The following is a 225478-nucleotide window of genomic DNA, read 5'->3' as shown; positions in this document are numbered from 1 at the left end:
ATAGCAGTGGTGGTGTCATTAACCTAGCATACAACCAATCACACAAATAAGAGAATGGTGCCTGAAAGCTCTGATTTAATTCTCCAAAATAAATCCCTATGGAAATGTACACTGTCTTTAATCATTGTAATGTTTTAACCTTGCAGCACATTTCAAAGGATGGAAACTGAAAGATAAAGTGAAACCATTTGAAATTCATAGTTCTGAAGTATGTTGTTATTGTCACCCTTTTCATATACATGTATATAGTGGGACAGAACACACACAATACACCGAAAAGGAACGCAGGACAACAGGAACATAAGATTACAGTGCAAAATGATAATGATGAGTTGTATACACCTTCCTCAAACTCTTTCATTTCCTCAAAGGTTTTAATTTTCTCCCACAATGTTGAAACATGCCGGTAGTTGGACTGGCAACTTAAAATTGCCCCTAGGTGTAAATGACAGTGCAAATGTGTGTGTGTGTGTTTGTGTGTGTGTGCATGTGTGCATGCATATTCCCTAAAAGGATAGGCATTCCATTTAGGTTGTATTCCTGCTTTGCACCCACTGTTCCCAAGATCTGATATCAGCATGACCCTGATCAAGATAAAGTGGTTACTGAAGATGCTGCAACTTTATAATTAATAGGTTATAAATATAGAAGCATTAATATATGAGTAAACATAATATCTCGACATACACAGTGCAGAAGATGATACTCTGCCATGAAGTAGAAGAAGGCTGTTTCCAGTGGGTGTTGAGGATATCAGAGAGTTGAGAAGTCTGGTGGGCAAAAAAAAAGAGGGCACAAAGTGTGCTGGAGTCTGGCCCACCATGACTAGAACTGTAGGTCCCTGATTTAGAGGCACCTGTGAGGTTCTCATCTGTTTTCACTATTCAATAGAGAGTCTTGAGTTCTGTAGTGATGCAAAGGAAAGGGATACAGCTGCTCAGGACACTTTGATTAGGCATGATTTCAGGAACTAAGAAATCAGGCTAGTGTTAGTTCTTCTTTGTAGTTCCAGGAATCAGGAACAGGAACTATGGGGTTGGTGCTGGAATATTCAAATACAAGTTTCATAGAATTACCTTAAAAATGATTATGAAAGCTTGATTTAGATCCATAGTGAGATAGCTAATTAGAATATTTTAGACACACTTGGTGAAACATTTTGATAAGGTGTGCTTTGGACAGTGGCTAGTCTATTGGCTCTCTTATAATGATTTTGACCTATCATGTACTGCACTGTCTGTAATAAATTGCTTGTTAGCTAGATATGTTTCTTAAAATGCCAGGTAACATCTAGAACTGCAACCCAGTTACTAAAAGCTGCCTTTTCATCTGTTATTAGTGCAATTAATGTTACTGAAAGGTTCTTACACAAAAGAGAAGAAAGCTGTCGTGTAAAAAAAAGAAAAATCATAGTGGATCCTCTGTCAACAACCATCTCTTGTTTTGTTTACATTAAGAGACAGATAATGGTTTCTTCTCTATTTCATAAGAAATATTTCTGCCTCCTCTCTGTGTGCTGACTTCAAATAAGCGCACTTTATGATGTGGTTAGAAAAATGCTTCCTTTCCACTTTTTCCATGTACAGATTTTGTTACTTGTCCTTTAGTTCTTCATTCTTATTGCATTTCTTACCACAAGGCTGATGATGGCTGGGTGTTTTTAGGTTAGTGGACCTAGTCAGAGTCACCTTTCATAGAACACCTTTGGAATGAATTAGATCAGAGACTGTGAGCCAGACCTTCTCGTCCAGCATCAGTGCCTGATGTCACAAATGCGCTTCTGGAGGAATGATCAAAAATTCCCATAAACACCCTCCTAAACCTTGTGGAAAGCCTTCCCAGAAGAGTTGAAGCTGTTATAACTGTAAAGGGCGGGCCAACTCCATATTACATTCATGTGCATGTAAAGGCAGATGTCCAAGTTTTGGCCTGGCTCGCAGTCTCCGCTCTAACTCATCCCAAAGGTGTTCTATCTGGTTGAGGTCAGGACTCTGTGCAGGCCAGTCAAGTTCCTCCACACCATGGCATTATGGACTTTACTTTGTGCACTGGTGTGCAGTCATGTTGGAACAGGAAGGGGTCATCCCCAAACTGTTCCCATTAAGACGAGAGCATGAAATTGTCCAAAATGTCTTGCTATGCTGAAGCATTAAGAGTTTGTTTCACTGGAACAAAGGGGCCAAACTCAACCCCTGAAAAACAACACCTGAATTCAATGATTTGGAGGGGTGTCCAAAAACTTTTGGCAATATAGTGTACCAGCACCACATGTACTACCATGTCATTTGCACTACAAATAATATCTGTTCAGTGATGGTCCTGGTAGTCCCTTTCAACATGTTAGATTGATGCAGTCAGTTTGTTTATACATACAAGGTGTACATTATGGTAGGTGTAACTGATAAGCTTGGTTAGATTATGAGTGAGGACGCAGCTTTCAGGCCTCTTCTCTATTCGCATTGTTTCCCACGGCACCGCTGACGTCACCGTCGCCATTGGCTGAACAACAAGCTCAAAGCAAGGAAGCTAACGCTAACGACCTCAGAGCTTCTCCGGCCGCCGTGTAAAATGGCTGTTGCTGAAGATGGAGAGTAGGGTAGTAAAAATAAAGAGTAAATAAAGGGACACTAAGAAACGGACAACATCCACGAAGGCCGTGTTATAACATTTCTCGCTTTAAAGGTAGGATAAAAATACATATATATGTGTATATTAAACTGTCTAATGAAACAGACGTTTCCTCGGCATATCTAATGCTGTAAGGCGATTTGACGACGCTGACATCGCATCGGTTCAGAAGTGACAGCTAAAATAATCAGGTTTCCCCGATTATAAATCATTTTTTTTCTATCTTTTATCATATTGCTTCGCTATTAACGCCGTCGTGTTGGGGGGATTTCTAATGCTTTGATTCGAAACAGAGTCATTTCATGCTAGCCAGCTAGCATCTTCCTCGTAAATCATGTTGACAAGCGAGAAATACTCTTTATATTCTGTTTACTTTTAGGAGCAGATTATGGATTGTAATATCGCTTACGTGGTGCGTTATAACAGACTGGATGTATCAGTACATACAAAATAGTTTCTTTAAACCGGTATTTCTCGATTTCACAATCTATAACGTGATGGCAAACAAGCATCCTGGTGACTTTATTTATTTTAAGTAAGCAAATGTCTTTCCTTGTTCCTCTAAAACATTTCATGTAACTGGAGTTAGTTATAGCTTGGTGATAAATGTTTTATTACATTGTATTTATCATATTATAATCTGAGATGAAGCAAAAGAACCATGCCCCCCTTTACTTACTCCTGGTCTGTTTCTATACTGTGTGAAGATATGGCTCTGCATGCTACACTATCTTGTGTTACATGTTATGGCATGTTGTAATTCATTCTAATGATCATATGGAGGAGACACACAGTATCCTGGCGCTATCCTGTCTAAGACTGGAGAACAGATCAAACATTGTAATCACTAAAACCAGGACTTGGAACAATGGCTTCACAATATTCGTTCTGACAGCATCTCTTGTCAACTGAGCATGTGCCAGAGAGAGCAGGCGCTCGCCAAGCCTAGTGGTCATGAATAACACATGATGCCATTCCTTAAGAGCAGCACACACACACACACACACACACACACCTCAGACCGCATAGGTGTTGAGAGAAAAGCGACAGTGTCCTAAATATATGTGAAGGACAAGAAGCTTGCACTGTGGGTAAGGTGTCAGATTTTGTTTCATGAGATTAAAAGAGGTCTCAGTGATATCATGGTTATATGGTTACATGGTTAAATGTTATCAGTGTCAGTAGTGTTGGTGCCTCCCTGTCATCATCAGCCATATTTGTGTCTTTGTTGTTTCATCCTCTTCTGTTATTTGTGGGATTTGTGTATCGTGTACTGTGCTTGGCGAATCTAGAGGTTGATGGATCATTTAAATAAACATGATTCGAGTGCTTTATTTTTAATTCATGGATAAGGTTTGGTTTTGCACTTTTGTTCCCTTTTTGAATGATAAAGGGGGTAACCTGTTTTTCTCAAAATTCTCGATATATTTTTCATGTGCTATTTAAATGGTGTTACCTCGAATAGTCCTGAATGTCTGACTTATTCTTTAACTAGCAGGGTTATTAGCCAAACCCTGGCTCTGGTCCAGCAAAGTGTATAATGGTGTGCTCTTTGGTATACTGTTTGCAGTTCGTTGCTCTAAAAAGACATGTATTTGAAATGCACACATCTTTTCCACTTTGGATGCATGATGAATCAAGCTACTGTCTGGCCCTTGCCTGGAAATCAAGGCTGTTATTAAGGCTTGTTTGTCTTGTTTCCCTTGCATTTAATATCAGCTTCCTCAGTCCTACGTAAGGCACTGAGCAGGAGATGTGGGATATAACTTGTTAGAGCAGGAGACTGATGAGATAGATGGGGGAAGCAGACATGCCGTTATCCAGGCACCAAGAGAATAGACCTGCTTGTTATAACAGTGTTATATTAGCCTGCAATTAGACCGGCCTATATACCCCTGACATTTTTTAAAAGTAGCTCATGTGTCATGCTGGGAATGCAATTGTCAGATGCTGGCTGTAACTCTTAATCAAACCGCTCTCATGTGTGGATTGTTTAAGGAGTTAATTCTCTATACGCTTTCGGTTATCGCCACATGTTTATCATCTTTAGATTTTGACCGTAATTAAGACAAAAGCCTGACATTTCTTTCCTCCAGGGTGCCACGGTGCTAAGCAGCAATCATGGACACCACTACATCTATAAAGATGACCACTATTGCCATCCAGAACCTCTTCAGCTATGTGGAGGAGGAAAACCTGGCTGCCCTTAAAGCCCACCTGGAAAAATTCAAAGAGGTGGATGGCCGTAGTGACGTAAGTAAATAAATGTCTAAATCTATTAAATGTCGCATACAAATGCTGGTGTATTTAATTCTAATAATTTCATAGAATTTTGCAACTCTATTTCACTGCATGCAGAAATCACCTCTTATGTTTGTAAAATAATGACACGATAAAAACTGTTTCACTTGGTTGGCCTGAATTAATAGGATCAGTGTAAGCTACTAGAGGCTTTTCCTTTAATCCTCATAATGGTTAAATAATGATATTTATTTTGTGTTCTAAACCCTATAATTCCATGTTTAAATTTAGAAAAATGTAAATGTCTTCACTTTGTTTAAAAGATATAATTAGCACAGCTCACTCGATAACAAAATATAAAATAGCATGGAGTAATCCAATCCTAAAGCTTGTAGTCTGACTGTCTGAATATCTCTCTCAGAATGGGCAGACTCCTCTCATGTTGGCGGCAGAGCAGGGCAGTTTGGAGATTGTCCAAGAGCTCATCAGAAGAGGTGCCAATGTCAACCTGGATGATGTGGTAAATAAACGTTCACATAGCGCTGTGTTAGAAACACTTTGCCATCTTTATTAAATCTTTCTATAAAAGGATGCAGCACGTGAACATACACATACACCTTTAGAGCATTTCCTGCACTGTCTGCTTTCCCCGCTGTTGCCATGGCAACAGTGGCCAACTTTGCAGTTTCCATAGTGACCGGCTGCTCTGCATTTATCCCATAGGACTGCTGGTCTGCCTTGATCTCTGCAGCCAAAGAAGGACATGTGGAGGTGGTGAAAGAGCTTCTTGAAAACAGCGCTTATATTGAGCACAGAGACATGGTGAGACACGCCCATGAACATGAAAACAAATATGGAGTTCTCCAAGAATCTCAATCTGTATTCAGTTTCACACTTTCACATATTTCATATTAGGTCTAGACAAAATAATCCGTTAAGCGTCAGTTGATTAAGCTATTATGAAGCCAGTGAACGTTCAGTGTCATGAGCAGGTGAATGGAGAGGACGAGCTGCTGCTATTTTGTTCAGCAACAATGATCTGTGAAAAAACAAACATTTAACTCCCATTTCAACACAGTTGAAACTAAAGTAACATCTGATGCATTTAAAAAAGCAAAAGGAAATGTACTAAATTTGCCCAAGGTGGCACTGAATGGGGCACAGAAGCAGCATGTAGCAAATACTGCATATGTCTGCAAGCAGATGGTAGCAGGACTATACAGTTAGTCATTGTGAGTTTGTATTTCAATAACTAACTTGTGCTTCAATCAGTTTGTTTATTTAGCTAAGAATAATTGTATTGATATTAGTATGTTGAAATTACAAAATATTTATATTTTTCACTTTACCCATTAACATGCAGCTCTAGGCAATATGGTAGTTTTGACTGTACCTCCATTCTTTTGAAATTCAGGTCACAGTGTTTTATAAATTTGAGGGATAATGGTAATGTTGAATTTCTTTAAGAACTTTACCTTCTTTATGAAGCCAAGGGACCTATATTAAATTCAAATTACCCAGATTAAACACTGATAAATGCACATTAGAAATGCTTATTTGATGCCCAGTATTAAAGAGTTAATTAATGAAAGGCAATTAGTCATGCCTCTATTAGTTTTGATATGAAACACATTAATATGGATGCATGATACAGAATGTGTTTGTACCGTTCAGGGAGGCTGGACTGCTCTTATGTGGGCTGCTTATAAAGGTCGTGTGGAGGTTGCAAATGTTCTCCTGGAGAATGGGGCCAATCCCAACACCACAGGACAGGTAATGTAGTGAAACCTCTATGCTTTTCAAATATAAGAGGATAAGAATTCTTTAAAATCCCACTTTATTTATATAAGTAATGATCCCATGCTAAAAAAAATATCATATTAATTCAATTAAGTTTCATCTGTATAGTAATTTTAACAAAGGACATTGACACAAAACTGCTTTATAGGAATATAAAAACTTAATGTAAAATTAAAATTTATGTTTATTAATTTAATATATTAAGAAATGTATATTATATTTATATTAGTGTTATCTTTATTGAATACCCACCATTTTGTGCTCTTCTTTAGCAGTATAGTGTGTATCCCATCATCTGGGCTGCTGGCAGAGGTCATGCTGAAATCGTCAAGCTCCTGTTAAAGGAAGGAGCAAAAGTCAACTGTTCTGACAAGGTAAGGTGACCTGGCTTAAACTGGAAGACCTGGACCTCTTTGGATGTTTTATACTGTTAACCTGATTTGGGTGTATATTTCAGTATGGCACCACTCCATTGATCTGGGCTTCCAGGAAGGGCCACTATGACTGTGTGATGCACCTGCTAGAGAACGGTGCTGATGTTGACCAGGAGGGGGCAGTAAGTGAACAACTTTGCTTCAGGCTTCATGGTCTTGGTTTTCAGTATTTTTTGTTTATATTGAGGTGTCTCTAGCATCACTTTTAGATACATTTGTTGTGTTCAGAATTCAATGACTGCACTGATCGTGGCTGTGAAAGGCGGCTACACTGAGGTCGTGAAGGAGCTGTTGAAGAGGAACCCAAATGTGAACATGACTGATAAAGATGGCAACACAGCCCTGATGATCGCAGCGAAGGAGGGCTACACTGAGATTGTGCAGGATCTGCTGGACGCAGGGACCTATGTCAACATCCCTGACAGGGTGAGTCTAACTTGAACCGTGGGTGTGTGTGTGTGTGTTTAGGACTTGGACATGTGGTCCAAAGTTTGCTTCTGTTGTTAATATTGTTAAAGTAAAGTAAAGTAAAGCTTACATAATAATTACCAGTTAATATCATGCAGTGTACATAAGTAAATCATCACATGCTTGCCATGCTTGACTGCCTCTAGTTAAATAATGTAAATAAAACTTGTTTTGTTTGTTTGTTAGATTTCCTGGTCATTTCTAATGTCCAATTTTTAATAATGTCTGATGGTTTTTTATTATTTTGTATATCTAATGCAGAATTACAGTAGTATATATCTAATATATAAAATATATATCTAGTTTTAATGCTAATCCATTATTTATTATTCTTTATTCGTTATTTATTTAAACTTTATGTAAATATAATTTTAGGCTGAACCATTCCTTTAAAGGAAAAGGACTAATTGTAGTGTGACCTTGTCTATATTTTGCTTTGTTTCTGTATTAAACATTTAGAGTGGTGACACGGTGCTAATTGGAGCTGTCAGGGGTGGCCATGTAGAAATTGTAAGAGCCCTGCTGCATAAGTATGCTGATATTGACATCAGAGGACAGGTAACAATCTTATTATACTAGCCAGTAGAACACTTGTGGTATAAATCATGTAAAACTTATAGTAGATTCTGTATTATAACTTTGTCTTTGTCTGCCTTAGGACAACAAGACAGCCTTGTACTGGGCTGTGGAGAAGGGCAATGCCACCATGGTTAGAGACATTCTGCAGTGTAACCCTGACACAGAGACCACTACCAAGGTACAGTGGGATAAAGAGCAGCCGTATCTTTAATATATGCATTGTTATTAAACTATATATACTATCTATACTAATGGGCCAATGTATATCAGGATTCTGAAACTCCCTTGATCAAAGCTACCAAGATGAGAAACATTGATATTGTGGAGCTACTCTTGGACAAGGGGGCAAAAGTGTCTGCTGTGGATAAGGTAAGAGCGAGCAGTACATTGTCATGCACAGTATATAATAAATAAGAATGTGTTTTAGGCATGGCAGTCGTTCAGTGTTTTCCTCTCTTCTAGAAAGGGGACACGCCTCTTCACATTGCCATTCGTGGAAGAAGCCGCAGACTGGCTGAGCTGCTCCTGCGTAACCCTAAAGATGGCCGTCTGCTCTACAAGCCCAATAAGGCAGGAGAGACACCATACAACATCGACTGCAGTCACCAGAAAAGCATTCTTACTCAAATCTTTGGAGCACGTGAGTCCTACTTTATTGTACATACTACAGTCTTTCTTCCAGTTATATCTGTTTTAATCTAAACACATTTTTTCTGAATAACCTGCTAAAAAAAATTAAATCCATGTGGCTTTATTATGTTTTCGAGTACTGATGCTGGCTTTAACGTGATTCTATGATCTTATGTTATACAGTTGATTGTGATGTTTTTTGTTTTGTGATTATATGATTATATTGTGTAATTTCCCCTCAGGACACCTGTCCCCCACTGAGACAGACGGTGACATGCTGGGTTATGATCTGTACAGCAGTGCTCTTGCTGATATCCTGAGTGAGCCCACCATGCAGCCCCCTATCTGTGTGGGCCTGTATGCTCAGTGGGGCAGTGGCAAGTCCTTCCTTCTCAAGAAATTAGAGGGTGAGTGCTAAGCTGGACAACAGGTAGACAATTACAATTCAAGATTATACACTGAACTGTACCTCATCACAACCGATTTGAAGGTTGACACATCATTGTTATAGGTAATGATTTCTCTCTCTAACAGATGAGATGAAGACGTTTGCAGGGCAGCAGATTGAGCCACTTTTCCAGTTCTCTTGGCTAGTGGTGTTTCTGTCACTCTTGCTTTGTGGCTGTGTGGCTCTAATACTTGGCTTCACTGTGGACCCTAAACTGGCCATTGCTGTCTCCCTCAGCCTGCTGGCTCTGCTCTACTTGTTCTTTGGTAAGAAAAATATTATATATAAGTTTAAAATTGTACGCTTTTCTTATTACAGTTGAGAAGGATTTGCATACTTGTTACACAAGAGGGCAGAGTGGACAGTGTCTACTTATGTTTAGGATTAAGTCTCTTTTTGTTTTCTTTCTGTTAGCTGTTTACATGGTGATCTAGCTTAAATGCATTTCTATTTCTCTTCCTCCTCTTCAGTGGTTGTGTACTTTGGGAGTAGGCGAGAGGGCGAAAGTTGGAACTGGGCTTGGGTTCTCAGCACTCGGCTCGCTCGTCACATTGGCTACCTGGAGCTACTGCTCAAACTCATGTTTGTTAACCCTCCACAGCTGCCTGAGCAGACCACACGGGCACTGCCTGTCAGGTAATTAAACCTCTATGCCTCTTAACTGTATTTTAATATCTTAGTTTTGAGAGATGAAGACTTCTTCTTCTTATTATTATTATTATTATTGTTACATTAAACTCTCTATGAACAGGTGATTGAAGTTTACAAATATTATTTATTTAAAAGTGTTTACATATTACAATTTTACAAGTAATTTAACAGTTTTCATTTATAAAGAATTGCTAAATGGAAAATAAATTTGATTAGTATTTTAAGTTTAAGCTTAAATTTGCATTTTCAAGTACCTCTTCACAAATCAACGCAACAAAATGGCTAAAATTGTGTATGAATCATCCTGTTTACAAGCATAAAGCATGATTTCTTTTTGCCATTTTGAAAATGCCTAAATGTTTGTTTTCAGGTTCCTGTTTACAGATTATAACAGGCTGTCCAGTGTTGGTGGAGAGACCTCCATGGCAGAAATGATTGCCACTCTCTCTGATGCTTGTGAGAGAGAGTTTGGTTTCATGGCCTCCAGACTCTTCCGTGTCTTTAAGACAGAGGACACCCAAGGTAAAGGCCATCTTGTTGGCCATCACTAATATGAAAGTGTCTTCTTTTTAAATGCAATTTTAAATATCACCAGACATTCATATGGACTTCTGTGGGGGAAAAAAAACAGGCAAAAAGAAATGGAAGAAGACGTGCTGCATCCCATCCTTTGTGATCTTCCTTTTCATCCTGGGTTGCCTGATCACGGGCATGGCCTTGCTGGCTGTCTTCAAGGTAGACAGCCGGAACCAGACCGTGAATGCAGTGCTGGTTGCCATGGCGAGTGTGGTGGGCCTGGTTCTTCTGTTGAACTGCAAGACGTGGTGGCAGGTGACCGATTCGGTACTGAACTCACAGAGGAAGAGACTGCACAGTGCCGCTAATAAGATGCAAAAACTTAAGAGTGAAGGCTTCATGAAGGTGGGTCCACACAATTACACATACATATTGTGTAGGCATGAGTAGTTCAGTAGAACTGTGTCTTCTCATTTTATCTCGTAAATCACTTGCTCTTTACAACAGAAGGTACTCCTGAATAGTAATTGGGAAGAGATGTTGTACTGCTTCTCAAATCAACATAAAAGAACAGTAAATGTTCCTGCATACCTGATGTGTAGTGTTGTTAATTTTAATGTATACGCTCAGCTGGTTGCTTATAAATCTGACTGCACTTGTACATGCATTGAATTGTGTGTTGAATGTGTAGATTTTAGTGTGAATTTGTGGTTTCTTTATATGACAAGACATGCTTGTTACATGCATACCTATTTCTCACTTCTTTGACTTTTCAGGTATTAAAAAGTGAGGTGGAGCTCATGGCTAAAATGGCGAAGACCATCGACAGCTTCACACAGAATCAAACACGTCTAGTTGTCATCATCGATGGTCTGGATTCCTGCGAGCAAGATAAGGTCTTGCAAATGTTAGATACGGTGAGAAACTCTAGCCTAGAACATTTATCAGCCAGTAGAGGTCACTGCTGTATCACTTTTTTTTTACCCAAAAAGACAAACCTATTTGCGACAATACATGAGCGTCAAGTGCATTTGTGAAAGAGTAGCTATATTGTCAGAATATTTACAAACCATAGATTTCTTATCCTTTTGTACATTCCATTATTATAGAAAAATGCTGAAATGCATGATAAGCTATACAGACATGATAGCTGTATATACATAATATATAAACATATCACAGATCATCCCAAAGACGCAGTTATATTTATTTCAACACATTGGCATGTTTCATTCAAACATTATAATTGGTCAACTTGTTTATCATGTCATCTTCTTGTAATTCTTTTAATCTCCAGGTGAGGGTGCTTTTCTCCAAAGGTCCATTCATCTCTATCTTTGCCAGTGACCCTCACATAATCATTAAAGCCATCAACCAGAACCTGAACAGTGTATTGCGTGACTCTAACATCAACGGCCACGATTACATGCGCAACATCGTACACCTGCCCGTCTTTCTGAACAGCCGAGGCCTTAGCAGTGCTAAGAAGATGTGTGCACCAGCCCCAGCCAATGGAGAAATGGGCAATTCAGAGGGTGAGTTCGATTACCTGATATAGAGACTACAGCCACAGTAGGGCCAAATGCAAGGAACTCATTCTGGTGGAATTTTCATAATAGCATGGTTTAACACTTTTTAAACTGTGCACAGCTTGGTACAAATCCGACAAAGCAGGGTTATAGTGGGATGGTGTCACATAGATATTTCCTGTTCAGTACATTGTAAAGATGGAGGCACACCAGTTAAGAGTTAGCACTGCTGCCAGAGATCAGGAATAAAAATGATCTGCACTGAACTCGAACACAGAACACTTGTAGTTTATTTTCACAGTATTACTGCACAAAGTTTATAGCACACTTAAAACATTACTAACTGTTTATGCCCTATTTTACCTTATAAAACGTGAACTGTGCAATGCAATGGCATTTTAGGTGTCCTGTTTTTGAATTTTTTTGTCTTTATGTGCTTCCTGTTTGCAGGTTGGCATGAGGAGCTAGACAGGAAACTGTCTCAAAACAGTCTTGGTGAAATGGCTAAGCTGGGCAGTAAGACCACTTTAAACCGCAGGGTGAGCCCAACAGAATTTCCCTTCTGCACCATGTGAACACCTTTATTCTATTCTGAGTACCTTGACTGAAGCAAGTTTGACTAAATAACATTCCACTGTAAATAACTAAACACTGGTATTGTTGGAGTGTTTGTGACAGAGACATACGTAGGAGATTAATTTTAATATCTTTATTACTGTCTGTATCTGTATTTGAGTAGGACATGTATATCCTTTGGCAAAATATAATATGGTTTTAGAATGAAGACACCCCAGGATGCACTCTCTTATATTGTCTCTGGTGGAAATGAAAACACAAAGCTAGTGTCAGAGTTTAAAATGCTGAACAATAAAATATAGAAGATGTTTAAAAGGAGCTGTGAGAGAAACTTTATGAGTTAGGGAATTCCTAATACATGTACTGTATGTGGACATGCAATATATTAATGATCAAATGCAGCTTGAACAGCCACAAGCCCTACAACAAGCACTTAGTTCAAAGCAGTTTCCATCATAGATGATATGTATGTTTTGGTATGAACATGGAACTTTGCATGTAAAGGCTATGCCTGTAACATGATGACACTCATATACTCATAATTGGTTGTAATTTCCATAGTGTTTACTTAGGAATATATAAAAATCTTAACATATTATAAGTAGAGAATAATACTTTACACTGTATAATTTTTGAAAGGTTTAAGCTGTTGTGACATCAGGTGTTTTTGTCTCTTTAGGATACATACCGGCGTCGTCAGATGCAGAGGTCAGTCACGCGTCAGATGTCCTTTGACCTGTCCAAGTTGCTGGTCACTGAAGATTGGTTTAGTGATATCAGTCCTCAGACCATGAGGAGACTGCTCAACATTGTGTCTGTCACAGGTAAGATCTACTACCAGAATATATATATATACATACATACATACATACATACTCAAGCTGGTACACCAAACTGTGTTTCTTTTACACAGGTCGATTGCTGAGGGCCAATCAGATTACTTTTAACTGGGACCGACTGGCATCCTGGATCAACCTGACTGAACAGTGGCCCTACCGCACATCATGGCTTATCCTGTACCTGGAAGAGACTGATGGAATTCCTGATCAGGCCTCGCTCAAAACCATCTATGAAAGGTTCATCTCTGATTATTGTAGCACTAATCCATTTCTATTTTAAATATATTACTGTAAAATCCATAAAGATCTAGCTGACTGCTTGCATACAATGCTGTAATGCATATTTGATGAAAAATATATGCTACATTTTAAGAAATATGTTGGGTTCAGAAACCATTTATTCACTGTTGTATAAAGCACCTTTGGCAGCAATTACAATGTCAAGCCATCTCGTTTAAATCTCTACAAGCATTGCTCACTAGTCTCTTCTGCTCTAACTAGCAGATCCTCTCAAGCTTAAACAGGTTGGTTGGGGAGCTTCTGTGATCTGCTATCTTTAGATCTCTCTACAGATGTTTTGTGGGGTCTGGGCTTTGGCTGGGTCATTTAGGGACAGTATGAGACATTACAGCATTTTGTCATGGCTGTATGCTTTGGTTTGTTGTGCTGAAGGTCCTTTTGTCCCATTGGTAGGATGTGAGCACCCTGGAGTAGGTTTTCTTTAAGAACCTCTTTGTATTTTGCTGCATTCATTCTTCCCTCAGATCTGACCAGTCTCCCTGACCTTGCTACTGAGAAGCACCCCATAACACTTCATTGTAGGTGTTTTTTTGCTTGGTGTTCAGCCCAACGGGTTTAGATTTTGTTTTGTTAGACCAGAAAATCTTTGCTGTCCGAATTCTTTGACTGTTATAAGCATTTTACTCTGGAGTGGCTATCATCTTCACCATAAAGGCCAGACTGACAGAGTATTTCTAAGATGGTTGTCTATAGAACAGGTTGTTCTCTGCAGAGGACGCCAGAAGCTTTGTTAGAGGTCAATGGGTTCTTGGGTTCCCCTCTCTAAGTTAATTGAATGTTTACATCAAACATCGGAACCATGCTTTACAACCATGGTGTGCCCTCACTTGGTTGAAACAGAAACTAGAAGCTACATAGAAGCCTTTGATCACCCCTGTATTTAGGGACATCTGTTGTCAGGTTTTATTTTTCGTGCTCCTCAGGACCTCATAAATGAAAACATCTGAGCTTTATGTCCATAATAAGAGGTTTAGCTTCTTGAAGAGAAATAATATCAGCAAATTATTGTGTTGACATTGGCTGTCTATATGCTAGTTTGTGTTTGGTTTTCATGACCGATAACATGCACAGAGAAACAATTTGATTATTTTATTAAAGCTGTAACAGTTACATATGCATCATTTTGAATTGAATAAATACGATAAGTAATCCAACTCAAGTAAGATTTGGCAAAGTACCTCGCATTGTGTGCAAAAGCTAGCTCCTTGGTTGCACAAATGCCTGCAAAGTTTTTCAAGCAGCTCTCCATTTCAGCAGTTCCATGCGAGTTTAGAATATACTTGAATATTATATTTCATGACATTGTTTAGTTGATCCTTATAGGTGTATGCATTTGTCTTTTTATGTGACAGAATTTCCAAGAATATTCCCACCACTAAAGATGTAGAACCCTTGCTGGAGATAGATGGAGACGTGCGGAGTTTCGAGGTGTTCCTCTCCTCTCGCACTCCAGTGCTGGCTGCTCGAGACATTCGCACCTTCCTTCCCTGCACAGTCAACCTGGACCCTAAGCTCCGAGAGATTATAGCAGGTGAGGAAACTGCAGCTGGTGAGGATTTGTGGATTAGTGGCTGAGGATTCTGGTTTGTGAAGACTGAATATAACCTTAATGTTCTGAAAACTTTATATTTATACACACACACACTAATTTATGGCATTTGGCACATGTACACACACACCTGCTTTCAAAAAGATTCCTGAGTATGCAAAAGGATTTTTGTGCATCTAAGTACATGAATGTTATTTATATTGTCACAGTAATCCCCTGTTTATAGCGGGGGTTACATTCCAAACCCACCTGCGATAAACGAAAATCCGCGATACATGGACGCCACCCCCAAATGCTTTTTATTTATTGTTTAAGCCATGAATTACCCTCCCACACTCTTTAAACATACACAGAAAACATGTACAAGATGAATTTTGGGTAAATTCGTACAAATATTACATTTATAGTGAGTACTGTATGTATGTATGTTCCTTGCCAGAAGCCTAGAAGGTGCAGAGTGTTTGGGCGACATAATAGGGCTTGCAGAAAAAAACGTAAAAATACAGTGTACACAGAACAAAACGAAACACTCGGGACAGTGACGCCAAAAACTGGGATGCTGGAAAATTCTGCTTTCCTTTCCCAAATTGCACACATAACCAGCAGCCAATCACAACCATGATTAAATGAATGAGGCATTCCGATTGGCCAGACTCGTTCCTCCAGCCGTACTGTATTTTGATTTTCAGCATCCCCGCACCACGCTTTCCTAAATAACGCTACATGTTCTTTGTCTCTTGAGTAAATACGCTGAATAGTATTTTATATTATTAACATTTTACTTAGGTTTAATTAATGTTTACATTTTGTAATATTTTTATTAATAAATTACCTTATTACAACATAAAAACAATTCACTATAAGACTTGCGGATACCATGATATACCGGGAAAATCAGCAAAAAGAATTAGTTATCCACGATATACCGGGACCTCGATATACACTATATTGCCAAAAGTATTCGCTCACCCATCCAAATAATCAGAATCAGGTGTTCCAATCACTTCCATGGCCACAGGTGTATAAAATCAAGCACCTAGGCATGCAGACTGTTTTTACAAACATTTGTGAAAGAATGGGTCGCTCTCAGGAGCTCAGTGAATTCCAGCGTGGAACTGTGATAGGATGCCACCTGTGCAACAAATCCAGTCGTGAAATATCCTCGCTCCTAAATATTCCACAGTCAACTGTCAGCTGTATTATAAGAACGTGGAAGTGTTTGGGAACGACAGCAACTCAGCCACGAAGTGGTAGGCCACGTAAACTGACGGAGCGGGGTCAGCGGATGCTGAGGCGCATAGTGCGAAGAGGTCACCAACTTTCTGCAGAGTCAATCGCTACAGACCTCCAAACTTCATGTGGCCTTCAGATTAGCTCAAGAACAGTGTGCAGAGAGCTTCATGGAATGGGTTTCCATGGCTGAGCAGCTGCATCCAAGCCATACATCACCAAGTGCAATGCAAAGCGTCGGATGCAGTGGTGTAAAGCACGCTGCCACTGGACTCTAGAGCAGTGGAGACGCGTTCTCTGGAGTGACCAATCGCGCTTCTCCATCTGGCAATCTGATGGACGAGTCTGGGTTTGGCGGTTGCCAGGAGAACGGTACTTGTCTGACTGCACTGTGCCAAGTGTAAAGTTTGGTGGAGGGGGGATTATGGTGTGGGGTTGTTTTTCAGGAGCTGGGCTTGGCCCCTTAGTTCCAGTGAAAGGAACTCTGAATGCTTCAGCATACCAAGACATTTTGGACAATTCCATGCTCCCAACTTTGTGGGAACAGTTTGGAGCTGGCCCCTTCCTCTTCCAACATGACTGTGCACCAGTGCACAAAGCAAGGTCCATAAAGACATGGATGACAGAGTCTGGTGTGGATGAACTTGACTGGCCTGCACAGAGTCCTGACCTCAACCCGATAGAACACCTTTGGGATGAATTAGAGCGGAGACTGAGAGCCAGGCCTTCTCGTCCAACATCAGTGTGTGACCTCACAAATGCGCTTCTGGAAGAATGGTCAAAAATTCCCATAAACACACTCCTAAACCTTGTGGACAGCCTTCCCAGAAGAGTTGAAGCTGTTATAGCTGCAAAGGGTGGACCGACGTCATATTGAACCCTATGGATTAGGAATGGGATGTCACTTAAGTTCATATGCGAGTCAAGGCAGGTGAGCGAATACTTTTGGCAATATAGTGTATGAACCGGGGATTACTGTAATAACAGAGATGAAAATTGAGATGATGGTTTTTAAATAAAGTACACAATGGTCTGAGTCAGTGATATCTTGCTGAGTAAGTGAACAAAATGTGAAGGTTAACAGACTGAAGTAGGTGTTAGATTTTGTTTTTCTTTATCACTGGAGGCCTTGTAGTAGACTGCAGCTGCTCTGTTTCCTGCCTCCTCAGATGTCCGTGCTGCTCGGGAGCAGATGAACATGGGTGGGGTTACATATCCCACACTGCCCCTGCAGGACCCTGCTATCCGTCCCACATCCATCTACAGCCAGCATTCCTCAGCCTGCTCACCTACCGCCTCATACAACGGGCCATACAATGCACCTGGTGTATCCCCTCAGCCCCACAGTGCCTTCTACAGTGGCATAGCTGGTCCTCAGCACCCCTATTACAACAGGGTAAGTGTCTTTAAAAAGGCTTCCTTCAGCGTTCACACTGAGTTAGAACAACAGTCGGGCGAGATAGATAGATAGAGACATAGATAGATAGATACTTTATTCATCCCAAAGGGACATATATGATACCTTATGTTTTAGCTTTGTTAATTAACAAGTTTATCTGATCTAATGCTTTCCCTTTGAGTTGTTAAGTTATGTGTTAAGGCTGCTGTAGTTCTTTTGGATGGGTCAGATAGAAATTTTAAAGATCTTCCATACATGAAGGTATTTTATTTAGTTTAAAATGTTTTAATTGGATTTTTTGATTAATGAATAAAAGCACCTTATGAAGTATAAGGACTAGAAAACTGGAATGATACTCAGGGGTAGGGCTAGCAACATATTTTTGGCTGATTTAGATAACACGTACATGCTTGATTAAATATATATTAAAGAATAAAACACTAAATACGTTTGTTTAATGGTGCTGTTTGCATTTGTAACCTACAGCTTTTATTTCTTGATCCACATCAACGTTTAATATGTTAAAATCCATACTATAGTGATTTTATATTGCAGATGTAGTGCAATGCTTTCAACAATGGGTTTAAATTAAAATCTTAAAATGTTTTGTCACAGTGTTGAATAATCTTGTTGACTATAAGAGTACTTGCAACCAGCATATGATGGTGAACCAACTGAGCAGAAATTGAATTCATTCATGTTGTCTTCTTCACTCTGACCATTGCTATTGACTCTCAAGTTAGTGGGAAAATAGTTAGTTCCTGTTGTTGGACCAGTTATGTTTTTGGATGTGCAGTAACTTTTCTAGTCACAGTCTGTTCATTTAATGGATGAGGTCCACTGCTTAGAGTCCAGTTCAACTTTGGGTATATTTTTTCCTCCGGTCTGGATCATGGATCATTTCCCTGGCAGTAGATCATTGTTGAATTTAATTTGATCATTTCCATTGGTTTAAGTTTTTTAAGTTTTATGTCCTGTATTATTATTAAATTTCATGCATGTGTTTGTGTGTGTGTGTGTGTGTGTGTATGTGTGTGTCAGCAGAAACCCCATTGTTAGAATATTTTGAGTTTGTGTTTATTTTTCATTTGCTAAATTTGTTTCCTTCTCCAAAACTCCCTCTCCCAGCCTTATTTCCCCCACCATGTTTATGTGCTGCCCAGGCAGTACACTGGCAGCACCCATCCCACTTACATCCCTGCACCTCCACGCCCATTCATTAAAGCGAGCCATCCCAGGGAGCCTAGCTCTGCAATCGTAAGTACTGGACCCTAGAAGTAGTGCCTTATAGACTGGCTCTGATTTTACTGTGTACTATGTTTCATTTGTAGCTCTTTTACTCATAGCTATATTTTTATTTAGATCTAACAACTGTTCTGCATCCAACAGGACACATTATTTCTCATTAGTGTATTTGGTGTAGTGTGAGAGATTTTCTTTTTTAAAACTTTATTATGTACAAACTAGCAATAGTGCACAATTATATTTTTGTCCTTTTTGGTCTTTTTAATGCCAAACTCTTAACAATTGTAACATTTAAGCAGAGTACTTTGCTCTGCATGTGCGTGTGTGTGTGTGTGTGTGTGTGTGTGTGAGGACAGTTAAGTTCCTGCCGTCTGTTCACACACACGCACAGAGTGTCAGTGACGTCAACCACCAGCTGTCTAATGCTCACTGGAGCCCATAGTGGAATAGAAACTCCACCTGCTTTGCGAAAAACATACCTGCTCCCTTGATACACTTTTTTCCTGTTTCATTGCAAATGGCCTATATGTGGTTCCCTCACATTCTCCACCTCCTCTGTCTCTTCCCTCCTCTCCTTCTCTCCTTTTGAGCAGTGTAAGGTAGCGTCTTTGAAAAAGAAGCAGGTACTGAATTCCTCTAGACTTGGCTTAAACACTGCTGCTGTGCTGCCCTGTTCATGCTGCCCATCCTTAAAAATGCCTTTTCACCCTCTCTCCTTCTTTTACACACACTTCTTCTGCACCAAGCACTCCCAGCATGCCTTTTGGGAACTGAACTAGTCTCAGCAGGGAAGGAGAAGCTAAGGTGTTAAATATAAAGCTAAACTTGAGTAATAATAAAGACGCCTGTTTTACTCAGGCATGTCTTATTTCTTTTTTTTAAATGCCTTACAGTTTTACGCTGGCAGCATAACTTCTTCCCCCACAGTATTGTTTTATATAGCTCATGAAAAAGATATCTATATCCAAGAGATCATTTCACCTCAATCCCTGACCAGGTATCTTATAAACTGTGTCATTAATGCTGTGTCACAGAATTTTTTTTACATGAATCTTAGTGCTAGTTTTCAGTAATCTGGTATAAAAATGTGTAAATAGCACTGTACTCTAGTTCTATACTATAGATTAGAGTCGTGATTTTCCTTGATTTTGTGTAGATTCCCAGTACTAACAGACTTTGAAAACTGCTTGTATCTTTTCAGTAGCTATAAATTCCATTAAAGTGCAGTGATTCACTTAACCATTTTTAGCTTACTAGGCACTGCTCCTTGCCATTTCTACAATTATTTATTTCAGTATAACGCTCCTCTTTGCTAGAGTTTACATTCAAGCTCTTCTCCTATTCTTAGGATAGCTTGGATTGCATACTAACAGCAAGCATGATATTTGAATTTTTTGCCCAATGTGCTTTGTCTAGCTTCTTTTTGAAGGTCTGAGAAGGCTTGTCATAAGTGTGCAGGTCTTACTAATGTGAAGAACCTAATTATTTTCTCTGTCCGTGTATGTTGTGTGCATCAGGGCACTGCCTCTGTGGTGTCAGGCACCCCACCTGTGCTGCTCAGCGCCATGAATACAGACATGGTGTGTGAGTGTCTCAGAGGAATAGAAGGGATTGACCAAGCCATGCTGGCCCAATACACAGCCACCATTAAGAAGGTATGTTCTTTATGTATATATGTGTGTGTGTGCATGTGTGAGAGAGGAAGAGAGAGAGAGAGATGTCTTATCTTTTCCAAATTGAAAGTTGTAATGCTTCTAATCACTATTTCACACAGGCCAATGTCAATGGACGGGTTTTATCCCAGTGTAACCTGGATGAGCTAAAGAAAGAGATGAACATGAACTTTGGAGACTGGCAGCTCTTTAGAGGAAATGTGAGTACATTTAAAGTTCTCTTTGAACTAGCTATTTATTTGATTCATTGTTTCTAAAAAGAAAACGCTGAATATTTGAAAGCAGTATCAAAACAGCATGTTTGGAACAAGTAAACCGATCCGAATTCTGCCAAATGATGTTTTTGTTTTGTCCCAGAAGGTGAGGCAGTGATGCCAAAGCCTTTTGCCAGCTGCAGGTGTAATGGAGGCAAAGCTTTAATCAGTTCCTTCCTATATGCAAACTATGCAAGTTGTGTAGAGCCCCCATTGCCCTGAGCCCTTCCCAGCACACCAGTGGCACATCATGAATTGTATAGTTCTTTATTCTTTAGATTAGAGGCCTATTGCTTTTTAAGTAGCATGACAGACTAACTAAAAAACAGGCATGCTTTTTCCTTAAGGCTACAGGAATGCACCCTAATGACACCCTGATATGTGCAGGTGATGGATTTGCGTAATTTGGAAAGCCAAGTCCTACATGAAGAGGCCCCTAGTGAGCAGGGCAGTAGCATGGTGGCACATGGAGAGACTAGTAGAAATCGTGGTACTTCAGGCCAAGGAGCCAACAATGATACCTCACCTATGTACAACTTCAACCTTAGCTTTGAGGAGCTCTCTAATGTGGGCCTGGATGAGCTTCAGAGAAATCCCAATCCTTCATGGATGGTGAGTCATGGATGGTGAATTTTCTAGATCCTATTCTTGTTATCTTTTAGTGGTTGATCAAATTGATTCTCGCAATACTCTTTGCAGAACACTACACACCGCACCCCCAGCATGTCCAGTCTGAATTCCCAGGAGTCCTCCAATGAGATCTGCAAACTAACTGACAAGCAACAGGCTGAGTACCGCAATGCCTACCAAGAGTACATTGCCTCAATGGTGGGGCTTGAGGCAACAGGCAGTGGGGTGGAGAAGCCAGTGCAGCCCCATCCAGGCCAGTTTATGCACTCCAGTTCTGATGATAAGAATAAAGATGGCGGTGATCAAGATGGACGGAAGTCCTACTCCAAAAGAGCTGGTGGAAAGCCAGCGGTGGATACAACTGACTATGCTTCCAATGAAGCTGCCACTTTAGACCCCATCAGTGAGGAAGACGAGAAGGTTGACCACGGTTCGTCTAAGTCCCTGCTTGGACGCAAGTCTTCCGCAGAGAAGCTGGGCCTCTTCCAGAGTGCTGACCTGAAGCTGAAGGCCGCAGGAGGATTGCGCTACCAGAAACTGACTAGTGATGATGAAGAGTCAGAAGAGTCTGATAACACCCCCTTAATCAAGGATGGCAAGAAAATAGAACCCAAGCGCGAGAATGAGGATTCTTCTTTAGCCAAAGGAAAAGAGTACCTTTCTGATGGCATGTTGGACAAGAAGGATTCATCTGATTCAGGTGTCCGTTCTAACGAAAGCTCACCCAATCATTCTCTACAAGACGAGGAGGCTGACCTGTCTCAATCAGAGAGAACCAACCTTATAGAGCTAGACGAGGAGAGCCTAGCCCGCAAGAGAGGCTTGCCCAACAGTTTGAGTGGCCTCCAGGATCCGGCAGTCGCACGCATGTCAATCTGCTCAGAAGACCAGTGCAGCCTCCTGGCCAGTAGCCCTGAGGAAAGCTGGCCTTCATCTAGAAGCTATAACCTCAACCGCACTCCCAGCAACAACACCCTCAACAACAACGCCAACACCCAGCAGGGGAACCGTCCACGCCAGCCAAATGAAAGTTCCAACACCACTGCCAGTGAGGTCATCGTAACCCCCGGGTCCAGCAGCACCACCACCACCTCAACACCCACATCCACCACCCACAATGAAAATGTACGTGTAGTGCACTTGAAGAGAGGTCTAAACCCCGGAGATCCACCTGAGATCTGCACTGTGACCTCTGACACAGTAGTCTTCAGCGAGGAGCGTGAGAGCATCTTGTGAGAACCTGGTCCTGGCAAAGTTCTCTGTTGTGTGGTGCTGCTCTCACAGTTTAGATGTTTGGTGTTGTGATGCATGCTCAGTGGAATGTGTAACCCTGTTTGTTCAGTGATGTTCAGTGACTGTATTTCAGTATTGAATAGTGGTAGTCTGTCCACTGTAGTTTACTTGCTTAAATGCTGCCTACATCCTTGTTTATCATTTAATTTTAGAATAAATTTTATTTAATAGTCCTTTTTGTGAAATATAACAGTATTATTGCTTTGAACTCTATTTGAATATTACATTGGCCAAGGTTGAACATGAGCACTTAGGCCATGTAGTAAAATAACACTAATAATTTTGGCTATTATTAAATGCATCAGCTAATGCTTAGTTACTCCATCAGAAACAGGTTCCCATAAACTGACCATCATGCTCATTGCTTACTCAGCGATGAAACACTGTTGTGTTGTGTTGTGTTGAGTGTCAGTTGCATGCTTCCTGTCTAAATATTAAAGGTTTTGCTTAAACTTCAAACTCGGGACTAAAACAAAAAAGCCATCTCTTATGGTTAAAAGCGTATTCATTGTTTGGGCAAGCTACTGATCCTGACCTAAAGTTTAAGAAAACCTTCTAAAACATTAGAAGCGGTGTCATGCATGTGGCTCACTGCATTAAATGTCAAACGTGGAACAGCGTAAGAAGTTGCATGTACTGAGCTTGTGTTTTGTCTGTTTACTTGTATTAGCTGCCTAAGGCAAAGGAGTGGATGTGAGAACTGTACTGTCTGTCATGTGGAGAAAAATAAACTCAATATAATGAGATTTTCTGCTTTATGGGGCTTTTATGTGTGTTTAGAGCAATCTAGTTATTTAAATTAAAAACAGAACTGGTTTTTAAATGGCTGTGTGCAGTGTGTATCACTAGGATATTTTATATATTATAATTATATATTTTTGCAGTGGGTGTAGCACTGCCTCACAGCAGGTCCCTGGTTCGATCCTGAACTCGGGTTACTGGCCATGAGGTTTCACATGTTCTCTCTGTGTCTCGCAATCATGCCACTAGGTGGATTGGCTAAGATAAATTACCCCTAGGTGTGTGAGAGTGTATGAATCTGTGTGAATGGTGACCTGTGATGGACTGGCATGCCTTTCAGGGAATATTCCTGTCTTGTCCACAGTGTTTCACAGAGCCACTGCAACCCTGACTAAGATAAAGCTGTCCACACTGGGCTTTAATCCATCCATCCTTTTTAAACAAATCTTTAACTAACTTTATCAAGAACACACTAATCAAATGCAGTCAGAAACTGAATCTAATCAATGGCATCGGTTAGTTATAGTGTCCACAAGTTCATGAATAAAAATGGAGTGTATTGTTATACTATCATCCAAGGCATTTGCACAGAGACATATAATGGTCAATCTTTTGGATTTAAACAGCAAGTACACTGATCGGCCATGACTTTATGAGCAGTGACAGGTGAAGTGAATAATACCGATTATCTCATCATGGCACCTGTTAGTGGGTGGGATATATCAGGCAGCGAGTGAACATTTTGTCCTCAAAGTTGATGTGAGCATGACAAATGGGCAAGAAAAATGGGGAAGCGTGAGGATTTGAGCAAGTTTGACAAGGGCCAGATTGTGATGGCTAGACGACTGGATCTGCTGCTAACATCTTGGTGCCAGATACCACAGCACACCTTCAGGGATCTAGTGGAGTCCATGCCTCATCAGGTCAGGTCTGTTTTGGCAGCAAAAGGGGGACCAACACAATATTAGGCTGGTGGTCATAATATTCTGCCTGATCGGTATATACACTTTATGGGCATAAGTTTGTGGATACCTGGCTGTAACACTCATGTGTTTATGCCATAGTTAAGAATAGTAATAACCACAATTTCTACCATTTAATGTAACTGATCAGGTGTTTTACCAGATTTTGTTGCAGGGCTGTGGAGATTGGTGCTCATTCATCTACGAGAGCATTAGTGAGGTCAGCTGCTTATGTTAGGTGAGGAGGTCTGGTGTGCAGTCGGTGATCCAGATCATCCCAAAGGTTATCAGTGGGGTTGAGGTCAGGGCTCTGTGCAGGACACTCAAGTTCTTCCACTCCAACATTGACAAACCATGTCTTCATGGGCCACGCTTTTGCACACAGGAGCTTTGTCATGCTGGAACAGGTTTGGGACTTCCCACTAATGGGAAACTGTAATGCTACAGCAAACAAAAACATTCTACACAACTGTGTGCTTCCAAGTTTGTGGCAACAGTTTGGTAAAGAACCACATATGAGTGTGTCCACAAACCTTTGGAATATTTCTTGTGTGTACTTCCACATACTTATTTATAAAACTTGGCCCCAGTGCGTTCTTCTTTAAACTAATGTTTTCTCCCTAGCTATTTGAACTGAACAGAACAGTTCTTAACTTGTATGCCTAGAGTCAATATAAAAAGTCAATATAAAGACAAGTGGCCCATTTAGTAGTCTACATCATAATTTATTTTATATAAAAGTGCAATTTACATTATTTATAGAAAATCATTTGGCATTACTAACATCACATTCCAGCAGAATTAAAGAAAAACATTGATGCGCTTTATAGGAATGGCACGCTGTGAACCTTTACTGTTCACCCTGCTTTAACATTCATTCACACACATACACACACACACACACACACTGTTCATCTCATGCCCATGTAGTGATTTAGAATCAGTGCTGGGGAAATTTCTAATATTTATTCCTGTACCAGGTAACACGTTCTTATTACGTGTGATCATTTCAACTATCCCTCACCTGGAAGGGGGCAAACGGCTAAATGTACAATAACGGTAATGGTATTGAAAGATTATATTAATAGAATATTATTTTAATGTCATGATAAAATAAAAAATGTATCAGCTTGATTCTAAAATCAATATGGTGGTTTATTTTAGTTTAGAAATAAAGCAGGCCCACGTGGCCAAGTGTCTGAATGGAGTAGAGCAGAAGGTCAGCTGCAGCACCCTCTACTGGCTCAGGGATGGCTTTAGGCAAGGTCTAGATAGTGAATAGTGCTGCATAAATTCTGTTAAAAGAACTGCATAAAAACTGAAATAAAGGTAACACTTTGTGTGTCATAGTAACATGATCTGTTAGTCTCTCAGCACTGCAGTGATCATCTCTGATGTCTGATCACACCAAGCCTGCTGTTTGACATCTTCTCAAAATGTGTTCCCCCTTTCTGTTTATTTTCCTTTCTTTTTATTTTTTTTTTTTGAAACAATTGGTCCTCTCAGTCCTGTAAGGAGGTCTTCCTTTGGAAGTAAGGTCGTGTATGGCCTGCAGATAAATATAAATCAGACATACAGAATGGTTTATCTCCGTTCCAGGGAAATCCGTGTCAGTCAAGATGAAGTCCAGGCGAAAGTACACGGAAGGATAACAACAAAAAAAAAAAGAGGGTCCTGTTTTTGCTCCAAAGAAACACCTGCAAAATATTCAGCGAGAGAGAAAGGCGTGTTTAGAGAAGGAGGAGGCAGAGATCCGGACCCACTGGCGCCGCAGAGGAAGCCGCGGTGTTCATTTTCTCCCCCTTACCCTCACCCCCCACACCACCACCACCACCACCACCACCCGGCCTCAAGTTTAAAGCTCTGAGCAATCCCATAGTACATACACCATGGTCTTCGGACATCCTGACATGTACAAATTGTAAATCTGTCCACATGTAAACTATCACACATAAACACAACGGGTTCTTCCAAGTTCCTTCCCATGCAAGTGCACTCACTTGCAGTATCACGTTTAAAGTGATGCCATAAGACTTTATAGGGCATTTCATATTTAATTAGAAACTATTAGGAAACTGCAGACATACATATAACACTGTAACCACTGTGTCAGAACACGTGTCTTACCGCTTCAGATCGTTATCTGGTCATCTGTGTTGGTTTCTCTTGCAAAGTGGCTTATCTGGGGAGGAGAAATAACACAACACACTGAAATAAATTACACATGCATGTGCCTTCTTCTTTAGCGACAAACTGCATACACTCTATGCACTTGTACGCAATTCTATTCCGTTTTATGACATGTTTATAGGCTTCTTCTGTAAATGAATTAATTAACAAACTAATTCATCTTTCCCCGCATTGTTTTCTGATTTTGTGTGAGGTGGAATAGGTTTCTGTGTAAAACGGGCACCTGTAGATATGATATTCAATGATGTTGATATTGCGGATGCTTCAGGTTATAGTCACATCCTGTTGTCCCAAAAGTGTGAAGTCCTTCTGGTTTGTTTAGGCTACTTTTTATATTTCATTAATATGTTATACAGAGGGAAACCACTATGTAAATGACTATATTTAAACACTTAAACATTTATTAATATAGTAAATCCTTATAAGAAACTAGGGAATTACATTGATATTATATTAGTCAGACTTTAATAACAGTAGATAGGTTCAGTAAAAGTCTGGACAATGTGCTGGACAGACTGACAGTCCAGCTGTGTCTGTATATACGCACATATACTCTTTATGCATTTGTTGTACAATTATTTACTTTTGTACAAACCAGCTTTCTTAGTCGTATATGTTTTGTATCTTATACCCATGCTATTTTAAGTGCTTCGTAGTTGTGTGCACTTTGTGGACCGTGCCCTGCATAAAGAAGTCCAAGGAAGCAACAAATGGTCAGTGGGGAAGCTTGTAATATTGTGCATGACCACGACACACAGCAATACACTGGTGTAAAATGAACTGAATGAACACATGCAGACATTATTTACGTCCTGCTGAACTTTGTTAAATGCGCACGTGATACTATGCGTGTCTTTACCTGGAAGGAGCTGATATCAGAGTCAGTACTGGAGGAAACTCCTGCTTGACCAGGACGTCGCTGCGTTTGAGGACTCGCATTATCCGAGCTGGAGTCCAGCGCGATCTGAAGGTCCAGAATATAATCGATGACATGCTGCAGGATCTCCATCTTACTGACGCTCCGGTCCTGCGGCAGGCTGGGCACCAGCTCTTTCAGGCGGCTGTAGCAGTCGTTCATGTCACAAAGCACACCAAGCGGCTCGTCCCACGCGCTCTTACTTCTCCATATCCCGAGATCCTGCGCGTGCGAGTTGACGTGAGTCCTTCGCATCGGCAGCACTGGACTGATCGCCTTCATACTGAACCTGTTTCCTGCTCGGTAACAAACCGTGAAATTCTGTCTCGCAGATGTATTCCAGAGCTTGCTGTGTTTTGGTTTATATATTGCACGGGCTTATGATGCTGGCTAAAGAATGACACGGATTGGTCCATGCGGACACGTCAATCAGGGGGTGAGTGTAATCCTATTGGCTACACTTGAGCGCTTGAAAACCAGCCCACAATTCTTTCTGCGTGCTTTCCTCGTGTAGATGACCTGGCTTCACGCGCACTCAGCAGTGGAAAGGCAAAAAGTATAACAAATCCAGCCATAGGGCAACCTGGAGCCAGAGTCGGGAGGTACACACACACACACAGTCTGGACAATTTAGACACCAGTATGAAACTGGAGTATCCAGAGAAATCTTGAAGCATGCACAAAAGGGTGAAGGTGGGAACCTCAGAGGTGCGAGGCACATGCACTAACCACTAAACCACCATGTAACAAATTTCCTAGCATAAATCAACCAGTGAGTTGTTTCACACACATCCCCAAGGGCTGTGAAACAAACAAATTAAGCTCCACGCCCATCTAACGCTTCTGCATTGACATGGGCATTAATGTCTACACATCACTCCACTGAGAATAAAGCAGAAATCCAGTTTAATCCAAATTTATTTATAATTGAAGTCTACGGCCATTTGTTGCATTGAATGCATTTGTAAATTAAGCTCTAGAAGAATTTGTCAATGTGGCTTAAAGACAAAATGGAAGAGCTACACAAAATTGGATACTTTTTTTTTTTAAACAGTTTAGTTCAGATTCAGAACCTTTAAACCTCTTATTAATGTGTAATGGCTGTAGTTGGTCTTGGCATTATATTGCCCAGTTTAAACAGATCGGTGAAACTGAACAGCTGCCCGCAGACGTCCAGTATAAATGAGTTTTGAGTAAACAGATTTTGAGTTCTTTTCTCAGAACAGGTAAACATGCTGAGATTCTTGTCTGCAGCCAAATAATCACTCATATTCTACAGATGCTGTGTATAGGGATCAGCCTAGGAACATGATGGAGTGTTTGTTCCTAAGACAACCGTTTAAGAAGGAATGAAACATGTGTTAAAAAATTCCATCACTGTCATTAATGTTATGTGGCAATAATTTACTGAATTCTTCTGACATTGGTGTGTGATCCAAATGCACACACACACACACACACAGAGAAGGGGGGGGCACAATTCTTTTGAGAACCTCCAACTGAGATCATTTGTTAATTAGCTAATTAATGCTACTATTACACCTAATGCTAACCCTTACATTAACATCAATTAGAAAATTTACCTCTTTCTTTCTTTCTTTCTTTCTTTCTTTCTTTCTTTCTTTCTTTCTTTCTTTCTTTCTTTCATGAATGAATGAATGAATGAATGAAAAATGTTTTTATGGGAACCAGCCAAATATAGTCTGATATTATATAATCTTTGTGGGGTCATGTAGTCTCCACCAAGATATAAAAACATGCACAGGGTCACATTCTCTCTCTCTCTCTCTCTCTCTCTCTCCTTCTCTCTCTCTCTCTCTCTCTCTCTCTCTCTCTCTGTCTCTCTTGTACAATGGCCCATCTAGTGTCTCATGCAACCTTGGGCTGCATCCCACACAACACCATAGCATATTTCATAGTATACTTATGCAGTGCACATAGAGAGCAACTTTATGACAAAGCCTACAGTTTAATACTTGCTCCATAAACCACTTCTCAGTTACCATTTCCTAGGCTGGAAATCGTGATGCTCTATGAGACCATGCTTCATACCAACATGAAGCATTGGTAGATTACGCTACACAAATGAAGGTTTCCCTTGTTACACAGTGTGTTATTGAGTGCTTTCTGACCTTTTCTTCCTGAAATGTTGAAAAACAAAAGGACATTGTGTAACCTAACACGATTCAATAGCATCTCTTGAACCATCATATGAAACTCGAGTCTTTCAGGTGTTCCCTCTGTGTTCTATACTGAATGGAACATGGGCCAAATGGTGTAGGGTTTCAGAATAATAGTTTTTTTTTTCTCAGCTGTTTCTGAAAGGTGTGAGAAGGAGAACACCTTAGCTTGTTCACGAAGCGCACGCTCTGACACTCAGCACAGGTTACCAGGGCTTCTGTCCAACTCAACACAAGTGAAGCTCCTAAAATGTGCCTAGAAGACATGAGAGCACTAGAACACTTTTTTTCATATTGCCGTGTACACATAGATTATTATCATTTTATGATTTATATTTTCTAATTTGTGGATCGTCCATTGAGGCAGAGGTCCACTACTTGTATCAGCCATTCTTCATTTTCATAAAGTGATCACTCTTCCTCAATGCTTGGCGGATGAGAAGTGGACAGACAGTTAATGATAGGGTTGCCAGCTTGGTATGTTAAAGATACTCAGTGGTTTCCAAGTTCTTGTTTTATGGCAAATAATCACAATTCATTTTTCAATTTTGACCCATTACTTCTCACAAAACTGCTCAATGATGCTGAAGGACTTTCTTGTAATAAGTGCTTTTTATAGGTCCTTCAACATTTTTATTGGGGCTTGACTTTGACTTTCCAAAATGTTACATTTTTATTTTGCTTAAACCATTTCTTTTTAGACTTATGTGTCTGCTTTGGGGGTTTGTCTTGCTGTATGACCTACTTAAAGTTAAGCTTCAGTTCATTTACAGATACCCTGACATTTTCCTGGTGGAATTTGCTGGTACGATCCATAATTCATATATCCATTAATAATAACAGGCCATCCTGGATCTGAGGCAGAAAAGCCCCCCAAACTATTATACTACCACCACCATGCTTCATAATTGGGATGATGTTGGAGCTCGGACTTTGTTTTTTACCATTTATGCTTTTTATACAGAATCCATCTGTCCATGGAACATTTTTTTCAGTTGGCTTCAGACCTTAACCACATGGTCTTGAGCAAACACTCAAACAAGTTTCAGTAGCTTCCTCCTTGGTATCCTGTCAAACACATAATTTTTATTAGGTGTTCGCTTAATAGTGGACTTCGAGATTTTTCAATGCAAGAGTGGCCTTTTGGACCTTAGATGTTACCCTTTCTTTGGTGACTTTATTTGCCATGGCCTTGGAGTGACTTTTGCTGGATGCCTCCTTGGCAGAGTAACTGTTGTGCTGAATTTCCTCCATTTGTATATCTGTTGCATTACAGTGGACTGATGGAGGCTTAGAAATGGTTTGCAACCTTTTGTGTCCAGCCTGGTGAGCTTTTCTAACTCTCTACAGGAATATCCTTTGATCTGGATATGGCACACTTCCATAAACCTGGTGGTGAAGACCAGATTTTGATAGTGAAGAACATATGGTTATGTTCTTGAAATATAGGAGAGACGGCTAATCTTATTCCATCTCCTTGATTGGAACCTGACTTCAATTACCTCTTTAAATTGTCTTATAGTCCTAGAGGTTCACATAATGTTTCTGACAAAGATATTTGGATATTTATATATTGGAAATAATAAATGTAAAAACGATAATACTTCAGTTTCAGAAGATAATGCTTCAGAAGATCTGATCACGTCAGGTCAAAGTTATGCAGAAATCCAGAAAATTATAAAGGATTCACACTTTCTAGCACCACACTAGATGAGAGAAATATTGATTGAATTTATTAGAAATTCTTAAACAAAATACTCTTGCCTGTTCTGATGTAAAACTGTGTGCTGATGTACGTTAGGTAACATTACTAGGCAACTGGTTTTGCATTCACACTGTAAGAACTTACAAATATAACCATATAGTGGTGTAGTGGTAAATTTTATCTGTATGCTTGTGCATGCTTTTAGAAAGTCATATCAACTCAAGCAGGGCAGCTGGCAGGCATGTCGGGGAGTTACACATCTGTAACACCAACATATTGAATCCCACCGACATGCTGGCCCGCGGCTCACATACTCTCTGGCTTGCAGTGTGAGAGATGCCTGAGGCATGACTTCACAGGACAGGTGCTGTTAGCTGCACGGCCTCATAGCAGTGCTGAAACATCAAAGCCTGGAAGCAGTGAGAATTGGACAGTGCGTCTGATCTGGCTTCAGTCCTGCTTCTGGCTCCTAGGTGTTTAAAACACACTGAGGGTGTGTGAGGAGGACAGAAACTCAGTTTGTTCAGAGAACTTTATGTGGAAATAGACGAGGTCACACCAGTCTGTTAGTAAAGAACGGAGGCCCCGTAGATATGGGTTGCAGGGTATTTCTGTAGAATGAGTGCATACTAACACACACACACACACACCACACACACACACAGGTGCGTTCTGGAACATAATGCTAGTTTCACCTGGAGCTCTTTGGGCTTTCCCGCCCATGTCAGCACCAACCACAAAACAAATTGTGACCGCTGTGCATTTCTAACTTCCCTTGCCCACTTGCGCAGAGACTCCAATTTACCCTCGCACACAGCTCTTTTGATCTCAGGTCAATTCCTTTTAGAATTGAAGGGTAGTGCCTTCTGTCCTTCATGCTCTCCTGTCATAGACAGTGGCTGTTATGCGGAGCTGTGCTTAGCTAAGGGCTGCAGTATGAGTGGCCAGGTGGGGAGAGTGTATGTGTGTGTCAGGGGGAGTGTGCATGGCTGGGGGTGTTGGATGGGGGAGTGTGGTGCCCACAGGGAGAACACCTGCTCACCCTTGCCCAACTCCCTTTCCACCTGCCTCGGCTGCAGGCTGCCAGGCATCTGCCCACCTCTGGGTAATGGAGCTGTCACGGCTTCAGGCCGCTCACTGCACAGCTCTGACCTCATTTATGCGGCCTGTCTCTAACACCGCGGTCTGTCCATTATCAGCTGGGATTTTCATGTGCTGTACACTGTTCTCATGTGGTTTTAAAAATTTACTGCTTGGGTTTGCTATGGCATTTTTGCAAATTGGTCTATGAGATTGTAGCTGTAAATTATATTAAGATGTAAAGTGTGCTTTGTCCACATAAACAAGGCCACATAGCACATTGATTTTGAACTAGTGCTTAAAAGGAAATGCAGGTGCACAACAACAACAACAACAACATTGCTCATTACATACAATTTAAGGAATACTCCAGCAGGTTTCAACATGGTCTTAATCGAACACACAGTGGACAAACATTTTGACACTTGTGACATGATATGTTCCGAAAAGAAATATCTTTATTCCAAACTCACTTATGATGAAAGCATTTTAAAAGAATTTGTATTTAAGGTTAACACAGAGGAGCCTCTGTTTTCATCTAATACCACCGAATTATAAGGAAAGATGAACTGAATAGACATTCATTATGCATTCTTTCAAAAGTGTGTTGAAATCCTATAAATGAATTGAACTATAAAGTAATAACATTTGTAATTTGCATTGTTTTTTTTTCTTTACACTTGCATGATTGCACTGTGTACAAAGATGGTCATGCAATCCTGGTAGCAATTAGAAGAGGATAAATTGTGGTCATGAAGGGATGCACACAGTCAGCAACAATACTCAAATGGGCTGTGGCATTTACATGATGATTGGTATTAATGGGCCTAAACATTCTGTATACCATTACACCACCTCCACCAGTCTGGACTGTTAACACAAGGCAGGTTGTGTACATGGATTCATGCTGTTGGCACCGGATTCCGACCCCATCATCTGTACGCCTCAGCAGAAACTAAAATTCATCAGAGCAGGCTACATTTTTCCAGTCCTCAGCTGTCTGGTGTTGGTGAGCCTGTGGCCACTACAGCCTCAGCTCTCTGTTCTTGGCTGACTGTGGAATTCTCAGTTCTCAGTGTCATGAAGAACATGTGGAGTAGGTATACAGGTGTTCCTTATAAAGTGCTCAGTGAGTCTATGTATTATATATGTAGTGTGTTATGTTTTAAAATACATTTTGGTTTGTAGGCCTATATATTCTTGCCCATCCCTGTCTATGGTTAGCTATGAGTTCACCCTGGAGCACCCTGTAGTACTAGTCACTTATTTTACATAATTTTACATGTAAAAATGTAGCCATATTTGTAGCACTGGAGTATTCACTCACCTGCAGGAAATATAGCAATGAAGCTTTGATGTTTTGCTTGCCAGCAGGAAATATGTGTGTGTGTTCGCGTGTGTGTGTGTGTGTGTGTGTGTTTGTGTGTGAGAGAGAGGGAGAGAGAGAGAGTGAGGGAGGGAGAAGGAGCATCATCTGATCCCTCCAAATGGTTGATACAATAGTGGCTTTGATGGAAGCAGCGTTTGCTGCAGTGTAGTGCTGGCAGATAGGGGTCACCTCAGTCTGGCCACTAGCCACACGCTGGGGAATAATGCAGTCTCACAGGGTCAGCGGAAGGCTAAAGATGTGTAATTAAAGACCAGCCTGTTGAGGCAATACAATGTGAACCCATCTAATGTTTGTTTACATAGTGCATTTTTCTTGTTTCCTTTCCTCAAAGAGTGTAATTCACTTTCAAAGAGTCATCAGGAATAGCAGCATCTGCACACACACACACACACACACACACACACAATGGCTTTGTTCACCTTCAGCACTTGCAGCAGAGGTCACTGAACAGATGGGCATTCACCTTGAATTGTTGAACCTGCGCATTTGAAGTGAAAGCTTTGCATGGAGTCAGTCTCTTAAGCATTCACCAATGCCCTGCCACACACACCTCAGTTCACCGCTGCCATTTACACCCTGGTGCCACTCATCACCTCTCCGAAAGGCTTCAAATGAACCCACAGCAAAAGATGTTCACTAAAAAGGGCTGAAATTTGCAGCTGGGAAGGAACAAAGCAGCAGAGTGTACTTTGAGCAGCTGCACTACATCCCTTTGAGCTAAACAGGATTTCAGGAACGATTTGTGGAAAACTCAGATTTACACAAATATCCTACTTACCTCAAATGTAGTCAATCATTTGCTACTTGTCTGCTGTCCAAATCTTGCTTTTCTATCTTTGTCTGGTAGCCATGAGACAAAAGTAGCTAACAAGCAATGAAAGTTAAAATTCTGTGGGTCAAATTAACACACATGCAGAGTTGATGCTGGCTTGAAATGATAAACTTGACATTTCCCCAAACCGTTCCTTTAATAAACAGGTAGGAGGGACGGACTGGCAGAAAAGCGGTTTCTTGCAGTCTACAGCTCCAGGTTCATAAACAGAAATGATTGCCGAGACGCCATTAACATCAAACTCTGGGGGATATGTGGCATCTCTCTGACATTCACTCATCATTCCAGCAGCTGGAAACTATAAAACTGATATTACAAAGGGCTCAGCCTCAGACTTGGCCCCTTGTGTGTGTTTTGGTGAAGGCAATAACCCATTAAACCATCCCCAGCTTGTAAGTCACTGTTCTGCTGGTGAAAAACAAAACAAGGCTTTAAGGAGTATGACAGCGGTGTAATTTTGTAGGAAATCCATTGAGTGGATATGTTATGGCACACCAGGAAGCCCCTTTGCATTGGATTGGTTCTTGAGTTCTAAAACACCTGCAGCTAGTCATGATATATACACAGTAGTCTTCTCATTACTGTCACCATGACATTTCCTCTGCCACTACTAGCTGCAATGCTCTATCTCTTCCATTCCACAGCACAGATTCAGGCAATCATTTTTACAACGTAGCTGATTTTCCTGAATGTACTAATAAAGTTTAGTTAACAATAACATACAGGTATAATTCTAATTGTAAACAACTGTTTTTCACAACCAGTTAGCTCTGTTCAGTATGGAAGCAGTGCATACTGCAAATGACCCACACCCTCTCTAAACATCTAATGAAATAATTTGTTTCCATGGAACCATAAAGCAGCGCTTTAGCAGCAAGCACTTTCAAGCATTTTCAAGTTCTTAATCAAATCTTACTTTGCTTACAGCCATTGACTTTTTTTTATTTAAAAGAAAATCTTAGCGCTTTACACTGGTGAGGGGCTGTAACGCTTTATCCAGTCCAATCATCTGTTAATGCTTGTGGAGATGATGATGATGGAGCGGCGGCCTCTCGCGCTGAGCTAAAAGAGCCATCACGAGCCATCTGTCCTCTCATAGCCGAGCAGCAGACCTCCTTTTCCAGCTCTCACAAATCAGGGCCATGCTTTAGTACCTCTCTCGCATGCATCATCCACTTCCTAAAAGCAAATGCAATAGCCAGCGAGGCCATGCAATACCTTTTTAAAAACATGAAAATGTGCGCAAAACATGAATAATGCTGTGTGGCACAAAATTCAGTGACTTTATGCTTGGACAATTAGTGGCTACAAATAAAGTGCTATCATTTCTAAATAAATAACCATCTTAAACAACCATGTCTGAGATACTATCCTAGCCTGCGCGTAGGACCTGGTTATCCTTTATTAGATTCATCACAGTGCACTTTGATATCTCTCAGTGATCTTTATTGTTGACTTTAACAAAGGGCCATAAGCTGTATAAATACAGTATAAAGTCAGTATCCCTGTTTTTCTTTTATTCGTGACTCGTGTTATTAATCACCAAAGCCCTTTATCTTACCGAGTGTTTGGCATCTCATGCTAAAGAAACAGGTCTTATTATGCAGTGTTGTTATGCAGACGATAGTGTCGTTCAGTTCACACCATGCTGTTATCAGTTTAGAGTATAAAATCAACACCATGGTGACTTTTTTTTTTTTTTTTGCAAGGACAAAAGATGAAATGCCAAATAAACATAAAATCAGAATAAATGTCAGAAACAGAGGTGGCATTGTGACTGATTAGATGAAACAGGAGACAGCATTTAGATTTGAACTTTATGCTAGGGTGGGGGTGAATCTTGTGCTTGAGAGCAGACAATAGCTGCGATGTAGCTGTGGACCTTTACTGACACAGCTGGAGAATGCAGTAATCAGCAAGCTTTGAGGTGGAGGTGGTCATTTCTCTGCGCTCTGGGGCTCTCAAGAGCCACTTAAACCTTGATGAAAATCACCAGTATTCACTGATTACGCGGTCCAAAGATAGACGGAGCGTAATTTGAAATGCAGCATTGTACTGCCCACAGCTACTTGTCATAAAAAGGTGTGGTGATGTCATTCAGATAATGCTGATCATGCTCACTCGGCTTCTGATTTCATACATGAAAAAAGCTTTTTTTTTAAATCAGTCCCGAGATTTTGCAATTCTAATGACTTTAAGACAGCTTCAGCACACACTGAAGATGGCCAGAACACTCACATTTATTTTTATTTCCAAGAGAATTGGACCTCCACCCTGGAATGGTGCGTTCATTTCCCTGGGCAAGGACATCCGCATGTGTGTGCAGCAAACCCAGATACTGATAATCTAATCTATGAAGGAGGGGAGGTCTACATCCCAGGGTGATTCTTTACAGTCTGATATCTCTTTCATGTCTGCCAGTACTCCTCTGTTTATGTTGGGCACAGCAGACTGTTTTTCTCTGTCATTTTGTGGTATAGACACTACAATTACAACTAAAGTGGAAATAGAAAGTGAAAACAGATAAACGCGTTCTTTCTGTAAACACAGACTCTGCAAAGCAAACTGTCTCCTTCCTCTCCCAGGCTGTCTAATCTCGGCTTTTCCGTTGGTCAGCACCAGCACGTTCCCACTTTCACGCCTCTGTGCGTTGGTGGGATTTACAGGGACTGCATATCTCCGCAGCTTCCCAACAGACAGCCGCATGAATCTCTTAGTCTGAGGGGAAGTAGACGACAAGAGGAGGTGACCAGACATGATACAGTAATCTGTCGGCTAAGCCTGTCTGTTTTAAGCAATCACGGTAGGAACTGCTTTTCATTCCTATTGTGAGATGGGTCTTGACCTTTTTATCCTCTCTTATCAAGTTTCTTCTAAAGAGACAAAAAGGATACAGTTCAAAAAATTCATCTGGACATGGTTTCTACAAGGTGCTTTCCACCTGTATTGAAGCAATGAAAACTCACTAAAAAGCATTTAATGATGCTAATTGTCGTGTGACTTTATCATAGTGGGTGTAGATAAACTGTAGCCGAGAAGGAGTGAACTTGATTAACAGTGATGTTCAGATGCAATTCAGTGATATACACTGAGTCACACAAGCCCTAACATGTGCCAGGAAACATTCCTCAAATCATACAGATGCCACCACAGGCTTTTACTTTTGAGCTCATTCCATCAGCATGATGCAAAACGAAGTCATTTAATCAGACAAGATGAAAGGTGATGATCGACAGATTCTGGTTATATGCCATTTGTTTGCTTGTGTGATTTTTGTGAAAAATGCCTGTGCATATTCCTTGAGTCTACAGGTTGTCCCATCATTAGGAGTTTTTAAGGCTCATTTATTGTAAAATATTTTAAAAAAATCTCAAGATGTCAGCCAAACATATGATAAACATTAACAAAATCATTGTTTGCTCCATTATAGCCCTCAATATTAGCTAATGCTTGTAATGCTTTTCTGTCTTATTCATACTCAATACCACAATCATAATGACAGGCAACTTGTAGATGGTATACCTGAGGGTTTGGAGGTGGGTGATTGTTGTGTCGTAGTGTACCTAATAAATTGGCAGCTTTTCCAAATGATTTTTCACAATTAGAATCAATTCATTTTCCAGGTCAGGGTGCATTTACCCTTCTCTCTTTCACACTGCATATCAGGGGCGTATCATGCGGCACAGATCCAGATACAGTTTGCGAGAAAGGTTATTCAGCACATGTTTGGGAAGGTTAGCCCCCACAGGGAGGAAGACCACTTTCATTTCAGTTCCCCAGCTAACATGAAATGAGGTGATATTTGCACTGCATAGCTTTGGGAAAAGGTCAGGGAGGGGGATACTCATGGGAAATAACTCCTGATATGATGGGGATATGAAATGTATTTGGATAGATCCAGCATGTTTCATGTTCACCTCAAAGCTGAACTGTTTTTTTTTAATGAAGGGATTGAATTGATTTAGTATAATTAATGGTCATAAAAATATTCTTTAAGCTGCAATATCTTTTTCTGGTGAAAACAGGCTGTATAAAGCTTTGAATTGTATGAATGGACAGATTTACATAATGAATCGAATAGTACAGAGTAACGGCATTCATAACCATTCTTATAAAAATCTAACACAAATTTTGTGTGTAAAATATATTGCCAAAAGTTTCGGAATATCTGCCTATACATGCACATGAATGTAATATGGAGTTATCTCTCCGCCCTTTGCAGCTATAACAGCTTCAACTCTTCTGGGAAGGCTTTCCACAAGGTTTAGGAGTGTGTTTATGGGAGTTTCCTAAAAAGCGCACTTGTTTGGTCAGGCACTGATGTTGGATGAAAAGACCTGGCTCACAGTCTCTGCTCTAATTCATCCCAAAGGTGTTCTATCAGGTTGAGGTCAGGACTCTGTGCAGGACAGTCAAGTTCCTCCACACCAAACTCACTCATCCATGTCTTTATGGACCTTGCTTTGTGTACCAGTGTACAGTCATGTTGGAACAGGAAGGGGTCATCCCCAAACTGTTCCCACAAAGCTGGGAGCATGAAATTGTCCAAAATGTCTTGGTATGCTGAAGCATTAAGCTTTCACTGGAAATGAGGGGCCAAACCTAACCCCTGAAAAACAACACCTGAATACAATGTTTTGGAGGAGTATCACAAAACCTTTGGAAATATAATGTGTATTGTATTCTAACTGGGCTTTCAATCTGTTGATTGTCCATATGCACAAGAAAGTGTTGTCCTGGTATTCCCTGCTAATGCTGACTCTAGCTGAACAAATTCTTGGGGTGGAGCTTTGTGTTCATTTGTGAGAATGACAGAATGTTCAAGGACTAATAAAAAAAAAATAAAAAATTACAATCCAAAATCTTAACCCCACCTGTTTAACCATCAGAGACCTAACTGCACCTCTAACGTCAGAGCAGTTTTTTTCTGTTTGGACTCAAACAACAGTGGATATCTCATCATGCTACAATCCAAAGAACAAAATAAGAACTGCTATTAAATATGTTGTGGTAATGTCAGTGTTATAGATCAACGCTTAGGCATAGAAGACCACCAACCATCGCTGGAGAACCCTAAAGAGCTGACAATCAAAAATGGTAAGTACCCATGCTAAAACCACAGTTGTTTCAGAAGTTGTTTCAGCTAGCTTTTTACTTTTAGCCAAGCTAGTTCCTGCATGCTGCCTATGTTTTTGTTTTTGTTGCTCTTGAAGATCTGGTATAGATGTGCTGTAAATCTGCAACATACGTATTTTAATCACCAAAAAACGTCTTATTATAGTTGATATAAGACACAAAAAAACAGACACAATGTCTTCATGATAATGATAGATGTGCAGACTAGTAAAGTCAGCAGTACACAATCACAAAGTACAAATCCAATCAGAAAAGCTATCAAACCTTGCAAACACTAGGAAAATATTACGGGCATTAAAGTTTAAATTCCTCATTTGTTGCTTTGGATAAAAGCATCTGCTAAATGAGTAAATGCAATGTAAATTAAATTAAAATGGAAGCTATTAACCACTAAACTCACATCACCATCCTGCCTTAGTTCCTGCATAAAGTCCCTCATTACATGACACACACACATTGTCTGAGCTTTTCCTGTGTAAAGTGATTTCTTCTCTTGCTTTCTCTCTTGCTTTGAGGTCTCAGTGATTTGTGTGTGAAGGCAATTTTGGCAAGAAACACATATTGTGAACAATGTAAATTCAGTTCAAGTCAGTGGATAAGCAGACTGAGCCACATGAAATGGCAGTATACAACATAATTGATGTAACAAAATGTTGTTCTGGAAATAGCTTTCGGTAATGTAGGTCTACTTCAGATGTCTGATTAGAAGCAGGTTGATTTTTCTTGCTGGTAATCAGATACTGTGAAGGATATGTTACAGAAATGTCCACTTTTAAACTTTGTGATATATAGTAAGTGGTGTTAATGAATATATTCAGCCCATATTTTCCCGCAGTAATTATTGCTCTTTATTTTTATTTTCTATCCTTTTCAATGTTAAAAAAGGATATAAGATTTTATTCTTCTTAGGATAATTTACTCAGAATACAAAGTCTGTCTTACAAGATATATATACAAAGCATCAAACCTTTGTTAGGGAAACTTTTAGGTTTATGTGGTTTGGACTGTTTGTATTCCAGTACTTGTGACCACAGCTGGCATCTGAGCTTTCCATCATGTAAAAGCAGTCGCTACAACCTAAATAGGATCACCTGAATGTTTTCACGTGTTATAAAAGCCCTCTTTAATGAACGAATGCTAAAATCACCACTCCACTAAACTTGTTTGTGCTTTTATCCTTGCTTTGGCAAAAGTGATCCAGCTCCAGCAAATGGGAGATAATGTTTCAAGCTCACTTATGCAATTATGTTTAATTACAGAATGCACTCCCACAGCAAGCATGCCAGAAACAATTAATGGCAAAAAAAACACAAAAGCAATTGGGCTCGGTGCCTTGCTAAATGGCAACACATTGTCTTTGGGGAGGTTTGTGCGGGGAAAGTGTTCCACTGTCCTCCAGAGACATTAGATATCATCTGTTTCTGGTTAATTATAGCTGCTGTAGTGGGCCGCTGGAACCATCCTCTCCTTGCCATCAGCAGTAAACAGAGACAAGATAAGCCAGGACTGAAGAAAGATCAATGTTTGTTTGCCCGTAAAGGTCCCAACGCACTGCACCATTTGCAGCCGGTTGGTGTTGATTTTCAGACAAACATTGCTGGTGTTTTAAGCCCAAAACAGGGAACAATTTTCCAACAATAGACGTCAGTTTGTGTTTCAGATCTGGATATATAGTCTTAGCCCATTGCAAACATTTGATTATGGTTTTGTGAAGATAAACAGATATGGGTGTACCTTTCATAAACATTGTAGTATGCATTATGTGCAAAACCTCCCATTTTAATTGCAGAGCCTTGTCATTTTTATGTGTGTTTGGAGGAATTCCTACGATTCTTCTCACATCCTGTGGCTTTTTGACGCTGGCTTGAGGACAGAAAAAAGAAAGCCTTTCATATTAAATATGCCAAAAAAACTGCAGAAAGCAACAAATACGTTATATTGTCATGGTGCACTATATTCTTTGGTGTACTGAGCTCTTATTTTTACTTGGCAGTGCTCAATTCCATATGCCAAAACTACTACCAAAGCTTGTTTTGTTCAGAAGGTGTAATGAATGTTGGCTCTCAGGAGTAATTGCAATTCCTCCAGAGTAAACAATCTGTTTTTTTGTGGAATATTCCTATAAGTAATCAGAAACAGATCTGCAGATGGACAAAATATCTGATTCTACTGGTGGCATTCAAATAAGAAATTCACAATAACATTTAAAAGAGAGTCGATACAATATTTGCTGTCACACAATTACATCAAGCTCATAGTTATATATTATTATTTTTTTAATAATACATTTTTAATGTCGCACTTTAATGATAGATCCCTAAAAACATCTTGAGTGGATCTGGCAAATTTCTGACTTCTAAAGGCTCATAAACAAATTAACAGTCTGTAATATTCTTTTGGTCTTGTAAGGAAACAGACCAATAAACAAATAAGATCAGAATTAAGTTAAAAGGTAGACACTTAACTGGCAAAGTCAGACGTCTGTGACCTTTACATTAAAATGCAATATGTATAGCCTTGTATTCACTTTTCAGCCACATAGAAACCAGTACACACTTCTCTAGCCATAAGAGGACCACTGGCAGCCCTGTTTATTCATGCAATTTTTCAGTCAGCCAATCACGTGTCAGCAGCGCAATGCATTTTGCAGGTACAGTTTAAGAGTTTCAGTCAATGTTCACATCAAATATCAGAATAGGGAAAGAAATATGAGCCCAGTAACTATAATCAAGGCATGGATGTGCCAGATGAGCTGGAAACTGCTGATCATCTGATTTTCATCAACTGCAGCCTCTAGAGTTTACAATTGTGTGTGTGTGTGTTTGTGTGTGTGGAGGGCTCCAGTGAGTGACAGTTATGTGGGTAGAAAAGCCTTTTTGATATGAGAGATCAGAGGAAAATGGCCAGAATGATTCAAGCTGACAATAAGGCTGTGGTAACACAAATAGTCACTCTTTACATCCATGGTGAACCGAAAAGAAAAATAATCACTCTTTACATCCACGGTGAACCGAAAAGCATCTCAGAATGCACACCATGAAAAAGCAGATGGGCTTCAACAGCAAATGATCACCTTGGGTTCCACTTCTGCCTGCCAAGAACAGGATTCTGAGGTGACAGTGGACACAACCTCAAAGTAACTGAACCGTTGAAGATTGAAAAAACATCACCCGGTCAATTTCCTGTTTTTTTTGTTTTTTTTTGGTGCCTACAACACATTGGTATTGATAGCTGGAGTTTCATAATTTGCATAACCAAAAACAATACCGGAGTCTGTTGCTACACTCGACTTCTCTTGTTAAATATTCACAGCAAAAACTTTTGTAAGGCTCCTAACTGTAGTACATTGTACTGCGTACCATACAGGTTATCTACGCATTTGAATATTTCCCTGCTGATGTGTGTGTTTTCGGGAACACCCTGAGCAGGAGCTGCAGCTGAGCTCTGCCGACAGTAAGCAATGTTTTGCATGTGTGCGTGCCTGTAGGCCACAGAGCAGGTTCAGTGTGTAGCTGGAAGGGCAAATACATAGGATAACATGCAAACCAGGCTCCTCATGAGCAAAGTCTCGTTGTCTGACAGGTGCAACTCCCTCATTAGGTAAATGTTTGAGCTCCTTTGCCTAAGTCTGCAAAAGCAGGTGTTCACAGCTTTTCATTCACATGTCCAATAAATGGGGAACGAGCAGCTGAGAACTTGGATTAGCTCCAAGTGTGCAGGTCATTAACACCCTCATGTTGCTGTAGAATTGAAAATGTAGGAAATGTTGACGAAAAAATGTTGGGGTCATGAAGGTTAGCTAAGTTTTTGTGAATCAGAAAAAAACACTCTGAGTAGCAAATGAAAACGAAACATCAAGGAAAGTTTTTCAGAACAGTTTTGGTAGAGTAAATGTTTACTCTGAACATATTAAATATGGAGGTATTGAAATATTTTTGCACTTATATATGTTTAGCACTACTTGTGCTAATTTGCTGCTGCTGTATTTAAATTATTTCTGAAAGAGGTTAGTAATCTTGGGTTTAAGAGCATCTTAGCCAAGACCAAATCATGACCAAGACTTTAGGCAGTGGTGAACAAGTCAATAATAAGTATATGAAAATGGGACAAGACCACAAAGATTCAAGACCAAGACCAGGCTCCCAATTGTGTTAATTTGCTGGTTATACCTTATAACTTCCTAACCTGACATGAATGTTTATTGTATTGAATCAGTATTTATTGATGTACTACAGTGTTTTGTAGATATACAATACTGTGCAAAAGTTTTAGGCAGGTGTGAAAATGCTGTAAATAAAGAATGCTTTCAAAAATAGAAGTATTAACAATTGTTTATCATTTAACAAAATGGAAATAAGTCCAAATCAAATTAATATTTAGTGTGACCCTGCCTTTGCCTGCAAAACAGCATCAGTTCTTCTATTTAGACTTGCACACAGTTAACTCGGCTTGTTGGTCATTCCAAACATCTTGGAGAACTAACCACAGATCTTCTGTGGATGTAGACTGCCTCAAATCCTTCCATCTCTTCATGTAATCCCAGACTTGTTGATGTTGGGATCAGGGCTCTGTGGGGGGCAAACCATCACTTCCAGGACTCCTTGTTCTTCTCTAGTCTGAAGACTCTTAATGACATTGGCTGTATGTTTGGGGTCATTGTCCTGCTGCAGAATAAATTTCTGAAAATTTCAAGAACCTCCACCATGCTTCACTGTTGCCTGCAGGCAATCATTATTATACCACTCTCCAGTCCTTCAGCAAACAACCTGCTTCCTGCTGCGGCCAAATATTTCAGATTTTGACTCATCAGTTCAGAGAACCTGCTGCCATTTTTCTGCCACCCAGTTCCTATGTTTTTGTACATAGTTGAGTTGCTTAGCCTTTCCAAATCGAAGGTATGGCTTTTTGGCTGCAGTTCTTCCATGAAAACCACATCTGGCTAGACTTCTCTGGACAGTAGATGGGTGTACCTGGGTCCCACTGGTTTCCACCAGTTATTTGCTGGACCTCTTTCGATGTCGAGGGAAAGTAAGCATGATGTGTCCTTCATCTGCTGCATTATGTTTTCTTGGCCTACCACTGTGTCTACGGTCCTCAACATTGCCTGTTTCTTTGTACTTCTTCAAAATAGCTTAAACAGCAGATCTTGACACCCCAGTCTGCTTTGAAATCTTTGAAGACTTTGCTGATGCAGTACAAGTAACTCGTGTCTTATTGCTATACTCAGTCTTGCCATGGTGTATGAACTGTGTCATGAAATTGTATTCCACAACATACTAGCAGAGTTTGGCTTTTCCTCACCCAGTTTTAAGTCCCTACACAGCTGTTTCTGTTTCACATAGTGACTTTGTTTCAACCAACATATAAAATTGATGATCATTAGCACCTGCTTGGTATAACTGGTTATTCATACACCTGACACTGATCCTACATAATCCCTGACGTTTTGTAACGTCTAAGGATTGATGCTGGTTTGAAGCCAAAGTGTAGTCACACCAAATATCGATTTGATTAATATTCTTAGAATTCTTACTTTACAGCATTTCTTCACATGTGCCTAAACTTTTGCACAGTACTGTACATACACAGGACATACATAGGACATGATAAGCATAGCCCATTGAACTAGCAAGCACTGCAGTGTAATCCTGTTTCATATCACTGCTGCATGAAGCACATGTGGCTTGGGGGTGGTTAAGAAGCATGAGTGAAGTAAATGAAATGACAAAGTTTGCTAGTTATACAAAAGATTCACTTTTTTATTTTAAATATACACTAGAAGAAACAGTACAGCATATGTAAAGATTTGCAAATCAAAGCAGGTAAAACACAGCAGGTAAAAAATTGTGTTTTAGCCAAATACAACAAGTACTATATTATTTTACACATCAGAAAATGAAATATTTTGAAACAGTCACATGAAATTAATTAGCATTACATACATTCATGATATGCTGTGGGAAACGCCGGGCTTAAATGAATGAATGAATGAAATCAATGAAGTGAAATGCTGTAAAGAAGAGTGGGTCAAAATTTATCCAAAGTGAGATAAGAGACTGGTAAATCTTACAGAAAACATTTATTTAAAATTTATGTTTAGCATTTGTTGATAAAAGTGGTTCTGTATGTTACTGAATAATAGGATGTACTTATTTATTCCCACCAGGTTTCTGAATGTTGGCTTACTTAAAAAAAAATACATATTGAAATTGTATTTTTTTTTGTCAAAATTAGGTTATTCATCTGTTTATAGAAGTTGGTGAGGAGACACAATTATTTTTTGTACTGTAAAAGTAATATTACAAGGTACATGTTCATGGAAATGATGTTATGGTCCCGGGTAATGTCTTTATTAACCAAGTGCAACAATAAACCGAGTAAAATTTCACCAGACTTTATGACAAGACCGAGTCCATTAATTTGTGGTCTCAAAAAACCCCAGCTCTTGAAGTTAGCAGTTGTGTGTCACAAGGGGAAAGTGCCTGCAAATCTACAACAGTGGATAATATGACAAAAAAATTATCTCAAGCAAAATGGATAACTCTCCGGTTTCAATGTTACCTCTAAAAAAGCAAAAGCTACTTTTCTCACCTTTTTCCAGCTGTGTTCAGCATTTCATATTAACAAAAAAAATAGAAGCATAGAAGATGACACAGCCATTGTTTGTCTGTGATGTTAGGAAGTTTGGGTCAGCTATGATATGGCAACCCTGGATAGTTAAACATCTTGGTCAGTGCTCTAATAGTGTCGGCTTGGTAGTGTTGGGAGGTGAACCCCTGACATTCTGCTTAATAACTCAGTGTGTTAACCACAGGGCCATCACTGTAGTGGAGAAAATGGGCACAAGAATCCAGTATGCAATGGAGCATTACATGTAGATTCTGCTAAGTTACAACAGGGATTGGGCTTGACCACATGATAGGCATGATGGTGTTGATGCATGAAAGTTGAAGGTTTGGAATAAGAGAGTGTACAGATGATGAAGTGAGAGAACTGGATGGTCTGAAGGACTAATGTGTTGCTAGTGCCTTTAGTTAAAGATAAAACAAGGATAACGGCATTGTGGGTAACGTAGCAAACCACCATTTTGATACTTTTTTTAAAACTAAAACTGAGAATTTCATTATAAAATAAAGCTAAAGCTAAAGACCACATTTGGAAATAAATCTTAAAAAATCAGTATGATATTCATTGAGGGTGGATTTTTTTTTTCTTTTAAGGACATTTTTCATAGCTTTTACTTGGCTCAGTTTTTCTCAGTTTTTCACAGCACATGAAATATTGACCAAATCAATAAAATTTTATGGTTTATTCCACCTATCATGTTAAAAGTTAATACTAATCAAAACTTTTACTAGAGTCTTGAAGGAAAAAGGGAACACGGTCCTAATCTGGTAAGTGTCCTCCTCCTCAATCTGCTTCCATTAGTGGAAGTAGAGCATAAATATGTCCCTGTGGCTCATAAAAGGGCCTGGCTGAGTGCCTGCTCTTCACAGGCCGCAGATTCGGCTGACATCGCCGCACTATTCTATTCTGCTACTTCTTGCCAAGTTCGCTTTATTCTTTGACGTGTGACACGTGGAAATCTGTTCTTCACCAAGCTGCAACATCAATTTTACAGCCCTGTAAATGCCTTATAGTGACAGTTAGGACAGAATTCCATTCAGAAGATGAATAAACTGCAGGGTTAATGAGGATGCAATCATAGCTCAGAGGAGAACAGAGACACATAAATGCCTCCATTAAGAACGGGCTATTGGCTCGCTCCACAAAGTCACAGAGAGAAGGCACTGATCTTGGCTGATGTAATCAAAGTGCTTGCATGGGTTGTAAATAGCTTTGCCTATGAGAGACATGTAGAGTAAAATGCCTGCAGCAACCTGAATTTTCAGCGAGTAGGCCAGTTGCTGAATGTTCTTCACTTGTAATGGCTTTGTACTGGCAACTTCTCTGAATAACACCATGCAGAACTCATGTTGCTTTGATATGCAAGTGACCACTGGGACAGTGGAGATGGCGAATAGTCAGGAAGTGTTGTTTGGATCCAGCGCCACATGTACATGCAGTGAGAAAGTGTCATCTTCACAAATTTTTATTTTTGGTAAGAAGGTTACTTTCTATTTTGCAAATGTCCTCCACAACCAGGACAGGGTGATTAAGCAAGGACACTCACAGAAACTTTCAGCAGTGACTTTAGTAGTGTTTCTATAAACGAGAAATCACAAGTTCTGCTTCACTATTGAAATATGCCCTCTGATAACACTGGAAAACCCCTCAGAGATAGAAATATCAGCATTGTCAAGGTTCTGGCTATAACAGTTCTCCAACCTCATATCACTCAACAGTTGTGTGCACAGCTATTCTTTTTGTTTTATTTGCTTGAAATATTTTCTAACACATTTATTAAACTTTAATTGCCAAAATTTAAACAAAATAATAGTCAACCACCATGACCCTGACCAGCAGGAGCATTCATTCATTCATACAGAACCAGGGTGAAGCTCAAATATATACCCCAGGCACTATCATGAACTAAAGACTGCCACACGTTCATGATAGTGTCTGTGGTCTATATTTGAGCTACATCCTGTGGTGCAGTAAGCCTCACATCTCCAAAGTCCTGGGTTTGATCTTGATATCAGGACTAACACTGTCTATGCAGAGTTTCACATGTTCTTCACATGTTTGCATGGGTTTTCTCCCACTGTCCAAAAATAGAGGCGGGCCCATAAGCAGGGATTTGGTTATTGGTTAGGGTAAATTGCCTATAGGGGTGAATAAGTATGTGAATGTGTGTGTGTTTATGGGCCCCTGTGATCTGGACCAAGACTGGCTTTGGACCCACTGTGACCAGGTTAAAATTGTTAGTGAAGATGAATGAATGATGATGCTCCTGTTGCTGTCATGGAAACAAAACACTGCTGAAATTATGCCAAACCGCTGACTTTTGGTTCTGGACTAGTATGATTTTGGTTTTGGAATTGAACCCATTTTGCCAGCTAAGAACTGTCTCATTTACAGTAGAAGGTGTGAAATGGTTTGAGATTAGGCAGCAGCACTAGCATCTTGTTGGTGGAAAATGGCTGTTTGTCTCTGGTTCTTAGGCTGCAGATATCTGAGCCATAATGCCTGGGGAGCAGAGGGGGGGATGAAAGGCAGGAACACAGATGTTGCTCCTGCTGGGGTGTGTTGGCCCAGCCAGAAAATGTCATGTTCGGCAGCTGGTGTGAAGCCTCTGCTTTTTTTGTCCCCTTACTCCTCTTTCCACTTGCACACACACACACACACACACACACATACACACACACACACACACACACAACATATTACAGAAATGTACACACGTGTATCCGCAGACACATGCTGACACAGTGTCACACTAAGTGTGTAAAAACGTGTGGACAGTTGAGCGTGTCTCCATACACAGGTCAGCTGTGGATGCACTGGCTTTGTGTGTGTGCTGTACAGCTGTCTGAATAAAGTTTTGAGATGGTAGTGGAGGTCACAGAAGAGAGCTAGCAAGTGCACACTCCTGTGCTGCCTGATGGTGAGGGTGGCAGCTGCACCGACGACACTGCACCATCTCACCCACAGGGAGAGAGACGGCGAGAACGAGAGAGAAACAGCATCTGTCTGACTTTCCCCATGGACACATGCCTCCTACTGCACCAGCCTGACCAGCCTCGAGTGGTACAGTAACAAGGTCACCTCTCTTCTTCTGATAGCTGCCCTGCTCCTGATCGCACCATGTGTACACACACACACACACATTCATTCACACCTAGAGCAGCCAATAAAACCAAATACACCTACCAGTATTTGAATTATGAGAGAAAAACTAATTTTCTACCTTTTAGTATTATTCACTAAAATTTGATTTTATTTGTGTAGAGTTTTTAACAGTGCACAGCATCCCAAAGCAGCTTTACAGTAATCCAGATGTAGATTTAATCCCTATTGAGCAATTCCTAAAGGAGGGAACAGTGAAACAAGACGACATGAGGAGGAAACAGTGAGAGAAACCAGAATACATCGCACTAACACAAAAATAACACAACAATTATGTGCAAGGTAACACATATTATTAATTTGTTAAATGTATGTTTTTTAGCACTAGCAATGTCACTCCATCATAGTTAGCTGGCAGTTAAATGGCTCCTTTCTCCACAATCCAGTGATTTACATGGTTGCAGTATCTAACAATTTTTTAACAATAATCTTCAAAACACATGTTTAAAAGGCACATTAAGCTTTACAGTATAAATTTAGCAGCATTTTGTAATGGGATGAAATGTTTCTCAATGACTCAAAGTGCTTTATTACAGTAATATTATTTTCTCGAGAGAGAGGTTTTATAGCATGGCATGTGAAGCAACAACATAAAGAAGTCTCACTGCCACGGTCTCATAGCTTTTATGTCATAGCATAAGATTATAAGTATCAACATTTATGGACAAAATTCAACAGCTGTAACTGCAACCAACAAGTGCACAGACACTGTATTCTCTTGATTTCTCAGTGCAGGGAAATGTGCAGAAAATTCTTTGTCAGTGGTAATAATACATAAGCACACAACACATGTGGTGGCTAGAGATTAGGTTGAGCAATATTAGAGTTGAAATAATGTTGAATAGTGGTTATAGTGCTGTTAGGAGAGTGTTTCTGTGTAGATGTGGAAAAAACATTGGCTGATATGCGAGGCTCTTTTTTCCTTCGGTCTCCCTGGAGTTCCCATCTGTCACTGCAACACCGTGTCTGATTCAGAAGATGCCTGGGCTCAGGAACAAACCCAGTTTGAACACACACACACCATCAAACAGGCATGTGCACAGACAAACACACACACTCACTTATGTACTCATCTTAGAAAACAAAAACTTTGGAAACCTGTGGAGGAGTACTGCTCACGTCTGCAGGGAGACCAGACAGAAGCTGTACATCAGAGGGATTCCTTGAAATAAGACTCTGTACATCTCATTTTTTTGAAAAGATGAGATGCCATAAAAGCAAAATGGCACTTAATAAACAGATATATGTTCCACAGGACAATATATATATATAAATAACATTTCTAGTCTGACAATATTTCTTATGTCTAGATGAACCACTAAAAAAATACACCAGTTTTTCTACTACATGCTTTCTATCCTGTAAGTAGCAGTATTAAAAAATAAAAGCCAAGTTTATTATAAAAGTATAGTTTAGCATAAAAGTAGCTGATTTACAAAATGTAGTTAATGTCACTATCAGCCAACGTATTGGCATGACAACATTCTAATGATTTATTCAAACTTTCTTATTTTTTCTATCAAAAATGTACATTTTGTCTATAATTCTGGTTAGCAGGATTGTACGGTTAGGGACTTTATCTGTCAAAATCACATGACAGAAAATAAGGAAAATTTTCATTTTTTTACTCTTTTACATTTATGGCGTTTGGCAGACAGCTTTATCCAGAGAGACGTACACAAATGCTTTAAAGTCTAAATCAGTGAATACTTCGATACTGGTTCACTAGATCACAGACTAAGACATTTCTTCTTGCCATGACTGTTAGGAAATTGAGGTGATGCAACAGCTTGTTGAACATGTGAATATTCTAAATGTTTCCTAGTGGTGAAAGTGGATCTGTAACAGGCGTTAGAGTGAATATTTGAGGACACTCAAAGGGGTCAAAAACATGTTTACTTTAAATACACATTTATAAATGTATCTGTGAAATTAACCTGTTTACTTCAATTTGCGTCTAATAGAAATTCATTTAAAAGCACAGTCATTTATTCTTTTCCAGCTCTAAATATGTATCATTCAGATTCACTCTGTCAGAGATACAGAGGAAAGAATTTGTAGCTATGCCTTGGAATGGAATGTGAATTACTTTTTAATGTGTTGCTCCAGTGCTGGGTCCTATAAAACTACATCAGCTTAAGAAAGATATTTTCTTATATCTGGTTAATCCTAGGACTGTTATTGCTGGGAAGTATCCATCCATCCATTTTCTACACCCGCTTTATTCCTAGTTAGGCTAACAGGGTTCTGCTGGAGCCTATCCCAGCACACATTGGGCGAAAGGCAGGGGTACACCCTGGACAGGTCTATTGCTGAGAAGTAAAGGTTGTACATGTGTTGCCTGTTAAGATTCTTTTTTAGGGGTAATCACATAAATGTTAATACACCACAGATGCAGTGGACAGAAATTAGGTTGAAATTTGATAGAGTATTGCTTTTTATTTTTTTTCTGAGCTTAGTGGTGTTTTAAATGTCCACCGATCTGTGAGCTGATACACGTATCTATGGGCCGAGTGAGGGGATGTGTGAAAGACGTGAGAGAACAGATTTTTTTTCTTGATTTGACAAATGCACACTTTGACAGAGCACCATGTAGGAGTGGTGAGAAAATTATTCCAACACGTTTACATAATAGAGATTTAACTGACACAAGCTGACACGTACTGGTGTCGTTTACTTATAAAGCTGGTTAATGCTTTTGTTACTAGCTGGTAAGATGTGAGGTGCTCACCCCAGAATGGGGTGTGCTTAAGCTGTTTGTGGGGTGGAATGTGGAGGTGGCTGAAGGCCGTGGAGGATGCAGCGACTGGTGCGCCTGCTTGTCTCCATCTGCAGCTGGAGTTGGTAATTATAGTTGGGAGAGATGCCCGCAGCGTGATGCCAGCTGCCAGTGGGACTGCCCGGGCAGGCAGAGGCAGACTGCAGCGAGAGCCGAGAGCCAGCACAGCTCCCTTGGCCTTGGCCAACAGCGCCATCAACACCTGCCAGTGAGCCGCTGGGCCACAGCCGGCCCACACTGCCTGAAAGAGAGAGAGAGAGAGAGAGAGCGCAAGCATGCAAGCTCCCTCATACTGTTACAGTATGAACAGGTGACCTGATGCAGTTTGGATACACATACTTTAGGTTTCACAAGCATGAACTTCCCTTCTTGAGTCTGTCATCACATGCTCATCAAATCTCCCGAAACCGTCCTTTCACTGTCTGTGTGATCTGGAGAGCATGATCATAGAACCATGCAGCAGTTGTCCCCTCTAGTGTCTATATAATGGTACTACAAGTAAACCTCACTTACATTCCTACTGTATATACCTCAATACAGTGCTGAATTTACAGCTTAGGATTTGACACTAAGCACTGGAACCTTAAGTAGAAACTGTCATGATCCTCTTGTCATCCGTACGTTCACAGCATTTTCCAGAGTGCTTTACGCAGCTGCTTTGTAGTAGATGTCTGTGGTGGATAAAAGTAAGCCAACAAATTTACATACACTAAAGATGAAGACATGTAACCTCAAATTTTCCCAACAATGTTATTTAGAGAATCTTCATTAAGGTAATAAAAATATTTCAGAGACATGTATTTCAGTTTTTATTTACTATTTCAGCTCTCATTTATCTGCTTTTTATTAGATTAAAAGTTTACTTACAGTTCATTAGCATTTGATAGCAATGCCTTTTCATTGCTTAGCATGAATCAAATCCTTGAGTTAGCGCTCTACAAAGTTCTCAAAATACTTTGCTGTAATTTTGCTCAGTTTTCCTGACAGAACTGGTGTAATTCAGTCAGGTTTGTGGGCTTCCTTGTTAAGACATACTTTTTCAGCTCGGTTTTAGTTCAGGGATTTATGATGGCAATTTTGAATACTTATATACTAACTATATTCTATATAATTAGGATAATAGTCCTGCTGTAGGACCCAGTTGCAACCAATTTTTTGTCATGCTTTCTTTCTGATGTCTTGAGGTGTTGCTTCAGAATTTGTCATTAATTCTCCTTCCTCATAATGCACCAAATCCCTTTTCCAGCAAGACACCCCGAAAACCCTACACTGCCATACCCATGCTTTACAGTTAGGTTGACGTTCTTTGGATGAAAAGTCTCACTGCTTTTTTCGCCTGATACATTTTTGTTTCATCTAACCAGAGAACACTACTCCCCCCTACTAAATTGCTTCTTCCTTGCACAAGAGTCTTTCCATGTTTAGGCCCAATTCATCATATCCATTCCAGCTGTCAGCTTGTTTCAGACACCTTGCTCTTCTTTAATATTTAGTGCAAGTTGTGTGTCTGCAGTCATTGTCAGAGTGAACATGGTAAAGGGTTTGATACGCAGTGGAGCCTGGTCAGTGTTTTAAATCAGCAGGAAGCCAAAACAAACCAGCAATGACCTTTATTGGTCACATGTACATCAATGAATAGTCAAATTCTTTTCTTTGCATATCTCAGTTTGTTAGAAGGTCAGACTAAAGGGTCTACTGTTATACAGTGCACTTAGAGCAGATGGGGTTTAGGGCCTTGCCTGACTGATCTTATACATCTGACTAGTAACCCACAGCTTTAACCACTAAGGCAACTGGGTAGTCTGGGAGAAACTGGGGATATCATGCCACAGCATTCTGGATCAGCTGCAGAAGTTTGATAGTACATAGAAAGATTTGCTGAAGAAAGTTACAGTAGTCTAATCGCAAGGGCCTAAATGGATTGAACAAGAACCTAAGTGGAGTGAAGAGGGACTAATACTACTGGCATTGTAAAGAGCAGTGGGTTTTCTTGCTGCCCAGTCATTAAAATAGCTATTAAAATAATGTAATAATCTAATAATCTAATTGACTGTGGAGTCAAAAAAAATTAAAAACTCATGTATATCAGTGCTCTGTACATCAACCAAATAAAACATGTAGACGCAAAATAAAGCATGTCATGCACAAGGACAAACAATCTTCTTTCTACAGATTTATGTAGGAGTTTGATGACGTAAAGATCTCTTGAATTAGCCTGATTTTTGTAGTTTTGGATGAAACAAACTAGATCTCTCACACAAAATATTTAGTACACTTTGGATAGTAAAGGTTTCTAAACTTAAGGGTTCTGCTTAGACTTTGTTCTGGGACTGTAGGGACCCAGATTTGACCTTTAATTTCTGAAGATCAGTGTCAGTGATGCTTGAAAACAAAGCTAAAAAGAAAACTGGTGTAAATTATGATTAAAAACATGCTGAGAATTGCAAACATCATGACCTCCACATGCCAATGAAACCTGCAGGATGAGTTAATTCACTTAAGAAGCTGTAACTCATGACTTTGGATTTGCACTGCATGCTTATTCATGGGAGATGGAGTTGAGTTCCAATTATTTATTGACTAGAAGGTGAAATTTCTTGAACTGCCTCAGTGTGCTAACCTGTAAGTGTATTTCTAATGATGACTGGGTTAATTAAAAAAGTATGGCCATCAGTAGGTGAATATGATAACCATGTTATGATCTCTTTAACGTTTCTTGGAGCTTGGCAAGGACTAGGCAGTCGCTGTTATTACAGACTGATTCATCTGTTCTTGAAGTTGACATTCATCTGTTCTTTTTTACATACCTTCAGGGGCAGTAACCTTTCTTCTATCACTGTGGTTAACCCCATCTCCCACACTTCCTCCCCCTGACCTAGTTGGTTAACACTGAAAGATGTAGAGCCAGAGACTCATTTGTGGTCTGAAGTGAATAAGCTCAGAGTGACAGTGCTGCCTGACCTGAGAGGCCCCAGCCTCTCCTGTGAGTGACCATTGGGGTTCACTGAGCTTCTGGTGAGTGCAGACGCAGATGGTGCGGGTGGAGCAGTGCATGAATATCTGATGCAGGAGGGTGAAGCGGTGCGGGTCGAGGCAGATGCCCACTGGCCCCGAGAGAGGCCGTTTGCGTGGGCAGCCACAGGCCCTCACGGTACAGCCAGCTGCTGCTGTAGCAAATCTCAGCCACATGCTTCCCATGACGCAGCTCCCAAACCTCTAGCTCAGGTCTGAAGAGCTGCCAGAGCTAGGAAAAAGATCACTTTTTGTTCAGCTTTCAGGATTTTATCTACACACTCCTGTCTCACTAAATCGATTAGACATTTTAGGGTTCTAAGCAAATCAAGTTATTATTTGGATTAATTTCAAAACACATTTCTAAAAATTTGTCATAATTGTTTGGTAAATTCACTCATCCATTAAGCTTAGCCAGCTTAAACACTTTATTCTAACAAAGTAAAAATTTTAAAACTGTATGTTTTACCTAAAAACACACGTTAGTGTTCTGTCATCAGCTGAAACATTTACTTTTTAATTACTTGAGTAAATGTGAAGGTATTTACTTTCACTTGAATAATTTTTTTGCCTGGATGTGTCCAGTTTATTTGAGTAAGATTTTGACAGATTTTCTATTTTTTCACTTAATTATAAGTTCTCAGCATTTTCTCTATGCCTTAAAGCTACTGGCATCAGAGTGACAAAATACTGGATATGAATCAGAAGCCAATAATTCTTAGCTTCATGTTGGAGACTATAACGCATGAAAAACTGTACAAGTACAGGAAAATGAAGTGTATGCTACTCATATGAGATGAAAACATAAGAAGCAAACGAAAACACGTTTTCAGATGAAGGAAGGATTCAGGCCACTTTGGATTGCTAGATTATGTGCTTTTCTTAAAGCTTTTAATGAAAGATTACATATTGTAACCTGCAAGATGTACATCACCATAAGCTCTAGCTCTCCTAGAAGACTGGGAAAACTGGGAAAAGAGATTCACACTCTGATTCCCATCCTGCCTGCTGATAGCAGAAGTCTCCTGACTCTCTTTAAGAGCAGGTACGGTACACGTGTTCCTGATGAGAGAGTGTGCAGGGATAGCACAAGTGGAAGACAAATCCTTCTGAGCATTACTGAAGCTCTATAGCCATGCTGATAGTAGAACTAGGAAGGTAAGGGGTCATCATCTTCATGACCACATCTGCATTTGTAGCAAAGGACAAAAGGTGTAGCCAGGAGCAGAAATGGGGAGGCCACCAGGAGGAGCAGGCCAAAACCAGCAAAGATCCCCACTACCTACACCAAAAGATCAAAAACACATATTTATATGCACTATGTTTATTAAACCAGCTCTAGTGGTGATTCAATCCACTTGATTCTTTGCAATCTGATACCTAAGTACAAATAACATTAATAAATTTAATAACATGAATAATGGACATGTTTAGAAGATGCACACAAACTCCACACAGCCAGCAACCTAAACGTCTGTAGTTTCTTCTTGGCATATTCACTGACAATTCAGTAATAAAGTAAATATTCAAATAGCAAGATTGTGACATAAAATACCCAACTTTATTAATTATTTGCATTTAAATAATAGTAAAGCAGGAAAGTTTATGCTTTATTAAAGATGATTTCTAAATAAAGAAAATGCCTGTCCTAGTATGTCTACGTTGACATTTAAAATGCCATATTATTGTATTAAATTGTGCTACAAAACAGTATTACTGTTCCAGATATACCTTATGACTGTGCATGACTACATAATCTTTGGCATTAATATTATTACACCATTGAAACAGTATTTACAAAATCAAACAGCTACTTTTTTATTTTACTTTTGCCAGCATTTTTTTGGGAACAGTATCTATTGATGGAAACAGAGAGGAAAAGGACCTATGACTACTGGACCAAAACATTACATACCACAAGAGGGCTCTAATCAGTAATCATGGCTCTGTGGCAAACACCCTCTTGCCTCTTGCCAACCTCTGGCTTGATTTTTCTTGGCAGTGATTTCACAAGGTGTGTCCACTAACTCAAATGGAATGGATCTAAATACTGTTCTAAAAACGATTAGTGAACTATTAGATACTGAGTATGAGGCTCTGTGGGTTGGCAGATTTTTAGGAGCACACACACACACACACACTCCCTCCAGAAGCTTATTTTAGACAGCTAGGTGATGAGAATGGGATTAAATGGCTTAACCAGTGTGAAAAACCCTGTCTTCTCCTTCCACTACTCGTTTTTTGCAGCTGAGCCTCAGCATTACGCAAGCTAAAAAAAGTGAGTTATGTTTTTCTCTACTGTCTATAATTAAAGCATCGGTCAGTAAAGGAGCCATGCAGATCCATTCACATAGCTGTGTTTTTATGTACCCCACATACCTGTGTGCGATGCCAGATGACAGCTGCTCTGGAGTGACCCAGTTTATTCTGACATGCTCCTTTGTCATAGTGGATCAATAAGAAGTCATCCTGGAAAATATGGAGAAAATTAACACTTATGCAGCAGTATACTGTAAAAGTGCAGGTCGTCAGTGTAGATATTAGTGTTAGTAACTCCACAGCCTTTGCACTTTACTTGGAGGATACTATCTAGTGAATTCTCATCCTGTAGTAGGCATATGAGAGTCATCTGTATGTTGAGTAAAAGTCTTCAATACAGGTGACTTTCCCACAAGGCACTCACAGAACAGCTTAATCAGCCCAAACTACTTCTCAAAACACCACAGAATAACCTGAAAATAACCTTAAAATTTTGTTACTGGAAAAGGAAGACACTTCTTTTTTTCCGGCTTTTGCATGGACACTTACATTTCTGAGGACTTGACCTCATTCACTTTCCCTTTTCCCAAATTGTGGCAGAATTTCTTAGAAATGATTTTGTACATCATAGCCACACTGTCTTAGAATATTTGCTATAAACCAAGATCTTGGCAGACAAAAAGGAGTTTTAAACTAGTCTAATTTGGTGTTTTTTTACCGACCCTTTCAACCCTGTTATTAACTGTCTTGTCCGCTGCTTATAGTTGCGTATAAGCATTGGTTTTTAGCATTTATAAGATATTAATTAACAGCTGTCTTGGGTTTGCCTTACCATGAATTTTGTGGACAAAAATAATTTATAACCGTGTAAAACCACATCCATGTACATCATGTCCCATTTTAATTTTGCTGTGGAAAATTCCACCTTAAAACACACCACATTCTGGCTTTACTGGCAAAAACCAAGAAACCTTTGCAGAGTGTGGGGTCAGAATATGGTACAAGTAAAGTCCTATTTGATGTGAACACTGTGCTTACAGTGGTGGCAGTATTCTGGCTTGGAGAATGTTTTCCTAGTATACACTGGAGACCTACTGAATGACAGTGTTTGAGTAATGAGTGTTGATATTGCTGCTGATCAGTTCTTCATGGCTACATATGATTTATTTTTAGATGGACACTTCCAGCTGGATAACCTACCAAACAAATCACTGTAACTATTGTTACAAGGCACCTAAAAGTTCTAGGGATTTTTGTTATTTCTTTATTCGCCCTAACCCTCCGGAGCATGTTTAGGATGAGTTGGAATGGGCTGTTTGCAGCAGGACTGTGCAGCCATCCAGCTTGCAGCAAGTGTATAATGTATTCAGGATCTTAAAGATTACCAGTTCAAGTAAATTCATGCCACTCTGAAGGCCAAAAGTATTCCTAATAATTAAGTATACCTAATAAAATGGCAACTTAAAAGCATTAGTGTATATGATGCAGAATGTGATTGCTGTACAGTGTGACTCACATCCAGAGACTCCAGGCAGTACCAGCAGAAGGCATGCTTGCAGTTCTTACACAACATCTGGGCACAACCCTCGTCTCTCTCAATAAATATACCGCACCTCGGACAGCACTTGATAGAAGTCTCATCCTCCTTAGACCTGCTATTGACACTAGAGAGCGAGAGAGACAGAAGGCATGATCCAGTTTCAAAATCCTTCTTATGATAATAATAATAATATTATTTTATATATTACTACTATACTATTATTTTATATATTAATACTATATATTGTCTATATAGGAACAAAGAAATCTTCCACGCCCAGGTATTTATATATTCTTTAAGCGTTTTCTATTCAGAGTTGTGTTGGAATACTGGGTATAAGATTAGAATTGGAAGGGACACGCACACTCCTTCACAGATTGCAGCAAATTTATTCATCAAACCCGACACCAAACTAGCATATTTTTAATAGGTTGTAGAAAGCCCTGAAAACCCAGAGTAAACCCACTTGAAACTCTAATACATACACAATAACCCAAGCTCCAGATCAAACTGGGTACCCAGGAGATGTGAGGTGGCAATGCTACCCACTGTGCCTTGGCACCACCCAGATAATTACATAATTGTAACATGTCACATAAGACACTTTAGGCAGCAATTACGATCCCAGCATATCAAGAGTTGTATAAGGAGATGTCACTATTATGTTTGTATCTTCTCAGTAGACTTAATGTGACATTTGATACACAAGAGCATCATATTATAGTACAGTTAACACCCAAAGCAAAACACAATATATTGGTACCCAGCATGTTTCAGTTTCTTATCTTAGTTTACTATCTGTATCCAAACAAGTGTGGACTTTTCATGCTGAAGAGTTTACCTATTCTTTACAGGATGGGGGGTGACAATAGGGAGGGACCCCTGGCATGTTTGCCCTGTGTGCCAGTCAGCGTGGCAGGCTGAGCAGAAACGCAGGCTGCAGAGAGGGCACTGTACCAGCTGGGGCATGGGTAACTCTGCCTCCTGCAGCTGGCACACTGCCTGGCAGGAAGAGGACGGGCACCAGGTCCGGCAGGGGTCCAGCAGCACCTCTGCATGACAAGCAGTGAGGAACATTGGCAAATTCTGTGGCATGACAGACCCTGTGTTTGAACTTTGTATAAATGAATTCAAAAGCAACAGCTGTTAAAGAAGCTTACAGCAATACAAATGCAGGCAGTGTGTGAAATGAGCTTCATCGTTTACCAGCCATTGTGTTTAAATTGTTTCTCACATCACATCTGTATTTTTCCTACCCAAACTATTACCACCTAAATACTGCCTATACTATATATACAAATGCAAGTAATATTCAAATCAATAATTTATTCATTTTATTTATAGCATTTATTTATTTAAGCTCAGGAATATACAAACAAAACATAAATACTGTTATTACACAGTGGCATTACTCAGTGTGCAGTTTCCTCTATTGGCTATATAATTGGCTTTAAAATAATCACGCATATGCTAGAGTCTGCTGCAGATGATATTTAGACAAGGGTTTGACAAAACAAAACATCATAATCAACTAGAAATGCTGTGGCTATAAGGTGAATTATATATGAGTCAAGCTGGAAAAAGTGAAGAGAATATGAATGCACAAATAGATGCTCCAGGGGTGGCCTGGGAAAACCCTTCATATGATGAAATTCAGACATTCTATATTTAGCCTCAGGTACACATCTATTGTTAATTTAGCTGTCTAAAATTAAATAAGTAGGGGCCCTAACATGGGGGTCACAGCGGTTAAGTGCATATTTGCCTTGCACCTCTGGGGCTGGGGGTTTGATTCCTGTGTCCCATCTGTGCCCTGAGAGCTTGCATTTCCTCCCTGTGCCTCAAGGGTTTTTCTCTGGGGTGTTCTGGTTTCCTTCCTCTGTCCAAGCACATGTGTTATAGGCTTCTCTATCTGGCATCTCTAAATTGTCCATAGTGGGTGATTGTGCCATGTGATGGCTCTCCTGCCTTCTACCCCAAGTCCCCTAGGAAAGGCTCCAGGTTCCTCTCAACCCTGTATAAGGATAAGCAGTGCAGAAAATGTATGGGCTCTAACATAGTCATAAATTAAACTGTCATTCTGAATACTTGGTTGTTAATCCTAAGCAGTCAACAACATGCCTGAAGTCTGGAACCCAGAGACATCAACAGATGCTGGGTTTCTTCCCAAGTTATTCTCTGCAAATCCTTTACTGCAGTCTTTATTTCCTGCTAGTTTTGGGTCTTTTGCCTTCAGTAAGTGAAATGCATGCTCAACAGGAATCAGACTTGGCCATTGCAGAACATTCCACTTCTTTGCTTTTAAAAGTCTTGAGTTGTTTTTGATATATGCTGCAGGTGGTCCATCTGGACTGTGAAATGCTATCCAGTGGGTTTTGAAGAATTTTTGCCTGAATCTGGGATGATAATGTAGACCTTTACACTTCATCCTGCTGATTTTGACAGCAGTCATATTATACATTGTGCACAACAAATACAAGAGAACTGAGTCCACTGGCAGCTATACACACTCTTATCATAAGGTCAGGGTGGTATGCTTCAGATCATGAGCATATCTTTGGATGTGAAATAATGAGGAAAGGATACACACTTTGCCATGAAACAACTTATTCATTATTTAATTTAATCTCCAATACACTCTGGTTAGACTGAGTGTATACATGGCCATTTTTGGACATTTGACCATCACACCCATATATGGTTATTCCCCAAACTGTTACTAGAAAGTTGGAAGCAAACAAAATCTATCAGGGATGCCTATGTATGCTGTAGCCCAGGGGTGTCCAGTCTTATCCGCAAAGGGCCGGTGTGGTTGTGGGTTTTCATTCTAACCAAGCAGAAGCCTGATTCCACCTGATTAAACAGATGGAATCAGGTGTGGCTCCTACTTGCTTGGAATGAAAACCTGAACCCACACTGGCCCTTTATGGATAAGATTGGACACCTCTGCTGTAGCCTTACAGTTTGGCTTCATTGGAACTAAGTGGCACAATCATGTTCCAGCATGACAATGCCCCTGTGTGCAAAGCAAGGTCCATGAAGTCATGACTTCCAGGTTGTATACTATAATAGTCTATACAATAATATTATTCATAATTGTGCAGGGGCATACACTAGTGATATGAGTAACTGCTAAAAATGCACAATTTCTTTTGTGCATTTTATGTTATTCTGATCCTTTCTTGAAGATTTCCTATAGAAAACACATAGTCATTTACAGAAAATGGCTAAAATAATCAACATTTTAAGGGGTGTTACACATAGTCCAAGCCTGCTGGGTTTACCATTCTTCTCCCATGAATATTTGTAAATACTGTAAATACAAAAAAATAAAATCTCTCATCCCCACTCATTAAAATTAAATAATTCAGACAAACCACTGAAATCTACCCTTTTCCACCTCCTGCCAGCAGTTATACCTCCAGTCAGCTGTTTTACTATAAATGATTGTATACAGAAGAGTTTACCTCGCTCAAACTGCAGCCTTTTGTACCTCTTCATCACATCTACAGCCACCAAAGATTCGATCTTGAAAGAAAGAGAAACATTCATTTTAACCTGCTTAATAGTCAACCTGCAGGAATAAATTTATTAATCATATACACTACTTATTATGTAAGAGTATGTGTAATTATTAAAATACACATCAATCTTTCTTTACCTCATTCTCAAGTAATTGCCCCTGTTTGGGACAAGCTGAATCTGGACAGCTGATTCCTGTTTGCAAGCCTTCTTTGATCAGGAGCTCAATGTACTGTTTCAGACACTGCAACATATTTCCATCCATGAGTGACTACTACTGAGACACTTCCTGACAAAGGATTATTATTTACTCAAGACAATCATTTTAATTAGAAGAGGGTGTAGTGAAAACCTGGTGATTTATGTGATTTATGCTTTGCTACAGCTCCATTTTAGGCTAACTTGAAGCATGCATAATGGAGCTTCTCACCAGGTTGCAGAAGACGCACTGGCATTGTGAGATGGTGGTCATGTGTTTCAGGGGAACATATTCGAGGCACAGCTTACAGGCCGGCGGGGTCGCCGTATCCCTATCCTTACTGGCACTGGAGTGAGGGCTGCTCATGGTTCCTGCATCTGGGGATCTGAGGCACACAGACAATCACTCATTCTATTCTTATATACTTCATTTCAACAGGATCCAGGAAAAACCCAAATGATATAAAAAGAGAATTTCTCTATTCGCTATATTTGCTACATGTGACAGAAAGTTATACATTGTAGAGAATATTAAGAAAGAACTACGTATTTGCAATATGTTTACATGTTATGGGTAGTAGCATGATATGCCATAATGTTAAATGTAGTAATGGTACAAAATGTGGAAATATTACAGAACAGAAAGTGCTATATTAACAGTTAAGTGCAGTGTGTGACATGAGTTTTTATGGTATCCTAAGAAATTTATGAGATGGAAATATCAGTGTTGAATGAATCTAATGGCCTGAGTGAAGAAGCTCTTCCTTAGACTCTCGGTTCTAATCATCAGACTGCCGAAGCGCCTGCCAGATTGCAATAAGCTAAACAGGAGAGGGTTGAATCCTTGATGATGTTCCTAGCTCTGGAACTGATTCGTCTGGTGTAGATGTGATGCAGACCAGGAGATGCACTCAGTTAGGCACACCACTCTCTGCAGGTCCTGGATAGTGCAGTTTCCGTACCACACTGAGATTTTTTTTTTTCTTATAATACTAGTATAAAAGGTTCTCAGGAGCATTGGGGAGATCCTGAATTTCCTCAGTAGTCTCAGATGGTACAGTCACTGTCTTGAATTTTTCACCTAAGTTTGGATGTTATGAGGTCAGGTCCTCAGATATATGTACCTGAAGTTGCTCACTTTTTCCACAGGGAACTGGAGTACTGTTCCACTGCTGGCTTTTCCTGAAACCCACAATCATAGGGTGGGGGATACCCTGGATGCCAATCTGACAATATTTCATCAGTCAAAACTACATAAACCTACATAAAACAGAGGCAGGCCTGAGGATCTTTACCTTAGCTGGAGGCAGAACTACTTTCCAACCCAGAAAAATGAAGTCAGCCCAAAACAAGGAAACTAGCAGGCTCTATTTAGCATCTTCGAAATTTGATCATGATATCAATCTTGAAGCCACTGTCAATTGGTCAAGTGGTTATAGCCAACACAAGAATAAAAGAAGGCTGTAAAATGTGCAGTGTTATATCTCTGAGCTGACTCACTAGAAGTACATATCTGAGCTATCAATGTCTCATTGCTGTGCCTCCACAAATTCCACTGTAGATTACAATCTGCCCTGATTCATTTAGTCCCCTGGATTTCAAGGATAGTTCTGAATATTGCTTTTAAAATGTTATATATCAGCACTTTCTACGTTTCTTCATTCCTCAGAGCTTTAAGTGCAATACTTTTTGCTTTCCCTCTCTGCCAGAAGTGTTAATATGTACAAATTCAATTCAATAATCCCTTTCTGGGCTCTTACAAAGCTGCAAGAAACCAGTGAACCACAAATATACATTTTAGAGGAGAACAAAATCAAAACACCAGCAAAAAAAATGGTCATCTGAAATATTAAAGCTTTACATACTCACAAATTACATGATGCCTCCAGTTCTAATGTCCCTCAGTGTTCGTACATCAAGCTAAAATGGTGCTGTGTTGGTCCGTTTGATCCACAGGGTCAAGTGGAGGTGGACACAGATGGTGTGCAGAGAACAGACTGCGCAGACTGCACACTCACATTATGCAAGCAGTGAGAGTGTGCTCTCAATTCACCTACAAAAGACCACCACTGTCTGTCTAAATCAGAGATTGCTATAGAGATAGCATCTGGAGAGTATGATGCAAACCAAAGCACTACAATATTTAAAAGTCCTAAAGAATCAAATTTTATAGCACCACCCAGGTTAAATAAAGCTTTATAGTGTGAGTCACTTTACCATGAAGTGACGCTGAAAGCCTTCTACAGTTAAAGTGATCTGATATCAAAAAGAGAGATATATCACATATCTTTATGCTTACGAATGCTTACTTTTTTCCAAGTACAAAGTAAAAAGACTTTATGTGTGTAAATGTGAAGAGGACATAGTCTGCACTGGAAATGCTGTAAATAGCAAAAATGAAAGTGTCTGAATGCTTATCTCCTCACTCTATTATTGACTGACTGTATACAAACTCATTTCTTGTAAACTGATTGAAAACACTGGGCTGAAGTAATGCCAGTGGGTGTGTTAACTGGTGATGAAGCTTTTAAAAATGAAATTAAAAAACGATGCATGCTGCATGATGAGTCCTGCATTCAAGGCTTACAATATAGTACATTCATAATGATTCATTCCTTCAACTTCAGTAATCATATTATTATTATGATTAAGGATAAAGGGGATCTGGAGCACTGAAAACGGGGATGAGAATACAACCAGGGCCAGACACCAGTAAGATCTATTTATATGCTATCTAGATTTTTTCCAAATTAGTCAAACCTCTGTATCCAATGTGTTAGATCTTCATCTCAATTTACAGCCCATCTCATTACAGGTGATTTCAGAAGCTAAATAAATGCCCAGATGTTTAAAGTTGCACAAAGTTTGGGCCTTAAAATGAAATAATTTGTAAATCATTTCCACATCAAAAATGTGGTATTTATAAAATGTTCATACACTCCTAATCAAACACAATAATGAAAAAGAATATCATAAAGCATTTAAACCACAAATCTCAGGATTATATGAGTTATCTAATCCTTTATCACCTTACATAACTGAGAAACCAGATACTGCTAGTAGTATTTATACATGAAACCCTCAATTATTTGTGTTTCACTATTCACAATTTTTAATCAGCTATGGAATAAGCTATGCCCACGTCAAGCTATTTTATCCCCAGTTGTTGTACTGATTTGTAATTGTCCTAATCCTGAAAATACTCACTATGATTTTTATACAATATGGCATTAACCCAAGCTTTCTTGTTTCACATAAGTGTTTTTCTGGCAGTGCATCATGCATCCATTACATCACCTGCCCTTCACTAGGTGCCAGCAAGTCCATCTGTCCTATAAGCCTGGATCAGGATAAACAACATAAAACTTTGTGCCAGAGAGAGAGAGAGAGAGAGAGAGAGGGAGGACTAAAATATTGGCAGTAAATAGATGATATTTATTTGTCAAAAACACACTTATAAGACATATATGTATATGATTTTTACCATATTTGATATGTATGTCTATGTTACATGTACATATATATGACATATATATGACTATGAAGCTAAATATGGAAGAATGTTTCAACACATGGGTTGTGCTTTGTCATGTGCTATGGATTAATCTCATGGCTGCCTGTGCCATGTTAAAACACAGTGAGAGAGAGAGAATTCAATGATGTGCACAAAAACTAAAAGTAAAAGATTTACTGATTATATATTTTTAACCCAGAAATATACAGCTTGGGTTACAGTAAATATTTGGATTCATGATCTTTAAGGGGATTTTATTGTGAACATTAATGTTGGGGTGACAAATTGGTGCAGTGGGAAGCCATGCCATCAAACAGATTCAGGGTCCCTGGATCAATCCTGCATTAAGGCCTGGATGGGTTTCCCATGAATTCCCTGTGGTCATGTGGGTTTCCTTTGGGTCTCATCCACTGTCTTAAAACATGCCAATGAGCAAACTGGCAGCACTAATTAACCATAGGTGTGAATTGTGCTCTGTGAAGGACTGCCGTTCCATCCGGTGTGAACTTTCCCACCTTGCACCCAGTTACTGGGAATGGCTCCAGATCCACCCTGTCCCTGGATAAGGCTAGGTTACTGAAGATGAATGAAAATCAATCAGACTGTCACAGGTACTGAGTATTAGGTAAAAAAACTTTATACAAGAACTCAGTCTGGTGCTGCAGTGATATTCATTTTAACAATACAACTTCTACAGTGAGGATAAATCATATGGCCATTATTTACTAACTTCCTACCAAATTACAAAAGAAATAAATGGAAAACCAGTGCAACAAGGGAAAAAAAGGTAAAATTCCATCACACCTGAGTCTATTTTCTCTTAAGTGATGCACTGAATTTCCTCAGTGTCCCGCTCTCTCCATCTCTCTTAACCCTGATTGCCTTTTGTCTGTCACTGTGTTGACTTCTTTCATGTCTAAAGTTGGAACATGATGAAGTTTGGAGTATGACTGTGAAATATTATTGCTAGATTGTCACAGCACCTCAGGAACATCAATACTGAATATTTCATTTTTTCATTTTTCAGCTTTAATAATACTCTGCCCACGACAGAAAAATGCCTGAAGATGAATTCATTATTAAAAGGTTTACACACTTTCAGTCCAATAGCATGTCCGCTTCCACGGGAAGTAAGTTCTGCCTAAGGAAACACGTTGATGAGACCCAGCATTTCTGCAGCATTGTTTCGGAGTAGCACACTGACAGCTATGTTGACTCCACAGTGGAGGCACAAGGGAGGCCATTACAACTAATACATTTTGCATGCTAATCAACGCACGTAATGTTAAATAATGCATCAAACAAATTGTTAGCTGGCGCATGTTGCCAAATATCAAAAGGGAATGTGTGTGATTATGAACTCAAACTACCTGAAAAGAGAAACCATTATTATTTATTATGCAGGGCTGGGATTACAGGATTTGTAGCTGGTATCAGATTTTGCAAGACACTTGAAAGAAAAGAGGCAAATTAAATAAAAATAAGAAAAATGGCCACAAAACGTAAGGCAAGAGGGAAATGAATGTGGCTTGTTTTACTCTGAATATGTGATCCTTTTTGACCAGCTTGTATTTGTTGTAATTAACAAGCATATGCAAAACGGATTTCAATTCACCTTTGTACAATTTTCAATGGTTAAAATAAACTTGACAGTGGACACAATTCCTTTCAGTAACCGACACTGGAATCTATCCTGAATAAAACCTTAATAACTCTGCATCATTTATTCATACTGAAAAGTTAATGAAAATTTAATGTTTGAGAAAACACCCTGCAGAACTGCAGCTTGGAAAGCACAGTGTGTTCCAGACGCAAGGAGTCCCAGAAAGGGACACTGAGGGCAAGCCAGCTCTAATATTAACAGCATTCTTGAACTCTAACGCTCCTCTGGGGAATTGTGGCTTAGGGCATTACTGACCCACAGACTGGACACTATCAAAAAAGTAAAGCCTGACAGGCTAATGCAAATATATAACATAACCACATGCAGAATGACACACATAACACAAAAATGTTACTGACAATACAAAGAATGGCTCTTCTCAAATCCAGATCCAGTCCTCAAGCACTGGTCCACGCTCTATTCCAGTTCATTGCTAACATGCTGCATCTCAAATCCTCCTCTGGTTTTATACACCAAACATCACTGATAAGTGAAGGTCTGAATAGGCCATAACAATGGACTAGATTTGCCATTCAGAAAGCTTTTTTGTTTTTTTTTTAGCAACATTCTATTCTATCAACATTCAGCCTTTATGCAGAATTGTGTTTCTACACAGGTGAAATGTAGAAATCTGACATTTTAAATAATATTATATCATGTTAACTACACAGATAAGAAGAGAAGCATCTATCATATCATAAAAAAACGTGTTGGCTTTGTTGTTATCTGTTGCTATATTGCAATTATATAGTTATACAGCAAAATACAGTGTATATTTGTAGCCAGTTTGCATTAACTACTGTAGCCATAAGGAAAGAATAACAACAGAATAGGACACACTCTCTAAAAGTGACTTCACAGCCGAATAAACATTTTAATGCTAATATCAACAAAAGACTAAAAGTTAAGCCTCATTTGGACAATGAAATGAAAAACACAAATTTTAAAATATTTACCATAATCACCTGTCGTGTTTTGGCTTCAATCATTAAAGTACAAGAGAAAGATTACAGACAAAGAAAGAAATACTACTTTTTAATAGTTTAATAGTTTTAGTATGCATTTTAATATATTGATTTATTAAATTAAAAATAAATACATTACTAAGCATGCAACAGCTTTCAACAACTCTTATTATTATTCACTACTTTGTCCTTTCGCTTGTTAAAATACAGTAAACTAAATTTCGCAGGAAAGTTGAGAAAGTGAGCAACCTCTTCATCACTACTTACCTTCAGATGAAGATGCAGTGTATTAGGAATCACAGCACATTGTCTCTCCAGGTTTATCCACTATATCCTGTCACATTACACTTCTCACTATGAGAAAACCCAGCAAGAGAAACAGTCTTTATAACTTGAAAACACTGAACTCCTTGTGTAGTGCAAATTAAATCTGACCGGTCCAGTCGATGTGACTCTTAAAGATTGAAACCATTAGACTACACCTCAGGTCACACCAGAGAGAAGATGTTTTCTAGCGACGTCTGCTGGACAAAAATATCAATTTTACTTAGAGATTTTGTGAGTTTTAGCGACCTCTGGTGGACAAATGCAAAATATCAAGCAAATATACTGTGGCCTTGTCAGGCTGTTAAATGGTGCTGAGTTGTGCGTAAAAAACTAAACTTTCATTATCAGCGATAAACAATACAATTGTAAATAATTTAATTCTCTTTTACTTCTATAGTGCTTTTAACAACAGATATTGTCACAAAGCAGCTTTAAAGATTTTTTACCTACATCACTCTCGGTTGTGATGAGTGCCACAGCGACAAGGAAATAATTCAGGATTTACATTACATTTACATATATGCCATTTTGCAAATGAACTTATCCAGAGTGACTTACAGCAGTGCTGTGAAGTATTTATTAATGAATACATCCTGATACTGGTTCACTAGGTAAGAATAGCATCAGCCTAAAACCTAAACTCTGTTGGGAGGTGATATATTTAGGAAAAGAGCACTATTAAAGCACACAATGAAAGTGCTAGTTTTAGTACTTCAGGAAGAGGTAGAACCTTAGACGTCGTTTGAGGACAGCCAGCGACTCAGCGGTTTGGACATCTAGGGGGAAGTTCATTCCATTACCTAGGTGCCAAAATAGAGAAGAGTCCTGATGCATGTCTTTCTTGAACCTAATAGATGGTGGGATCAGTTGAGCAGTGCTGGAGGATTATAGGATTATAGGGAGCATGGTACAGTACAGGGTGTGATATGAATGAAGACATTATATGGAGTGTATATATATATATGACTACAGTTCTGTATGCTCTGGTTATTGGCTTGTTTAACCTAAATTATGAATATAGTCTAAGCGGACTATGAACTGGTTCAGGGAATGGGGAAAAACAAAACATGCACAAATATTACACTAAGTACAAAAAACACAGCCAAAGCGGTGGCTTAGCTATCTAAATTCTACATCTAAATCTGAATTAAATAAAATCAATGTATGGATGGTTATTTAGCCTGAGAACATATCTATGCATTTTTAACAGGGAATTTGTTAACATTTTTGTCAACCTTTAACATGGTGGGATCAGTCGAGCCATGCTAAATTAAAGGATTCCAGGGAGCATGGTGAAGTACATGGTGTGACATGAAGAAGACACTTTAAGAGGAACCAGACTCAGAAGGAAACCCATTCAGAAAATGTGCATGTGTATATTGTATATACTGTATTTCTTATAAACAATATTCTTTAGTATTCATTTCATTCACTGAATTGACCATTTAATGTGTATGGCATTTTAAGAAATTCACAATTCAAGGAAAAGTGTAAAGCAAACAGTGTATAATAATACAGAATAAAGGCCTTTAGATCACATCTCAAACAATTTGTAGCCAGGGACCCCTTTACTGTAAAGTAAATTTCATGTTCCGCCACAGATTTGTTTCATTAATTATCATACAAATGGTACGACTTTCCACTGGAATTCCAGAGACTACTTGCTCTCGCAATTCAGGTGCCAGGCCAAACAGGCTACAGTATACAAACCTAATAATAACTATAATCACTTTTTGTAATAAATGGTTGTGATTTCCCCCACAAATAAATAATAATAATAAATAATTGAAATTAAAATCATGAACCTCCTGAATGTGTTTCACAGAACCCAGGGGTTCCAAGACCCCACTTTGAAAAGCACTGACCAAGCTCATATCCAGATCAAATGAGGCCACAGTGACCAATCTGTAACCAGTAACTGCTAAATTGTATGCGATTTTGCTATGCCCCTCTGAATGATGGCTTCAGTGGCTGTGATGCCCACCAGATGTCAGCATAATCCACATAATGTGCATTCTATGCTCAGAGTGGCCAAGCTTCATGAAGTGCTCTATTCATGCTCCTCTGAAAGCCCTGCTTTATTTATTCAGGAGCAGACATGCTACTGAACATGTTGAGGCATGTTATGACATGTTCATATCCAGTATTTTTGTCAATCTGTCTAACATCATACACCAGAAAATGTGTAGTATGAGCAGTGCAATATAAAATAACAGTTTGGTCTGATGGTAGATTAATATATTCACTCACAATTACTGCACTGACATTTCTGTTTGTCTTATATACATTTTTGCCTTGGCTGATACTTACAGTTGCCTGGAACTATATTATATGGAGTATGCATATATTGCTATAGTTCCCTGTGCTCTGGCTATTGGCTTGTTTAACATAAATAATGAATATAGTTCAAAAGGACTGTGAACTGGTTCAGGGAAAGGGGAAAAACAAAACATACACAAATATCACACTTCTTCTTCTTCTTCTTTTGGCTTTTCCCTTCAGGGGTCACCACAGTGAATCCTCTTTGCCTCCTGCCTGGCAGCTCCATGTCCAACACTCTCCTAACAATATACTCACTCTCCCGCCTCTGAACATGTCCAAACCATCTTAATCTGTCCTCCCTAACTTTGTCCCCCAAACATCCAACATGAGCCGTCCCTCTGATGTACTCGTTCCTAATCCTGTCCAACCGTGTCACTCCCAAAGAGAACCTGAACATCTTCAGCTCTGCTACCTCCAGCTCTGACTCCTGTCTCTTCCTCAGTGACACTGTCTCTAAACCATACAGCATGGCCGGTCTCACCACTGTCTTGTACAATACACAAATATTACACTAAGTACAAAAAAAACATAAATGTTAATTGAAATGTTTTTGGGTTCTATAAGTAGAGATGGTCAGTTAGCCTCCTAGCATATCTATGCATTTTTAACAAGGAATTTACCAACATTTTTGACAACCTTTAACACTGATCTTGGATAAATATACTGAAGCACAAACTATATAATTCCTTCATGTGTATACAGGTCCTTATCTGTACAAACACAGCTGCTGGGCCTAATACAGTTCCAAACCTACTGTTTGACTATATCAGTATGTATAGTAGATCTACACATTATATATTTATTTATTACATGTTATATTGTTATTTAGAGTTAATATATATTATTAGAAATAATGCAAAAAGGTAAACGTAAACCTATTTGGAAATCTACACACATCTGCCAGAGTAATCTAACATTTCACCTCTTCACTTCATCCTCTTTTGCTCTTTTCCTCCTCCCTCATAAATCCCTGCATGTCCAATATCACATTACCCCCTGTCTATTGCCCAACCCCCAAGCACAAACAGGCTTTCTGGGAGGCCCCATGAGTGCTGCTGCTCAGGAACAATCCCACTTGGGCGAGGTTTATGGAAGCTGGACAGACTGCAGATTTTGTCTAGGTTATAAATTCAGAGTGTAGAAAGTAAGATATTGCTTTATAGTTTGGAGTTTTCATTTATGTCACAAGTGTGAGTGGCCCTAGGGAAAAGCTTTATGGCCAATCTTAATTAGCAACATGGAAGTTATCAAGGTGCAACATCACGTATGCAAGAGCAATTCTATACAATTTCTATACAAGAATTCTGCTTTAGACTAACCAATAAACAATATCCCATTGATCTGAACATCTGTATATCAGCCATGGCGCATTTGAGTCAAAGTACTGAAAGCATCTATGTGTTAAATGACATAACAGAAAATGTATATGCCAAGATCTAATAAGTAAGATCCAATCACCTCACATCCATCATTTTTAAGTGGATCAGTTTAAGCCATACAGTATTTCCTACGTGACTGGGAATTGTACTTGGTCTCATGTTCTGCCAGCATTATGTGCACTAGAGAAAATAAATGCCACCTCCAGTTCTAACACAATCCCTACAGTAGCACAGACTCCATCTGCTAAATCTAATGTCTCATTAAAGGGGAGGTAATGTAATTAAAGCCCCCCAGAATGTAGGATATTAGTGTGGGATATTATTCCCATATATTATAATGAAAGGCATATGTCCAATGTTCTCAGAACTGGGAATGTTTGTTAAAACACTCCCCTGCTCTGGGGAATAAGGTGGCAGGGAGTATTTTTATGAGAGAGAGAGAGAGAGAGAGAGAGAGCATTTTAAAGTCTTTCCATTGCTAAAGTAACATTGCTGATCAAAATCAAGAAATATTCTGCCCATTGTTTTGTTTTTGTAAATAGTAGTTTTATAGCTCAACTTTATATTCATAGTGGCAATACAGCCAAGCCGCTTGAAATTCAGTTAATGAGAAAAAAAATCAGCTTTTAAGAATTTTAACTTCTTCCAACTACCAAAGTCTTTAATTGATGGCAGACCAAAGTCTGTTCAGTGTTATTTAATCTGTCAACACATCTATATATCACTGCATTCAAAAGAAAATTCAACTAGGCCTCTTCATCCAGCATGGTATACAGTACCATGTGATCTGTTTATGTCTACTGGAACGAAAAAGGTCTGTCAAATTCGTCTGCTCAGAGGCTCCTCCAGAAATGCAGGAGGTGCTGTAATGCAGGGTCCCAGCAGGCTGCCCACATGTCCTACCTGCTGAGACTTTGCACTGTCTGCACCCACATCATTCCCATTCCAATTTCATTACTTTCAATCAATACATCTTTTTAAATCCAGATTGAATTTTCATGGTTGAGTTGACAGGAGATGCCTATCTGCCCAGCTGTCCTCTGTGCCTCTTCTTTAACCTCTGGACCTGGGTGGTAAAGGCCTGAAAAATACTCAAGCTGGTTTGACACTATGTCCACTAAACCCCTTAACTGAATTATATGAAATACAGAAGGGCCTTATGACCTCACTGTGGCAGTGATTGAAAAAAACAAAATCTCCAGCAGCTAACTACAGTCTCTCACAATGCTTGACTTGTCCATGGTGGCTAACTATGGACTAATTTTTCAGTGATTTTAAGCCTGAGGGTGTACTGAGCTTTGACACTAGACCAATAAGGCCTGAACGTCCTCTCATCTGAGGAAGTCTGATTACAGACCCTCAGCAATAGGGCACCAGACAGCATTGCTCTGCTATCCATTACAGAGAAGCTGACAGTGGACCACCATGAGTCCCCACCCCCTACATGTTTTTCTTAGTGCAGACAAATGAACCCTTGGGGTCAAAAGTTAGACTGAGGCCACTGCTGACAGCCAGACAATGTACAGAGGACCCATCCATTGGCTTTTCTACCACCACCCATCACCTGAAACCCACCCATCACCTCGCTCTACTCATCCATGCATAGTGTTGTGTTTGTGTTTGAGTTCACAGCTCCTGCACACCTTGATTAGGTCGGGATGCCATTGCCTCATCATGAGTGCCATTGGATATTGACCAGCTCCTTACCATGACCTCATTTTGCTTGAAGGGTCTTTCAGCGGCACACAGTCTCCACTCTGAGCATCCGACTTTGGCCTGGAGTAATTAATGACTTCAGCAACAGCAGTGGCAGCAGCAGAGGCACCCTGTGTTTTCCACTGTAGTTATTTGCCTGATAAAGTGAACTGTTTCACAGCCAGTGACAAACTCCTGGGGAGGGAATGAGAGGCTGTGTGTGTGAGAGGATTTGTTTTTTGCTGAAAGTCCCTCACTTTTCTCAATCCAGCTGTCAGACCCCCTACTCAGGACAGAGGTCAGACTGTGTCCATCACCAGAGCTGGAAATGACTTTATTAGCAGCTGGAAGAGTGGAAGCTGTGGAGCTGTTTTCAGGGACATATGTGGGCGCCTAAAGGCTCAGTTCCTTATTAAGACCAGCTACACTGTGGCTCAGTTTACAATGGAGAGGCAGGACCTGACTGTGTAAGGCAAGCACAATGACAGGACTGGGTCATAAGAGCAGAGCAACACTGTAATTTAAGAAGTGGGACAGCAGGAGACATGTTTATTGGTTATTAGACAATAGCTTGACAAAGGTTGAGCCCCATAACCTTTTCTATGAGATGTTGTAATATCTCTATGTGTTTCTGGGCAGTGATGGCTTTTCACTGATTGGAAAGTTGAGAGTTCAGATCCCACGAATGTCCTTGAGGTCTGCTCTGACCCCAACTTCCTTCAAAGCTAGGATAGATTTAAAAAAAAAAATGTAAAAATTGTTTCTTGGTACTCTACACTGCACTTACATACATAAATAAATTTAGAAATAGCATTTGATTTTTCCTTACATCGTTGTAGTAGTAGATTCACTTAATTCCTAAATGACTGCCCATTCACTATATATGCTTGCTATATATTGTAGAATATAACCTAAAGATGATGTTGACCACTTGTAGTGCACTATATGCTTAACAGAACCTAATTGAGATTTTGCCACATTAAAAGGACCAGATGAGTAAACTCTGCTTAATTTTATAACATGTTATCAGTGAAATGTACTCTTATTCACATTCCACATGTTACACTGTGTCCTGTAATGGACTGGACAAATCCAGGGTGTGTCTCAGAGGTAGAGAACAGAAATTAGTGTTCGTATGTTTTGTTGGTTTGTACACATCTCTCTCTCTCTCTTTCTTTCTTTCTCTGTATATGTGTATTGTGTGTGTGCGTGCACACTTAATGGCTGAGAGACAGAAAGCTGAAAGAGACTGGCAGGGTTCCCTGTTAACAAGGCTTTGACAGAGAGGCAGCAGCATGACACTGAGCAGCACAGACGACTCTTTTTCACTGCAGAGATTTGTGAAACTGAAACTGCAGGCAAGCTGCTGTCATGCACTATAGACTCCTAATGCAAATGTGGACTGATAGCAGCATGACTTTGGCTTCACATCGCTGCCTGGCTGCCCACTTTAGAGATTGAAGAAGAAGGATTGCATGGGTCATCTTAGGTCTCTCTCTGTCTCCTCTTTTGATAGAAATTGTAACTTAATCCAATCCAACTGTAAAGCCATATAGCATTATTGACTTCAATTATGTCTAATTAAATGTACTATTCTATTACTCTTTCCAACCACTTTAACATCAAGTTCATTAATGGCTCTTTTGTCTCCTTTACAATAGCAGTGGCATAAGAATACAGAGACTTGAAAAGAGGTTGTCAGTCATTGCATACATTCATCACTTTGCATGTAGTTCAACATCAAATCAGAAATCAATCAAATCAAGCACAAGACCTCAGGGCTAGACCCAGTCATGTTGAGCTAAGAGCTATCACATTTAATTCAAACACTGTATTGCAGCCACTTCTCACAGTGTCTGATGTCTCTCATGTCACAATGTCAAAAAAGATTATGACCATTCAGTCAGTTTATTGAGTGGATTTGCACTGCTTATCACAGCAGCATTGACGTCTGAGGTTGAATATGAAAACAAAAAATATGAGGAAATAAAAAATGGAAGCATTTTCCCCTGATAAAATACCCTATTGGAGGCCATGGAAAACATTTTCATTACTCAGAGCCTTGAGCTTCTACCAGTGTCATGCTTTTTCAAGGTCAGTAGACACATAATAGGCTATTACTCCATGTGTGTGTCTGTGTGTGTCGGAGGGGCAGTCTCTGGTTTGGCTCATGGTCAAAAGCCAAACAAAATGGATGAGTCAGGTAATGACAATGAGAGTGTGGAATTCTGAAACTCAAACTCCTGATCGATGGCAGCAGCACCAGACAATACAGTACCCATTGGTCTGCTGCAGGCATGAGGTATGGCCAGAACTCAACCCTCCTAATATCTGTATGAACTGAACCCCAGGCTAACGCGATGTCTTTGTTACCTCAACTTGAAGCAGCTATGCATCTCCATTTTCACCACTCATAAACTGTAACTGAGAAGTCCCGGCATGTTTCTAAGAAGCGGAAGTGTGGCATTGTCGAATCCCTTCTATTCAATTATTAATGCAGTGCCCCTGGCCAGAACGAGCAGGGGTGTCTCTTCAAAGCCTGGGCAGGGTTGTGATGGATACTGTTTCCCAGATTGCAGGGCCAGTGTTCAAAGGAAAGAGAGACAACCCGTTCATCTCTACCTCACACTCCCTCTCTTCCTCTCTCTGTCTCTTTTTCCATGCAACGTCTAGTCACTCTGGGAGTCAGTCCATTAAAGACAGCAATATGATCCAACAGTGTGGCAGAAAGCAAGAAGAAGAAGAAACAGAAAGATTGGCATGTACTTTAGTGAATACAGTTAGTTGTGTAAACAGACTGTGAGGAACTCTATACATTACCTATGGTTAGATAAGAAACAATGTGTTATTTAACTATGCTCTATTTTAACTGACACTGAGTCACATATAAATACAGTATGCATTAAGGTGAAGGAGGAACATACACAACTAGCCAGCATATCAGCAGGTTTGTCTAGTCACATTATGCACTGGCATTAGATGAAGATGAATGAATAAACAAATAAAATAAAATGAATGAAGGTCTTCAGTGAACATCTTCAGTAACTGCTTTATCCTGGTCAGGGTTGCGGTGGACCTGGAGCTTATCCCAGGAACACAAGATGCAAGGCGGGCTGGATGGGATGCCAGTATATTGCAGGGTACCGTGCGCGCACACACTTAAACACCCACACAGGCAATTTAGTACAGTCAGTCCACGAGGAGAAAATGCAAAGCTCAGGACACTGGAACTATGCATCTGTGCCACCCATAATAATAATAATAATAATAATAATAATAATAATAATATTTCATCGTCTGTACTGCTTATCCGATCTATATAGGTCACAGGGTCTCAGGCGTCATCGGGCATCAAGGCAGGATACATCCTGGACAGAGTGCCAACCCATCGCAGGGCACACACACACACATTCACACACTACGGGCAATTTTAGAGACTCCAATCAGCCTAGATGCATGTCTTTGGACGGTGGGAGGAAACTGGAGCACCCGGAGGAAACCCACCAAGCACGGGGAGAACATGCAAACTCCACACACACAGTGAGCGAGACTCAAACCCAGGACGCTGGAGGTGTGAGGTGAATGTGCTAACCACTAAGTCACTGTGCCGCCTGTTAATAATAATAATAATTATAATAATAATAATAATAATAATGTTCTTAAAGGCTTAATTAGGTATTGTTCATTTAGCGTTGGACTTTTTGTAGCAGGGCATATGGAAAGTGGTGTGTGACTGCGTACAGTTTTTTTTAGTTGCATACCAATTCCAGCTTGCAGTCTAATAAAAGCTGCTCATGTGCAGTCTGCAGCCCAACTACACTGAGCTGGCAGTCATACAGCATCAGCAACACTCCAGTATAATCAGCAATCACCCAAATTGTGACACTCCCCTCAGCACCCAAACACCAGTGGGGGGAGACAGAAACTTGAAGTATGAATACTGCCTTGCAATTTTGGGCGGCTTTTCCTCCATACTTTGCCTGCATCATATTTGATCAGGGAGATGGATGCATAGTCACGGTGGTTGAAAGATTCATTCTTTGCCTTTCTGCTTGTATTTTCCCAGATTCCTGCAGGGGGTGGGGGGTAAGAGGGCTGGGTGGGGGGTGCTGGGCTTTGAGAACTACTGCACTCCACGCCTCAACCCCCTGCTGGGACTGCAGACACACCATTTCTACCTCAGTAATTCTGTTCGACATGGTGAAGTCATTGGCCTGAAAGACTGCTGTCATAAAGAGATGTGTGTGGAGCCTGCCTTACCTGAGGGTGTTTGGCAGAAATGACATACTTAATACTATGTGGTGTTTCTTTTGCCATAGGCTGGAACTTGACAGGGTCACACATCCAGCCTGGGCCACCTTTTTTCACTTTCATGTGGTAAAACTGTAGACTGGAATGAGCCTTTTTTCAAAAGTGTGATTAGTGCAGTGGAGACACTATGCTAATAGGGATTGAATAAATTGACAGCACACAACACAATTCAAGTGCTTTGTCCACAAGTTCCAGTAGCGTGATTTCATAATCGTTTCCATATTTGAAGCTTGATTGTGCTCAATATGAAGAATTGGAAGAAATGAATTTTCCCTGGGCCTTAATGAGCCAGACATAAATGGAAACTCAGACGGGACAATATCATCTCTCCAGAAATAGAAGTGCTGCTGTCTGTAGCTGCTTCAGTTTGGATGCTAGTTGGGAAGTTAAGGCCTCGCTTCGGGGAACTGGCTGCTTACCTATTGATCAGGGAAATAAGAGAACACTGACAACGTCATAGCAGACAGCAAAGCTGACCAAAACATGAAAAGTTTCTGCACCTTGGAGTACTGTTACAGGCTAAAAGGCACTTTGAGCACATGAGGTGGCATCAGGTGGGGGGTGGGGTGGGGGGTCAGTGGAGTGTCGCTAGAGAGTCATGTGACTTCACTTCTGGCATTCCTTAAGGTCAAACTAAAGGGCCACATAGGGCTCTGCTGTTCCTTTAAGATCAGTTTGGAAAAGATTACACTCCAAGAACTTTGTAATACCTGTAAATGATATGAATTTGATTGTCATGACAGTTGCATGATAACCGCACATTATTGTCCATTCTGAACCTGATGAACCTTTTCACAAAAGTAAAGAATGAAGTTGGAGGACTTCATTTACACACAGAGTTGAGTCAGCCTGTCTGCTTAGTCAGACTACCAAACCACAGAGCAGGCAATAAAAAGAAACTCTGCAAGCTAAATTGTATCTATTAATGAAAGGAAGGACTGGCACTTTTCCTTGAGGGCCAGAGGGTTTAGATTATGAGGGTATATTTACAGAAGGAATAAATCTAGTTTAGCATGTGCATTTGGGACAATTTGCCAAATATGTTACATCCATCCCTATCATTAGCAATGCCCTTAAGCTGCTTTCTACTGAAGGTTGCACTGTGACTATTTTAAATACCACAAGTTTATACACAATTTATTAATGTAGTGGTGGAAAAATGTTCATTAGGTAGCCTACCTGGACAAGTATGGTCTTTAATGTGCTGCCCAGTCCCTTGTTTTGGTTGTGAAAACATAAATGACTTGGCTAACAAGTGATAGCTAATGTCACATACTGTAATTATAGACAGTTAGCTATTTAAGTAATTGCGCAAGACTTTGGCTAGGAGTGGCTTAGCCAGCTATTTGCACTGATCTTTATTTTTATCAGTGTTATCAGTAGTTACACTCAAAAGCCTGTCATCTGTTGTTGTCAGTTAATCCGCCTGGTAATAAACATTCTACAGGAACCCAGATGATGCCGTGGCTGATGTGTGTAGAGCAACAGGCAGTGAGATTAAGACTGAATAGCTTTTGCTATAGTAACAGCACCGATGTGAAGTGGTCTAAAAAAAAAAAAAAAAATCACTTTTTGCTTTATTTTACCAAATAATCAAAGATCTATTATAGAATACCTGATAATGTTATAAATACTGCTAATGGTTCATAGTGTAATGTTAGGAATACATTATCCCCTATGCATAATGCAGAATATATACTGTGCAAAGATATTTGAGCAATAAATTGTCTGTTGACTCCTGGCATATTACAATAGGTCCCCCTCTTGAACTGTACAGATTTGATGCATGTTGTGGTCTGCCTTCTTTTCTGCAGGTCTCGAATGTGGGAGATAAATAGCTCCAGCCTCACTTTAATAATCTCACAGTGGGAGGGCTGCAGCTGATGGGCATCTTAGTGCTATTCTACGGCCTTTTCACCCTCCAGGAAGCAAGCGTCCAATTTTTCCAGGGCTGGCATGCTTAATGGCATGGAGACAATTTGAAAAAATTTGCCTCAGAAATCTGAGGTACGCTGAGAGCTGGGGAGTCTGGTGCTTAAAGGCGGTAATGAGAGTAGTCACATTAATCTTAGTGCTGCTTATTTCTCCAGCACAACCTTAATGAGGAGACGCCAAATAACATGCTGACATACATGTAACATACAACTGGGAATATTCCTTTTCAGTTAAGAGCCACACACACACACTCAAATAAATAGTTTACAGACACACATGTCATCATTGTTGCAGCAGCAGAAGCTTACACTGAGTACATTCAGTCCATGTAATGATGAAATATACTTGGAATATTTTTATATACAAAAATATATAATTTATATACAGATATTCAGATCTTTTCAGTGATATTTTAAAAGTTAAAATCCTCTTCTGGTTAAACAGAGTAGTATTTGGGTCACATTTCTACATTTAAAAAAGGGACTTTCCTATCACTTCCCTAAAAAGCATAATTGGGTAGTATTTTTTTATGAGCTCAGTGAAATAGATTCAGTGGATCTACAGTGATTAATATATAAATTATTAAGGTATAATAAATCGGACACTTTCAGCCACAGAACCTGTATCCTACGCTAGCCTGCTAATCAACCTTGAACATTTCAGTAATAAGCATCATCCTGGATGTTACATAGCTGTACTTTTAACTAGCTAAATAAATTGTTAGACTGTGAAAATAAAAGGGCAGGGACTGAAATCCCAGCTCTGTCCAGCAATTGAAACCATTGCGAACAATTATTTTAGCAGGTTAATAAGGTTGTTTGTTAGCTAGATGTTAACTAGCTGCCTAGTGCCACTGTTAGTGACAAACATGTTTGTTTTCAATGTTGAATAATTCACTGAGAAGTTGAAATATTTCTGATTTCAAATATAAATTCATATAGACTCTCACACTTGTGTCTACCTGAGACAAATGTGAGCTTGTTTGATATTTGCTTAACTAGCCACCTAGCTATTTGGAGGACATCGACATGTTCCAAATTTTATATGAGGGTAAAGTTGGAGAGATGCATTAAATATTCAGCATATTTTATTTATTTATTTAACATTTTGCATATTCAGAAATATATTAATCAAATTTCAATAAGACAATTATTTTCAGTGCCAGTGATTGTTAGCTGAATAGACAGCGGGATGAGTCACAGTCACTGGCCCTTGGCACAGACACTAAGTCTCCATAAGCGATCACAGTGGATGATCTTTCACCAGTAGAGTAGCTGCTGAGATTTCTCAAATCTCCAACCAGGAAGTGTTGCAACAGTTCAAGCGTAATTGACACCTAGCTTTCATGCTATTTTTTATATATTATACTACTACTGTGCATATATACAGTACATATTGTACTACTAAACAGTATGTGTTGCATATTATACTATTAGGTGTGCTACATTTTGTGCTATGTGTAATGTTATTGCGTAAAGTTTGAATGTTTGGCGTTTTTAGTCTTACAAGGTAATTTGCAGAAAGAAGTATTTAAATGCTGATGATTTTGACAGGTGATTGTTAATCCAGCAGAGAGAGAGAGAGAGAGAGAGAGAGAGACCCTACTGAAAGGACTAGCATTCTTATATTATAAGCCATTTTCACTGCTGTGTTAGTAGAACTAATAATAATATCAGGATGGCCTGATTTTATCCAATGCATTTACTCACAATAAATGAATCACTACTACACAGGGTGCATCTACAAATAATACTTCCTCATTAACCCTGTCAGGAATTCATTTTTCTATTCATTTTGACCTGACCCTTCCATTGTATAAGATAAAAAATTAAAGTGAGCCAGATTAAATGATTTTTACATACAGCGACTGTGAGTGGAGTGTAATAAAATTGCGCCTTAATGTTATGGGACATCTGTCTAGTCAAATGTGAAAGGGTAAGAGTTCATGCTCTCTCCCTTTCTGGCTGCATTAGTGTCTCTTTTAGTGGTTCTCTCTCTCTCTCTCTCTCTCTCTCTCTCTCTCTGTATGTGTGTGCGTGTGTGTCTTTCTTAAGGAGCACTGGACTAATGATAGCACGATTATGGGCTCATATCCATTATGCAAGAGCATTTTATAGGTGTCTGCAGCTGGGACCAAACCATTAGCATGCTGCTATTTGAACTCTCATAATGCTGATGCATGGTTCATGTGTGTGCAAGCTGCAGAGATGAGGATCAAGTGCTTTTTAATCATCTCAGAATGGTAAATGGAAAAGAAAATCCTGGCATTTTTTTTTCATCTGGAATAACATCTGTTTTATGAGGTCTGACTGATGGTGAGAATGAATAAAAATACAACCCATTTAGGCAGGGAGAGACATGCAGTCAGTGCTTCTGGCATAGCGGTGATGCGGGAGAAGCCCAGGAAGCGCTTCTGCACAGCTTGGATGAGGTCATTTCCTTATCAACTTGCCTGACCCTATTTCTGTTCACAGGCTTCATTAACCCTTTCAGCACTGGATGAAATTTGCGAACAGTTCTAGGACAGAGAGCAGTGCTTTTATTTTTCTAATCAGGTTCTAGTGTTAAGGGACTTGAGATATTGTCAGATGTTACCAATCAGATCAACTGGATGCTTATATGAGACTGGATGCTGTGTAATAATATTAGTGTATAGGGGTGTATTAAGAGGGCATAGACATCAGTGATGAAGAGATAAGGCCAGTGAGGTTGCCAGTATGCTGGGGAACTGGACGGAGAGGGTGTGGCGCCCTCCAGGGTCCTCTGGTGCCAGGCAACCCACGGGCCCCAGATAACAGGAGGTGCTGTTTGGATTAGGGGTGTGACGAGTGAGGGAAGCTCCAGAGGCTCAGACAAAACGAGTGCAGCATGATGGGGCTCTGCAAGAAGGAGATAATCACTTTTCCTACTCTCATGCTATTCTCATACACCCTAAGGGTTGTACAGAGATAGAAAGCGGTGCCTCACACATGCAGGAGGAAGCCTGAGAGTGTACTTAATACAGTATGTGTGGTTCAAATTTGCTTTTCTTTTCCACATCCGAATGTGGGATGCCAACTCGGAGCTTGATTTCATAATGGAATAAGGGTAGGAGGTATAAAACTGTGGTGTGTAGGCATGGCCATAAGATTTATTTCGAGTACAAAATAAGCATGGCTGTATGATGTTGGAGTGACACAGGCACCTGTTGGATGTGTTTATGCTCCCATCCTGGGGTTATGGTTTCTGGAACACTGTGATAAAGCAAGCTGCACCAGGGGCAGGAATATCCTTTAGTTACAGGTCCTGCTGCTTTCCATCTGAAGCTTCTGCTGTGCATATTAAATTAAAAGAACACATACAGCTTTCATGGATCTTTATATTTAAAAGAAACCTTATTTTCTTATCTGCACGTTTTATTGTTATTCCCAGGAATCATGTCAATGTACAGTAAACTTCCACAGCCAGCAGGGGGCAGTAAAGAAATCCAGTTCTCCAGCACATATGCTGCTGTTCTGGATACAGTGAGCAAAGTGGTTCATGTTTCAGCATTTAGAACATGAACCAGCATCATAGTTGTGTCAGGAAGCAACTAGACCTCTTTCAGTTCTCACATCTCTCAAGCTTCAGCACCACACACTCAGACACATCACTTTCTCAGGCACCGGTAAATATCGCCAGTGAGATACTAACTAGACAATCATAATAACTATCGGTGACTGTAACAAGCGCTATTTTTATAATCAAAGCATTACCATAACCACAGAAAGGTGGGCATCACATGATTTCACAATTCCCACATATTCCCACGCCTAATAACCAGTCTTCAGAAACACAAACGCTAAAGGTGGATCACTCACCGAAGCTTTTTATAGCTGCTGGCCTCCCACACCAGCGCCTGGCTCCAACATTGTTTATGTAACGTTATGCAGTTATCATGTTGCCACGGGGACGTGACGGATGGTGTGAAAGTGCTATGTGCTCGCAGGGCACTTTGCATGAACACTGATATAATCGGCTCATTCGCGAGCAGACGGCCAATGATTCATGCCCTATCAGTCTGTCAGCTCTAAAAAATAATAACAATCTTATACACTGTTCACAGTGTCTGTGCTCAAGAACAGGTGAATCATGATTCTCAAATACATCATAGCATTATCAGATATCACACAGTCATAAAATATCTTCCTGCAACAGCCATAACAGTGATAAACCTACCAGGGAAATATTATCAGATAGATGTTTATTACATCAGTCCACAAAGTGGAGTCTGGAGAAAATCAGGGGTAGAAACTTAATGGTGGAAATCACAGACATTGCCAAAGTTGTATTTATCGTTAAATTCTTATAGTTATTGGCCTGTTTAAATAAATGGACCCTTTTTAAAACTGGCTTAATACACACCTTAATAACTGAGGAAAACTATGTAGCTCTATAAAAAACGATGTCAGAGTGGACCTTCAGTTCATAAACAAATCTGTGCTGAGAAAGGCTGTTTTTTTCTGTTGTTGTTCAGATCCTCTGATCACTGTTTGTGAAGAGTTTGAGAATACCTGATTTTTTTGTTCTAGTCCACTTCTATAGCAGTTGCTTTTAGTTATATTCGCTCTTGAGTCCCAAAGCTTAGTAAGTGATACTCTCATTGCAGGATAGTGATGCAATGACATAGAGAGTAATATTTGCACTGAGAAAGATTTGAGCAGTTGGCTCATATAGTGATTGGTGATTGACCCTCCATATTCTATCTCACCCACATGCTGGCTGATGGCTGTCTTGAGGAGGGAACATGATGTACCCTCTCAGACCAGACGAGGACATCATGAACAAACAGTCCAGTTGAGCGTCGCCTGTTGGATGCATTCAGTTAAGCACCATTGATTAGGACTGGATCAATGCTGCTGATCAGCTCATTCTGGATCATGACCCCCCAGTTTTCTCTTTAATCTGCTAATCTTATTGAAACTGCTCTACCATCAAAAGTCTAAGCTGGGATTTTTGATCAAGTGGTAGATGCAGACGTACATGCATACATAACCTGCCCCTCCTCCCCCATTTTCCCAGGCATCCTTCTGTCTAAAGCTCTGTGGAAAATCTAGGCACTAGACAAGATCACTCAGATTTAAATCTGTGTATTAAAATTATGTATTAACTGTACTGTTTATGCACTCATGGGGCCATCATATCCTATGGTAGATATACAGTGATAAAACCCATGATAAAAAAAGACGTCATTTAAAATATTATCTACTGCTGTGGTTGCTGAGTTGGCCAAATTATAAGGAACACCTCCCTTGTCCCTTGTAGTTATATGGTCCATTGTGGTTAAGGGTGGTCCTGTGGCAGTGTATTTGAGGGAAAGTGCATCTACTCATTATGGTAGGTGTACCTGATAAATTTAGAAGGTAAACTTAATAAACCAACAACTGATTTAAGAGTATCTGCGAAAGTAAAAATGCCACTTCACTCGTGTGGAGCGTCATGTGGAGCAAATGACCGTTATGTTCTTTGCATAGCTAAAAATATGCCCACAATCAGTGAAGCCTGAGGAATTTTCTGATGTTATCACATCATTTTTCCACATAATATGGTTCTTATAGCTCTCTGTTGGAAAATGATCTGATTAGATCACTGATCAAAGAACACGAAAGCCATGTAATTATTTCCATACTCGCGTTCATTTTTATGTTAATCATAGTTAGTTCCGTTTAGCTAGTACTGTTTAGCTGAAGATCCAGTGCCCTTAGGCAGGTAATCTATAATGCACACTGTTTTGTTTATTTAATAGTCAATGCCAAACATTTTTTATAACATGTAATGTACTTTCATTTCTAAATGAAAATAAAAAGGGTATGCTATTTTCAATATTCTATTCTTTCTTTTTATTGAGAAATTCAATAAAAAGGTTGAAAAATATATATTATGTAACGCTACCAGCTGTAAGACTTTGCGAGTGATTAGACCTGTAATGTGAATATTCATCAACATAATATTTGCTATGCATGCATGCATGAATAAACAATCTTACACCTTTTGATACACAGTTGCACAGAACTTGTACATGGTGGTGCTTTTATATCCCGAGTAGGCCAAGATAAGGAAAGCTCTTTGCTGGGCTGTTTCAGGTACACTGCAAATATGCAAACTGCCTGTGATCACAGATAGGAGCAGAGAGATACTTCCACCACACTGTAATTAACATTCTGTCATTAATCACGCAGCGTGCTGGAAATCTTTCATTTTTCCAGACATGGGTCAGAGTAAATGACCCGGTCACACTCTCTTGAGGTGAGCTAGGATCAGTCCAGTTCTTTGATGAGTATGTATATGCTGCACTCCAGTCTGAAGATCTGAGAGTTGAGGTTAGCTGGGTTGGCACTGCTTGCTGTGATCAAACGCTAAAGCATGTCCGTGAAAGGGAAGGTTTATCTGTGCAGGCATATGAAAAGAAACAAGAAAAAAGTGAGAAAAATAAATGCCGAAATACACACTTCAGTGACTCTGGGGAATCAAGAAAAATGTATTGCTATGGTCCTCTTTTGACCCTTGCACAGACCAAGATGGGTTTTGGGGGGGTCAGTGAGTGGGAATAATAAATATGGGCATCCTGTTTAGGAAAAGTGGAAGGAAAAGGGCAGGAACTGCTTCAGACAGAGGCAAGCAGACTCCCCTTCTTTCAGCCTGTCACTATGTGTTTTTCTGAATCTGTCTGTCTACTTCTCACACCCTCTCTCTCTTTCTCTCTCTCTCTCTCTCTCTCTGACCCACTTATAACTATGGATGAATCCTCAGCAAGTCTCCTAGGTGTTCCATTACAGGCTGTGTGTGAGGCCTAAATGGCTCTTATCAAATTACCCAGATGGACACAACCCTGTCAAACAAGGACAGAGGGCCTATAGTCAATTTTAAAATAGATTATTTAATATACAGTGTGAACGAGGTGGCAGTAGAAATACAGCTGACCCGATCTAACCTCGAAATCATCCTACTGTAACTCAACTAAAGGTCATAACCACAACCATCAATGTACTATTTCAGTAACAACCAGTTACGTCAGGAGGGTCATAATAATATATGCATTAGAAACACTTTTATTCCCACAACAGGAACAGCACTGAGTTCCATTTGCATTTGCTCCACTTCCCCAGAGGATGCTAATCCAATTCCCAACCTGTGGCCATGCCTTATGCAATAAACTCAAGAGCCATGATGTCCCACATTGCCTTTCTGTGCCCTAAGCGATTGGGGGTCTGCTCTCTGTGTATGCTCGCTAACATGTGCATTACTTAGCCTGGTCTAGGGAAGGAGCAGGTTAATGGTCACATCTGGCACCCTAGAGGATGCTCACTTCTGATTTCACAGCTGGATAGGCAGGGTGGGCCCCGGTCGCTATCACGTCACCACCTGAGTTTTAGTCACCAACAGGCAAAATTAACTATTTTTGGGTTCATTTTTCTCACCTGCTTAGCTAAGATGCTATAAATACATGCACATCTGCCAATAGATGATGATTATTTAATCTCATCAGTTTAGTGGCGGTTTAGTGATATACTGAAGGTCAGGGAACAGATGGTGCAGGACAAGTTGCTCAAAGACTCTTTACACCGATATCTAAAATTTTAAAACATGAACTAGGCTGCATTTAGAATAATAGTTTTTTAAAGATGTGTCAATATTCTGTAAGTGCACTTTCTGTTATATTTCTCAAAATTCCCTTTAGATTCTAACAGATGACAATAAAACATCAGCACACTGTAGAAACTCTCAATTATGGGGCACTTTAGACTCTGTAAATGGGGTAAGAAACACATCAAGTGGGCCATGAAAATCCAACCAAACAGAACAATTAAGTATCACTATGTGCTTGTGAATCCTGTTGGCAGTCATGTTATGGTTTTAAAAGGAACACTAAAGGGTGGTGTTTTATTGTAATTGAACTGATTTTTAAAACACTCAGCTTTAGCCAACGCTCACTAACAGCACTTAGTATACTTGTTAAAATGTAATGCAATGAATTTGCAGTTCATATTTTCGTATAGTACCGACAGTGTATCTAGTCTGAGCTACAAGATTAATTCACTGTATGAGTAGGAATTCAATAACTCAACACCTTGTGCAGTGATATGATAGCAGATAGGAACTTCTCAGACAGCAGGTACGACCCAGACAATAATTTCTACATGTATATTATGGTATTCATAAAAACCAAATGACTGCAGGAAAAATGTGAAATCAATCCTCTAGTCATTTTTCATTTATTCTGTGTGATGTAACACGGTTCAGCAGAAAACGCAGCTGACAGCAGTAACCAGGCCAGAAGCATTTTTAGAGAAGATGTAAAAAACACATTTAATGTTGCTTTTTATTCCACCCTTTTACGAAATTCCCCTTTAACACAGATAACATCTCAGCACATAAAAAAATGAGGCATAACAAAGAGAATCGCATAATCTACAAAAGAATGACTAAAGAAAGAGCTTCAGAAACCAAAAGTCACAGCACAAGAGAACAGTTCTTGCCCTGTGGGTCCTGATAGATGCTCTGAACTGCGCTGATGAAGCTTAAATATTTAATCATTCTCCGATCTCATGCTCACTGGCTCAAACCACATTTGTTCACAATTATGTAATTCTGGGGTTTTCAAGTCGGTCTCGGTTTGATCACTTTTCAGTAGTGGTTTGAGGGCATGCACGTACACACAAACAGGGGAGAAATAGAGAAATCCTCATTAGTAGCACTTGAAGATATCATATATAGATGCCTGAAGGGTCATGGTTTTACAAGCTACATAACTCCCAAGCCGCATGATGATGTTCATACACAGCACCAATTAACAAAAGCTTTAGTCAGCCTTTTTATTTTCCTTTTTTTCATGAATTAATTTTTATAGTAAACCCTCTGAACTTCTAGAAAACAGAGAGTTGAACAAATTTAACACAACGTTCATCACCTGTAGAATCACTACGCTAATAGATCTTTGTATATATGACCTTTATAATGTTTTGCAATATTGATACGACTGTATGATGCATGTATTTATTTAAATGTGTTTTAGGTAACCAGCATCATGCTCACAGTCTGAACATCCTTCACTATCGCTGCGCACCATAATGCCGATAATTGTTTGAGGTCCATGTAAAATCAGCGTAGGCCTTAAACTGGATTCATACTTTCTGTAAAAATGTCACAATTCCTGAAAAATAGTATGCACAATTTCAGGCTTTTATGTGCATTAGGCTTTAATAAGTGGATGTGGCCTTTTTAAAACGAATGCTACAAAATGTCAGCGGATGTCTGTTGCTGCTACTGCTCTATAAAAGTAGACGAAAAACACCGCTAGTTCCTCCGCCTTTATCATTCCTGCGTACACCTGATTTACGTGTAACATGGCTACATCTTCGGCATCGTTCATTAGAGCTGTGCAACTGGATTATGTACATAACTTTTTTTTTTTTTAAAAGGTAATCTAATTCATAATCAGTTGGAAATGTCATGAATGTGTGCAGCCTACAAACCAATAATCATTATGATTATTCCATCCAGGGGTTAGAGAACAGGCAGGCAAGAACAAATAAGGATAATCCACGATCAATAAAGAAGAAAACAAGTGAGAAATGAGAAACCAGAACAAGAAAACCAGGCTCAGACTGAAATGTACAAAAACACAATAAGACTTCACAATGAGACAAAAACACAGGAGGGTATAAGTAGACCAACTAATCAAGTTCTGAGACAGAGAACAAATGAACAAAATTGGTAAAGAAACCAATAACATAGGAGTGAAGATAGGACCAAAACAAAGTCATGTCACAATAATACAACACACACACACACACACACACACAACTGAATATTGAATATTAAGAACATAATACAATATTGTTATTGTGTATAATATACACTGATCAGGCATAACATTATGACCATCTGCCTAATATTATGTTGGTCCCCCTTTTGCTGCCAAAACAGCCCTGACCCTTCCTGCACTGTGTATTCTGACACCTTTCTATCAGAACCAGCATTAACTTCTTCAGTAATTTGAGCAACAGTAGCTCGTTTGTTGGATCAGATCACATGGTCCAGCCTTCACTCCCTAAGTGCATCAGTGAGCCTTGGCCGCCCATGACCCTGTCCCCGGTTCACCACTGTTCCTTCCTTGGAAAACTTTTGATAGATACTGACCACTGCAGACCGGGAACACCCCACAAGAGCTGCAGTTTTGGAGATGCTCTGATCCAGTGGTCTAGCCATCACATTTTGGTCCTTGTCAGACTCGCTCAAATCCTTACACTTGCCCATTTTTCCTGTTTCTAACACAACAACTTTGAGGACAAAATGCTCACTTGCTGCCTAATATATCCCACCCACTAACAGGTGCCATGATGAGGAGATCATCAGTGTTATTCACTTCATCTGTCAGTGGTCATAATGTTATGCCTGATTGGTGTAGCTAATATACTGTGTATAATACTGAACATAATATTATTATTGTAACGACACTGTGTTGTTGATCAGGTGAGAGATATCTAGATAGTTGGCCACCAACTTGGAGATTTTGCCCTGGTTATGTTTTTACATATAGTTAGTGTTTTCTCTTGGATCTGATCATGTTCCGTATGTTGGTTGTCTTCTGTGTTTTTCTACACTATATTTTGCTACTCAAGATATAAACAAGTATATAGATAGATAGATAGATTTAAGCTGTCTGTTTAAATGTACTGTATCCTATGTTAACTGAAGTGGGACTCTCGTTTGGTGAACAGAGCTTGTGGATTGCATTTGCCCTGAAAGATATATTTGGTGTCTTTAAATTTTACCAAAATCTCACAGGAGACTGCTTTAATCTCTGCAGTGCCTGAATGCTGCCCAGAATTGCACATGTACAGCAACAGAATGTTAGAGTATGGCTCATAAAAATATTGTGGGACGTCATCTAGATGTACATGCTCATTAAAGCTGATTATCGGTACATACCTAGTGACTAATAACCAATGGGCAGAGCACTGGAAGAGAGCTTTAGCTGTCACAATCATCATCATCAGCCACTAATGCCTGTGGTGAAGCTGCCTGCTAAAGTCATTTGGCATATGGCGCACTGCAGCATATGGTGGAGAAAATGATTTGATTTATGGGCACATACCTGACCACTGTACATGCAAATTGAATCAATTTCACTAAATCTATCCCAGATTCCTGGTGACATGACTGAATTCTGGTTGGATTTATTTTTGTATTTTTGCTGTTAACTGAAGATCTCTGTTCTCTGTCTCTACTGTTTCCTGTTTCAACCCGTCAGCTGATTAAAAAGCACTTCATGAAGCAAAAGCAGGAGCCTTTCTGCAGCCCTGCCTTAAAGTGAACCAGGAAAAAGTCATAGGGTTGAGGGCAACATTCTGTGCAGCTTTTTTTTTCTTCAGTGGAATATAAATCAAGGCCCTGCAGGATGACTGTGGCCTGGCTTATGACTAGTGCTCCACTTACAGACCTTATGTCAGCACTTGCACTTTGGTGACTGTGGAAGTGAGCAGTATGAACTGGTATGATGTGTTCAGCTGACCCTGACTGCTATCACACTGTCTCACAGAGTGAAAGATTAGAGCAGTGCAGACTGATCGGACTTCATTTTATGATAATTCTTCTCTTCAGAACTCGCTGTGCAGCATGGCCGAGGACAGATCACCCTCACTCCCTCCCAGCTCCGCTCCTACTGTTCCTAATGAGCTAAGCCGATGCCCTCACACGCAGACCTGCGTATCTCTCACACAGTCAAATCAGTGTGTCAACACCAAATAACTGGTAATGATCGTTGTTTGTGTATCAGTCAGATATATCAGCTGTACATCACCTTGAGCAAATGATTACCATGATGTCAAGTTATTGTCAAAACTGGGCTGTGTTTACTTTAGTATACGTAACTGGAATAGTAAAAGTGCTGCTGTGCAATGAAAAGAAAAAGGAAAAAAAATAAAAAGACATGAAATGTTCCTTTTCGTATCCATCAAACGCAGCCATCTGCATCTAGGTCAAATGATGATGTCATGAATTCAGTGAAGCATCCATGTTGAAACAATGTGTAATGGTCTTTTATACTGAAGTGTATGAGTCCACAGAGATTCACACCCAATTTGTGCAACCGATTCAAAAATATTTCTTCTGGAGGCAAGAAATTTGCATCAATTCAATACATGCTTCAAATATTTTCAAGATTTAAAAAAAATAAAATAATCAAGGCGATTCATTCTGCAGGAAATTATTATTATTATTATTATTATTAAGCTTATCTATTTTTTATTATCACTTTATTTATTATTATTATTTATTATCAGTCAATATTAACCAATAATAAACTTTTAATAAAACTGCAATTGTACCATAGCACTGTTGAATTCTCATACTGGTCAGAGAAAAAAAATTTCTAGAACCAGAGCTCAGACTGTACTTCAGCTGCAAAACAGATCACAAATTTATATTATGTTCTAATTGTTATAAAAATGGCTATTTCCTATAGACTTGTGATCTCAGTGACTTTGATCATGACATGTGGTTGGTATTATATGGGATGATTTGAGAATTTCAGAAACAGCATAAATCCTTGAACCCAAACCTGCCTTGTATCAACAGTTCAGGCTGATGAAGGTGGTGTAATTCTTCTGTTTCTTTTGAGGAATTATCGCCACTTAATACAAATTGCACATTGTTTATATAGTGTATATGATTACTGCAACTCTATGCATCCCTTTATTGATACACATGATTCACAAATTGGTTCCATGAACATGAGAATATGTTCTGTGTATTTCAGTGACCTTCGCAGTCAACAGATCTGAATCCAGCAGAGCGTCTTTGAGGATGTAGTAAAACAGACGATACACAGCATGAATGTGCTTCTGACAAATCTACAGCATTTATGCATTAATCAATCATGTCATCATCGACCAGTATCTCAGGAAAGCTTTCCAAATCTTTGTTGAATGCATGCCATGCAGAAAAAAGCTTCACAGTATTAATATGGTGTTTTCTAATAATGTGGTCAGTTATTGTAAGTTACTACAAATAACAGTATGTTACTAAATTTGATCATCAGCTGACTTCAGGCTGCGTAAAGCTGCTGTTTAGATTTACTTGTGAAATTTGCCACTTTTTAGTTTTGTTTATGCTGTCTGTCATGGATTTCTTTCTTGGGTTAATGCAGGTATTCATTACATTAGTTTATTATTTTAAAAAATGTTAAACAATATTGATATTTTATAATATACAAATATTTGATTTGTTAACAATATATATATATTGTATCTAAATAGCTGTTCATTATAATAGTTAATTATGAGAGTTAAAAAAATGACCAGTGTAATATTTTTAAGGCCATTTAATTTTTTTTTTCTAGTTTTGAAATTCTCTTTCAACTTTGACCCATGAACAATAAAATAGATGTATAGAACATACTCTTCATGTGTTCATGTGCACATATAATGCTAACAGAAACGTTATTTCTTTCGCTCTCTCTCTTTAACTCTCAGCATATGTGATATAGCCCTGCTGGGCAGGAGAGCTGTTGCAGGGTCAGGCTGTACTCGGGGTGATGTAATCCTCAGAGGACGCTTGGCAGGCCTGATTCACTGAGACTGATTACAGATCAGTGGGAGTCCGACTGTCTCAGCCTGCTCACTGAACCAGTACAGCAGCAGTGTTGCTCAACATAATGCTGGTGTGTAATGGTGTATAATGACATGACTGAACATCGGGAAAAAAACATTATGATCCTTATAAGGGCTAATTGTGTTGAAATATTGTTACTTTTTTAGATAAATATTATGACTCCTTATCATGATTAGCACTATGCAGTTATGTGCTAGTGGAAATGAATTTACTATTAAAAAAAACCAGAAATCAATAACAACAATAATAACAATCAAACCACAACAGCCTCGATAGTTAACGTGCAGTATTTCATTTCAGCACAGTCACGCTTAGCGCCATTAACTTTTAAAAGGAATAATGGGCTTGTGTTGAGTGCTTGCTCTCAGGTGTAAGTTCTAATCGAGACAGTCTCTCACATGACTTATATTTGGAAACGACCCCAAGAAAACACCAGCGAACCAGAACATATCTGAGTCACAACTTGATGAAATCAAATTCTAGCACCTTCTCTGTGTTCGCTGAATAATACCCTGCATTGTTGCGAGAGGAAAGAAATATTTCACCATGACTAGAAACAACATATTGCAATCCAAATCGTAATTATTTTTTATATGACTTGTGAGTTGTGCCATATCTAAATAGTTAATAATAATGTATAAGGAATGATGGGGCCTGCGGTTAAAGGGGGGAAAAAATTCACTGACAGGGTGTCAAGCAGTTATTTTAGGAAAGTTATTTTCTTAAGACACCAGGTCCTGATGTGCTTTGTTTCACTTATACTACAGCAATTTAGTTTGCAAGTTAATCAAAAAACAACGGATCAGATTTTTTAAAATCTGTTTTTAGTTTTCTTCCATATCTTGGATTGGCCATGAAACCTTTAATGCCAAGACAAATTGCTCCAAACTTCTGGACCATTACAAAGCAGACTCTTTCTTATAAATGTGAAATAAACCTTTTGTTACAGAAAGCTTCACCATATAAACAATTCATTATTAATTGTTAAATAACAACACATGGTTGTTCAGCATGTTTTCCTCACACTTCAAGGGTTTGGGGTTTGATTGCTGCCTCCACCATGTGTTTGTGGAAGTTACATGTTCTCCCAGTGTTCCTCTGGGTACTCTAGTTTCCTCTCCTGTTCAATAATGTGTTATTGGCCAATTGGCATCTCTGAATTGTATGTGGTGTGTGATTGTGATCTGTGATTGGCTGGCACCCTGTCCAGAGTGTCCCTCTGCCCCTGTCCCTGAGTCACCTGGCATCTAGGATTGACTCCAGGCTCCCTGTGTAGGATAAGTGTTCCAGAAAATGGATAGATTGCCCATTTTTAATCCTGTTTATTATTACTCTTAGATTATGTGGAGTGTCTGCTTTATGTCCTTCTGAATAAGCTGTTACTATAGAAACGATAGTGTATTACGACAAGTACATTAAAACCTGTTTGAACTGCTATTATAGATACTTACTCTAAAGCTTCTAAACAAATCAGTTTTGAGAATTCATCATTGAGGTGATGATTCAGTTTAACTGAGTAACAGCTGTTAAGAAAATTTCTGAACAAATATATGCAGTGTGTTCTAATCTTCCTTAGGAACTTGAGCAACACCTGGCTGAAAAACCATTCAATCTGTCAGCTTTTCTGAGAATTCAGCTTTGCTGCAAGGAATGTTAGCAATACCATGTCTAAAAAAGTTTTTATTTAACTGGGAAAGTTGCATATTAATGCTACAGCAAATGTTTAGGACTGTCCTGATACAACGGCAGCTGCCTATTCTGGCCAAATGTAAACATAGTGTTAGACGTAACCTTCTTGATGTAGACAAGGCTCTAGAAATGTTTCAACAAAATCAGCAGTTGTCCGTGAATGCTGTTTATTAGAGAGCTTTGTATTACATATGCACAAATATGTCATTTGTATTTACAAGTCCTTTAGTGTTGAAAATGAGTTAGCTAGCGAAACTCATAGTTAACTTAACAATAACCTGGTTGTGTTTGCACCAAAAGTGAAATAAGGTGACTATGAAAGGGTTATGATAGCACTGCCTGCCATGACAGTTACTGCATTGTTTCAGGATACGGATGCTAATGCTAGTCACCTATATACACTTTATTACTCAGCTTTTTTTAAAATGGCAAGGTTCTTTGGATATTCAGTCACATATGAGTTCTTCACCTAACATTTATACATTTTTGCAATGTTTCCATAAAACACTAATGTTTCCGTCATTTCAAAAAGCATTTCAAGTAGCTAATTTGTATTACAGCAACATATTTCTGTGAAGTGACAGCCCAAGCTTTTTAGCACTATCCAAAATACTTTACTGAATTTTCTGAATGTTCTCTATTTACTGGGTCGTAGTCATATACAGCCATTTTTTTTCCTGTTGTCTGTATGCATTTATGCAATACCTAGAGTGCACTTTTCTATGCTGCTGTCTAACGTTAGCCTTTAATCTGATCTCAGTGCAATAAAACTCGTAAACTCTAGAAGCATCCCTTTCTATAAAAGCATGGTGTGTAATGTTAAAACAGCGAGTAGTCATATAAAGCACTCTGATGTAAATGGCAGTGCATTGTAATTAAAGACGCCTTCTGCCTGGCTCGCCGTCTGACTCCGAGTCCAGTGACGTGCCTGGGGCGACTTTGAAGTAGCTGGGAGGTGGGAGGTGATTCACAAGAGAATGGTCTACGAACTGTTCGCATGGGGAGCTGCAGGGGACCAATAACACTCTCCCACTAATCCCACACACTCATTCTCTAAACACCATCATGCATCAGGCTGGCAGAGGAAAAGAGCGCAGGCATACTGATCAAAAGAGCCGCAGCAGAAGCCTTGATCAGCACTGACTCCATTTTCGGGACATGAGAAATTTCATTTTAGACTGTTTGTTTTATTTTAGTCATTTACTTGTTTTGTCAGTTACCTGTTTTAAGATACTTTGTTTGAGTCTGAATGCTAGTATAGAGAGTCCTTTCATCTCGCAGGGGAAGACGTGAACTGTTATTATAGTTTCTTTACATCATGCTGATTTCTTCTGACAATCACATCAGAAATACAAAGAAGAGGATGTTTCATCCAGTGACATGTTTATAAGGTTATATGTAGGGTCTTAAGGTTAAGTTTCGGCAATGACATGTTTATAAGGTTATATGCACTGGTCGTGAATGTGTTCAGTGAATGATGGAGTTCGTTTGAGAGGACCCGTGTCAGCATGTGGCTTCAGCAGTGTGTGAGAGCTAGTAGGTGTTCACACTTGCCTAATTAATTTCCACACCCAGATTCCCATCTGTGTGTATGTGTGCATTAGATGACAGAACCAACTCGCTTCTCCGTGCCCATCAGTGGCTGTACTGTTTTGGCATGGTACTGCTGGGAGTGTGTGTGATGTATGTGAGGGAGGAGGTGTTGTTGACAGCCACCACGGCGCGTTACCTGGCCCATTTCCACACCATAAATTTAAATGAATGAATCATGCTGGTGACATATGCTCAAGCGACTCTTCCTTTGCCAGAAGCCTGGAGGTCCGGTACTCCTGTAGCCGAATAGTAATTCCACAATCTGTTCCTCTGCAGTCTCAGGAGGGAACCCCACTCTATGAACTCTAAAAGAGAGCTTGACGGGAGGAACACTTGCAATCCAAGTACAACCGGTCTCTCTTATCAGTTCTGTATTAGCCCAAATGACTGTATCAGAATTACAGCAATGTGGAGTGATAGTAATCATCTGAAACCCGTATCCAGAACTGTTTGTTTCTCTGCACTGATTGTATTATACTGCAAAAAGCTCAGTGTCCATTTCCTAAAACCACAATTGTGTTTTATTTTCAGCAAAAATAAACAAGTCAATAAGCACAAATCAGAAATTTCCTTTCACCCCAGGCAAGCTTCTTCCTCCTCCAGGTTGGCGGAATACCAAGGTACTGCTGGGTGAAAAAACAGTACACTCTCCAACAGTCACATTTCAACCACAAGCACGAAGCTAATGCCAAGCTCGGCGTTGAACTGCCTGTCCTCTCTGCGATAGCTCTGTGCCCACAGCTGATGTAATGCTGCCACACTCACAGATGGCTCTGTAACCTGATGCCATGTTCACCCTCTGCTCAGGCTTTAGCAGTATGTTAAGGAAACACACTCTGAGTCTCAGAGACTCTGACTCTTTACTGTCGTCAGTCAGGTGCAGTCTGTTATCCGTGCTTTATTCCACTGGGATGGCATGATGTGATATGTTAAACCCACCCATGAGAGCCAAAGGCCGTTAGGAGACAGTTAAGCAGCCAGTACCAACAACAGGTGTCCAACTGTAGACAGACAACTATATCCTGCAGTATTGTGTAGATAGATGGAAAAAGCAGGACGCCACCATATAATTTTGACAGCGCCTGCTGGGAAGGATGTAAATGTTACCTGATAGCATAGCTCCACTGTATTCTTATGGTTCCTATGAGTGTAGTATGGGGTGTAGAGGGAGATGATAGGTCTGTGCGAAATCAAAACCTTTAAAAAACCCATAAAGGAGGGGTCTCTGGTGCACTTTATAATGTCTGAAGGCTATTTCATATTAAGGATGGAGGAAAACAGAGAGAGAGAGAGAGAGAGAGAGAGAGAGAGAGAGAGATTTTATGCTGGTTATGGCCAACTCTATTTCCCTACCACACATTTACAAATGTACCTTCCCTTGGCATTTGCCACTTGAGATCAAAGGCTCTTTTTCTCAGCTAGCTATCACTCCTTCAGGGTAGTAGGATGGAGGGTGTGTGTGTGTGTGTGTGCATATGTTTTCATGTACATGCATGCGATCTCTACCTAGGATCCTTAAGGCAGGCAGATATGGGTGAATACAAGTGTTTAGGAAAAGCCTATCTCCCTCAGATGAAAGGAAACACTGACAGAAGAATATTAAAGTAGTGGATTAACTGCTAAGGGCTAAAGGGCTAAGATCACCCTGTGTCAGGCATTTAAAAACCTCATCTGAGCTTCTATCCGGTACAGCTTGATGGTATTTTCATTTATTTCCTGCAGAAGTAGCTCATTTTCATTTGCCTTCAAGCATTATGTTGAGTGTGACATACAAAATATTACAGTAAAATTTTCTTTACATATTCATCCATGTTAGAAAACAGGACTCAGAGCACAGCCACGATGCCACAGATCAGAAGCAGTGACAGCTAAAACCTTGCTTGAAGACCCTACATTGCAATCATGGTAGTGTCAGTGCTTAAACACACAACTGAGAGCTTTAACCGGAGCTTTAACCACTGACTCATCGGTAAAGCTGATAAAACAGTGTTATGTATTATGTGTTTCGAGCCACTGATGCTGTACAAGATCAGACAGGATATTTGGCAGGATATTTGGTGGGCTTGAAAAAGCTCTCTAAAATCTTTGGGACTGAATTCTGAACAAAATGTTGTTCCTGGCCTGTATCTTATTTTGACACGTCAACATGGAGATACAAAAATATCTTTCACCATCCATCCATTTTCATCCTACACAGTCGTGGGGGACGTGGAATCTATCTCAGGGGACTTATGGTACAAAGCAGGGGACACCCTCATCCTGTTTAGGGTGATTCTTTTGTTTTCTTTTTGTTTGCCTAGCCTATCTTGCTGCAAAGCTAAGGTGCTGCTTTAACAAATAAGGTACATAAAGATATCTAAAACCTTGCTTCCTGAATGTGATTTCCTCACACAGTAAATGTCATGTTTTGATTAAGTTGATGTACAGCTGTGTCCTCAAGTGAAACAGACATAAACCTTAAATATTCAGTTTGCAATCAGATACTGACAATCAAAATGATGCACTGGAGTCAGAATGCACTTTTTAAACCTTTCAGGAGTACACAGCCTTTCAAACACTTTGCATGTGGTTGAGATATCTCACTACAGCAAAGTCTCCAGCCTTTAAAACTATATGTCATAAAATGTGAAGGGTTTTCCAAGGCCACAACACAGTTGCCTTTTCTGTAAAAAGCTCTGTATGGCTGTGGAACCCCAAGCTGTATTTTGATGCAGTAAAAATGAAATAACTCACCCTGCCAGAAGGTGGCAGTATTCTGTATAGTGGTATACAAATAGTATGTCACCTACTGTTATCGTCACAGTATCTATAGTGATGTAGCATTTTGCCATCCTATTTATTTTAGTAGGATGTGGTTTGGGACACAGCCAAACAGCCGCTCCTGGCTACTGTTTTCTCGTCTCGTGAATTGGTTTTACAGGATTTGCTCTGCAGGGTAAAAATCTAAAGATGTACTACTGATATGTGAGGATGAGAAAGGATTCTACTCGTAAATCTCTCTGGTTTGTAAATATTCTGTTAGAACTCTGTAAATGTTTCCTCAGAGAGGAAGTGTTTCAGATTGAATTTCTCTCTCTCTCTCTCTCTCTCTCTCTCTCTCTCTCTCCTTTTAAAAGTTAACATGCTCTGCTCACTTGTGTTTCTCTTCTCCTGCAGTGATTTGCTCTGATCACTGAATCAACATGCTCAATCACCTCTGATGGCTGCTCACAAGGGCCAACTAGCACCAACGGTGCAGAACATATGCCTGGCAATCCACTTGGTGTGTCAAAGCCTTGAGGTGTGTCATTATTAACCTTTCGCCCGTCCAGGTACACATTAAAGACATGCAATAAAGCCACTCCAAAGAGTTAGGGTCTAAAATGATCTAAGAACGATCTAAGCTACACGTTTTCCCTGCAAATAAATGGAAAAACTGAGTACTATTCTTCCAAAGGTAATGGTGTCTAAGTTAAGAGAAGGTCATTACTTCTCAATCTTTTGAAATCTCAGAAACGTCTGGTCATCATTACTGCCTCTGACCCACTGTGACATGTAACTATTTTCTCTCGACATTTCTAACCCCTGAAACAGACAGTTCAGAGAAGACACTGCAATCTAACAGAGAAATTAAGAAAATAAAAAAAAAAATTAAAAAGTAGAGGAGAGTACAAACTGAAGATTCCAGCCAACACACACACACACACACCTAGGAAGGTACAGATAACTCTTCCCCGTTCTATAATTAATTAATCCGACTTCTAGCTAATGCTAACAAGCAATGTATCACTGCTGTAAGCCTGAATAATAAATGACTGGGGAAAGTGAGGTCCTTTGGCTGAGACAAATCTGGTGCACCTGGGCAGAAAATCACATCTGTTACTCTGAGACTGCAGGCCATGAATCAGCTCCACCTTCACTGAGGTCTTGTCCAGCTCAGTGTCTATTACTCTTACACTCTCTTATCAGAGTGGCACTGTTCACAGGCTCGCTAATACACAGAAATTCAACGCTGTGTTTATAGAGTCAGTGAACACTGTTTTCACCATCCCCTAAGCGCAGCTTCTACATGACATAATTATAGGCTTTTAAAGCTAAATGAGCTAAAGCTCATGTGGTTTTGTTTTAGTTAAACTGCTATATGTTTGTTCTGTAAGTTCCTTACTTGGTAAGAAAGTTTGGATGAAATTAATGTTAGTAGGTGAACTTATGCTAACTAACTAATAACTAAATATGCTTACCACAGGTAAATATAAAGGATCAGTGATGTCCTTCTGTGGAAATTGTGGAGGAAATGACTACATTATTTAAACTGGATACAAAAACAGATACAACTACGTGCTGCTTTTTTTCTGTTTGAGACGAGAGATTCACATCAGAATTGGGATCCCATAGAAAACAAAAAACCATACAAAATACGAGTTTCTTTTCTTTCATCTGGATGTGAGACATAAAGATCAAATAATGCTTCAGCATACCAAGACATTTTGGACAATTTCATGCTCACAAATTTGTAGAAACAGTTTGGGGATGACCCCTTCCTGTTCCAACATGACTGTACACTGGTGCACAAAGCAAGGTCCATAAAGACATGGATGAGTGAGTTTGGTGTGGAGGAACTTGACTGGCCTGCACAGAGTCCTGACCTCAACCCGATAGAACACCTTTGGGATGAATTAGAGCAGAGACTGAGAGCCAGGCCTTCTCGTCCAACATCAGTGCCTGACCTCACAAATGTGTTTCTAGAGGAATGGTCAAAGATTCCCATAAACACACTCCTAAACCTCGTGGAAAGCCTTCCCAGAAGAGTTGGAGCTGTTATAGCTGCAAAAGGCAGGCCAACTCCATATTAAATTCATGTGCATGTAAAGGTAGGCGTCCCAAAACTTTTGGCAATATAGTGTATATTAAATGACCAAGCATCAGTTCTAAGTAACTGGCAGGTTAGGGTCATGGTCATTTAAATTAGACAACTTATATACCATTTGAAAGGGAAACAGATAGGAAAAAGGATAATAACTTGAATAGAGCAGAGGATGTGATAAGGATATGAGAATGAGCAACTGACACAGCATGCTAACAGTGCTGGTTTTTCTACCTGTGAGGTTTTCCCTGTCATTTCTATGGCACAATGGTAGTGTTTATATTTAATTAAAATCCAACCAAAAATGTCCCCTTTAGGTTTAAATCCAAATACTGATGCAAATATCTTTAAGCATTAGGAGATACAGATCCAGGCGTTGTGTTACACCTCTAGTTTAAGCTATAAGCCTTGTCAATTGGCTTAGTGAGAAAGGGGGTAGCAGCTCTGCAGCTCTGCTTTCCCTAGGGACAAAACAAATTTCCAGACAGGAAAAAATATCAACAGAAGCCTCGAACAGCAAGGAGAACAGGATCCATTGCATGGAAATTCTTTAGGCTTTCAAAGGTATTTGTGAAATTGTATGTTTATTATATGCGCAGAAAAAAATCTTTATGTATAGTGTACAGTCTGGGTTCCCAAGTGGCACAGTTGAAAAGATTTTACCCAGTTGTTAGGAGCTTGAGTTGGAATGGGTAAGACGGATGACGCACTGTCTTTCCTGTGTCTATCACTGAGATGTTATCAATCATGGGCCTCTGTGAGCTCTGTATATATGCAGAAAAAGGGTCGATAGAGCTTTCCTCCAAATGTTTTATGCTGCTCTGTGATGCAGAATGAACAGCTGCTGGCTGGCTTCATGAGGAAACATGTGTTAGCCTTCAACCTTCCTGGTTTCTTAGCTGTCGTATGATAGGGGACAGTTGGTTGGTGGGTGGGAATTGACAGATCAAACTGGAGAGAAAATACACAAACATACCGTATAACATTAAGGAATATGTAGCGTTTCTGGAAACTCATGCAGCACTTGATGGTTCCTCGTCGTCACTGAATAGCTGTTCTAAATCGAGTCTATGAACAGACAGGAAAAGAAAACATTGTGTGCAATGTGACGATATGACATGTTCCTTCAATGCCCTTGAGTCAGCGTCTTAACTGAGATGTGGGTTGAGAAGACAGCAGCAGATTCAAAATGTGCCATCTGTCCTGAAGAACATCAAGTCTCCTTCTGTTTGTCTGAATTTGTCTTTTGCAAGTACGTCCTTTTTTTTTTTTGTAAAGACTGTATTCATTCGCTTGATTTGTTTAGTGAATGATTTGTAAAGTGGCCTGGGCAGAAGAACCATGTACAATGCAAAGAAAAAGAACTGATGAAGAGATGGGAATGTGTCATTATGATGTCACTGTAATAAAAAGCCCAAACTGGGTGCAATTAATGCATGGACAAATGTGTCATCATGACACATAAACACACATCAGGGCTCAGATCACCCCTCTTAGGTGGGACACAGTGACCATCCACAGTGCTGATGCTATCTCAACCCAGTATGTACTAATCTGATTCTATAGCTAAACAAACTGCTTAGTTTGGTTTCTAAAATAAGAAGTGATAAATGATTATTCATACCTATGAGTGATACATATGATGATACATCACTAATCTTCCTTCAGTGTCTATTGATAAAACACTTATTTTTCCTTTTTCCCGAGCCTGGGGCAAGCATTTAGTAGATTAAATGAGTTAATTTGCTGTGACTCTTTTGTCATAAGATCATATATAGTGTGCCGTTTAGTGACTATTAAACTGTATTAAACTACTGTAAAAAAAAAATAAACTTTTTAAGCATAAAATATTTCTCTAATTTTTTCACTACATTTTTTTAAAGAGACAATCAGTTAAGAGATATCTGGCACAGCTGAGAGATTTTAATCACTAGCTCAGAGCCTTACAGGAAAAGCTCCAGCCTGAAACCCATTAAATATGTTTATATTGAAACATTTGTGATCTGTTTAAGCATTCTGGTGCTGGGCAAATGTGTTCATTGGAACTGTGTTGTCATTACTCCAGTGAGAAGCTAGTGGTAATGTGTTGCATTGAATTGCTAGCACAGTTACAATGGTGTGTAATGGGATTAACATTTTCTATTATCGCAAACATAAGTGATAATGTTCAGGTTTCACCTTAAACACCTAGACATTTGAGAGCTGAAGAGCTTTTCTCACTCAATATTTTCAACATGGTCAATGTTATTGTAATGAGAAGTGTAGACAGCAAAGTGTTGGAGGCAATCTTCCTGAATGTAACACAATTATTTGAAGTTGTTGTGCTGAGCTACAGCAGAAATGCTCTATGGCTGGTTAGTGGTCCACATGAGGACAAAGTCGATTGCTCTCGTGACTATATTAGCTTGAGTTAAAACTTTTGAACCTGATCTGTTTCAGATGCTACACTTATATTGCCAAAAGTTTTGGGACACCCCTCCAAATCATTGAAATCAGGTGCCCCTTAGGTCCAGCAAAAGGAACTCTTAATGCTTCAGCATACCAAGACATTATGGACAATTTCATGCTCCCATCTTTGTGGGAACAGTTTGGGGATGACCCCTTCCTTGACTGTACACCAGTGCACAATGCAAGGTCTATAAAGACATGGATGAGTGAGTTTGGTGTGGAGGAACTTGACTGGCCTGCACAGAGTCCTGACCTCAACCTGATAGAACACCTTTGGAATGAATGAGAGCGAAGACTGCGAGCCAGACCTTCTCGTCCAACATCAGTGTCTGATCTCAAAAATGCACTGCTAGAGGAATGGTCAAAAAGTCCCATAAACACACTCCTAAATCTTGTGGAAAGCCTTCCCAGAAGAGTTGAAGCTGTTATACCTGGAAAGGGCAGGCCAAACCATTATTACATTCATGTGTATGTAAAGGCAGACGTCCCAAAACTTTTGGCAATATAGTGTATACAGATGAGTTTTTAGGTAGAGTTAAAGCATTATAAGAGATGTAATAGAGCAAACCATTAACCTAAGCGAATATAGTCCCAGCATGTGCATAAAATGAGTTTAAACTAAAATTTCATTATAAAATAAATCTTAGACATTTGACTGTTAAAGATCACATGTTAATTATAAAGATTGGCTTTTTCCTTTAACCAAGGAACTACTGCTGCATCTCAAGAACCCTCTCTTTACTCTCCCCAAATCCTACAGAGACGCTGAATCAATTAGAAACATTAGCAGGAATAGAGAAGTGTAGCCGATTGTTGCCACAACTTGGCAAGGCAAGAGACCTTAAAGGAAGAGAGACATGAGGAGTGAAATATCACATCACACCGCTGAAAGCAAGAAAACTTCATTTTTCTACCACAAACCAGTAGGAGAGACAGCGATCAAGCCAAGCTCTGGAACAGCCCAGCCATGCTGTGCTATTATAAGAAGCAATAAAAAGAGAAGGATTATGTACAGATGTGAGTTCCACAATGGATTTTACAGTACTTCCTCTGCCTGTGTTTGAATAGTCTGTGATAAGTTTAAGAAGGTCTAAAGCTCATACGAATTAACATGCATACTTTCATCCAAGGGATTCAAATTTCCACCAGAAATGTGATTATCATATATTTACCAAGCATAATACCTAGCATAATTTTCTATAATTACATTTTTTTTCATCTGGAAGATGCATTTATATGACTTTCAATTGAGCAGATGAAGGTTTGGTGACCAGCAGTGGCAGCAAAGTGGTGCCAAGATTTAAACCTTTAACCTTACAATCAGCAGCCCAGAGCCTTAAAGGAACATTCCACTCTGAAACACGTTAAATATGTTTACATTGTAATATCTGTGATTTGTTTAGGGATTCTGCAGCCAATTTGTTGCTTAATGCAGTATTTTTGTTATTCCCATGAGAACTTAGACATTGCTTGGAGAGTTACCATGGTGTTTAGTAGGAGAAAAATGGCAGTAATATCAAAGAACTTCCACATGTCCATGACAAAAGCTGAGTTCTACAATACTGAAGCTTAATGAAGACTGTACAGTTAGTGCTGGTGGTGGTATAGTTAGTGCTTTATGGTGGTATTTTTATAAACATTGATGCTTTGGAAGCTGATCTGTTTGAGAAGCTAGTATAGATGAGGAGGTGAGAGAGATGGTCAAAATATAGGAGTAAAGCACTGCTGCATCACTCTCTTTAGGTAAGCAAGGGCTAAATCCTACTGGTGCAACCGTTAGCAGGTAGTCAAACAGCATTGTGGGTAATGTAGGTCTGCAGGAAGACCTCAACATCTGGTGAACATCCAATAACATCTAATATCGCCCAGATGAGGATGGGAGTCTCTGAAGATTTCTTTCTAATGTGTTCTCAGGGAGTTTTCCCTTGCCATCATTTCCTTTGGCTTGCTCATTAGGTATACATTAAAAACATATTATTTGCATGTTGAGATTCAAGGTGGATTTTTTCTTTTGAATAATGAGCTACTGACGTCGAATAAATAGCATTAGAAAACAGAATGTTTACCTCATCAGCAATTTCACAACATGTAAATATGGATTATATAAAAGTGCATGTTAGAACACGACTGGCTTTTCACTGTAACACTATCACTGGTTTAATCCTGTCTCAGATTTTCCATTTCCATTTTGAGGCCCGTTTCTTAAAGAAATGTACCAAAATGCACATAATAAGTAACATCCTCTGAAATGATTACGCACTTCCATAAACTTTAGGATGACTTCAAGAGAGCATCAAATGAAATATTTTTGAAACAGTTAAATGCAATAAACATAAACAATCCCGATAATTGCGATTAGATGATTATGTAATAATTGTAACATTCCCAGTCTAAATCTAAGAAACATGTGATATGCATTACCCTGCTTCCTGCTCTTTCCTTCTCTCCATTCCTACCTCTGCATGCGCAACGTTTCACAATTTGCTGGGTGACCAGCGAAATGGCATTTGCTGCTCTGATTGAAAGCTGTTCCGTTCCAGCAGCTTAGATGAGTGAGCTCAAACTTCAAGCCGTATGCTCTCGAGTGAAGGTTGCAATCAGGTCGGTTGGATGAGAGGCTGTGGGCTAATCAAGAACCTGCTCAGCTTCATTTGGGATCACGGGGGATAAGTGGAGTCTTACTCGCACAGTTGCAGCTAACGCTCTAGATCTGCCTGTTGATGTTGGCAGAGGCCCTTTCGAGCCAGATTCCTGAGGCCCGCAGTATGCTCAGAGCAGACTCTATATCTGTTCTTAATCACAGCTGCAGAGGAAAGCCCCTGCTTGGTAAAACTCATGTCAGTGCAAAATCCTTCTCTGATCTGAGCATCTCAAATGACCTCAGAGAAACAAATGAGAAACATGTCAGTACAGCTGCGCTGCAAGGAATTTCTTTTCCTCTCTACTTTCTCCTATGTCCTCACATAGCTTACGGAAATGGAAAGCACTAAGTACACCATGAGATGAAACTCTCTCTCTTTCATCCTCCAGCTACTCTGCAGATCCCATAGTACCAGAATCACACAAACTGAATTGGCCTATCATCTTGCTATCTTGCTATTTGTGCATCATTAGCTCAACAACTCGTAGCATGCTATTTAGTCTGTAGGAAGTAAGAAGTGCAGGTGTGTAGTTAGCTCTGAGGATTGCGCTCACAGGAGGGGCTCCGGCACTAATGAGTGATAATAAGCATGCAGGTGTTCTACCTACTGAGTAAGTGGAAACAACAGCGCTCAGAGAGGTTATTCAGGATCAGGGATAAATAATCTTGTTTTTGTCTAACAGCAGAACAAGCCCTTCATAAAGTCTTATTGCTATTATCCTCTGTAATAAATGGCTGAAAAAGTAACAGAGAAAGTGTTCAGTGGTTCTTAGACCCCATTCTCCGTATTCTAATTAAGGCTCCGAGGAGAAAGGCAAGGGTTAGAGTCAGGCGTCTGAATAGCGCTATCCCCTGGTCTTACCCTCCTCAATTACCTGTAAAGCAAGGCCTGATCTTCTCTGGCAGGAAATGAAGCATTAACATTTTAAATGACCTGCATGGGGTTCAGAGGTCTTTGTAGTGATTGGGAGATGGGCAGCAGGATGCATTTACATGCAAAGCAAGCCCAGTGCACATGACAATGTCAAATTTAGCATCGACACACAGGAAATGACATGCCAAGAAAAGGAGAGAGTCAGAGCTGCAGCTCAGAGAGGCTTAGGGGAGGAAAATAATCCTTTTAGCAAACATTCGGCAGCAATATGGAGATAATTACGGTGGAAATGTCATGGTTTTATCACAGCCCTGAGCAGAAAAGCAATTTCATTCAGAATGAGTATGTGACTGTTTTTAAATGGGTTCACTTACACTCACGTCACGCTAAATGTGTTTTATTTAAGAACTCTTCTTCACCAAGACACTTTACAATCTTCCGAATCATCACAGTAAAAACAGTTACCTGTAAAGAAATTCTTTAAAAGTGACAGTTCTTCAGAAAAATAACAACAAAGAGCAGTAAATAATATCACACTAATTCAGATTTGCCTTTAAACCTCATGCAGTTTTATGAGGAAACTGGACTGTGTCTCTACCTTGCTTCTGTCTCTGTTAGTCCCAGACAGCCTCCCTTTATATATATATATATATTTTTATCTGAAATGCTGTCTATTACTTAAAATATTACCCTCTTTTTGAAAAAAGGAGTGCTACTTGGAATCCTGTCTGATAAGAAAACACATTCTTGCAACACCATGCAGCATTTTTTACTCCTTAAACATTTAATTTTATTGCAAAATACTCTCTTGTACTCTTGACAGACTAATGCTAAAGGCAAAGCAAATATCTTAGACAAAACATATAAGGACAAATAGGGGTGCCTAAACTTTAACATAGCACTGTATATCAAGCTGCTGTTGGCGCTGTGCATTCAACATTTGCATTACATGTATATCGATTATGTTAATTATACGCTAGTCCTGAACTCGAACACAGATACAGTTTGCCCATGTAAGGGCATAGAAGGATGTATAGACATTAAAAGCATATGGGAAAGTATTACTGTATAAAGTATTGCACATGTGTAATGTGAAACAGCATTTGGCTGTATATCTGAGTCATTTAAAGATCAGAGAGGAGACAGGACTGTAAATTGAAAACTCATACTCTACGTATTACTCATGTGCTCAACACTGAACATATTCTAGGGCACACTGAGAGTGTGTAAGCCACAGCGCCTGACAGCATTCAACTCCCTGATTAAAGCTGTGCTGAGAAAGTAAGCATCATGTAAAGACATACATGTTGAATTAAGATGCCTACGCTGTGTCTGTAAGCATCTTTACCAGTTTTGAACTGAATACATCCTTAGTTTCTGTTAAAAAAAACATCAAGAAAGAAACCAATGATTGATATTTATGATGATGTCAAGCATATGGAGTAAGACATATAGTGTGTGTGTGTGTGTTTTTGAGTGGCAGAACTGTAAATGGTCAGAATGTAATAAAAGCAATAGCTTTAAGTATCGACTAGCAAGCAGCAACGGGACTATAGCAAAACACGGATTTAAAAGTGAATCTGAATTGGCTGTACAGTTGTTTTCCAGCTAACAGAGAACTAATTCATTCAACAGGCCCTAAGAAGGACTTGTTGTAATGTTACAACAAGTCAGACAAAAAAATACTATATGGTCAAAGGTATTTTGGATGATTCTTCTTCAGGCGTTTCAGTCAAATGTATTGCTCAAAGGTGCAGGAAATCAAGCATGTAGCCATACAGCCTGTCATAAGATGTCACCAAGTCTGTTCATGAAGTTTCCTGGTTTGCCCTGGTCGTACTGTTATTACGCAACAGAAGCATTTAAGAGCAACAGCAGCTCAGGAGATCAAGCAATTCCACCAAATGGAGCTGCTGAGTGCTGAAGCGCATGAGATATTAAAAATAGCCTGTCCTCTGTTGCATCACTGACTACAGAGTTATAATCTGCCTCTGGTGAAGGAAAATTTTTTAAAGCTATAGCAAAGAAGTACATTTTAGACAGTTGTATATATAAAGGGGAAGACCCACATATGAGTGTGATGGTCAGGTGTCCACATACTTTTGGCCATATACTGAACTTTTGGCTATATAGTATACGTATGTGACGATTATGGATCTCGGAAAGTACTCACAAAATAGCCCAATTATAGAAAAAAAAAATCACCACTAAGGAAACAATTACCATTGTTGCAGAAAAGCTTTTGGACAATTTAGAAATGTCAAACATTTTCAGAATACCCAGAAAACCCAAGACTGAGTGTTCACAGGGACCAAAGTTCCTTGAACTGTAACATTTAGAGAAAAAAAACAATATTATTAGCAGGGTTGTTATCACCCTCTACTGCTCCCTCCTACTTCACAAGCATAATAATGAGGATAATTACCACTGGTGAGCTCTCAGGCCAGCGAAGCCGCCCCTAACAATTCTCAGCAATGTCTCAATCATCTCTTCCTCTGCTTTTCCTCCTGCATACAAACTTACCTAAGATCATTAGGAATGTTTTAAATTCAAATAAACAAATGTGATGTACATATGCTGATCCTGCACCTAACCCTAAAGGAATAGTTGAATTACATTTTATATATATATATATATATATCTATATCTATATAGACCTATATGGATCAAATTTATAGGTTGCGTCAGTATTCCTGTGAGATGTTAGAGGTTGTCTCCTGCTCTGATGTCACAGTGGCACAATTTCAGTGGAAATGATGCAAGGGAAATCTGTTTAGCTTTGACTGTGTGCACATATTGTTGTAATATCAGGTGGGTCAGAGATCTTGCAAAAGGTGGATGTGGCATTTTCTGTGGGTTTTTGTGAGCTTTTCTAAGTTTATCACTTATCTACAATATGGATAAGTGTTAACCAAAGTGAAACTGGCTCACCATGTTATTGAGTCATTTAAAACACAAAAGTCTAGTGTGAATTAAATTACAGAATATGGTGGCATAGCAGGGATGTAGTAGGTTAGTGGTTAAGGTGTTGGGATCGGTGGTGGTGAGTGAGTTCGAATCCCAGGTCCACCAAACGCTGCCACTGCTGGGCCCCTGAACAAGGCCCTTAACCCTTAATTGTATAAAAAAAAGTGGGATGAATTGTAACTTAAGGACGTCTACCAAATGTAAATGCATATTGGTTTTCCTCGTACCTCTCAGTTTGGGGTTTTGATTTCTGCCTCTACCCTGTATGTGGGGAATATTCATGATCTTCCTGTGTTTTAGGGTTCTCTCCAGTTTCCTCCCCTGTCCATAGACATGTTGTGGTGTGAGAGTGTGTGTGTGTGTAATTGTGCCCTGTGATGGGACGGCACCACGTCCAGGATGTCCCTCGCCTTGTGCTTACACAAGTACACTGGGAAAGGTTTCAGGCTCTCTATGATAGGATGTGTAGGATAAGTGGTACAGAAAATGAACCGTAGACAACACTGAAGTTAATTACAGCAGAAGTTAATTAAAAAGATTAATGTGCAAGTCATTCAGGACTGATTTCGTTCTTCAACCTTCATAACTTTCAATGCAAATGAAGTCATACAAAAAAAATACATACAAGTTTGTCTTGTCAGTGTATTCCAGCAGGTATCCCTAAGCAGTCAGCAGGTACAAGGAAGACCTTAAGATGCTGTCCTTCAACTTGCTACATTTTGATTGAAAAAGGGGATTGAAACACTCTAAAGAGGAAAGTTTTCACTTGTGAAAGTGAAATTGAATGCCTGGTGGGAGAGCTAGCTACCTTGATTGGGGATGGGTAGGGGATTGGATGAGGGATAAATGTTCTATTTCCTTGATTACCTTGACATGGTACATATCAGAGATAAGGAGGGGTATGGCTGCTATCTCTATCTTTGAGAGAGGTGATGGCATACAGTCACATGCTGTGCCATCATTGTGGCTCCTTCACATCTCTCATCCTGACAGTGGTGCTCAGTGGAAAACAGGAGGACTGTAATCAGCTGTGTCAGCTTTCATTTAAGGCTGTAAGGCAGCAATTGGACATGTTCCTTCTACAAGAAATGAAGGCCCAAATTGAGTTTGGATTGACAAGGTAATAAAAATGACGCTGCAGGGAAACTGATAAGGAGTCAAGAGATGGGATGGATTTGTATTCCTCTAACACCATATGTACATTTGACATAAAGAGCAAATACATTAATGTTCAGATGCTAACATATTAATGCATTAAAATGTCTATGCTGACTACAGTGCAGATAGAAGAGCTCCCTGGGCTGAACCTTTACACTCTATAAATGTTGCATGTCTTGGTAAATCTAATATATTCCCTAAATGATGTGAGGAGCATATCAGTAAGACCAACAAACCTGCATGACCCTTGTTTCTATCTCAGGGTTCAACTCCAATACAGATGGAGAAAGCTGATTGAGCCACAAGAATTGGCAATAACACCATGATCTTGACGATTGCGTGCATATCAGAGAAAATAAAGCAGTGAGCAAAGGATGATCCAAAGGCCGTTTGAGTCAACATCGCCTGGTCTGGGCGAAATGAAGGAGAACACATTGTTCTAGAGAAGCACATGGTTTTGGGTCGGGAAAGAAACCTGAATGCAAGTGATGCTAATGATGATAATCATTGTGATCTTGCAGTTAAAACACAGCTGAGCAAACAAAGAACAACTCGAGAAAGCTGTTTGCTGGAACAGCAACAGGATATCTTCTTCACGGTCCCGATTTGTGTTGTGCTAGAGGTGATACAAGACACATGGAGCAAATCAGTACAATCTGCTCACCTTTTAACCACTATTCCATCATGTTTTGCTGATGTATCATGAGAAAGGCTGTCAGTTTAATTTGATTAAACCAGGCTCAGAAATATGCTTTAATTTCAAAGTGAATGAATTAGTATGCTAAACCTCTGTGTCTGTTCCGTTAATTTCATTTACGTTTTGGCTTTTTAGGCACTGGTGGAAAGTAATCCCATACCACGATACAATTCATCTTGATTTTTACTTGGCATCCTGGTGAGGCTTAAGCCAACAAACAGTCACTCACACATGCCTCCATTTCAGTTCAGTATGTCAGCTAAATGTTAAGCACTTGGGAGGAATTTAGTCTTGACCTTGCTCTACTTCGACCTTTCACGTCTGGAGCATAATTATAGGTGCCGACCTCTGCCCTAACTGACAGACAGACAGAAGGGGACTGGGATGGGATGACCATCTAATTGCACACAGGACGCCTGCCTCATCAGCCAAATGGACATCAGACCAACGAAAATGGACGTTTCTCTAGAACTGCCACATGTGACCTTATTGTAAAACTAACTGGAGTTTGCATCTTAAACTTTAGATTATGCATTAGATTATGTGCTGACTTGAGGATGTGTTGGTAAGATTTTATAGAATACACATTAAAAGCTCTGATTGCAATCAGGAACTGGTCCTGGAGAGATCATTTTTTCTCTCTCAGTCACGACTTACTCGTCTTGTACAGAAATCAGAAAAGGCTAATTAGCAAACACATACTGTGTCCTAAAGAGACATGTACTTCCTTCTCGTTCTAAATAATGACGAACAACGTCAAACAATACCAAAAGAAAAATCCTGCGTATCTCAGTCATTAATTTAGCTTAAATAAATGCATTATCCTGGTATAAGGAACTCTAAAAACAATGCAGGAATACACCATGAACAAGGTGCTAATCCATTAAAGGGAGTCTCTCTCTCTCTCTCTCACACACACACACACACACACTTTCATTCACACCCGGGAACAATTTGGAGTTTTTGGTAGGTGGGAGGAAACAGAAGTCCTTGCAGAAACTTACACAGAGACAGGCAAAACTCACAGACAGCATCCAGACCTCAGGATCAAACCCTGTAGTTGTGAGACACAGTATCTGCTTTCCTGTACATACATGTATCAAATGATAAAATTTTCCTGACATAGGTCATTTAAGTTGGATCTTTTTTTTTAGCATCTGATTTTCATGAAATGTAGAACAGCTTAATCCTCAAGTGATGTTTGGCGTTTTTGATGAATTGTTTGTGTTGTTATCCTGTAGTTTTTTTCACAGTTTAATGTTCATCTATCTTGGACTAGAGTCTGGTCTCAAGATGTTTTCTGTATTGACTTGGATTGTGCTGTCTTGGAATTATTGGCATTTGTACTGGGACTTGTCTTGGATTTGGGCATTGTTCTCATTAATATGGTCTTTGGTCTTGACTGAGAGTTTTTAAAAATAATGCACAAATAATGCACTACACCAGAAGTTATTTCCTTATCATTTCCTTTAGCATAATCATTGCCACAACAGAAGATCGAAGCCAACTTCGAAGATTGAAGCAAGGTCTTGGGCTTATAAAGTATTTGATCATTTTGATCAGTATTTTGAAAGTCTTGACTGACTTTCATTTGGAGTCAATCTTGACTTGGCCTTGACTGCCCGAATACTTAGTCTTGACTTGATTTCGGCTAAACTTCTTTTGGACTTGACAATGGAGGTCTTGACTACAGCTCTACTATCCTTCTGTGTCATTCCCATTGGTGAGAGAATCCAAAGGATCAACCACAGAACTTCTGATCAAATGGAGAACCAATGAAAATGTGGTTTTTAATTAAATATCAATGTGAAGCCTAAAGTTTCTTCAGTTCTTCAGTTTGCCGATTTGCAGGATGCCTTAAATTTACTTAGTTTTCTTGCAGGCCAGACAAGGCTCCAAGACCAGTTTACTATAGTAAAATTATACAAAGATCACCTGAGAAGACATTTTGTGTGATGAGCTATAAAGAGTTAAATCAGGGATTGTCTTTTCCAATAAAGTCTTTAGAAGCTAAAACATCTTTTAATATCTCTCTTCTATATTCTAGAACTGTCGAGTTTTATAGATTATTTAAATGAAAACTGAAGCAGAAAGGTCACTGGCATTCTCATGAGGTTTCAATCGTTAATGTATTTCTGTTTATTGCAGTCGTCTAATAACAATAATTTTAGAATGTGAATTTCTCCATGTTTTTAAATTACAACCATATTCCGGTTGAGAGCTTTGAGGCTGACTAGGAGCTTTATTTCTTAGCTAGCTAGACAAATACAAATCCTGGTGAAAGACAAATACAAATCCAGGATCAAATCCTGCAGTAGTTGTCATGAATTAATTTAAGACTGAGAGCTGGAGTGGGTCACAGGGCTGTATGGTCCATCTTCCTACATGATCCTCTCTCAGCAACAACTGCTTGCCTGAGTTATGGAGCAGCTTCAGGAGGGTTCAATTAATCAATGGCGAGCTCATTCAAACAAAGCCATGTCCTGCTGAAAATTTATGGGCCTTTGCTCAATTTCTGAGGCCTTGGTTCCTTGCCATTTTTTTCAGCTCATGGCTCGCTGGAATGAGGACAACCTTGTTTGCGAATGGCTCATCCTTTACAGTGAGGCAGACAGATCAAACATGAGCACAGTCGCGGCGTTTGACGACGCGCTAGCGCAAATAAATTACAGCTGACATGCTGATTCATAGGGTCAACAAATTTTAATAGCTGTCACAAGGTTATTGACAAGGCGACAGGCGAAAATAGGAGTTGTTTGGAGAAAAATGATGCTCATTTTGCAAGGTTTCACTCCTTCTGTGTCCTGTGTTCTTTTAATGGCAGCAGTGACTTATGAGGCCACATGAGGTGGCAAAGCAGCTCAAAGCCCCTTTCCAATATATCAGGAAAGACTCACTTTGCTCTAACCTAATAAAGGCCATCTGAGCCAATTAAACAAAATGTAATTTTTTTCATTCACCACTCTAGTCTGATTGGATGGAAAATTGAAAAGTAAAGAATATTATTGCCAGACGTTTTTTTTTTTTTTTTTTTAACACACACAACCAGGCAGAAAATAATGAGATACTTGGTTATTGTATTCTTCAAAGGCATGAGAACTGGAGTGGGCAGGCAGGGTGAGGAAGAGCCTAAAGGGTTACATACATAGCTCATGAATGCATTTATTCTCCATCGCTCTGTGTATCGCTCGGTGTATTTCAGACCTAAGATAGGTAGCTCAGGGTCAGCCCACATCTGGGATCAGGGGAGCAGAGGAGGGCGAGCAGGGCCTCCGTTGGATCCAGAAGGGAGAAGAAAAGCCAACGAAAAGGTGCAGGAAGTTGCAGAAGGTCCTGAATGCTTGAACATTCATCTCTAGTCTAACCTCTCACCCTCTGCTTCTCTATGCATAATTTCACTATGTGAGCACCCTGAAGTCGAGCAGCTCTGGGCGATGCCAGCGATTCCGCTGTGCATGTGATATGGAAATGACTTTTATGTTTTGCTGTCCTGTCAGTAATTGGCTGTGCACACAATTTCCAGTGATATTTATTTTCTGTGGTAGGGTCATTGAAACACGATGACTGCAATGAGTCACTTAAAAAGAATGCCTACTTAGATGCACTTAGATTGTGCCGATCAATCTAAACTGCTGCTTTCGGACAGTGTAATTGCTTATGTTTATTTAAACTGCTTCTTTCTGTTTGGCAGAGTTCAATAATTGTTATCTACAAGGGTGTGAAACTGCAATGAAAATGCAATAATTTCAAATGGGGGAACAAAATGCAGAGGTGAGTGAACATGTGCGAAACAAAATGCTGTAAAAGCAAATTTATTGGAAGCAATAACCTCTTTCAAATTGAGCCGTAAACTGAACATGTGGAAGATGTTGGCATGACTTTGTTCAAGCAAACAGTTTGTTGGTTAAAATATGTAGCACTTCAGATTTCAGCAAGTGCACACCTCTCCACTTTAGGTAAAAACTATGCTGTCTATGCTATCTGCTGTATAATTTTATGTAGGTCTAAATACACAACACAAAATTATTTTTTTAAAAACTTTTCTCAGTGAAAGGAACAAACCCTATATTGTTTTTCTAAATTCTCTGTTCTTTGACAGATATATTGTGAGAACATCCACAGTCCTTGTATCTTTAACTACACAATAAACCTCCAGCGCCTCGGAATCCCACAGCCCTGAGGCCATGGCACAAGCCGTGAAGCAGCCTTTCTTCCCTCAACATGGCCCCTATTGATCCAAAAAAACTCAATATTACATTCATCTCCTGTGTGAGGCTACGTCTCCTCAAAGTCTTAACCTTTAGACTTCTGAGCAGCACCTGCCCTGCAGGGCCCCTGGCCCTGGGGTCATTCTCAAGCATGAGGCTCTCCTCCTTCCTTCATCCTTAACGCCTCCATGTTCCCAAAAAAAAGCCTGAATCCCTGAGACTCAGCAGGGCTCCTCCTGCTGCTGCCTCCCATCTGCTGCACTGAGCCGGGGCCTCTGAGCTGCCCTGCCTGCTGCCCTCATTAGCAAGTCAATGATCTTAAACCACTTGGCCCGAGGTGGCATGCATACAGACCTGTAATTCTACATATCTCACCAAATAATATATGATATAAAAATATAATATTAAGTCACTGATTTATTTATAGTGCTGGAAGGAATAAAGGGTGGGAGGTGTTTAGACTAGGCTCCTCCTTTCTTTTCCTAACTAGAACTTACAAATAAAACTGAAATGGCAAACAGATTGAATATATGCTCTGATGGAATAAATAATGAGACAGCAAGTGAAATGTAGAAAAAAAACATTTCAACATCATTACACAGAATAACTCCATGGATAATATGGAGCTATGATACAGTCTTGAGACAAAGAAAGGGATCTGATGAGACCCTTCAAGACCCTTATGAATATTTCCATTCATGAGAGCTACTCTAAATCCTGAATAAAATATACAGGGTTGCGAGGGTGTTTCGCGTAAAATTTTAATTTGGCGAGGGCTCAGCTTGCATCTTTCATCACTTCGGTGTGATTTCCTTATCCTTGTGGAAAGAGGAGCTGTGAGGCAAATTGCGGCAAGCGGAAGTGGTGTTGGCATGAGATGTACTTGGGCGTGATGCCAACTCACAGAGAATTGCTGTGAAGAGTTCAGACTGGTGGTGAAGCCTGAATGAAAAAAAATCTGTTTAGACTAGCGGGAGAGTCGGTTGAGACTCAGTGAAAAAGAACTGGAAGGGATCAGAAGAGTCACCAGAGCTAAATCTCACGTTCACAATGACATGCACAGGAGCGAATTTATGAACCCGTGTCTGATAACTTTGAAGCGTGATCCATTCCTAAGAGGCCTCTAGTTAATAAGTGGTTCATTGTGCAGTACTTTGTCTTTCAGTTTTATTAGTGACATCCTACATCCTGTGCAGTCATGTCTCTGGAAGACAGCTAATGTTCCCATTATAACCTCAGTCAGACAGGAAATAGGAGCAGCCATGCATGAAACAAGATGCTTTAAAATATAGTGACCATTTTAAAAGTACACAGAACATAAAGTCTGCTATGAGACAATCTTAATTGCTTGAAAGTTCTGCCCTATAATATAGCAGGGGTTAACATTTACAGATTGGCCATTACAACCCTCTCAAAATCAGTGGGGGGGCTTTAAGGGGAAACCTTCAAAAGACACACTCCCACAAGAGCTTCTTTCCCCTCATTTTCCTCTATATACTAAATCTGACTGTAATGGCCAGAACCGCGTGTCTTCATTTCAGAATGTGACCCAGAAATAGCTAAAGGGTGAAAATAGTCTGTTCAAGGTGAATATTAAATTTAGATGATTGGCTGGAAGATTGGAACCATCTGATCTCCACTGCTGCACCTCACACAATCCTGAACCCTTAAATGAAATGGTGGTGTAATAGTGGGATTTATGCCTCTTCCATTTCCTGTGAGGCTGCCTTAGTGGAAACATCTACACGCTTACATTGTTCTTATTAAAATGTGGCTATTTCAGTGTTTCCTCTAGACATGTTCACGTATTGTAAGTTATCTCAACAGCCTATTATTGGGCTAATGCATCACTGCAGTAAATGTTATAAAAATATAAATAAATAAAAAAAAAAGATGATTGAGTTACAGAAGGAAAAAAATATTCTGAGCTGTTGTGAGTCACCCTGTAAAGCTCGTAACAGTAACTCTCAGTCAGAGCTGTCAGAATTGAGTTGATTTTTCTGTGTATTTGTCATACTCCATATCACATACATCACATTCCAAACTACCCGCTTTAAACAGTTAAAACGCTGAAGAAAGCCTGGAGAACACAACCTGGATTAAACTGTACAGATTAGATAACAAAAGACAAGAAGACCAGCTCGGAAATATTCACACACTAACATGGTTTGTTTTAGCTAGCTAGTTAAGGTTAGCTGGCTAACTTTTTAGATTTAGAGCTTCATGGGGCATTGCAGAGAGTGAGAAATTTCCATCTTTAAGCAGCACAACCCTATTCACTACAACAGGTAATAATAGCTGTCTGGCTCCATCCGAATGCAGTCTGATCCAACGGAATAAGTGTGATCGGACAGATGCATGACAGTATGCATGAACAGAGCAAGTCAGCAAGAGAATGGTAAATCAGATAACCAGATATTGAGCAACAAAATGTAATTTAGCATCTACCAGAAGTAGAAGTAATATGTGGTTTGGATATTTCTGAATTTCTGACAATTAGTGCTGATTAATAAAAATATTAAATCAATTGAAAATATGGCTGGTATTGATGGTAATAATATAAACTCATTTTTTTTTATATCTGTTAGACACAACACAACAATAAATATCAAAAAGGAAAACTAGGCCTGCCGTGGTATCTTTCTGATTCTTTCCACCACTAGTCCACCTTTCTATTTCAGGAGTACATGGGCTTGTTTATACAGCTAGTGGAGTATGACTCAGAAGGATTCTCACAGCTATCGAAGGTTCTGGGATCTCGGGTTTTAGTATTTGCAGTAGTGTGTGAAAGGCGGTGGGAGGATGTATGTTTTTGGGGGATTGGGGTAGGTCACTGGTGTAGGCAACCTGCAGATTTGAGCCTTAGGCCAGCTCCTGTTGCCCCAGCGGTTTAATTATCAGGAGTAGTCTAGTGTAAAGATGTCATATGGAAAAAGTGGGGGGCTTAAGGTTTTGGTAAATCACCAGGAAGGAGATACACATACCTGGAGGCATTTAGAAACAATACCTTTAATCTCAGGGCATCAGGTCCATGATAAGTCTGTGCACCGCATTATTTTTTTTTGTAAAAAGTACAATAAATAAAGCCCTTGGAGGAACTAATATATTCTCCGTGGGATGACAGGCTAGCTAAAACATCCTGTGTGCAGAAGTAGGGTACTGAAGTAGCTTTGAATTAGGAAACAAATATAAACCGCTCACTTGTGAAATAAAGTCCTTTGGCAATCCATTTCTGTGTGCGCGACTGGTGCAAATTCAGTGGTGCAGGTCAGCCTGAAAGGGAAAATCTTTTGGAACGATGAGATGTGGAGTTTCCCCTGGATGTCCATGCACTTTACAGCCTGTGGTAGTGAGCCACAGAGAGAGAGCAAGAGAGAGACGGAGTGAGAGAAAGGAGCTGTCAGAAGCATATCTCCTGAGTGCAGCTTTACTGTGTTGGTGATTGAAGTGCTCCAGGGCATGAGAAGGGGAATTAGCGAGTGCACCGACATGAGACACCTTACCAGCTACAGCTAGCCCTGGATAGAAATGGGAAAAAAATAAAAATAAAAGCTGAATGTGTAAAAATGCGTAAAAGCCCCGTGGCCAAATGTTGAGAAAAATATAAATTAATGCCACGACAAGTCACAAATGTAACCTTTTTCCTGACCTCACAGAAAAAAGGCCGAAGCAAAGACAACCAGCAATGTTACTGTTTCTGATTAATATTTAATGGAGCCCAGAAAATATAAAACTGTAAAAAAAAATCACAAGGCTACCTTTCGCAGCGGGTTATCTTTCCGCCGGCTGTTGTATGAGGCACTGAGCGGCAGAGGCTGGTGATCCCAAAGGGTCTCTTTCATTATCACACAGAATGGAGCTGAAACATGGTCTGATTCAGCCAAGCAAATACATTATTCATGTCCACAGCAAGTCCACCAACAAATTGCACTATCTATCTGCTCAGCTGTAGTAAGGAATAAAATGCATTAAGGAAAAAAAATTGCCTAGATCTGTGCTAAGACTGTCTCACACTGAGGATGTAATCAGAGATAAACTACACAAACAGTCTTTGTACAGGACACAAGGGACAAAGATTTAGATTTAGATTTACTTAAATATCGCTTAACTGGACAAAACTCTAAGCAGTTTTTTTTTTAAATCAATGAGTTGTGTGATTCTAGCGGAGTAATTGGAGTAATTACCTGAATTTGCCTGCAGTGGTTCTGGTAAATAAGTATGCAAAGTAGAATTAATTTGCATGGCTATGTAAGACTTCAGCACATACTGTATGGTTTAAGTCATAAGGAGTGTAGCAACCACTCAGTCGGTTTATAAAGACAAATCTATCTATATCTATCTATCTATCTATCTATCTATCTATCTATCTATCTATCTATCTATCTGTCTGTCTGTCTGTCTGTCTGTCTGTCTGTCTGTCTGTCTGTCTGTCTACAACTCTGGAAAAAAATAAGAGACCACTGCCCAATCTCCAGATTTGAACCCTATTGAAAACCTCTGGAATGCCATCAAGAAGAAGATGGATGATCACAAACCATCAAGCAAAGCTGAGCTGTTTGCTTTTTTGCAAAAAGAGTGGTATAAACTTCCCCAACAGCAATGTGAAAAACTGGTGGAGATCATGGAGCCAAAACACATGCAAATCAGGGTTATTCCACCAAATACTGATTTCTTAATGTTATTTAGCCAAAGCATTAACACAATTTGTTTACAAATGATTTGCAGTTTGTTTTATTTGAGTTGTTAAAGCTCTGCAAATACTGCATGATCTTGGGTTATTTTGACGTGTTGTCATTTCCTTTAAATATACACTCTAAATAACAATAGTTATATTTTGAATTTAGGAGAAATATTGTCAGCAGTTCACAAAAAATGAAACAAAACTGTTCATCTCACCAATACATGACCTGTAAGAAAAAAACATAAGAAACTGATTATTTTGCAGTGGTCTCTTATTTTTTTCCAGAGCTGTATCTATCTACCTATCTGAAGTTTTAGGTCAGAAAGGAGTAATGAAGTACTGGATGCTCTCTTCTCATGCTGCTCTGGACTCGGGTGAAGATGGAGGCTTTAATCCATGTGGTTTGGCATTCCTGATGCATGACATGACGCCATGATGGAATTTTGGAATGCATAAAGAAGTGACTAATGCTGATTTTATGACAACTGTTACATGGGTATTTCCCCAGTGTGAAGTTCTTATTTCCCAGTGCCTGAGCATTCATGGCCTTTACTGTTTAACCCTTTTACCAGTATAGTGGTGTTCCATTGCACCAGCGGTATGGAATTTTATTGAACATCAGTATAAACAAATTAATTATTTTGTGTGAGATGTTTTTACCTCTGTTGGGATACACTTACACAGAATTCTAGTGGTTAACACCATCAAGTTATACACCGATCAGGCATAACATGCATAATATAGGCGTTGGTCCCCCTTTTACTGCCAAAACAGCCCTGACTCCCCACATGCATCAGTGAACGTTGGCCGCCCATTACCTTTTGGCCAGTTCACCACTGTTCCTCACCACTTTTGTTAGATACTGACCACTGCAGGCCGTAAACACCACACAAGAGCTGCAGCTTTGGAGATGCTCTGATCCAGTCGTCATCACAATTTGGCCCTTGTCAAACTCACTCAAATCCTTACGCGTGCCATTTTTCCTGCTTCTAACACAACTTTGAGGACAAAATGTTCACTTGCTGCCTAATATATCCCACCCACTAACAGGTGCCATGATGAGGAGATCATCAGTGGTCATAATGTTATGCCTGTTCGGTATAGATGATTACGAAGAAACATTGAGGCATCTCAGAGAGCAGAAATTGGTTTGATATCATAATTAAATTTGAAGATATAAATATTAGTGTGACAAAAATGCACCATTTTTGTATTTTTTTGGGGAAAGTTTTCTATGAATATATTGTTCCAGTAGGCTAGGGGAAAACAGAAATACTTATGAAAGACGAGAAATTCAATACTGAACATGGGCACCCCCATACAGACACTAATTCAGTTTTTTGGCCTCTTAAGGTTTGAAAGCCTGCATCCTCACAAAGCAAGCTAATATATATGAATATAAGCCCTCTGAAATGGCTTTTTAAAAAACACCCGAGGGACTTGTTTGATTAGGAACCTAAACATTATCCAATTATCCTCCTTTACTCTGGCATATCATAGAAAGATATCAATGTCTGCTTAAAATGCTCAAAACATAATACTATTTCAGGATTTTACTTCGCTCTCTGGCTGCTGCCATGGCATTTCAACTAAGAGAAGACGGTCTGAGAATTGATTTTTATCCCTACTCAGAATGACCTCAACTTGAATGAAAGGCTTTGTACTGGTGACCCCTTTTAGGCATGAGGAATCATTTATTTAAAGTACAATAAATTTTCTGTGACAGAAAATATCACACTGCACGTGCTTCACTGCTGGTCTAAAAAAGAGTAAACAACAAGAACTAAATGAAACAATATATGTTCTAGTGCAAAGAGATTAGTCAAGGAGCCGTTAAATGTATGAACAGGCTAATCTGTTGTTTGCTAACCTTTAAGATGTTAGCATGTATAAAAACAATACCTGTTTGGTTTGGATAACTGTGAAGGCAAGATTGTATTTCCTTTTTAAACTGGAAGGTCCTACAGTTCTTTGGGTCATGGGTTTTATGGGTTTAGGAAACCCATAAATGTATATTTCACATGGTATATGCAGTGTTTGTATGTGTCTGTCTGTATGATTCATATCAGGTTAGTACAGTCATGTACATCACATACACTATATTGCCAAAAGTATTCGCTCACCCATCCTAATAATCAGAATCAGGTGTTCCAATCACTTCCATGGCCACAGGTGTATAAAATCAAGCACCTAGGCATGCAGACTGTTTTTACAAACATTTGTGAAAGAATGGGTCGCTCTCAGGAGCTCAGTGAATTCCAGCGTGGAACTGTGATGGGATGCCACCTGTGCAACAAATCCAGTCGTGAAATTTCCTCGCTCCTAAATATTCCACAGTCAACTGTCAGCTGTATTATAAGAACGTGGAAGTGTTTGGGAACGACAGCAACTCAGCCACGAAGTGGTAGGCCACGTAAACTGACAGAGCGGGGTCAGCGGATGCTGAGGCGCATAGTGCGAAGAGGTCGCCAACTTTCTGCAGAGTCAATCGCTACAGACCTCCAAACTTCATGTGGCCTTCAGATTAGCTCAAGAACAGTGCACAGAGAGCTTCATGGAATGGGTTTCCATGGCCGAGCAGCTGCATCCAAGCCATACATCACCAAGTGCAATGCAAAGCGTCGGATGCAGTGGTGTAAAGCACGCCGCCACTGGACTCTAGAGCAGTGGAGACACGTTCTCTGGAGAGACGAATCGCGCTTCTCCATCTGCCAATCTGCTGGACGAGTCTGGGTTTGGCGGTTGCCAGGAGAACGGTACTTGTCTGACTGCATTGTGCCAAGTGTAAAGTTTGGTGGAGGGGGGATTATGGTGTGGGGTTGTTTTTCAGGAGCTGGGCTTGGCCCCTTAGTTCCAGTGAAAGGAACTCTGAATGCTTCAGCATACCAAGACATTTTGGACAATTCCATGCTCCCAACTTTGTGGGAACAGTTTGGAGCTGGCCCCTTCCTCTTCCAACATGACTGTGCACCAGTGCACAAAGCAAGGTCCATCAAGACATGGATGACAGAGTCTGGTGTGGATGAACTTGACTGGCCTGCACAGAGTCCTGACCTCAACCCGATAGAACACCTTTGGGATGAATTAGAGCGGAGACTGAGAGCCAGGCCTTCTCGTCCAACATCAGTGTGTGACCTCACAAATGCGCTTCTGGAAGAATGGTCAAAAATTCCCATAAACACACTCCTAAACCTTGTGAACAGCCTTCCCAGAAGAGTTGAAGCTGTTATAGCTGCAAAGGGTGGACCGACGTCATATTGAACCCTATGGATTAGGAATGGGATGTCACTTAGGTTCATATGCGAGTCAAGGCAGGTGAGCGAATACTTTTGGCAATATAGTGTATATATGGAAGGTGTTGTTCAACCTGGGAAATCATGTATTATGGACCTTCGGGAGTAGAAGTAGCAGAACTCAGGATATAGTCATATTGTCATTTACATTTTCATCTTCATTTTGCAACTCTTGGGAAAAAGAGACATCATCCACCACAGTGGGCCATGCTAGTCATTCGCTTTCTATTAGGAAAAGCAGAAAGTGTACAGAAAGCCAAGAAAAATAAAGCCACTGTATAATGTAATCAGCTCTACAGTTGAAAATGCACAAGTTATTCCAAGTCTCCTAGATGACTGTGTAAATAATTGCTTGGTTTCACATGGTGTCTCTCACATGAATGCAGCGCAATTACTGCAAGCATCTATTACAGCCTAAAAAACATGACAGTTTACTAAAGTGTTTTTTAATCATCTGTTTTATTGACAAAAAGACAAACTGAAAGGCAAACTGAGCAGAATAAATAAGCATAACTTAAAGCAACATCAGTGTTGATTCTTAATGGACTGGAATGCTATGTGTGGCATCACTTATAAAATATGTTTTTATGTATTTCCCCCTTAACTCTAATTTTTTATTTTTTTTTTTTACTTCAAAGCATGCTGAGCTGCACGTATGCTATAATGCGAACTACAGTCCTCACTGGTAATGATGTGAATCTAATCACAGTGAACTCGCATTGCAAAAACCTTGCAACAATCATCAGTGGCCGTGTTGACGTCAGGTCGTTTTCTGAAAGCGGCAGAACTTCGAGGCAATAGAAGGCTCTCCTTAACCATTGACAATTACAAGACATTCTGTAGCTCAGGAAATGAGCGACAGAATCTCAGAGACAGTAAACATGAGCATTTGTCAGCTGGTAGCCTCCAGCCTGCGTGGGCAGAGTAGGGCTGACAGAGCTCTTTCATACCCTTTCATTAGCCGCTCTTGGATGAAGTAAGAATGGGGTGGAGCACGAACCGTAGCATTCTCTGAGTTCAGTCTCTGCCAGGCAGAGTTATGTGTACCGTTTACTTGGAGGGCCTCGACACTGCCCTGCTCACACAGCAGAATAGTGACTTCTGTAGCAGGGGTTAAATACATTAGTCAACAGTGGTAGCTATGGCTGGAGGCGCAAATGACTGCTCTGCTAGTCATATATGGGTGGTTTTTAACTCTCTTGGTGGGCAGGTCCACCCACCAAAAGCATGGGCACAAAGACCACTGATTAACAGATGCGGTCTAGTTAACAGACAAATGGAAAGTGACTAAGAAAAAAAAAAAACAGCACTTATATCTACAGCTATCTGACTTATATCCTCATAATCATTCAAAATATTTACTTGTATTTTCTAGGCTGAGTTCTTACACTATGAAAAATTACATTTCTTTTACTTGAACATTAAAATACATTTTCTTTACATGTAATCTGATGAGGACCAAAAAGTAAAGTTACAAAGCTCCAGTTTAAGAGGTTTCATTTAATGCACATAGCTAAATCTTTTCAAATAGCACAACTAAACAGAATGTTCATGATTCATGCTATCAGTTCTGCTAATAATACACACTTAATACACACAGTCTTATTAGCAGATAGTAACCTGTAGATTTTTCGGATTATTAGGCACTTCTTGAATCTAGTCCTGCCGTTAATACATGAAATGATTATAGATAATAATAAATAAATAAATAAATAATCCCATTCTTATACATATCATATCTATAGCAACAGCTCATTCATATAATCTATGACAAATGATAAACAAATGAAAAAAATGATGTTGTTACTTAACAATGATGTAGGTTCAATGACACGGTGAAGCTTTCTGTATAGAGAAATGTTTATTGAACATTCAGAGAAGGAGTCTCCAGTGTCAGCACTTTGTCACAGTCAGTAAATTTGTCCACTTCCACTTGGGAACACCTTCAGGATTTTGCCTTTCCCAGTCTCTCTGTAACATGACAAAGATTTTTGGCTTACTAACTTGGGGGATGAGATGCTAGTGAGGGAACCACTGTTTACAGCTGCTATAAATTGCAGACTTTATACAACATTAAATATAACTATAAATGGTTAAAATGTATAATGTGGTATTTATTAATAAACTGGAATTGTGATCATTGTCAAATGCTGGTATCAGAGGAACAAAACACTTGTCACATTTTGATTTTGGTGTTGCAAATGCATCCTCACATTATTTTCCATTAACAGCACACAGTATTGTGTTTTATCATTTTTTCCACTTAACTAGTTGATTTATAAAGTAGTGACACCAACATTTAAATATAGTTGTACTACACCAGTATGGTCATACAGGGAACTCGTAAGCAGTTGATCCTGTGTTATTTCGATTCCACTGCAAAAGGACTATAGAACCAGGAAGTTAAACTTGCTGGCTGTGTTGCTAATATTAATGTGATTGTAGTATATTTGAAAGGTTTTAGCAACTGATATATAAATGTCTGAGAATATCATGACAAGATACAGGAAATATGCTCATTTCTTCCTGTGAGCGAGGTCACATCAGATCTAACTTGCTCAGCACTTATATGCCTGTACTTGTATTAATGGTGAAGGATAATATATAGAGTTTGGAGTAAGCTACACTACCAGTCAAAAGTTTGGACACACCTTTTAATTCAATGTTTTTTGTTTAGGGATTTATTTTCTACATTCTAGAACAATACTGGAGATTTCAAAAGTATGAAATAACACACAGGGACTTAATAATCCATATGTAATGACAACAAAAAACAGTCAGTTGTTATTTTAAGACACGAAGGTCAGGTGTTCTGGAATAGTTCTTGCAAGAACAGTATTGTCAAGTGCATTTGCAAAACCCATCAAGCACCGTGATGAAACTGGCTCACATGAAGACCATCCCAGTAAAGCAAGACCAAAACTTACCTCTGCTGCAGAGGAGAAGTTCATTTAGAGTTACCAGCCTCAGAAATCACCAATTAACAGCACCTCAGATTAGAGCCATTATGAAGGCTTTACAGAGCATCAGTAGCAGACATATCTCAATATCAACTGTTCAAAGGACATTATTGTGTATTTCGGCCGCCTTCAGCATTGTTTTACAATGTAGAAAGAAATAAAGATCAGGAAAGACCATGGAATTAGAAGGTGTGTCCAAACTTTTGACTGGTAGTGTATATCCAACCACATAAATGGTGGAAAAGCTGTAGAGCTGTTTCTATGCCGTTTTAGTAGATTTATTCTTCATTGTAGATTTATTGTCTGCTTAACTCTACACTACACTGCTAGGACACTCATGTCTCACTAACACTTCACTGCCTTGCTCCACCCTGTATGCAGAATAATATAAATATAAACGTACATAATTATAAATTCATAGCTTACCCTAGTTTATCTATATCTATATGCACATACTATCTGTATGTACACTGTATCTTATCTCTGTTGCTGTTGTACATACAATGCACACATATTGCACAGATATATAATTATATTTTTTCTTTACACATATTGAGCTGTATATACAACTTGCACAAACTTTCTTATGCACATACTACCTGCCATAGCCTTATTTATTTGTTGTACATATATTTACATACTTATCTGCACTTGTTCATTTGCATAATTTCTACAATTCCTACCATTTGCACTTCTGGTAGATACTAAACAGCATTTCGTTGCTATGTCCCTGTATTTTGCAATGACAGTAAAGTTGTATCTAGCGATTAACTTGGTTTGAATTGACAAAAGATGGGAAATTTTAAACAAACCAACAAACAAACAAACAAATAAATAAATTAAGTGAATATATGGCAAAAAAAGATTTACCAAGCTGTCATGTTCATGTTTAGAATATTTCATTAACAACACTCCAAAGTCAGTTATGTAAAAATGTTGCAGGATTTAACCTGAGCCCAGAACAAGAATGTTGCCAGGAGCCTTAAAATATAAAACACTGAGCTAAATTTGACAGCAAAACCCAGGGAGTGCTACATTAGAAAGCAAAACTCAAAGCCTACGATAAATAATCAAGTTAACAGCCATGCATAGTGATAAATCAGGGACTATAAAACTCTCATAAAAACATCCAAACAGTCTGCAGGACATTCAGTGCTACAGGACTGATATATTCAGAGGACAAGGTTTGCATGGTGCATTGAGAATATTACGAGCAAATGTACTGCGTGAGCTGAGTCGTTTCTCATACAGTGCCGTCAGAAAGTGTGAATTTGTTCATCAGCACCAATCCTGCCTGGCAGTCTTGCGCTTAGCTGGATCACAACAAACCTCAGCCCACCACATTAATCACATTAATTGGCGAATGAGGTCCACATGGAATGGCTGGAAATAATTTTGTGCAGTTGTGTCACACAGAGCTGTTTGTGCTATTGCAGGCTGTGTTTAGAGAATCAGTTCCCATGGGTCATGGTGCTCACACTGGACCGTTTGTGAAGGCTCGTCTGCGATGGCCAGGATAACCCTGTCGACCCCAGCGTCTCTCTTGGGAGGTCAGGCTTCAGCAAGCTGATCCTATAGACCGAAAACGTTGGGGGACGCAGGAAGCAGGCGATTGGCCCTGTCTGACCTCAGCTCATTTTCCCCTCTCTATGTGTTTTTCTCTTCTGAAGATTTCTCTCACTCTGCACTCCAGGCCTGATGAAGTGCTAGATGACCTGTGTTCTCTCTCTGTGACGAGCGTGAGAGGAAGTCCACGGAACGGCCGTCTCTAATGTTACTAGTAAAATACTCAGTGCTGCTGCTTAAGACTCGCTCCTGGGCTGTGCTGAAATAAATCAGAAAGCAACTGGCTGAGTTGCAAAATAAAAATGTGTTCTGTGGAGAATATTTCCATCTAGACTGAATACTCTGTGTGATGATCCTGTGATGAATGCTATTTATTCTTACATATTGCTAAACCCTGATTCACGTGGCAATCTGCAGGACCCGAGCCACAAGCGGAGCCGTTCTGGGCCAAGCAGTGTGCAAACTGCAGCACTGCTGAAAGTGTATGGCAGACTCATCTGCAAGCATCATTAACATGTCTGCTAGAGCAACCACACCAAAGTACGGACCTGTGGTAGACACGGCTGATCTGAGAGCAGTTCTTAAATCAAAATCTCATTATTCGCTTGCCTGCCAGCTTGTGGCACCACATGCTCCTAGGACGGATCAGACCCCAGTCTTTTTTCCTCCAACTTGATGTTTCTCAATTGCCTCCTCTTTGCAGAGCCAAGTGTGCCCTCTATCTCCCTCCCTGCCCCCCCCCACTCCTTCCCTCCCACCCTACTTCTAGCTCTCTCTCTCTCCTTCTCTATCCCTCCCCCGCTTTCTCTTTCTATACTTCTACTTCTCTCTCTCTCTCTCTCTCTCTCTCTCTCTCTGTAAACACCACAGGCACTTGTTTCCAATAAAATCCAATGTAAATTAGCAGCAAAGTGTACCAATGTTACCAAATGGTCATTAGCCAAGTTAACTAAATAGCTAAGAAAGCAGGCTTATGTCTCTGAAAACATCAGCTAGCTGTTTTAGCTTGCCAGATGAGAATGCTTATTTGCTGAGGATAAACTGAAGTAAAAGAAATGCATTTCAGAAGAAATTATAAAGTAAATTAAGAAAATGAAAAGTTCTCCACTCTCTACTTTTCAGTGAAGAGCCACATCTGCCTTTACTGTTCATGAACACTTTACCTGGACCCTGCAAGTTCTCCTCTACCACTTCATTCTTTCTGCATATATATATATATATATATATTTCTGCAGCTGCAGCACACTGTGGCGTTAGTCTTGGATAGCATAAACATTAACAGAATGAGAGGATATGAGACACTCAAACTCTGAACTGCAGTGGAAAAGCAATGTGCTCTGTGGTGTAGCTTTCATTTTCACACCATGGCATAACACACACTGCTAGCACATGGAATAAGCCAGACTCAGACCTGTCTCAGATCTATCCCCACTGCAAAGACAGACCTAATCAAGCTCTTGAATTTATATACAGGAGAAATCTTTAAGTAAATGTCTAACTTTGACTTAAGGTAATAAGTCACAATAACACTGTTTTCAGCGAGTTATTAGCAAAGCAATAGACTCAAATAGAATTTTTAGAGTGCTGAATTTGTGACGGTATCTACCATGTATTGAGGGTGTGTTGCATCACCTGAGCTTTAAAAGAAAAACATCTCTCTACGGTAGCACTTATTTTTATCTCAGTACAAAACAGTTGTTCCATAATTTCTAGCTCTTGATTTCGATATCATATGGTTCATGGATTTCAGCAGCATGTAATATGTCATGGAGTCCTACAGCCCCAATTACACCAACTGGATTGAAATTCAGGGTGTATATTCAGTCCCAAACCTTATTGAGTAATTACTCTAAAACTAGCACATTGTAGATAATGTATAAGGTCTGTCTCTCAGACTCAAATTATTTTTCTTCGTGTATGTGTACTTTCTGTGCTTGTTCTGCTTGGGCTCTCATGCAGCAGCAGCATTTTAATAACAAACCATAGCAACGAAAGTTAACAAAGCAGTTGCATACTCATTCTGCATTGAATAAAGTATAACTTTACATTAATGGTAAATAAATATGAGCTACATTGCCTATAATCTCAAATAGACCTGAGTGATACGCTGCCTGATGTTATAAAAAATAAAAAATATTTTCTGCTTCCTCTAATCCCTTACACTGATATATGACGTTACAAACAGTGTATTTCAGTGAGATTGTGATGTTCCATGATCATAGACCACAAAATACTTCCCATAGAGGGTAGGAGAAGTTCTGACTTGAGGTAGTGCTATAACTATAACTTCATGCAATATTTTTTAGGCTGTAATCTTAAACAAAGTGGCTGTTTATGTTCAAACTCAGCTACAACAGAGATTCTACTGGTGCAACTCGCTGTTGAACAAATCAACCTGAAATCTTATGTGACCAACCTCTGAACCTTTGGACAAAGTTTTGCTACCACTGTTACCCCAGCAATAAGCTTCACAATAAACCTACTGTCACTATATAACCTCCTGGAGTGTAGAGAAGGTCATATGATAACAGAGAGAGAGAGAGAGAGAGTTTGCTGTATATTGGAGATGTCACTCACAAACATTATCTGAGAATGAGTCTGTGGTGATGTTTTTCAGGCTGTGAGGGCAGCGAATCACACTGTTTACCTTAAACCTGCTCACAGACACATTAAGCCTCAAGCGGCCCCAAATCTGCCCAGATAACACAGCCAGGTTCCTCTATGGGTCAGCAGTAACAGCCCATGCAGCAAGAAAGAAAGATTAGCTCACCAGTAAACACCACAGGCACTTGTCTCCAATGCAGTCCAGTGGAAGATAACAGCTCGCTCTTCAGGAGCTACCAAAAGGCAGATGAAGGGTAACTTGTGCATGTATTGTTTCGACAGTTAATCATTAGCAAAGTTAGGTAAATAACTGAGCTAGCTAGTTTTCTCTGAAAATATTAGCCAGCTATGTTAACTTGCTAGATTATACTATAAATGTTTTTAATAGTCAATCTTTTATTTATTATTTATTTATTTCGATTCTCTTTTGAAAGCTAAAGTGCTAAAGATCCCATTCCGTAAAAGTTTTACTCAGTTTGTAAAAGTTTGAATCAAAAACGCTTCTTTTATCAGAGAAGTAGTAGCAACGTTTAAAGTAGAGCTCTTAGAGCCCTTTTAGGAGAACCTGTAAAGGTGATTCACAGTTGGTGGACCATATCTGTCTCACTTTTACACATATTACAGTTACAAATATGTTTATCAACTGAAGGTAAAAGATATTTTGAATATAAAAAGTGTACTCTCAACAATAACCCATGTGCATATTTCAAATTAATTATATAAAAAATTATTAAGACCTACAAATTTGTCTTCCTAACTCACTATAACTGTTTTATACTGAAATATAATAATCATTACACACTTAATGTGTTTTTGCATTCAGGTGTAAATTCATTTCACATATATCGCACTTAAAACAGCCTTCTATCTATTGTGGGTTAGGAAAAATAACAAAAAGCACAAATGAATCCCTTTCACAGGGAAAGTGGTGAAAGTTTTCAACAGAAAGTTGCATCATTTGATATTCCTGAAGATTAAGGGAAGATGAAAATGAAATTTTCCTCATTATTTCCTCTTTGCTTTTAATAATAATATGATGTTGACTGATGTCACCTTGAAAGTACAGTGCTTTTATCTAAATGACACATTGAAAGGAAATTATAAAATATATACTATATAGCCAAAAGTATGACATCTGACTGCCTGGCCATCACACCCATTTATGGGGCTTCCCCAAAGTGTGGTCACAAAGTTGCCTTTACGTGCTGCAGCATTACAGTTTCTGTTGCTGGAAGTAAGGGGTGGAGTCTAAACCTGTTCCAGTTTGACAAATCCCCTATGCACAAAGGTGGAGAGGAAGAACTTGAGTGTCCCACACAGAACCCTGACCTCAACCCCACTGAACACCTCTGGGATGAGCTGAAATGCTGACATCAGTGTCTGACCTCACTAATGCTTTTGTGGTTGGATGAACAGATTCTCACAGACATGCCCTATAATCTAGTGAAAGCCAGCAAATGAGGGTTTACTAAGGGCTATAACTGGAATGGGACATATGACTGACCTGATAGTCAGGTGTTCACAAACCTTATATAGTGGACTTAAAGTCCTCATGCCATTAGCATAACACATTCTGCTTCATGAAGTTTTGAGAAGAAGATGAGAAGATGCCAACTCCATGTGGCTTTTGAGGACAACAACCTCCTAATCAATACACAAAATAACATTCTACATGTGCTGTATCTCCATTATGGAGGCTTCAACATGGAGGAATTGATAATGAACTCAGATGTTGAGCTAATGTGTAATGAGTTGCTCAGGAACTCCAACTGACTGTAGAAAATACATTTTTTATAACCACACTCTCTGTGTCACTCAAATGAGGATGGGTTCCCTTCTGAGTCTGGTTCCTCTCAAGGTTTCTTCCTCTTACCAAGGGAGTTTTTGCTTGCTACAGTCACTTCAGACTTGCTCATTAGGGATTAGGGATTAATACAAATAAGTTTAAATATAAATGTATTATTAATCTTGAATTTTTGTACTGTATTTCTGTAGAGCTGCTTTGAGACAATGTCCATTGTTAAAAGCACTATACCAATAAAATCGAATTGAATTAAATTGAATATTTTAAACACATATTTAACAGCAAAATACAGCCATTATCAAAGAGCTGTTTTAGACGTTTTCTTAAAGTAAGTGGGTTTTTTTTTTTCACCCTTAGCTATCCAAATAACTTCTGAGGAACGCTTTTTCTTCTCCATTTGTAGTCTGGGATACTCGTTTTCATGCCTGGAGATCCATAAATTAAAGAACTCACTAGTATGTCATGTGTCCACTCGTGTACACTGCACACACTTTGCAGTGAATGCTGTTTTTTTTAAGCAGAGCTGTGCACACAATCCTTTCAGCCCACTGAAACTGGGAGTAAGCAGGTAATGTTTCTCTAAAACGCTACGTGTTTGAACACGCCAGTTAGTTATGGTTGTGAGAGTTAGTGTGCATCGGTGTCAGTGTGACTAAGCATGTGCTAATATCACAACTATGTGACTGTTCCATTAGACACACATATGAGACACATTTCACATAACCTGAGGTTTATGGGAATGAGTTAGGGTGTTGTTTAGGCTATAGATATTCAAGATATTGAGACCTTTAAGTAGTGAGTTATGGCATTTTCAAGGCTCCAGAGAAGATTACATAGCTATAATAAATAGACCGAATCTGAACCCTTGGATGAACAGCAAGCGATGCACACGCAATAAACCTGGCATCATGACTCAATCCTTCTTGTCATCTCAAACAATCGACTTTCTCATAGTGTGTGTGCTACATGATCAAGGGAGCTGAGTGTACTATGCTAGAGGATGCTTCTTTTGTCCTCGGAGTTTGTTTCAGTCTGCATTTGGAAACGCCTGGGCTCTGCTCATATCACTTGTGGTTTAAAGGCACTAGTGACAGTACAGACATTAGAAACAAATCAGGGAATAGTGCCTCTTTTATCTCTCACTGATGTCTCCGACTTACATATCAGACAATATTATCTTGATCCCTTTAGACTGACGCTAATGCCTTTGCACACTGTTGACCTTTAAGGATGTTCTTTACCGTCACAGTAAATGTGGTGATCAACATTACGCATGACGTTCTGCGCTTCAGTGCCGACTGCCAGAACAGCACAGCGAGCTGTAAGTGCAGTTTATGCAGAACAGACAGCCTTACCGGCCCTTTATTTGTTTGTTATTTATTCCATATCTAGATCTGAAAAGAAGTCAGAATACCGAGAAACATTGTTTGTCTCAGTTTGTATGACACGCTATGTGAAAAACACAGACAGTTAATTTTTTTCTTGGTGTGACTAGTGACATCGGCCAAGAATAATCAGAAATGCACAGGCAGAAAACAATAATCTAGAGCCAAGAAACACGGCATGGTCAGTTAAAGCAGGTTTATTCTTATAAGATGAGGCCATAATACAAGGCGCAACACAGAATACTGTGCAAAATCTTAGAAATCTTAAATATCATGGTTAATGTCAAACTGATCTAGTATTTCTCATTACAATATTATTATAATAAAAACAAATATTCAATTGTCTATCTATCTATCTATCTATCTATCTATCTATCTATCTATCTATCTATCTATCTATCTATCTATCTATCTATCTATCTAATAACACACAATCAAGATATTAGCTAATATATTGTCTTTTTTTTCTGGCTAGGGCGGGTGATGATAATATAATATGGCATTTGACTATTTTAAATATTTTTGATCACAATACACTTTTCTAGGATACCGTTTGCTGAAATTATGTTTTTTAATTTGAACTTTTTTTAATAATATAACTGGTTGTAGCTTATTTTATACTGAATCATTATCATTGTACAATTGTATTTTTGCCTTAACGTGATTATCTAATATATTTTTTAACTAACACATTTTTAAAAAAAAATTATATCACATATATTCGATGCACTACTATACCGTTTTTAGACTATAAGAAGTTGCAGCAAAGCAGAACATTGAAATTAATACCAAGTGAGTAAAAAAATGATTTCTATTTTTACACACCATTCAAAATCACAGGCCATGTGAAAGATTCCTTTGAATAACTCACTGTGATTGCTCTGTGACGTATCACCATTTTAAAGCGTTTCCACTGTATGCTATGGCACGGCTCAGCAAATTACCCACAATCCTCCATGATAACACTATCTACTGCCAAGCCAGCTGTGTTGTACTTATATACCTATGTTCAATTTGGCAATCCTTCTTACCTAGGTAACATGTGATCCAAGCCAGGACAATCTGGTGGCGCTAAGAATAGTGCAGGCAGGTCACTGATTTATCAGACCCAGTTGTACAGACATCCTGATTAAAATGTTTCCGGCTGGAAATGTTTCCCTACCGGGAGAAGTATTTTTTTTCTGGTGAATTTAAGAGCTAGCAATTTAAATAATTTAAGGAGATTAAAATAGCAATTAAATTATTCATATTCTATTTTATTTATCCACCCCAAATAGTATTTTCCTTTCACAGTTTGCTTTACATTTCTTCCTTGTGATTTAACTAAAATCTCTAAGTTAGGGTGCTTTCGAAGGCGGTTTCCTGTTCACTATTTTGCAGCCTTGAGTGGAAGTAACATAAAAAACCTGACGCTGTCACAAATAGCGTAGACAGACATTGAACATCAGTGCATCCTGAAAATGGACGACTGCATGTCATATTGTAGGCTTTGTAGTCAAACGCATTTATATTTGCATTACAGCTTAAAGTATTGGCACACGTGGCTCTATTTGGGCCACTGACAAATGTTTGCTCCTTTTTCTCACTTGGTTGAATTTTAAGTAATACAGTATACATATATATAAATCTTAAAAACCCCCAGAGAGATGACTTCTATTTTCACAGATAAAGTTTGGTGATGGGAAAAGTTGCCAAACAGGATATGGAAAATCCTTAGTCCACAATTGTTGCTGAAGCAGGAGATGAGTGGAGAAGAGCTATAAGTAGAATCTACTCCACTGTATACAGCTGGTGGTGCCTTATTACTACATAATAGACCTCATTTATCAAACTGGACATATATGAATTTATTCATATATTGTACACAGGAGCATTTAGACAAGAAATGTCTTCGGTATTCAAAAACTAGTTCGTTTGGGGAAATGTTTATATCCTATGTAGTCTCGTGTGTTTGTGTAAATTTATGTTATAGTACACTCACTAATGCAAGCCTCCATTTATCAGCTTCATATCTTGTAATCAGTGAGTTACTACAATTTTATATATGAATTTATATATGCTGTCTGGTGTCAATTGTTTATTTATTTCACATAAATATTTGTGATATTTGGTCGTATCATGTTAATAACATGAAAGAATCATAAATGAAGATAAATAAGACCAGCTATTCAGTTATACATTAGTGGACGCACATACTGCACTGTTTAGCCATCATTTGACATTTTTAGCCCTTTGTGAGCTTTGTCTTTTTGCAGGTTTGTGTGTAAATGTAAATCAGCTATATCATCAACACTCTTGGTTATTTAGAGGAATTGGTATTTATCAACATACAGGATGCATGAGAATGAAGAAAATCACTATTACTAAACCTTTAGGTCTGGGAATTTTTGGTCTTTGGTTTCTCTTACAAAAACATTTACATTCAACTTTACTTAAGATTGATAAATGAGGCTCTAAAGCTATACATAAACCTCTGGGTAATTGTCCTTGGGGTTTTTTTTCCTGTTCTCATAATCAAGGAACAGCTCATTACTTCCAGGACAACAGTCAGAACACACACAGGTCAGTCCGACCGCAAGCAGCTTGATTTAGCTTGTGGTGTCCCTCCGTTACATAATAAATTGAAAGAGCAACACATTACAGACGTCTGATGTCAAAGGTGTCTGCTTGTATTGAAGTGGGAAACATTTACCTCTTTTCTTTGAAAAGACTATTAGCAAGCTAATGAATATGAACAAATCTTGAGGGCATGCTTAATGAATTATAATAAGTAGGAGAGAGCATCATCAACGAAAAGCACCTATGAGGTTAAGAACATGAGACAGGACCGTTAAGTGAACTTTCACTGTTTCTTAAACAGGGAAAAAGTGTAAATAACATTTGCCAATAAATACCACTTCTAACACTGTAAAGAATCAGAAGTTAAGCCATCTTACCATAGCAGTGGAAGAGTAATTGGTTATTTGATTGTATGTTTGGACTCCAGGCTCCAGACACAAAAACTCAACAGTTGAACAAACACACACTTGCGTCTCAGACTCTCTGACCTCCCACCTCGAACACACACTCGGCTGTGCCCCAGCACTGCTTGTTCAATAACATCACGCTACATGCTGCCAAACAAGCAGAGGCTGAGACCGCGGTCTCGTCTATAGCAAACAACCGGAGATAAGAATGAACAGAGGCAGATACCTGAACTTCTATAGAAGATGAATCCTCCAGACTGATTCACAGATACTTGTATGCAAATAAAACAGATTTGGTAACATTTATATGTTTATTATGTTTTTTGTGTTCAGTTATATAATAGGGAATAAAAGAAGCATTCCTACTTCCAGTTAAAGTAGACAACATCAGTTAGATCGCTCATCATGACAAGAAGAAGGGGTGGTTAGAGGGGATTTATGGTATTTCACACATTTTCCATTTCTTTTTTTTTTTGGATAAAGATTCATAAAAGATGCAAGTTTTTCTGTAAAAACAAGTCATTGTTTGGGGAGTCATTTCACAGGATAACAATAATATGGTTGAACCGGGTCATAGACTTAGCCATGATCCACCCTAAATGTGTTTAAACCTCATGCTATAATTGTAACATGCTTTTAAACAATGGTTTCTTTACTGGTGGTCTGTAATCATCGGGTCTCCGTACAGTCTAATATGTCACTGAGGTGGACTACAGGGCTTGCAACCACAGACAAGAGTCTTTCTTTCTCTCTCTGTTTCTCCATGTCCCCTCTTTCCATTCACTCCTACACACACATTCACATGCTTCTAGTAACAGTTAGTGGTATGGCTCAGAGTGCAGTGCTCAGATGAAGACTAGGCCTCTTTTTCATGTCCAGTGTGTACAGTGCGGCCGTTCTAAAATGCCTTGTGTTTATGTTAGCGCTGCTGGCTCAGTGGCCCACACACAGCTGGAGGGCTCATAGGCGCATAGGCGAGACATGCACAGAGAGGGGCCAAGCAAAAAGCTTGGCAAATTAGGCCCGCTGCCAGTCAGCTGTCTCTGCCACCTACCCCTAGGTCTCGATTCAACGGTCTGCGCCTCCCAGCACGGAGGTGCCAGCCTGAGTTTGGGTTTTTTGGCTGTCAGCATTTTATAAAAAAAAGCTTATGTAAGGGCTGTGGGGGACACATTAACTCTTCCATCACCACCATCAACAGGCTGCCTGCTTAGGGAGGAAATAGAGCATTAATTGTGTCCTTCCTTCCTTCCTTCCTTCCTTCCTTCCTTCCTTCCTTCTTCCCTTCCTTCCTTCCTTCCTTCCTTCCTTCCTTTTCCCCTCCATCTGTTTTGCTGTCTGAGACCATTTCAAACCAGAGCCTCAGTAGCATGTAGCAGCTTCTGCAGAACTGATCCAAAGCCTCTGACGTCTAGAGAGACAAAACCGCAAGCTCACAGATGCAGTGATAAGTACCGCCCTGGCATGACAGGCTGTTTCTTTCCCCCATACACAAACACTCCGACCACATGAATCAGCAGCTCAAAGGCACAGATTCAGGAGGCATTACTCACACGCACCCATGGCTGTGCTGTACACATATACTATATCAGTCTGTACACTTGAATGTGTATTCTATATGAAGAACCTATTCAGACGAACACAACAGAATTGTTTAGCAGTTGCCTCTGGCGTGTGTGTGTGTGTGTTTTGCTTTGGTGTAAAGAAGACTATAGGTGCTGAGAAGATCAAAGGGCTGCAGAAATGTGAAAATCCGAAATCAGATGTGTGCTTTGATTGTGAATTACGCTGTAGTTCATATACAACTGACCAGGTGTTTCAGAGCATTGACACTTGAATATGCTCAAGAAAGAGAAGAAAGACGTGTTTCATTATTTCACTGTTTGTTTGCCCAGGTGCTTGTAGGCAAGAACTGCATACTGACTTAACAGCAGGTCAGGATTAGTGTACCCAAAGTTGTGTTCAATAGATAAATCAATACAAATACATCATATAGAAACAAAAGTATTCACTATCTGTAACAAGCATTGTGAAGAATGGGCCCCTCGCAGATTCTCAGGTGTTCATGTCCCTCAGCAGTACTGAGGCGCTCAGGAACATGAGAAGCTTTTTTAAAAAAGAGCTACTCTGTTTAAGGCAAGCTCAGCAGAGACCTTGGACAAAAGGGGTGCGTGCCCATCTCCCCTCTCCCTGTCTTTGCCTCTGTTTGCCTTTCTTATACTTTTCTATTGTGGGCTGGGCTCAGGCACCGAGTTCCAGCCTGCAGCTAATTTTTTTTCCCCTTTGGATCAAATTTCCCAGCACAGATGCTGCAACAGAAAAGACTTGTGAAGACCAATGCATGCTTACATCAAATTCTTGCTTGGCCTTAAAGACCTAAACAGCTTCGAAAAACATTTTGGCTAAGAAACACCAAGGCTCAGATGCAGACATGAAAAGGAATGCTTGAAAGCCAAGAGACATGAGACACCATGTTTGTTTAGGAACACGGCGCTGCTAGTTCACCAAGGTCATCTCAGCTAGCTGATCAAACGTGGAATGCATTCTCTACCCAACTTAATGCTGGTAAAATATCTTATTTTGCCATCTAGCTTCCTGGTCCCAACATGCCTGAATGTGGATAGTGTCATAATTAGGCGGGGACTGAAGTAAAAGATAAGAAGATCTATTCCAGCTTAACTGTACTGGAATAAAAAAACATTTGGAATGGACAAAAACATCCATCCATCCATCTTTTATACCCCTTATCTTCCACAGGCTTTTCCAGAAGACATGTGTACAAGGTAGGGGACACCCTGGACAACCCACATACTATTCACAATTTAGAGATGATATGCAGCCTCCAATGCATGTCTTTGGATTGGGGAGGAAACTGGAGCACCTGGAGGAAACCCTAGCAAACTCCGCCCATACAGAGCAGAGGTGGGGATTAAACCCCATACCCCTGATGCACGAGGTAAAGGTGCTAACCACTAACCCCTGGACCAAAACATCAAACCATGGAATTACTTTTCTTTAATGGTATTCACACTCGTGTCTATTATACTAACAAACACAATAATTGTGAAAGACACAGGTATGTTCAACACATTATCCGGACGGAGATGACGTCAATCTGGCGATCGACCATTCGCCAGCACGACACATGTACATGTTGAGTGTTGTGCAGATATAAGCTGACAGCCTCTGGAGGATTCAGGCACGCCATCAATCACTCATTCAGCCTCCCGTTCATGCAGGTGGCCAACATGAGGAATAACAGATGAGCCTTGTCATTTAATAATACACAAACGTTCTGCTGCCATTGGCGTAAACACAGTGCGGCACTGGAAAATGACACTGATTTCCTCAGCATTAATCAGGTGTCTTGAATATATGAGAGAATTAAAATCATTTTTTGATGCCTATAGGCTGACAGCCAGAACTGGCACCAGAATCACAAAGTGATGAAGTGGGTATTTGCAGATGATAAACTTTCTTCTATGCAAATTGCAAAGTATATGTAATTTATGCTGGATTTTAAGAATATCTTCACCTAATACTTTTGACTTTTGCTCACTTCACATCTACTTTCTACTCGTTACTCGTTATTTCTCTAGGAACTTACTCAGGTGGTCCTAGGTTGACACAGTCTCCATACATAGGGGACTATGTATGCTAGCACCATGCTGGTTGTGTCTTCATCAGTGGATGTTTTTATAAAGGTCCAGGTTAAAGAGCTTGTTTGTGATGAGATTCCTAACAAATCTAACATTTTACAGGTTAAATTCTTCTGACAGGAAGAATGAGCCCTAATCCCCATCACTGCAGTCTCTCACTAGGTTACTGCTATGTACACTTTCTACTTATCAAGTTTTTACTGTGACACAATTTGTATCATTAGAGCAAGCATTCAGCTAGTTTTGTGTTGTAACTGTTATTATCATGCTAGCTAACACTTCAGACATTACGATTAAAGCTGCATATAGTTAGCCTTGGCCAATATTTCCCCCTTCTAGGTTTCTTGGTGAAAGAAGCATTAGTTCATCATAAGTTCATAAAAACAGTTGGAAATTTGAGGCAGATGTGTGAAACTTTTTACTGTCACATATTATGTAATTTAAAGGCTTTGCACTTGTCTGTTTAAGAGGAGTGAAGAATTTGAAGCTGTACTTCAATATTTACCCAAGTATTTATTTAGATGAGTATTTGCACTTTTACTTGTTGTGTTTTTGCCAGCTCCGTTTCTAGGATTAGCTCGAAAGAATGGTCTCAATCAAATGTCGAGCTTTGCCAACACAGCGCATGAGGCAGACAACTCACTTAGCAGGAGACTTTCAGCCATTAACGTGTGCATGTGTTAAGATCTGTAGCGGGGGAAGGGAAGGGTATGGAAAGGAGAGAAAGAGAAGGGAAAAGGCGCAGACCAGACAGCTACTTTCACAAGATAGGACATTTAACTAGCCAATTAATTGTTTCACACACAGTGCATTGCACAGGTTGCACATTAATTTGAGAAAAATGGAAGTAGAGATGGCGAGTTGGGGTTATTCTGCATTAATTATACCAGAGCTGGATAACCCTTCTGTCCATAAACACATGGGACTTTACACTCCACCATCTTTTACTAAGATAATATTCCGGCTTATTACATATTTTTGGCTTAGAATGGTTTTCCTTTAGGCAGAGACCGTAAGAAAGCATTTTGACAGCTGGTAATTTCTCCATTCTCAATTTGACTGAACATCGGGAGACAGATTCCTTTTTTTTCCCCCCACACATTTCAGTGACTTAGACTCAAACATTGTATACATGCACGACTGTAGACCCAGTGTGTGTGTGTGCGTTCCTCCACACATAATTAGTGCTAAATCTCTGGCATGCTGTCATAGTTTGCCAAAATAAGAAAAGCTCTCCACGCTATACCTCCACATTAATGAGGGTGCAGTGCATGAAAAAAATCCATGTGAATTTTTCTATGCATGCTATCTCTTAATTCCAAAAACATTTACACCCATGCAGGAAGGAACACATACACACACACACACACAATAAAGTAAACTCCACAAATGTATGCCCTTGTCCTTTGGCAGACGTTAAGAAAGAAATTATCTTGCAGAGGAAAAGAGGGAAGTTTGCACAGAGGGAGAAAGTAACGTTCACAGAATCAATTAAATCAATGAATAGCTAAAAGGGTTGTCCTGCACTGGAAGGTTAAAGAAGCCTGGATTGCACAATTATGTTGCCAGATAACAAATACCTGCTTGAAAATGTTATCTGGATTGCAAATATATACAGTAATTAGGTATGTTATGGGGATTATTGTCTATAAAACATATGCTGATATGTCACTAGTTGTATCAAAAGGAGGTTCACGCATGTGAGTATTCATATTTATAGAGAATAAGGAAGACTTTTGAAACAAAAACACTAAAACTAAAATAACATATGTTATTCGACGCCATTGCATGACTGATTCCGATGTCTCTCAGTAAAGGATTTATTCTACACTCTTCTGAGCCATATTCTCAGGGGTCTATCGTGGCTTAATGTCAGTCCTTTTCAGGTGTGTAATTCTAATCATTCACTGGCACTTCAAAGCCGAAATTATGCGAGCCATGCTGGAATAAGTCCAGAAACAATAAATGCCTAGCTGTGAAATTACAACAGCTGTGCTGTCTGCTCTATCGTTATAAGTAAAAGCCACACACCAGGGCAAAGAAGATATGGCAGGGGAGTGCTGCTAGGTTATGAGTGATTGGCATTGATGTCTTTGGTCAATAAAAGCAATAACAGTGTTTACTCTGTGGGTTAGAACTCCAGCGGCAACAGCATCTGTGAGCTCTTATCAGTGCATGGGCTCGGCAGGAAGCAACAGAAAGCCGGGCTTATCTGTGTTTTGGTCTGGACCTCTGAGGATGGGAGGTTTCAGTTTTGGGTCAGGTTTGTTTTGAGAGAGAAGGGGAAGCAGAGAAACATGACCTGAGGAGCACTGATGCAGTCAGGCTGGAGAATGCAGTGGAGGGTGGAGAGTGGATATTCTGAGGTCAGGAGGGACATTTGCTAATACAGCAGCCCTAACAAGGTTCACAAGAGAGCTTCAAAAAACCATTATATGTAATCTGGAGTAACAAGGTAACAAGGTTATGAGCAATAAGCTTCTTACAAATCATATACATACATTCAATTATTTAAATGGAAATGGTGGAAATACAAATGATTATTAATTAATTAATTAATTTATTTATTTTTTAAATCTAACAAACCATCAGTGTTGATACAACATTTCGACCCCGCAAAATTCCTGTACAGGAAATAGTATATTTGAAAATGTTACTTGGAGAGATTAACTGTGATTGGTTACAGAATTTGAGAATGATTGTAAAATACAAACAAACAAACAAACAAACAAAGATGTCCCCTAACTACTAACACAGTCCCCTAATTGCCGTAAACCCAATGATGCAAGAAATCTCCGTGGATTTCTACACCCTTGAAAAGTGTGAACACAACAAAACACACTGTAGGGTGATATGGTGAAAAGAAAGGCAAGGTTCTCTTCTCTAAATCTTAAAGTTTTACACAGGATTAGGATCTTCAAATTAAAATCATTAATAAGAAAATATTATCATTCCTCTCCTCTTAGGTATGCTATAGGGGCTATATTATGCTACAGGGGCAATATGCTATACTGTATGAGTGAGATATAATTAGATTAAATTTATGGTGCTACATTTTATATGAAAAAATACCAGATGTCTTGTAACACAAACAGTAAAGTGACTGAGTCAATATACACAAAAAATTCAAAAACAAGTTATACAATAAACCATGAACTATACAAGAAACAATACAGTATATAACAGTATATATTGAACACTACACAGTAATCAGAGGTGTCAGTAGCAATGTTAAAAGTGTGTACTGAGCTGAAGTAAGTGTAACAGGCCATTTACATGACAGTTTAGTAAATGTTGTCTCTCTTTATGTCTCTCTTATGAAGTGTGTACTGAGCATAGTGGAGTGGAAGAGGTTCAACAGCTTACTAAACTGAACTGAAATGGAAAATGAATCAAATTCAGTTTGATTATATGTTTCTTACATTATTCCATTTAATGCTAATAAATTAGCCAGCAGTCTGCTCATGTATCTGCAAGAATCTGTTCATTCTATCTATCTAAAATAAATATAATTCTACACAGCCATGTAAAAAAATGCAACCAGTATAAATTGTGTCAGAGCTTTTACCGTACAATGTGAGATTACAGCATATAAATATGAATTTAATTGTTTGCACTGGTTCACTTTTTTATACAATATAGTACTGCACTTTTACACAGTTCATATTTTTTTTCTAGATTTTCTACACAGTTAAAATGCTTAAAGACTTTTCTTTATATTTTTATGTTTTTATTTTTATTGTTGTGCACCAATACACCAAGGCAAATTCCTTGTATGTGTGGCGGCTGCAGCATCATGAGTTAAGACTGCTTTTCTTCAGCCAGTACTGGGGCTTTACCAAGGTGAAGGGAATCATGAATTGCTAAAAATAACAGCTGATTTTATTGGAAAATCCTTCAGGTGTCTGCTAGAATTTCACCTTTCTGCACGACAATGACCCAAAGCATACATTCAAATCAACAAAGAAATGGCTTAACCAAAAAATCAATGTTTTTTGAATGAGCTAGCCAGAGCCCAGACCTGATCCAACTAACAATCTGTGACCTGAAGTGGACTGTGCATTGGAGATGCCCTTACACTTTCATGGATCTACAATGTTTTGCAAGAACCAGTAGGGAAATATTTGAGAGCCAAGTAGACTGTTACCCAAAAAGACTGAGTGGTATAATAATAAAAAACAAGGTGCTTCAACAAAGTATTAGTTAAGGGGTGTACATACTTACACAACCAGGCACACACAAAAAATAAATGGCAACAAACAATCCTCAAGAAACCCAATATCACATAGTAAGTGGAAAACATAATTTATTGATATATGTTATAAATGGGGTAAATGTTCATGGAGTAGAATATGGTCGTATAAATGGCACATTCTAAAGAAGACGACGCAAAGAGCAAATCAGGGAGAAATCACATTTTTGACGTTTCAATTTCCTCATGACATTCTGCCATTCCAGAAGGAGATATTTTTACCACGTCTATAGAACAGGACTTAATAGAGGTGCGGGAGGTTACATGTATCAAGAATCATTTCCCGGTTTATTTACTGCTAATATCTGGTGCTATATTAAACCTATGAGATCAGCTTGAGAAGGTTTTCTGTTTTGGGGCTGCAGTTACCATGTATATGATGTTTAGCACTTCAGAGGCTGTAAAATGACTACTATTTATCCAGGAGCTAGTTTCATATGTGCCAATCAACAAAGTTACATTTTGTTATTGATTTAGTAAACATAAAACTTTCTCAGTATTTTGAAATGCTTATAGTCAGACAACAGTAGCAGGCTTTGATGGTGACTTGATCCTGTAGGGAAACATGTGTTGTGCTTTCTGTAGAGAGAGATTGCAGGAGATCAGGATAAGTGTAGTATTTTGAATAACAGCCCCAACTGTTACACTATATTGTCAGTCATCTTTTGGTTACGGGCTTGGTGGGGGAGTATGGGTCAACTTTCAGGATTAGGGGTTTGATTCCCACCTCTGCTCCGCTCCGCTTCAGGGGTTTCCTCTGGGTACTCTGGTTTCCTCCCCCAGTCCAAAACAAGCCTTGTAGGCTGACTGGGTGCATGAGATTGTCTCCTGTGATGTGTTGACAGCCAATCTAGGGCTGTCTACCCCAAATCCTCATGCTCCAGGTTCCCTGTGATTCTTTGTAGGATAAGTGGTACAGAAAATTGATGGATCCTTTGCTTACCTCATTAGAGCAAAAATTAAGCTGAGACTTTTAGTTAAGGAAAAGCACAGACCAGAAGTCATCATCTGTAACTTTGAATAATGTAGGATTATGCAGCACTCCTAAAGAAACCACATTGTGTGGTTGGAATACACTATAGATTGGATGCTAGAGAGCTTCATCACAGAGCTCCATGCACACACCTTTGTTTTATACAATTCACACACCAATCCACCTACCAGCATGTTTTTTTGGAAGGTAGGAAGAAATCCAGAGGAAATCTGGGGAAAACATGCTCTGAAACACCACAGCACCCTAAGATTCGAACCAGTACTGAAGCAGGACCCGGAAGCTGTGAGGCGTCATGAATGTAGATTCTGCACCACTGTACCACCAAGACGAGAGAAACAATCTCTTAAATATTAATGGTACCTACAAATAGTATATTCAAGGCCTTGAACTCAGTGACTCCATGACTTGCATTCTCATAAATAACCACTCCACTTTTATAAGGCTTTCTGGATTTGTCATATGGAAGCATTATTCCTGGAAATTCCTGAAACAGTAGTCTCCTGCTCGCCCTGGGCTATCACTTAAAACTGACCTTCCATTACTGACAGTATAGAAATGGTGTGAGGCTGTCAACAGGACCAGACAACACTGCTGTGTGAAACTAATTCACAAATATAAGACACAATACAGGAAACATGCACAAATTCTGAGCAGACGACATGCTGTGAATAATCACTACTTAAAATCTCAGTGTTCAGTCGCTCCTTTTTGGATCGTCTCCCTCGAATGCTTTTAGAAATTAATCCCAACTCACAGTGCAACTGTTTTGTATTCATTTTTTCCCTCTTCTACGATTACTGCTTTTGAAGAAACAAATGCACTGCTAAAATCATTCCAACTTTAAACATTTTTCATTTTTTTCCAAATCAAAACCAATTTGTGTAATGTTTACTAATGGCATTAACAGGCCAGATGCTTGCCGAGCCTATCTAAGTGAGTGTGCCAGTTTCTGGTTCTGGAGGCAACAGCATACGGTTTTGCTTGCAAATTTTATAAACAGATCTGTTTGGGTTTAGGCAGTGCTACAGAGAGACGCACAGGCAGCTTCACACCAGCCCACCATCTGGGTCTGCACAGGGAGTAGTTAGGATGACGATACAGACGCGCTTTCTGCAGCACGAGTGTCAATAATTTGCTTTGCTTGTTATTTTCTGTCATCTTGATAGTCTTTTGAGGCAACAGAGCAGCTAATAAAGGCGCAACAGAAAGGCTGTAAATGCGAGTGGGAGGGGGAGGAAGGCATCCAGCTGAGTGCTGAACTTGTGTAGACACCGCCAAATCAGCTTAATTCAGATCTTTTACAAGCTGCACATGTGCGCATATCAAAAGCTTCTTTCGCATTCATGCATGAATGCGGTCGGGTAATCAGGTTAGATATGGTATGCAACACTATACTGTCAATATCTATCTCTATTATAGCACACATTTCATGTTTTGTAACTTTTACTCAAACCCATCCAAATGATGAATGTATTTATATTTAGATTGTTTATCTAATTCCAGATAAACGCACCTGTGAATGCACCTTCACGGTGATATTCTTGAATAAGTGCATAAATATTAATAGTGAAATTGGGAGAATATATGTATTAATGATGTTATCAAAGATGTTCAATAGCTCATGGAGATTTTCAGGCCTATGTCATCACTTGAGAGTGTTTAAATCTGTACTTTGTAGACCATATAGTAAAAGATCAGGATCCTTGATCATAATGAACTCTTGAAGCACTCTTAGCTACCTGTGCTAATCAAGCAATAGAACAGCTACGGGGGTGACTTTTAAAATAACCCACCTAAGCAGCAGTGCCTGAACAACCTGCACATCAGTGGAGAGAAAGGACACATAATGGGTCTGGTCACGGTTGATATGCTGTGTCAACATATGGCCAAATACAGAATCAGCTCCCCAACAAATGTGAACAGAATGTTAATCAACTTTGCAAAGATCCTTGAAACATTTCTAACTATAGTTTCAAACAGTGTACTTGAAAGCGAACAGTGCTTTTTGCCTTGGAGATTCCTTGGCTTTATCTTAGCCGGTGGATCTTTCAAAGAACATGTTATCCTGGAAATGATAGGCCCTGTGGATGAGCAGGAAGGAGAGGAAAAAGCAACACTCTCACAGAGGCCCTTTCAGTAGTAATCTGAGCAGTAATACACACTCCCAAAAAGAACAGGGGAAGAGATAATCAAAGCCATACAAGCATGGCAGCCATCCAGAAAGAGACTTTCCACCTATAGATTAACATATGTGGCAAACCAAGGCAGGAATGTGGTTGTATACTGTTAGATATCAGTCCTCATGTCTGCAGAGTAAAAGTCACCAAGTACAGTTGTGTTTTGATTGCATTTTAGAGTGATGGGATAGGTACACTTTAGATATAAATAACGTGCACATTAAATGTATATTTATAACAAAGAGCCTTCTGTTTCTGTATTTCTGATTTCTATATTTCTGATTTTGACCATTACATCTAAGCTTTTCATGGGAGACATTCATCTAAAAGAATGGGGGGAAAGGTTCCCCTGATAACTTGTAAATTTGATTCCTTTTGCCATTGTAAGTAGAGAGGCTGTCACATGGAAACAGCTGCATCGATATGCTGGAGTCCAGTGGCTGCTGAATGAAGAGAGGCTTACATCAAGCTTCCCAATGGGGGGAGAAGTTTGACCAATCAAGAGTGACCGCTTAAGAGTGTGAGATTTGATTAAAAAAAAATAGCCTTTGCTGCTTTCAAGAAGTCAGAGTCAGGGGGGACGGGGGAAATAGTAAAGGACACATTCAACAAGATGGCCTTGATTGCACTCGATCACTTATCACACACACAATAAAGCAGACATACATGCTATCAGTTCCAGCTGATTTATTTGTCAAGATACAGACTTCAGCATGACGACATGTAACGCATTTTCCTTTGCTACAAAACGCAGATGGTCCATTTCAAGAGTATATTGCACAAAATAATGAAAAATAAAAATGCCATTAAGATGGTAAAAATGCAAAACAATTTTTTTTTTTTTTTAGTTTCACACCTGCTATTTGGGACCCATTCACACTGATATACATAAACTCCTAGCTTTTACTATATTACAGAACATATACAATCTTGAATCTAGTACCAACAATGAGGCCTAGAGTTCCCCAATTCCATTGTACATCTCTAGAGAAATGCATGGTCAGATCTACACCTGTACACAGCCTAGAATGTGAAATCATACCAAGGCATTTAAGTTGCAAAGATGATGTCATTTAACCCTTGCATGCTTGAATCAATGAAACCGGGTAGAAGTGCCTGAAGAAACCTCACTGAGAGCACAGTAAGAACATTCCCTTTAACTGTACAAAAATATGCCAGAAAATATTTCACTTTTCGCATTTTTTTTTTTAAAAGATGAGGTATGTTGGTTATGTATCAAAAACTCTTCCTGCCATACCTGTGTCCTAGAACAGTTTAATCTCCGCATCTCCATTGGCTGGAGGGTTACAAAAAACTAATTTGTGGTATACAGAAAAAAAAAGATCACATAAAACCCTCTGGAAAAGTGAACATCCTGAAGTGGTGTAGACTCGCCTCCTTCCGAGGAACAGCCGCAGTTTCAGCTCCATGTAGACACACGAGGTGGGATGTGAATGCATAGTTCATCTTTAACATTTTGCTCTCCACCTGCGGCCTCACACCGAATTAAACACCCATAAAACCCTGTGGCGGTGACAAACGTTACTTTTTTTTTCTTGCCATGTCACCTTTGTCGTGGCGCGTCCGCTTCCATTTCCTCCTTGCGCCACCCGGAAGGGGCACAAACCCAAGAGGCGAGTCTGAAAGAACCTGAAGATGCGCCGGTCACCTCGCTGACCGAGGACAGTTGGGCCTGTTAGTAGGTGAACACCAAGTCGGAGAAGTTGGCCTCAAGCCAGTCCCCTGCGATCATCTCGCTCAGCTCTGGAGTGCAGTAGTCCGGGAACTCGAAGTGGGAGCTGAGGCTGCCCTCGCTGAACGAGTCCAAGTCCTTATCCACCAGAGAGAGGCACAAGTTCCCTGAAGCGTGGCTGGTCGGCTCGCCGCCCGCCGCTAAGTTTAAGCTGAAGTCGACCAGCAGGTCGTCCGCGTCCTCGCCGCACGATGACGATGAGAGGGACGCAGAGCGGAAAGACGGAGCCGGCGAGAGCGCAGAGGGTCGGCTTGCGTGGTGCGGCTGTTGCTGCTTCGTAATGTTCTTGAAGCTGTAAAAAAGTCTGGAGCCGGCTGTTGCATTTGCGCGACCGGACGACTCCTCGTACATGCTCGCGCCCTCCGACTCCGCGGCTGAACTCAGCGTGGGACTCGCCGGCACTTTGGCCACACCGTACGGCCTCAGGCTCTCTTCGTCGTCCTCAGCTTTAAAGCGCGTTGGAGACTCGTCATCGTAGTCGTCCTCATCGTCATCATCGTCGTCGTCTTCATCGTCGTCTTCGTCGTCCGTAAGTTCCCTCTTGACTGACTTGCTGACTTTTAAGTTTGTGAACGCGTAGCTGCACCGGACGTCTTGCGCGACTCTCGCACCGACGCCGACACTCCCCGGCTTGCTGGGCTTCATCTTTGTGCATTTCTTTGCGGCAGCTTTGACAGCCTTGTTGCCGTTTTTCTCTGGCGATAGCGCGCCCGGTTTGGAAGTGTTGTCCAGCTTTGGTTTCTTCTTCGGTCTGTACTTGTAGTCTGGATAGTCAGCCATGTGCTGCAGGCGCAGCCGCTCTGCTTCCCGGATGAACGGGATCTTCTCACTGTCCTTCAGCATTTTCCAGCGCTTGCCGAGTCTTTTGGAGATCTCGGCGTTGTGCATGTCCGGAGACTGCTCCATGATCTTCCTCCGCTCGATCTTGGACCACACCATGAACGCGTTCATGGGCCGTTTGATGTGGCCGGTGGCCGTCCGGCACCAGTCCGGTTTTGGCGGCACGGGGCTGCAGACGCTCATCTCGGTCTCCTCCGTGTCTGTGGCCTCACGGGACGCGCCGCTCTCCGTCTCGCTGTGTTCACTTTGCTGTACCATGATCCGCTGTGCGGCTTCACACTTCCTCGCGTTGGAACGCTGTTTCCTCCACTCGCACTGATTTTTTTTCCTCCTTTCTGCAGCCTTAAAGCTTCCAGTCAAACCTCTTTCCAAACTTACTGGCTCTCTTCTTAACTACTTCTCGGCGTTTTTTTCCACGCCTGCTACGTCACTTATAATTATCCAATAGCTCGGCTCTACCCCGCCCCTCAAGCTCCTTCGGCTGATCTGTTAACTCCTCGCTTCGGCTGCTGAGATGTGATTGGTGGAGGGATTTTTGTGGGCGGGGTTATCAGTGTCAGAAGCGCATGGGGAATTTGAAAGAACACGGTCTTGTCAAGCAGATAGACATCAGTTTATTGCCCGAAACCGGCAGATAAGACAGTCTGGCTTTTGGGCCATCGAGAAATAAATTAATATAGGTTATTTTACTCTTGTTTTAATTAAAAGTCTTGGTGTTAAAGTGTTCATGATGTTTGGTGGTTTGTAATGTTCTATAATAGTGTTCTTCACAATACAAAATAATAGACTGTCTCTACATAATAGAAAGGCTCTGTGCTATGAATTTTAGTATAGCATGCAAAATCTACTAATGAGCCTTAAACCATATTCATGAAAAGACATTTCTAATGCTTGTGTCTTCATGCATTTGCATTGTTAGGTAAGGAAAATTCTGAAGGGTTTGCTGTGTCAAGCAGGACAAGAAGCTCTTTCCTGGCAGGCCACCACAGACACCAGCAGCTTTAGGTGGCTGCCAAGCTTCCACTGATAAGCAGCTTCTCTATCACTCTCTCTCTGTCCCTCTCTTACTCTCTCTCTGTCCCCTAGAGGGCAATCATTTACCCCTCTGAAATCCCAGTGCCCAGCCACCACTATCGCAGTGCTGCCTACCCTCTGCTATTCTCATGTGGTGACACATTAGACATGCAGCGAGAGGATCTTGCCCTGCCTCTTGCCCCCCGCAGGCAGTGCACGGTCACTTTTACACTGAGATATTGAGATATTGCTTCAGATTAATTTCCACCGGCACGACACGCTGCTACTGGCCCACATCACTGACCGACTGCTGAGGTGGCTAAAGATCAGCTGCTTCAGAGCGACCACCTGTCAGCGATCTGCACGTCTACAATAAGATTTATTTCATTTCTTGGTTGGTTGATTTAGATCAGATTTTCTGTCATCGTGAAAGAATTTAATTGAGAAATGGTATTAACTAGTATACTGCAACGTGTAGCTGCACGATGGTTTTGGGGTTGAGTATTGAGAATTCTTATTATCACATTAAGTGTCTCCTGCTGCACCCCTACCCCCATCAATTATAGCCTCCTCCTCTGAGTACTGCTGTGTAACAGTAAATTAGATGCCACTTTTATAACATACCTATCAGAGAGAGAAGGAAAGAAAGAAACAGACAGAATGATAGATTGAAAGTGTGAGACAGAAAAAGAAGAGAGACATTGAAAGAAAGAGAGCCCTCCAGATGGGAATGACTCATCTCCTGGCTGGTGCTTATCGTCCAAAGACTGGGCGCTACTGCTCCCCCCACAGCAGCACAGAAGGAAAGGATCGATAGGCAGCCCTGACTATCCACTATCTGATATTGAAGATGAAGGAATGTATTCCTTCTGAATGGCCCCCAGACTGGTGTGTTCGATATTCCTTCAATCTTGTCAGCTCACAAAAGGCTAAATTCGGATTAGGTAACTGCAGGGCCAAAGCACCGTGGCAGCCACACTCACTAATAAAATTTCTCATTTCAGACATATCTCTGATTATTTCACTGACACATGAATTGCTTTGGAATGTTTTTTTTTTTTTGTAATTTCTTCACCTTTTACCTTCAAGTGCAAACCGTAGAAAACAATTGTCACACTTTCAGAGGTAGCCGTTCAGTTTGAGTGGAGAGCCACATTCACATAAATGAGTTAACTTGGGCTACATCCTGGCCATTGATTAGGAATGCGCCAGCCAGCTTTGGTCTGGGGGGACATGGCTCAGCTAATGGCCACCGTTAGACGTGTGAACTCAAAGCACAGTTCAGCAGGTATGCAAATGGCCTGTTGTGGGTGTTATGTCACACTTTTGTTTCTGGGGGCTGTAAATCTGTGTGAATAAGCAGTTGCAAAGATTTTACTGGGGCTTATAGGGTTGGCTTAAAGATGTCACTTACCTAACAACCGTGGTGCTTTTAAACTGTAAGTGGAAAGTACATTGTTGGTTTCTTCTCATTAATTTTTTTTCAGTGTCTTTTAAAACGATTTCATTAAAGAAATGCAACTAAAAAAACACTGCATTGCACATATAAATCCCCAACCAAATGTGTCTTTGGTTACGAACTCCTCTGTTTTTCCATTACTTCACTTTCTCTATTTGAAATAGCATGGCTGAGGAGAAGAGTGTTGTTATCAGGGTTAGATAAGCAGCCTCAGAAGTGCAATACATACTGTAATGATTCCATGTCCCCCCAACTTTGAACATCTGAATCCCTGCTGCCTCTTGACGAGAACATAAACAAGGTGTCCTTAACACTCTGGTGAGTGTTTGTCTGCACACACACACACTCGCTGGTGCTGGTTATCCACCACTATTCTCTAAAACCATGCAAACACCTCTGTGTATAAAGTAGAGTGAGTTGTGTAAGCCTTTTGCATCATTTTTTTAAAAATCATGGCTCCTTTGCCGGTGCTCATGTCTGGTCTCTCCACATACATTACAACATACTACTTCTACTACTACTTTATTTCATATAAACATAACTGTGGCAAATATTTATCACTGGCTTGAAAAGATCTGAGGTTCACTTTAGTATAAGGTCCTTTTCTGTCCTGAACATAAAGCTTGGGGAGAATTAATCTAAAACCCATTCAACAGGAAATGTTATCAGATCTTTCAGTAAAGCAACAGGTTATAAGAAGGTTAAGCTGTAACATTACAAAAACGCTCTAGCATGTAATAAAAATGTTGCTCACACACTGTTGCTAGATAAACAAAAATGGTGGCACATGGTGGTAATTTATTTACAGATTAAATGTTTCAGGAGCATGGTAGGACCAATGTAGGTAGGACCAGATTAAACGTTTTTACAAGCTACCCAGAACCATAACGTTCTGCTAACCTAAAAGTTTATCTGGGACCATGTAGTAGAAATGTTACAAGTTTTTGATTGCATATCCGGTTTATGGTATGCAGGCATGTCTACAGCTCATTTACAGTCTTTCCTGAAGTAAATATAATCCGAAATTCAGCCAAGTAGCACTATTGCCTCAGAGGAACCCATGACTGCTTATGTCTTGTGCTTGCTTAAGAAATGTCGAAAGTATTTCTTTTTCATCAATCAGCTAAGCTGTAACTGGCCATCACTGCACTGTTAGTTGAACTACCACATAGCATGTGTTCAGTACGGTAGTCGTTGTTTGTTGTCTTCCTGTGATAGCACACTTGTTTGGTCATTTGTGTGGTAATAGTAAACATGTATGCAGAGGCTTTTGGAGGCCCTGACCTGCTATAATGAGAGTGTGTTTAGTCTGAAGGCCAGGTCCTGTGTTGATGGATTGCCCTGCCTGCGGGAGGGAGCTCTTTTTTCAACTCTCTGACACTGGCAGAAAGAGCAGAGTGGACATCGACTTGCATGTGCTTATGTGCCCTTTTCAAAATTATTGATTTACCGAAGCCTATTAGATGCCATATCTCTACATTCTACATTTCATATGTGTGGGTTGGCAAAGGGCAAGATGGACGATCCGCAACTGTGTTGTTATATTATATCATCTATATGGCCTGTCCTGTTTGGATCACGGTATGGACAGTTTTGGTTGCTGAGGAGCTAGTCACGACTGGCGCTGTAGTATGTTTGGGCTTAATGACTGAAGCCAGTATGATTCGACTGCAGAAAAATGTGATGGCGAAAGATAAGATGAAAGACTTGGCTCAGTGTTCATATTTTTTGGATAGTCATCTTGCAGGAATAAGAAAAAAAAAGAAGTTCAGTTTACTAAGTGCAGCTGCATGAAAAAACTTTACAGTGCAGTTTGCTAGCAAGTCAGTCTGATGTTCATAATAGACTGGGTGTAAGTTCAAATCCCAGCACCATTAAGCTGAAACTGCTGGGCCTCCTGATCAAGGCCCTTAACCCACCCTCAATTGCTGAGTTGAGATAAAACTGTAAGTCGCTCTGGATAAGGGCATCAGCCAAATGTCTTGTAATGTCTTAAGTAGACAAAACAGTATTAAATATAAAGTACAAGTATTAAAATTATGGCTAAGAAATAAAACACAAATGGGCATGCTGTTTTAGGAAAATAGTCAATTACATGGTGGTGTGATGCTGTTATTACTCTGAAGTTAATTATTTTACAATAATAGCATGTACTGAATCATTCATCTTATACCACTGGGTTTTTTTTTTTCCATCCAGCCATTTCCTGTATCATTTATCCAACAACAGAATCACAGGGGACCTGGAGTTTATCTCAGGGGACTCAGGGCACAAGGCAGAGGGTACCCTGGACTGGGTGGCAACTGGACACAGGGCCCACTCACACACACGTACTCATACATTCACACACTACAGACAATGTGGAGATGCCAGTCAGCCTACATAGCTGGGGGAGGAAACTGGAGTACCCAGAGGAAAGCCCTGAAGCACAGGCACAACTACTGCTTGCAGGGTGGAGATGGGAATCAAACCCCAACCCCCAAGGTGATAATGCGTTAAATACTATATCACTGTGTCCCCATTACAATGCTTTGTCACTTCATACTTTTTTAAAAATCTGTTTATAGTATACATTAAACTGTTATGGAATGTCAGCAAAACAAGTTAGTTCCAGTTTTCACTTTTATATGACTACTTATACACAGCTGTTTTTCCACATCTGCTCTCTCTCTCTCTCTCTCTCTCTCATTTGAAGTTAATAAGATAGAATATTAAGCATTAATCAGACAAACTTGTCATGTTACAGAGTAACCAGAACTCACAAATATTCAAGAGCTTTCTGCAACAAAAGAATGAACTGTTACAAATTATGACTTTTTTACATTAACGTTAAATGATTACTTCTTATAGAAAGATTCCCACTATCACATATTCCTATTTTATATAACATTTTTATTATTAAGCTTAGATGATGTGTGAATCATTCACCATATAAATCCCTGAGAGTTAGCTGTTACTGTAGAAACGATAATATTTTTGAATGAGCGCATTAACATAAAGCCGTGATTTGCCCTGCAGCTAGAATTGGTGTCAGAGCCACGAATCAACACATTCTGACAACTAACATTTGAGATTTTAACAGTGCTGTGTGCTGTACCCCTGCTTATTGAAACTTTAAAGAAAAAGCCTACAGCTCTTATAGCTCCAGAGTGTTTGCTTCACATGCTGCACCGTTAAACAGTTCACTTCATTATTCATGAGGAATGTGCATTTATGCATAACCCCCACTGAAGCAGGTGTACTTAGCACTGCTCCTAAGTGCAGTTGGACGTGAAGAACTCCTGATATGTCCAATACAGCTCGGTGTATAAATCTTAAACATGAATGCAATTACAAACTGACAAAGCAATTTACAAAGCACTGATTTTATTTTTTTTGTTGCAATTTTATTTACCATGTAAATGTCATCCAGGGGGATGAGTGGCTTAGTGGTTAGCATGGTTGACTCACACCTAAGGGGGGTTAGGGGTTCTGTTCCTACCTAGTGTGGAGTTTGCATGTTCTCCATGTGCTTTAGGGGTTTCCTCTGGGTACTCTGGTTTCCTCCCATTGGCTTAAGACATGTGTTGTAGGCTAACTGGCATCTCTAAATTATCTTTAGTGTGTGATTGTGCACTGTGATGGACTGGAAACATGTCCAGTGTGTCCCCCGCCTTGTCTCCTGAGTCCCCTGGATAGTCTCTGAGCTCCACATGACCCTATGTAGGATAATCGGTTCAGAAAAAGTGGATGACATCCACTTGCATCCCACTTATATCAGTCATGTTTGCACATTTTGTACCACATACTACATATAACATTATATTCAAACAAATGTTTAGCCAAAACCCCTAGTAAGTTTATTACTCCCCAGCAAAGGCATTTCATCCCATAACGTCCACTGTGTAAAAGTAAAACTGCATCTGCACTGTGTTTCTAATAGTTTTCCTTTATGAGAGTTAGTACTATTTCACTGCGTGCTGCTTAGCCGTGGAAAGAGATGCTGTGAGTGTAATGGCTTTAATATGTTTTTTCGCTCAGCCTGATGATGAGATGTAGTTATCCACCACTGTGCAAGACCTTATGGCAAGGTTGTGCAAGAGCCATCCATCCTCTACCTGTTCAGTTTACAGCTGGAAGTGGAAGATACTTTAAAACTCCAGCTTTCTTTGTGTTTCTGATTGTCTAGAAACAAATGGTCATACAGCATCATATTAGAATTGGCAGTTCACATAATTTATCAGTACTGTAGCTTGTCACTCTCTTGGTACATGTGGCATAAGTAAGAAATCTAAAATTAATTGGTTATGGAAACTATTTTTTAAATAATTATGTTGAAGATAAAAAAGCTCTTTAGCAGTTTCATGTGTATTATGTGTGTATTAAGTTTAATGTGTATTATGGTCACTATGGTTATTTATATGTTATTTCATTAGAAAGTAAAAAAAATATTAATATATATTCTATTTTATATATAATAAATTACAAAACCTATATATACAATCTGTATAATATGCAATATATTTGTACAATATATATGAACAATCATCAGTGCTTTATTTAATGCCATATTTATTGTATGGATCCTATTTTGTGGCTAAATTCCTGGAAAATGGAAAGTTACGTATATTTAAAAAAAAAAGTACCTTCTGACGTAAGATTCTTTTTTTCTTTTCCAGACAGTATTTACAGTGCATTTGAACTCATCCCTTCCTGAAGTGTTGAATTAGTAAGCTGTCAGAGGCTTACTCACAAATTGCTCTTTGTCCTCGAAAATTGAAGTTCTCTCTCCTCCGCAAGCCTCTTCAGAGCACTCCACCCTTAGGGCAGGCTAATTTAAAGGTAAGTAGAGGATGTCATCAATTTTGAACAAATAAGACAATGGCGTGGAGGGCGCAGGCAGTGGGAGGAAGCTGTGGAGATGGGTAGAAAAAGAAAAATACAAAGATAATGATCACAGCTTGTAGATAAAAGAAGCTATTATTTCACCCCAGTTCATCTCATGTTGACATTCCAGTTAATTACCTGGTGCCTGGAGAGAGGAAGGAGCTTGAACAGGAGCACACCAAACATGCAGCACACTCCTTCAGAGCAACCTGCAGGTAACTCTATCCACAACTCCGAGTTTATCAGATGCACCTCTCAGCATCCATCCAGAGAATTCACACTTCTTCAGTTTACTGAACACACACGCAAACGTTCGTGCAATTGAATGTGACAGTGGAATATAGTGGAATAAATCAGAATTTTAAACAGGTCCCACAAGCCTCCCCACTTCAGCTCTACATCAAGGTTAACGCAATGATGTTAATTGCATCTGTTAATTGCATCAAATATTCTCTCTAGCTGTGTTTGGATTTGGACGTGGGCGTGGTTTTAATCAGATGTTGCTCAGAAGTTAGCCCTACCACAATATTCTTGGAAAAACATTGAAAATGAAACAGGGCTTCACGGAAACAAAATGATATTTTTTCTTTCTTTATTAAGAACAAGTATCAATTTGCAAAACATTGCCTTTATTCAACCCCTGTACAGTTCTCCAACCTCAGCTACTTCACCATGCTGCCCTCTCTAAGAGATCTTCTTTTTAATATTTATTTTAGAATGATCAGAACGATTCACCAGACATGTTTTGAATCTGTTATGAAGCTGGGACACACTTATAGTTCTGCTGCTAGTCTAAAGTTTTCGATACAATTACCTTTTAATGCAGGTGTGAAAGAATATTTTCCTTTAATAACAATGCAGAAGACCAAAAATGTCTACAGTAAATGTATGAGTTATTATATTTATATACATTTTAAACAAATTAGCTAATTTTCATTAATATTTTATTATTATTATTATTATTATTATTATTATTTTTTAATGTATTTATTTATTTATTTATTTTTATTAATCAGAGATATGTTGCCCAGGGCACCACACCTGGTCTGCGTGAGCTATAGAGTGGTGGATTTGTTGAATTTTAGGCTAGTTTGTACAGTGCTGCCTATCTGTATCATGCTAATGAACTTTTCCTCAAACCCACATCACTATTGTTTAAAACCTCCCTCTTGCACAAGATTGCACAAAAAAATAGGTTCATTTGTTCCAGTTAAGAACAAATTCTCTGTTCAGTCAAAAAGAATTAATACTCAGTTACGTCTCTAAGAAGTAGAAACTATGATACTGTCAGAATTGTGGCGCTGACATTTCTAGATAAGGAGAGAAGTGTGTGATTTCCCCGAGAAGTGTGTGAAATCCTGCTTTGGACCCTATCTGCAATATTTTGTAAGAAATTCTTTTAATATAGATACAGACAGACAGACAGACAGACAGACAGACAGACAGACAGACAGATAGATAGATAGATAGATAGATAGATAGATAGATAGATAGATAGATAGATAGATAGATAGATAGATAGATAGATAGATAGATAGATAGATAGATAGATAGATAGATAGATAGATAGATAGATATGAGTAGATGCAAAAAAAGAGGCACCAGCAGGACTTTCCTTCCCCCAACTGCAGGGACTGGCACTCCCATCGACTGGCTCTAATGAGCCTGAATTGAACCTGATGAACCAGACTGAGGCTCAGTGTTGAGAGCAAGGGGAGGGGGAGGGGGAGGGGAAGGAGGGAAGCATGAGCTTGAGATCTGATTACCATGTTTTTTTCATAAGGATACTGACATATTACTGACATATTACAATTATGCAAAAGATGTTATGGCGTTATGTGCCATTCATTAACGCTATTCTGTACTGCTTTAGCCATTTTGTTTGTATAGACGTCGGTCATTTTAAGATAGCATAATTATACTGGATTATATTATTAATATTCATGCAGTATATTTATATATATATTGTTGAGCTGGTACTTGAATTCTAAGTCAGTATTGATCAAATTGAAGGTAACCATTCTACAGCTCTGATGGATTCTTCTTCTTTATCTGGACAGTTTATAACCATAATCCAGCTTCAACGACTTAATCTTTATAATTAACATGTGACCTTTGTCCAAGATTTATTTTGCAATGAAATTCTGAGGGCTTTTTTTTTTTAAACATTTGTTTAAACATCTCTCACCATTTTTTTTCTCTCTAGATAGGCCAGGCGCTCTCCAATTATATTAATTAAAATCTTAATTAAAAGTTGACAGCACTTTAAAGCAATGTTAGAATTAGAACTAGAAATCTTCTTCTTCTTTTTTACCAGCTCTCACACTTCAGGGCAAATTCTTTGCAGTTTAGGTATGATAGATTTGTATGAAATGTTATGAACTGTAATATATGTTAAGGTTGAGTTTTGTAGGCAATACATTTGTATGAAATCAAGTCAAATGCAAATATATAACCTTTGTTTAGTACAATTTGTTCATTTTTTAAAATTAGGTCAACAGAATAGCATTGATCAGGAGATACCCAGGCCATGCTCTGTGCATGTGATAATACTCTCTGTTCCCTGTCAATCACAGCAACACGAGCCAAACACATGCCTCTGTAATCATATATATGTGGAAGATGGCAGATAACTCTTTCCTCTGAGCTACACTTGCTTCATGTGTTTTAGAGGAAACATATGCTAACTTTCACTCTTGTTGGTAGCTGTGGTGTGATCTAGAGAGCTGATCGGTGCCTTTGTGCCTTCGTTATGAAAACTCAGAAATCTCAAGTTTCTTCATGCAGATCCACAGATATCTTAAGGTTGTTCATGCAGAACCTCAGAGATCTCAAGGTTCTTCATGCAGAGCCTCAGAGATCTCAAGGTTCTTCATGCAGAGCCTCAGAGATCTCAAGGTTCTTTATGCAGAGCCTCAGAGATCTCAAGTTTCTTCACACAGAGACTCAGAGATCTCAAGGTTCTTTATGCAGATCCTCAGAGATCTCAAGGTTCTTTATGCAGAGCCTCAGAGATCTCAAGTGTCTTCATGCAGAGCCTCAGAGATCTCAAGTCTCTTCACACAGAGCCTCAGAGATCTCAAGGTTATTCTTTCAGATCCTCAGAGATCTCAAGGTTCTTCATGCAGAGCCTCAGAGATCTCAAGGTTCTTCATGCAGAGCCTCAGAGATCTCAAGGTTCTTTATGCAGAGCCTCAGAGATCTCAAGTTTCTTCACACAGAGACTCAGAGATCTCAAGGTTCTTTATGCAGATCCTCAGAGATCTCAAGGTTCTTTATGCAGAGCCTCAGATATCTCAAGTGTCTTCATGCAGAGCCTCAGAGATCTCAAGTCTCTTCACACAGAGCCTCAGAGATCTCAAGGTTATTCTTGCAGATCCTCAGGGATCTCAAGATTCTTCATGCAGATCCTCAGAGATCTCAAGATTCTTCACACAGAGTCTCAGAGATCTCAAGGTTCTTCATGCAGATCCTCAGAGATCTCAAGGTTCTTCCTGCAGAACACAGCAGAGTTTTGTGGAACTGGTTATATACAGCTTGTGAAGCTTTAAATTGTTGATTGTCCTAAACTGAATAAAAACAATCCAAAGCAGAACATTTGAAAAAACAAAAAAAAACAAAACAAAAAACAACAACCCACAAATGTCTTAAGAAGTCACGCAATCAAATTCTTTCCTAGTTCTCCTGCAGTTGTAATGGTATAACAGGCCATCAGGAAAAGCTGATAAACTGAAATGGAATATTGGTTTGCTAGTTCAAGGCTGTAAAATATGCACATATAGACCACTATTTTCCAGCTCTCCATATCAGAGTGTCTTTTAAGTGTCTCCTCCCAATTTTCCCCAAATGTCAGTCATTCTCTCCTTTTGTGTTATCTCCAAATGGCATTTAAATGGAGAAAGTACATTTTACCGGTGTCCGCTGTTATTTATGTTGCATAGTTAGAAGTAGACCTCTCTCTGTAATACATACTGAGCTTCAGAACATTTCCTCTTCTGTAACCCTCCATAATTTGCTGGTGAAGCTTATCCTGAAGCAGGGTGGGGGTAGCGAGGGGTGGGGGGTGGAGCTAGCGACTTCCTTTCCACGTTATTCCTACGGTTTGCATGTCATAAAGTGAACCATAGCAAGCCTGTAATCCAATTTCCTGTTTCCTGATCTCCAAAAGAATATATTTTTAACCTTCCTGTGCAGCACATGTTTTTAGGCGAAGAGGAGATTTTTGTCATCGGGACTATTTCAGAGAATTCAAAGAATACAGTCTGTGGTTGTTTAACATCAGAACGAAGAAACATGCAAAGAACATGCGTCCATGCTCTGGGCAGTCAAAACATGTCGCCTATTTATTTCTTTAACATATCCAAGTGTGAGGCATAGCAAGCTGCTTTGTTTGATTTCTTTTTGAAAATTAAAAAAAGAAAAGATACATACATCCTTATTTTTCCACAGGCCAGTTCAACCAAATCACCCAATGATTTTGAGTCCCAGTGCTCTCTGAGCCATTTCCTCAGCTAGACTAGTAGCATTACCTCACAGCCATTGACATGAAGCATAGACCTAAATGATGGATGGCAGCCATTACACGACAAAACCCCTCCACCCTGTCTGTAGTGGCAAGGAGGCAGGGATTAATCTTACCCATTACAGAAAGGCTCTTATTAGAAGTACAGAGGAACCTAAAGAAATTGAAACCTCCAGGAGAGTCTAGGTGACACAAGCTTCAGCCTAAAGCATCATTTGTGGAGCACTTCATTCTCTGGTGTTTGTTCTTTGAAAAGCTGCCTAGAGAAATGACCCAAAAGAAAATAAGCCACTTCAGCATTGTAGAATGTTTCGGAATGATATTGAAAAAGTAATATGGATAGTGTCGCATAGAATTTATAAATACCCTAAAGTCATGCTGGTTTGCTTAGGTTTAGTTTTACTGGGTGATTTCCGGGCTAGTGATTGTATTTGAAAATTCATCTGTAATGTTAAAAAATAACATTCTTACAATCATTTCAATATATTTGGCAATGACCCTTAATCATCGAAGTTAATCATAGATGTAAGCAGATATTTGATCACACAGAATAACGTACAAACAATCCTGTATCTAACTCATGGATTGCCGTATGACATGCAGAGATTTTAGTGCAGTTGATGAGTTGGCTTCAGCTCTGTGAACACCACCTCCCCCATACTAGTCCCTTCTTAAACGTTATTTGCATATGACAATCCCCAGTTTTCCCTTACAGTGGATATAAAAAGTCTACACACTTCGCAGGTTTTTATGAGGTACAGAATGTGATAAATAAAGCAACCAATAAAATTCAAGTGAAAAAATAGAAATGTTTTAGGTGGAAAAAAAAAGAAGGTAGGAGAAATCTCGTGTAACAATAATCTGGTTACACGAATGTGCACACCTCTGAAATATTACTTTATTAATGCACATGTTTCCTTGTAATACAGCACTCAGTCTTCTTGAATAAGAGTCTACCAACTTAGCACATCTTGATCTGGTGAATTTTGCTGCACTCATCCCTACAGAAGTACTCAAAATCTATGAATTTGCCAAAGGATCTCTGGTGCCCAGCCCTCTTCAGATCATTCCACAGGTTTCCAATAGGATTTAGATCTGGACTCTGATTGGACCAATCTAAAACTCTCCTGAAGCCATTCCTTTGTTGACTTGGATTTTTGCTTGGCTTTGTTATCGTACTGGAAGATCTCATTTTTCTTCATCTACAGCTGTCTAACTGTCTACGGCCTGCAGGTTTTGTGCTAAAATAGATAGGTATTTGGAATTATCCATGATTTCTGCTATCTTGACTAGAGCGCTAGTTCCATTTGAAGAGAAACAGCCTCATAGCATGATACTACCACCACCATGCTTCACAGTGGCTATGCTGTTCTTTGGGTGATAAGCTATCTTATTTTTGTTTTGCACCAAAAATATCTTAGAATTTGGCTCAAAACCTTCTACTTTTTCAGTATAAACTGAGCATATCATTTGTTCCTCATGGTTTGGGGTGATTTAGGATTACTCTGATGTGTTTTTCCATATGAAAGGGCTTTCGTATAACCCTCCTACCCCATAGCCGATAAATATGAAGAGTATGAGAGATTGGTGTGACATGCAGTGAGGGGCCAGTACTTACCAGATATTCCTGCAGCTCCTTTAATGTTGTTGTAGGTCCCTTGACAGCCTCTCTGATAAGTTTCCTTTTTGTTCTTTCATTAATTTTGGAGGGACGTCCTGCTCTTGATAATGTCACTGAGGTGCCCAATTTTTTACACTTGCTGATAAAAAGGTCTACACACTTGTGCAATGGGGTTATTGTAAGATTATTCTTTTTCTTTTTTCCAGCTAAACCGTATTAGTCTATTTGTTTTTTTTCCCCACTTGGCTCTTGTTGGTTGCTATATCACTTTAAAGGTAATAAATAAGAGCTGAGATGATTTATCTTGATTTAATCTTTTTCATCCCAGACACCTAGGCTGTGTATGTGGGAACGAGGAAAACATTCATCAGGATATCCAGGATCTTAAGTCAAATCAAGAAGCGTTTATTGTCATTCCAACCATATATAGCTGATGCAGTACATAGTGAAATGAAACAATGTTCCTCCAGGACCCTGGTGCTACATAAAGACACAGAGCTACATAAAACGGTACAGAACTAAGGGCTAAAAAGTAAAGGAAGTAAATCTGAGCAAGATCTGAAAGATTTCTCTAATATCTGAGGAACAAAGTAAACAGGGGGAAAATGAATTTCAGTGAAGTTGCATAAGATGTACTATTGTCTGATGTTGCTGCAACTGAAAAGACAGATTTTTATAAAGCTGTTTAGGTCACAGTCATGTAGAAACATCTTGTATAGTTGCATCATCACTATTTATAGCATGGTTTCTTTTCACTTTAGTGCGTATATAGGTCAGAATTAATTCAAGCTTCATATATAAATGCATGTGAGTCAGGTTTCCAGCCTGAACAAATGAGCAAATTTGCTATAAACAAAACAAGAAAAAGAAGTGACACACTGAATAACAGCTTATTAAAATAAATAACACTGTACTGGGAATGCTTTATTGTTTATTTGAAATGATATAATAACCTTAAAAATGTGTAATGCTCTCTAAGCACCTTTGAGTATTTATTCTGCCCTAAGACTCGGAATCCAGGGCAGCTCTTCATGGTGCCTCTTGTACACAAATGCACCTAATACTCAACTAAAGGACTAATGAGCTGATAAAGATCCACATCTGAGCCTGGGATTTGCACGCAAAACCCTATTATCTATATTGCAGTGCAAGGTTCCTGTGTGTGCAGTTGTTCAGTGATGATCAACATTATTTTTCTCAGATTCAGAGTTGTGCATAAAGAGTGCTATAGACAATAAAAGTCTTATGCTGCATTTGTACACTTCTACCCATACAGAAAATTGTACTATAAATTACTGACATTTTTAATTTATAAATGCTTGACATTTTTATAATTATCAAATAGTCTACTGTACTTGCTATACTAGTGGTTTTGATTATTTTACTGCAAATTATGCATTTATTAAAGTATAATTTGCTCATATATACACACACCCATGAACTGGATCCTGCTGATGGATCTGATGAATAATGGAAGTGTTGGTGGAATTTATTTTATGATCAGATTTTACAATATTGAGACTAGAAATCACAAAGTTATTCATAAACTAACATTTCTTTTCCATTTGCATTTGCCAGACAGTTTTATCCAGAGTGATTTACCGAAGTGCTTTGAAGTCTCTATTAATGAATATGTGATAACTGATGTAGGGACATGCACTAAGAATACCATCAGTCTAAAACTCTGCTAGGAGAAATATAGTAAGAAAAGCACATAGATAAGTTGTGTTTTTAAGTGCTAGTTTTAGTACTTCAGGAAGAGGTAGGTCTTTAGACGTCGTTTGAAGACAGCCAGTGTCTTAGCTGTTTGGACAGCTAGGGGCAGTTCATTCCACCACCTAGGTGTCAGAACAGAGAAGAGTCTTGATGCATGTCTTTCTTGTACCACGAGAAATGGTCGGATCAGTCGGGCAGTGCTGGAGGATCGGAGGGAGCGTGGTGCAGTGTGGGGTGTGACAAGTTCTTTGAGGTAAGTAGGTGCTGTTCCATTTTTGGCTTTATAGGCAAGTCAGCGTGTTAAATCTGATGCAGACGGCTACCGGAAGCCAGTGGAGGGAGCGTAGCAGTGGGGTGGGGTGGTCGGTTGACATGCTAACAGTTAACAGTAAGGAGCTGTGATATTCTGAAAACAATTTGCTAATGAAGCATTGTTAGCTGAATTTAGCACAAAAAAATGCAAGCACATTTATGAAAGAGTGTACTTTCATGGCAAATACACAGCACTGATGTTCATTTCAGACATTCGCACAACACAAGTCTTTGCAAGTTGAGCTTAAAGTCTAAAATCTCACTAAACCCCAGACTCTGAATTAGTGGCGAACTGAAACGTCTTAAACTGCACAAAATGTTCACATATGTATTGCATGAAATGGCCTAAAAAGTAATAATAGTAAGAAAATACACCCAGGACATGTGAATTGTTGCTACATTTGAAATGTCCAAACATGTGCTTTCTTGCAAGAAAGATGTAATGATTCATAGCAGATTAATAGTGGAAAAGAACAAGAACAAGGAATGAGTATTCATAATAATTTACCCAGACTATTTGTGCTGGCTTGTTTTCAATTTTCATGCACAGAGGGAAGGGAAGGTGGGTGTGGGGGGGTTTGCTTGATAAGAGGCAGTGCCCACTGCTGTTAGATTGATGGTTGAGTCGGAGCGGTTGACAAATCCATGTTAAACCAGCAGCATTACATCTGCACGAATGGGTTGAGAGAGGTTTTAGGGGAGGTACAATGTACAGTACATCATCTTATCGACCAGTCTATTAGAGACGATTAATTCCCTCGGACAGTCCTGTTAAATTATTACACAGGAGATTAGGGAAGGTGGATAGTGAAGGAGCTGATGGTTAAAGACAACACCGGTGACTTCTGTATGAACCTGTGTTTTGTGTTTTCTTAGCTGAAATAATATCAGGGCTTATTTGACGCTGACACTTTGTCTCTGATTCCTTACTAGACTGATATTTTTTGCAATAAATAATAAACGAGGTCACAGAGTGTGTGGCTGTAAGAGTGTTTGACTCCTTTATACACATACTGTACATGCGTTTTGAATGAAACTCAGATTCTCGCTAAGAAGAGGCAGCTAGGAAGCAGGATTTGACCTGCTTAATTGGAATTAAAGCATGCTGCCTTTTAAATGGGCTGTTAAAGCCAGTTGACCCCTCGGGGTCTGGGTGTTAGAAAGCTATTACAAAAAAATAACTCTCTTTCGCATAATAATGAGGAGACAGTTGAGGGGACAGAAACTGCAATCTCTTTGCATTGCTCCAAACCACCTGTTACTGTTTATAAAGATAATTAAAAGCATGCATTTGAAGATAAAAGACAAGAGTTTTCTCTCTGTTCACATTTTGTAGCTTGTAGGTCAGATGAGAAAAGGATTAAATAACAAGCCTGGGTTTCTTATGCCTGACACGTATTATCAGAAATAAAAAATAATAATGAAATGAGGTTTTAATCAGTGTGAAATTTTTTGTTTGTAGACTCCTATGTTTCATGAGGGGGTGGCAAGTGGGGGTGTGTGTGTAAGGGTCGTCCAATTTTCCTGTTAGAATGCCACCCTGTGCCATAAAAATCATTAAAACGTGTCAAGTCATGTTGGGCACCAACGTGCTTTAGCCTGTGGCATGCCACACAGAGGCAGGGTAAAATTACCCACACGAGCTAAGCACGGGAATGTGTCTGCTAAAGACTCCATGAGAGACACAAAATTCTGCAACTGTCTGAGATTCTCAGCTGTATCTCTACCACTCGTGGAATGTGTTCTGGTCCATAAATGATCCACCCATCTCTTCATGAGCTGGTCTCGGAGCAGTAACTAGTTTGGGAAAAAAAAAATCCGTAAACAAGAGACGCCCAAGCAGAAGCACAAGTTATTTCTGGGTGGGCTGGACACAATGCGGAATATCTACCATGGTGGAAACATAACATGCTTGGAAGTGTCTGAGAATTTTCCATAAACAACATACCTACAAAATGTAAGTAATGAACCTTGGATGAACTCCTGCATTATAATATTGAATTAATGCACTTGGTACAGATATGTAAATATTATGTGGCCCTCAATGTAAAACTTGTCTGAAACTTAAACTAGGCAGACAAAGCATGTCTCCTATGGTTCCTTCCATTTTAAAGAAAACACACACACACACACACACACACGTCTTTCTGAAAGCTTCCAGCTGCTGATATGTATTGAATATCCCCCTATTCCTCAAGTGGAATGCATTCCAGTTGTTGTGCCCCCTCTGAGCTAAACCCCTGCCATTTTGTTTTTCCATCCTCGGCTGGAAGGATGTGGGTGACAATTTATAGAGCATGTCCAATTGCTTTGTGTGTGTGCCAGCGTGGGGCTAGGTGTAACAAGTGTGCTGGTACAGTAGGTACATGGCTGGGGAATGCAGGGGGCTCTGCTCTCAGTGGGGGCCAAATCCAGCTGAGTTGGAGAAGAAAAAAAAAAGAAGCAGGAAATCAAGATCCCCATCAAAGAGTTTTTTTATATGTGCTGGAGTACTCTAATGACTGAAAGGTGTCTGGGCAGTGCCGTGTTTCGAGACAGGATGAAGGAGGCAGTGAAACAGAAGACATGTCAGCTGCATGAGCTGTATCCATTGCCAGCTTGTCTGCTCCACATGCACATTATATTTGTTTCAAGGTGCATAACAGACGCATTTTAGTCACACTCTGTTTTTGCTTTAAAAGATCTAAGATAATGAAGACGTGAGGAAGAGAAGAAAATAGCCCTAGAAAAAAGGCTTACATTAAGCAGCCTTTGGAATTAGGAACAGCTATTTTTTTTTTTTGCTCAGTAGTAGTGAATGGGGCTTAGGGCAGCTGTTGGAGGCCCTGATCTGCTCCCATGCTGGCTGGCTGTTTGAAGAGGTTCTGCTGCTTTACACTCAGTGTTTGCTGCCATTGTGCTTGGATTGCAGTCCTCAAGCTCCATCATGGATAGATGAGGGCTACAGCTGTATAGAGCTATAGGTTAATGACAGGGCAGTGGAGTTTTCTTGTGGAAATTCTCCTGGTCCTAGGATTTTATTTTACTAAATACCAAATGAAGAGGGCTAGCTAGAAAGAATCCATGCTGGTCCTTGTTACACTCTTAAACATTTGTAAATCTCCTTCCCTAAGCAATGACCCTACACTAAATTGGGCCCTTGGGGGAAAATGCAGGACACAAAAAGCAGGTAAAGAAGGTCCTGCAATTCTACTACAGAGCGGTGCAATGTTGCAGGGGAGGCAGCAAATCATATCAACTTCTCTTTGCAGCCTCAGAGTGTTTGAGAGTATTAAAAATTCTCTTCAATTAAAAAATGTCTTCTGTCATGCATATTTTGCTAGGCACGATGAAATACTTGGAGAAGCGTTCACTTCCATTAACCAGAAATTGGAAGGAGGCTTCATTAAACTCTAGTTTTTGCTAGTGTATTTTTTTTAAGTAAACAAAAAAGATATTGAAGCGTGTAGTCTTCAATATTACTGTTACACTGTTTGGGAATGAGCTGTTCTTTGCCTGTGGTTCATCAAATGACAATCCAAAGAATTCAAATGTGTAAACCTCTACTCATCTACAATTAACATGCAAGACACTCTCACACTGCACTGAATTATTAACTGAACGATATTTGAATCTACAAAATGCAAACATGAATAAGAAATTACATTTTCCTGCCTGAGTGGGTGTTGAGAAATGCAATGTTCATTTCAGTTACCAATTTTACCTCTGTAACACTGAAATGCGTTAGTTGGTCCAACTCTAGAAGACGTTGAAATAATTATCTAACCTCAAGCAAACTGGAAAAAAGGAGTATAGAAGAAAAGAAAGAAAAAAAAGTGAAGTAACATACAGACTGATGTAAGAGATTTAGCAGCAACAAGCAGAATGAAGTTTAGTCTGCCTACACAAACCTCAAAAGAATTTAAAGTTTCCAATTGACAAGGCTGTTAAAAATGCCAGGATTGGTCAGTGCGTGTCTCATTAACTTTGTAGGGTCCACTGCAATGGTGTGCTCATTCCTCCTGCATAAGTAGCATTTGGATGCAAACATTTAAGCCTTATTGACCCTTTAGAAAACAAGAGTTAGAGGTGGGAGGCATCTATTCTGCTCGATCCTGCTAATCTGAACTTCAGCGCAAGAGAGACAGAGCAAGCACCGTCGAGAATAATAGGCCTATTGATTTCTGCTGTGCCCCAATGTGCCTCTTTTTAACTTCCCTCCTTTGCCATAGAATATATCTGGATCACAATACAAACCCACTGCAAACCTGAGGCACTGTTACACATCCATGTCTGAAGGGAGGGCCCGGTACGGTGCAACGAACACTGGTGAACCACCGAGCGAAACCTGGAGAGAAAGCAAACATGTTTAGACTCTATTTTAGGTAGGACTAACTGGGTGGATTGGCGTTATGGATTGAATCTAACCTTGTTGCTCTACAGTAACCCAAATGAACATGGTGAGAAGATTTCCTAGAGAGAATTGACTGGAAAAAGTGTGTGGGTGTAGTTCCCAAGCAGACGAGCAACACATATTGTTCTATACAGTGCTCTATGCCAAGTGTAGTGTTGGCCAAGAATGGAGTCAGTCCTATAAAACTGTATAAAGTTTCAAATCATTTCCTCCACCGCCACAAGCTTCCCAACTTAGCTTGTAGGAAACATGCTCCTTGGAACAGTCTTAAGGTTAATAATACATGCGAAGGAGTGAGCACAAAGCCAGTGATGCCACACTTGAGCAGGTGATTTGAGGTGAAAGTGAACGTACAACATCATGCCAGAGCTCCTGTCAGTTAGAAGGGAGGAAAAGACGTTTATATATCCATTTATAGCTCACCTCATGCACCCTTCTCCTTGCATTTCTCTTTGACTGGGCTGTTGTCGGACAACATTAAATCAGGTAGACAACCGAGACAATTTCATTATGTGTTTAGATGAAGGTGGCAGACAAGTGTGAGAGGAGTAGATGAGATCTACTTGCTGCTATGCAAATGAAGCCTGGAGATGCCTCAGCAGGGGGGCACCACAGTAGAGTGCTTGGAGATATGGTGGGGAAAATGAATTTTCTGGCATTTGGAGAAATGAAACATTTCTTTGTAATGTGTGGACACTGGGCTACAGCTTTGTGTATGTGTGTGTGTGTCTGTGTGTGTGTGTGTGTAACCGAAGATTAGATGCAACCAAACTGATGAGAGAAATTTCAGTGTTGGAATTCTGATCATCATAAACCTATTTCATGCGTTAAATTGTAGGACTGTGTCATTTCTTGCCATTAGTGTTTTTCTGAGCAGGTGCTTTAGGAAAGCATTAAGGAGTACTCCTCAGTGGTGTGTATATATGCTCATCGCTTATTTTGATCTTTCTCTGTACTAAGGAACAGTATACTGAGGGCAGTTGTTGGAGCAGCCAATAAAGATCTATGTGAAACAGATATTTTTCATAGCACAATTAATTCTTTAATAAAAGGCATTTGTCATTTTAGCTTTAATTCTGTATAATTTCTGCTTTCAGAGATGAGATATTTTCTGAATAGGAAGACACTGTTAATTGTTAAATTAAACTAAACATCACTGTGTACTGATGAAGGGATAGAAAGTTTAACCAGAATTACATCTGGTTGCATAAACAAGAACATCGTTTCCATCCTTATCAGTGAAATATAATAGTTGTAGTTAAAATTTTTGTTTTGGAAAAAAATATGATGAACCTCCTGATATCCTTGTATTTACTAATCACACATTTAAAACAAGAAGGTTAAAAACATGTATTCCTTTAAAAGTGACTTTTAAATACCTCACCATAACAGGGCTTTACTGCTGTCTGGTGTCTCTATTAAACCTTGTCCCATAAAAGTCCTCAGATTGACTAGTGAATACATAATGAGCAGATCCTGTGTGGATTATTGGAGTAACCTTTCTCCTCTAGTATTTTAATACAGTTTCCCTAAATTGCACTTTGAACGTATGATTCAGGCATGACAAACTCACATGTGGAAAAGGTCATACACATGGAACAGCTTTCTCCTTCACATCCACCACACAGAAAGAACAGCAGCAGCCATGTGGAAGACCCTTCTGTATACCATAGAACAAACTATACACTAAAAGATACAAACATTTGTTCAACAGCTTTCCAAGTTTTTTTTCCCAGTCCCCCCATTCATTTTCCTCTCCTCCATGTTACAGACCCCTGGCCGCTCCCTCGGATCACTATAATCGGACCCTAATTTCCTGAGTGGGAATCATCTGGGGTGAATTAATGGACTCTGTTCTTGCAGTGCAATGAGACTTTCAAATAGGAACCAAATGCGAATGGCCAAAAAGTCATGACCACCTGATAAGATCAGAACACAGAATAACAGAAGCCCAGCAACATGAACACCAGGAGCCACCACATTATTGTACAACTGTGTGTTTAACTAACATAGATAATGTAGTTGGCCAAGAACAATTCCTGCATGTAAAGAATAAATAGCTAGATGATTTCTTCATGTTTTCTGAAACACCCTTAGAACGTCTGTTTACTGTACGTTTTCTAAACTAAATTTTGACAAATTTTTAACAGCTGCTTCTTTGTAGAAAAGCTTGCATGGGAATGTGATTGCTCTGTGCTATGGATATTGCTTTGCTGTTCTTGATTCCATTGATAATATGCCAATTCCAGTTTATTTTGGCTGCTTGCATTTGAACCACTTCCAGTCTGGCTACAATAGGTCGTCCCCTCCAGCCAGGGGTTTTGTCTTTCCAAAATTAGCATAGGATGAAAAGACTATAATGAGCACACAGCAAGAAAGTCCTTATCTCAGGAAATGAAATAATCACAGATTTTTAAATCAGATAAATTTAGAGCAACATTTGGCCTGCTGATCTACCCAACATATGGGTGACTTTCTGTTGTTTTTAATCTCCCTGAGGAAACAACAAAGTCTATCAGTCTTCCTAAAAAACATAGCAGGAGCAGGTCACCCTAATCTACCCCCCTAAAATACTTTTGTACAATTAAATAACTCAAATTATGTAACTAATGAATCCAAAATCTATCATGCTTCAATGCTTTTTGCCCCCAAAGCATTGAAGCAATGGAATCTTTGTATGAGGAAAAAAAAACAGACAGGTAGTTTATCTTTCTCCACAGTGATCCTGTGGAAGAGAAAACGTAAAGGCAATCATGTTGTTGAGCAAGGGTCTGTTCAGCTGGCAGGCTTTGCATTTTTCATAAAACATACAAGGTTCCTTTGGGAAATATTTGGCTAGTGAATGTCTCTCAGTACATTATTAAGCTGTGTTATTGTAAAAACTTCACTGTGGCTTCACAACAGGGATCAGTCTGTACCACTGCTTGTCACTGGGGTGGTAGCCACAAGAGTACAGATTTTGTACCTTTTTTTTCCTTCAGAAAGTGAGTGTAGGGAATCTTATCTATTAATACTCAGATGAGTACCTTAGACAAGCTTTTTAGTCAGAGAAGACACTTAATCGTTTTTTTTTAGAGTTTGGGATGATTTCATTTTACTCGTCCAAATAAAACTGCTTTAAGTTATATGACTGAGACATCTTTCGTCATAGCTGTGCTCTATAGATACCCAAAGATCTATTCAAAAGATGAAGAAGGTGAAGAGGAACAATACATGGGATTTTAGTAATCGGATTTTAAATATATAAATAAATACTGTAGATACTTGCAGATATAATGGTACTCTAATTCATTACTCAAATAGAAATGCAAACATTCTCTAAATAAATACTCTGTGCAATGTTTTCTCTCAAATTGAAGTAGGAAAGTATAATCTGCAAGAAAGACTTGACAATGACAAGGCTTCAAATCACACAATGATTTTGTTTATCGAAGGTAAATTAGTTGTCCTAAAAATAGCTAAAGGCTAACTACAGATTTATTCCTAATCTCTGAAACATTAGCTAGCATGATAATAATGCTGACAACGCTGCCTGAATGCAAATAACTACGTCTCACAAAACAAACGTGAACGTAGCAACAGACAGATTAATGTCATGGGGATTTAGGTCTCACTCTTGCATATGTTAGGAATTTAGTGAAACTTCTTGAAGCTGTGAGAAGCCAAAAAGTCCATTTCAAAATGTATGATTATAATGAAATGTAGCGTGTAGCGTGAAAAAGCTGAGATTTTTCTTAAGTAAAAGTAAAACAGTAAACATCAAGTAAGTTACAAATGCTTAAATACAGGAACACAGTTATTTTGATTTGTTCTTATTATTATTTTGTTCTTCCCACCTGTGGATAGTTATATACATGTCAAAGCCACTTTGCTCATTTCCACAGTGATATCAGATACTGGCTGAAATCCAGCCACGTTAGCAGGCCCAGAGTCAGCTGGAATTGGGGCTTGTGTGGGCAGAATATTACAGTGGATATAGTTGTTAATAGGCTTCCAGGGAAAAAAGCTAGTTTGCAAAGGTTTCATCAGTGGTAATCAGACGCCTACACTATCATTACAGAATGTGTAAGTAATTTGTGATAGGTTTTCTTCATCCTCTGAGCCCTTATGTCTTATTTCCCTCCAACCACAGTATCCATCAGCACATCTTCAGGGTTGAACATACATATGTCATCACCAAGACTGCCTCTATGGTGGCTTTTGGGCAAGTGTGGCCATAACATACTTATACATCTATACATCAAGTAGAATGTGCTCTTAAAGGAAAGAAAGAGAGAGAGAGAGAGGGAGAGAGAGAGAGAGAGAGAGAGAGAGAGAAAGAGAGACTCTATATCTGTACTTTTGTAGCATTCGCTAAACAAAACAACCTGTTCTCAGTGAAAGTTAGGCCAAAAATATTTGATACATCCACGACCAACCTTTAAAAAAAAACATTAAAAAGCTCTTAAAAGTTGTTAAAGGAACATTAAAATCTGCTAAGCACCAGGCCTTTGAAGCCTCTGGCTTATTACTGTGCACAAGAGCCATAAAGCAGGGGATGTGAGGAAGGTGAGGTTGAGGCCTTGTAGGTGATTTGGTTTCTCAGTGGAGAGCCTGAAATAAACTTAATGCTCCTTGGCTTTTTACTTTGACCTTCCACAAGTCTGACAGGCATTAATTAACACGTAAACGTTTACAAAATGGAGCAAAGTTATGAACCTACACCAGCTTTAAAGCCGGGTACGTGTATGTTTAAGCTAATAAAACCAGGAGTTGTTATAAAAAAATTATCATAACATTGCCTCCTATGTGTGTTTATATCCAGTGTAGTGTAATGTAAATTATTTTCTGGGGTCATTGAAATGTTTTTGCCACTGGCTGAAAGAAACTGCTGTTCAGTGGGGGAGAGAGAGAGAGAGAGAGAGAGAGAGAAAGAGCTGTATGCATCCACACCTGTGGCCAGCCATCTGCTTCAGTAGCTGAGAAAAGGAGAGGTGGGAGGCATGTCTTGACCACTCTCCTTTCTCCATTTCCACACTCCATCTATCAGAATGCATCCACCATCAACAGCTGGATGTTCCCCCGGGCTGAATTTCTGCTTCGTTAAAGCTCTGGACTCTGGAAGCTTCTGGGGCTTAGAGTGTTTTTCAGGCCTCGAGTGAGACGCTGCTGTTGAACTCCTTGGCTGTGTAATTTGATTTACTTCAGGTGTTTTGGGCAAAACAAAATCGAAATGAGTCTACACTCTGGGTAGGTCAGCATAACTGCCAGAAACATTTCTTTAATCTATTAAAGTAAGAATTATGTGGCACAAAAATTCATTTTATTTACCAAGCACCACTGGAGACACAGACAACAGTGCCAGACTCTAGCTTATTAAACTGCAGGTGTTCAACTGGAACTCAAAATATAATTGGAACTGGTAGAACTGTGCTTAGTAATACTAATGACTGCCAGTATATGAGTATAATACGCTGGCCTGCATGGAGGAGGTGGTGAAGGATGGGGGTGGAGGCTTTCTGAATTAGTCTAGGCTGTCCTGGAGGCCTTCCGGGGTGCATTCATTTGCAAAACACTCAGGGAATGGGCCATCCATTTCACCCCTGGCCTCCACCAAACCCCCCACTGGAGAGATGCTATCTTATCAACTCAATAATGGCTGTGCATACAAAAAGAGACTTAAAACACGGCGGGTGCTTCATTTTGAATCTAAGGGGTGTGAGTGGGGCTCAGGTTGGGGGCAGCGAAGATAAGTGCTGAAAAGGTTGACCTGAATGATAGCACCAAAGGCCAAATCTTTGCCTTGGGATTTACTTATCTGCCTGGCAATAAGAAATGCAAACAGCATTCAGTGTGCAGATAAAATAGCACTGTCTTCATTACTCATCTGAAATAATAGAGAGGGCAAAGAAAAGAAAAGGAGATAGAAGGAATGTTCTACAGGCAAAAGACACTAGACAAACTGAAACAAATGTATGCTAAGAGTGAAAAATAAAAAATAAAAACTAAACTGCAACCCTTACCTAGGACCAGGAGATAAATAGAAGCAGAGCACAAGCGAGACTGTGATAATGATGCTATAATAATTATGATACGAAAATATTCAAAATGGACAAAAAAACTATGCTGAAAACCTATAAAAATCAGACATTCATCATATCAGTGTAGAGAATATGATATAATAGTATATAACCTGAATGGTAATGTTATCAAACATTGTTGACTCCCAAGTTCTTCTAGCTCCTAAATCCCAATTTAACTTCTGCCTAGAAAACCTTTCCACACTGGGGACAATCCTAGACATCTCAGTGCAGGAAATGCACTGAAAGCCCCTGCTTTGAAAACAAGGCTTGATTTGATTTTGCATCATTTTAAAAAGTCAGTTTTGTTTCAATCTCATTCATATTCTCATACACAGAGGATCAAAATGCTTCCCAAGCATGGTGGTGCAACACACCGATACAGGAGCACAGCAGTCGGTGTGTTTACATGCTCACTAATAATCAGACCGTTAGCAGATTTTGACACTTATCAGATTTCTCAGGTGGTCATGGAAACAGCAGGTTAAGCCTTTAAGTTATACGAGTAAGACATCTTTGCTAATAGCTGTGCTCTTTAGAGATCTGAGCTCTTTAAAGAAACAGCTTTAAATCAGATTAAGATCATTATTCACAAAATGAGTGGGGAAAAAAAAAGCTAGATTTTAGAAAAAGTGATAGTTTTCACTTTCTGAGATTTACAAATATATAAAGTACTACTACATCTATTCTGTCTGGGGCAGCACTGGGGCATTATTATTTGCCTTTAGTAAATAAAATACTTTTTTAAATGAGTTATTATATAGGGGCGGTTTGGTAGCATTTCTCTTCTCAGCTTGGGTCACCCATTCTTTGTGTCAGTGTGGGTTTTCTGGGTTCTCTAGTTTCCTCCCACCTGCCAAAAACACATGTATAGGTTCTACTGAATTGCCTCATGTGTGGATATTGGTGTGTATTCTTCAGCCTTGCAGCCAGTCTTCTCAAGATAGCCTCTGGGTTTGCTGTGTGATCCTGGTTACTGAAAATGATAAATTATGTTATTATATCACATCCTGATTCTGATTGGTGTTAAAGATTTTCCTCTGGCAAAGTTCCAGTTGGAAGAGGAATAGCAGGTTGAAATTAATACCCTTGTTCTACCATATTATTACTTCTGTACTAATATCGGTAAAGATTCTCAGTCATCCAGGGTGCGGTTATCTGGAAGTTGAGTCATGTTGACTGGATTTCTTTCTAGTTAGATTGAAACATTTCGCTACTTATCCAAGCAGCTTCTTCAGTCTGTACTAATGCTATATTCACACATAGATAAAGTGACTTCCGGTGACATGAGAGACAGCCACCGTTGGCGACTAGATGTGGGTGAATGTGACAAACTTCAGAAAAGTTTAACTTTATGCAAATATGGCGTGAATTGGTACAGTGACTACCAATGGGAGTGAAGGCAGTAGAGCGCACATGATCTGTGTCAAACAGGACACACTGCTTCTTTTTCATCTCATATGATATGATGCATATCTTCACTGGTGAATTTTATAGACCAACTTTAAATCTCCCTCCTGAATGTTTTATTTCAGCAGCAAGAAAACTGATTTGTTGGAATGCTAGTTGCTCCACTAACTGATAATCATTCTAACTAGGGCAAGCAGTACTAGGAACACCTACTGGTGACTTGATAGTTCAGCGACTGATAATTACACTCGCAGTGTAAAATCGCTGTATGTGTGAACGCAGCTTAAGAATGTGCATCTGTAAATCACAAAGCCTCTGAAAGTGACTCAGCTTGTGCACTTAATCTAAGACTAATTATACATTGATTAAAAATGTGTTGTTACTTAAGGTGGAAAAAAATAGATAATTGTCGATATGGCAAGGCAATGTTTAGTGAAATCTCAAGTCAGAGTAACAGGACAAGTTTTTTGTCTTATTGAATGAAGGAATGACCTTTTATAGTTACTATTGCATAAGCAACAAAATAAATTAACTTGTGTCGTAGATGTTCCACAAAAAGTATGATGTATCATATATCATAGTTAATAAAAAAGATTAACCCTAAGAGTTATAAGAGGAGCATTGTGTGTCAGAGGTGCTGTTACTTGAAAACCGATTGCCTTTGGGGTAATAATAGTAATGGCACTTCATGTTGGGCTGCATCACAACACCCTGTACAGATGCAAATGCAGATTAGCGCTCTGTGTGTGTGTGTGTGTGGGATATTCAGTTCAGTTAGGGTGTGGACCACAAGTTGCTTGCATCACGGACACACTCAGACTGGCAGGCTTGTTTTAGGTCACCTGCTCTTTTTCTGTTTTGTGGTTGATTTGGACAGGAAGATAGGAAATAACTCTGAGGAAATCAGGTTGGCACAAATAGAATCAATAGCCTCACTGCCTTTCCTCACCACTTAGATACTCTGATAGAACCAAGGGCTGTGAGTGACAGATAAGATGCACACAAACTAACATTTTTCAAACCTGGAAATCTGTGGCACACACACACACACACTCATCTCATTTCTGGACACACTTGTACAAGCTCCCAGTGAAGTAACACAAACATATTCATTTTATTCTGTACTTAATCATATCTCATGAAGCAGACAGGGTAAAGTGGGCCCAATGCCAGCTGACTGATCAAAGGCATCAGTGTTGTAGAGCAGACATACAGAGAACAGGCCTAGTGTCGGCTCAGGCTTGTACCATTAATCTGACAAAATCTGTCCAGTTATGTACTCTGACAGAGAACCTGTCCAGTCATGTGTTCTGAAAGAGAACCTGTCCAGTCATGTGTTCTGAAAGAGAACCTGTCCAGTCGTGTTTTCTGAAAGAGAACCTGTCCAGTCATGTGTTCTGAAAGAGAACCTGTCCAGTCGTGTTTTCTGAAAGAGATCCTGTCCAGTCATGTGTTCTGAAAGAGAACCTGTCCAGTCATGTGTTCTGAAAGAGAACCTGTCCAGTCGTGTGTTCTGAAAGAGATCCTGTCCAGTCATGTGTTCTGAAAGAGAACCTGTCCAGTCGTGTTTTCTGAAAGAGAACCTGTCCAGTCATGTGTTCTGACAGAGAACCTGTCCAGTCGTGTGTTCTGAAAGAGAACCTGTCCAGTCGTGTGTTCTGACAGAGAATCTGTCCAGTCGTGTGTTCTGAAAGAGAACCTGTCCAGTCATGTGTTCTGACAGAGAACCCGTCCAGTCATGTGTTCTGACAGAGAACCCGTCCAGTCATGTATTCTAAGAAAGACTAAGAAAGATTTATTTTTAATGTAGTTTCTATTTTACATTTTGACAATTATTTTTTAAATGAGGAGTTTCAGCAAAATTTGATTTAGTTGATACCTGAATGAATGTGCACTTTAATGTAGTGATCAAATGTTAATATTCAATCCCAGACTCACAAATACAAGAGTATAACAGAGTGCAAAATATATTTGAGCAGTGAAATATTATAGCAGATATAAAAAGTGTAGCACATTTAACCAAAATAAAACACATCCACACCCCTACTCACACCCTGTGCTCACCCTCTGAACACCCTGCCTCTCCCACCCCCAGCTGTATGATTTACAAACATATACTGTATAGTTACATGTACAAAACAAAACATTTACATTTATCCATTTATCTAAAGATACATACAGATGATGAAATGCAAGCAAAAATATGGGGATACAAACAAAACACAGGGACACAATACAAGAATGATGTTAATAAGTATGTTAAGTGTAGTGTAATCTTAGGGAGTTAGAAAAAAAAGAGAGCAAACAATGCACAGTTTTTGTCAATATTAATGACTTTTAATTTAATAATGTATCTTAATAATAATAATATAATATTATAATATCCTAAATCGTGTGTCTTGCTCTTCTGAAAATAATTGATTAAGGCTTTTGGTTGTTGATCAGAAGGTTGGGGTTCAAGCCCCAGTACCACCAAGTTGCTACTATCGGGCCCTTAGCCCTCTCAGCTCCTGGACAGCTGATTATGGCTGACCATGTGCTCTGACCTTTCAAAGCATTTTGCTGTAATGCACATGTGACAAATAATGGCTTCTTTATATATATATATATATATATATATATCATTAGTGAGCATGTGATTACTTTAAGTTAATGGCTAGTTTTGCTCTAAATTAAGTGCAAACAAATTTACATGTTGTTTTCATAGATCTTTAGTCCAATGCTAAATGTTTTGCTGTTGTTCGTGAAATAAATTCTTTGAAAAACCTTTTCAGTTTCATTTCCACCAACCAGAGTTCCAGTTCCCAGGAATCTAGAGGACTATATCTTAATTTTAATTTTATTGGATATGTTTAACAGCAAAAACCTGATCCCACACAAACTACATCAAGTTTAATGAGTGAGGGAGAGTTTAAATGATACGATCTATGTCTACATTTTATATGAATCTATATCTAGATTTTATATGAATGAAGTTGATAGAAAGCTAAAATCTGCTCACTTTAACCGTTTTTTTTTTTTGCTTTGTTAGTGTTCATTTGCACTAGAATGACTATGTCAGTTTTGGTTGATCTTGGCTCAAGGAGAGTGAAAAAAAGTTTTAAAAATGGATAAATAAAATAAATAAATCAGCTGATGACAGGAATGATTTAAAAGCACGGGGAGAGGTCATTTGCATAAGCTGTAGAAAGAAAAGTGCAAGAGAAAGAAAATAAAACAGGCCAATCATATTTTGAAGCAGAGTGTCTAATTAAATTCACGAGCACACTTTGGATCTCAAAGAACCACAGACATGGTTCAATAATCTGAAATAATTTCTGGCAGATGATGTTTTATTAGTTTAGGTTAGGTGATGATTTAAGAGACAGTCAGATTTGATCTTTATTACTCTATTTATGTGTGCTTGCGATTGCAAATATGTCCTTGGGCATTTCATGTAATTAATTCTTGATTCCAACAGCCATCTCTCCCACACATTAGTCACAGATATTCGGAAAGCAGCATGAAACGTTGCCAAAGTAGCCGTGCGGTCAGTGTGAAAACCAACATAGACCTTTTTCCTAATGTGTCCTTCCTAATGTAATTAGCACCATCCATATTTAGAGACTTGGCCAGAAATTAAGAGAGGATCTGTTTAAAGCAAGCGGTATTCAAACATATATTCAATTTCACAGACATGAACAGGAAAAAAAAAAAAAGACTCAACCTTTACTGACTATTCATCTTTATACCATCAAGGGAATAAAAGAACACCTACAGACTAATAAAATCCCCACATCAGAGATTATATCAGAATAAGATTCTTAGACTCTGGCTGTGGCGCTCTATTTAAAATCCATAGTGGACTCTCAGATTTGATTTGAAACTGTTTTTCTTTTTTTTTTTTTACTGAAGATACGATCACAGGCTGTTTTTGTTTGCTCTTCTTGTGATGTTGAGGCCATTTCCACTGCCCGTCATGCAAATGGACCCTCTGCGTGCTGCTGCAATTTTTCTCGGCTTATCTACTATAGAGCAGGAAATGCAAGTCTTATTCATTCTTATGCAGTTGGTGTTTATAGACAGAAATAACCTGCACCACCTCTGGCTTGGATGTTGAAAAAATACATGTGACACCAACCATGAAGACATCATCAAGCCTGGGCAATGCATCATCAAAAAACTAGATGACTGATAACCGTGGACCTAAAACCTTATGAATACAAAATTAGGACACATAGCACATCGTCTTCATGGCAGATGTCCCCGGAATGAATTTTTTAGACGGACACAAAGGCTTCAAACTAGCCGACCGGTTCAGAAGGCGCACTGACTGTTTATGCTCATATCACAGTTTTCAACAAGTCTAGCAAATATGAAGGATGAGACAAGAAGGCTTCTGGCGTGTCCAGGATCAGGCTAATCCAAGAACACACAGCTGTGTGTGTAAGGATCTGTGTGCATGGCCCTGCCACCCTCACAGGCCTCCAGTCCTCTGCTATTCGGGCAGAATGAAAGAAAACCTGATATGTCAGAGGATGACAAAAGAAAAGCCGGAACAAAAGCCTCCTCAAGAACACATTCTGAACCCTGGGAGGAAGGCCAACTTTTCTGAATGACCAGTGACCAGCCCAGATAGATGTTTGTGTGTGTGTGTGTTAGGAAGGGTCAGGAGCTTCAATTCAGTCCATTAAGTGAGTTCAATTCACTACTATATGTTTGAGTGGATTGATATATTCCTGATAAAATATTCACTGATACCAAACTTCATATAAGATATAAAAAATGTATTGAATTCTTTCATTCAGTTCCCTTTTTGAACTTTTTTTTTTTTTTTGGAGGCAGCCACTTGAGCTGGATTTGCACGGAGTTGCTGAAACGAAAGTAAGCAGTCATGGCCCAAAGAGCAGAGAGATTGCAACTCTCTCACTCCCTCTCTCTCAGCAGGGGGCTGTGGGTGGCAGCAGAGCGTCGGGTCTCTGGTGAGAATTGATTTCCATTGTTCCTCCCCAGCCCCCCAAAGCCCATGGCAGCAGAAGGCTCAGGTCACATCCCAGCCTGCCCAAGCAAGATAACAACAAATGAAACGAGAGCAAGTCACCTGGAACTGCACAAAAATGGGCGATATTAGCTCAAATTGACCAGCTCTATTTCAGAGCTCAGCCTGTATGAGACACAGTTAATGCAAGTAGTTCACAGTAGTGTTTTTTAAAAAAAGATTTTTGTTAGTTGTCCTATGTTACTGCTCCTCTCTCTCTCTCTCTCTCTCTCTCTCTCTGAGGTATTCCATCTGATTATGAGTACTTTGCAATCTACGACAGTTTGATTGATGCTCCTCCTCCATGAGCAGAATTTTGAGCAGCGTTTTCTCTGAACGCCCAGTTACGCTCCTGCAAAGCTGGTAACCTTGAATTTATGTTGCCACGGCAACAGAACAGGTCATGCATTATGGATTATCATTGAAATTCTACACCACCTACCTAACATAATAATGGAGGCTTGGGAGTTAATCAAATCAGCCGTTCTCTGGATGTGTGTCTGTGTCTGAGTGTGTGTGTGTGTGTGTGTATGTTTGTGTCTGCATAGAAGCCTGTGCTCATGTCTATGTATTTAGATATGTTTGGGCATGGGCAATGAAACACGTGCATGCGTTTGTATGTGGATACATGTGCACATGTTCAATTCAGAAAGGTGCAGGGGGAGTGTCTTGCCTTTGCTCCAAATGGTGCATAACCTCGGCTGGGTTGCCCATGTGGGATAACTGAACTGCACTCCGAAAGATGGAATACCGTGTCTATTTGTTGGTCGTGATGTCTTATAATCATGATATACATAATCCTGAGACGTGTACGGGTATGATTATCTCTGTGAAATTTACAAGCAATGTTTTTACTCTACTCTTCACTCTACTACTCACTACTCCTGAGGGGCTTTTCACCAATATATCACAATGCACTGTATATTAGTGCATTAGCATACAAATATATAGGAAGCAATTCCCAGTGTCAGACTGTTGATGAAGACATAAATATAGCCATTTATAGGAGGCATATACTGTATGTGTGACCTATTTTCTGATCTCATATACAGATATACCTCCACGTATGAAGTTTTGACTACTATGGCTTTTGTTAATAATAATAGGAAAAAAAAATCAAATTCGACTAATGTCAATTTACGCAACTTTGTCATTCAGCAAAAAATATTAAAAACCCATTAAAAAATCACCTAAAAACAATTAAAAAGTGCAAAAAAAACATCATCATAAATGTTATATATTATGTATATTTTATGGCAGTTCATGGTACTGCTCATGGCAGCTTGTTCAAACTTGTGTAGACGTTATTCACAGTGTCTTAATATGTTACCTTAAAATTTATCCCCATGGCTATAAAGAAAGGTCCTATTGCTCGTGCTGCACCAGTAAGCGTCATACTGTATTGTTAAAAGATAAGGTGGCTATGATAAAACGGCAAGAAAAGGGTGAAAAGGTTGCCGCCTTAGTTCATGCTTTTTGCTTTTTGTCGGACGACGGTGTCAACAATCGTTCATGATAAATACAGGTGCGTGTAAATTTTCTGTTTTTCTTCACATTAGCATCAATTAAAACGTATGCATTAAGTAAAAATGTTGAACTATTGAGCAAGCAACTTAATGACATTATGGGGTGTCTAGGTCATTTTTTTAAAGGAATTATTCAATGTCGTTTTTCGACTTAAGTCATGGAAAAAAATGAAGGTCGTAAGGTAAGGTGTCTCTCACAGACTCCGACTCTCTCAGATTATTATACAGGTAATACCACATCTAATTACACTGCACTCTGAGACAGAACCATATAAGACAACTTCTAAAAGGTCAGAATGTACAGGACAAAACTCAACACATCTGCCGATTCACACATCCGACGCTGATCAGTCAGCCTGCGCTTAATGACTGTAATTGTTGTAATATGCTTCAGTGTACTGTACTAAATTGTTTATAGTGGGCTCAAACTTCCTCCGCTGTGTCTAAATTAACCCAATGTATCAATGCAAACTGAACAATGGCACTGCGCTGCCTCTCGCTGAATAGCCTCCATTGTGTTGCGTCTTTAATGACAAGGAATGAAGCAGAGGAGCTGAGTATAGACACGAGATGTTCTATAAGTCTAAGACAAAAAAGACGCTCTGTAATTAGATGCTAGAGGCTGTCTGACAGCACATGATGTAGTGACACCCTGAAACTAGTCCTGCAGCCTTTCCATTTGATGCTGTCTGCATGACTGTCTGCATGACCTACAGAGTGCTGCTTAATGCTTAAACCTTGGTGGGTTAATTCAGCTGCTGAGTAGATTTTCTTTAGGATTGTAATTCCTTTCCATTAATCAGCAAAGTCATTTCATACATGATGTTTTAAATATAAAAAAGACATTCAGGCCCTTGACATGATGTAATTATGATTTGTATTCATGCTTAGGTAAGAAAAAAGGTTCATATATAAGGTAGTCATATTATGCAAAGCAGGCAAATCTTAATGGTGCATGACGGTGATGGAGCATCTGGAGACGTGGCTGGTCCTCTGACATAAAGCCTGGAGAAAGCCACTATGTTTTGCATACTTTGGGGTGCATATATTTGGCATGAAAATAAACCTTTGGAATCAATATGGGAGTTAGGAAAGTGGATTATAATGATTATCTTTAGAATATAAAGTATCAAACAAAATATCAGACTCTTATGAAATTCTGGTAATTGATTCAGTCACCTGACTATTGACAGTGATTTTTTTTGTTCTGTTGTTGGTTATTTAACTTTGTTGTATATTGGGGAGCTAGAAATGAGTATCTATCTATCTATCTATCTATCTATCTATCTATCTATCTATCTATCTATCTATCTATCTATCTATCTATCTATCCATCCATCCATCCATCCATCCATCCATCCATCCATCTAATTTAGTTATTCCCATTTTTTCCCAGATTGGCCATCTGCCAACTCAACCCCACCAGTCAGCTCTCCCGGTCACACCACAACTGCAAACCACGGAGGGTGAGAGCTAACAAATTATTCCTAGATAAATGAAGCCAGCCAACCAGATCTTTTCACCCTGCCGCTCATGCTACGTCACAGGGCATGGTAACACCCTTGGAGGAAAGTATTATCTGCCCTATTTCACAATACATGAGATCACAGACTCCCACAGCTGACCAGTTTTGCCAAGTGCACAGCCAATTTAGTTCCCTTGACTCCCAGTCATGGATGGCTGTGGCATCATTAAAATTCAAACTTCAACAAGGTTAACACTATTCTGTTGCACCACTTGGGAGTCCCACACTGTTTGCTGGCATGGTTTGGATCCACTTGGGTCCCCTTACAGAGAAAAGTCACTGTAAGTCAATACAAAGCTCTCAACACTGATCACCTGTATGCTATGATGAAACATTTTTGTCCTTATGGGAGTGGTCTCATCCCGGATGACTCTGCCACACATTATCACCAGGTCTCAAGTCACTTAAACTCTTAGAGATTTTGGGTAGATAGTGGTAGATAGCTCTCTATACATCCATATAAATCCAAATATGGCAATACCTTTTCGAAGAAGAATGGTGTTCATTGAGGTGAGTTCTTAAGGCAACATTTTATTGCGAAATGAATTTTCCCATAAGAAATGATCTAAATGCAGATAATCCATTCCAGCGCACACAAAAGTATTACTAATATTACCAATTTTTTATGGGTCAAGGGTCTTCACAGGATATTGTGCCACAAAGTTTGGGTTAAAAATAGAACAGATCACCCATGGACCAATCTGTGAACAAAAAAACGACGGAAAATCACGTAGCTTTTGGACACAAAAGGCTATGAGTCGTGGGTTGACTCTTTCAAAACAGCTTTTGCATACTAAAAAATTTGTAAACTTGCTTCGGTTGGCTTTGCTTGGCTTTCCAAGGATGCAAACAAGTTCTGAACGGCTCCCAGACATGCACACAACTTAGCTGGCATTTGGTTCGGTTTGGTTCACGTGTATGCCGAAAATGCATCGTATGCCGATGCAAATTTCTTGCAAATTTCAATTCTTAAAGCGAAAATTTGGCATTTAGGAGGGCATTCGTATGCTGAGGTTCCACTGTAGTTATAAAACACTTTATATTAGCTTTTCTTTTTTTATTTGTATGTGTAACATAAGATCTTATATTTAAGCTTATATCAGAGAAATAATAGACAGTGGTGTGATTTTGCTCTGATGCTGATTCTAGTGAGCTAGCATGATCACTTTTTCTACCTATCTATATACACTATATAGGCAAATGTTTGTAGACACCTGACAATCACCCAAATGTCTTTGTATGCTGTAGCATTAAGATTTCCCTTTACTGGGGCAAAATTTGTTTCAGCTTAACAATACCCCTGTGCACAAAGCAAGCTCCATAAAGACATGTTTTGCCAAGAATGGAGTGGAACAACTTGAGTGTCCTGCACAGAGTCCTGACCTCAACCCCATTGAACACCTTTGGGATGAATTGGAAAGCTGACTGCATGCCAGGCTTTCTCACCCCTCATGAGTGCCTGACTTTAATAATGCTTTTGTGGCTGAATGAACACAAATCCCTACAGCTGCTTTCTGAAATCTAGTGGAAAGCCTTCCCAGAAGAGTGGAGGTTATTATAACAGCACAGGAAACTAAAGCTGTGTTAATGACCATGATTTTGGAATGGGAACATGTCTAGCTAACAGAAATCATATTTCTGGAAGGATTAAACTCATGCTTTTTAAAATGATTCATATCTACAGTACAGATCCAAACAGAAGGCCATAGTAATGCATATTAAGTACACTATTTTACATTAAAGTGTATGCTTTCATCTGATAAAGACTGCTAATATATTCAGTATGTGGTAATGCATTACAGTTTAACTAAAAGAGAAAAAAAACACTTTCAGCCTGGCTTCTATCTAGATTTAGGCTACTTAGCTGTGAACAGCAATTAGCACAACATCACTGCTCTGAATCTATCTGCTCCTGTCTGTGTATTTGCGTTCAACTGTTCCATAACATCCTCTGGCAGATGGCTTCCTGTGTGGCTCCATGTAATTGTCAGACCTAAACAACAAGGCACAATGAGAAGAAAAACAGCCATCCGCATATTCAATCAAATACACAGCCCTGCTCAAATTAAAATAAAAATGCTTGGTTAAATGAGCTGCTCTGGCTGACTGAGGGCTACACAATTGGCAGTGACAGTTCCCGAGCAGAACGTTAGGGCTGTAATGGTGGCGAGTTAAGTAGAGGTGCCGGTGATGGATTTGGCTGTCTGAATCCATTCCTAGAGGAGGAGGACCTTGGGTGCTTGGCTGCTGCATATTTCCCCATAATTAGCAGCACATTTTATTTTGGACCCTCTGTAGGATTTGCAAAAAGTCGTTTCCCTCGGCTCTGATAGAATATTTTGGAGGTGCAAATTAAGGTCTTGACATACCTCTCTGTGATGAAGACCAAAAAAAAGGGGATTGTAATAAAGAAATGGCAAAATGTCCAAAAAGCAAAACATTATGATTATTATTATTATTATTATTAACAACATTAATAATAATAATAATAATAATAATAATAATAATAATAATAATAATAATAATAATAATAATAATAATGATAAATAATTAAATAAATAATTAAATAAATAAATAGATAAATTTTGGGATTTTATGTGTGTTTTTTTATTTATACCTGATGGCAGAATTGCAACACAGGCTGTTATTCTTTTATTCTTAAAAGAGCATTAAACAAGATTTGTTAAAATTAGTCAAGATTAGATTAGGTAAGTGGGTTCAGGAACATTTAAAGGATTTTTTTGGCTACTTGAACCTGCCCACTTTCCTGCCCATGTACACAAAGCTTCTCCCAGAACCTGGCAGCAGAACCATAGTGCCATAAGGCACTTTTCTGTTTCTAGTGTGACCAACCACATAATACACTTGTGTGGAGGCTGTATCTTAAACAATTATTTTAAAATCATTTTCTACATATTTCCAGATTATTGGTAAAAGTATGAATTAAAAACAAACAACCAAAAAAAAACGCCAACTATTGCACCTTTAATATATTATTTATTTTCATAGCTCTTTTTTTATTTCTCCTTTAAATACTAATGTAATATATATTTAATTTCTTAATCTTATTTAAGAAGATCACTAAGTAATATAATTTAAGGGAAAATAAAATCTGTTTTTCCCCAAATATTTTGTTGCACTGAAAATAACTGTGGGTTTTTGTAGGCCCTATAGGTCTGCCACCTCCGGGAACATGCAGTGCTCATGCAAATGTTCTGCTCCCTGAGGATGGATACAGAGAGACTCAGTGACAGGCTCTGATCCCATATACCTCCATCTATTGCTCCATCTCCCTGCTGGCAGTGTGGGGGTCATGGGTGAAGGTTGAGGGGGCTGCTTCCACATTAATGTCCTCATATTGGGCCTCTCTGGAAGTGTGGTGATTGATGACTACTGAGATTTTCCCCTCTTTTTTTTTTTTTTTACCTTGGGAACCATGGGAGCGATGAATGGGCATTGGTTCAGTGACCAAGATCACCAGTGTATATCTGGTGGGGAAAGGCTTGGATGATTCTGACCATATTTCTGTGAAAAATAACTAATTTAGGCTGTGTCCATGTTCGACATGCTACACATGACTTATACGACATGCATAAAACAGCAGGGTTCTACCAACCAGGATAATTATGTGTGTTCTACAGCTGCTCTGACATAATGAAATGTTTGCATGAGTGTGTGTGTTTCTGTGTCTGTGTATGAGCGCGAGTATGTGTTTTGGCCTGACATGTATGTCCAACTGCAGTGTTTTATATAGTGTTTTGTATATGGCAGGCTAAACCAGTGTGATTTGTGAGGTTCAAGGTTCAGGCACTGAAGGGCAGTCTTGCAGAAGTAGAATTTACTATGTATGAGTGTATTTTGGCACTGGGTTAGTTGTCGAATGCGATGTTCCCATTATTTATGCAGGCATGACAAATAAAAACTCTCTGGCACACTGTCGAAAAAAGCCCTGGCATCGCAAGCCTTCATTAATTGGTCACACTGAACCCACTGCGTGCTAAAAATTCATCCACAGCACGTCATGGCAGACAAGAAACCAAATGGAAGCGCTTAATCATTGAACATTCGCTTCACCAGTTTCATGACTGTGCATGAAGCCACTTTGCATTTTCTATTTGTAAAATCACTGGGAACAGAAAGCATATGCTTTCATCATTCTAAATAAGGAAGTAACATTTGGACCTACAGCTATGGAACACTCTTGCCACGAACGGATTTATTTTAACTAGCTGAGGGCAGTGTGGAGGAAAATGAAAGAACAGGGGAACTGAAAACTTGGGACGGAGGATTTAGGACATTATGAGGTTGATTAACTGGATTGTTGGAAATGGGGATGTATCAGGGCTCAGACTCTGACCTTTTCAGAGTTACTGATCTGATCTGTCAGATGTCAGATGAAAAAGAAAATGGAAACACAGAAAAATGTCACTGTTTAACAAACAATGGACTATGTTTGAGTCTGAAGCACTATGTTCATGTCAGCAAGTGGCACAAATGTGATTTTGTTCCTTAATGTGACACAGATCTGATGTTCTCAGATATGTGTAAATGTAAAAATCCACTTTTAGATGTCATCTTAGATCAGAAACATATCTGCCACGAAACATGTATGAGAATGTTCAGATCAGAATTCATGTAACCTTTTCCTAATAATCATGTCATCATCATCATCATCATCATCATCATCATCTATTGTCCACAGTACAGTAACATATAGTGGTGGAAAGAATACAGTAACGGACACGGACTTAATATTTGGGGATTTTTTTCAAGCAAAACTAAACTAAACAGTGTGTTGAAATCTTGCCCAAGAAATCATTCAGTTTTGGAAAACAGGAAAAAAAACAGATATGGGTCAAATGTGATTACAAATATCAAATGTCATAATAGAGAGATTAAAAAAAAAATTGTGAATGAAGAACTGTGCAATGAAGTTTGCAAAGTGAATGAAGTTTTTACTGTAACAGAGCATAATATTAGCATTCCTTTAAATGTGTTTATATAGCTATTTAGGAAGTAATAACACTCTGAAAAGGACACTGTTACTTCAGAACAAATCAGTACTAGATAATCGGTCTGTCTGAAAGGAGAAAAAGGAGCACAGGCTGCAGTTAAGGTTCTGGGTGACAGAAGTCTGCTTCTCAGCTGGCACTGGCTCTGAGCGTGGTGTTGGCACGGCTCACTGCTGGCCGTCTGCCGCTGTACACGTGCCAGATCTGCACTCAGGCACTGAGACGTCCAGAGCAGAGCGCCACCCCCGGGCTACAGGAGTAACAGATACACGCCGTACAGAAACAGGACTAATCACAGAGGAACATGTAGGGTTTAAAGGATTTCAGGATTTATTCTTTTCATATTGTAACATACCACTATGGGACATTATGACACACCATACAGACATTTATTCAGATTTTTTATAAACACCTTTGAATAAAAGATTCAGGATTCATATAATTTGTTGGGGAGTGGTGTATAGAGTTGCTTCTTGAACTAATTAAACAGGAAAAAGAACAGCTCATGTTCATTTAGGATCCCAAAATACAGGATATCAAGAGACTGCTTCAAAAATGTTAAATGTATTTGTTTAAACAAAGACTGATAGATTTAAGAAGAGATTTGAGATTTATGATGGCAAAAAAAAGCAAGGAAATAAATCAAGATAGAAGAAAAGGCTAAATAAGTATTTACACACACACACGCACCCCTACCCATGCTCTCTGACACACGACACTTTTCTTTTGCTGCAAGTTAAGAAAAGGAGGTGGGTAAGGAGGGGCCTGGGGAGTGAGTAAGGGAGAGATAGCACAAGAGAAAACCACAAGGCGTCCTTTTTCTGTGTCTCACTCGTACAAACATGGCTTGCCCCCACCGAGTCCCCACTCTTCTGGGTGTGGTTAACCTCTCGGGTTAGCGACCACTCTCTAATAAGCAGCCTCCTTACAAAAGCTTGGCCTGGCCCGAGGGAGAAAAGGAGGAGGAGGAGGAGGAGAGAGAGGGAGAAAGAGAGAGAGAGAGAGAGAGAAGTGCAGGCAAAAAGAAAAAGAAATAGAGGAAGGTGGGGGCTGAGAATGAGGGGTAGAGGGGCAGATGCTAGACATGGAGAGAGGAGCAGATGGGGCTTGATGAATCCTGAAAGGGAGGAATTGAAACCCGCTGAAGTTGCCAAAACGGCCAGCCACAATTATCGCCGCGCCTTTGGGTTCATTGTCAATTAGAGTGGCGGTTGAGGCAAGCAGCAGCTGTGGCAGATGGCGAGCTTCCAGAAGGAGGCAGAGGAGGGGCGAGAAAGGAGATGGGGACCGAGGTCATCGCCATCAAGCCCCCTCCAGCCATATCACTCTCTTTATTCTGAACATAGTGCTCTCATAGTGAAGCCATAGGCCAAATATCACAGCAGTGTCATGCTTGTAGAACGGCTCCTCTCACCTGATACCTCTCACATGAGGCAAGATGTGTGTTTGTGCTATGGAGGAGGCTTAAGGTTGTTTCATATGAACTGGTGATGTACTGATGGTGAATACAAGTGTGTCCTGCTGTGTAGATATATGATTAATGTTCCATTAGCTTTAAATATCCATAGATACATAATGATCAGGCTTGACTGTGAGTGTGTGTATATGCATGTGTGTGTGTCATCTACAAGTCAGCTGACATCATGCCCGCTCTGTGTGCCCCCTCGCCCCTTGTGTGCACATGGGAGCGTGCCCTGCTGTGGCTTCTTACACACATCCTCCTCCCCGTACACATGCGTTTCCACAGTGACGCTTGCATTGTGGCTGACTCCAGCTCTACTCTCTCTCTCTCTCTCTCTCTCTCTCTCTCCTCTTGTGCTTTGTCATGCTGTTTCTTTGGAAGATGGGCAGCTGATGGAGGAGAATGGGCGGAGGTGTAGAGGGCAGTGAGCGATGGAGCAGCACTAAGGCTGGGTGGGGGTCAGACCCTCCATCTGCTCACAAGAGCCTCACAGGTCATGGAGCCCAACAATAGCCATTAGCAAGGCTGACAGGCATGGCCAGGAGGCCATGAAGAGCTATGCCGTCACTATGAAGAGCAAGTCAGCGTGGGCCACCGAGCCTGCTAGTGCACTCCCATCACCACACTCCTTTCAGTAGAATCCTGTGTCGAGGTTTAAACCTTTTAACAAATAAGACCGCCCACAATAATCTCCTGTAATGACCTGCAATGATTTGAACTAATTTAAGGTTAAATTAATCAAATATCGTGTCAACTATGGAAATGATTGCAGGTAGGCGAGTGATTATAGAAAAGCACTTTACTTTTCTTTCATTTGTTGGTTGTGTTTTATATACAGTATATCAAATAAAAAATCCTAACTCATCTGCAGCCCAGTTACTGCTTGATGGCTATATATCCTGATAGGATACACACACAGGATTACATAACAGATTAACATACTAGTTTACTAGAAATATTACTCAATATTTTGTAAAGACAAGACCTAATGGTAGTGGAATTCTGTGGGTCATGTGTAAGTGTAGAATTTTTTAAACAAGCTCTCCAACTTTTTTAAAACTTAATCTACCAAAAGTGTGATATAGAACTTAGTGCAGAAGAGAATCTACATATTTGTTTGTACCGAAAAAAAAAGAACAGAAAAAGAAAGTCTCTTGTTGAGGTTTACTTGTTTATTTACAGAATTATATTCTTAGATTTTCATTATTATTGAACAGTTTCCCGTTCTTTTTTTCGAAATTCAGGAAATATGCCTATGTTTAATAATAAGACACACAGATATGTGCATGTATTGATACAGTATACGGTATATGATGTTAATTCTAAAATACTGCAGTATTCCTTTAAAGTTAAAAATCGATGGGAAAGCTCTTGAAAAGGGCGTCTGCTAATTGCTGTACATGGTTAATGGATATTTACAGGACAATCTGAACATCTGCCTATCTTGTGAATGCCCTCTGTCTTCCTGAAAAGCAAATCTGAAACATATGGGTGCACTGTGAATGAGGACCCTCATTACAACTCAAAACCCCATGTGGGCAGAGTCACAAGTGCAGTAGTTCATAAGGAGCTGAGTTCATCTACATACCCACATACATGTGCATACACCTGCAACTGGGGAAACCTGGAGATAATGTTGAATGTGAAAAGTTTACTTCCAAAAAAGCACACTTGTCAATCAAATGATCCTTTAACAAAGGCACTTGTTCCTGTCTCATTTTTATCAAAGAACAGGTGCATAAACATCTAATTCAGCAGCCACCAACATTTCCAAATAATCATATAGAAACTCCTCCTATCTCCACCCTAAACCTGCATCTAGCTTTTACGTGAAGAAAAAAATAAAAATCATAGGAGAAGTGCCAGAGGAAACCTCGGAAAGCCTGTGTTTTAAGTTAGCATAGGCAGTAATTAGATTAATCAGTACTTCATTAGACAACAGAGTCATGAACCATATGCAGCGTCTATGCTCCTGTTTGCTTGTGTGTCACTCAGTCTGTCTACCCACAGTTCGAGTCACTCCTGGTCCTTATGGTTAGTGAATAAAGCTAAAGCAAGTACATTTAGCAAAATATGGAAATAAATAAATAAAATCAACTAGTGAGTTTGCCTTTTTCTTTTTCATTTCAAGTTTAGATTTTGGTGAATTTGACAGAAAAGCTTTCCTGCTTATTAGGCATTTTGTGAAATCAAACAGGGACACAAATGTGTTGTAACTGGAATTTTATTCTGTTTGTACGAGCTGTGACTAAAACATCGGGTGTTTTTTTTTTTTTTTTTGCTTTTGAGCTCTGCTGTCTTTAAATACACTGCATATGTTGAAGTGCTATTGGTTCTCTCTCTCTCTCTCTCTCTCTCTCTCTCTCTCTGCTTTTTTTTATCTCTCTCTTTCTCACACACATACATGCACACACACACTATGGGCAACAAAACATGATTTTCATTTAAATGATGCAATACAAATAGTGGCATTTTAAGTGCTTGCTGAACACCACCCCTAATACTTCATAGCTCCAACCCACTTCCTTTCCCTGTCTGGTTTTGCTAGAGCTGAAACTAGACAAACCACACAACATCGAGTCTATTCAGTGTAATCTGTATTTAAGCCAACTAAAAGACAATGTGTGTGTTCTAATTAATAATACAGTTTTAAGACCCAAACAAAATAAAGCAGCTTCTTGCTGAAATTCTTAATCATAAGCAGCAATGTGTGAGGCAGTGAAGACAGATGAGCATCCTTAACTCAGTTTATCAGGCAATCTTCAGTTTTAAATGCTTCAGGGGAACGATAATGATCCGCAAGTTATGTAAGCCAGAATCTGTGGAAATATTAGCATTTAACATTCAGCCTGCAGAAACACGTGCAGGTAAGACTTTGGCTAGCTGAGTGAGCTAGAGTAGCTAGCCGGCCCTTTTGAGGTTTTGCAGTAGGAAGGATGTCATTTTGATGTTTGATAGCGATATACTTTAAGTGCTGCTAGTGTAATGTTAAAGATATTCTGCAAAGGATGTAGTTTGCTAAACTATGTAGCTAGAAATCTGTATTACCATGAGCTAGTTAGACAGCTAGCTAATGAATCTAGCAAGCAACTGAAAACCTCAAATGTATTTAGCTAAATGTAAGTTAGCTAACCAAGAAATTGTACCTGTATTTATATACTGTTGATCAATGTGATGGTGAGTACTCTTTGGTTTATTTAACGTATGTACAGATTAGTTGTGTCAGTTCTAGCCTCTCGACGTATTACTTGAGTAATTTTCTTGATCACTTCTTTGACGTTTACTCGAGTGAATTATAATTCAGTAGCAGTGCTTTTACTCAGGTCAGTGTGTCTTGTGCTCTTTCCAGTATTGATATTCATGCAGGTCTCAGTTAATGTATATGCTTCATTAATTCCTCATGTGCTAAGGATTAGTGCATGTATGCATGAAGCATTTTGAAAGCATTAGTTAAGTATTAACATATTGCTTATTTGTGAACCCAATAGTGAAGTGTTACTGGTTCAAATGATGTTTTTGACCTGGTAGAAAAATCTTGCTGTTAGCACGTGTAGCTGTGCTAATCTGCCAATTAGGCATAATTAGGTTGGGATTAATTTGAAATCTCAATGAATTATTTATTGTTTTGTATAATTATATGGAGAATCCTATAGGCAATCTGTTCTCACTCAGTACATGCACTTAGATTTATAATAGAATATTTAGAATCGAAATAAAAAGAATCTTGCCTTTTAGCAGGAGACTATAATCACCAGACTTTCAGTCACCCTCTATTTGCTGTCTCGTACTTTTTGTTCTCTTTCTAGCTGTAGTTCAGCATTGCCCATTAAATATTTGCCCACCTGCTGGCCTGCAACCTACTGGTAGATAGACCTGTATTTCTGTTTCTGTGGGACATAATCGCTTCGGTGTGCAGACGATGAGTCACTGAGGACATATCGATCCACAAAAGAGAGAAGAAAAGCTCTCTCAGCACAGCCAGACAGCCTGAATGTGACTAGCCAGTCCATACATAACACAGCAAGTCACTGACCTATTTTCGAAGTTACTTTCAGAAAGCACTTAAGCCCAAGGTCTTATAAGGACTCGTTTAGCCTGTTTAGTGTTTAAGTTATGGACAAGAGAGTTTACTACCAGGTGCAAACCTATCCTTTCTGTCTTTGCACATGTCCAACATTTCAGATCCCAATAAACATTTTAAAAAAGTGAATTTAATATACTAGTATTGTCTTCTCCAGCTCTGATTAAGAACATGCGCGAATGTGCTAATGATTAAGTGACTTAATTCAGAGCCTTTCACCGAGGCTGTGCTGTTCATTATGTGCTGTTTGGGATTTTTTAGCTCTCTTGTGCCCAGAAAGATTTACACAGTCAGCAACTACTGCTGATGAGATCAGTATTTCGGGAAAAAAAATAAATAAAAATGAAAACACTTGACACACCACATTTATGGAGCTTGATTTAGATCAAAAGAAGAAATGCTGCTTAACAATGTATCTCTGTGTTAGTTCCTGTCAGTATACACTAGAATGTGGAATATACGTATATCTGACATATCTGAGATTTTGGGATTTGAATCGTTCCCCATTTTTAATAGCAGTTTTCAAACACTTGTGCAGAATTTCTAGAGAAAGATGCACAGAAAGCCTGCACCAGAGAGCTCATTAATGAAGAATAAATTAGGTTAATAAATATTACAACAATACCACAGCAGATCTAACTTCAGGAGCAGCTGTGCTTGTCTCTTCAATCAGTTTGCTTTCTCACTCGTGGCCTGCTATAAAGCAGCGCTGATGCCTGTGTAGCCGGCTGCAGAAATGGGCTGGGTCACGTTTTAGTAATGATGGAGCTTTTGAGGCCCGGATAAGTCCTGGGCTTCTTAACCTGATTATCAGGCCTGTGCACACATGCAGACATAGAAATATTCATTAGGGACCCACTGAGAGAGCAGATAAAACAGGAGACAGCTGCAGCACGGAGTCTGCGACACGGCTACGTGCGTGAAATGCAGACATTAGCATGTGAAAGAAAGAGCTTTCTTTAGGCCCTCGGCTTTAAGGCTCAGCTTTAGAATCTGGCTCAGGCACTCACGTATATATATTGTCAGGGCTTCCTGAATGTTGTAAAAGACTCCTTTGGCTGGTTCTTTTCTTATTACTGTAAATGATCTACTTTGTTGTGACCTAGAAACGGTGCGGGTCGACATCATTGTGCTACACTGCAGACGGATTATTTAAGTAGCCGAATTTAAATAGACATTTAAAACCTTTATTATATAACTTATTAACTTTAATTTTTAAAACAACTACCAGTTAAAGTTCATAGAGAATGTTGTCAACTATGTACTTTGTTCTAATTCAATTCGCTTTGTTCTAATCAATTCCATCCACTTTAGTGTGTTGTAATTATAAAATAAAATGGTTTTCTTTATTTAACGTGCAATACACAGTCTGTCAAGTTACACTGAATGATTTGTCTTCAATATAAATGAACATGCCGCTCATGCACGTGAAAGAAAAAAGAAAAACACTGTTATCGATTTTTCTTGACAAATGACATTCCTCCATCACTTACTGAGCCTTTTCCCAACGGAAATATTACTCCAAAGCTCTCATCTAATGAAGCTACAAACAAGCTTATTTTGTTATTTTTCATAATTCACTCAGAATCTATTCAATTTCAGTGATGTAATGGTAAATAGATGGAAAGCAGGCTTTTAGTGGGAGGTAGAGGTTTGTTTTTATTTGGTGACATTGCATTAATCACGGGTTTCCTTTGCTTTTCTGAGCTGGTGTGACTGGTTAATTCAGAAAGCAGTATTCCTGTGAAGCAATGCGATGCTTTTTTTTTTTTTATCTTTCGCATCTGTAAATGTCATAAAACATTGATTATAACCAGCAGCAGTAAGAGAGCTCTTGACATTTCACGGCACTTGGAGTTCTTGGCAGAAGCCATGACATCCATGACATCGCAGTGCTATTTTCTGCTCCTTTAGCATGTTACTGCAGCTCTGTGGCTTTCACTTGTTTTTTTGTGTACTTGTATCAGAGATGGCAGATTAAAAGAGAAATAAAAGACCTCAACTGAGCTACAAAACATGCTTTCATCTCATTGGAGGATGTGGGAAGCTACAAAGGATTTGATGATCACGAATGTAATTATGGCTCGTGATTAATTTTATGACTATGATGATATCCTATGAGCTACTTTCATTAGAAATGATTTTTCTTTCCTTTCTTTAACTTATTCATGTGTGTTAAAAAGATCAATGCGTCATATAATCAGTTCTTCAACCACAGAGAAATAAAGGGACATTCAGGTCGCTACTCTTTTGTACAACAATATCTTCTGGACTGATGCCAGCTCTGAGATAAATTACTGTGTCTGAGTAACAGCAGCGTCTGCTATGGAGCTTGAAACATACAGCAGGAAGTTGGTGAGGTTAGCAGAGGGTCATTGCTGTCAGTGGGCATGTGGTTTCTTTACACGACAAGCAAGTGAACTGGGACTATTTAAAAAAAAATAACACTGAGTGTATTCATAAAATCCTTGTGAGTCATAGGATTGTGTTAGTGTTTAATTTCTGCACTCACTCAAGGTAATTCTCAACAGGGTTTCATATTTTTAAGCAAATAAATAACAACCCCTTCTATTCTTAGCATTCAATTTCAGCATGTTTTTGAATTGAAATGTTATTCAGTATGTTATTGGGCCTCCTGCTGGTCCAGCAGCATGATCCTGTGCTTTCATTGCCATGGCCCGGGTTCGATTCCTGGGCAGGGAACTAACCCAGCCACTGAAAAGTTACCTCTCAGTGCCTGTCCCAAGCCCGGATAAAATGGGAGGGCTATGTCAGAAAAGGCATCCAGTGTAAAAGCTGTGCTGAATCAAAACATGCCAACCAAATGATCCGCTGTGGCAATCCTGAACAGGGAGCATTCAGTATGTTATTATGTTTTGAATAGAAATTTAGATAATAGACTTTATTTTATATCCTACAAAGATTCTAGTACCATCCCAGGTAACAGATTTATTGTGAGCTACATTTACTTTTCATCAAGCCTTTTGTCCGTAGCAAATTATAAATGATACCATGCACATAGCTAGTAGACACTATCAGATAACCGGGATTGTTATAGTCACAGAACCAATTTTATACCAACTGACTAGAAGCATGAGACACATGACTAAACATGATGGTTATAATGATGCCACTAACTGCTATTATTGTTATCCTACACAGGGTTGCAGGGAGCCTGGAGCCGATCCCAAGAGACTCGGACACAGGGCATAGGATGCCTGGTTTTAGTGTTCCAATTGACTGCAAGGCACAATTACACTCACAATCACATTTACACACTATGTATACATGGTTGTGTTAACTGACAGGAAGCCTGAAGCTATGCATGTGTTTGAAAAAAGGAAATCATTTTAAGGAAAGAGTCTCCAGGATCAGGGCTTTGTCAGTCAATAAGTTTTCTGTAACAGGAGAGTCTATAAGAGTTTCATGTTAACATGACAACATGAGGGAATGACCGTTTCTAGCTGCTGGACATTCCAAAAAAAAAAAAAAAATGGATAAAATTGTGATGCAGTATTTTTAATTTAATAAATAAATGTAATCACCCGCAAATTGCTGTGGCATAAGAGCTAGTATGGAAAAATAATCAAATTTGGAGCATCAGCATCACATGACCCTGATATGAAAATCCTGACAGGTCTTCTTGTAGTTTCAGCGGAAATGTTTGTCTTAAATTACTACCAAGCAGCTGAGACTAATAGTATTACTTCTAATAACAGCTTGGATGGATGGTCTTGTCTGCTGAAAAGAAAATCTGTGGATTGTGATCCATACTAGAAATTTTTATTGCATTTATGTGATAAATGTAAGAATCATTGACACCTCAATAGCAGCAGGGGTTAAGATTTTCAAAGAATTTCCCCTCTTTGGACTTTTTTCTATTCAGCTGCCTCGGTGACTGACCCTTTCAAACCCCCAGTGACTGACAGCTGCAGAAAAAGAAAGGGTGGAGAGACCAGTGTGGTAAAGAGGCAGAGGAAGAGTGATGGAGATGAGGAAAGAAAGGTAGGAAATGAGAAGAGGAAAAGAGAATGCAGGCTGAATGGGGAATGGAGAAAAGCAGCAGGGTTGTGGGAGCGGCGTGTGGGCCAGTGGAGAGATGGCAGTGCATGTCTCAGCAACGGCAGAGTGATGGATGGGGGCCGAATCGCTGCTATTCCCTCTTCACTCTCGCTGAGGCCTGACAGCGTGGTGCATCAGGCATTGTGTAAACATAGAGTCAGAGTCGTTTAGGAGGTCAGGACAGAGGCTCTTGGGAGATGCAACACATTTAGAAACCAAAGATCAGATCTTTCTCTCTCTCTCTCTCTCTCTCTCTCTCTCTTTCTCTCTCCCTCTTACTCGCTCTCTCTCTCATTCCAAAACCATTTAAAACCACCATATGGCTACACTGAAATGGAAAATCTTTAAATAATAATAATAAGCTTATCTCTTCCTGCTGAAGCTAACATGTCTGGAAACTCTGTTATAAAGCAGCGACGTTGAACTAAATGTTAGGTTCAACAGTTCACACCATCCAATCACAGAACATGTTTAATATACAAGTCACTTTAACCATCCAGTGAATAAGATGCTGATCTTTAAGGTGCAGGGTTTGAATGTAAATCCAACCTACAAATAAGTACATGTTGTCAATCCAGCTGTTTATTTATTTTATTTTTATTCATGGTGTGTCAGCACAACAACAGGATAATGAAAATGTGTGGCATGTAAATGTAAAGCCTGATAGGATTGTTGACGTGGCTCACAGTTCAGTGTGAACTCTCAAGAAACAATCAGCAATGTGTGTGCTTCTGTTATCCAACTCTAAACTAAAAGAAAGTTATCTAATTCACGGTCAGACATGCCGTGTCTGTACATTATGGAGGGAATGTAGAATTTCTTCAGCATTCTACAAAAGGCAAAATATGAATGTCTCCCTTCAGAGGACGGTTATGTAACTTCTTGTGCTTTCACATAGCAAAGAGTTTTTATTTCCAGCACTCCTACCCTTATATAGCAGAGACTGTATACAGTATGTTCCCATTTCTGATATTAGAAGTTAGTTCGGTTGAATAGAAGCTGCATTATCCCATAATTACACCACTGTTCATGCAGATCATGATCGATAATTAATGCAAAATTTAGAGTAATCCCTAAAACATGAGTGATTTATAATTATAATGTCACTCAGCCCTTGTAACTGTTAAATATTATACTTTACTTTTTGTAATCAACATTGAATCTAAGAAAACTTCAAATGAGTTCAAATAATAAATGATATGATCAAGTGTGAAAAGCCGAACAGGTTTTATATTCTTTGTTCCTCTGGAACCTGTAAAAAGACATGAGATGTTTTTACTACAAAAACTACAAAAGCCCAGGTACTAGTGTTCATTTGAGCCAAAAACGATTCCTTCAACAAAACCTTCAGTTGATTTCCTGGAGTCTAAAATCCCACTGAAGCCACCAGAATGTGGCAGGAGAACCTGCCTGATTTGGGACGTTAAATTATGGAGGGGGTTTTAGCTGCGGTGTGTGAGATGTTTATCTCATAGCAGGCTAAACAGGCAACCCACGCTCAGGAAGAGCGTCTTCGAATTGTTTATTTCGATGGAAAAGGAATTAGAATTGCATTATACATTCAATTTTAATCACCGGTTCTTCATAAGCTTTGTTTTATTTGCATCTCATTATAGTCTCTATATACAGATAGCATGACAAGTTAAAGGAACACGGAATACTGTTTTCCCAAAAGATATTCCATGTTTTGGTGTGTGGATGATGGTGAAGGAGAAGGAGAACGTTATCTAACAGGATGCCCCAAAATCTTCATTGTTTATGTAATTAACTATTTATGAGATCTAGGTTAAAGGTTCTAGTATTTGTCTGATATAATTTTCACCATCAATGCAGATTTGTGAGCTCTCATGTCCTAGGATGAAGTCACTGTGGAACAGAGCACTCTGATTAGAACAGAAATCCTACTTTAATCAAATTTCATACTGATCTACATTTGTAGATAAAGTCAACAGAAAAGAATTCATGAAAAAAAAACCTCTAATGAATTCATTAATTACGCTGATGCTCATATCCACACGTTGCTCAAAAGTGCCTGCTTACACAGATGCACTTGATTATATATTGTACAGAAAGGACAATTTTTTTCAATTATTTTTATTCACAATAAAAATATTTACAATCACACACTCCGGTGTCACCCAGATAAGGATGAGTCTGGTTTCTATCAAGGTTTCTTCCTCATATCATCTCAGGAAGTTGTTCCTTTCTCCACTATCACCTCTGGGGTCATTAGCGATAAAAATAAATTATAATTTTTATTATTTTTAAATTCCTGTAAAGCTGCTTTGCGGCAATGTCCATTGTCTAAAAGCGCTGTACAAATAAAACTGAATTGAATCTTTCGAAGAGAAAAAATGGACCAAAAATATGACTCTCAACAGACTTTCTTGTTTTTTTTCCTTTCATTTCTTACCTGGCTGTACGTAAATCTATTCAGTCATGATATTTATTTTCCATTAAACCAAAAGTTTGCAGAGAAGATCTAATTTATACACTTTATTTAAGAAGAAAAAATAGCACATTAATGCATGTTGACATTTCCTAGAAGAAAATTCCAAAGAAGGCATTTCTTTTTTAAATTTACACTCTAGTTTATTCATATCTCTCTAATATATTTATAGCTGATATATTAAAATGTTACATATACCCTTAATTAAAACACTCCTCATTTATTTTATTCATACTTGCTACTGTGTCTGAAATGTAATTAAATCCAGCACTCATTCTAATTATTCCGGCTAAGAAGTGCTTTGCATCATTATCATTTCTGAGACTGTAGTCTGTCCCTATTAGCATATTATTATTAACCCCCAATGAGTGAATAATTTATATGTCTGAGAGAATGGGTGTTGCCCTGCAGATTTGGGATCTGTTCACTATAAGCCTTGGAGACGGCAGGAATAATTATCAACACCTGGAACAGTGTTTCCCATCCACTCATTTGAAGTTGGTGGTAACATGAAGTGCCAAGCTGAAACCTGAGCTGACAGGAGACTCCCTGACACACTGAGAACAACCCAGTGCCTCTTTTTTTTTTTTTTTGGTTTAGTCTCTGAGGAGGCATAGGGTGGGGTGATGCACAGCATGGTGGGCACGTCTCATTAGTATGGCGGGGAAGGTGGGCATGCTGGTACCTCCCGTGTCACCTCATCAGCATCATGGCAAGCTGGAGAGTCTGAAAGAGGCAACAGAGGGCCTGTGGGGAAGGGTGGCGTAGTCATTAACCACAACACAGCCTCATGTTACACTGAATAGGGGATGATATTGGATAGTGCAGCCCATTCTGGGAAGAGATATCAAACAGTAAAGGGTATGTAAAGATCTGGTTGCTACAGTTAGAGAGATTTGTATAAGATTTAAGGAAAGAATTTACATGTAGTTGAGCATTTGTTACTCTGGTTCCTAAAGTCCAGTGCTTGTCATTAGTACAGGTCTAAGGCAGAAAAACAAAAACCTGGGATACGTGTGGGTGGGTGGGTGGGTTGTGGGTATGGGTGTGATATTTGTGGGCAAGTGCTACCTCTGCCTTAGTTGTTAAGCTGCAAAAATAAAAATAAATGGGCACGAAAACTAAGCAGGAAAAAACTAAACATGTTCAGCACTTAACCAAGTTTCATAAATTTGCATTTATTTTCAAATAAAGGATGCCCTAAGCGACGGTTGCTTCAGCCATCTGGATATAATACAGATTAATTTTTTATTTATTTTTTCTACAGTATTATTGCAATATTATTGCTACAGCCCCATCTTCTTTTTTTTTTTATTTATTTATGCAAAACTTCACCTACACAGAAAAGAAAATAAGCCTACCAAATATTAGTGCCATCTTTAATCGATCAAGATTTATGTGCTAGTACAGAGGAAATCAGAAGGCGCACTGCAATAATGAGCATGTAGCTTCCTGGGGAATACATTCAATCTAGCAGCTCCTGAGAAAAAAAACAAAAAAAAAACCTGCCCTTCTCCATCTCCAACCCACACCTTTATTAACATGCATGCATGCATCACAGGACGAGGCCCTGCTCCAGGCAGGAGAAACACAATTTACTATATGTGGCTTCCATTTATTGGGGTGGAAAGATGTAACTGGGGAAAGGCTCTATAGGTCTGACTGCTGGTTATTAAAATAATCACAGTGTATGAATATGTCACGGTGTAAATATATCAGGCTCTCTCATTCAGTTCAGAAACTGGATACATTTTAAAAAACTGGCCACTGGGAAAAGAGGCACGGCAGTGTGGATGGCTGAAAATCTTGAGAGCGTTATACACTGATATGTGAGTTTGATTAGAAAAGCCAGCAAGTTAAGCTAAAGGTCATTTTTACAGGGTTTTTTTTGTTGCTCAAACTTCATAAATGGTTTCATAAAAATCCTAGCAACTAGTGTAAATGTCAGAAAATTTTGTGATCAAACAGCAAGTAGGCATCATGGCTCATCACACCTTGTGCTATCCCAGTAACCTTAGAGGAACCAGCTATCAGCAGCGAGCCCAACGTGTGTTTATTGTCTGAGAAGAGAAGCTCAAATTAGGATCAACGTCAAAAGAAGATTTACTACAGAAGAATATATTACAGATTCACTATAACAGCTTGTTACAGTTGTGCTTGGTCAGCATTTTTTTTTTCTTTCTGCTAGCCTGGGCAGTGTATGCAGCATACCGCTGTTACATCATGCAGTTAATTATTACAGATGAGTATAATATTGATAAACATATAAATAATATCCAGCATGCAGAGGAGATTTGTGGGAAATGGTTCACATCCAGAGCAGCTGAATCATCCGGTGCATCCACACTCACACGCTCACACAGTAATGCAGTAAGCTTGGAGAGCGGCTGGGGTGATGTAAGCAAAGGCAGCAGGCTGGCGCTCTGTCTCCTTGTGCAGGGCTAATAGGCCTAATGATGTAAGTGTGCATTATGATCCATACAGATGATAGGGGAATGAGTCATCAATAGAACAGACTCCAGCCTGGGTTTATGGCCTCAGATCCCATCAGGGCCTGTTTGACTGAATAAATCTCAGCAGATTTTAAGACATGCTTTTAGCCTCATCTGCAGCAGGGCTGGGCCTGGTGATGTCATCCGCAACCTGAGGCCAGGGCTCGTCCGCACACACATTAAGCCCTGAGTTTGGGAAGTGTACAGGCTATATGTGGGGGCTGTGAATATTTATAGTTGCCTATATCTTTCCATTCTCATTCAGCTTACTGTCCAGGATAATTATAATCATGCCTGGAAGAGCCACAGAGCTGCTCCCCCGACCTTGCACACTGCTGATTACATTATTCTTTTTGATTATAGTAAGCTTGTTGCTTTGATGATAAGATTGGGAGAGAAGGGGCATTTTTTTTTTTATTGGGATTATGGTAATAGACAAGCTTCGTAACCTAAAATATCCTGACTGGCTACTAAATAGGAGCACCTGCACACCTCCACATTCATCAGATTATCAATCATGTAGCAGTAGCAGTGCAATCCATAAAATCATGCAGAGACAGCTCTAGAGCTTTAGTTAATGCTCACAATAAACATCAGATTAAGGGAAAAATGCAATCTCAGCGACTTTGAATGTGGCATGGCTGCTGGTCCCAGAGGAGCTGGTTTCTGGGACTGCTGGGATTTTAATGCACAACTGTGTCAAGAGTTTAAACAGAATGGAGAGAAAAACACCAAAACATCCAGCGTCAGTTCTGCTAGCAGAAACAGATAAGATAAGAGAAGTCAGAGGAAAATGGCCTGGCTGGTTCGAGCTAATGGGAACACTATGGTAAGTCAAATAACCACTCAAACGTGATAAGTAAAAAAGCATCTCAGAACACAGAAAACATTAAACCTTGAGGAAGAGGCAGGAGACCACATTCTACTCCTTTCATTTAAGAACAACTTTCCTATGTTTCCTTTATTTCGTGTTTCTCTTGAGGAATTAAAATGTTTTTATTCCCATTCCCATAAAATGTTTGATCACTTATTTCTGTTTGTATCTCTCCATGCCATTTTTTTTATGAACCTTCTGAAAATATAAACAAATTAATCATTTGAACCTCAGCAAACCAATGAATTCATTTAAATGCTATGAGAGCAAAATACCACATCCAATACTCTTCTAAACTAATCAACATGGCCTTAGTTTTTCCCAGAAGCTGAATATCTCTAATCAAATCCACTCATTCATGAGCACAGGGAGTTTCATACAAGATAGACCTGAAAAAACACGTTTTAGATATGTTTTTATCTTAAGATGATCAGTGTACACTTTCCGATTTCAAACAGATTTGCCCAGACTCTATACAGCAAACATGGACACAACTTTTTTGTTGGTCATAATTTTTTTAAAGCTCAGGAATCCCAGTCCCAGTGCACATGTCTAGCAGAAAGCATTTCAATCCCATTGCTTGATTAAGTTGAAGAATCAGGTCATCTTGTACTTGTGTTATTTTTGAATATAGGTGCTGAGTGTGACACTGAAGCTAAGATCTGTGCACCAAGCCCTGTTAAAACCCATCCCAAGAACATTATTTGATCCTTTTACACCAGTACACCAGTATTCCTTTCAGCTGATGGAATGGAAATTGACTTCCGACATTTTCAATCAGTATAAACAAATGAATTATTTGATCACCGCAAGTCTGATATAAAATGACTCAGGACACTGTTGGCTTTCACGGTGAGATGTTTTTTTTTTTTTTACCTCTCTTCAGATAATCTTACACACAATTTTAGTGGTTGGATATTGACTTCTAATTTTTGATGCTTATGAACAAGAACTTGGAGAATCTCAGAGAGTAGAAATCGATATCACCATTTACTTTCGAGATCTAAACATTTTTGTGATGAAAAAAATAACTATTCAATGAAAATATTACCCCTAGTAGGCTAGGTAAAAACAGAAATACGTATGAACAGGTAGAAATTCTTAATGCACTGAGTGTTTACTTTTATATGAGCTCCTAGCCACCACTATGGAGTGTGACATGATACAAAAAATTCAGTGCTGCCAGAAGAGTCATTTGGGCTTCTGATAAAAAGAGTTATCTCAAGCTTGTGAATCTATATTAGTACTAGAGTTCGATACTAAAGCTTCATTGTCTTTAGTATACACTGTGTTTGCTTCCTTCCTCCTTGATCCCTAACATCAGTATGAACGTTATAAGATTGGCCTTCACTTCTTCATCTCTACCATAAAGCATTGCCTCACTGACTAATATATCTGTATAAAGTAAATAAATATTGGTTTTATTATGGTTATAATTGTTATTTATGAGCTTGGCATGAGTCCATTTATATGAAGATGGAGATGAAGGTATGGTGGTCATGCTGGTGTGATCATGCTATTATGAAAGTCTCAGTGAAAGCAATTTATCAAGAGGAGAGTGGCATTAGTGCAGAAATTGTCACCGTTGATGCTTCTCAGACTTCATTAGAAAAGAAATTGACTCACCAATTTTAAGATTTATATCCAATTCTTTTTTCTTTTTTTTAGTTTATCTAGTTTTTTTCCCCTAATTACCCATAGGCACACAGAAATTTTAGTGAAATGCTATGCAATTTGTCCCAGTGTTACATTTCGGTTATGCAGAATTAAAATGAGCAGCTTTAGATTAATCTCAAGCCCACAAACTCCATTTCCATTCGAATTAAGACGTGGTTAATAATTAGTCAGTGAGCACCTCTAGAGGATAAATGTTGAAATATGAGCGTCCTCTCTCCACTAGTGAGAGGGAAGGAGAGTGAGAAGTGCTTTCTTTTTGATCAGAGCAAATTCAGCTGCTGATGAGGCATAAGTTCCTGTGTTCAGGAATAATTTATTCTAATGGGAAGTCAGGGACCTGCTGCTATGCTGCAGCACACTGGGTCAGCGCTTTGGCAAATGAGAGCTGAAGTCAGATACATTCATTCTGTTTGAGCTCTGAGTCATACACAGCAGTGGCTCAATCATAAGGACATAGTGCTTCAATCTCTTCGGTGTCCTTGATAGTGTCCTTAAGTGCTGATCAGAAACCGGCAGCCTCGATCCAAATCATGCCTGTAATGTTGCTCAGTGTGAAATTGCAGATCAAGAGTGGAGGTAATCTGTGTCCTACACTCTCTTAGGGACTATGGCAGTAAGCCACGTGTCTGAATAGCTACGAATTCATTTTGTACGAAATCCCACAAATCTTCCTACAAATTCCGACAAAGCTGTATAGGGACACAAGACAAGGCTTAGACAGAAGACACCCCCAGTTATCCAGCACAGGTTTGGTTACAGGTTATGTCCGTGTAAATATTCCCTGATAATCATACTTGTCTCTGATCTACAGTACTGCTTGTGGTTGATCAAATCAATGCTTATTGACAAAATTGTTTAGGCATCTGAGCAGCTTCCTCAGCAGTGTTATAAATGATCAAACCACAACACCCTCTCAATAAAACAGCAGAAAAAAGCACAGAACCCTGTGTACTCCTGTTCCTCCTACCCATCAGAAATCCACTGAACTCCCACCCACCATCAATGAGCTTTCTAACACTCCACCTACAGACAAAAAATGATGTACAGTTTATATTTAGAGACAGAGAGAGAGAGCAACAAGCTTATTAGGAAGGCATATGATCTGTGTTGGGGTGGAACTCGTTCTCGGGTGTCTGAGAGGAGAGAAAACCTCTGCACAAACTATTGAACATTATGTACAGAATCTCTCCTGCCCTCTCTTCTGTACTGGACAGTTATAAAATCAGATTTTGCATGAGGATAATACCAGCTCCATTGAACAACATTACAACTTAGTTCAATGCAACTCATGAGCAACAACGTTTTTAGGAATACAGCAGAAGTCTACAGTACTCAGGTTAGATTATGTACCTGAAGCAAGGCTAAGACTTGGCCATAAATACTTCAGGGTCTCCAGAAAGTGACTCTCAAGTGCAGAAGCTCCAAGAAGAACTAGAGCATGAGATCTGGAGGGAAAGAAGACGAACCCAGGCAGTAGAACTGTGTCAGGATCAAGCATCACTTTAGTCAGCAGAAGAACACATATAGCTGGACACACACAGAGAGAGAGAGAGATCATTTACATTTCTGGCATTTGGCAGATGCCCTTATCCAGAAGGACTTACATTTTTATCCCATTTTTATACAACTGAACAACAGAAGGTTAAGGGCCTTGTTCAAGGGCCCAGCAATGGCAGCTTGGTGGACCTAGTATTTGAGCTCACAACCTTCCAATCAGTAGGCCAATGCCTTAACCACTAAGCTACTGTACCACATCCCCCGAATTATAAGTCTGTAGCATTTGCAGTAACACACCACTGGCCCTTGATGACGCAGCCGCAGGTTCCACCGAGATGCTTAGTGTATGCTTGTATTGTAGTGGTAAAAATAGTTAATCAGAAAATCTGACATTAGAAAATAATTTCTCCCAGTAGATTTAAGATTGTACAGGGGGATAGTTAGTTCAGATGTTACTTGTTAAATCCATCCATCAATCCAAATTCCAGTTGCAGATATTGAATATTGTGAATGCTGTCATGCATGATTTAAACGAAAAAGAAAAACATTTTTTGCACAGATATCCTCAAACAATAAAACATCTGCAATACACACAATATGAAATTTCACCTAATGTTACAAATAATCAAGCCACTATGCAATAATCAGCCTAATGCAATAATCACCGCTATACGATGATCAAATAATGTATCTTCTGATGGTGGAAATGATTTTTTTTTTCCCCAGCACATCAATGCCATCGATCTGCTGGTGTCACCATCAATTCCTGTCTTAACAAGCCCAGGCACTGTTCTGGGTTATTTATGTGGCCCCCGGTGGAGAAGACCTATTGATTTATGTACACAGCAAAAGCCATGGATGCATTCAGCGTGCATCTCACAGGTAGGTGGTAGGACACGATTTATGAAATGCCCCCTGAAATGAGCTTTGAATTTTATTAATCTTATTTGGAGTCATAGGCAACATCTCTCATGTAGAAACCACGGCAGGGCGTGATGGTAATCTATTTATATTTTTCTTCCGAAAACCTGGCGGTTGGAAATGACCGTGACTGACCTGACAGGGATTGATTTAGTCGCAGAACTGCAAGTGCACACAAATTAACCTGACTGGAGGAAAGAGGACAGAAAGAGAGAGAAAGAGAGAGAGAGATGTAGAGATTTCGAAAGGCTAAAGAATTGATCTCAGAGGCATCAATCCCAATGGACAAGCAGAAAGACATATGGACTGAATTAATGAAAAAACTGTAACTATGTCTGGGTTTGGATTCTTACAGGCTTTATAGCTCACAAGGTGTTCGAAGGTGACGGAGCAATTATCACACGGAAGAGCCCATTCCGTCAGATCTTCTTTGCCCTAAAGTGATATTGGGAAACAATACTCTTCTCTGCCACTCTTCCTTATTCAGCTGCCACTCTGCAGCTTGCAGAAGAGTAATGCAGGCTTTAAGTGTCTTGTCCATCGGACTTTTTCAGGCATGCCAAGACGAACGGCCACAGTGACTAGCCTGATGGATCGGGGCACCGCAAAGAGGCAAAGTGATGACTGAAAAAGCTGTAATTTAATAGGCCAATTTCCAGGGCTTAGGCCACGTGGAGATGTCAGGCTTGGGGAACTGAGACAGGCAACTGAGGGAAGAGAAAGAGTGTGTCAGAGGAAGGAGGAAGTGTGCTCACCAAACCTTTCAACTATGCTCTGTGATGAGAAAAAAGGACTATACCAACTAACCCTACTACTGTACATCTGGAGAGACACACAAGACACATCAGACAAATGCAGAATTATTGGCACTTTTCATGACAATGGGTTCAAATCATTATACACATTTGTTTTTTTAAAAACTTTTCACTTAAACAACTGAAAAAATTATGATCCATTTGACATTACATTAAATCCCTCAAAATAATTTGCAGCAACATTACTGATTCTAAAGAATATTTCAATTAAATACAACAAATTATCATATTATGAAAAAAATGTTTTTAAGAGTTTTTAACACAAAAGAGACATGCACCATCAGCTACTGGATATAAAAGCACATAACAGTTAAAAAACTATTAAGCTCAATCAGACACTTGAGTATTTGCCAGGAATTAGATGGCAGGGATGGTGTGAAAATACCAGGAGATTTTAGTCTAAAACGTACTTACCATTTTACATTCACATAGATATAAACATGGCTGGATGTGGTAGCTTAGTAGTCTACTGGTCAGAAGGTTGAGAGTTTGAATCCCAGGTCCACCAAGCTGCCACTTCTGGGCCCCTGAGCAAGGCCCTCAACCCTCAGTTGAATAAAATGTACGTTGCTCTGGATTAGATGTCTTCTAAATACTGTAAATGGAACGCAAGATGTTTCCTTTATATTGATTCCTGCCAAAATTATACACATATAATGAAGCTGGTTGTCTCTACAGTAAATGAGAAAAATAGAAGGGTACTGATGTTTATTTTTAATGAATCAGATTTGTTAGTTATTATTTAATTCATTTCCTTGAAGTTTGAATAAAAAGACCCTAAAGTATAAAAAAAAATATTCCACGTACAGATTACTAAATCTTGTGCCAAATACACAGCCTAGTCTCTGGCGGTAAATTAGCTCTTAACTAATACAATGCCTTTTAGTGTAAACAAATAGACTTCAGTTCAGTATAATGCCCTCCTGAGAGATGGACGGGTCAACCTCTGACCCTGACCTCATCAGAAATCAGTGAGGGCATCAGACGGACATTCTAGCGTCCACAGCTTCACATGAGCTTTGATTCCTTCTCATAGTACAAAATAGATCTTGCTTTTAATACCTCCAGCAGGTCTTTGTCAGTGATTTCCACTACTCAAGGTCATCACTGTTAGTTTAAATTATTGTAGCTGAATATAAATTTTAGGCATTCCTGGAATTAAGGTGAGCTCATCCGTTTCCAAGCATAAATCAGGCTCATTCCTGACACCGTTCATTCACTAAGGACACGTTTGTCCGCAGGCAATAACCCATCACAGTGTGATCAGTCACAGTGATATCTCTACATACTTTAAATTTGTCATCCAATTATGTCCGGGACAGTAATTAACCTAGAGATAAACAACACAGTGTAATTAATTACAGCTGTCTCGGCTGCAACTAATTCAACATATGATCAATTTAGATGGAGTGCATGCCTGTGATGGATCTAGCAACAACTCGCTTGTGATAACATGCTATGTTCATAGGAGAACCCTTATAAAGCTGTTCCCTTCAATGATTGTTCCGTTGTGTTGGTTAGCTTGTAGCCATGTTCTGAATTTTCTTTTGCCCAGCATTACTGGGTCAGTAAAGCTTGAGATCAGATCCAGCAGGATTGGAGACAGTCACACCACTTGGCTGTTGATGAAAAGCAGAAATGGCTGTTGTTCTTGTTCCTCAGGGTCTGTTCTGCTTCTTGGCCCCTGAAAAAGCAGACTTTCCAAACAAACACAATCAGCATGGACACATGTTCTAAAGCAAGCCACTCTGCCCCACTTAGATGGAAAAGACATGGTTTGGTGTCAGAGTAATAGAATATGGATTTTGTTATACTATATGCCTGTGTATATGTGCAATGACAGTGAAATTATGGTTATAACAGTGTATACAAAGGTGATCTTAGTTGACAGGGATGGAGAAATCAGTTCATCAGCTAGGCCACAGGGTAAGTGGTGTTGCCCAGTCTTGCCCCGATGTTTCTGTCAACCAGGAACCTAATTAGCAAGGCTAACAAATGGTAGCTAATTTAATGTATAGTGAGCTAGCTGGCCAGTTAAGTGAATTAATACAGGCAAATTAAGGAAATTAATGAGTATATGATAATTTTCCTATTCTAACAAGGCTTCTAATGTTTGCCTCAACAGTAAAAAAGAAAAAGAGCAAGATGCTGGCTAACATGCCCTCACATTGCATGGAAAAGACATTATTCATGTCTGGTTAGTGTCTTTATTTCTGTTGGTGTTTAACCAGGAAACTGTATGCAGTATGTAGGAGAGTTATATAACTACTTAAACACAGCCATAGATTACAACTTTCACTTTGCAAAATTCAATAAGGAGTAAGGATTTTTTCTGGTTTTTAAACTGGTCACACTACTTGTCAACTGGGTTAAGCTGACTAAAAAATGAAATAGTCCAGACACCCGGGCTACTGATGTTTGTGATGACTCAAAATCATGGCAAGCAGGAAAGAAATTCAGAATGGTGTTTAATTATAATGTGCTGATATTAAAAAGAACTTGACATGAGGGAGAAGAAGCACAAGTATGCAATGACCTGAACATAAAACGGAAAATTTATTCACATCATGATTAACTAAAACAAGACACAGAACCATTGAAAACTGATTAACTCAAGACAGAGAAGAAGATGGAACCAGAACAATAACAAAAGCACATGAAGAACCAAGAACAAGAAAGAAGAAAGCAGAATTGTTGAAGCTGGGAAACACAGCGTGCACTGAGAGGGGGAATTTGTATATTTGCTATTAAAATTAATTAAAAATAGGTAAAATATTAAAAAATAAATAAATAAAAAAATAAAAAATAAAATATATATATATTTAAATATATACATCTTTTTAATCATGAAAATATATTATCATTTTTAAAATTCATACACATAACTATGGTTTAAAAAAATGAAGGGCTCACTAACTCTAACACTGAACTTCTATGTAACCTAATGCACTCTTATAAACAAAAAAGGTTCCTCTAGGGGTCTTTGGATGGTTAAGTGTTCTAATTAGAACCTTTTCTGATACATGAATACTCTGGGGTCTAAATAGACTGTTTTTTTTAATGTATACAAGAATCTGTTACTTTATGGTATTCAATGAATGTTAGATTTTGAGACACTTACATCTGTTAGCAAATGTATGTGTGTGTGTGTGTGTGTGTGTGTTTGTGTCTGTGACTGCCTATGCTTGTTAATGTTACATCATACCACAGTAACTTAAGGCATTATCAACCTTGGAATATGTCTGTGAGCACTTAACTTCAGCTGAGGTTACAATTAAATTATAAAAGCTACTGCTAGGCAACACACACATCTCCATCTGTGTATCGAGTCTCTTGATATATTATAATCTTTATCATTATTTATATAATTTGAGAATAGGCCAACACAACATTTACTGCCATAGTAACAGACATACAATCCACACACTCACCGTGGCCTGCCCAACAACTTACTAGGACATTGTAAGTTGATTTGTCCTTTTTCTATGTGCATGCACGAAGCATCCGATTTATTAGGAACACCTGTACAGCTTCCTGTTTATGCAGTTATCTGATCAGCTGATCATGTCGCAGCAAAATCATGTGGATAAAGTTCAAGAGCTTCAGTTACTGTTCAAATCAAACATCAGAATGAAGAAAAGCTGTGATCTCTATGTCTTTAATGTTGGCATAGTTGATGGTGCCAGATGGGCTGGTTTGAGTATTTCTATAACTGCTGATCTCCTGGGATTTTCACACACAACAGTTCTCTAGAGTTTACACAGAATGGTGTGAAAAACAAAAAAACATCCTGTCTCTAGCGGGTCTGTAGGCTGAAACACCTTGTTGAGAGAGATCAGAGGAGAATGGCCAGACTGGTCTGAGCTGACAGGAAGTTTATAGTAACTCAAACAAGCACTCTTTACAACCGTGGTGAGAAGAAAAGCAACTCAGAATGGACAGCACATCAAACCTGAAGAAGTGATTATTTGAGTAGCTATATCCTTCCTGGCAAAGCAACCTTTCTACAACTAATTCTACTGTTCCTCACTCAGTGTTGTTTGTTTTTTTCACACATCATATGTAAACTGTGTAAACTCTAGAGACTGTTGTGTGTGTAAATCCCAGAAGATCAGCAGTTGAAGAATTAACTCAAATCTATCCATCTGGTACCAGCATCTTTTCCACAATCACAGTCACAAAGATCATAATTCTGATGTTGGATTTGAACAGTAGCTGAAGCTCTTGTCTTGATTTTTTGCTGCCAGATCATCAGTTTAACAAACAGTTGTGCAGCTGATCCTAATAAAGTAGACAGTGAGTCCATGTGTATAGACTTAAAATGTTCATCAAGTTGTTGGGCAGGCCACGAGCTGTCAGTACACTTTAACCTTCTGGAGCTGTACTGGAGCAGTGAACTCTTTCTTTAACTGTTCTTCTAAAGGATATTCACTCCATTGGTGTTTTAAGGATGGTGCTGAAGCACATCACGCTAAAATCCCCCATAGGTGTTCAACTGGATTTTAGATCTGGAGACTGTCAAGGCTCTAAAGTATGATTTAGGTAAGTGTCATACTTATCAAACAATGTGTTGAGTCACTGTGGATTGGGAATGGGAATTGGGGCGGAGTCATGCTGTAAGAAGCCACTCCCATCAGGATAGAAATGTTTCATCATAGGATAAAGCAGATCAATCAGAATCACAAAATGCCCATGACAGCAAAACAGAGCAACAAGTTTCTATTTATACCGAATGAATAACAGACTTGTGATTGCACATCTTTGTCCTGGACTCAAATAAAAGGAGACGCTGACAATAGAACAGCAAGTCCATTCGCAGAATGTCCAACACTGCATGTAAAACTGAGATGGTCAAGTTCTCTCATAAAACCATCCAGTGATATGTTGCCACCTTTGTCATTAATAGACTTCTTATATTTCTCTGAATAAAAAAAATCCATTGACCTTTTTGAATGAACAAGGCTGTATAAAATACCACTTAATTTGACATTTTCAAGTTTTATTACCGGCTATAATATAGCTTTGATTGCACCAGCTGTTGGTAATGTGTGGTTTTGAATGCTGATGAGTAACATGTATATAAAAAAAATGAATAAAACTTTATGGCTCTGATCAACTAGGAGGATGCTTTGGTTTTAAAGTACAATATAGGCGCAATTAAAAATCTTAAATTAGACCAATTAAAAACATGAGATGAGGTGTGAACCTTATGTTTGCATGGATTGTTGTTAAAGAGTGTGTTTTAGTAATTCATTTTCTCCAAGAACTTATAAACTGATCTGGTTTTTTTTTTAAAAATTTTTATTGCTGCTATTTTGCCTAAAGGAGCTCTGTTTAGTTTTATATTTGGCTCTCTGAAGTGGGAAGTTGGAAGTGCTTACATTGTGAAATCCAAAACTACATGATAGTCACATGTTAGAAATCAACACGGCTATAAAAGATAGCCTTTGGCACAAATGAAATGTACTTGCTTTGCTTCACAACAGATTTTGTGCATAGAGTATGAGGTAGAAGGTTAACTGTAATGTAATCACTGAGGCTAACATTAAACAGAAATGCAAAATGTGATATCATATGAATATGACAAATGAGTGAGCACACAACTCTCCACGACAAAAAACGATTAATTACAATTAATCTCAGTGCCCAGCACTACACTGGAGCCTGTGCTGGACTTGTCTGTTTTATTGCCTTTACAAAAGCCAGTAGCAATTCGTCAGTCTAATGTACTTCTGAGTAGGTGAGTTATTAAATACAGTATAACTATGGACATTACAGGAATATCTCAATAATTATAAGAGTAATCAGTATAAAATAACGCTTTTTACTTGTAACCTCAGGGTTCGGCTTTGATTCCCAGCTCCGCCCTGTGCTTCTGGGGTTTCCTCTTGGTACACTGGTTTCCTTCCCCAGTTCAAAAATATAAATTATCTGTAGTGTGTGAATGGGTGTGTATGTGTGTGTGTGTGCAGTTGTCCAGTAATTGGCTCACACCTTGTCCAGGGTGTCCATGTGGATTGCTCCCCATGTCTCCTGGGGTAGGATCAAGGTTCCCCATGACCCTGTATTACCATTGTAAGTGGTACAGAAAATGGATGGATGGATGGATAATAATAACCATAACTGTGATGACAACAATTATGATCATAATTTGTATGTGAAAAGTTAGAGTCTGCATCAAAAATCTTTTCACATTTTGCCTTTAGTGTGTAGTGTGTGCATTTAAAAGAAATATAGGCTTTAGCAGCTGAATTTTGAATACGTCGGATTAGGATTTAACAAAAATCTAAGCTCCAGGGTCTCCAGTTTCTGTTCCTGAACCTTGGTTAGTGTCTGTGCTATGTTTCTATGCATGTTCTCCTTGTACTGCTATAAGTTTCTAAAAACATACTGCTAGATGGATTGGCTATGATAAAATGTCCCTAGGTGTGTGCATAGACCTGGTATCGCTTCCAAGCCATATTCCTGGAAGTGTGTTCCCAGAATAGGCTCTGGATCCACTGTGACCCTGAAAACTACACTTGAAGACAGGAAGACAGAAGCTGCACTGTGAGTTAGTTATACATTCAATCACATGCAATCAGTTGAATGAGATTTCATCAGTTGAACGTGGAGACGTCAGGTGTCATATTTATTAAAATCGTTGCACTGATGTGAAAATCTGTTCAGAACTTGGCTCTTCAATCCAGTCCTTAATTTACACTAGTCACATCAGTCTACCTGTCCAGTGTGTCACAAAATATTATCTCATACTTAAGGCTCTCTCATTAATAAGACTCATTGATATGGAGGTAAGATCTCTGTCCCTGTCTTCCACACACACACATGCACACACACACAGCTTGTGGTTCTCGCTTCTCTCTCAGTTCACTAAAATAAGGCATGGTTCAGACAGGCATAGGAATACAGATTCAGTTGCCATGAAGTCTGCCATCCCTATTTTTCACACATTCTCTCTCTCACCTATTTCATCTTATCTTGAGAATGAGAGAGGAACTACATCTGTGACACTTTTTAAGCAGCAGCCAAAGGCCTCTTGGCTGAATGCCAGCCACTCCATGACAAAGGAACAGATCTGTGTTCAAGTGACAGCCTGAAGGATTTATGATGCTGAATGCGCATCTTGCAACTCTCAGTGGTGCTATTGTGTTTTTGGAAGTGAAGGGAGAATTGTTTTTAAAATGCACTGAACTTCTGACCCTCATTTGTGTCTATTGTAAAGGGAGACTGAGACTGGAAATATGACAGCAGTGCTCATAACGATCTATTGACATTCACTGTATTTCAGTTCTACATAGGAATAGACATTATTTTAAATACATTTTACGTAATCATACCAAATACTAATATGAATGAATGAATGAATGAGTGAGTGAATAGTGATTAACCTCAAATCTCTTATTGATCATTCTATATTTGATCCATTGTTCGAATCAAACTGTAATTATACAGAAGCAATATTTTCTCCGTTAGATAAGCCTTCACTTCTCTAAAAGCTTGCTATTAGGACGGCCCGCTGAGATCATCCTCGTGAGCTGGAAGTGATGTCACTGAATAGTGACCGGAACCATGTTATCATAACAGACATCTGAGAAATCTTTCAGTAGATCTGAAGCAGATCACACTGCAGTGCTACCTCTCAAACAGACAGTAAAAGATGCTGCAGGGAAAAATGGGCGTGCTTTATTATCCTGTGTGCATGAGATGATGTCATACTGAGCTTAACACATAAGGGAACAGGAGAGGGGGGGCATTAGAGAGAGAGAGAGAGAGAGAGAGAGGAATTGCAGTTCACAGATGGTAGCATTTGGTTCTTTGTGACCACTTTAACTACCCACCATATTAAGGTTGATTGTAACTGGTTCACATATGGATGAGGGTGAAGGCTGTAAAAGTGAAGGACAGAGGGAAGACAAATGTCTTCAGCACGTCTAATAGGATCATTCCTGGCCTTGTTGAACTTCAGTCCATTACTACTTTCATCCTTATGGGATAATCAGTATATTAGTAAGGAGTAACATGACCAGCCGTGCTATTATAGGAAACTAATCCATGATGGGGTGGAGTGATGTGGCCTGACATGAAGCTGAGTTACATTTACCACCCAGAAGCTGATTATTTTACATTCTACTGCAGCACTGTTGACGGGTCATATTAATGTGCTCATTCGAATACCTTATTGTTTATATAGTATAACACCTCATTCACTCACCTCATTCAGGTGTTTTTTTTTTATAATTTAATAATAAAAATATAGAAGATGTACAAGGTATTTTAATGATAAAAGGCATAATCATTGAAATGATAAAGGTTTCTGTAGGCAGATGTTATTTTACAGGGCTTTTTTACAGACAGTAAATCTTCAGAACAGGGGAATTGTGCTTTTTAGTGTTTTTTTGTCTAACAAACATCAAGAAATAGAAAAATAATAAGAGTGCAGTGAGGGAACAGCTTTTTTTGTATTAACATCTGGTCCTGAACTTACACTATATGGCTAAACATACCCTATATACCATCACACCTGTGCGTGATTCTTCACCAAATTGTTGCCTCAAAGGTGGAAGCACACAATTGTAGAGAATGTCTTTGTATGCTGTAGTATTACAATTTCCCTTCAGGGGAACTAAGGGAACATGAAGACATGGTTTGCCAGTGTTGAAGTGGAAGAACTGGAGTGTCCTGCACCTCAACCCCACTGAACACTTTTGGGATGAACTGGAACGCCGGGTGCCCCCCAGACCTTCTCACGCAACATCAGTGCTTGACCTTAATAATACTCTTGAGGATGAATGAACACAAATCCCCTCAGCCTCACTCCAAGACATAGTGAAACATATCCCAGATGAAATCATGAAAATGATGTTTAAAAACACACAAGTATGGGCCATCAGATCTCTGGTGGACCGCTGACAGGATCCCATGTGCACACCACCTTAGCCTGGGTTCAAATCCCGGGCAGGGGACCATCCCAGTGACTGAGGGGTTAACAGTGCCACTCCCAAGCCTGGATAAAATGGGACGTTTGTGTCAGAAAGAGCATCCTGCATAAAACCTGCGCCAAATCAAAATATGTGGGTTGAATAATCTGCTGTGGTGACCCTGAACAGAAAGCAGCTGAACACTAACCATTGCCAACCTAGTGTATTTGTATCAGAGTTTTAGAAAGATCTGTCTGTGGTGGAGGTGGTGGCATTGAGGCCCTAGCTCCAGGGTCCATGGCTCATTCCTGAGCTAGGGTTACTCTCTGCATGGAGTTTCAAATGTTCTCTCTGTTTTCATGACGATTTCCACCTGGTTCTCTGGTTTACTCTCAAATCCAGTAGGTGGACTATCTATTAACATACCTTAGATGTGATGACTGTGTGAAAGTGGCTGTATTAGACTGGTATGTCTTCCCAATCATTATTATTCCATGGCTAAGTTTAATGTGAGTGTGAGCAATGGCATGATACATACAGTAGCTTAATGTTGTGGGGAAAATAAATAGCTTGACAGATCAGTTAAAGGCGTTCGATGACTATCATTAGCGTGGCAGCTATACTGTCAGGCTGTAGGCTGCATGTATGTGACTGGTTTCATTGTTTCAAGCAAATGTTAACGAGTTTGCATCCATCAGCAAACTTGAGTCACAAGAAAACTCACAATAACAAATTTGAAACGCTAATTCAATACTGACAACAGCATCCTCGGTGTGCTTATTTATCCCCCACCCACCAAACACCCGTGACATTTCAGCACGTAAAATTACATAAATAATTAGAGCACTGCTTACTTGTAAACATTTTTCTGACTAATATAATTAGTACTCTCACTGACATTTACATTTTGACGGTCACTCAGAACTCTCACCTACACTGTCAGACACTTGTTCAGTGTGATCACCTGCAATGCGGTCATGCAGTGTGTATTCAGATGACAAGATAGTTTAAGTCTTACACTGTACACATGGCTTAAATGTAACATTTCAAACGGTACCTTTTGTTGCCTTATACAGTAGGTGAAATTCCACTTACAACAAAAAAAATCACGTGAAAAAATGTAAACAATTCACATCTGACACGTGATTTTTTGAAGATTTTCACACCTACTGGTTGTGTGTGGTTAATTTATTTTTTTTCTTTTAACACACAATTTAAATTTATTTTTATCTTACATTTTATGTCGGTTTTTCTCATCTATATGATCAAATGTTTTTATTTTCACTTGTGCCCGACATGATTTATTTCATTCATTTAAACACTGTAAATGTTCTAATGTGGTCGGTTTTAGACATGATGTGAGTACATATTATTTACTGACGTCCCTTGATGTTTCGGTGAATTCATTTCAGTAACATGTTTTTCATATGATCATATATTCATCAACTATATAAAGTGTGTGTGATTTTATATAAGGGTCCCCATCATGCGACGGGTGATTCTGTGTACTTTTTAACCTCAATTATATTCAAGCTTCTTTTTTTTCCTAACAGCATTTCACTGATTGAGCTTAAAAAGAAAGGTAACTGATAGAATGTCAGTAAATAATACCTGTAGTAGACTTACATTTGGTCTGTGAGGTGAATGTCGTTTGAAAGAGACTGTACAAGTCACACTTCCTTCATTGCATTAGCATGTTATGTCCTTATTGGTAATAAATAAAACTCTCAGAAACTCAACATACAAAAAAGAAAAAAGAAAAACTAGCAAGATGCTCTATAGGCTACATTTCACATGCAAATCTGAATCAGTCACACTGCCTACACACTATATGGAGCTCCCATATGGTGCTGAAAAAGAGCTTAGCACTGCATTACAATGGCAAGAGGTTTCACTAAATGTAGGCATCAGTTGATGAAGAGTGTGTCCTAAAAATCTAGAGCGCCGGTTCCGTGATCATGTCGGAGTTGTCCTGCTCTTCACATTGCTCCATCTGCTGTTAGCATTAGGTACTCTGATAATCTGCTGCTCATTTATAAACCACTCTGTAAAATAATGTGTGGACACATCCCTTGGTTTATTAACTAATGAATGAATAATGACTAATAAGTAATGCTATTTCCAGGAAAGCTTCATTAGCTGTTCTCGACCTACGTCCAAGCTTCATGTAACTGATTTGCTTGATTAAGCATTTGTTTTTCCTCTCTGTCCGTGCACATGATCTACATTAAAGATGTTTAGTCAGCTAATTGCCAAATGCCCTCTGTAAAAATGTACCTTGTAAATAAGCGTGTCTCAGTTCCTTAGTGGAAAGAAAATAAATGCATGAACTTTTAATGAGGCTGTAATGAATGTATGAGTGAAGGGAAGGAAGTGGATTGATTCAGTGGACAGTAGTTTTGGGGATATCTGCCTGCGGCTGGGTCTTGTAAATAGTTAATTGTCGGTGTTAATAAACGATAGACAATAACGAATATTCCCAAGAGCTATTTCTGTAACAATAATTACTATTTTCATTTATTTGGTTCTGCCTGTATCAGTGCTGCTCTGTAGGGTTTAATGTTGCTAGACCAGCATCATGGTCATGTGTTTCATTACATGAAGGTTAAGTTATGTCATGGGGATGTGTTATATATAGTTATGTTCTTCTTATGAAAACTTTTTTATTAATTATTACTTTTATTAATTAATATGAATGAATTGTATTAATTACAGTGAGTAACATGGCTGAATGAAAGCATTATATTGGTTTATGATGCAGGAAAAAAAAAGTTTCATCTGGTGTCATCAGTTCCTGCTGTTTTCACTATAGAAAGCGAGTGTGATTTGTGAATGATTCC

General features: G+C 39.4%; 4 protein-coding genes and 1 long non-coding RNA gene across 13 annotated transcripts; 2 read left to right on the top strand and 3 right to left on the bottom strand.

Moving 5' to 3' along the window:
* Positions 1–2492: 2492 nt before the first annotated feature.
* kidins220b (kinase D-interacting substrate 220b) lies at positions 2493–23658 on the top strand. Of its 6 annotated transcripts, none has more exons than XM_058378904.1 (30): positions 2493–2682; positions 4725–4881; positions 5291–5389; positions 5593–5691; positions 6544–6642; positions 6945–7043; positions 7127–7225; positions 7332–7529; positions 8031–8129; positions 8230–8328; positions 8421–8519; positions 8613–8790; positions 9023–9187; positions 9315–9494; positions 9699–9864; positions 10250–10401; positions 10511–10800; positions 11172–11312; positions 11693–11930; positions 12375–12463; positions 13180–13324; positions 13414–13576; positions 14992–15170; positions 17588–17814; positions 18946–19074; positions 19656–19685; positions 20580–20717; positions 20837–20935; positions 21377–21601; positions 21689–23658. In XM_058378904.1, the coding sequence occupies exons 2-30, from the start codon at positions 4750–4752 to the stop codon at positions 22853–22855; spliced, it is 5223 nt and encodes a 1740-aa protein (XP_058234887.1). In that variant the 5' UTR covers positions 2493–2682; positions 4725–4749; the 3' UTR covers positions 22856–23658. The 6 variants fall into 6 exon arrangements, with proteins under 6 accessions (XP_058234887.1, XP_058234885.1, XP_058234890.1 ...); XM_058378902.1 differs by having other exon boundaries at positions 6942–7043; XM_058378903.1 differs by lacking the exon at positions 2493–2682 and adding an exon at positions 3579–3719 and having other exon boundaries at positions 6942–7043.
* A 2425-nt stretch (positions 23659–26083) lies between these two features.
* On the bottom strand, positions 26084–28072 carry id2b (inhibitor of DNA binding 2b). Its single transcript, XM_058378909.1, has 3 exons — positions 27665–28072; positions 26743–26797; positions 26084–26312 (listed from the first exon to the last, which is right to left on the bottom strand). The coding sequence occupies exons 1-2, from the start codon at positions 28001–28003 to the stop codon at positions 26747–26749; spliced, it is 390 nt and encodes a 129-aa protein (XP_058234892.1). The 5' UTR covers positions 28004–28072; the 3' UTR covers positions 26084–26312; positions 26743–26746.
* Positions 28073–51325: 23253 nt separating this feature from the next.
* On the bottom strand, positions 51326–133339 carry rnf144ab (ring finger protein 144ab). 4 transcript variants are annotated; one of them, XM_058379709.1, is made up of 8 exons: positions 133275–133339; positions 63376–63529; positions 63085–63189; positions 62891–62951; positions 60265–60475; positions 59400–59547; positions 58004–58093; positions 51326–56906 (listed from the first exon to the last, which is right to left on the bottom strand). In XM_058379709.1, exons 2-8 carry the CDS (start codon positions 63508–63510, stop codon positions 56775–56777), a joined length of 882 nt encoding a protein of 293 aa, XP_058235692.1. In that variant the 5' UTR covers positions 63511–63529; positions 133275–133339; the 3' UTR covers positions 51326–56774. The 4 variants fall into 4 exon arrangements, with proteins under 4 accessions (XP_058235692.1, XP_058235689.1, XP_058235691.1 ...); XM_058379706.1 differs by lacking the exon at positions 133275–133339 and adding an exon at positions 69553–69763; XM_058379708.1 differs by lacking the exon at positions 133275–133339 and adding an exon at positions 65009–69489.
* Positions 133340–151017: 17678 nt separating this feature from the next.
* On the bottom strand, positions 151018–153335 carry sox11b (SRY-box transcription factor 11b). Its single transcript, XM_058378505.1, has one exon. It carries the CDS (start codon positions 153194–153196, stop codon positions 152042–152044), a length of 1155 nt encoding a protein of 384 aa, XP_058234488.1. The 5' UTR covers positions 153197–153335; the 3' UTR covers positions 151018–152041.
* Positions 153336–157616: 4281 nt separating this feature from the next.
* On the top strand, positions 157617–205320 carry LOC131345700 (uncharacterized). Its single transcript, XR_009203519.1, has 4 exons — positions 157617–157895; positions 160070–160232; positions 160408–160492; positions 202096–205320. It is a non-coding gene; the product is annotated as an uncharacterized LOC131345700 (long non-coding RNA).
* Positions 205321–225478: the final 20158 nt, after the last annotated feature.

This window comes from Hemibagrus wyckioides, linkage group LG25 (genome assembly GCF_019097595.1).
Source record: "Hemibagrus wyckioides isolate EC202008001 linkage group LG25, SWU_Hwy_1.0, whole genome shotgun sequence".
NCBI lineage: Eukaryota > Metazoa > Chordata > Actinopteri > Siluriformes > Bagridae > Hemibagrus > Hemibagrus wyckioides.
Note: the sequence above shows the minus strand (reverse complement) of the source record. Positions and strands in the feature narration are given on the sequence as shown.

Excerpts from the sequence above, each read along its gene's own strand:
- sox11b (XM_058378505.1), bottom strand. The coding sequence starts at position 153,196 with ATGGTACAGCAAAGTGAACACAGCGAGACGGAGAGCGGCGCGTCCCGT.
- id2b (XM_058378909.1), bottom strand. The coding sequence starts at position 28,003 with ATGAAGGCGATCAGTCCAGTGCTGCCGATGCGAAGGACTCACGTCAAC. Across the intron at positions 26,798-27,664 it reads CTGATATCAGCTCCTTCCAG|ATAAGCCACTTTGCAAGAGA; the intron begins GTAAAGACACGC and ends TCTCCTCCCCAG.
- kidins220b (XM_058378902.1), top strand. The coding sequence starts at position 4,750 with ATGGACACCACTACATCTATAAAGATGACCACTATTGCCATCCAGAAC. Across the intron at positions 7,226-7,331 it reads ATGTTGACCAGGAGGGGGCA|AATTCAATGACTGCACTGAT; the intron begins GTAAGTGAACAA and ends TGTTGTGTTCAG. Across the intron at positions 19,075-19,655 it reads GGGAGCCTAGCTCTGCAATC|TGTAAGGTAGCGTCTTTGAA; the intron begins GTAAGTACTGGA and ends CCTTTTGAGCAG.
- rnf144ab (XM_058379709.1), bottom strand. The coding sequence starts at position 63,510 with ATGAGCAGCCCTCACTCCAGTGCCAGTAAGGATAGGGATACGGCGACC. Across the intron at positions 63,190-63,375 it reads AGTGCGTCTTCTGCAACCTG|TGTCTGAAACAGTACATTGA; the intron begins GTGAGAAGCTCC and ends AATATGTTGCAG. Across the intron at positions 58,094-59,399 it reads ACTGCCTGGAGTCTCTGGAT|GATGACTTCTTATTGATCCA; the intron begins GTGAGTCACACT and ends CATATTTTCCAG.